Genomic DNA, 263,844 nt, shown 5'->3' on the forward strand with positions numbered 1-263,844 from the left:
GGGGAAGGTTGAAAGGGAAGGAAGAGAAGAAGGCAGGCGGTGGGAGGGGGGAGAGAAAGAACGAATGCGAAAGAGAGGAAAGAGAAAAAGCGAACCTTGAAGGATGAGGAGGCTGGGGTGAATGATTAGTGTGCTTGGTGGATGAATATAGCCTAGGTGTAGGTAGGTGGTGGTTAGATCGGCGGCAGCGGTAAAGTGGTTGTTGTGATTGTGGTTGTTGTGTGGGACTCCGGTCGGGAGCCGGAGGAGGACCAAGAAAAGTAAACAAGTGAACCGTGGATCTTTGCTGGTTGGAAACCGGGAGGGAAAGGAAGGGGAAGCAAGCGGAGACCAGAGCCACACCCTGGGGCTGGCTGGCTGGCTGGCTGGCGGCTGGCGGCTGGCGGGCTGACAGTCAAAACCTCACGAAGGCACTGGACCAGTAATCGGCCTTAGCGGGCTGGGCAAGACCCAGAAAGGATGGCTGATGCTGGGCAGATGAATTTGACACGATTTAGTAGATTTAGATGATGATGATGATAATTAAGAAAGGAAGCGTGCGTGGGAAGGAAGGCTCAAGGAATGTGGGGTAATTATCATGGATGATGGGAAGCTGTGTCAGAATGCGGGTAGCATAGACTGGAGAAGTTGAACAGATGGGAGGGTGAAAGAATCCCTGGGTAGTGGATGTGGATGAGGATAGGCTGATGACGATGGAACTCAGGGGACATACTCGTCGTAGCTGAGCTGTCAGTCAATCTGTTTGTGTTGTGCTGTTGTTTAACTTAGCTGATTATTGAATGGTTGGTGGATCGATCGATGCAAGTCCGAGTCCGTGGCAGTAAGACGGCGAGGCTGGGCCCGACCGATCGTTGCACGTGCACCGGCGGAAATGACGGCTCTGCACCTGAGCTGACTTGCTTCAACTAGGTAAGTTACCTACACTAAGTCACTGCCTACTGCGTACTCCGTACAATAAGTACAGTACATCTAACTGTAATGCAAGTATTGGCTATCTACTTGCATGCGCACGCCATCTAGCCTCTCTTCCAAGTCTTTGCGCTTTCCCCACAACAATGTGTCTAGCTACATTCGGCCTCGGCGGCATAGAGTCGATGTCGCTCGTGTATATACAGCTTTAGTAGGAAATGGGCCGAGAAAAGGAGAAGAAAAATGGAAAGGAAGAATAAAGAGAACAATGGAGAAATCTCAGTGTATAGTAAGTACCCATACACAGATTCATGAGGTGCACCGCACCACAGACGATAAGGCAGTCGCCATTCAACAGACCCCCCTCGGTCAGAAGATTAACAATGCAGGGGAAGACCACCCCGACCAAACTCCAAGGAAGAGCAATATAATGAAAGAGAGACCGCAAGCATTGTAATATACGTGATCTTCACCCTCGATGCGCTGAAAATGCAAAGCAGATATACCTCCCATTTCACTGTTCACCTCGCGAGCACGAGACAGTCGACGCCACATCAACTCCCAAAAGCAGGGCCTATGCCCTTGGCCCAGATCAACTCCTGAAAAGAAATAGAAAACGAATATGACCAACACATGATAACGGGCATTGCAAGTGGCTGTCCTGCTCCGCATCGATTCAAGGCAACCGATGAGACATACATTGAGTTAGTGAAAGACAGGCTTTTGATAGCAATCCACAAAGAGTAACATATAGCCACTGGGCATGACCTCGTGTATGACCAACATATCCCAGAACACTGAGCAGGAAAAAAAAAAATGGCCCGCGTAGGCCGGAGTTGCCAATTGGGTACAAATCATCAATAAGCGTTGTATAAGAAGTATGAGGGGTGGTTGGAAAGAAATGGTGGCAGAAGTATCGCACAATCATTCGCATGAATCTCTTCGGTCTCAGGCTAAGGCATCGGAAAGATCCATATGCGTATCACGCCTGGATGAAGCTTTCAATCGAATCCCCGAAAATCTTCTCATATATCTCGCTCAGAATCTTCGCATCAGCTCGCAAGCTAGGCGAAATTTCGCGACTTTGGAGAAGGAAACGGATAGTTCGCTTCATGAGTCGCTCCAAATCGTTCCGATCGACAAGCTCGGATAAACTCGACATATACGTAGCCGACAACACCAACATGTTACCAAATTGACTAGCCAACAAAAGATCGGTCAGTACGATGTGTCAGCACGTAGGGTATCAAGAACAGCAACATACGCGTGAGCTGTGCCGAAGATGTTGGTCACAACAGGACGACCATCAATTCCGTCGAAGGCCTCGGTGCTCAGCATGGCGGAGTCGATGCACACCTTGCACGCTCTCCGCATCTTGGGTTGGAGATCGCGATATGCGTAGGACGCCCAGTTCCCACCCCCTGGGGTCGGAGTTGGAGCGCTCCGCGCGGTTGGACCGGCATCACTGGCTAGACGTGCCATGCCAATGGCGCGTTGGCTGTGGGTCAGGGAAGGGGACACTTGTTGTGACCTCGAACCCGAGATCGCTGATCCAGTAGGAGAGTCGACGGATGCTGAGCTACTGGTGTCGTTGGCAAAATGTAGAGCATGGAATAGAAGCGGCCGATGAATGATGTACCGTGCCCCGTAGTATTTGGCACGCATGCGGGCCACATTGATGTCTTTCGATGGTGGATCCGTGTCTTTCCAGCGCATCACTTCGGGCAGACTGCTCCTCCAAAGTTCCAAATTCATGCTCAGGATTTCTTGAACATGGGAAGACCAACGCGATTCTCCCTTTCCTTGGGTTGATGTTAGCTGAATGGTTGAGAACTTACGCGGGCAGTTCACTCACTTTCAACCTTGTACAGATCTGTATGAACGCGATTGAGAACCTTTCTGAGGTGAATCTGCGCGGAATAGAAGAACATCATCATGGTGCTCGGGGCAGAGATCTCGTTCGGTAAAGTCAGTGTATATTTTCCTTTCGGCAAGGAAATTCGGCCTTCTGATCGGGATATGCCGCTAGCCGGAAGATCGAGTTCCGCAAGAATATCACTACACGGAGGTGCGATTAGCTTGGTGAACGACCTGTCGGTGTGAAGCGGGCCCAGACTATACCTTTCCAGTTGCAGACAGGTCCAATATGCGAAGTCAATGGAGTCTTTGAGGGGTCCATCAACATACTGCTCATATCGTTTTCTGCCTCACTATGTCAGACATAAACTGCACATAACAGGTATAGAATTTGGAACTTACGTCCGCACAAGCACCTGACAAGCTCTTGCTGCTTGATAGATCCACCCGTGGCTCTGAAAAGGGTGCGCCAGTTGTCCGGCATATAATCCTGCAAGTAAGGCTGCTTGAACGTGATCGAGGCCATTGGCACCTTGTAAGCTTCCCAAGATCTGAGTCGCATAGGCATAAAATGCCAGGCCGGGAATGACGTCTATGTTGCGCGGTTTCCGGGGGTGTAACGCATGCCCTGTGCGATCCGAGGACGCCTTGCGACCATCCATCGAAGAAAAGGATTGACCATCCGCCTGAGAATAGAAGCTGCCTTGCGGTGGCACGGCTGACAAGGAATCTGCCCGTGAAAGCATGTTTCGGGAGGTTGGACCTGGGATACACTCGTCTCGAAAGTTCAGAGGGACATCAGTAACCGGTCCAGGAACGGGAGGTTTTGTTGCACAGATGCTACCAAGTGCAAGAACTAGAAGGCTGATTGCATTTTTCAACGACTTCTCGACGCGACGGCCGCTTAGGCCATCGGGCGTAATGGAGCTGGGGGATGGGACATCGCAGCCCGCACCATGTAGAGTCTCGCAGGATCGCTTTCGCTTTGCGCTCCGCGGGCCATTGCCATTGCCGTTGAGAATAGGCGCTGAGGTTGCATTCGCCGGAGGGCAGTACCGTGCAATGAACCTTTCCATTCGTTCTTCCAATTCATTCTGGTTGAGGAACGGGTGGAGTTTGTGTATGTGGTCCATGTAGCTCTGGTAATAACAGCGAACGGTAGCGGCATCCGTAGTAAAGTACCCATTCTCATCCAGAGCATCTGGCCTGGTTCTGATGGGTGTGCCTTTCTGATGAGGTACAGAGCCCCATGGTCCACCAGCAGCCGCATCATTTGGGTAGGTATGGTCCCGTGCAGGATGCCCGTTCGGCGGAGGTGATGCGGTCAGGTCCTCGCTGTCGTTATGGCCTTCACCCCGCCCATAAACAAGGATCAGACCACGTTCTTCCTCAAGCCTCATCACATAATCCTCATCATACTCGCGTGGGGAAAGAAGACTTTTGATTGACGGCCACATGAGCAGTTTGTGGGCCGCCGTCGTATGCTCAACGGGAATAGAAAGTTCACCATCCTCGCCGGTTACCAGCATCTGTGGTTCCCCTTCGGCAGCCTTCTCAAGTTCCCGATTCACGAAATTGGATATTGTCTCGTCTTTAGTCTCGGTCTTTTGGAGGAGATCGGCGATGTCTGGTTTCGACATTCGGCTGAGTGACTGTTTCTGCGTTTCGGCAGCCTGTATGATCTTCGTGTCTGAAATTCCGGTACCTTGCAAGATAGCCGTGAGCTGGTTCCCTTGCTCAACTTGCATAGATACCACCCGTCTTATATGTTCTATCACTGCATCTTCCAGCTGTTGCACACGGTCCATCATTTGTTGGGTCGCTCTTTCTTGTCTTGGGAGGCGGTCAGCATGCGATCACCAAGACCTAGACGAACCAGAGGAGAGGGCGGGTCACAGACTTGTGAGGGGGCACTTCTTTATAAACACATATCAAGTTATTTTCTTTGCAATGACTGCAAGCCGGACGACCTTCATCGCACTTGGCCTTTCTTGCTCGGCATTGATCACACGCCTTGAAGGATAGCGACATCACGGAAGTCAGTCGACACGATTCTTCAGCAGCCACAGTTCCAAGAGAAGAAGACGTTTAATTACCTGTTGAGCCCGAGCTGCCTTGCGATGGCGCATCCCGAATGCCTGATTCGGGAAGTAGGCGGGATCGTAAGGTGTAGGTGTCTGTGAGAGGGGCACCGGCGGAGTATACGGGGCTGGTGGTAGGGTTTGTGGGGGCGGTGCAGGGTCACCGACAGCCACAGGCGTCTCCGGGGGAGGGAACGACATTCGTGCTACTGGAGGTCGATACTCTGGGGGTGCGGAATGAGGTGGCGGCTCATGAGGCGCTCCGTTGATCGGCGGGCGGAAACTCGGGTGAGGAGGAGGTGGAGGCGGGTGCGTCTCTGGGGGCGTATGCGTTGGTGGTCCAGGTAGACTGGTTTGCCGGGCATATGGCCCATCGGGGGGAAGCTGCGGCAGTTCCCGATTCGACATGACAGAATACGGGTGCGCGTGGAGCGGAGGCTGAGGTGCGCTCGACGTGCGCCGCTGGTCCGCAGGGTGGGTGTCGAAAGAAGGCGCGTACGGAGGACGCCATGGCTGGTCAAACACGCCGGACGTGCTGGGCAGACCGTGCGACCCTTCGGGGAGCGGTATGCGATGCATGGAAGCGAGCAAGTGCAATGGGCGATGACCAGTCGATACAACCTGCCTGCGTTTGGGCTTCTGTTGAACAGATACTTGCGGGCTAAGCCCGGAGCGTCTGGTTGTCACAAATCAACAACCGATAATCAGCTCAATGGTAGGTAGGCCATGCAGTCACGAGGACATGATTACGATCGAAATGAGCACAAATGCTGTTGATGTGCGGCCGGAGTGCTGGGGGTAAATGGAAAGCTTGAGCTGTCCCGGACAACAGTTGCACCTCGCCCAGCGATCAGGGTGTCAGAAAATCCAATGGCAACTTCTTCCCTGCGCGTCAGATCGCTCAGCAATTGGCTTCAGAGCTGTGGGATTCTCTTTGTTGCTCGAGACTAGATCGAGGAAGACCAGAGACCATGCGCCGCACCTTGCAAGTAGCGATTGAATCGCGAGGTGAGGGGCGAGAAAGGATCAGCAGGTAGTGGTCGCTTCTTGCGCAAATAAGTAGCCTGGCAATCGTTAGCTTTGTTTGGATAGAGAACGTGAACGAATGGATGGCCGAGTGATCAAGCAACAAAGGAGCATTTTTGGCCGTACAGGGTTCGCAAACAAGGTGATGAGAGTGAGGGATTAATGGGACGGCCGGCAGCACATCGTAGTAAACAGACACAAGACTAGGGGGCAAGCCGTGCTTGCAATATCATCCGGCCATCGGTCGCAACAAGAAATCGACCATAAGACGGGTAGAACTCCAGGCGCATGTACAAAAAGCGTGAGAGGGCGAGTGATAGTAGCATGTATAGCAGGGGAGAGGGGTTGAAGGAGGAGGGGCGGTGGAGGGGGAAGGGGGGGGAGAGAGGGGGGAGAGAGAAAGAGAGAGAGAGAGAACTGCCAACGATCTCCGCAGGTAGAGAGACTAAGGTAAATAAATCAACGAGTTAGAGGAGTGGAACACACCGAGACTGGTTTGTCGTAGTCTGTTGTGGATGAATGGATGTATGGATGGGTGGATAGATGGATGGATGAATGTACGGTCAGAGTGTGTGGCTACTATTAGTGGCCGTCGAAAATAGGCCGATAGACTGGCTGGGTGAGAATCACAGACCCCGAGCTCTATCGGGAGGGGAAGGGGGTTTGGAGATTGAAAGTCGTTAGAGTCGGCCCAGTAGATAGTAGTCGCAGCGCTCGGTAAGCACTTGGAGAAGGGGGAGACAAAGAAAGTCTCGGATACAATGTCCCAGCTGCAAGAGGGACCATTACCCAGGCTCCTAGAGATGTTTGGTGGTGTCAGGCTTCGTGCATGTCATGTGAGAATGTGTGAGGAGGAGAGGAGAGGAGAGGAGAGCAATTCCATCACAAGAGGGGAAAAACAGAAGCAAAGCAACAACATGAAAAAGAAACTCGAGAGAAAAAAAAGAAACGAAAAGAAGAAGCAAGGCAAGAAGGAAGTTAAGTGTAACATACGCAATGGGTGTTTTCCAGGTCAGATTAAATCAAATGATGATGATGATTATAATAATAATAATAAGAAGAATAATAAACGATCCAAAGAAGAACCCTTTAAAGAAAAAATATTAATCCAAATAGGGTAAAAAAAGAAAAAGAAAAGAAAGAAAAGAAAAATAAATACGACGCCGACGACGGGAGGTCAAGTCTGGCAGTTTTTCGATCCAGCGGGAGATATTTAGGCAGGTAGCTAAGCCAAGCTGTCGGGTCGCCCGGGGGAAGGAAGAAGAAAGGAAGGGGAGGAGAGTGGATAAATTGATTACCTGGGTAGTACTCCGTACCGTAGTTAGTAGATCGAACGGTGGTCGAGGTTCGGAGGATTCAGGTTGTGTGGGCTTCTTTTTCCTTAAGAAGAGAAGGAGAAGAAAGAGAGAATTTCGGCAACGGGTCCCAGAACGAAGCAGAACGGGGCTACCGGGGCGGGGGGGGGGGGGGGGGGGGGAGGGAGGGAGGGGGTGTAAAATCGATGATGGATGGATCCTCGAGAGAATTATTATTAAACTGTTGTTAAAACTGGAATTGGGCATAAGTTGTTGAAGCAGTCAGTGACTTCCCGCTTGGTGACTGAATGAAGAACAAGATAAAGTCAGTCAGTCAGTCGGTCCTCTCTCGGCAACAGCGGGTTGATCTGATGGGGTAAAAGGTAAAAGGTAAAAGGTCAAAGGCGGGATCGAAATGCTGGAAAGAGAAAATGACGATGGATAGATAGATTGATTGTTATTCCTCCTCTTCCCCTTCCTCTTCTTCTTCTTCTTATTATTATGGTGGAAGGGGGAGGGGAAAAGGACCCAGAGATCAATTTCACACTCACTCACTCACTCAAAATGGGGGGGAAAGTCGGGCTCCAAGGTGAGGAAGAGAGGAAGAAAGGAAGACAGAAAATTGGGATCAAAATAATATAATACTAACAGGAATGGATGTGCGTGATGAGCAAAGAAACGAAGTATTAGACAAACGGCGGAAGGAGCAGTGACAGTGACAACTGTACTCTGTAAGTTGAGGGTGTTGATGCCCCTCTTTTCTTCCCTCCAAGTCTCTTCAAGCTCTTTCTTTCCTTCCCTTTCTCTCTTCGAAGCAATCTACCTCTCTAGGCCAGTACCTCTACCGCAATTCAATACTTCCATCACTTCCACCTGCTTTACCTATTGACTCTTTTACTGGCGGAGGGAAAGAAGACGGATCAGGTGTGAAACAACAACAACAACAATAACAACAATTACAAGGAAAGGGAACGAACAATAGCAGCAGTACGCCAACTTAGCAGTAGGTATACCTACATAGTAGTTAGAGTATCTGCCCCTACGATCCTTACAGAAAAAAACGAAAGCGATTCAGTTCTCACTTGTGCTGCGCAACCCTTCTGGACCCCTTCTTCCCCAGAGTCCCTGTCTTCTTCTTCAACTATTGCATATTCTGGTCCGGCTACTGTTGCTGCTGCTGCTAGACTAGCTAAACTACTTCTACTTTCTCTTCTTCTTCTTCTTCTTCTTCTTTCTTGCTTGTCTGCCTGCTTGCTTGCTTGCTTGCTGCTTGCTTGCATGGTCTCCGTCAGGTAAATTGGGACTGGTAAGCCCGAACCAGGATCCTGGTTTGCATGAATCAACACAAAGCCACCAAAATTGACAGATCGCTTTTCTCGAGGACCGCTGGGCTGGTCTGGGTCTGGGCTGTCCTCCGCTTGGTCTTCTTTGCGCTTAGAAAGACGATGCCTTTTTTTTTCCACTGGAGATCCTCGTTTCCTCTTCGGACACGAATCTAGTAATCCACCGCAAAACATAGAGCCGAAATAAGTTGATCCTCCAACATAAGAGGAAGAAAATATAGTCTCCGGAGGGAAAGTCAGCGCGCGTGTGGAAATAAAAACCATTGTGTGTGAGGAGCGCGCGCAGCAGCAGCAAGTGGAGCCGCAAACTGGAGCTGCTGATAGGCTAGGATTGACTAAAAATGCTACCTAGGCTGTGAATCGTAGGAGCCCAGTTCAGCATGAACACAGCCCTTTTTCGAAAAGCCTACGGAGTACTGAGAACCTGTACATCGGTAATTTAAAAGCCCGTCATATTCTTCGATCGTCTGAAGATACTTATGAGTAGTAGCAGAAACTGACTTGGCTGAAAGTGGAAGCAGGGGGAGGGGTGACCGTTCGGGAAGTCAGAGAGAGCCTGTAACGCGAGGGTGGAAGGGCCCGCAATCAGTTCCGGTCCTTCCCAAGTGCCACATGGGTTTGACTGGAGACTTTCGCTCGGCTTGACCCAAAAGGCTTATATAAAAAAACAATCATACTGGGTAGAAGGGGAAAGCAAGGATAATATCATGGAGGTGTATCAGAGATGAAAAGCGAGGGTGTGACCCCGGTTGATCTAATATCAAACATATTCCATTGACAGATACAGAGAACTCCATCCGTAGATGATACTGCCTTAATTTTCGGGTCCGATCGAGAACGGTTTTTCTTCGGCTGATGGTCGGTTGATGGACCAGGAAATGATCGGTGCCCAAAAGCGCCTGAGGGGGGCGGCTATCCTCTTCACATGTGGTAGGAGGTTAGGAGAGTCAATGAAGAAGAAAGATGGTCATCAGGGAGGGAGAAAATACGGTATGGGGAAGGGTGGAGGGGAATGATGGACTGATGGACTGATGTTCGATGGGGCATTGTTGAAGAATAGGTACCGGTAAGATGATCTGAAGGGACAGCAAAGTTGATCTGTCCATCAAAGAATGACCCAATCCCTTTGCCCACCAGCCGAGAATGGATAAACACCAAGCTACGAGTAATGAGGACACTGACTGGAGGTAAATGAGGGGAGCAACGGAAGTTTACATGTGCTTGTTGCTTCAAGCATGCTTGCTGTCGTTAGAACCATTTTTCCGGTCTCGCAGTGCTGCCCATTTGACTAGGTACAGTAACTATGTTTCGGACTCTTACTCGTGTCTCTGGTTTCTTGTGATCGAAGGTACTCTACTCCGTAGATCCTTGGACTATGAACAAGGGGGCGACATCCGTCACCTTCAAGGCGTCTGACTGACCGAGCGGTCAGCTCTTCTTTCGTCGGTTTCCCTCCTGCCCGGCCACGACCGTTGATGCCTAACATGAATACATCCAATACTGCGAGCAGCGAACGACGAGAGTTTGAACCGGGGGAAAGAGGGGGAGGGGTGATAAGGTTGCCCCCCGGCGAAAAGAAAAAGCAGAAGACGGTGAGCGTGGTTATATAAGTAGTGCAGCAGTTCAGGAGAAATTCCCAGGCGGCGAGCGCCTCGAAAAAGGCGGAGAAACAACCGAAGTGACATGCGGATGCGGTGGACAACGGATTTCAATAGTCGATGCAAACAGCCATCAAACCAGTCAGTCGGCAGTCAGTGATCGTGGATCTCATGCTGAAGAAGCTGAGGGTCACGCCACAATCCATGTTCTGCCCGAGACTCTGACATGCATATGTTTCGGACTAGGTAAGTAGCTAGGTAGCTACTAACCTACCACTTTTCCTGGCTCAATGCTGCCAGTTGAGAGCTCCAAGCTGGAGAGGAATGGATCTGTTTCCGACCCCACAACCAGAGAAGCGAAAACATAGTGGCGATATTGTTCCCTGGTTCAACTCCCGTTGGCATCTATTCTAAACTTTCAGCCAGCGCCTCCCCCCCCATCTTCTCTTTTCTCCCTGCCAGGAACGAGCTGTGAAATAATCAACCGCGGGAGAGACCTTCGGGGCGCGGTAATCTACGGGAAGAAAAACAACTGCGGATAAATTACAAGGATTGTAGATCAACACCGATCACCAAACAAACGTCACCGGTCGACCTTTTGTTTCCACCAAACGCCGTTTGTAGCACTGAGATTCTTCATTTGCTGGGTGTTCTCCATACGAAATCGATCAAGGACAGGAATTTGGATCTTGAGCTTCAAGAGATTAAGACCCTCAAGGCTACTTTTCTGGAACCCTCTCCTTCTTCCCACCCCCCCATTTCGCCACTGGAAGGGGGGAGGGGGGCTTCGCTTGGTGTACTGTACTCCGTAATGCGATACACATTCATTCGGTATGCGGACGCGAAACCCCTTCCTTCAGGTTTGAGCCTCAGCTCGTAAGACCTCGCGCCCGGGAAAGGAGCCAAACGTTAGTTAATTGATGCAAGTAGTTACAGGAAAGATTAAAGAAATGCACGTAACGGACCATTCTGATCTGCTTGCAGAGGTTCCCTATCATCAGGGCCGCTCAAAGAATGGTCACGGTCGTACAGTGCTTGGTCACTTCGGGGAAATTGTAGGTAATCGAGCTTAACCTTTCACTGCATTTTCCATGGGGCTACGGAGTACGGAGACTCAATCGCACACTGTTGTCCGCCGGCGATCTCTTAGCCTAACCTGGTAGGTAAGTTAGCAAGGTAGCTAGGCAGCCAGGGAGCCAGATACTCACTCACTCACTGCAGTGTACAGTACTCATTACTACCGGTATAGATCTTTTGACCAGGATAACAATGTCGGCTTACCGTAAGTCATAAGTCATCAGGTGGAAAGACTGGGGCACAGTTTTGACGGCCGTGATCGTCCAGGGGATCGATATATGGCATGTGTATTTTTTTTTCACGGTCGCTGGACCACAATATGTTTTAGTCTCGACTCCCAACCCAGCTGGGACTGACCGACCGACAATACAATGGAGCCAATAGTTAATAAGAAGCAGGTATTCTGAATATCAAGTTCTCATATGAGATTCATTCGGTCAAGATTCTCCTCCAGCTACAGAGAGACTCATCACCGCCAATCACGATCCACACCATCCCCCATCCGCTTGTCATGTCTTATTCAAGTTCCATTTTCTTCTCGTCTCGCATAAGGCGTTATGCGAAGATTTAGTATCCTCCCACGATCCCGTCTCCTGGAACCCGCCCATCGGCTGCCGGCATTGTTTGTTCGATCCTCTCGGTCTGTCAAGGATGAAAAAGGGTCTCGAAGAATTGAATGGGGATTCACTTCTGTTTCTCTCTTTTCTTTCAAAAATCGAAGAAAAAAGAGAGATAGCATTCGATGTAAAGAGAGAGAAAAAGAGAGCCACCAGCTACTATTTTCCCACTCTCGATTACTCACAGGAAAAAGAGTGGGGGATTGTTAGCCTCTCGCTCTCTCGATCTGTCGACTCAACTGGCTCTGATTGAACGAAGATCCTGCAAGGTTGGGCGCGCGCTCGGCAAGATTAGTGGCGGATGATGTGCATATTTGTACTCCGTGCGACAGCGCAAGGTAGGTAGCTCCTCAATTAGTAGATAAAGTAGTGTGTGAATTGGGTAAGTTAGGTAGTGTGACCAAAGCGCCAAAGGGGGGGGGGGAAGCAAGGGATAGCCCTGTTCGGTACAGATTGATTGTCACTGTAGTTGGGGATCCGTTGGCCTTCATTGCACGTTACACGCGTTGACTAATAAAACCATTCGGCTGGAGGTGCAACTATTGTCAGCGACAAAGAGAAGGGTCCAGATAGTGAGGAAATAGTTTGAATCACAAGGGACCTTGAGTAGGGTAGGGAGGGGGTGGTAAGTTACTCCGTACTAGACCTGGGATCCTGATCGATTGACCTTTCAATGCTGCTGTCCAACATGAATTCGGAATCGATCCGTATCAAGGTGAAAACAAAGGCAATTCTACCCTATTGACTGATACCGTAATGTAATGGATGGTTGGAAGTCTCCAATAACCACCCTGGTATTGAAGAGTTGCTGTTTCTTCCCTTCAAGGCCTAGTCCAACCCATTTCGCTGTCTGAGCGCAGACAGCATCGAGTCGTCGATGACTGGCCGGTGCCCATCTGATAAGGATAACCCATCTTCCCACTGGAAAACGGGCACCGCCACTTTGCCCAACCGCTGCACCATCCATCCACCCATCCACCCATACCGTATGCTTCTTACTCTGTAGCTTGATCATTTGAACGATGATACGAATCGAAACTATAGACGGCAGCCCAAAGACAAATCCTTCAAGACAGGCCACCACCCAAAGCCCCCGTTTTCACAAATGGCCGAACTCCGAGACTGATTCGCCCACTCTCACAGAAGGGCCCTGTGCGCAAGTGAATGAACTTCGGCGACATACTGAGAGGAAAGAGTGTTTGCTCCTGGAGATCTGGGCGAAGCTTCCAGCGAATAGACGATGGAGTGGGAAGCAACTCATCACGAGGCCCGGGCTCCATTCCGAAACCGGGTCAGACAACCTTGATTTTCATCATAGGCTGAAGCAAAATGTTGATCAATAGTTGGGGTACGAAGCTGAGTTGGTAGCGACCTAGGATAGAATTCACGTCCGTCCCATCAAGCTTGTGATTTGCCCATCAATCTACCTCTCTCCTCGACTACCTACGGTAGGCTACTTACCTGCCCTACCTGACTCTACCGTAACCCTTATGGAGGTGCATGGTACATGTCCTCACCACTGCCGAGGGGGTACAATAGAGGTCACGAGGTACAACTTACCACTCCGTAGAAAAGGTCAGAGGGTCAGTGGCCTGCCTGAGTACCGAGTAGATCTGTGTCCGATGACTCCTTTGGGGGTTCCGCCCTTTCGATGTGATATTTCCCTCCCCTTTAGTTAAAAAAAGTGCCGTGCGGTCTCGGTCTCCTCTGGGCAAATGACAGCGGGCCAGCCCGCTTCTGGTGGTTGGTTCGGGGTCGGATCATAATTCTACTGGTACGCGGTAGGATCGCTGAAAAGTGAGGCTGGGGAGATCCTGGACGCATGATTGGCAATAGGAGAGGATTTATACGGAGATTTGTAAGGGCAATTGGGTTATTGTGAAGCTTTCAGGCTGTGTGTGTGGCTATCTGCTACGATATCTCAAGTAAGTTATTCCATGTTGCCGGTTGTTGAGGGAATGCTCCTTTCTACAGGAGAGTTGCTAAGTAATACTACGCTATGTCTCCGTCAAAGACTTTGAGAGAGCTCCTCTCGGTCATTTGTAGGGTGGGCGTCGAGACAACAGTGACCCTCCTTGCAGCGACTTGGAGAATCCGAGACCGGTCAAAATTGCTGCATCTAGTAAACAATCAACGGTCTGACCTGGGACGGTACGCGAGGTGGATTGTAACGACCTGGTGACGCTATATCACAATCGATCTGCTGTCGATCCGACTCACTCAAAAGTTGAGCTAAAGCCTCGTTATTACTATGAGTATGTGATGCCGTTCCCGGAAGAGCGGCGCGTTCATTTTGTTTGGACGGCTTAACGTATCAATCTCATCTTGACTGAACCAGTGTGCTACCTGGGAACGTCTCCGGCATGTTTTCTTATTGCGGTTTGCTGTTTTGTTGCCAGAAGGAGCACGCCATAAGAGTATCTGACTACCGTCCGTCGAGGGCGATCTCCCTCACACACCACGGACATGACAATGTAGTGTGTTCATGACAACGTGGCACTGATGAGTAACATGTTCTGTGCTGTGGGGGAGCAGTCGAGTGACAAGGCCTTCTCTTGCAGACTGTGTGCATGATGACCTGTACGATTAAGGGAGAGGGGCGGGGAGGAGTTCCTGTACTGGACTCCTCTCATGCCAGACACCCGCACCATTGCTCCCAGCCCCAGGGTATCGGTTCTTGAATCGAGCTGCGATCGGGGAGGGGGTTCACAGGAGCTGCCAGTCCGATCGCTCGATTATTACTCGGGTTGGGGCGGCGCGCATTTAGCGCAGAGGTCAATCCAGGAACCAATCTTCCCAACTTGCTGCTTGCATGTGCAGTGCACCCGTTTCATGCAATTTGAGGGGGTCTCTATTCTCTATTCTATGCGTTTGGTGCAGCGGGAACGAAGAGACCAAGAAATGCGGTTACCACACGCATTAGCCCGGCGTTGGACAAGCGTAAAGCCTATCGTATGGAGACGAGTTTCCTCTTCAGATTGGATAGTCAGTTGAAGCTGAAACAATCGTCTCGCGAAGTGAGAGGGAGCGAGCGAGCGAGAGTGAGTGAAGAAGGTGGGGGAGCGGGGTGGATTAGATCCATAGCCTAAGTTAGCTGGCAGAGGGTGATACATAAAGACCTACGTCGTACTGTACATTACATTCAGAATGACCTTCGATTCGACAGATGACACTAACCCATCTGGGAAGCACAGGTGAATCGGAACCCTTCGACTAGTTGTGGAGAGGCTCAGGAATCTTGCGATGTGTAAGATTTTGTGGGTAGATGAGTATGCGACAGTCTTTTGACTCGAGCACAGACTTTTTTTCCTTTGCAGTAAGTACCTAACTTATGGCTCGGCTCACCCATAGGCATCTTTCTGCCGGACGGGCCGCGTTGGCGGGATCGGGAAGCTGTTTTGCATGAATTTCCTGTAGGACTACAGAATGGCAACAGGGTGCAGGGGAGATGGAATGAGAGGGAAGTACCCGGATCATGGATACTCTTGTGATGAACTGAAACTTGAAGGAGGACGCACAGGGCGCACACGAGAAGGAAGAAACCGAATCTACCTACCAGAAGCAAGCAAGCCCGAGGTCCTTGTAGTGGTTTTGCACGCCACTGGATTCATCACATTTCCTATCGGTCTGGATCCTCTCTTCTCAGATTCCCCCGAACATCGCCGACAGACAGACAGACAGACAGACAGACAATTGCGGAACAATTGTGCAGCAGGTATCTGCCTATGACTATCTTCAGGTGAGACAAATATACACCAACTAAGGCTACATGACAGTACCTTATACATCAACTGCAAGCCATAAGTTAAGTACATACCGTACGGAGTACTCCGTACATTAACTGGCTACCGAATGGTAGGTATTGTATTGTAAGCCTCCCTCGGCTGACTAATCGGCACTTTCTTCCCATCAACATTGTTGATGATGGTTGGTGATGAGACAGACTATCAAGTAGTACTGTCGTGTCTAGTTACAGTACTAACCGGTCACACACTATCCTACGAAGTACTCCTCAAAAAAAGCAACCAACCAAGACCATCATCTCTTGACGAGCAATTTCACAGAGCCAAATGTCATGTCATAGCTTCGGAAGCAACCAAAAAGTACCTGCCTGATGGAATACGATATCCCGCTTCCCCTGATCAGCAACCATGTGTTTGAAATGATGCTTCTTCAGGCTCTAGACTACTCGTAGCTCAGCCACAACACCGTATACTTTTGTTGCTGTATGTACTCCGTACTGTGACCCTGTCTAGGTAGTGCTAGTGCTGGCGCAGAGTACAGAGTTTACTGTATAGACTCTGTTCTTAGCAAGCGAGCAAGCAAGCAAGGAACAACAGCGGTTCTCTCGACTCCTACTCCAAGACTGTGTCATCAAACCAACACACATTGATCGATCGACAATGTGCGCTGTCAAGTCAACAAAGGAGACAGAGAGCTTACCTTTGCACAAGTCAACTAAGCCGGAGAAAGAATCCGTCTTCAATTGCAGGAGCCCAAGGTGAGCAGAATGATGATGAGTCCAAAACCGGATCGCCTTTGCGAAGTATATGAACCACACGACTGGTTCATCAGATGGCGACGCTCTTCAAGACTTCCCACACTTCCATTTCTCCATCCGTTGCCTTGCGCTCGCTCCGACGCATACGTCTCGATAAGTCATCCACCCCAAGGATCGATTAGCAAATCGCAACCTCTGACTAGCTGGCGATCTACGACAATCCGATGATAAGATCATAAACAAGCTACCAGGGGCCCTATCGATCAGGGAGCCACATTTCCAAGCCTTTCTCATCAAGATCGCGCACGTACATGGAGACCTGTGTGTGATTTTCCCCCAAACCCACTTCTGCAGAGTATCAGACAGTGGGGCTCACGGTGGTGTCCAGTGAGAAACCTTTGCAGCCTTCGCTAAGTGAACTTGACTAATTCCTCTTTACCTACTCGGGCTTGCCAACTCAATTTATAACCGAGTGAGTACTCCGTACAGTTATGACCCGCGTTAATGTCAATCTCATAACTTCCGACAACCATCAATCAGACTTCCAGGCAGCCAATGTTATTTACCTACTTGAGTTCTCACCCGTTTGACTCGTCTCTTCTATAATTACTCCATCTCCCAGCAGCGATAATAACCGCCCCCAGCCCACCCCATAGTTGAGGCCTACATGCATCCACATCTCACTTTACCTTTACCCCCACAACCACAAACCTCGCCAATTCTCCCCGATCCCCCTCATCCAATCCAGCCGCATGCCACCGGATGTACCCAGCGGACGAAAGCAAACATTCAACCCCCACGCCCACCGCACTCGCTACAGAAAAGCAACCAAAGCATCTATCCACCATACAGATATCGGAGTAGTCCGACCCGTTCCCAACAAAAGAGATCTGGCCGGATCTAGGTACTCTGTACTGTACGTAGTATACACAGCTTCGAGGGCGAGAGGGCATCACCAGAAATGGAATCCCTTCCCCCCGGCGATCAAACAACAACACCTATTCCCGATAAACCAATCATCATATCTCGATTCAGTCCATCGATGGAAAACCCCCATGGACACTTCTCCTTCTGTTCCTATTTTGTTGTTGCAGGCTGATCTTCTGATCCGATGATTGTGGGTGTGTGTTCTTTTGCCCCTATACTTTGCATAAGCGGGGACGGGTTTGTAGATGTATGTCCGACTACTTAGCTACTAGTGCCAGGGTCTATTGAGCGGTGGAAATGCTGTGCTGGGGTTGTGGGGTTACATGTATGCAATTATTCTGCAAATAAGTCTTTCCCTAGATCGCATTATTTCCCATCAATCATGCTGCTGCTCTTGATGTTGTTTGTGGTTCCATTGGTCCCTCGCTTCTGTGTCGGGGGGGGGGGGGGGGGGGGGGGGGAAGGCTGACGAGACGTCACGTCGGCATTGATGCGGCATGTAGGGCACCGAGGTGCATCAACTAGAGAGTTCGCTGCCAGTCCATGAATCAGTCAAGTTGATGAACGGTGGGACATCAGCAGTAGCCTCCTAGCTAACGAGTTAACGTAGCTTGTCCCCAAGGTACTAGGTAGGTACCTAGTATACTGTACCACCTTCCTCATTGCCATTAGACTCGAAGAGCTTGCAACAAACCCGAGGAGAAATCCAGACCACAGTTCCTACCTGTATGCAACTACCTATCCCAACTCATCTTCATCGACAATCTACATTATACAATAGGATAAACCTCAACTCCCCAGAGCAAAAAGATAAGCTCCAGAAACCCCTCTCATCATCATCCCCCCCTATATCCCAAGACAGAAAATGCAAAGAAAACCTGTCCAACCACAAGAGTATCAGAACGCGACACACACATCCCATAAAAAATAAAGACCCCGATAGTCTCCCCCCCCCCCCCACCCTCCTCTCCAGCAAAATGTACTCTTTCTTCTGGGTACTATACCCCAAGCTTCCCCTTCCTAGCTATTGAGGCCGAAACATCCACAAGAAAAGGTAGTTCCCGATGTGGAACAACACACAGACAGGATTTTAGAGTTGAAAAGGCATGGATGACCCCCGGACGCCCGGATAGAAGGATAAGCAGTACTACTTCGACTTCCAAAAAGCCCCATGAAGTGGTGGGCTACATCGGGACGAATGAGGAATGGAAGTGGGTGTCTGGATAACGAAGGTTCTCTCGCACCCACTCATCCGAATTTGCTTGCTCTTCACGGCTCTTTTTTCGTAAGACTCGTGCAGGTAAGGACATGATTCAGACCTTTCGGATAGTCACAGGAGACGAAGAGGAAGCAAGGGAAGAAGGAAAGGCGGGTGTGTGGGGGGTGTCTGTCATCGGCGCGATCTACAGTACCTTGTTTCCTTCACCGCATGCTATGCTATCGTTCTGGGCTTCAAGCATGAACGAGACGCTACCGGAAACATGGATAACGTGGGTAATGCATTGGGGCTGGGGGATGTTCCTTGGAATATCCCACCCTCAGCATCACCGTAGACTGAAGATAGTGGTGGTGGTACGGGGGGTACGGGGGAGTGGCATGAAAAGTGGTGTAACCCGAGACTCTCTCCTGCGGAGCGGGTTGTTTGATGGGCATGCTTTTATGCTGTGCTGCCTGCTTTCGGTAGTTAAGTATCCAGTTAGATAGGCATGCAGTAGGGCAGTAGGAGAGTCTAAATCGGGAGTAGCCGGAGACTCAGTACACAGTACTCGGCCTGGACTACTCAGAACAAGTCCGCGACAGGTAGGAGAGGCCAGGTCAAATCAAGGAATGAGTATCATAGGGACGAATGGTATGCTTTCTATCGGTGTCTATGGTCCTGCCATCTATATATGATGATATGATGCAAGAGAGTCATGATAGGACATCAGTCCAGGTAAACGCTGTCGCAATGTCCACCGTCAAATTTGACCGGGTGTGGACGAGAATGAAGAGCAGAGAAGGCTAGATCTGAAGGCTAGATCTGGATATCATAGAAATGCACACACGAAACAAGTATCAGTTGAGATGCTGGAAAGGGGAAGGTTGTTGCCGTAAAAGATAATGAAAGATGCCCCAGATGCCCTTGAAAACTTCAAGTCGATCTTCGGCGTCGAACAAATCGTACCACTTGGTCCGTCGGAGCTGGAGAACCTGCCACGGTTGATCACCGTCCGAGACTGGTGGGAAGTCGCTGCGCCCGTGGGTAATCATTTCGAGATATCGCCGATGTACACGCAAGTGCAGAATAGCCAGATGGTGATTGATAGATGATAGCATGTAGATCTGCCCTGTCTGTCAGTATGCCTGTTTTCGTCCGCAAAGCAAGTTCGGGGCTACGTACATCATCGAAGGGACTCTCAATGGGCTTCCCGATCTGGATGTACCTCATTCGCCTATCCCAAAGACTGGGACCGGGTTCCACGATCTTCCACTTGGAGTTGTTGCTCAGGTTACGGACCAGACTTGGCCGACGCAATGCAAGGAATGGATGCTCAATCTGATGACGCTTGCGAGCATTCCCTTGCTCCACTGAAGAGGCATCATCTTCACCTTGCCCATGGCCATCGCCATCGGCATGGTTTGGCGCACCACCCCACCGCGGCACGGTCGTCCACCACTGGCCTTCCCCTGGTCTGGCTTCAGTGGCTCCCTGTCGGGCTCGTTCCTGTGCGGTCAGGAGCATGGCACCCACTTCGCGGAGCAGATCACACACATCGCCGACGCTTTCACCGGGGGTGTCTTCGGGTCCTCGAAATGCAGTTTCCGGTCGACACTGAGCCGTGAAGACGGGCCCTTCCATGACGCCACTACGGGCCAGCTGTCGATCTTTGGGAGATCGAGCGGCCACGAAGGTCTGTCGGACTGGGAATAGGACCGTCTTGGCGGCCAACTTGGGAGGAGCAATTGGCAGGGCGACCTGACATCCAAAGGGCCAGGCAGCCATCTCCGTCAATGCTCGTATGGTTTCGTCGCGCGCATCTTCCGGCATTTCACTCCCTGAACCAACACGGCGACCTTTGTATCGGGTCACAGTCTCTGGTTTCAGATCCCGAGGACCTGGTGGGCTGTCTGCCAGGCCTTCGTCCTGGTCCATACCGTCCACATCCATGCGAATCTCTGGGATGTCAAGGTTCTTGGATACTTGTGGCTCCTCGTTCGTCTGCATGGGTTCATCGTCCTGAACAGATGGCGGGGAGGCCGGGCGCTCGAAGTAATCGTCCAAGCTGGTATCCCAGTACTGAGCCATGCGCTCCAATCCCGTCCAAAACTTGCGTGTGTGTGTGACCCTGACTCGATCCCGTCCTTCCTGGGGAGGCAGTCTAGCCACCTCTCTGAATGCGTCATCGTTATCGAGTAGTAATTCACTCTGTAGCAGTTCAAACCGGTCTCGCGAGGGGTATGGGTTCTCATTGTCCATCAGAATAGGAGTGCCATCTTCATCCACCGGGGAGGATCTGGCCGACATGTTTTCCCATGGAAGTGGGGGGGCTGTTTTCGGACCCGATTGACGGACAATGCGGGCGGCAGGGACATCGGATTCCAACTTCAGATTCAGGGCCTCAAATTTCTGTGGATTGATATCTTGCGGCCGTCGGATGGAGGCTAGCACTTCGTTGAGTCTAGCCAAGGATGTTTCGGACCCATTTTCTGCAAGATCGGGGACGTGGTAGACAGGGAAGTCGAGCTGTGTGGGGGCAGACGGTGGGCAGCGCTCTTTCTCCGGTGCTGCGCTGACCGGAAGGCCTGCATCGCATCATGTCAGCAATGGAAAGAGTCAACAGGTGATTCGTGTCGGGCGTGGCTCATATTGGGCAGAGAGCCGACCGGCGAGCCACTGGGGGGTATGGGGCCCTCGGAAGCATAGGCACAAGGCAGAATTGACCCCAAAGACCATTGCGCGACCGAAGCAAAAGAACTCTGTGGCTTCAGGTAACCACGAGGCCAGCAGAGCCGCCGCTTATGTCGCGGGGTCTGTGCTGTGATTACAGGGTCCTGCATGGGGGCCATCGAGATAAGAACAGTGGTTGATGTACGAGAGCAACGATTTGCATGAGAGGGAAGATTGTCCAAAGAATAGTGGGAAACGGGCAGCCTTACCCAGCGAACCAGACCACCCGAACATGATGCCGGGAAAGTCGATCGATCACACAGGGGAGAGACGCGCAAGTGTGGGAGGAGATAATCTGTAAGGTACTGTACCGGGGGTTCGTGTGCACGCCACCCAAGCAGAGAGGGAAAGAGAGGGGGGGAGAGAAGAGAGCGCTTTGATGGGTCAAATGTAAGGGAATAAGGTGAGAAAGGGAGAGGAAGAAAGCTATTCAAGCCGAATTGCACAGCACTAATTAAACAGAGGCGGAGCGACCAATTGATCGATTGATCAATCAATGGGGGTCATGCAGCTGTGAATAGTACACATGTAGACAAATTGGGGGGGGGGGGGGGCAAAAAAAAAAAAAAAAAAAAAAAAAAAAAAAAAAAAAAAAAAAAAAAAAAAAAAAAAAAAAAAAAAAAAAAAAAAAAAAAAAAAAAAAAAAAAAAGAAGACGAAGAAGAAGAAGAATGAATGAAGAGTGGGTAGTAAAAGTTGGGGTGGAGATTAGCGCCAACCAGCGATGGCAAAAAAAGTGGGTGGTGGATTGGATTGAGGGGGGAAGAGGGAAATGTGGGATGATTAAGAATGAAGCAAGACGAACAGACAAGTAGAGTACGGAGTAGTTACCTATCTTTTCAACAGAAGCGAAGCTCTTGTGGTAAGAGGCAGCAAGAGGCAGAAAGGATCAACAGCGGGTTTTACTCCAATTATCCATCATTCATTTATTCATTCCCCGGTCATGGTCATTGTCATGCACTCACTCACTCACTCACTCACTTACTTCTCACTAGACTAGATAACTAACTACTCGAGTACTTACTGACGATTATCGCCTCGAGGGGATCTCCTGATCCTATCACTCTTACCGGTCTGTCGCATTGCCAATGACCTTTGTACTGCCTGCATATCGACTTGACTGAATACACTCTCGACCACGTTCTACTCTTGTGTGAAGATCAACTACTCATGTATAACTTACAAGACACACACACAATGCGGGGAAATTCTGGAGTGGCGGGCAAGAAACAGGAGAAGGCCAGGACAAGCCCAAGGGACGTGGACAAGCTCATTTGGCAACCATCCTTCGAGGGTCTCCATGCCCATTAGTTTCATTAGTCTCATTAATGAGTGAGTTTTGGCGGAGTTTGGGGCAGATCCTTGGGAATGTCAGGAGCCTTTCCTTGGGCGCAGGCGAGGAACCACTTTGGAACCACTTTGGAACCACTTTGGAACCACTCTTGCCATGACATCAATCGTATGGCACACCTTTGCATAGATCCTGCTCTTTGCCAGCCAATGAATCATAGACAGAGCAACAACCAGGTAATGTCAAACTAACTGTCTGCTCACATTACATGACATGACCTTGTTCCAATTGTTCCTATTGTCAAATCATTGAACAACCAACTAACAATTGAGGGGAAAGGCAGACGTAGGCAGACGTATCATGGATCCAACCTCAGGCAACCATCACCGCAGTTGGAGAATGGGGCTTTGTCCAAATATGGTTAGTCTATGTGACTCAGCATGCACCTGATGCCGACACTAGTCTACTTCAGGACTAGGGGAGCATCAGCCAATGACCAGGGGACGATCAGGTGGTCTGACCTCCCGAGTCGAGAGAGTGAGCTGAAGTATCCCGTCAGTCGAGTCAAACACTCTCCCCAATCTAACGCTCATGCTTAACCTTCAATTCGGATTGTTGATCTACCTAATATCTGTCAAATATGCCTGTATGCCTATATACCAGCATGCTCGCATGATTGCAAGCCAATCTCATTGCACAGTTCACTCTTCATGGTCTTTCATCGCCGATCCTACCCCCCATGATTGGCCCGAGTCCCGCCATCCATCACCTTGCTCTCTCCACTCAATCATCATCAAGTGTTTCCTGAGTGTCCCCTGAACTACGGAGTACTAGGTATGAACTCTTCTACTCCTCACGCGAGGGGGGGGCCAAAGGGTCTGAACCCCTCTTATGCAACCATATGACCATCTTGTCAGAGCTGTCTCTGCTTCCAGGTCGGATCGACTTTGGTGGCTCTGCTGTTTCATCCAGCTTTTTATCCCCTGCTTCGCATATCAGCTTCCAATTCTACGTACATGCACACATACAAGCGCCTGGCCCCAACACATTCGGTAGATTAGCTTGCCTGCTGTTGATATCATCCTAGGATGACCAGCCGTTCTGTTTTCTTTTTTCTTTCCTTCGCGTCAACCTCTCGTGTCAGCTTTTCTCGCCCTTTTCGAGGCTGTGTTCCTTAGCATCCTGGATACATCAACTTCGACGCCTCTTCACGTGGAATCGCATTTGACCGTTTTTTTTGGCCCTCTACTTCACCGTCCGCATCCTGAAACAATACCGTCCAACCCGGGCCGTCGTCGCCTTCGACGTCCCTGTCATGGCCTGCCTGATTTGTCCAGATAGAGGAAAAGAACAATGAGAAAGATTTAGTGACTATGCCCTGAGCTGCTGTCATTCCTGCTTTTCTGTCACTCCCTCCTTTCGTTTCTAGTCGATCGTTTCAGCTGCCATCGTGCTCTCGGCGCTATCACTCTTTTACGCGCCTGTGGCCTCATAACCTGAAAGTCTCTCTTTCTTGCAATTATACCAGACGTTTATGCAGTCTATATCTTTAAAGCCTTCGGCCTTGGATCCAGCAAACTTGCATTGCGCTATTCGGCCTGCGGGCTTGGCGACATGTCCATGCCTAGTGCTTGTCTGCTTCTTCAGAATACCAGGTGCACCAGGTTCCCACAAGAGTCCAGCATTGCTGTGCCCTCGGGGGCACCTTCGGCAATAACCAGCTTGTCATGGCCGGCAGCAGGAACTCACATCGCCGTCCCGAACACGGATGCTTCGTCGTTGATCGACAATGAGACTGTCCCAGCATATGATCCGATTGCAACCCGCACACATTCTCAAAATTCACTTGAATATCCTGCGCAGACCGCAGCAACGCGGCTGTCGCAGGCTCCAGCCGCGATTTCTACAGATATGCTTCCCAGTTCCGTCGCAACCACCGCGACAACAGATAGTCTTAGTGCTTTCACAACCTCATACCTTCCTAGTGTTCAACATGAACACGTCCCACTGTCTTCGCAAACGAGCACCCAAACTCCGAGTCTCAGCTCCAGCCAACTCGTGCAACCATCGTCGACGGAGCACTCTGAGTACTTGCTTGGTGCAGCCAGCCTCATCACATCAGCGCCCCAGACGTCTTTAGCAATCAGTACTGCATCGACAGCCATACCTACCACGACGGATGTGACTTCCAGCAACCACACCACTTCAGCAGATCCCGTAGATTTCCCCCACGACTCTAGCTCCAACACCCCCTTACGTACCATCTTGGGCAGTGTGCTAGGTGGACTGGCCTTCGTGGCGCTCGCTTTAGTCTTAGGTTATTACTTCATGAGCTCGAAGCGACGCACTGGTCGAGGCTCGCCGAGCCTCGGCACAGGTGAGGAAGGTTTTACGGCGGAAAAGATACCTACTGTGGCACTCCCAGGTGGTGCTTCTTGTCCAGGGTACCAATCGCGCCGGTCCTTTCTTTCCGAATCCTCCTCTTCTGTCCGCTCACTCCCCATTCACGTGGCCAGAGTCCCCGTCTCCAAACCCGAATACACCTACTACGACCCCCGCTCTTCCGCCATCCCCCGCGCTGCAAACGCTAATCCATTCGTCGAGCCCCTCGAATTCACCTACAAGTCGACGTCATCCCGTGGAACGACCGTTCAATGCGACCGAGTGATGCGCAACCCTTTCGCCGACCCCTATCCCAGCCCGGGAATCGTATCGCCCACCACCTCCACCTCCACCTCCACCCACCTGCGCCGATCGCAGATGTCCCAGCAGCAACGCCCCGTGTCCATTGCCTGGGGTGGCTCCGTCTACAGCGGCGGCGACGTCAGCCTGGGCAGCACGCTCATCCTCCCGAATGGCCGCAGCAGTGCCGGAAGCAGTCTCCTCAACCGCCTCAGCTACCCGTTCACCGTCAACGAGCTCTCGGACGCCGGGGGTGGCGAGGGGTATTATGATCCGGGCGCGCGGGTCAGCACGCGCAGCGACCCATTCGATCTGGAATATCCAGTCAAGGCGGCGGTCATGCATCGTCGCAGTTCGACGACCATCCCGCTCGCGCAGGTGTAGTACTCAGTAAGATCTGATTCTCGGGGATTCCGTATGACTGGATGTGTATAATGATATGACCGAACCGACCCGCTGTATGATGATATGCTGCGCCATTGTTTCTGGGGAGAACAGGGAGTCGTAGTTCCATGTTTCTACTTTGCTGTATAACCTTTGAACTTCATGTACATGTATGATTTTTTCTTGATCTCAATAATTCCATGAGGCACGGAAGGTGTTCTGTGCCGTGGTTCGGGTTGTATGATAATCAGCCGGTTTTCCACTCCTATTCGCAAATAGGATCGATCAAGATCTTGTGCACCTATTTTTATCTTCAGAAATTTACTCCAGTACACAAAATAAACAGATTAAAGAGATGAAATAATAACAAGCCGACAGTCTATCACCTGAAGACTAAGAAATGGCTTTCCTCCCGACCATTTAACCCTTTATCTTGGAGGGATCGGCGCATCCGCAAGACCAACTCCACCCACCACCACTTTATATATCCAACCCGCCATCCGAGGACATCTATGCATTAATTACTACGCCCCCGCTACAGATTGCCCCTTCCCAACAAACCACACGAGGTGCGATAATCGGGATTCGCAGTTTGAACTGTGCCTGGCCAATTGAATTTTTCCAATGTGTTTGGAGTAAGATGCGATGAAGCCAAGATCATGTCATACCCCCCCCCTAGAGGCATGACTTCATTGATAGTGTCCGCCCACACACCCGCAGTGGAGTAACGGGTTACGTGCAAGTACATATGTGTAGTAACATAAGAGTTATGTAAGTACAATAAAGTTTGCCGAACATGGCAGGGCCTGATTCCTAGGTTGTCCCGCACGATACTCATAGCCACTCAGTCAGTTTTGCTGATCATCAGAAGGAAAACAGAATTCTTTGAATGCGGGAGTCGCGTGCGGTGGGCGGGTTTCCTCTAGACGTAAAACCTCGTGGAAGGAAAAAAAAAAGAAAAGAAAAAAACAGGAAAAATGCCCGTGGTTCTGTGTCAAGGCGGGCTTTCACAACCTCATGGCGAAACAAGAGGGGAATGGATGATGATCCCAATTCCCATTTCTTAGGGGTGAGTGGGTTCATTTCGGTCAACATTCCTCTAGGTGGGGCTTTTTATTGTACAGCATCGCGACGATAGAATATTTATCCTACGAGCGAGAAGAGACCCCGCGACTGGACTGGACTGGAACCCTCAAGCGTGATATTCAGGAAACGTTACGACATTAAACAAGGACGATGTGGGGGAGGAATTATAGCTGGGGATGGGGTAGAAGGGTAACCCGGCCGGAGGAAAAGGGCTAGACCAGGCCTTAGAAGGGGAGGAAGGAGGAGTTGAGTAGATAAGGTGGAGAGCAGGGCCCGAATGCGATGGCATGAGATAACGAGAAAGAAGAAAAGACATCCGGGGTAGAATGGCTCTGGCTGAATTTTTGTCCGGGGTATAAAAAGAGATGGCAAATGGAAAAGACCATGTGTGTGAGTAGAAGATAGAAAGAACAATGTTCGGGAATTTCGTAACACACACAAAGCGCCATGCCATTGTTTTGGACTTTGATGAAAAAGTTGGTCATTTCTCTTTTTTTTTTTCTTGTCTTGTTCCATATTCACATGCTCTAGGCTTTCTCCCCGTGGTGTAAACGGGCAAAGAGGTAAACCCAGAGGTGATATATGTTAATTTCCCCGTGTCCCCGACGAACCCAGGTGTGCCGGGTTGCCTCCTTGATACGATTCAGACAGAAGCCATGTGTCCCGGATGCAACTTTTCTTGTTCTTCTCAAAGCCAACGAGCCAGACCTGCAACGAAAAAACGGGGAACTGTGTAGTTTTGGTCGACCTGATTTATATTCCACTGGCTGATCGATTAACCCATTATCCCCCGCTTTTCAACCTCCGCACCGCCAAAGTTCGTCAAACAGAAGAAATTTACTCCTGGGCCTCGGCGACCAGAGCGTTCTGCTTGGCCTCCTTGCGCTCCAAGCGGCGCTCACGGAGAGCCTTGTTCTTGGCACGCTTAGCGTCCATCTCCTCCTTGAGGACACGCTCACGGTGTCTCTCAGCCTTGGCCTTCTGGATCTGTGGTGGGTGAAAGAAACCGGGTTAGTTCCTAGTCTCCATCAAGTTCTGCCAGCCCGCCATAGGACTATGTGTAGTTCCAAGAAATGTGGTGGGTTCGTGACAAAAAAGGCGGTTCGTGCAGCAAAGCAGACAAAGGAGTCAACTTACGTGCTCGATGAGGGCACGCTTGTGCTTGAAGGTGTTACCCTTGCTCAGGTGGTAGAGCTCGTGGTACAGGTGCTTGTCGATCTTGCCGGAGGCACGGTAACGGACGAGCAGGCGGCGGAGAACACGCATGCGGCGCATCCAGAGGATCTGGCTGTAGTGAGGGAAGAAAACCGCATGTCAGCACCTTCTGTCTTCAACCCAGATTTCCAGTATCGCAGTCCAGTCATATCCAAAGCCTAAGACCGATCCTTCCGTTGCGTGGAGGCGAGAGAGAGTCGGGAGTGCATACCTGGGCATACGAGCCTCCTTGGTACCCTTGCGCTTACCCAGACCACGGTGTCTGCCGATTCTGCGGGCGGCGGCGAGCTCACGGGCACGGGCGCGGGAGTGCATGGTGACGGGCTTGCGGATGATGAGGCCATCGCTGACGAGCTTGCGGATGGTCTGACGGGAGTTGGCGTTGGAGATCTCATTCATCTCATTGGGGTCGAGCCAAATCTTGCGCTTGCCGCAGCCGACCACGGAGGCCGCGAGGCGCTTCTGGGTGCGAAGGTTGACCCTATTGTGTGGGAAAAAAACCAGACGGTCAGCATGCAGTCCAACGCGATCCGAGAAATTCCTTTGCTTCGTCGACGAGTGGAGGAGTGATAAGGGCCCCTCGATGGGCATATGCGGAGGAGGTGGTGCATGGTTGGGCAAAAGGGCCAAAAAAGTAGTCCATCGAAGGGCCGTAATTCTCCTCTCAAACGACACGAGCACAAATCGATGATAGGACTCACATCTTGATGTCGGCGTATCGACGGTCGTTGGCGGATGATGTTCGTTGCACTCGACGACGGGTAGAATTCCCAGCTGAGGAGTTTGAGATACGCCCACTGATTAGCTAAGCCACTGTGCCTCTAAGCGAGAAAATCCACCCTAGGGCTTGTGCCCCAGCCGCTTGTCCCGATCTGGGGTTCCGCCGCCAGAGCCTCACCTCCATGTACAGACGAGTCAGGTATAGGTTTCGCAGTGTTATCTGACCTAGACGAGTTACATGGATGCTGAGGCTGTCTGCCATTTTTTTCTTGTTTTCCACCTTTCTCTGCATCCACTTGCTCGATTCTTCTCTTGATGTTTTCTCTGATGTTGGTTTCCGCCGACCGACCAGCACGTGACTGATAAGCTCATGGTGTTTCTTATCTATCCGTACTCCATGGATAAGTAGATAGGGCTAGTCCAAGTCTAGACAGCCAAGTACGAATGGAGTCGACACTAAGTACCACCAAGTAAGATCATGGATACCTAGTCTAGGCATTAGTAGTACTTACCTTATGACATCGAATGACATGGACCATATACCAATAACATATGACATTCCTATAAACATAAAACATTCCTAAAACCTTCTCCTTCTTTCCTCCAAGGCTTCCCCATCAGAATCAACCTCAACCCCCGATACAAGGGTATAAATCTAATTCATGCCACTGCTAGATCAAGTCTACTTCACAACATCATCCTACCATCAATCATCACCAAACGTCCCCTCTCCAAGATCGACCTTGCCAATGCTCCACACTTCCTTCTCGTCATCAACCTCATCATTGGACAGGCCTAGCCCACCCTGTCCACCCTCCGCCTCCTTTCGCTCTCGGGCCTGGCTGGCAAGACGCAAGGCAACACGCTTAAAGTAGTCAGACATGCTCCGCTTGGGGCCCGGCGGAAGCTCAGCCCCAGGGCCAGCCATGTACTTGTCGAATACGGCACTTTCAGACTCTACCACAGAGAAGATCGCGAGGAAGGCAGCCTCCGCCGCCAACTTCACAGGGATGACCATGTCGCGCACACTGCCGAAGATGGGGGGCGCAAGGAGAGCCAGGTGCGGCCGAGTCAACTCCGGATGAAGTCGGCTGACGGTCCGCAGGACCACCAAAGCCAATCTCCGGGTATCGGAGGGCCCACCAGGCTGAATGCAAGGCGCCAACGCTTCAAAAATGGCTTTGCTGACTTCGAAGTTGCGATGCTCATCCTCAATAAGCAGATATTTACCTGCAGCCAAGACGCTGTTGTCGGAAATAAAGGGCTATCAGGAGTTAGCGCGGTCCGTGGTCCTACATGCTGGAAACACTTACATCCTTGTTGGTGACACCTTGGCAGATGACAGCCTGCGTCTCAGTGGCAAAATGCTCAGTCAATGCGGAAGGCGCCTCGACAAGCAGAGCATTAAGACCCAAAATCGAAGAATGAGAGACATTGGCTGTCAGGACTCTGTTCTTGATGAGTGGGCCTGCTGTGGCTGGTGGAAGCACCTTGACCAAAGCACCCAGAAGCTTGGCATTGGTGATAGCTACAGCGTCAGTCTGATCGCTGGCTTCGTCATCGATCAGGGCCAGAATAGCATTCTTCGAAGCTTCACTCATGTTGGCGCCGGCCTTGCCGACAACCTCTTGAAGTGCCTTCATCATTGCATTTCTCACTCCAACGTCGGGTGTCTTGGTTCCAGTAACGAGTTCCGCAATAAGAGGGTCGACCCTAGGAGTCAAAGTGATCAGGATTCCAAGACCCTTGGCGGCCCTGTTGCGCAAAGTCTCGCTAGTAGAGTCGGCCAGACCACGGGCGAACGTCCGTTGAAGTTGGGGCAAGAATGGCTTGACAGCCAACGGAATTTTCTCCAGGAGTTTGTTAAGAGTGAAGAAGATGGAACCTGAAGTTCATCGTAAGTTAAAGGACCGAAGACAACAGCGTTGTAAGAATGAAGAGAAGGACTTACATTTGATATCCACCGACCGCTCAGACACGACACGGATAAGAGGACCCGTGATTTGCGTGACGAACATCTTCAGAGAGTCCGCACCAGTGCGATCAATGATATCGCTGATGGCAAGAGCGGCTTGAGTACGCTGCTCGACGCTTCCGTTCAAGAGACCTTGCAAGAAGATCGGCAGAACAGCGGTAATACCCTTGGGGAGGCTGAAACCTGGAAGGTTGGCGCCAGGAACGCCCACAGAACGTAACGCCTGTCGCGTGGGGATCGTAAGAACCTCCATCTCTTCCTTGCGCAGATGAGATGTAAGCTCGCTCTGTGCTGCCCATGCGGCCTTCACAACATCCTTGTCGCCGTCATCGAAAGAAATGAGCAAGACCCGGATCAAGTCTTGATGGTATCTGGAATAGTCGATTTCAGCATTCGCGAAGAAATTCTTGAGATGAACCGCAGCAGTAGCGCGACGGACGTGGTCGTCGTGCTTCAGAAGAGTCATCATGGCATTCACCATCACATTGAGACCGTCATTCTCGTCAACAGACACCAAGATGGTATCAAAAGCACTGCTGAGCTCTTGTCGAAGCTCCTCGTCGGTAGTAGACACGATATTATCCATCAGGGAGTTGAGAATCGTAGGCAGTCTACGTGTCATAGCGCTGCTTGCCACTTCCGCGAGGGAGGCGAGAGCCCGGGCATTGAATGCTGAGATCGGAGAGGTGAGAAGAGTGGGGATGAGGTTCGGCAGGATAATGTTGGCTCGCGTCTGCTCAGTGAGTAGTGTCAGGAGGGCTGACAGTGCCTGCTCTGCCTCGTCGCTGTTCCTCAACAGAAGCAAGAGATGAGGAAGGACCTGATCGACGGCCCTCTTGCCAAGAATCTGTTGTAAAGCGTCAAATGCTTCGGCGGCAGCCTCACGCACATCCTCATCATTATCAACCAAGGCCACCCGGACAGTCGAGATGAGAACCTTCTCGTAGTCCTCAAGAGCCTCAGGAGAAGCAGAGGTGATAAGCTCTCTCAAAGCAATGCAGATACCCTGTCTCACATCCACATCGGGAGATGACTGAAGACCTTCCTCGAGGGTAGGAAGCAAAGTCGCGAGAACAGACTCTCCGGCCTTCTTGATAAGGTCTCCCAGAGCGTTGCTAGCGATGACTTTGTGCTCCATGTTAGAAGAGCCAAGGCGGCGGATGATGAGCTGAGATAGAGTGGGCACCATATCCTTGAGGGTCTTGGGCGAAGCGACAAGTGACTTCCAGACACCCATAGCGGCGCTCTTGACAAGACCGGAAGTATCGCAGCGACAGATGAAGAGCGCAGACAAGACCTTGTTCCTTCTCTCCTCTCCGAGAACTTCGAGAAGCGACTGGCCAGCTTGGGCGGCCTCTTCCTCTTCCTCTTCTGCATCGGCCCGGGCTGTGATACCAGTGATACTGAAAAGAAGGTCACCAACCAGCTCAACGGAACTCAACCTGATACGGTAGCTATCGTCCGCAAGACCACGTTCAAGCTCCGGAAGAAGCAGGTCAATGGCCTTGGAGGAGAAGTTCTTGACCAACAAGCGACCAGCCTTGAGCGAGACCTCACGAATAGATTCGACGTCGTCAGCCAAACCAGAAAGGATTGGGGGGATGATCTTGCTAAGATAGGAAGCGAAGCTGTTTCCAAAGCAAGCGGGAAGGAAGATGAAGAGGGTCATAAAGCCTTCGCGAACAGATGGCTTCGAGCTGCTGACATTCTGCAAAATGGTAGGCAGCGTCTCCTCCAGTCTGGTAGTACCCAAGCCTGCGAGCACCTCCGAAAGAGCTTGAGCGGATCCCAGCCTATCGCCAGCGCCGGTATCAGATTTGAGCGTAGCCATGAGATTGGGAATGAGATCGGGAAGGGCATCTTCTCCAAGCTTTTCAATGAGCGATCCAAGGGCTTTGGAAGCTGTAGCACGGGTAGTGGGTACAGGATCAACAATAGCCAGCTGCAAACCGGAAACGATGATCGGTAGGTGAGAGATGAGGTCTTTGCGCTCCGTAAGATGAGCCAAACTGCCAATAATCTGGGCAGATTTGCGTTTCGTATTCGACCTGTCGCCGAGACCGCGCTCGAGGATACGAACGACGAGAGCCAAGGAAGGAGCATCCAGATAATGAATGAAAGACACCTTGATGAGCGAGTCGAGAGCTTCGTCAGTGTATTTAGTGGGGTCACTCAGCGCCTTGAGGAGTACGTTGACCAGGCTCTTGACTTCAGGATTGCTGATAACTTCACCGAAGCGCTGCAAGCTGCAGTTGGCTGCATTACGCACCTCCTTGTGCGTGTCATTTAAGACAACTGTTAGCGGGGGGATAATGTCAGGCAGACTGGCCGCCAGCTGCTGGGGATCCAAATAAGCCATAGCACCCAGAAGATCACAAGCTCCCTTCTGACTACGCCACTGCGTGTCATCGAGACCATCAAGAAGAGTCGGAAGAATCTGCTTGACACCATACGAGCTGAGGTTCGAGAAGCAGGCCTTAGCTGCATCGAGGCAGGCATCACGGACGTCTGCGTTCACATCTCCGAAGCTAGCAAGGAGTTGAGGGACAATCCGAATAACATATGGCTCGAATGTTCGACCAAGAATGGTCGCGAACAGTTCATATGCCAATAAAGCACCCTGTCTCTGATGGGGCTCCTTTCTGTTCTCCGAAGCATCCTGTAGATGAGCCATGACCTGGAATTCGCGCAGCGTGGAGATACCCCGGCCACTGACAATACCAGCGAGACCATAGGCTGCACCACGTTGAGTAGCATACTTCTTAGACTGTAAAAGTTGATCCAGCATATCCTTGACATACTGTCCGCTCTGCTGGGGGCCGCAAAGTCGGATGAGGGGTGGCAAGCACCCAGAAACTGCAGACTGCACGCTTTCCGAAGGCGTAGGCAGAGTGCCCAAAAGTTTCTTAAGGACAATCTGTAGACGAGGGTCGTCTGCTTTAAGATGCTGGGCCAAGGATCCGTACAGAACAACCACAGCCTCATTGAGCAAGTCAGAAGTCTCGCTCCCCTTGTCGGATGTTTCCAATGTAGTTTCCAGAAGTTTCATCAACTCCTCCACAACCTGCTGGCCACGTGCGGCGATGACGGATCGACCACTCTCCGCCATCTGGGATCTCACCACGGAGCTCTTGTCAATCAATGGACCCCTCTCAATCAGGAAGCGCAGGAACTCAACAATCTGCTCGCCCTCATATAAATTTGTCATAGCACCGAGCGCGAGGGCTATACCACTGCGGAACTCCCAATGGTCGGTCAAGTCCATCTTCTTGGGCATTCCGTAGCTGTCCTTCTCAGGGACCTTGGGCTGGATCTCGATTGAATACTTCGACTGCAGCTCCGAAACGATCTCATCGAAGATAGATGGGTTTGACTCAATAGCATGGGCCAAGGCGCGAGCAGCAGCACCGCGGAGATGCGAATCCTTCGAGGCGAGATAGGGAATGATCTTTCCATATGAGGAGTCATCAACCTCCAGCGCGTTTTCTTCCCAGATATTCTCAGCGATTTCTGCATTTTCTTCTACATGATCATGGCATTCTAGCCAGATGTGCTCCGAGAAATCGAGATCGGTCAAATCGATTTCAGCTTCGATGACTTGCAGCACAGATGTACGAACAGACACCTCAGAGACAATTGTGCCCTTCAACAGAACATCCAGCTCGGCTTGAGTGATATTGGATGAAATATACCGGCAGAAGTCGAAAAGGGTGTCCTTGATCAACTTATAGTGTTGAGTGTACCTTTGCATTGCTGACAGCAAGTGGTTCAGAACCTCAACCCGAGGGAGGCGTTCGTCGGTAACTGTACATATAAAATCAGTTCCACAAAATCAGGATTCAAGTCGGATCATGGGTCTTACAAGAGCTTGAATGGAAGGACAAAACTTCGATGGCAAGGAGAACTTGCTCGCCTTCTTCCCCCTTCTGTTCCTCAATGCCGTTCCGATCGAGGATCAAGAAGAGCAAGGGAAGAACGTATGCCAGTGACGAGATATCAAGAGGGCGTTGTTCAGAGGCGAACCGCAATCGATACAGAATCCTGGTTACGAGTTCTACGGCGTGTTAGTTACGTCGTATTCGAGTTCTTGCCGATAACGGTGACTTACGTCCAAGAGACTCAGATTCCATATCAGGAGGCAGATGTGTCTGGCCGATCGCGCGAAGAGTTGCAATACCCACGAAAGGCCGCAACGGACCAAGCCGTGAAGAAAGCTTCTCTGCACACTTGATATAGGCCTTGGAAACGACATCACCGACAAACAAACCTGCACCAGCCTCTGCCAATGCGAGCAAGGCGCTCACAGCAGGGTTAATCCAGCCATCTGCGTCAATTGCCGGGCCACCAGCAAGACCTTGGATAATTCCAGTTCCCCTTTCGATCTTCTTGATTTCCTCAAGGACCTCCTCACGGATCTTGGACTCCTTGGCAAGCTGAGCTTTGACCTTTGCCTGCTCATCAGCAGTAAGCTTCTTTGGCTTCTGGCCTTTCTTCTCCGCCAATTGCACACGTAGCTCTTCTTCCCACTTGAGGATATTGTAGTCCTTGTTGTTCTTGTCGAAGGCTGGCTTTGATTTAGTGCTAAGGACATCGACGAACATAGTTCCCTCAGGTGTGCGTGCGATGGCGACATCAGTTGGAGTGAACTTGGAAACACGAGACACATCCAAGTCCTCCCGAATTTGGGCGACGAGTCGAGGTACCATAGCATCCGGGGCTACAAAGCTCAGTTCGCCGGCCGCGCTCCAGATAGCGGCATTCAGTCGAGGGATTTTGGACTGAACGGGATCCTACCAGCCGTTAGTAACCGACTGTAGAAGAATCAGGGCCATGCTTACCCCCTGCACGCGGGTCAATTGCTTCAAACAGTCATCTGCAAACTCGCGCACCAGATCACCCGGATCGGTACCTGTTCTGAGACACAGGGAGATCCAAGACGCATTCGGGATCAATTCAGGTCGAGAAAGGAGAAGTAAATCAACAAGCTGGCTCTTCAGATCGGCTGCGTTGTGTTCCACCGCTTGCAAGGTAGACGAGGGCGGGCAAATGGCCTTTAGAACGAGATGAAGGTGTCTTTCGCTTTCGGGACCCGCAGAGATGGGCGCGGATTCCTTCTCGCCTGTTCTGAAAGCAAGAATCCAAGCCCATAAGCCATTAATGATGATCCGGCTGGTGCCAGCCACACTCTTCAAGTATACCTCTGTCAGTGCACGAGCAGATTCATCACGGAAGCTAGTGTGAAGTGCAGGGGCAGTGATGCTGTAAATGAAAGCCTGGGCCCATGCAGTCTTAGCTGCATCTTCGGCGCCATCAAACTTGGAGCTAGTGGTGACTGCAGTAAGTGCTCTCACAGCCCACTGGATCTCAGCTTGAGAAGTCAGCTTAGAATATGCCTTGGGGTTAAGCAAGAATGACGGCTTGGGGTTGAGCACCGTCGCCTGTGCGATAGTCTCGTCCCAAGCTGCCTTATCGAAGCTTGCGAGGGGAGAAGAGCGCTCCAATAGGGCAAGGTAAATATGAGCTGTGGACAATGATCCACCTTGAGCAGAAGGCATTGGGTTGGAGAAGACCTCATTGTATAGTTCTTTCATTTTGCCCAGATACTTGTTGACGAGCGGTTCAACCTCAGCGCTTGCCAAGGTCGACGCTTCTACCTGCCAGAATACCTCACTGACATTGAGCTGCCAAAGCTTCTTGAACGGTACGCGCTTGTCGGAAGACCCCTTCACAATTGCGCCGACGACATCGTCGTTGACCTTGACCTTGGAGTGTACAAGGAATGTCAGATGCTTGCAGAACGATTTGATTTCCTGTTCCAAGGCGGCTTCATTGGATTCACGCGAGAAAACAGGGACAAGACCTTGGACCACTTCTTTTGAAATATCGACGGAAGGCAGGATAGCAGCAATGGCTTGGGCGTACACGGCACGTTGTTCCGGATTGGTGATTTTTTGAGTCTTGAGAGGACCAACGACTTCGCTGGTGACCTTGAGCAAAAGGGTGTCACTCTTTGACTTCGAAAGCAGTGCCTCAAAGGAACGGACGGCGCCTTGTCTGATTGCGGGGTTGGCTGACTTCATACTCGACAACAAATGCTTCAAGAGTCGAGTATGTAGAAGCTCCGCAAGATCAAAATCATCTGGCAGGGAGGAGCAGAGAGATGGAAGCAAGCCGCTGAATACCACTTCGGGGGACCGCAGCATGGCCTTCTCAAAGGGCGGCGTCAACTCAGACGCAACATCTTCGTAGGTAACAAACGCAACGAAGAAGTCACCCAATGCATCGGCGACATGCGAAGGCGGAGCGGACTTGGAACCGACTAGTTCTTTGGTGTAGAAGGCGATGATGGCTTTCTTTTGCTCCTCCAGGATCGGCTTCCTGGTCGGAAGACGAGCGCAGACTCCGGAGATGACGCCAAGGAAAGGTGCATTCTTTTGACCCGCGGTAGCGTCGCTGGTCAATCGCTGAACAGACTGACGAATTGCATCCTCACCCCAGGTAGCGGAGCCAAAGACTGCACGTAGCGCACGTCTAGTGACTCGAAGGGCGGAGATTTTCACAGCCAGCTTGGAACCAGCAGCAGCCAGACAAGTATCTAGAGCTCTGGCGTCCACCGCAATCGTGTCCAGAGCGGCAGAAAGCGGCGCCGCGGGATCTTCAGCCACAATTTGTAGCACAATCGAGCACCATTCGACAAGAACCAAAGCCGGACCGGGAGCCAGTGGTTTCGTAGCCTCATTCTGCAATTTCTGGGTGAAATATTTTAGATCTTCGGTCGGGACCGGAGCCTTGAGCAGCTCGCGGAGGCATTGCTGAACGGCCTGACGAGAAGGACGGTCGACATAGCGAGGATAAGTTGTGAATAGAAGGCCAATGACAGGCTGACGGATTTGAGAGGGCAATGTAGAAGCTGATGAAGCGAAAGCGCACAATTAGCATCTCCATAAAGCAGACGTGGTGAAGGAATGGGCAAAGCTGGACTGGAGGTTGGGCTGGTGGGCTTTTGCCGAGAGGACGAGAGGACGAGAGGACGAGAGGACTGGCAACACTGAACACTGACCAATTCTATCGCGGAGCTCCTGGAGAGCACGGATTCTGCGAGCAGTCGAACTCGAAAAGAGAACGACCTGCAAACTCTCCAGATTGCCGGAATCCACCTGTTCCCATGGGAAGTCGTCCATGTTATGTGGTGGACTGGAGCATGCCGGCGTGACAAGACAATGGGCAGACACACGCACAAACGAATGGGGGGCCGATGATGTTGTCATAAAAGTTTTGCGGCGGTTGTGGGGAGGGGGAGGGGAGGGACTCGGGAGGGGAGCCAGCCCTCCCGTACAGTAAGTACTGTACAGTACTAGTTACCTTATAGTAACAACCTTGGTAACTTCCTACTCTCCAACTCTTGTGCGCGCAGTCAGTCCCTCCCGACCGGACAAGGCTATGACGATATCTCTCTTTCCAACCTTTCAGTCTCGACTCACTATTCAAAATATGTGCTTGGACTAATCTTAACCTTAAAACTAATTTCTCAAACTCCAGTTGAACAACAGAACCAAATCGCCATCCCATTGACCGACTGGCCTCTCTCCGTTCCTCCCTCCCTCTCTCTCTCTCTCTCTCGCTCTCTTTCGCTCGCCCGCTTCCCCTCCGTCCCCTCTCACCCACCCGCCATCATGCCGCCCAATAATAGGAAAAAAAAGAAAGCTGTTTCTAATCCGGCTCGAGGTTTCGCAACGGTCTCAGTACCCTCTAAGCCCAAATCTACAGAACCTTCACTACCGCCCTCCACTGTGGAATCCAAGTCCGTATCGGAAAGTGACCGTCCTACTCCCGCCGAAAACCAGCAAGCGACCACAAATAGCGACAAGGACAAGGCACCTTCGCTCCAGGACTATACCCCCGAAGAACTTGAGAAGCATTTGGAGGAAGCTGAGCTGCAGCTCCTCGTGGAAAAATACGCATCGAAATGCAGGAATGACGCAGCCAGACAGGTTACTAAGCTGGACACCGAGCGGAGGGTACTTCGGCAACAAGCCGCCTCAATCAATCTCTTGGAATGGCTGCCCTCGGACGTTTTGAATACCATATTGAGCCTGGTCGAGACCGAGGAGCGCGAGCTCAACCCCGTTCCAAGCCGGGATTCCAGCTCGAAGAAGCCCATCCCGGAAGAAGAGTTGTATATGAGACTGTGGACACTCAAGGAGACCCTTGTTAAACTCGGCTTTTCAGAAGAGAAAGTTGATGAGGCCTTAAAGCATCTACTGCTGTATTTCCCCGGTAATTTCACATCCACAAACAAAGAGGTGGTCTGCAACCTGGACGAGGCTCTAGATTGGCTGGCCTTGCACTGCGACCCCAAAGAACTACCTTCTTACACCCAGACTAATATCCAACAACGAAGCGAGCTCGATAAGAAAATCTCTTGGATCACTGGTAACCTTAGACGCTTGGTATTGCGTAAGGATCGGATGGCTAACTGGCACCAGATCGTGAGCCATCACAAGCTTCTACCCCAGCACAGACTCAAAGTGATAGCAGAGCGCAGAAGCCTAAGAGCGTTGTAAAAGGATCAAGTCCCTCGCAGTCGTATGCCTATGATTCGGACAGCTCCCTCGATCCTGATACTTTGACCCCCAAGTACCTGGAGCTGCAAACCCGGCTTTACGAGCTGCGGCCAGAGCTTTTCGACCAGCCCAAGAAAGGCAAAAAGGGAAGCCGTAAATCAACTGCAACTGATAGTCAGGACCCGCAGGCAGCGAAAGTGCAACGCAAAATTGCCAGTATTGAAAATGATGTACTCTTTGACCGGCATGAGGCCGAGTACAGGTGGAGGGAAAAGCTTGACGACTTGCGAAAGGAAGCAGCTTTTGCTCGCCGAACCGAGCCCGAAGAGAAGGCTCCGGCCGAAGAGGTCACCGAAAAAGAGCAATCGGAGGAAAAGAAGGCAGAGCTAGATGGCGATGCAGCACCGCTGGACGGTATCGGAGAAGACGCAGATTTACTAGGCGACATGTTTGGGTCTGAAGAACCCACTATGGAATTGGGTGTGATTACGGAAGAGCTGAACAAGGCTGCGATCGAAATTCGCGACTTTGGAAAATGGTCTGGACTCAGCCCTCGACGAGTCCTGGAGGAGACCTGCAAGGCAAGGTAAGTTCATGCGCTCTTCTTCATGGACCTGGATGATGGGATAAGCCGGTTTACGAAATGCTCTCAGAGATACCGGATGCAAAGTAACGTACAAAGACTGCTCATCATCATCGCATATGAATCGATACGCGGTTGAAGTGCGGTGGTCTAAACCCCAAGAGATCCCCTTCCCATTTCAATGGGAAAGTACTACACACAACTCGAACTCATATGCCACGTTCGTCTCAATGGATAAAGTGGCAACCCCCACATCGCAGCAAGCTGAAGCATTTGTCTCAACCCTGGCTCTTTTCATTCTGTTTCCTCAGACCTCCAAAGAGGGCAAAGCTTATCTGCGTCTTCCTGCCGTATGGCGAGATCTTTATACAGAATTTGCCAACGCAAAGAAGTTGCAAGAAGATGAAGCTGATAAGAAAACGGTGAAGACTTTGAAAAAGCTACTCCAGGAAAATCATGGCACATTTGAAGATGACGTTGTCCTGTCAGATAATTTCCGGCGCAGGAACGGAACTTCCAGCAAGCCAGAGTCTCCCGTCCGTGGAGCCGGCGCCAGGGATGGCTCAGAGCCTGATGTGGAATTGATGAGGATCTGGACTGAGAAGTCCTCTACCGCATCATTCCAGTACATGGTTCAGGGCAGGATGAACCTGCCCATCTGGAATTTCCGGGACGAGATTTTGAACACTCTAGATACACACCGCGCGCTTATCATTTGCAGCGAGACGGGAAGTGGTAAAAGTACCCAGATCCCGTCATTCATATTGGAACATGAGATGCAGCAAGGCCGCCCTTGCAAAATTTACGTCACAGAACCGCGCAGAATTTCCGCTATATCATTGGCTCGACGAGTCAGTGAGGAGCTTGGGGAAAATAAGAACGACGTTGGGACAGCTCGTTCTCTTATTGGATTTGCTGTCAGGCTGGAAAGCAAAGTCAGCCAGCCCACGAGGCTTGTGTTTGCGTATGTCGCTGTTCCCTATAATTCGCCGAGTGCTTTCGACTGACTTTTGGTAGAACCACGGGAGTCGTGGTGCGTATGCTGGAGCGTCCGGACGATTTCCGAGACATCACACATGTCGTTCTTGATGAGGTTCATGAGCGTTCTATTGACAGTGACTTCCTTCTCATCGTTCTCCGCCGACTGATGGTGAGAAGACCTGACCTGAAGTTGATACTGATGTCGGCTACACTTGAAGCACAACGCTTCTCGACATACCTGGGCGGGGTCCCTGTGCTGAATATACCTGGGCGGACTTTCCCTGTAGAGATGAAGTTCTTGGAAGACGCTGTTGAGATGACTAACTATCGACTGCTTGAGAATGAGTCGAATGGTGTCTTGGACGAAGACTCAGATGAGTTGGCGTCTGAGATGGCTCAAGGTGAGGCAGCGGGTGGCGGTCTTTTATCAACGCTTGACGGGTACTCGAAGCAGACCCGTGAAACCATCCTGAATTTCGACGAGTATCGCCTCGATTATCAACTCATTAAGCGCCTTGTCGCCAAAATCGCCACATCGCCCGACATGACTCATTACAGCAAAGCTATTCTCATCTTTATGCCCGGTATGGCTGAAATCCGCCGCCTGAACGACGAGATTATCTCCGATCCCACTTTTCAGCAAGGCTGGATTGTGCATGCCCTGCACTCTTCCATTGCCAGCGAAGACCAGGAGAAGGCTTTTGTCGTGCCTCCAGAGGGCATGAGAAAGATTGTGATTGCCACCAACATAGCTGAAACAGGTAATAGTCATAGATTCTGACTACCGTAATTGTACTAACCAGGGCCAGGTATCACGATTCCGGATATCACTGCTGTGATCGATGTAGGCAAGGAGAAGACCATGCGGTTAGTATCGAGTTTGCAACAAGCATGTCGATGCCCCTCTAATGAAAAATAGGTTTGACGAGCGACGTCAACTTTCACGACTTGTGGAAGCATTTATCTCACGCGCTAATGCGAAACAACGTCGAGGACGAGCTGGACGAGTACAGAACGGAATCTGCTTCCACATGTTCACCAAATATCGGCATGACAACGTAGTATGTGTTCATGATAACCAGATTAGCTTTTACATGCTAATCTTCTGATTGCAGCTTGCGGAACAACAAACGCCAGAGATGTTGAGGTTGTCTCTCCAAGACTTGGTACTGCGAGTCAAAATATGCAAGCTGGGCGAGGTGGAACCTACCCTACTAGAAGCGCTCGATCCACCCTCATCCAAGAACATTCGCCGTGCGATCGACTCATTAAAGGAAGTCAAGGCTCTGACGAATGCAGAGAATTTGACTCCTCTCGGAGTGCAGCTGGCCAAATTACCATTGGACGTGTTCCTTGGAAAGTTAATCATTCACGGCGCCTTCTTCCGGTGCTTAGATGCTACCGTCAGCATTGCAGCCATTCTTTCGTCCAAGTCACCTTTCGTTAACACGATGGGATCCAATACGCAGAAAGATATAGCTAGACTGTCATTCCGCAAAGGTAAGCTACTCACGGTACCCTGAGCTCCTCGAAACCAGACTAATAGAACTCTTTTCCTGTACAGGTGACTCGGACCTCCTGACAGTATACAATGCATACTGCTCTTGGAAACGCACAAGGAACACACCTGGTGCAAACGAGTACGCGTTCTGCCGGAAGAACTTCCTCAGCTCACAAACATTGCTCAATATCGAAGACATCAAAATGCAATTGGTAGTGTCAATTGCTGACGCCGGTCTCTTGACCCTCGACCCGATACAGAAGGCTGCTTTGAATAGGTAAGCTAGTGGACCCCCCTCAAACTTCATTGTGGTTCAAGCCTCACTGACTCGGAAAGATCGCGCTACGGCGGCCGCAATCGACAATTCTTCGTCATTCCCGAAGAATATGACACCAATAGCATCAACGACACGGTCGTCAACTCGGTCATATCTTGGAGTTTCTATCCAAAGCTGCTCACCCGTGAAGGCAAAGGCTGGCGCAACGTCGCCAACAATCAATCCGTTACCCTTCATCCTACTTCTGTCAACCGCAACCCGGACCCATCTTCCCCCCCTCTCAAATGGCTTTCTTATTACAACATCATGCAGGGCCGTAACCGAAATTACAATGCTTTTGAAACAAGCGTTGTCGATGACTTTGCCATTGCCATACTCTGCGGAGAACCTGAATTCAAGGTGCGTTTCTCACTCCCCTTTGTGGATCATCCCACTACCTGGCATGGGGCCATACGCCATCGCCAATGATTTCCTCACCTTGAGTATACACACCGAGCGAGCGAAGATTAACACCTGTTTTAGATGTACTCCGGCGTCATCTCCATCGACGCCAACCGCATCCGCTTCTCCATCCGCGACTGGAAAGCCATGCTGGCGCTGAAACTCCTTAGCGCCCGTCTGCGCGAGATCCTGCAGGCGACCTTCCGCGAGCCCCAAAAACTCACCTATCCTTCCTACAAGCAGCAACAGTGGATTGCGATCTGGCAACGGATCTTTGAGCAGGCGCATGCTGCCAAACGAATCCCTTAAAGTTTATAGATTCTTGCTTTCTAGAATCCCGTGTGGAGAATCTTTCGAAGTTTGTCTTTCTTTTGTTTTTTAAATCTTTCTCCCCTTCTTCTTTTCTGTGCAGATATAGCTGGAGTGGACGGTGGTTTATATGAGTTTGGAAAATAAAATGGGCTCTCGTTTTCGTTTCCATGGTGCTTGTCCGGGTTTTTGGTACAGTACATACGCGCGAAGGGGTTGTTGGCGACTGTATACATCATAAGACCTTTTGCTCTCGCTTTTGCGTCCTCGTTTCTGGTGGAATCATTTTTTGCTTCAACTTTTCTTTTGTTTTCTTGTCCAAGGCAAAAGTTATTCAAATTCTTGAAGATGATTGGACGGTTTTATAGATGATATACACGCTTTCTATTCACATTTACAAACTGAGTTCATCTTGCGCTGTACATGATCGGCCTGCAAAGAGAACATAATGAAGCGAGGTGCATGGATTGAATGATTTCTTAATAGGTATACTACACTTCATAGTTGCAAGTGGCCAGTTTGGTCATTTCGTCTGTCTTTCCCTAAGCACTGCCCACAATTTCATTCCACCTACAATATACTGGTTCTCATACTTGATCGAAACGCTACATCTGATTCATTACTCATGAGAAAATATCCGTAAGACCACAAAAGCTGAAACCCTGCTGAAATTTAGAGCACGAGATTCAACTACCTAGCCCCAAACATCTTCTTGCCACTTCCCCTTCCTCTTGAAGGCTTTACTCCAATCGTTCCACTCCCCATCACTCCATCCCTTCGTCTTCCGCATGGCCTGGCCGACTGTCTTCTCCACCTCGCGCGCCATTCCTGCCCGCCCGCATATGTACACGTTCGCGCCCTCCTCGATCAGCCTGATCACGTCTTCGCCGTGCTCCCCGACCCGATCTTGAACGTATTGGCGAGGCGTCTCCTCGTGCCGGGAGAAAGCCGTTACGATGCGGAGATGGTCACTCAATGCGGTTTGGAGAGCTTCCAGCTCTTCGCGATAGATGAAGTCTTCATCGGGCCGCCGGCAGCCGAAGAATAGGATCATCTCCCCGACATCACGGCCGACCTGCTGCAGCTGGCGGCGCTCGGCGATAAAGGCCCGGAAAGGGGCCAAGCCAGTCCCGGCGGCGACCATGATGAGCGGACAGTTGGCTAGGCGAGGTAGCTTGAATTTGCTCTTGCGGAGGTGAGCAAGGACTTGGCCGCCCTCGAGCGCATCGCTGGGGCCGGGGAGGTAATAGGTGAGGCCGTGAGGGTGAGCACCGGTTGCAGCGTCGCGATAGTGCTCTGACAAGGCGAGGAGGTAGTTGGAGGTCACGCCATGGATGATTTCTGTGGGGTTCTCGGGGACGGGGCTTGAGGCGACGAGGACGGTGATGGAGGGTTTGCGAGGGGAGAGAACACTACTTGATGAGATTGAGTAGTAGCGGGGCTGGATCGGGGACATGGTTTCAACAAGATAGGACAGGGGCAGTTGCGTCCAGATCTGACCGGGAGCGGCCAGCTGAAGAAGACGGCCAAGATTGACATGGGTGCGACGAAGGAAGTCAGCGTATGCGGCCTTGTCTTGGCCAAGGCGAAGCAGAAACGCCTTGGCTTCTGGCGTGGGAGCAAACGGGGCCAGCCCCAGAACTTGGTCTCGGTTGACCGGCGCTCCGATCTCAAGGTAATAGCGAAAGAGCGCAGCGGGGGTCGTAGGCGTGGGGATCTTGACTTTGGTGGCTGCGTCCACGGATCGGATTACAATGGGCACATGGCGACGGTCCGTGCGGCCCAGCACATGTAGTAAACGCTCGACCTCGACGTCAGGGTTGCCAGGCCATATGGCTAGGTGGTCACCAGTCTTGTAGGTAAATTCTGGCTGACGAGTTAGGTCTAGGTCCAAATGCAGGCAATCGCGGTCCGCCGTCGAGAAAAGCTGCCGCGCGCTGGACACAGGAAGGGCGCGTATGGCGGAGCACTGAGCAGACACCTTGCCTGAAGGATCGCGAGCATCTGGTACACCATGATGGAGGTCGATGGGCTCCAGTGATTCATCTTCGTCCACTGTCAATGTGGGTAGGTATTGAGCTTCGCCTTCCTCAAAGCCCAGCTGGGTGCGGCAGGCAGCGAAGAGGTCGTCCTTCCAGCTGATAAAGTCCTCTTGCGTGGTACCTTCAGCATCATTGGCTCTGCCTACAGACAGCAATGATCGAGCACCGCGCTGATCCAAAGCCTGGACAACCACGTCAACGACTCGGTTATAGAACTTGTAGTTGCTGTTGCCCAGCCCGAAGGCGCAGTAGCGGAAATTGGATAGTGATCCCTCGGGAGCCTTCTGAATCCAATCCCAAAATTCCGCTGTGTTGTCACTCGGATCCCCCTCTCCATATGTAGAAAGCAGAAAAATGGCTATTTTGGAGTTTGGAATCTCGCGGATTGAATCTGGGTCATAATCTGACAGATCTGCCGTCATGGTGGACTGCTGGAAGCGCAAGGCGATCTCGCGTGCTAGGCGATGAGCAAAACCCTCTGCAGTCCCCGACTGGGAGCCCCAGAAGACGACAATGTTTTTGTCCGCCTCAGCGAGCTTCTGCGCAATATTGCGTGTTTCTTGATGTGCGTTGGTGCCGGATGCACCGCCCATCTTCAACTGAGGACGCTCATAGAGCAAATGACGGTAGGGGTCAGGCTGATCCCAGAGCACACCACGCGATAGATAGGTAGCAGCGGCCATCGACAGGACCGTCAAGGCGGCATAGTCGGCGGTCCCAGTAGGGGTCAAGCACCTGGCCAGCTGTTGCAAGGCTTCAGGTGAAAGATGCCATGGGGCACTCATGCTGGGTGAGTGGAAGGTGATGGATGATGGTGTCTGATCAAGATGGTTCACAAGGTGGGAAGCAATGCTTTCTTAAAAGCCTCACCGCAGCCAAGTCTTACTCAAGCCATCCTACTGGCTTGAATTGGTACTGTAGGTCTATGAGGAGGCCGGGTCGGCATTTGACGGCCTTTCTCCATCTGTAGACGGGGCGGAGCGGAGAGGTGTGGGGAGAGGCGAGGGGGAATTGGCGAAAGGCGGGGAAGAAGTGGGGGAGGCGAGAGATTTTCAAAATGGAAAACAAGGAGGTTTGCAGGTGGAGGTTTGGAGAGCATGAGTTGTCCCTGCTGGTGTGTGAGAACGATGACACTTTCACTTCCACTCCATTATTGTGGAAGTATTCTCTCCGTAAAGGAAAGGGAGATATTCCCCGCTCACGGACAATATTTCCTCCCCTGGCCTCTGCGCACCCGCGCCAGTTATTTACCTTTACCCCATTGGGACAGAACCTCTTTATCCTGTCTCGGACACTTTCTCCCCTCCAGGCTCAAAGTTCATTCAACACTTCCTCTCCAGTCTCCACCATCCATCCACCCATCCATCCATCCATCATCATCATCCCCACGGGGAACCTTTGCAAATCCTTCCCATGCATATTACATGCAGAATACTGTGGCATTGAGCTATGTCCGTGCACGTCGATCTCTCGAACAAAGATTACACAACAGGTCATTCTCCAACTGATCTGTCTCGCTCGGGTATGTATTGTAGTGGTGCAACACCACCTAGGCATAGAAGGGTTACTGCAGGAATTGATCTTCGATTTCCAATATTTACACTGCGATCAATCTATGTAATAAGCTTGTGTGGGGCAAGCAACAACAAATAACAGTCATCAGTCATCAATTGGATCATCCTATGCCTTATGCCTCGAAATCTAAGGTGAAAAGGTAATGTGAGAAGACGCAAAACAGTTGGAGCAGAAAGCCATGACTAACTACGAGTCATGCATCGGTACTTCTCGCCGCCAAATCTTCACAGGCATATCACCCAAAATAAGATTCATCGTCTCCTCTCGCTGCAGTTCCCACTCCGGAGACGGCAAGGCGAACTCATACCGGCGTACCAAGGTCGCCAGAATCTTGGCCTGCTCTAGGTACGAGATGTTGCGTCCAATGCATGAACGGGCGCCAGCCGAGAAGGCAATGAAGTACGGCTGCAATGCTTTCCCTTCCTCGCCCAACCAGCGCTCCGGGATGTACTTGTCGGCTTTGCGGAACGCTCTCTCATCTCGATGAGCCACAAACGCCGACATGCTGACGGAGGTGTTGCCTGGGACCCACTGGCCAAGGATCTCCATTCCCTCCGGTGGCGTTTCGCGCGGCAATCCGTGAGAAGTAGGTGGGAAGATACGGAGCGACTCGTCCAGACATGCCCGTAGATAAGGCAGGTGCTTCACTTTGTCGTATGGCGCAATGATCTCGTCCGGTTCAAGGACGGCGTCCACTTCAGCTCGCAGCTTCTGCAGACATTTGGGGTTCTTCAGCAGCTGGTACATCACGTTGGTGATGGCGATGGCGGTGGTCACACTGCCCGCGTTCATCATGATATTGACCTCAGCCAGCACCTCGCCCCATTCAAGTTGGTTGGCACGGCCGTTCTTGTCCTCCATCAATGCTTGGAAGAAGTCATCCAGTCGCTCGCCTTCTTCGTACCGTCGCAGCCGCTCGGTTCCGCGACGCCAGATGATGTTGTCCCAGTGATCGGAGGACTGTTGCATGCGCTTGAAATACGGGATCACGTTCACCAGCCGGTTGAGGGTCGGATACCACTCGTAGTTCCAGAGGATGAGTGATTGTTTCCGCGCTGTAGGGTAGAGAGCCTCACGCAGGGACACCTCATACGTGCTACCATCCTTGCGCTCCGCCACGCAGAGATCATGTCCTTGATCTAGGAAGCCCAGCTTCTCTGACAGACCAATGTCGGCAATGGCATCTAAAGTGAAAAAGTTTGTCCACGCCCGGAAATCCAGAGTCAAGTCAGCTCGATCGGGTGCTTGCTTTCCCGCTGCCACTGCTGCGGACGGAGCTGCCGTGCACACACGGTCAAAGTGTGCGACCACCTTCTCGCACTTGTCACTGACCTTGTGCTCCCATGTCTCCAAATTCTTCAAAGCGTATGCTGAAGACAGAACTTTGCGCTTCCGGGCGTGATCTGGCTTGTCCACGACATCGGCCAAGTGATAATGAGAGCCTGCCGTGATGACATACGACGGGTCCTTGATGCACTTGGTGTTGTGTCCATAGATGTCCTTGATGGCGCGCACGTCTCCGTATGAAAGCATATTAGGGCCTGTGCGGATAACGGGCTTCTCCCGGTGTAGCTCCATCAGCTCGCGAGAGCGGAATCCACGTGAAGCCATGAACATGAAGGGGATTGCAGACATCCCTGAGATGGGAGTCAGATTAGGATATTTCCGCAGCCCTTTGAAGAGGTTAGCGATTATGAACCTCGACGAGTTTTGTGTCCCTGATGCCTACCTTTCGAATCGCGGAGGTACTGCATAAATGGCCAAATGAAAAGATACAAGATGCCTACCAGCCCGACCACAAAAGCATACGGCGCAACGCTGAACATAGACAACATATCGGTGGCCATGGTTTCCACTGTTCTCTCGGTTGAAGAAGGTCTGTAATATGAAGAAAGGGTGATCGAGCCCAAGGGGAGACTAGTTGTCTGCGAAGATCAAGCCCGAGTCAGATTGTATGCCAGCTGGTTTGCTTGCCAGGGTGCTGGGAGGTGCTACTTATAACCTCAGAAGCAAGAAGTGGCATTCGCACAGTTTTGAGTATCCGACGAGGTGCTGAGCATCTTGCTGAAATCCGGGACCGACTTGCCCGTACAGTGAAACCATGGGTGAGTACCACAAGGGTCTCGCTTGTGATGGGGTAGATGACCATGTCATCATCTACTGTCTCCTCTTTTCTTCTCCACCTTCACTTTTCCTAACATCATCGCCATCGTTCCCGAACGCAAGCAGCAGGTCGGGGAAAACTACCCTTCGTGGTAACCAGCAAGAGCGGGAAGAATTTCTCCCTTGAATTTGACACACTCTGGGATAAAAAGCCTCGTTGAACTCAAACAACGAATCAAAACCAATCCACCGAGGCCGGTTTCTTCAAGAGTGGAAGGCATATCCTTGGTCGAGGTCCAGTCCTGGTTATTGTCTCCCTGGTCCTCCAAAGTCCTTGATCGACAAAGAGGATCCAGGCGGCATTTGAGAACTATGACCCTGGTTGGCGAAGCAGCGAATCAGGTCGCCGCGATATAGAGCAAGTAACAGGCATCTGGGGAAATCCGGGGTATTCTGTCAACCATGGAACCGTGCCGAGCCATGAAGCAATACCCGAAACTTTCCCCCATCTGAGGGGGAATGAACATGGGTACTGTCAAGAATGTCGCTGCCCCCTCACGACCAGCCAACGATGCTCAGCGTAAATAAGCCCGAGGATTTCGTCAATCTGGTCTATTCCTATTTCTGGTCAAGGTGTCTCTGCGCCGAATGTAGATTGATCCGTTGGGATTGTTCAACCTAGACTGCTCAGGAGCACACAGTGTTCTACTCTACCCTCATTCTACCATGGCTGCCGCCGAAGAACTTCCTAAAAAGTCATCAAACGACGAGTTGAAGCCACATGTGTTTCATGACGAGAACCTGGTGGTCAGTAACGGCCTAGATGACTCTATTGAGTCAACGCTTCCGGGCAAAGCTATCTGGTTGATAGCGTGCACTGTCTCTATGGGGGGATTCCTCTTCGGTAAGCATGATATCCAGTATCCCGTTGTGTTGTTCGGCAACGGCAGCAGTGGAATTATTTCCCTCTCCTGAGCTTCAGGCCCCCTTGCGTTCAGCAGATGTACTGACCACTTCTTATCGGGGCTATTGCAGGCTACGATACTGGTGTCATTTCGGCCGTGCTTGTCAATCTGGGAGATGATTTGGGCCAAACATTATCGTCCAGTGATCAGGAATTGATTACTTCTATCACGTCTGGAGGGGCCCTCATCGGCGCGGTCCTCGCCGGCTTGACTTCCGACAAGTATGGGCGCAAGCTAGCCATCTACGTTGGCTGTGCTGTCTTCTTCGTGGGGACGGTCTTGCAAGTTGCATCATTCTCTCTGGCACAGATGGTGGTTGGTCGATTAGTCGTTGGCTTTGGTGTAGGTGAGGCAGCCATGATCGTGCCTCTCTACATTGGAGAGATGGCTCCGGCCCGGTATCGCGGTCGAATGATCGTGTTTGACAACATCTGTGTGACATTTGGACAACTCATTTCCTATGCCCTCGGAGCTGCGTTTACCAACGTCTCCCAAGGATGGCGATATACCATTGCTATCGGTGCTGTGCCGGCTGTTGCCCTCGCGGCTACAATGCCACTCTGCCCTGAGACTCCCCGACAGCTGGTCTCCCATGGCCGAGACGAGGAAGCCAGAAAGGTCATCGCGCAGATCTTTCCTCGGGCAACGGATCAGCAGGTTGCCGCCAAGATCCAGGTAATTCGACATAGTATTGAAGAGTCCTCGGTATCGGTGTCAGAGAAGAGTCTGTGGTGGCAGGCCAAGCAGCTCTTTACCGTGGGAGAAAACTTGCGCGCCTTGATCACTGCCTGTTCCGTTATGGCCGGTACGTCCTTCTCTTGTCTCCTGGCCTTGGAAAGTCCACGCTGACGCACGTTAGTCTCACAACTCGGAGGATTCAACACGTTGATGTACTACTCTGCCACACTTTTCTCCCTGGTTGGTTTCAACCAAGCAACGGCCGTATCCATTGTGGTTGGGGCAACAAATTTCATCTTTGGCTTTCCCAACTTCGCCTTCATTGACCGATTTGGCCGACGATTGATGCTGCTGGTCACACTTCTAGGGATGGTAAGCAGTATCTTTTGCTGACTTCACTTTTGCGTATCTTCTTGCGTTCCTGACGCCAAGCCATCTATAGTCTCTCTCGCTGGTTGTCGTTGCCGTCGTCTTCTATTGGATCCCTGTCAACTCGGACCTCAGCTTTTCCGGCCCTCGTGAGATGACCTGGGCAAGTATCGTCCTGCTGGTTGCCCTCATCATCTACATTGCCTTCTATTCTGCCGGCGTCGCTCCCATCTCATGGGTCGGCACCGAGTTCTTACCGCTAGAGGTGCGGGCTCTCGGGACCATGGTCAACACTGTCACATGCTGGGGCTGTAACATTGTCATCTCATCGACGTTTCTGTCAATGATGAAGGGCATGACTCCAAGCGGAGCCTTTGGCTTCTACGCGGGGATATGCTTCCTGGGATGGCTCTTTGCGGTCTTCTGCTATGCCGAAGTGCACAATATGCCCCTGGAATCAGTGAGGGAGATCTACACGGACGGCTTCGGAGTCCAAAAGGCCAAAGAGATCCAGAGACAATTGAGGCAGATGCGGCAAGATGAAGAGCTCGCCAGACAGACAGAATAAGCTTCCCGAGCCGGGGATGCTACACCCTTGACTAACTTGCATCATGCGATTCCCACGATCAATCCGAAGTTGAACCGCCATTGACAGCGTTTGCCGGGGACACACTCCTGGGGAGGTCACGACTAGTTATCTGCAGCAGCATCTACAGCAGACCTATCGAATCCAAGCGCGGAATCTGCGCGACCGGGGCGCTCTGCGCAACAGAATTTCCTCATGCACTAGATTATGGCAGCTCTTTTCTTTTTTTTTCTTCTTTTTTTTTTCTAATCTCAGGTGGAATGTCAGGTACACGCAGCGAGTTTCTTGTTTCTTCCTCCACTTCTTCCCCTTCCTTCATCTCTTGTCCGCAGTACACTCACCATCTTGTATTCTATTCCTTCTCCGGGCCTACTCACAATTTCATGACATTGATGATTCTATCGAGCAGTTCACACATCTCTTTCCGTTCAATTTCCCCTGCATGTACGAATGGTATGGACGTGCAGTGCATACTATACTTCACTTTTCACTTCCACCCATGTAATATCGCTATACTGTACATTTACTGTACGTTAAGCGGCGCAGTCGCCGCACACCGGTTGATGTATGTAGTTGCAATAGCTAGCAATCATCTTGCACTGGTAGCCAACATGTTTCAGAAGCACATACCTCTCGCTGTATAAGCAGTCGGATGGGTCCAGCCAGCGTGACCAGTGCAATGTTTTCACCCATAAGCTGGGTGCAGTAGCTATTTCCGTTCAGGAGAACATCCAGCAGAAGAAGAGACGTCTTCCTTATGGACTTTCCGCCAAACGTGGCAAGCTCCCAGGCATAAATTGCTGCGCCGCCTGCAGCAAGTAGGGTTCTTGCTGCCCCGACCACCGCTTCTCAAGGCCGGGTCACATGTCATTATGTCGTTCACTTGCACGTGACCTATTGCCACAGGCCTCTGGGCCCTACGTTGTCGATCGGTCTCTCTCTTACCAAGCTACTCAACTCAACAAGCTACACTCGAACCCCAAGGAACTACAATCAAAGGCTGGAAATGGAAACCCATGGAGTTTTAGATGCCCATACATGTAAGATAAAACAAATGCGCAAAACATGAACACCAGGAACCGACTCCAGTCAGCTGGGTCCCTGGAGATGCAGGAATGGAGAGAAAAGACGATGAAAACAAATAAAAAAGGGCTGGGCCACAAACAGTATAATCCAAAATTCTCGTCATAGGAAATTCGTGACATCATGGTCGTTAAATATAGCCGGTCAGAAACAATGCGCAAACCAACACAATGACCAAAAACCACACACCAGAGCGCTGACCATCCCTATTGTCCCCCGAACCCGCACAGACACAGTTCTCATGATGACTGTTTTTCGCGGCAACCCACCATGCAAGAACCTCATGCGTGAACCTTCCAGACAAAAGACATTAAATGATTGAAAGTTTGGGTCTCGACGGAGGCCCACAAATGCATGCATAATCCCCCTAGCCTACCGAATCATTACCTGGGCCCAGCCGGGTACAGGTAATCGCAGCAGACACTCAACAAGCCGAATAAATGCTTCTTCGGTGGTGGCAGTGAGAGACCCCAACAAGTGGTGGTGCAAGCTCAGAGCAACCACGCCGAAGAGAAGGTCTATTATAAAGGCGAAGAAAGCGAAACCCCCATAGTACACGCCATTAGAGAGAGAGACCCTTCAAAGAAAACATTTTGTCTTTTCTCCAAAGAAAAGATCGTGCTTTTCGTGATTGTTTTTTTCCTTTTTTCTTTCCCTCTTAATTCGCGGTTGTGTCTCCCTTCAGGGCCCGCACCGGTCACCGACGACGAGACATGACACCCCCTGCCTTCATGGGCTGCAATCCAAGAGCAACACCGCCAACAGGCCCTCCGACAGAGGTCTCGCTAAGCGTCTTACGCCGCTTGCTCTCAAAGTCGGGGCCCCGACTGTCAGGGCGGGCAATTCGGTCCACCTCGTCATCTTCCCTCATCCGCTTGGTGGAACCGATCGAACCATTGAGACCATTTGAATATCCGGAGGGTGGATTGGGGACCGAGTAATTGTCCGAGGTGGCACCGTTGTTAGACGTTCCGCGCGTGTCGCTGACAATGTTGTAGAGACTACTGGCAGCCGCAGGGCGCGGGGGGGTACTGTACCCAGAGCCCCATGGCGGAGGACCACCACTGGTGCGCGGGGTCATTCTTCCGGAGCCGTTCTGCTGTGTAGGAGAGCCAGTGATCTCGGGTGTGAGCTGAGAATGGTCTCCAGTTAGGCTGCCCACAGATGGATTGGTGGTATAGGTGTAGGAACCGCGGCTGGTATTGTAGCCGGAATTGTCATGCTGCACGTATTCCGACTCATGCTCCGCAACCGATTCATTTCCAGCGCTGGTCACATGCCCATTGCTCTGGGTATACCGTTCGGGCTTGACATCAGTCGACTCTCCTTCCGGCTGTGCGCCCGGCGTACGGCTTGAGGGCGGACCCATCTCACTCTTCAGATATGGCTCACTCTTGAGATATGGCTCGCTCTTCAGGTACGGTTCACTCTTCAGGTAAGGGGTAGAGGACATCGTCTGCCCGTAGGGTGCCATGCCAGTCGGTTGCGATGCATAGTGAGGGTGAGAGGGCGGCGCCGCAGAGTAATAAGGCTTGGAGTCGTAGCCTGGCTGACCCTGAAACGATTGCATTCCTTGCATGTTATTCCCTGGTGGAGTTGTAGCTGGTGTGGTTGGCATCGAGCGGGCGTTGCTCAAAGCCGTGTCAATGGAGAGAGGCTGAGAGTTGGGCACACCTGATGGCATTCCCTGGTTGTTCCAGTCGTATGAGGCGTTGGAGTTGGTAATACCCATGAGACTCGAGGCACTCGCAGGAGGAGTGGGGAAAGTATGAGCCCGGTCAAGCCCCGGCCTCCCACCTTGTTGCGAGGCCACTGTGGGGGGTTGAGCCATGTGCGACGGCACACCAGCTTGCAGAGAATGATGATGATGATGTAAAGTAGGCGGCTGAGGCCCCTGAGACGTACGTGCGGCTGCTTGAGAGCCCTCCATGCGCCGCTGCTGAGACTCTTGCACAACTAGATTAGTTCTGCTTGTGTTTGTCGGGTGATACAACAGTCCCCCAATGTTGTGAACAAACAACGGATACAGCAAGTCTGTAATTTTCTCCTTGTTAGCGAACTCGAGGGCCCGCTCGAAAGGAATCCTATTTCCAAAGATGGTCAGCGTTCACGTAGTGGCTAGAGCCGAGTTTCTAGAGCAAGATTATCGTACCAAACGCCCTTGAGGTGCATGGGGCCAATCTTGACGACATGACGGATCTTTTCGCTTTTCAGAATCCCATCACGACGCCCGCGGGTCATTCCCGCCACATTCAGAAGCTTCGTGCCATTGATCATTGAGTTGTCTGTAGAGCAGGGTTAGCCAAATATGAGGTTCTCTGTATTCGCCAGACCGACTACGATGTGCTCCATCTCACCTTCACGTCGAGCAACACAGACTCCTTTGGCTTCAACCTGATAGCAGAGGCTTCCCTCATCCTCCCACAGTGTGGCGGTCACGCGTGGCTTCGATCCCGGCGGAGCGATCTGGCCGGTGAGATCGTACACGAAGCCCTGCGCAGGGGCGCCGGTTGAATTGCCATAGTTTTGAGTTGCCACCGCATGGCTTGTCACTGCTGGTTCGACGGGATCGGTTAGAGTCTCTGTATGTACGGTCAAAGGGAACCACGAGAATCACTTACCGGGTAGGGGCAGCAATTGAGCCGGGACCTGGCCACTCAGAGATGTCGTTGGGGGCTGGAGGCCAGGCTGGGATGAAGCTACGCCGCCTGGATAGGCATACGGGGCATAGGAGCCGGCCGGCCCATATGTCGTGGATGCTGGCTGCAGAACCGGCGGCTGCTGGTGGTATTGCGGGTAGTGAGCAATACCCCCAGCGGTGGCAGCATGCGAGGCATAAGGCTGGCCAGATGACAAATGCGAAGAATGAACGTCCATGTATGGTTGCGTCTGGTTCATGCTGCTGATCGGTGCTGGATTCTGATAGTAACTATCGCTAACCTGATTCTGCGCGAGCGAGTACTCTTGGGGTGCAGAGCCGTCCAGCGAAACGCGACCCTGGTTTGCCGCCGTTGTGAGGTCGGTCGAGGATGTCGGCGGGCTTCGAGTATCACTACCCCCGGGCGCGGAACCCGATAGACTGGTACGCGCGCTGGTGTTGTTGGACCCCAGGGCGGCGGCGGAGGCGTCGTCGTAGCTCGCCCGATAGGACTGGCCCGAGATGGCCTGCGAGGCCGTAGGGAGACTGAGAGCCGGAAGCTTGTCACCAGACAACAGAGGTCTCTCTGCGGCGTGGTGGTTATACCAAGGGATATCAACAGGACCTCTGGTGTGGACCTGCGAGATCGACGGTAGCTCCAGCTTTTCGGTTGACGGGGGTAACAGTTCTAATAATGGTAGTGAGGAGGTGCGGTGGAACGTCGGACTGTAAGATATGTCCGGCGTACCGAGAAAGTGGAAGAGAAAACGCTTGTCTGTGTTCTCGTTCTAAGCGTTCGTTTTTTTTCTTCGATGAATTGATTTCTGAGATCAGTCGGCACTTCGGGCACTGAGCTCGTTCCTGCTTGAACGTGCAATGTATCCGGGGCGAGACTCTCAGGATAAACTTGTGCGGGATCTGCAGCAAATATGCACACCGAGTCAAGTGTCAATGCAAGTCGGCAGATGGAATAGCTTTAGCAGGCAATGCAGGACATGCGATAATGTGCAATCGTGGCAGGCTCGTGGGCAGTCGTAACCATAAGACGCTAGAGGAGACCACTGGCGGAGACCAAGGAAATCGCTATGCAGAGACTTTGCGGACAGAAATCTAGATCCGAAGACGTGGGAGGGTTTTAATTCTCACAAGCAAGCCCAAGGAAAATAGATAGACAACAAGCGCTTGCGTATGGTTTAGAGGGGAAAACGCTCAGCCGATTCAGAAGGACACAATCATGGGTCTCGTTTCAAGTCGTGATAAGCAAAGCGGAGAGAGAAAACGACGTGACAGTCCAGCATCCAACGTCGAGTGTCTTCGGGGATGCTAGGCACAAAAGAGAAGTTGGTGTGCTGCGACAACGACACGAGGCGAGCAAAGTGGATTAAAATCGAGTCGTAACGGGTCGTAGAAAGTCGTTGCGTGCGGCGGGTGCAATGCTAATGTATGCTGTAGGCTCTAGGTAGAACACGGTCAACAACCGAGCCTGAAGACGCGGGAAAGATGATTGCAAGTTGAAGATGCAAAAGAAGAAGGGCAAGTGGTAGCAGACAGTAAAGATAGCAAGAACAAGAAAATTCAGGTCATCCACATAAGGTCATCAAAGGACAAGAGAGAAGGAGAGAGTTGTCAGATTGGAAGTAGGGGAGGAATTGTAGAAAGTAGCGGCAGAGAGATGGAGGTCCGATGTATGTATAAGAAGGCGCCAAACGGAAGGGATGGCACACTAACGAAGGCGGACAAGGGAGTGCCGAATTGGGTTTTGGGTTGGGGGGGGGGGGAGGGAAGAAAGTAGGGAAAAAATAGAAATCTGAACCAAGGAAGCAGATCCAGCAAAAGAAGGATCGGGGAGGAAGGAAGGTGACAGAAGAAGAGGTTAGTGTGAGAGAAGAGTGGTGAAGGGTGAGGATTAGGATAAGGTGAAAGTGCGTAGGTAAAAGGTCAAAGGAGCAAGTGACAATCCAGACAGGATGCGACTAATTCTCTTTTGGGAGAATTTTGGGAGAAAAAAATATTCTCGCATAAATTCCCAAAAAGGAAAATGAGATCAGAGCAGTCAGAAAAAGAAAATAGTATAGAAAAGGAAGAGGAAATTGAGCAAAGAGGACGAAAAAGGATGAAAAATAACCGCCCAAGTCTGAGACAATCCAGATGTGGGCGATCATGACCGACCCCGAAGGGAGGAGAGAGAGAAGGCGGTGGAGGGGAGATGAATGGAAAAGAAACGAGTAAAGATAAGTTAGGTAGGATGAATAGGTGAATGAACGAAATAAAACGGATGATTGAATGTGTGGATGAATGAATGAATGACTGACTGACTGACTGACTGCAGCGACTAGTGCCGCGGCAGATCATGGACGGAAAGGTGGAGGCTGGGACTCTGAGGTGGAGGAGGAGGGGAGGGGAAGAGGGAAGGAAAGGGAAGAGGGGGGGGGAGGCCGGCCAGCAAACGCAGGCTAAGCCTGATGTTCTCTGCAGCCGCCGGGGAAGGGTTTCTGGACCGCCTATGGACTTCTTCTTAACTGAAGTGGCCCAAAATGGAAATAACGATGGTTGGGGATCCTATCATGAGGAAGTCGAAAAGAAATCAAGCAAAAAGCAAATTACCAAGGGAGAAGCCAAATAATAAAAGAAAAAATACACCGATCCAGCAAATTGAGTAAAGAAGGAAGATAAGAGTAGAACAAGTGAACCAGATACAATTCAATGAGTACTTGCAGAAGGAGAACAGAAGAAACTCACCTGACTTGAATTTTGGACTGTTTGAAGCTGATTATGATGGAGATGGTGATGATGCTAAAGTCGAACAGTCAAAGAATGGCGCTGGAAAGGGTGGGGAAAGTCAACCGGTGGTCATAGACGGCTCCCGCCCATCGAAGGCTCTACCATGGTCCAGAGAACAGCCAAATCGGGTCTGGTTGCGGGAAGGTGGGAGGGGGAGACAAAAGAAAAATAGGCGACAGGGAAAAAAAAAAAAAAAAAAAAAAAAACGAAAAGAGAGAGAGAGAGAGAGAGAGAGAGAAAAGAAAAAAAAAGAAAAAGAACAAAAAAAAAAACAAAAAAAAAGGTTCAATAGGTAACTGATGAATGACGGTTGAGGATCTTCGGGGCTGACGGGTGCAACCGAAACACCTCGCCCCTACTCCCCCAAGGACAAAAATGATGACAAGATAGGAATGCAAATCAAAGGGATGGATGGATGGTTCTGCCTGAAGACACCCCCGACCTTCTTAGGTTCTAGAAAGAAGGATAGGGACCGCTAGCTTTCTCAGATCCTCTCCCAGAACTACTACATTCGATCTCTGAAGCTGTTTCGATGCAGGTGGAGCAAGACAGCCCAGTGTCTCTCTGCAGTAGTTCCAGTACCCTCATCGATGGCAGGACCATTCACAACCCCAAGGTGAGGCGGCTGGGCAGCAAGGAACAAGAAACCGCTGCAACAGCCAAAATCCTAACACAAATCCAAAGACCAATTCAACAGGGCCAAAAAGCAATGAAAAGAAGGGGCGACCAAAAGCCCACCGAAAAGAAGATCAAGAAAAGTCGAGAAAACCAAAAGAGATACACCACATACCGGCACGTGTCTTTGACTCGGGCTCGAGATCCGTTTCTTTCTTAAGACCTGCTGCGCGGGAATGTAAGAGAAGCTGCAAGGCAAGCAGTCGGGTGCGAGATCGAGAAATGTCTCTGACGCGCTTCTGGTCCGGACGTGCTGAGCAACCTCGTTCTTCTTAGTCCGGTTTCTTATGATCCGTCGCAGGCGATCTACTCTCGGGGGGGATTCTCTGTCCCGGTATCGGCTTCTTGCGAGTCACAGGCCCGTTGAGGAAGAGGAGTGGTCGGGGCTGATGAAAGAAGAGAAAGGAGAGAGGAGAAAGGGCGATTGAAGAGAAGCTGAGTGAGGGACTGGGTGGTGGATCGCTGGGCTGGCTGTCACTATAACTGTCGCCTTCTGATCGGGCAAGAAGAACAATAATAAATCAACATCCGAGGGAAAGGCTCGAAAAAGCGAGAAGCAAGAATTCAATCTAAGGGCAATTTAGGAAATCGGATAAGAGAAATCAGAAGGAACAAGATATTGAGAGGGGGAAAAGTCCTAAAATCAGAAGAGGAAAAAAAGAAGACAAAAAAAGAAAGGAATTCAAATGGAAATAATCAAACTGGAAAAGAGAAACATAACAAGATGAAAATAAGATCAACTGAAATAAAAATTGAGTGGAAGAAAATAAAAACGACAGACAGCATTAAAAATAAAATGGAATGAATGCTAGCAGTCAGATGTGGATCCCGCAACTCAAAACGAGCAGCAGGAGAGAAGGAGTGGGATGGATTTTCTGGGACAAGAACCGTGCGTCGTGCGGAAGAGCGGAGAGATACACCGTGGGATCTGCTGCTGCTGCTGCTGCTGCCGCCGCCGCCGCCGGGTGGTGGTGGAAAGTGGTAGGTATAGTGAAGTGGTTAAGTGAGATTAGTGGTGGTAGCGGCGGTGGTGCTGCTGCTGGTGCTTCTGCTGCTACTGCTCCTGCGGCGGCGGCGGCTGCTGCTGTTGCGGCTAGTACAGTACGTACTTACCCACCTAGTCTGACTCTCTCACTCACTCTTTTACCCTTTCAACTACTACAGGTACCTAGTATGAAGAGTACCGATCCCAATACCCTTCGTCTCTTTCGCAGGGTCCAGAAATTCCAGCGTCAAGCTCAGACAGCGCAAATGCCGCCAATCCGCCACGAAGCAAGGACCATTCGGCCGGATAAGCTAAACAAGACGCCGGGCAGGAACCACCGTTTGGGCTAGGAAGAGTATGCACCTCGGCTCCAGATTGGCTGCCGACCCAAGGGTGAAGAAAGGGGGAAGCGGCGCCAAATCTCGATGGCGAAAGAGCGGGCGGCAGAGCATGACAAGATCAAATGAAGAAACGTGATGCGCGATCCCAGTACCCATATCGTAGGGACCCAGGACCCTCAGCGGCAAATGGAGCAGAAGGATCAAGAAAAAAGAAAAACAAACCAAACCACAGCAAGCGTGAAGGAACAGAGAGGAGGTATGGAAATAAGCTGACAGACACATCAAGGAGAGTTCACTTGCTACATACCTGTGATTGTAGCTGTATTGTTGGGATTGATGCTGATGCTTGATAATGGCAACGTCAGGTACCCGATTCGCAGGTGAATCTCAGAGGAGCAGTAGGCTAATAGAGAAATAGTCTACGGAGTAGATAGACAATACCGCCCGAGCAAGTCTGCAGGGCTCAGCGAGCCACCATTAAGAAACAATTGATTGCGGGTGAAGCAGAAGCCGATCACTTTCATTCATCGATCGCGTTGGGAATGCACAATGTGAACTCCTAATATTATCTACATCTGCTCCGTACATACATCTAATTACGATTGCAAATGGAAATCAGAATGATCCAGGTAGAGATTTCGAATCTCTCATGCCAATCTCACTCGGGAGACGATGGAGCAAGAGGGGATCACCACTACATAGTAGACAATAATAAGAGAACAGGGGGTAATGAGGGAGAAAAACTTGATAAACCAAGTCGAGTTTCGAGAACAATACTAAGCATAATACTATGACCATATGTCAAGGAAAGGAAGAAACCCACTAGGAAAAATGGAAAATGGAAGAGGAAAAAGAAAAAAGGAAAAAGGAAAAAGGTGGTGAGACCATGAGAGTGACTTCTGGACTCCGGGCGGTGCGTGAGGTGCCACACGGTGAACTGTTGGGACGGATGGATCGCGCACTGCTGTAAGTCATTCGATCGTCCTGCGCTGCCGGGTTGATGCTGATACTAGTAATCTAATTGGAGGAGGATACAGTACGGAGGACTGGTACCTACCTAGGTAGTACCTAGTAGCCACTGGGCACGGAGACGGCGAGGATACTTTAGCACGGAGTACTGTACCTAGGTAGTATCTTTAGTAGTTAGATAGTGCTTGTAGCTACAGAGCACAGGCTGGCACTCTTTGCTTCTGCCGGGGGCTTTTCCATGCTCGTTCGTGCCATATTCTTCGACTCGCTATCCTGAGTAGATAATCTCCGAAAGACATTCTACAACAGAGTGTTCTGTAGTTTGATAAGCACAGGACCCCGCATGTATCTCTGAACAACAAATTCAAGAACCTGCCGAGACTAGGCAGACGAGACCGTTACCGATTGAAAGGCCCACGGAAGCAGGAAAAGAAGAAGCCGCGGCGAGGGCAGCATAGCAGCAGCAGCCGCCAAAAAGGAAAAAAAAAAAAAAAAAGAAAAAAGAACCAAGAGAAAAAAACAAAAGCAAAGCAAAGCAAAGCATCGAGGGAAAGAAGGGGAAAATCAAAAGAAAATGTATTAGTTAACAATAACAATATTAATAATGACAGGCGCGTGTTCCAGGTTCGAGCAGTTGTCTCCACGATGGCCGCGGGTCCCACTCAGCGTACCCAAAGTTCAAAGAAAGAATCGACCATGGGTAAGCTCGGCCACGAAGCGGCGAACCAATGGTCAAATCCATGGTCTGGAATGACTGCCAACCTAGGTACGCTGTGATTACTGTAAAAAAGGTACCGTGCTTGACTAGGTGGGTTAGATAGTAACACTACGTGGTGAAAGAGGCAGTAAGCAACTTAAATTTGAGGACGTTGAGAACTATGAGTATGAGCATGCAGTCAATGATAATCATGCTTCTTGTGCTTCGGGCATAGGATCGGTCAGTCGGTTGGCCGGCTGGCCTGCTAGCCTGCTTCACATCCTGCTGTAAGGTATTCTTAATCTCGTCAAGGTTGATCGTGAGAACGCACGAAGCAGTCTGTTGGGTGCATAGAGTGCTGACGGCGGTCGAGATCATCCATAACCAGATAAGTTCTACAACTTGAGAATGCATGTATGAGAAAGCCAGAGATGGAGGGAATGAGTGTACCGGTATGGTACTCAGTTTGTACTGCGATCGTACCGGCTGGTAATCGATTGCTTCTTCTGGATACTGAGAACACACATCTGTAGCAAGCTAGCTCACTGCCTCTCATCCCATCATATAGTAAGTACCCTGCGCCAGTGGAGAAAATAGAGAGGGGGGGCGGTGGGCGGGTTGATTTGCGCAACTCAGCGCCTGGGGGTAAAGTCGCTTTCTCTCCAGTCTTTTTCCCCCTTCCCCCTTCCATTTTGCCCAAAAGACCATTTTCTTAATGTGAGTAATATAGAACTAGCAGGGATCCATCCGCTCTAGTGAGATGGTCTACAGGGAATGCCAGTCATTGCCAGTTATCGTCAGTCGAAAGAACAATAGAATGGGAGGGGGGGGGGGGGGGGGTCCATTAGATGGATGCAAGATTTGCGCACTCTAAACGGTGCAGTGGATCGTCCCAGCATGTAAAGCAGCGGGAAGCGGTTCAACACAGACCACCCCCAAAACTATCGGAAGCGACAAAGCTTTGAAGATCTTACCCTACCCTAGAACCAAACCTATCTCTTAGCCATCATCCACGAACGACAACGGTCAGCGGGAGAATACAGAGTCACCCACCCGAAAGAAAGGAAGGGAGGAATGGCGGTGACTTGAGCAGCATGAGGAGAAAAAAAAAGAAGAAAAGGAAACAATAATCATATCGGTCGAAAATGGAAAGTCGTGGATAAGAAGCTTTTACAAGGGATGAGATACGACATATAACTAATGCCTGGAGCAGCTCAACCACAATTGCCTTACCCTGCACGGCTGCTTTAGTTCTTCTCAACTGATCGTTGACGCGGCGCATCCTAGATGGGTAATGGAAAATGTGCTTTCACTCTCCTCATTGTACTTTACGGCACAGGATCACATTAATTTATTCCGAAGCATGCCGTGGGCGCTCATTAGCATTATTACACTAACTTAGCTACTAGTAGCATTGTACTTGTCCGACGCCGATGAGCCAAATGCTGGGATTCTTCTCGGTCGCAAATGGTCTACCAGCTTATGACATAACAGGAATAGTGAATATGACAATAGGTATTATGATTATGATGGGACCGATCACAAAGATGGTCCGGAGGACTCTTTAGTCTCCATTTCAATCTCAATCAGAATGAATCATCAGAGACTACAACTTCAGATCTTTTCATTTGCTTGGAATTAAGGAAGTCTTCCGCGACAAGGCTAGAGAGCGCCAGTCCAAGAAATAGCCTGACTAGCCAAGTGGAGCCAGCCTTCTTGGACTGGCACTGGGCTCTTTTCCACCCCCCCCCCTCTCTCTCTGTCTTTGCGTTCCTTACCTAGTTGTAATCCATCACCACCGTAAATTGCAATTACTCTTCCCTTCTCAACTCCTTCATCATCTGTCTTCCCCTTTCGTAAGATGTGAAGCGGATGGAGGATCCATTATTCAGGTCTGTGTGCACCCTACTATCATCAGCTAGCTAGACTTGGCTCATGATGCTGGGGGGGGGGGGGGGGGGGGGGGGGGGGGGTTGGATGCGATACTTTATTGGTTTTATCAAATTATGATTTTTATTATGGTTACCATCATGATTATTATCATAATTTCTACTCCGTATTATCACCATTATTACCGTCATCGTCATCGTTGTTAACAACTCCAAGCTGTTGGGGGCGATCTGGAGGTGGGCCCCGCCTGGAACACGGCCCCTTTCGCAGGTGGGGATGACAAGTCATCCAAATCAACCAGTCTTCTGTGACTGATCATGGCGGAAGATAGGAAATCGTAAACGAGGCAAGTCGGTGGAGGACGATGACGAGAGTCAAATTAAATAGATCCGACGTATTTTGAGGTAGGGACGCGGACGAGCAAGAGAGCGACAACGAGGGGGTGAGAGGCGATCACGAGTCAAGGGATTATTATTGGATTTGGAAAAAAAGTGAGCTTGATGGGCCAAGAGAGAGGGGCTAAAGGAATGATAATTTGTTCAATTAATTGATTTCACCCCGGTGCTACTCTGACCGAAGAAGTATACAGGGCTATCTATTCGAGGTACTCCGGACTCTAAGGTACCTAGTAGATAGTTAACTCATACCGTACCTAGTACCAGTTACTACCCTACCCAGTGGTTCGTTCCTATCAGCAGTCCCTATCTAGGTTAGTAGTCAACTAGACAGACACACGGTAGGTAGCTACGGACACTGTTCCCAGCCAGATAAACTCATTTTTCCAACGCAGTCCAGAGTAGAATATACTGCAAGCAAGCGAGGCGATCCCTGGGTTACACAGCGCAACAGAAGAAATCGACCAGGATAGGGCCGGATTGGCAGGGATACATGCAGATGGCAGACCAAACCACTGGACCAGAGTGCACCACGCAGGCAGAAGTGGCGTGCAAGCAACAGTCGATCAGGTCTGTGTTCTTCGATTTTTCCCTCCCACCCCATCATCCTTCAAGAGCACTATCCATATTCTGGGTTGGTCGGTCGGGGATGAGCCCTGTCAGTTTGTCAGTCTGTCAGTCTGTCATCCAGTCCATTAACTACTAGCAACCTTACTGTTTTAGGTTAATCAACAGCGGAGTAAACACCAGTTGTTGATTCTCACCTCGTTGCGGATTCTTAGTCACCCTTTTCCCGGCCGACTGTGAATATGCAGTGTTATTTACCGGGGGGAGGGGGAGAAGAGTGAGTCTTGGTCTGTCTCATTTCAATTCGGTTCATCAAGCTAAATTTCTGGATTAGGGGAATTTGGCCAAGGAAAGAGTGATGCTATACAAAAGCCGTTCGGTCATTCGTGTCTCTTTCTCCGCCACACACACACACACACACACACATTCATACTATTCAAATGACACTATTTTGAACAGCAATGCAATGATCAAAGATAGGTTGCCGTAAGACTTTCCAACAACTCAAGATTCGCAGAATTCCGCCTGTTTCATCAATAGCTTAGTCGAATAAGGAATCTTCACGCAGAAGCAAAGAATGAAAAGATGTTCATTTCACCTGGCGAGGCGGCTCCTTGGATACATCAGAAGGAGAGCTCAAGCTCGCGAGTTGGTCAAGAAAGCCCAATCCCGGGTAGTTAGGGATCATGACCCTGGCCACCATAGCAATAATTCTCCGCTTGAGAGATCAACTGGCGTTTACCATTGGCCCCACACGACCGGGGGGTGAGGTCAGAGATCGCTGGGTCTTGGTTGGTGTTTCACAAAACGAAGCTGAGAGATCTGGAGTTAATTTCCATCTTAGGTAGGTCAGCTTAAATCTTGCGGGCTCGGGCGGCTTTCCAGCCTGATTGATCTACGTCAGAATCAACGATGAATACCTGGAAAGCGGTCTCCTCGTACAAAACGAGTACCTCAATACCGTCATCTGTCTTGGATCTTCACCAGGAAGGTCGTACAGAGAGGCGACGGAAATTCTGGTGATCCTCCTTTCTAGATTGAGTACAGTACAAGATGGAACGCTAGTTCTCGTGGAATGATGGCTTGTTTGCCCCTCCGATACCGAAGTAGTAATTTCGTGCTCACGAACGACCTTTTAGCTATATTCTCCGCCGTATAGCATCGCTGGTCAACCATTAGAGCACCAACTAGTTAATTGCTCCGCACGATCCGGATGGGGGATCCATGCCCACTACGGAGTGTTGCGAACTGTGAACGGAGGCGCGCGTACCATCATCAATATAGTGATCTTGATGGATCGATGGAGACGGTGAGAGGCATGAGCCGCCACCTTCTGGACTGCCAGGCCTTCATCTGAGTTGTTCTTTTGGCCATGTCTTTCCACGTTTCCCGCTCTTCATCGCTTTTTTCTGAAAAGAATTGCCTCAGAAATTGAATCCGGGGTCCAGACGAATCGGTGTAAGTCACAACCCGGATTTCAGGCGTGTTCAGGCGCAAGGGCAATGAACAACGGTGACCGACAAGAGCGAGAAGCTGGAGAGAAGGACGAAAAAAGTGACTCCAGGCCTCACCGCTGGTTTCATCGCGATGAGAATGACATCGAAAGTCTGATTTGGGCAAGAAGGGGGGATCAAAGGGAGGGGGGCGGAAGACTGTCATTTGACTGACAAGCCCTATCATTCCAGCTGTCCATGCTCGGCTGATGGCGCCAGGGCTGGTAATAGGCCCGGGAAGCTTCTTCCTGCACTTGCTGCAGCACCTCCTCGCAACCCCTTGCGTGTAGATAGTGGAGAAGAGGTGCAGCGACGATGTCCCACTTGGGCGGCCCAACCCCACCTTTCTTTTGTTGTTGCTGCTTGCTGTTCGGTCACTGGCCTATGAATTATCCTCGACGGACTCAGAGGTACTGTACGGATAGCGCGCCTCCATTGTTCGAACAAGGTCTTGTCTTTCTTTTGTTTCCTTTCTCCCCTCTTTCTTTCTTTCTTCTTTTCCACCCTCCATGACTCGTGGTGGTGGGAGCAATGAAGAATGAAGCTGACAGGCCAGGGACAAATGTCGTACAGGAAGTGGATGAGAAGACGTGGTCCTCAGTAGGAGTGGTGGTGGCGGAGGTGGAGGTCTAGAGATGACGGAAGGGGGGAGGGGGGAGTGTGCCCTTCCCACTGAAAGCTCTCACGTTCTTTCTTCTTGATCGGCCTTCTCTACCTCGAGAATCAAGCGAATCTTTGTTGCTGCTCTTCTTGTACTGTTAAGCGCGTCTACCAAGTTAGCTTTGCACGTCCTTCTCGAACGTTCCAGATTACTGTAACATTCCACTGTTTCTCTATTCTGTCAAGTCTGTTGCTGCCTCGTGTTCATGTGCTCTGATCTCGACTGCTGATTACCGGAATAGAGAAAACATCATCCAGCATACCACATGCTTCAGCTTACATCCAAGTCAAAACATGGCCTTCCTGCCGGCAATTATGCAGGTATAGGGCGGAGGGGAGCTTCACTGTATGCACATCGAAAAAGCACAATGCGCTGCGCGGTCCGTGTTGAGTCTGACACGAACTATGGACGATGTGTGGGATGAAGAGGATGATCCTGTGGAGATAAGTCCAGGGCTAAAATTATGATCGGCCTGTGGATGCTAACTGCAGTCTGTATTGTACCTACTTACACAGTAGGTACTACCCTACCAAAGCTCTGACAACTTGGCTACAACCCTGTCAAGTTTTCCTAGAGACTAGGTTCGAGAGACAGCTGAGAATTAAGATGTCAGTGAAATACCATCGGACCCCGGTTATTATCCCGTGTCAGGTATCATTATAAGTACTCCGTACGGAGTTAGAACTCAAATGATGGGACAATCAAAGGCCGAGAGGGAACCAAGAGGGAAGGGAAGGGGAGTCCGCTACGGACGGGCCGACTCCCGCAGCCGTCGTACATACATACTTACATACAAGGTTACATACCAACTTACCTACCTGCGGGGTCCAGCCCGGTCAATACCTATGTACATACTCATTCGTAGGTATAGTCACCTTTATACTCTCCCGATTCGGAGAATTGGCTTGCGTAGGACAAGATATAGATAGGAGATAGTAATATAGTCCCAATTGGGAATCAATCTTCCCCAACAATATAGCAAAAGAGCGGAATAAGACAAATTGAGAGAGAAAAAGAGAGGGAAACAAATGAGAAATGAATAGGGGGGTGCAGAACAACACTCATTCCCAGTTCAAGTCGGAGTTACAGGGAGGATTTAACCATAGGCACTGAGGCAGGCATACAATAGTGCCGTTACATAAGTAAGTGTCAAAGCAAATCAGTTTGACCTCAAGTATTCTCCCAGTTGGCAGGCATCCTAGCCGCCTGTCATTAGCAGGCAGAGGTAGTTAGCAACAGCAGCATCAATCAGCATCATTCATTATCATTACTACAGACTATTATTGTATCTTCCCACCGTCAGCGGTCCAGCCCAGGGATCATTGATGGCTCTGCGCTAAGTCTGCGCCTGATCAAGCTTGGAGGCTTTTTTAGTTCATTTAGTTAGGTCCATTTAGCTTGATGGGCTAAAGATTTCCATCCAGTGCACACCAATGATCTCTTCCGATTCCCACCATTAATTCATCTCGGCCTACTCCCTCTCTTTCAGTAGTTTCCCCTCCCCCCTCTCCCCGCCCGCCCCACTTCATTGGAAATTCCAATCAGCCAGATGGTTGGCAATTGACATTTCACCATTGACACTCACTGACTGTGACACACTGACAGAAAAAAAAAAGACTAACAGACTAGCGGCTCACTAAAAAGTGAACGGGCTCAACGGAGTCAACCGCCGGCCCCTTCAGCATCCGGGCCTATCCCTGCCACGCTAGGACGAACTGCGTAAATGCACGGGGATCAAATCAGATCAATCACGGCCGGGGATCGCGCGCCGTCTTGCTCATTCGATGCACCATTCAGGACGAAAAGGCTTGGGGCTGATTCGTGATGACCGGTCCGGCTGTGTCTCGCTTTCCTCGAAGGTGAGGAATTATTCCGGGTGCAGATGTGGGGAACGAATTCGACTCATTCGCTGCTGTCCTCCTATGAGTGCGTAAGTTACACTCTAGTACGATAGCCCAAGGATTCTTCTACTTTCAAGATTAATCTCCTTCCTAGGATGTAGCTTTGGGTCGATTCAGTCGGACTGGTCACTGGCGTAAGTAAGGACTATACTGACCATACTCAGTACTAATTAACTTTTAGGAAGGTTGCGTTGGGCTAGCCATGATTTTACCTGTCAAATCCTCGGCTGTACCTGCAGCTGCCATGCAAGCGCAAGCAACGAACCACCCTTCCAGGTTGCCTCGCGCCTAGTCTAAGAATTCTTCAGCTGTCTGACAATTCTTCTCCGTACCCTACAGACTTCCAGCCGGATGCACAACAGTGCAGCTCCGACGATGACTAGCACGGGTGGGGAAACTGACCGGGAGCTCCGACTTTCTCCTTCCTCCCTCCCTCATTTTCCATCCGCCCATCCGGGGCTGAGAGGGTTCGAGCCGATGCCATCGATAACGAACTAGCAAGTAATAACCCCCTTCACTGTCTGAAGACCCCTTCGGGGGGGGGAAGGGCAAAGACAAATCTCCGCCTGCAGTGCGACCTATGCATTAACTTAATGATAGGCGATGCGGGAATAACCGATCAAGAGAACGGATTCCATCTGAATTCTTTGTTCCGACCGGACCGGACAATTTGCACCACCACCACATCATTCTCGTATCATCAATCTCATAATCAACTTCAAGTACTACTGTACTCTCCGGTCTCAGAAGACACGAATACCGTGCGGGTCATCGAGTCGAGAAGGGTTAGGGAATGGCCCCCAAGGACATCAGCTCCGAGCAGGGACTAATTTTACTCCATTCGTCCACCGGCCGGCGCTTACAATACCTGATTTCGCGCAGGGATTCAATGACCGGAATGTTAGTCGATTTTTGCAATGATACTGCGGCCTATCTTTGCGATTGGCTCTACTTACTGAGTATTCCTCCTGCCCTTACCGTATTTGTTCGGCACTTGTCGAAGCCGCCCAGAAGTCCTCGATCCTATCGACCGACCATAACAACCCAGCTCAGACCGAGTCGCCTTTCTTCGTCCATCCGTGTCCGACTATTGAGGGCCGCCATGGCTATTACCAATGAGCCAATCAAAGGTCGCCTACGGCCTTAAGATATGTTTCTACTGTTCTTTGGGGCGAGACGGGTAAATCCTTCATCATCTGATGATCCGAAGTCGCTTTTCGGTGGTGGAGGGCGGGCTGCACGCAGTAATTAACCTTACATTGCATGTTCCGCCGAGTTACCCGTGCACGATCGACTGCGCAGGTGGACTGCCTTGCGTTAGATTAGTGGAGGACCAGGAAATTGCGGATGTGGGATCCTGCTCGCCATCTTCTTGCTCACTGGCTTTCTTTCTTCCCTTCCTTCTTTCTAACTGTGGTCTTTTTCCCAGATCCCAAGAATAATTCTACAGAGCAAGATATGCTTACTTTCCAATCTGGTAATCCTGAGCGATCTGGATTCGATACACAGGGGGCCTTGCCTGGGCCAATTGCGACCTTTCGATCCAGAATATTGTACGGCATGTCACGATGGCATCATCCCATACCCCAAAAAGAGGGTGTCACAGACACACTGAGAGGTGTAACACATACATGGTGGCGATGGTCGGCCACCGGGCTGAGGATCCATGTCCCCGCGACACGGACCCCTTCTCCTCTTTCCCCCCCCCCGTTAATCATCCAAGAACAGCATCTGAGCTACCTATATTAGGGGACAATTAAGACTCTTCGGATTGGCCAAGTTTGATTATGCATTGATTGGCAGCAGAGGCAACCACGTATGTGCTGGCAAGGACATCTACTAAATCTTTCTCTCTCTCCCCTCCATCTACTATTTTTCCCTCTTATTCTTGATTTCTTTCTTTTTGTCTTTTGCCCCCTTTTCTTTTTTTTTTCTTTTTCTTTTTTTCTCTCTTTCTTCTCCCTTCCGTCTTTCATTTCTTGCCTTGCACCCGTCTACCGTTGATACCGGCAGCTGGAGAACATGGCTGGCTGTTGCAGTGCCTTCAATTGAATGACTGGCTGACTGACCGCTTCTCTTCTATGCCATCCTTGCCGCTCCTCGCGCGTCTGTGCCAGGGTCGGTTTCAGCTGCAACGACCCGTGATGCATATGCGGACGCAGGGTTGGGTTGGCCGTTTTGCGAGGACAAGTCGCTAGCATACCCGGAGGTGGTGTTGGGGATGTCGTTTCTGTACTCCCCCGCTAGGATTCTTTTGATCTCTTCAGTTTGTGACCCTTTGCACAACTGTCGAGGATTGAGCTACAGCACGTAGTGTAGTAGTGTGTGCACATTCCAAGGTGACATACATATGTATGTCACTTCCATAGCGGCCGATCCACGGCCCCTCTCTGGAGGGGACGATCTGCCCCTAATTATAGCTTGTCCAGCTGATCAATGGTGATTGAAGTCGACCATCCATCAGCCATTCATCCTTCCATCCCTTGATTACACCACTGGCCGCCCACCCAGCCACGCATTCGCCTCGCTTCACCGTCTTTCTGCTGCTGCTGCTGCTGCCGCCGCCGCCGCCGCTCTGGAATGCGTGCGTTGTGCGCCGTGAAGCCGGATTGATTGGAGTATTGAGATAATGGCGAAGAGGAAGTCCTTCTTTGTCAATTGCCATCTTAGCACGCATTCTGATTGGAGGTAGACTCAGGCAGTGAGGTGGTGTCGCGCTGCGATGCGATGTACTGTAACTTTATTGCTATCTGGAAAACGATTGCATCAGTGCTGCCCACGGTCAGTGATATATAGATCACAGCTGTGTTAGTACATCTGAGTAGAAAGGTTGTATTTTTTTTGTTTTGTTTTGTTTTGTTTTTTTTTTTTTTGCACACCAAGAATCATGTTGAGGATGTGCACACTATGAAGGGAAGAATGACCCATTTCGTACTCATTCTCCTCATCTCAGTACCAGTAGGCAAAAAGTTGATTCCCATTATTGCCATTGTACAGTAAGTCAACGATAACGACCTAGCCAGCTTATCGATAAGCCCCGACCCGCCCCCAATCATCACATGACTACATCCCTCCCTCTCCGCCTACGCAACCAACTGCATCCATGGATCGTAAACAAAAACATTCTTTTTCATTTTGAAACCTTCGACACCTAATCGACAAACCACCAAAGTCCAAACGACAAAAGCTTCCAGCCCCCCTCAACTTACAGCCGACAGAATATACCCACGCGTACTTGATTCTGCAGAGAAGGAAACCCCCAAATCTAGCCAATCTGCGCCTTCTCTCGGGAAGTAGCAGAAATCAAAAAGCGCAACTTGCAAGGGAGGGGAGGAGTTCCGGCCTCCAAAAAAAAAGACAAGAGACAATGCCACCACCACCACGTTCCAAGGGATCCACATTCAATCCGAACCCACAACCTCGAGCCCGCTTTTTCGACGTCTTCAACTCCGCCTCGACGGGTCATCAGGTTGCCGATGGCGGCGGCGCCCGCGGGCGCGAATGGCGGATCACCCGGCAGGAGAAACTGGCGCGGCAGTTTGGGTCCAGGGATGGGGATTGCACTTCTTCGCCTGTCTTGACACCTGTTGCTGCTGCTGCGGAGGGAATAGGGGATGAGGGTGGGGAGGAGGAGGAGGAGGCGGGGAGGGGAGAGTGGGTGTTTGCTGCTGCTGCTCATTCCGATTCTATTTGCTCTGGGAACAACAACAACAGCAGCAGCAGCAGCAACAGCAACAGCAACAGCAACTACTCCAAAAACGTCGGTGCGGGATCGCACTTTGCTGCTCAGCAGCACTCGCAATTGCGCTCGGCGCATAATGGGCCGAGACATGTCCAATTGGGGGTCCGGGCTTCCTTCTCATCGACATCAACGGGCCAGATGGATATACGAAATATGTTTGGTGGGCAGGTTCGCAAACGAGGATACCCTGAGGCTGTGAGTGATGGCTCTGGTGGTGGTCAATCCAGAGCAATTGGGATGAAGAAAGCGAAGGTGCAGACGCAGTATAGCCTTGACTGGGCTACAGAGATAGCACCGGCAGCAGCAGCAGTAACGACGACAACAGCAACAAAAGGAGATGTATCTGCGCTACCCCTCATACCCACTTCCTTCAAGTCTCATCCCACACCTACACCTTCCATCACCTCGACGACCACGACCACGACCACGATCAAGAAATCAACAACACCAACACTTCCCTCAAAGACATCTGCAACGACCCCTTCTACCTCATGCGAAACTATACCGCCATCCCTGCATATCGAACCCATGAACAACAAAAAGATCTTCAGCTCCCTCACCATCCACATCAACGGCCAAACAACCCCTCTCATCTCCGACCACGCTCTCAAGCGCCTCCTAGTCTCTCAAGGAGCTACCCTTAGCCTCTCCCTCTCTCGGAAGATCACGCATGTCATCATTGGAGTCCCCAATGCGGGACCGGGCAACGGCGGCGCGGGAGGTGGACTCGCCGCTAGCAAGATCCAGAACGAGCTCCAGCGCGGAGGATGGAAGGGGGTGAAGATTATAGGGGTCCAGTGGTAAGTTTGCCTGCCCCCCTTTACGCCCCTCGCATATGTCACCCTGTCTTTCAACAGGGGAATCCGAGTTAGGAACGGTGTAAGCAGTAAGTTAGGTAAGTAGGAAATACCCGTGCTGATTGAGACAAAAAATAGGGCTTTGGATAGTATCAAGGCTGGGAAGCGGCTCGTAGAAGGTAGGTATGCGGTTCAGTTAGGAGGGAGGCAGAAGAGTGTGCTTGGGTTCTGCTCCTCGTCATCTGCGGCAATGACACCGACACCTGCAGAGGGCGTATGATGCATACATACACAATTGCTCCTGCAAGACATTTCCGACATTGACATTGACATCGACTACGACTCCATTCACCACTTGACTTTGAAAGATACCCACCCCATGCTGCAATTTGCGCGCCATCCTCACCAGGCCATCATACATTTGCACAAGCTTATCACGATAATGCGTTAATCTCAACAAGGATCAAACACGTACACACATACATACATTAATATATCCAAATCCTCATATATACATTATCGAGTTCATCAGTCATCATTTATATCATATATCATACCATTTGGCTCAGTTCTTAGATAAATGCCCCCTTCTTCCCTGGAAGACCTCCACTCCCTCCGCCACTGCTCCGTCCTGATTGATGTCTCCGCCAGCCCTCGCTGCTACCTCCTATCCCGCTCCCGCGGGTCGGCGGGGACGAGACGAATGTTCCCGCGCTACTGTCGGACTCGCGTCGTAACCCCGCCATTCCAATTGGCGCGTATGGATCAGCCAGCGGTTCTTCATCGGGCAGAGGGGGCAGCGGGTTCACGCGCAGTCGTGCCGGATACAGTGATTCGCTGGAGAATATGCGATGCGATTCAAGAGAGTCGGCTCGGTGGGATTGACCCGATGGCAACGGGTCCAGTCCGTCGTTCCAGATATCGTCGTCATCATAAGCACTGCCCAGGGCCTTCTCGTCCAGGTCATCCGATCTCGAATCCCCTCGCACCAGGCCAAGGCGTTCTTCCTCGGTTGCGCCCGACGAGCGGTGATAGTGGTGATGGAGGCCGCTCTGCCGTGAAACAGGACGAGCCGCAACAGGTTCGGGGCTACCGGCTTTCATTCGTCCGAGGACACTGGTGAACGAAAATTGCCGTTCAGCGCCTCCGTGCGGAGGGGGACTCGGAGGAGGAAGAGGGCGATTGTGATTCTCAGTATCGACCGATGACTTGATGGAACGGCCGTCTCGGCCGGCATAGTGAGTCTCGGGGTATTTGCGGATTGATTCCATGGCCTTTAGCGACACGGGATTAGCCTCCGAGAGATGCAACGGCTCTTTGTGTAGCGGTTGCCACGTCGGGTGGAAAATACTGTTCGCGCGTGAGCGGAGGTCATCTAGGAATGAACTGTTGCTCTGTGTCGTAGTCGGTCGGGGCGGTTCATCGTCCTCCTCATCCTCGCATTTCGACTCCTCTGGCACGCGGGCCATACCCAGCGGTGGAAGTGGATGGTGACGGACGGACGGGGTGCGTGTGCGAGCTGCCATGGTGGGACCCTCGCCGAGAACAGTCTTGCGCCGGCGCAGTCCATCCCATTCAACGATCTCATTCTCGGCCAGCGGAGTGCGTAGGTCCTCCTGGCGGTCGTGATAATAGCGGCGGGCTTCTTCGGCCTCCATGGTCCGGCGTGGGGTAGAAATGCGGCGGATGATGGCAGCGGCGCCGCGGATGGAGTCGGCCTTGGGCTCGAATTCGTGTTCTTCCTGCGTCGCAACCTCGCGGACCTGGTCCAAATCGCCCTTGAAAACGGCAGCATCGGGGACATCTTTGGCAGATTTGGATAGCTGCAGCAAGACCACGCCTGCGCAGATCTGTAGGAACCCGAGGACGACGGTGACGATTTCTTTGACAGAGCCGTGGAAGCCCTGAAACAAAACGGCGGAGGTGACGATGGTTGCGCTGGTGAAGAAGACGTAGTAGGTCGGAGTAACGAGGGCAGCATTGAAGATATTCAGTGCTTTCTGTATTCGGTCAGCAGACATTCATCTTGGGCAGGTGGGCGGAAGGAAGAGCACACACATTTAGATAAATGATTTCTGTCAAGAGCGTTGCTACCACAAACACCAACAGAACATACAAGAACCATTCCTTGAACTGCGACTCCCCATTGATCTGCGCCAGAATGGCCGAGCCCAGCCCCTGTGTCGCAACAACGCTCAGCCCCCCAATCAGCGAGCAGATACTGAGATACACGAACATGGACTTTTTCCCGTATCGCGGCCCCAGGTATAGTGCGACGAAGGTACACCCGACGATGATCACCCCGGCATAGGACAGAAACCCGGGGGTGATCACATAGTGTTTCATCTCCTGTATATCGCTGACGGACGACTGCTCGGGCGCATTGAGCGGGATCACCACGGAGCCAATAATGCAGCAGAAACAGCCGACCTTGCCGACGAAGCTAAGGCGTTCCTTGAGGAAGATGGCGGAGAGGATGGTACACACGACGACGGTGAGCGCGCCCAGCGGGGTTACCAGGATCGCATCAACGAACGCATAGGCTACGAAATTGCAGATCTCGCCGACGATCATGAGGGTCATCCCCCCCCACCAGTAGAGGTTCTTGAGGTAGCCGTACCCCTCGCCGGCCTCTTCGTTGTATTTGACATTGGCGCGGAGGAGGCCGATCTTCTTGAGGACGAAAGAGGTGCCGATGAAGAAGCCGGAAGCGACGGCGAGGCAGATACCGACGACTTTGTAGGAGGCGGGTCGCGAGGAAGAGGAGGAAGAGGCGGCGGAAGTAGTTGTTTCTCGTGCGGCCAAGAGGGCGGCTGTTGTGGTGTAGTTGTAGAGCGCTGTCATCGCTGCGGCGGTTGTCGTGGCAGCCATGATGATGGAGAAGAGGGCGGGAGAAAGATAAGGGAATGGGAAAGAAAGCGGTTCAGAGCGGAGAGAACCACATGGAGATGGGAGATGGGAGATGGAGAGGAAGAGAGAGGTGAATTGATGAAGACACACTGCCAGCAGTGAATGACTGAAATGGTGGTACCTAGTCAGCAGACAACCCCTTTTTCTTTCTTTTCCAATTGACCCTGTGCCTTTCCTGTGTATGGTCTCAGGCTGAGGTTGGGAGCAGGAAGGAATTCGGGGCGAAAAAGAAAGATCGAATATAATTAGACGGCGCTAAAGAGCGTGGGAAAAGAGCGTGGGAAAGACGGTGGCTGAGTTGCGACAACACGGGAATGTGGAGTGAGCCGGTGGGTGGGAATGTGTCAGGTTGATCACATAAACATTCTAATCTACTTGCCAAAAACTGGGGCTGTCTGGACTCTGGACACAAAAGAGCAGGAGCGATGTAGTAAGTAAATAAGTAAAGTTGCAGTGATGTTGATAGATATCTGTGAGTCAAATTTGTGGTCGTTGTAAGATAGACCGTCAGAAAATAAAAACAATAAGAGAGAGGCTGGGGAAGCACAAAGAAAGGTTGAGCTGCACGTGCAGCGGGTCTGTCTGTCTGTCATTTACGTACAGTACATTACATACTTCACTTACTCGATACCTTAATTACAAGTACAACATGACCTCTCAACAGATCTGGACAGATCTGGACAGATGTGGAAATATAATAGGAAATTCATTCACTCATTAGGGTATCCTTCGATTCAATATCATCAAGTCAAGTCCTCAGTCAAACTCCTCTCTGGCCTCCTTTTCCTCCAATATGCTTTCGACGGAACTTCTTCGGCTATCCTGACACCATAACATCAGCAGCCCCCCCTTTCTCCATTCCACAGAGTATTAGGCAGGTCATATCATAGAATCATCTCCCTCATCGAACATGATAACTCGGTTTCCGCTGCTTGTTCACCACGGGGGGTTCATCCATAGGATATGGCGGTCGGGTCTTCCCGCCCGCCCCGGAACATCCGTGGCCACTATTTGTCGTCATCGGAGGCATCACTGTCGGCATCGGCATGGGAATTCCCCCAAGTTCACTGGGATGGTCAGGATAAGGAATGGGGGTTTTCGGGGGCACGGGTGGAGGCATTTCTTCCCCGTTATGATGCGACGGCAGCTCAAAACTAGGCCGCGAAGATCCATGGGGACTTGGACTGGCCAGATCACTGCCTGAGCCACGCGCTGGGGACCCTAGAACTGCATCGTGCGGCGTCGGATGCGCGGGGAGTGTATCATCGGTCGCCGTCATCGGTCGTAAAACAAGATCGCCAGGCAATTCGGCGGGCAATTCCACCGCCATCGGATGGGGCAACGGAGGCTGCACCGACAGGACGGGACTGCCCAGGATGGAACTGGTCTCCTCGACTGCCTCATTCCCTCCAGTCGCCGCTGCATGGTCGGCCAGTCGTCGATGCTGTCGGTTGATTTTGGCAAATTTGACCCCTGCATCGAGGATCAGTCGCTTTACTTCTGGTCGAGTCAGATAGCGCCTTGTATTAGTGCTGATGTCCGCCAGGCGATTCCACTCGTTCATGCCGAACTCGCCTACCCCGACCTCAACATTCAATCGGTAATAGTTGTCCTGGCTCACGTTGCGCTTCGAAAGATGGTCGCGCAGCATGGCCACATGAATGTCTTCACAGCCCTCGATTTTGGCGATCAGTCGCCGACGTGCCTCCGCGAACGAGCCCAGCGCATCCCCGAAGAAATCCTCCCACCACTCGTGTTGGCGGTTGTTCGTGCCGGGCGGTCGCTTGCCGGTGCCGACGCTGACGAACACACCTACTTCACGGCCCGGCCACTCGTTCACCGTCGCTTCGTCCAATACCTGTGGCGCCGGATTATAGGTGCCGGCCCCTTCATCAATGAACACGTGTTGGCCGATCTGGATCGGCTTGAAAGCCATTCCGGTGGCCGAGGTGGCCCGACCGGCCTGCCAGATTGTACAATTGAACTCGGGTGGGGGCTCTTTGCGAGAATCGTATGAACGGAGCATGACAGACGACCCATTTCGGGTAGTACCTTTGTAGAGAGCGGTGACCGCGCTGAAGGAGTCAGTAGAGTCCATATGATAGTGGGAGCGCAAGAGGCCATACGTTTTGGTTCGATATTCCCGATTGTCATACAACAACGCATCCGGGTTTCCCCACCGCAAGCCGTTCACAAATGTAGAATTGCGATGACTGTTGTGACCGGACGAATGTGCCGTACTGGTGGTGCTGAAACTAGCGCGACTACCCGAGCGCTGCGGAATGGCGATCGCATTGGGGCTATAAGGGGCACCGGCGAGTGAATTTCGCGCGCTGCCGGGGGTCATGTCGTTCCCCTCGGCCTCGAAAACGGTATGTTCACGGACGCATTCGCGAATGGCCTCTTCGAGTCTGGAGGCCTTGAACAAGGTGGAGCGAAATGGGATGCCGGCAATGGTTTTGTCGGTTTCGAAGACCCGGCGGGTCATGCGCACATAGACTTCCTTGCAGGTTTCGAGGTCAAGGCGGAGACGGCCCAACATGAGGGCAATGAGACCGCCGGTTCCGGTACCAACGATCAGATCAAAATGGTCGCATGGTTTGGGAATCTCCTCACGACGAGGTGCCTTTCCTTCGCATTCAACGTAGACACGGTACATGAGTTCTTGGAGGATAATGAGCATGGAATAGCCCCGGACGCCGCCACCATCTGAGTGTTGAGAGCATAAGAGTTAGTATGAAAAGTAAGAGCCGGAGATAAATGCCCTACCTAGCGAGAGGATCCTCAAGGGAGGGCCCTTGGTGGTATCCTTGCGGCGGAGATTGACGGAGTAATCCATGACCCCGCGGGGTTGAGACACGCACGATCAGGCGGAAATGGTTGTGGTTGTAGGCAGTAGAGGAGAAAAGTAGTGCTCCTGAGGATCCTGGTGAGATGGCACAGAAATGAAAGTAGACAAGTGCTGACCGAAGATTGGATGAAAGATAATGGTGGGAGAGTGACAGATAGTGTTTTTTTTTTCTTCTCTGTCTCAGCCTCTGGCGGCAAGAAGCGAGGAATGGAGTGAAGAATGGAGAATGACTACAAAATGATTACTCCGGAACGAACGGTGATGGCATGAACGGCTGATGCCGGCTGCTGCGCCACGCCCCGCTGAGATAATCAGTTGGGAATCAGAGAAGACACGAGCGGGTCTTGTAGGGCAGATAAACCGTCATCTGATTGGTCTCATGCAGGGTGCCGTGCAGGTGGCGGTGCAAAAGAGAAAAAGTGGAACCGTGCGTATTTCAAGGTTGCCATACGAATTGCCTTCACTGGGCTGCCTACCTAAAGGTACCTGACGTAATGAGCCCAATTGGGCAAACACTACGGCGGGGAGTACCTTACCTTGCCTGTTAAAGTACTACTACGTACTAGCCTGGCACAGTACTACCTAGTACTCGGTAGGTACGCGAAGTATAAGTGGTACGAGTAGTTTGTCAGGTTTGCGTTCCGAACTTCGGATGGGCTGTATATCTTTGTGATAAACAATGTCATTGATGAGGGAACCTACCAGTACCAGCAGTATCCAAGCTTAGCTCTATAGCCAGTTGGCCGCTTCAACCATGGGACTGCCCATCCTAGGAACCGGAACAAGATCTTCCGCGGTGCATTGTTGTTGACTTGTTGACTAGGGTCTATGTCCCAGATCCTCCTCCCTTACAGTATACTCCATTTCGTATCTCGTGCCCAACCCCCTAGATCTCAATTGGTCAACCCGGGCCAGTCTATGCAAGTCATTCAGTCAGTCATGCCAATCACCGTCGAGTTCGTATCACAAGTCATTGTACTCTGCGGTCAGTACTCACCGTACACCATTCGTTCATCCATGAGTCGAGTGACAACCACCTCATCACCCACCTGCACTGTCTGACCCTCCGACTCACCGTCGAGAAAGACATACCGACCGAAGACTGGGCTAAATTTCGCCCCTTTGTCGACCCTACGGTCTTTCATCAATTTCTTCAACACATTGCCCATCTCCCCCTGTGCCATCGCGCCCGTCGCATAGTCGACATTCAGACTCTGACACCGAACGCAGTTGGCTGTCAGCAGCAGCCGCGCTTTTCCTTCTTTGCCAGACCCAATAACCACCTCCGCCCAGAAGTCTTCCTCGAAGGCCTCTTTTGCGCCAGCCACAACAATGTTTGGGCGGAACTTGGTGACATCCATGTCCAGGCCCCCTCCCAGCCGCTCCGACACGTTGTCCACCGATGTCGCCGACACTAGCAGATACGGGGCCGTATCCGCGAATGTGATGCGTTCCTCTCCTTCCCCTCTTGCACCGACTCGATCATAGATAGCCTTTCCCCAAAGCATAACCACCAGCAACACGATCACAGCTGCCGCGCTGGACATCGACAGTGCTTTCTGTGCGCCCGTCGTACTCAAGCCCACTAGTAGATTGAACAAAAGGGTCATCCCAGCGATCCCAACCACTGTCCCCGCAGTGAGCATGCCCGCATCATTTTTCTTTCCTTTTGGCTTTCCTGTGGTTTCTTGCTTGATCACCCCCGCATGCGCTGCACTTTTTGAGGGCTCGAAACTCCCGAGAACCCGCCTCGAATGTGGTCCCAGGTAGGCCAGCACAACGGGGTATCCGAACCACTCGCTGAACCAATCATTATACTGCGCCCCCATATTATATCCCTTCGTGGGGCTCTGATGCATCACGATGGCCAGCTCTTCCAATTGCCGCGTGTCAGGACAAAGGGGGAGGTGGAGGATGCGGGTTGATTTGGTGCCATTATCATCACTGAGGGTCTCGCTCGCAGCTGGCCGAAAGGTCACTATAATCTGTCCTGGTTCCGTACCATCCTCGCTAGGGAGGACAATCTCGGCTTGGAAAAGGGACATTTCTGGAAAGTGTGGAATATGCATGTTCTTCAAGGTGCCATCGTCAAGGACCTTCAGGAGCATGAACCGGCGATCGTAGAGAAAGCCTGTTCGGGTGACGGTAGCGGACGAGAGGGCCGTCCCACGAATCGACTTGATAGGGTAAGTGTATAGCTAGATAGACGATGAGTTAGTCTTCATGTATTTCTGATCACGTCAAGCGAAGGGTTCCAGCCCATATCTCGGAAGCTTGGAACCCTTCATCTCGCGAACGAAAGTCAGGTGAAGATGATGTAGAACTCACTTGGAGAAGTTAGAGAACAGACATACCTGGCTGATATGCATGGCTGCGAGATGGCTGGGTATGCAGCGTAGTTGTTGCTGTTTCTATCAATGATACGTCAAATCAATTTGGAGCCTCCCTCCCTTGGACCTTGAAACAGGATACGGGCGTCATGTTGTTGGGGGCCAACTGATACGGAAACGAGCATCTATTGCACGTGCTGATTAGCTATCTTAGGTATGTATGAGTCAGACTAAGACTCGATCGATTCCATTGATCAGTTACTCAGTAACTTGGTAAGTTAAATATGCTGTTGTTGGGGCTGTTTCAGGTTCAAGACAACATAGAGAAAGTGTTTTATCGGCAGTGATGGTATCTGATCGAACATGTTGCAAGAAGTGGTGGTCTAAAGCAATGTGCAGCACAGTAGTTACGCAGTACGGAGTACTTAGTAAGTCAACTGTTGCGACTTGCAAGTGCGGTACAATGTCTTGCATACTGAATCATGAAATTCGGGTGATGACAAACCGCTTCGGACAAGATATTATCCGACCGATTGGAAGAGACAGTGCCGTGGGTGCCAGCCAGTTGACTGACTGTATCCTACACTCACTACAAATTATTCCTCAGTACGGAGACTTGGTTGACAATAACAAAGTCTCCTTTTTTCCCATACTATCCGACTTTCGCATTGGGAGCCAGAGCCAGAGCCAGAGCCAGAGCCAGAGCCAGAGCCAGAGCCAGAGCCATAGAAATTAAACTATTTCCCTCCATTAATTGAACCTTGTTCTTTCCCGAGACACCACAGGCTGAGCCATTCTGAAGTGGGCAAGGATGTTCAGGAGTCGCCCAATTGAATGGGTCGGTCCATCCATGACTTCCACGGAACACCTCCTTCTCAGGAACACCACCTCCCACTCACAGAGTCTCCTCAACATACTTGGTTGACTCTAAAAACAGAGTCTTTCTGACTAGTTAGGCTGATTGAGAGTAAGACCCTGAGGAGGGGAGGGAGGGGAAAGATGAGAATAGACCCCTAGTCTAGTGCAATGAGGAGCTCGAATCCAAGTCTAGCCTCGGGCGGAGGGTTGGAGTTGTTTGTTTTCCCCTCTGGTAAGTTGGTCAACTACAGTACGTATACTAAGCAAGTTGGAGACCAGCTGATCGAGCCAAGCCCTACCTGGTGCCTTGCATCCTGCACTACTCCGTACCATCACCATTACTCCGTATTACCACCACCACCAACCACTATTGCCATCAAAGTACAAAGTACTAAGTACGGAGTACACACAGTGACACACCGTCTCTTTGCACGAACACTGCACTCGATTCCCCTAGTCAGGCACACACGAGCTGAAGAACGCCTTCATGCGTGGAGCCCTGGCAAATATTACGGATCCGCCCCCGCTGGAGGTGAAACAGGCTAGTAAAGCAACTAAACCCTCATGGATTGCACGCGTTGATGAGATTTCATTTAATCTCCCATAGAAAAATGACTAGTCAACCACCAGTCCAGGAAATGAGGTAGTCGGCTGTAGTCTAGTCCCTGAGTGATCATCCGTTGGCCTCCTTTTTCTACGCCTCCTCCGCCCTCTTTTCTACCTCTTCCTCCCTCTCTTTTCTCTTCCCTCTTTCTCTCTTTCTCTCTCTCACCCCACGCACTCGCTGTTTCACCTTTACAATCCCGGTCTCCGCGCCGATTACGTTCTTTATCTCGACACAGTCGATCAATCCCGTCAATTCGTCACTCTTTTTGACACCAATATAAACTCAGCGCAAATCAATTCTCCGCCAATCTCGAGCCCTCTACACACACACACACACACACAACAAATCCATAAACCACCCGTCAATCATTCATCATGCGTGTCTCTTCAGCTGCTGTCGTCGCCTCCCTGGCTGCCGGTGCCATCGCGACCGAGTACAAGACCGTCGTTGTGACTGAGTATGCCACTTACTGCCCTCAGGCCACTTCTCTGGCTGCCGGTCCCGGTACTGCCAGCCAGGGTAACCCCTCTGCTGCTCAGGTGAGTATTTATGTGTGAACCTGGTTGGATGCCTATGAGACTAACTGCTGGACAAGCCTTCCACCGTCACCATCTCCGGCACTGCCTACACCTACAGCACTCCTCTGGTCACCTCCACTGTGACCCACTGCGACAAGTGGTACGTCTCTCTCGTGTGCCCTTAACGGGAAGTGAATCGCTTTGACTGACAAGGACGATCTAGCTCTGCCACCGCTGCTCCTGCCACTGAGACCGGTGTTGCTGTTGTCACTGGCACTGGTGCCACTCCCAGCACGGGCTCGGGCTCGGGCTCGGGCTCCCCTAGCTCCGGCTCCGGCTCCGAAGCCTCCCCTAGCGGTGCTGATGCCGTTGGCACTGGGCCTACCCCCAGCTCCGGTTCCGGCTCGACCCCCGGATCCACTGGTTCTGAGACCTCCCCCAGCGGTGCCTCCTCTGGCAACACTGGTTCTACTCCCAGCTCCGGCTCGGGTTCCTCCGGTTCTAGCACCGGCTCTGAGTCTTCCCCCAGCGGTGCTTCTTCCGGTAGCACTGGCTCTACCCCCAGCTCCGGCTCTGAGACCTCCCCCAGCGGTGCTTCTGCCGTTAGCGGTGGTTCCCCCAATCAAGGCTCCAGCTCCTCCGGCAGCTCCTCCGGATCCTCTGGATCCTCTGGATCCCCCGGTGCTGGTGCTTCCTCTCCCAGCGGAGCCACGGGAGCCCACCCCGAGGGAGTCAAGCCCACCCCCGGCCCCAGCGGAATCTTCTCGACCCGCCCCATGATCCCCTCCGGCCGTCCTTCTTCCAAGCCCATCCCCTCCGCCTCCGCCAGCCCCGTGGCCAGCGCTAGCTCCAGCTCCAGCTCCTCTTCCTCCAGCACCGGCTCCTCCCCCGAGGGTGTTTCCGCCCAGGGCACTGGCTCCAGCTCCGGTTCTGCCACCAGCCCCTCCGCCCCCGTCTTCACTGGCGGTGCTTCCCGTGCTGCCGTCGGCGCTGGTGCCGGTCTCGCCACCGTCTTCGCTCTCGTCGCCTACCTGTTGTAAGCTGCCTTTCAGTGTACCTGAAATGCTGAAAAGGGGGGCGGCTCTTGTTGTATAGATGGCCCGGGCAAGAAGGGATAACCCGAACAGATGGAGTGGTTGTAGGAAGCCCCAAAGCTTCCCCCTATCTCTTCTTCTTTTCGGAACATCCTCGCTTTCGCTTCGGGCCCATACCCGGACTATGAAGAGAGCAGAAAACAAAATCTAATCCATTCCAATGCCGAATCACTACTGCTGTTTCCGATAATGTATCTCCTATCGTCCTCCAGCTGCAATCAACCACTAAATTCTGTTCTACCTTGAAGGGAAAAGAATGGAAAAAAGAAAGGAAAGCGACGCAAGATGGTGGCAGCCGACTGCAGTGGGAGGGGAGAGATGCCTGATCTGATCTCGCCGTACGTGACTGAAGTGATTGGTAAATGGGCGGGGATGTTGGCAAGGACGGTCTCCTTTGTTCGCGTGTCTTTCCTGACTTTGACATGTTTTTGGTGTACTTGTGTGAATATCTTTTTCTTTTTCTTTTTCTTTCCTTCTCCCTCTCATGACTTGCCATATAACTCGGTTTGATTCTTTTATGATGGCTTGCGCTTTTTTTTTTTCTCTCTTTTCCCCTTCCTAACTTCGATGACCCATATTATCTGTTTTCCCTGGGCTTGGGCTTTGCATGTCTTTACCACCTCCCTTTTCTTTTTTCTATCAGCCCTTCTCATCTTGTGTATAATTTTAATGTCGATGTGTGAGGCATGTTCCTCGGACCACTGATTCGATTGACCTAAATTGTGCAAGTGAAAAGAAGTCGAAAACCAACTTGATTCTCCGTCCTTCGATCCCATCCCGACTCCACATCATCACCAGAGCTCTCCTCGTAGCCCACACAAAGCTCATCCAGATGATCGGATTCCCTTGAGCACCATTCCTGCGTCATGATAGTATCCCCACTACCACTTCCCGCGTGGCCGACTGACACCCCTCCCGGCCCCGCTTTGTTTATTGCTAGACCGCAACAAGACTTTGTCATACGGTGCCCCAGTACCGCCAAGGGAGAAGAGATATGCAAACTTTAGATATCCCCCATCCCCACCGTCATCAAGCGGTAGCTCAGGTTAAGTGGTAGCTCAGCACTGTCGTACGAATTGAGTGAAAAAAGGGCCTAGGTAGGCAGCCTGCAATGCAAGTGACCTACATTACATCCAAGTCGTGCTTCGCCTCGAGCAATGCCACCTCGTTGATCAAGATCAAGTGGGCATATATGTACAATCTCCTGTGTCCTCATCCAATTGTGATCTGGGGGGATTTTCCTCCCTTCATCCACGCCCCTACAAGAGTTCCGGTTGTTCGACGCAGTCTTCCGTGAGCGCCCCCTAGGTCTTCTGATCGTCTAGCATTTCCCGCAATACTAGTCTGGGGGGGAAGAAAGGACTGGCCCAAAATTTCCTGGATTGAAGCGTTTCATTCATATTCTCCCTGGATGGCTTACTGATACTAAGGTACTCTCGCCCTTACCTACACACACACACACACACACACACACACACACACACACACACATACCGCCTGAACAAGTTCAAGACAAGGAAAAAGCAAAGGAACTGGGAGAGACTGACCGACCGCTGTCAAGACTGCAGCTATCCGTGCTGGAAACAACCACCACCACCACCACCACTTTTTGTTCTTGTTAAAATATTCAACAGACGAGGGAAATGCGGGAGTACCTGGTGGTGCGTAGGATCGGCAGAGATGCTTCAATCCCAACCAAACGTCTCCATGGTAAAATCCTTCGTTAAGGACCAGAGTGTTTAAGTCAGAGCATCGGGCTAACAAAGTGACCCTAGCCACACAGACAAAATAAAACGACGAACTAGAAAAAGAAAAAAAAAAAAAAAGAAAGACGAAAGCGCAAGGCGAAGAGGATACTGGCATGAACTCATCTCCTCTCACCGGTAAGAAGCAGAGCGCCTAGACAAACTGGCGCAAAACGCTCCCTGCGGGCAACTGCTTTAGAATGAAGTTGTGTTGAAACCTAGCCTACCTTAGCCCCACAGTTTCTGCAGATAGCTACTCGTATGTCGCAGAGCCCGCCAAGTATTGCGACGAGATATCGATGATGTACAGTACCCAGAGAGCTGCAGGGCGAATGCATAGTACGATCTTATCCAGAGATCCTCCCCGTCTGCCACAACGGGGTAGGGGAGTTGCGCTTTCTCCCCCGTCAGTCATACTTCAGAGCATCATGGATAAGTTGCCATTGCTCATTGGGTGGTGATGGATGCAGTTGTCATTTGTTGAGATCTCCCCATCTTGTAATTAACTTACCTGGTAGTCTCGATGGGCTGTAGCCAAATCGGCCCCACTAGGCAAGATCCTCGGATTACCTTATTTATTGTTCATACTATAATGGCCGGACCACTGACCCTGGTACGGCTAGCATGTCACTTGCAGCTGTGCTGCATGACGCCATCGGAAGCGCCCGGGACCTTGAAGGGAGATCAGACGAACTCGTTCCTGCGTAAGTAGAGTGAAGAACGTGATTGTCTGCTTGGTTGCTTGCTTGCTTGCATGATCAAAAAGATCAGCGTTATGAGGCAAAACCACTAGATTTGCACGCGCACTAGAGAAAGAGACTGAGTAGATCCGAAATATAGTATGTAGATAGAGAGTAGAAAGCTGTGGGAGGAGATAACGTCCCTGGCCTTAGATGATCAGGGACACCTCGTGAAGAGCATAGTGTCATTTCCACATTGCATTCTATCATTTAATGTATTGGGTCTTCTTTTAATCTTTTGGTCTTTTGGTGGGGGTACAGATGCGTCAACATGAGCACAGCAAAATCAATGGTTTAAGAACAGAAAGGAGAAAAATAGAGGAGAAGAGGGGGGGGGGGAAGGAAATAAAGGAAAGGGAACAGAACAAAGCACAACTCATAAGAGTTCAGCCGTAGGGTATCATATCGCAATGCCTGCTAAACGGTCGACTGCCATGTCGTTGCTGGCTTCCAAGCGAACCATTCATTGAAATCCCATGTCCACCAATAATCTCCATTGCGCCCATCACACTCTACCACCCTGATGTGGCTTTCATCCGATTGTAAGGTTGTCGGTTGCTTTCATGCTGTTGCCTTGCACCATGGTGAAGCAGGGTTGAAAGCAGAATTCATATCCAGGTTGGGGCGGGGCCAACGGGCATCGAACCACAATAGCAATAGAAATAACAAGATAAGAATAGAACAGGAAGAATGAGAACCACACGCAGATTATCGCGAAAGAGCGCAGATAACAGACAAGAAAGAGGGCATATGAGGTGCGAATCTTTCTTTGGTACTAGGAGCTCCTAGATCCGCAACCCTTTGAACCACAATACCCTGCTGTAGTCAAAACACCCTGCGGTAGAATCCAAGAAATGATCACCCGCGTACAACACAGAGAATAGATAATCGCAATTCATGCATCAAGCATAGCCTGATGCTCTGCCTGCATTGGTGGAACAAAGTGCACCCATGGTAGCAAAAAAAAAAGTACTTTCAATACAGCATAACACAGCAAACGGAATGATTTGCAGGCTGCACTCTCATATAGGCCGTGAAGATCGGCGAAGCGTCTAGCAGCCAATATGAGTAAGGGTACGATAATAGATAGATGTCGTGAGTTGGATTGAACGGGTTTTCGTAAGAAAAGTCACATGTGCGGAAGGTTTTGAGCCCTGCCACCGGCCCATTTCCTGACTCTCGGCAATTGTGTCTTGCGCTTCCTTGCAAGGTCTAGACCAGTATTGAACGGTCCGAAATAGAGCCAGGCGGCTGCATGTTTATATATTGCCAAGATCATAGGATTGTGCACTTGAAAGGACGTCGATGACTGCCATTGCGGTCGGGTCGGAATGACCGAGGATATTCGGGGCCAGGATCACGGGCTCCTCCTGTCGGCCGCCGGTCTTGCGAGCGGCCCTGCTGCTGACGTTGCTGACGGAGCATGCGCACGACGTCGTAGAATGCCTTTTCCACATTGATGCAATTTTTGGCGGAGGCTTCGACAAATTCGCACCCGAGGTCTTTGGCGAGAGCCTGTCCTTCCTGTGCTGAAACTGCGCGCTCGACAGCCTTGTCGCTCTTGTTGCCGACCAACATGACAGGCACAGGGAGCGAAGGGCCAGAAGGGGTGTGTATGGGCGAGCCCAAGTAGCTAGCACCTGAGGGCGATCCGGAGTTGGCTGATTCTTTCACCATCTTGATCTGATTATAGAACTTCTGTATGCGGGAAAAGGAAGCTCGCGAAGTGATGCTGTAGACAAGTACGAATCCCTCTCCGTCGCGAATCCACTGATCCCTCAGTGCTGTGTACTCTTCCTGGCCGGCGGTGTCCAACACCTCCAACATGCATGATTGCTGGTCAATGACCACTTGTTTTCGGTAGGAATCTTCGATGGTCGGATCGTAGGTTTCAACAAAGTGATTCAAGCACAACTAGAGCGAAAGAAAGGGGGTCAGTTGGCCGAGGTTGAGCGCAGACATTTATGGTAGCAGCTAACCTGGATAGTGAGAGCCGTTTTCCCTACACCACCGTCTCCGAGCACCACCAGCTTGTAAAGTGTCATTTTTCCCGACATGATGGTTTAAGTATCTGTTTCGTGGGTAAGGAGTATGATCACTTTTTTCAAGACACCTGGCGTAAGGTGAAGAAGCCAGAAAGCGGTATTCTGGTAGAACTGCCGAGTGTAGAGAGAATGAGGGAGAAATGAAAAGGTGAAGGCGAGAGAGATGTATGCGGGCTCCACGGCGAGCACGGACGCGGAAACGGAGCGTTGCGAAACGATGGGGGTCCGAAGAACTAATTGGGTAGTGCGATTAGCCACTCAAAACCAAAGCTCTTAGACCGCTGCCCAAGCTCGCATACCCACCCCGGAAATGAGACGAACAACAAGTGTCCACGGCAAGACTTCGGGAAGAGCAAAGAAATTATGAGAGTAAAAATACTAAATGAGGCATACCTGGATCAATTGATATGGTGATGGAAATAGGTTTTGAGTAGCAGTGCGACAAAGACGTATTGCTGGTAAAGTTGCGTTGGCGACCTCCGAGAAAGTGGTGATGTGGGTGTCTGAGAAGCGGGTGTGAATTAAGGAGACTGAGGTTGAAGTTCGACGAGAAGTTCCGAGTTGACTCGAGGAATCTCAAGTAAGCGGCCACCCACAGTTGCAGAAGGGTACAAGCAAGCGGGCGGAGTTTGATCGATTGGCTGACCCGTAACTCCGCGTGAACCGGGGGGGAATGGGAAAGCGATTGCGGGAGAGTAGGGGGAGGGGGGAGAAATTCCCCAGAAGAGGAGGAGGAGAAGCGGGAATAATCAGATTAAGGAGGGATCACTGAAGTTCGCACAAGTTGCGAGACAAAAAAAAAAGATGACGATTAAGTTCGAGATTATGGGTGCTTCACAATGAATGCTAACCACGTGAGAAGAGGGGCGAGATCGCAGTGAAAAATTGTCAGCAAGGGATTAATTGGCAGAGAAGTCAGCCTGCGTAGATGAGCTTAAGGTAGAACGAACGACTTTCTGAATTGAGTTGGCGGGAAGGGAGAGAGGGGTATATGCGCAGGACCAAGAAGCAAGAAAGGCTTGGCCAGTCGGAGAAGTGTCAGAGGGAGGGGTTGACCTATAGATCTCTGTCTCGATCCAAGACCTTCCGCAGCTGGATGAATAGGTCCCTGGTTTAATACTGGAGAGATGGAGGGGGGGCCAGGGTAGCGGGCGAGCTGAGAAGACAGGGAGCAATGAGGTAGAGAGGGGTGATTAGAAGTAAGTGGGAGAAGAGAGAGAGGGAGGGAGAGAGGGTGAGAGATGGGGTGAGAGGGAGGTAACTAGAGACGACCGAAAGATGTGACTAAAGGTAGACTAATCGGGAGGTAGGGTTAGGAAGGAATGGCTGAAAAGAAAACAAATCAAACTGACAAGAGAAAGAGACAGACAAAAAACGCGCGAGAGAAAGTAGAGAAAGCAAAGAGGCGAGGTTAACAGAGGAGGAATATTGGTTGATAAAAATGAAGCAGCGGAGACCGTGATCCCTGTCGCCGGAGAACAACAGCAACAGCCGCGGTTTAGTCTGTTTAAGATTGGTTGGTTGATGATTTCGGTGCAAGCTGTGTTGCACTAGCTTTAAAACGACGAGTCCCTAGGGGAAGGGGAGGGGAGCGTAGGGGGAGAAGGGGAGAGGGGGGGTGGTGGTGGAAGGCAATATGGTTTAGGAAGGGAAAAGATACGAGAGGGAAAAGAGGAGAGTAGGAAATGTGGGAGGTTAAGCAAACAGAAGTCGGACGTGGCGTCGTGACTACGGAGTACTAACTATGTAATATAAGTTGAGTAAGTATTGAGTAGTGAAAAGCGTGCCAATTGCCTACCTATGTACAACATACTGTACAGTTACTTTATCAGGCAGGTAAATTATCATGAAAGGCCCCGGGGAAGAGAAACTGTGCAAGGTGACTTGACCACGGAGTACAGTACATTACAATACAATACAATCTTCTGCTAGCAGTCTGCAGTCTGCATGCAGCCACTTTCGGCTTGCCAGTACAATACATTATCATACAACATCCCTCTAATAATCCGTCTCTTCTGAAAGGATTGTTGATTGTATACTCTCATAACATAGCCATAGTACAGTCGCTGGACGCCAACTCTGCGCTTCAATCACACTCTTATGGAATATTCTAAATTATGTAAGGTTCTTATTGCCTCAAATCCAAGCATCCCATAGGCTCTTGTTACACATTTGAGCTGAGAAATGGAAACAAACCAGCTACAACAGCATTCACTCACTCAGCCATGATAGACTCGAGATTCAAGACTTTACTCTTGGCTCGCACTTAGACCACGAGTACGTTTGAACTCAATCCGGTTGCTAAGAATCTTTGCTTTCCTGATACAGGCCTAACCGACAACCCGAGGCTTCCCTACAGAGTTCCAAGGTTCCAACCCATCGTATGCTTTGACCGATTGATACTCCCGTCGGTGCCTGCGCCAATGATCTGAACATTGCTTCCATGTGTTAACCCCTACCCCCACCGCAATTCCTTTGTTTTCTGAGCGCATTGCAAGCCTTCCAAGTACCCAGTATGCATGAATGTATGAACCATGCAGTCAGTAAGTATTCTTCAGGATGGTTTCGGGTAGACACGAAGTGGGTGCTCAACGGCACTAGTACCTTCATGGCTGCTCCCCACACACAGAGAAAAGACGTGGTATCGGTGGTATTAAACTACACCCGGTCGGTCAGGAATCGCATACCAGACTCATGTGTCTTGCCTCAAGTCTGATGTGGTATCACCCGTGCTTCAGGACGTTTTGTCACACACTCTAGATCGCGCAGGGTCAATTGACCTGGTGGCAACCAAGAGATTCGGGATGTGTCTCAGGTTCGGATGGATGCCTTCAAGTATACAGCAATTATGGGCTATCGTCTGGACCAACCGATGCAAAACAGGCGAGGACCCATCCGTCCCGCGCAGCAGGGAGATTTTCACTGTTGGTGATGTCCTTAGAAATCATTGTTCCACACAAGTGCTACGGGGAGAAGGGTAGAATATTCCGCGGCCCCGTAGAAGGAGACTAAAACCCATCTTCCTGATTATTGGGATTCCCAAAGCGTAACTTTCCCGGTCCCAGAATAATCCCACCTCCAAGAAAGTCGCAATCCATGTCAGAATTTTCTCTGGTAACAAAAGCGACATGAAACGATGAGGAGGTGAGGACAAGAAAGGAAACTAGATAGAGTGTAACAGGATACCATCCCACTTCTCATCCTGCGGCTGCTACTGCGGCTGCTGCTGCTGCCATACCATATGTATCTACACACTTCCCTTTGCCTATCTCCTGAGTGCTGAGGAGAACCGAAGCTCAGCAGCAGTTTTCCTAAGTATATGACGTCTAGGCGAAGTTGGCGAACCCTCTGCCAGTCCAGTCTAGTTTGGGCCTCCCGAGGAAAAGGATAATCCGTGATAGCTAAGCAGCCCGGTGGATCCCAATTAACCCCTATTATCACATCGGTACTCGGTACACGGAAGGTACTCCAACCTGATGAGCTTCCAGAAAAATCATTGAATTGCTTCTGGAAGGCACTAGGCTTCTATGACATCAGTTTACTGCGTCTCCTGCTACTATCTATGAATCGACTCCTAACAGGGATTCCACGCACCAGCGAGAACTTGAGGCGCAGCCGGAACAGAGAAACAGATGTCGGGCCGAGCCATAGTGTGAGCACGGGAGGTTCTTGTTCTAGTTCTAGTAACCCAACCAGTCTGACTGACTGACTGACTGATTGATTGGCAACTCTGCTGGAATGGAGGATGAATGTTCAAAAGGGGAGACAGATGAGCCTAGGATTTGGATCGGCGGCTAGGCCGACAAGCAGCGTTGGTTGAGTGAACACACGATTGGCAGAAAGAGTGCCTTCCTTCCAATCAATGCTTATCAAGCAGTTAGTCTGGGCTCTTGCCAATGGCCAACCAGAATGACAGTCAAATTTAATCTTAATATGAACCAGCATACTACAGCGGCGTTTCCTGGCGAGGTTCACCACAGCTCTTCCGCCTATCTAATTTCCCAGCCCCGGCTTTCATCCCACGTGGAATGCTACTAGCTCTCGGAGACTGCACCGCAGCGGTCCGTATTCCCGAATCAGTTAGATCACTTTACTGTCGATACGTCGTTGGTAATCTGAGTATGTGTCCTTTCCCAATTAAACTGACTCGGTCCTCTTCAACAGCAGATTTCGAGAGCACTAGTTCTCAATAGGCAGCTACCATGGTCATTCATGATCACCAGCCATGATAAATCATGCTGCATCATTCATCAACCATCATGTCATCGTTAGGGTGCCTAAATAGGCCGGCTTGTGATGACTAACTACATGTACCTAGTTATAATTAAGTTACAGACGCAAGACATAAGTCATCGTCTTGTCATACTGACTATTGTATTTTGATAGATATGCAGCTAAGGAAGTTAGGAACATACTACACATTCATATGCACCGTGGGTGGATAAAAACCATCATGGATACGGAGAACGGGATCAGGGGCCGGCGTCCCACCGCTATGGGACGGTCGCTGACTTGCGGCAACCACCCCTGCCCACTCGAGCACATGGCCATTCCCCGTGCACCTTGACAGTTGGTTACCAGTTGTTACGAGTTGTTACCACTCCGTTACACTCTGTATGGTAACAGCAGATCTCGTAAAAGTGACGAAAGCAAATTAGACATGACGTGGATAGTCAACATAAAAGATACAACCGAAAAGCGCGGTACTAGTTAACTACTTTCTATGATGGCATCAGGGGAGATGAGAAGGGGGGAGGAGGAGGTGGTGGTGGAGATAACTAGAATGCCAAGTCTCCCATGGATACAGCGACAGCAATTGATCCTTGGCTGTCCGGTCGTATACGTAACCTGGCTTGCAGCATGAGATGAGATGACGCTGGATGGAAGAATGAGGAGAGTAGAGTTAAGTATGAGTACAGTATAAAGAAGAAGATCGTGGATCTTTCCCATTCCACCTGCCTTACGCTACGTACCTACGTTAATCCTACTTGCCCCCTGGATGTACCCGATGCACTCGAGGCACCCAACCAGTGCACCGACCTCACGTGCGTTTCAGTTAAGTTCCATGGCTTCTCAAATGCCTGGCCGCCATCGGAACTGGATATCCAATGAAAACAAAATCTAATGAGTTTTCTGTACGAGCAAAGTCCAATCCATGACTCTGAAACTGTTAGGTACGACTGTGAACCCTTGTTTCTCGCGTGGTTGGGACATTTCTGGTAAGCTAGTCCGTTATCTGGACAATTGCGTCTTGGTATACTATTGTATCGAGCTGGAACACTCTGTCGTTGGAACTGGTGAAACACACTGCGATCTACCAGCCAGGAGTGCCCGAACACTGCCAACTGACTCTGTCTAACTTCTAATATATTCGACCTGAACCGACCTTTCAGCCAGCGTGAATCCTGTTTGCAGCCCGAGCTCCGGAGATCACCCGGCTCAACTAAGAGAGGAGGCACGACGATCCTCGCAACCTATTATCCCTGCATCGAGATCATAAAAAGGTGAATTACTACCCTATCTCCGTGACAATGGCGTTAGCTTAGGATAGCATGTCAGGGCCTCTATAGCTGTGAAACAGTACTGCAAGTGGGGTCTCTTAGAAATATAAACCCTTTCATGAGAAGGTATGCATGGGATAAGAGTGCGTTAGTCACATGGAGATCGCCAGATCGCCCCATCTAGCACTGATTAGTCTCTGCGCCATGCATGCCGCCCCTCAACCATTATAGGCTTGCAGGCAGGATGTCTGGAGCCGGGCCTGCCGGAATGATCGTCTGTAGGCTGCCCAATCGCTTCCCTAAAGACTTCAGGTACCCGAACTTATACTATCGGATGACATTAGTGATAGTCCTATTTTGATGTATCAATGCCCGACTCACAATTTCGAAGAACGTAGTCTTCTTGAATGCTCCGCCTTGGGTACGTGAGGTCTCATCATAATACAACCCCCGATACCAGCGGTCAATCAACGGGTAGTCATGCCTGATCATCTTGAGGTTGCACCGAAAGATCAAATAGTAAGCCACATCAAATCGAGCAATGGTCGGATACAATCGGATGTCTGCTTCCGTGATCTCTTTCCCGAAAAGATAAGGTTGATGCCCTGGCTGGGCCAGATGGTCTTCAATCCGATCTAGTGCTTCGAAAAGCGGGTATAGGTTGTCTAGATAAGCCTCCTGTGTCGTGGCAAATCCAGTTTTGTACACTCCGTTATTGATTTTGTCGTAAACCCATGAGTTCATCGCATCGATCTCAGCTCTCAAGTGTGGCGGGTAGAAATTTCCACCAAGCCGGTGGGTCTCTCGCAGCTCATGGGGAAGTAGGTCGTCGAACTCGGAATAAAACATGCGGATAATCTCGCCACTCTCATTGTTGACAATTGTCTCTTTTTTCTTGTCCCATAGCATTGGGACTGTGTATCGGCCTTCATAGTTAGGATCTGCCTTGAAGTAAAATTGGCTCAACCTCTCGAAGCCATACAAAGGATCCACTGGCGCAGACCCATATCTATCAGAGAAGAACCAACCGTCCGGTCCCAACTCGGGATCGAGAACAACTAGCTGGACTATATCATCTAGACCTTTGAGTGACCGGACTAAATTAGTCCGATGTGCCCATGGACACCCAAAGTTGATGTATAACACATAACGATCCTTCTGCGCCGGAAATTCTGCGTTAGGATCACGCGAGATAGAGGAGCGAAACGCAGCTAGTTTACGCCTGAAGTGGCCGTCCGCATCGGCATGAGAGTGTACGCCAGATTTCTAAGAAGTCAATAATGATCGCTCATCGACAACAGGTAATGCAAACCTCCATACCTGCTCAGACATTGTGATGACACCGAATTGTCAAAGATTGCGATCGACCATCACGATCACTGCATCAGAACCGTCCGGTCACCTTGAAACTAAATAGCCTGGCTGCTCGAAGACTGGGGGACTGATTACGAACCTGTGCTGACCGCTGACAAATCGACGCGCTGTTGTCATTCCTGCAACCCCGCATGAATTACAGGACTGGGCTTGCGCTGATAGACCAAGAGCTACTTGACTGGTTGAGAATCAATGCTACAGCATGCAGTCAGACTTGCGAAGCGATGACCTTGCGTTTGTGGGTATATTGATGAGATGTGTAAACGTTCAGTGCCTGCGATGCCAGAGGTATCATGATACACTGAGTCCAGGTTGGAGCCGACTGAGCCTGTGGGGCCGTATCGTATATAATTTTTCTTCCTACAACTCTGAAGCACGAAGACCAAGAAAAGCTCACCTTCAGGCCTATTGACATGTATTCGCTATGTCAGGGTTCTTCAGGAATGCCTAGGCGCCGGGCGACCTCGATCAATCCATCCGTGGCACCATCGACCCACTCGTCCACATACTGCTCTTTGGCTTGAGCAATCTCTTGAGGAGTGAGACTCTCCTCATTTCGTTCCACATAAATGGTCGCAAATCCTAGGGCTTTGGCGGCTTTCAGATCATAAAGGTGTGCAGCCACCATTGCACAATTGCGGGGATCCAGTCCAAAGCGCTTTGCTGCGCCAGTGTACACCTGCGGCGACGGCTTATATGCCCCAAAGTGTTGAGCACTGACAATATCCGTGAAGGGCAGAGATCCATGGCGTTGGAGGTCCTTCAAGAGAGAGACGTTGCCATTGGACAAAGTGCAGGTCCGGAAACGACGGTTGGGTAATTCAAGGCCGTTGACTGAATCAGGCCACGGCTCGAGTCGGTGCCAGGTGAGAACAAGCTCCCATAGTTCAACCTCGGTGAACAGTCCTTTTAAGTTCTGCTCGTGAAGCAGCTTCCGGATGGAGTGGAAATGGTGTTCATCAACGGAGATAAAAGCTTGGGTCGGGTCAAAGGTTCTTGTGAATCGCCGTAGGACGCCCTCCATTCTTCCACCAAATCCTGCCAGGCGTTGGAGGACATGGCCGTCGCGCGGGCACGCAGAGCGGACGAGAGTGTTTTCCTGGGTTCTCGCAATGCGCACTCAGCAGCTTCCCTCAGAGAGTTGGCGACACAATTACGCCATTCTACAATCGTTCGAAAGACATCGAAAAACAGCACTTTGAGAATTGATGTGTTCGCCATCAGAGCGTGAATGAGTTCCCGTAGCGATGAGCTTCCAAATTTCTGTTTCTCACCTCACTTTCTGTGCTCAGTCTAGTGTTATCTGAAGCTACTCAGTCCACGTGCAATTAATGAGAGCGAGCTTGATAGCGCAATTTATCGACGTCCCAGATCGTGGTTGTCGAGCCGAGGATAAGACGTGGCGGGGTAAGCTGGTTAGAGTCCATAGCTAACTTTAACTTAGTTAACTATACGTAATCGGTAATGACCAATGACCTGCATTGAGTTGATTAGTACTCCGTACTCCATAGGTAGGTAGTCACTCCATACTCCGATAGAACCATCGGGTCAAATAGGAAACTCACCAAGGGGGCAATAAGATCAATTTCGTTTGATGGACTAGAATGATAATCATGCGAGGCCCATCACATCTCATCATTAGCGTGCTAAGACATGCTGCATTTAGGTCGAAGGTCGGTCGGGAAGGCCTTCCAAGCTCTAAAATGAGTTAGTTATCAACTTATTGCATGGTCAATTGAAGAAACCTAAGAGAGGGGAGGAGAAGGAGGCAGGCTCTCTGCATTAGTCATCTTCTATTTGGTGATTGTGACAGCTGCAGCTGCAACCCAATGATCGCCGCGTTCAACGGCGCAGTCCCAGTTCGTTGTTCGACCCAGACATCCCCCTGGGGTCTCCAAGCAAACGTACTGTACATAGTAGGTACTGTGTTTCTTTCTTGCGGCTGTCTCTTCTTTCATTCTTTCTGCATTGTCCTAACCAATTGATAAATCCAGGGAGAAAGGTTTGAAAATGCTAGGTACTAGGTACTAGGTACTGCTGTATCTTGCCTATCTACCCGATATCTACTCCGTAAATGCCCTCTCTTTCCTTTGACAGCATCGAGGTCAGCATTGCAAGTGGATGGGCAGTTATTCCAATGCTGACTGACAACCCTCAGCATCCGAGACACTTCTTTCCGTGCACGGTTGACCTGTCAGTTCCAAGTCGCGCGCTTTTGCCCCTGAGCCGGCGTCCGGCAGGCGCAAAAGCTAGTCGTTTTGCCGCGTGGGTCGCCAAGGATAAAGCCAGTCTGGATGATTTATGGTACAGTACATACCGTACCTAAGTTACTATGTAGCTGCGAGTCTGCGACAGACTACTTATTCTCCACGTTCATCTATTTCAAGCTCCAGGCTGACTGACGGCCGATAGTTTTGCTATAAGAAAGTTCTCTAATTCCACAACCTGTCTAGTGCACATCATCATAGCCCTTCGATGACGATCGAATGCGAACGGACGCATTGCTTAACGGGAAACTTCCACCTTGAAAGGCCCTGCGAAAACTCCGTCCCCGTACCAATCGCCCGCCAAGGTCATAATTCACTATGATATTAATATCGACCCGCAGGTCCGAGATTTGTGCTGCCTGACAGATTCGTAAAATTCAGCCCATTTTCAAGCGCATACGAGCAGTCAAAGGAAGAACTACACCGGCGATTCGACCACCAAGGCTAAGCAAGGGCTTGTCGCTGCTCCGCCTCTAATTTCCGGAATGGGGTCACTTCTCAAAAGTTGAGCGCCGGCCCGTCCGTCGCCTCTGGTGTCTATTCCTGAACCAGGGAACGGCGAAAAAAAAGGGGTGGGGAGCTCGAGCTGGGCCGACCCAACATCCAAGGATCCTTCCCGGCTGGTTTTCTATGCTCGTTTTCCCCCTCAGACCTTGCTCGATCCTCCAGGATATTTCCAACTCCGACGTCAATTGAAAAGCACGAGGCACGCTGCACCAGCATAATGCTCATCGAAGCGCGCTCAGCGGTCCACCAGCGTACGTTGATCTATCCACCTCCTAAAATATTGCGCGAGTCTATTTGTAGGCTGGGCTCCCTCATATCGACTCATAGGGCTAGTCAGAGGAATACCGGACTTGACCAGTTCAATAATGGCGTCTACAACACGGGCCACGGATTTTCGATGATCAACTCGAAGGTAGACGCAATATTGAGAGCGTTTCCGATGATGACTTACTAAGTCACCACTGTAGGGATTACTGAGAGGCGAACGACAACGCTGCTTGCTCTCTTGCACGTTGACATCTGGTAAGCCTTCAGAACGCTATGCGCAAACGGACTGCCATTGTTCACCTACCCTGACCGGGTCAAGATGAAAATAGTTTGCTCAACCTGGCCAACAACGAAGAAGGGCTGGAATACAATCATCATAAAGTTATGATGCTCGGGAAGGATACACAATATCCAGAGTGCCAAAAGGCGAATTGTCTCAAAACCAGCGGGTCCCGGACTAACTTGACTAACTATAGTACGGAGTAACTAGTTAGTGTATCTAGCTCCACGACTAACTTACTGCCTAGCGCTTGACACGAACCCCCGTCACAACCGGTGCTTAGCACTCTGCGTCTCGAATCTAACTACAGCACCTGCAGCCTTCGCTACTGCATTAGTGACTTAATGGCTCGTGGATAAACACGGTTGGTTTTCTTTGTTCGTGGACTCCGTTTTGTTCATCCATTTTTCATGATATATGAAACTAGGTGATTCTTGTCCCTCCCTTTTCCATTATGGAAAACAGACAGTGACGATCTTCCGCCTAAATGGACAGGCAAGATAGTTGACCTCCTTTTCCCTCCCTCTCTCCTCTCTCCCCTCCTCTCGCCCTCCCACCTCCGACACGCGCGCCGTCGTTCTCTCTCCTCTTTTTCATCTTCTGCTTCCTCCGCCGCCTCCTTTTATTATCCCCCACTGGCTGAATCAACAGAGCTGATTAAGTTACTAGCATAACAAAGTTAGTCACTCATACTGATTACTCCGTAGAGTCCGCACATTCTTTCTTCCTCCTCCCAACCCATGTACCTGCATCCTCAGCCGAACCTGTCGCCCTACTCGAGTACAACCTCATCTCTATCTATCGAGATTTGATTGGATCGGGATCGCTCTCTAGGCCAGCAGTGGCAAGCTCTGGTGGAGTCGTTTGGTGACCTCTCCTCACTAACAAATAATTGGTAGGTACGTGGAGATTGCCTTCGATGATAACTCATCTCATTTGCGTTCCCCTTCCCCACCAAAGTATCCCACATCCACATCCCCCTAATCTAGCGAACACCCCTGGTTGAAGCTAACCCCGTTGGACTTGTTGTTCGTCCTTTTGTAACGTTGTCTAAGTTATCTCGTCCTAATCCAATCAATGACTATGACCGGCCGACTCTCTATCCGAAGCTCGGACAAGGTTTCTGTGCAGGCGCAAGCCCCAATTTAGTGCTTAATCGGGTGTGATCAAACAGACGCCTTCACTGATAATCTTTCCCTTCCCCTCAGATGGCCAGTCTGGCTAGAATCTCGGACCTACTGGGATGTGCAGTACATGATTTAATTTTGACCGGTTCTGTTTTTTCTTTCTTTTTTATTTATGCCTTTTTTTTCTAAAAAAGGCAAGGCAAGGCAAGATAAACCAAGACAAGGAAGAGAATATCATTCGTGTTTCCGGGTCCGCGACGCCGCAGTTGCGTTGCTACCAGATTCAGTACTTCGCCTCTGTTCCTCCATACTTCCTGTTCGACTCCCCCCACGTCGCCCATCATACTTCAAACACCTTCCCTTCCTCTCACTAAGTGACGGGCAGCGTTCTATACCACAGATATCTTGCTGAGTATCCTCACGCCCGCATCTGCCTGTTCTTTCTGCACGAATCGCCCAAGAAGGCCACAGGACGCGCAAGCGTCGAGTGCCGGCTTAATGTATGCCATTTCACTACCTCCAACCATGTTTTCGGCCTTTCGCTCTGTCCCTTGAACATCAAAGACTGACTGGTTATGATTAATGCTATCTGTTGTCTAGAAGTCGGAAAGTCTCCTTGATCGAGTCCTACAGCTACTGGTTGGCCAACTACTTGTTCTCCATCGAGGGGTCGGCGGAGCTATTCTACGCCACTCAGGAGACGCGGCATACATGGATGCTGCATGACACATTCCGGCAAGATCTGATTGATCCGTCACCATCAAGGGGATGCTTCTTCAAAGCTATCTCTTCTGATACGAAAGCAATGGCCGCCAATAGCATATATACCAGCTCTCCAGTGGCAAAGAGCTTTCCACCTCTTTCGTCTACACCCCCAAGAGCCCCGTCCATTCGATTACAAGTGGACTTAAGTGACCTCTCCTCATTCAATTCACTGCCAATTCACAGCTTCTCGCCCCCGGGTCTCAGCGACTATGATGATAATGTGGAGGACGACAATCTTTCACCGCTAGATCCGCGGCGGTTCACCCCAACTCTGCATGCCTCTTTGGTGTCAGAAATCCTTTCGCTCCGGCGAGATGTGGAGAGTAAACTGAAGGCGATTGAAAGTCTGGAGCATACTTTGGACGAATCACGTACAGAGAATGGCAGCCTTACTGAACGACTATCGAAGAGCATGAAAGAGTCTCGCTCGCTCAAGCAGCAGCTGCAGCTTCTGGAAGGTGGCTCGTCCTCCGCTATCAGTGAACTCGCCAAGGAGCGGGACCAAGCATTCGCAAACATTGCAGATCTTCGCAAGAAACAGGAGCAAGCACAAAAAAAGGCTCGCAGTCTCGAAGAGGAGACAGAAAGAACAGTGCAGCTGTGGGATCGAGAGAAGGACAATTGGGACCGGGAACGCAGAACCCTGGAACGGAAAATTCATGTGGTTGAAGGTCGGCTGAAGGTCGTCTTGAATGAGGTGGCTGCAGCACAGGAAGCACGCTCTTTTCATCCCACGCGGGAGAGCGAACGCGTGACAGGCGCCAACGAGAGGCTTACAAGCAAGGACAGTGATTCCACGAGCATCGTCTCAAGCAGCGAAGGACGCCGCCGGACCAGCATCACGAGTATTAGTACTGGCAACTGCGACGAATTCGACTACCACAATGTACGCTACTCTATGGCAAGCGTTACCAACTTTCCTGTGGTCAAAAGTGAAGGATTGAATTTGGCCCAAGAGCTTGCTTTTGATGAAGATGATGAGTTTCAGTCTTTCGACCACAGCTTCAGACCTGTATCTCCTGAGGCTCTACCAGAGGAGCGGCCCGTCTCGGTACATTCACAGCTGTCCAGCACAATAAGCATGGGGGCAAAGGCTAGGAAAATCCTGGGACTTTCGCTTGGTAGCATGGAGGGTTATGGTGCCAAGAATGAACCAGCGTCGGAGCCTGGTAGCCCTCTGAGATTCTCTTCAAACACATTCGTGTATCGAGATACCGGGGTGCAGTATTCTCTTCCTCCGTCACCCACATCGGACTGCCTACCTGAGATCGACGCCTCAGCTCGGGCTCCGGACGAAAATGAGAGTGAAGAAAGCCGGTGTTCGTGCCAAGTGAGAGATATCAGTACATCAACTCTGACCATGGACATGGTATCCGCTTCCTGTCAAACCGTGGCAGGCCTCCCCACACCTCCTTGGACACCCAGCCTAGACGATGTCCAAGCACCCAAACCAGTTTTGATGGTTTCATCTTCCATGCAAACAATTGAACATCCAGTTGGGGAACCTGATGAGCAGCGAATCAGTGTGTCGCTTGGCGACATGAGCGCGTCGGGTCTCGAGATACCGATGATCGCAATACACCCTCCTTGCTCTGAACCACCTTCTCCTCGAGGTAGCGTAGTTCTCCCACCACAAACCAGGAGCGTGTCTTGTCAAGCCAGTTTTAGCTCGAATTCCGACTGTCGGGCGATTGGAATCCAAACAGAAGAGATAAAGATAAGCCAACAGCCAGTCAAATTGCCGGCTAGCTTGCTCCCATCCGCTATTCCAGACCTGCCGTTCTACAATGTGACCGAGGATCTTCCTGTTCAGCCATACTGCCCACCGCCTCCCCGGTCTGAGAAGAGAGAAATCAAGCCTAATCAGGAAACCAGGCCGCTTGCGACGGTACAAGCTTATCCAGGCAACAATGACAATGGTCCTTTGGTAGAGGGATCAGAAAGCAAGCTCAGACGTCCACTTCGCTCGAGTAGTCTCTTTGCTGGCTTTGAGCAGGGAAGTGATGAAGAGTTACCGAATAAAGTCAACGAAGTCCTCACCGATGACGATCTCCTAAATCGACCATTCGCTTCTTATACGCTGAAAAGAGGCAAGCTGGTCTCGACTCAAGACGGCTCAAGCTTGGACGGAGGTGTGTTGGCCGAAATTGATGAGCATATATCAAAGTCAGAGGCTTGTGATCCAGAAGTATCCCTAGACTACGAAACTAATGACAGGCCCGGGTCTTCTTGGAGTCAGCGAATGGGACAAGGTCACCGGCGACAGAACTTTCGCAAAGCAGCCATGGTACCCAATGGAACCGCGGCTCGTCAAACTTCGCGTGCTCGAAGCCCCAGTGATCCTAGTATTGATGATGGCCGCGCAAGCAGTGCCTCCCACATTGCTCCTCCTATTCCTGTCCCAATCCGGCTCAGTTCAAGAAAGTTCCCCGCCCGTCGAGGTGATGGTCAACAAAGTCCAACACCATCGAATCCTGGAACTTTTTCCGATCGTGGACGTGGGCGGGTGATGCGGCGTCCAACCCTCCGACGTGTGCGGTCTGCGACTGCTATGGCGCAGACAGAACGGCCTGAAAGCCGGTCGTCGCCGACATCTACTTCGTCGTGCAGTCCTGTCAGTCCGCCGCACCCTTCACTTCCATATGAGGACTTTACTGCCCCATCCGAAAGCCAAGCCGTCCAACGGCGCTCAGCTTTTGCTCCAACAGCATCTCGCACCTTTTCTCATGGACGGCAAGATTCTACAGCAACATCCGTCCAGCCCACCAGTGTTGTTGATGCTATCGCACAGACCATGGTCGGGGAATGGATGTACAAATACATCAGGAGGAGGAGATCATTCGGTGGTGTTGGAGAGCACAAAGAGAGTTGGGAAGGGCGCAGTGCCGATGAGGTATCGGCGAATATCACCAACAGTGGTGTAAGGCACAAGCGCTGGGTCTGGCTGGCACCCTATGAGCGTGCCGTCATGTGGAGCAGCAAGCAGCCTACGAGTGGGCCTGCGCTGCTGGGCAAGAGTGGCCGAAAGTGTGAGTGCTCTCTTATGCGACCCAATAAGTACCTGGCGTGACTAACGTGGTTACAGTGATGATCCAGTCCGTTCTTGACGTCAAGGATGACAACCCGCTGCCGAAGGGATTTAATACACAGAGTCACTTTAATCGATCAATTCTCATTTTGACGCCACAACGTGCTCTCAAATTCACTGCCACGAGCGTGGAACGACATTATGTCTGGCTGACGGCATTGTCTTTCCTAAGTCACACTCCTAGTGGTATTCATGATCTGGCTGCCCTGCCCCCCGTGCCACAGGATGAAGGCACTGCAGCCGCCCCATCGCCCTCTCTCCGCCGCAATCCAATCCGTGACTCAATCCGGATAGCCAAGGGACGGCCCCGGCCCCGACCCAAGGGGAAACGATCTTTCCTCGGTCAAGTCGAACCCGTTCCTGAGCTTCCTACTGGCTTTGAGTCTAATCCATCTATGGATGCTGCTGACCCTCCGACGGTGCCACGGTTCTCAAACCATTCGCGAAAACGAAGCAACACCATGCCACGGATGCCAATGATGCGGAGCTTCTCCAGTCAAGGCTCAATACCGTCGGTTGAGTCCACGCGAGGCTCCTCTGACACGTATGTCGCTCAGTCTTACGGGCCTGGAATTCACAGCATACACAACAGCGTCAGTCGACGTACATCTGAGACTGGCGCGAGGACGGGGAACTTCTTCGATGCAATCGGAACTGTTCGCATGGAGGCCTTCATTGATCAAACGAACAAGACCCGGGGGCCTCCATCCGGCCGACACAGCCGGAAGGCATCTAGCACATGGAGCGCGGCTCATAATCCTACTTCTCCGCATCGAACTGGCGGTGAGCCTGTTCGCCGTGTTGACCCCTGTGCAGAGTTCTGAGCAGGTTGAGACAGCAACGTCTCTATCTGTACCGTCACAGAAACGGTAGCAGTAGAGGCTATTTTGTCCTCTTTTAACCGATATGTTACATGCATTTGCTTTTTTTGATTCTAGCGTACCCGATCTGCAGGCGTTATAAGCGTCTTAGATACCATCTCTCGCTCTGTCTTTCTCTTCTCTGCGCTTATCGAAGATGATATTGTCTAATGTCTTATCCTTTATGGGTGCGGAAGGTATCCCAAAATTGTAACCCTCTTTGGATGCAAATATGCCGTCTTTGGGTGAAAAGAATATAAAAGAATATAATTGAACTGATAAAAACCATAATCCCTCCCGCTCGAACAATGCACAGCAACAAGATTGGGACCTCCACACACAAGATCGCCAGCCCCGGCAGTATGATATAAATGATCATCCCCCCTCATCCTTCTCTCTAGCTCACAGTCCATTGACACATGCTGCAGTGTCTGCAGACGAGTTCGGTTCCTCTGTCTGTATATGTGTATATGGTCTTCTTTTGTTCTATGCACGGAAGCGAGGAATCGAGACATAGGGAACCACACGGACCCTCCGTTGGGGGTCAAGGGGAAGAGCCGCGGAAAGAAAAACAGGACAATCTTAAAGACAGTTATGGTTTCGAATCGTTATCCGCAGTTGGCTTCGGTTTCACAGCTTGGCGGCTTCCTTGATCTCTCCGACCTTCAGCTTGGGCGTATACTTCTTCAGCACACCCTCATTGTGATACTAAGGGGCCCGCGAGAGAGGACCAGTCAGCCCCGGCTGTAAACTCAGAGTCGCATTAAACGAAAGAAACGAAACAAGAAGGGACAAGAAGCAACACGAGCCGGGTAGAGGGGCAGGTTGTTGCGCGCGTGTGAGAGAGAACCGGGCTCGGGGACAAAGAACGGAAACCTGATCCCGACACGGCACCCAGGCTTCGCTTCCGGAGGAAGGGATGGGTGGCTGGCTGGCAAAGACCATCGAGGATGAAAGAAAACGAACCTTCCAGAACTGCTTTGTGGCGTCCTTGCCTGCCACGCGCTTCAGAATCTTCGCGCCACCAGGGTGTTCATCCACGAAGTTGGTGACATCGAACACGGTGTTGTCGATGATGATGTAGAGACCCTTGTCCGGGGTATTGTGCGCAGCGACATCGGTGGGGGTGAAGGATTGAGACATTTTCTCTTTCGGTGTGTATGTGTAAGCTATGTGTGGATGGAGGTGTGTAGGTCTGGCTTTCTCTGTGTAAGTGAGTGGGAGAGAAGGAGTTGGTTGGATAGTATTAATTGTTAGTTATTTCAGGAGGAGTGAAAACAGGAAGTCAAAAGGATGTGGATGATGAAATGGGGAAACCAAGTAAGTGGAAACGCGGGGAGTGGCAAGTGTCAAAGTGGAACATGCCGAGGTCCAGCAATAGAATCTAGTTGGGACTGCCCGACTAGTCTCCGGCTTCTCCTTCCGACAGAGTGCCAGTGATTGATTACTGAGACGGCACAAGTTAAGTACGGAGTACGTAGTAGGTAATTAGCAACCTGGGATTGCAATGCAGGGTTGCTGGTTGGCTGGTTGGTTCGGTCCCTGGGGCGGCACTCACTTCCAACCAAGTTCCTTCCAAGTAGACTTACACATACGGAGTACATGTTCTTCGGACTATCTTTGACCCGAGGTTTGCTGATCTTCGTAGTAGAAATGATTCATATTGTCATTTTTCAACAACACACTCGACATATACATATGGTAATCATTCAAACAAAAACACATATAATGACATATATTACATGCATCCATGCACAATCATCTGAGTCCACACAAGAGCCCTGGCGTCCTTTGCCTCATCTAGTCCCGGCTCTTTTCTCCAGCGGCCCCCTGTCCCTTCATCTTCTTCTCCAATCCTAAGGTCTCCAGGTCCTTCTTTTTGTAATAGTGCGGAGCGACCTCCACCAACCATTCGGCTTGCAGAGGCATGTTGCTGCGCATATACTCCTTGCTCGTCAAGACCAGCTCAAAGTAGATCACCCACCGTGGGTTCACCTCAAACAACGTGCTCGACGGATGCAGGTACACTGTCTGTCCGTTCTTCACGGTGCGATAACTATCCCCACCGCGTTGGAGTCGCGCCGCATTAGGGAAGAATCCGGCAGTGATGGCCTTTTGAATCGGCACCAGGTTGTTCGACCCGCAGGTGCTAATCGTCACCTCGACCCGATCACAGAGCTTGGCAAGCTGATCACGAACATCACGGGCGCGCGTCAAACTGCGCTGCTGCAAGAAGTTCTCCTTTGCCCACACGTAGCTGAAGTCTGAGTCGACCCATTGGTTCCAAATATTGAGCAGAGTAAGGTGGTCGCCACCATCTTTAATCGTGAATCGGTTGCGGGCACTATCCGCGTGAATCTTCTTGTCTTTGGGTCGAAAGAATAAGGCGCTGGCCTCACCCAACATTGACACAATCGAGAGGACCTCTTCTACACAGCCGTACTTGTCCGCGGCGAGGATCGCTTTGGCTAGCATAGGGTCGGTCGGAAATTCGGCCATTTGCCTACCAATCTTCGTCAGCTCGCCGCGGTCATTCAGCGCCCCCAGAGCGTACAGTTGCTCCAAGGCGCGAATGATCGTTTCCGCCGGTGGCGGGTCCATGAAGTCGAATTCAAGCAACTGGTCAATCCCGAGCGACTTCAGCATCAGGATAACGCTGTTTAGGTTCGTCCGCTGGATTTCCGGTGTCGTGCTTTCTTCAAGCTCGTTATGGTAAGCCCACTTTGTGTACAATCTAAAGCATTTGCCTGGACCGACACGTCCAGCGCGCCCAGCCCTTTGGTTGGCAGAAGCTCGCGAGCATGGTGTCACCACCAGGCTTTCCATACCCGTGCGTGGATTGAAGACATTTTCTTTCACAAAGCCCGGATCAATCACGTAGACGATTCCATCAATGGTAAGACTGGTCTCGGCAATGTTCGTTGCCAGCACCACTTTCCGTGCCTTGGGTGGCGTAGGCTCGAAGATCTTGGTCTGCAACTCAGATGGTAAGTTGGCATAGATCGGACAAATGATCATTTCCGGGATCTTATTCCCTAATTTTCGCGCAGTCTCCTGAAGGCTCTGTTCGGCCGCCTCAATCTCCTCTTGGCCGGTCAGGAAAACAAGGATATCACCTGTGCCCTGGGTGATGTGGATTTGGAAGACGGTCGTGATAGCCGCAGCCAGGTAGTTAGCCTCCGGCTGGGAAGTGTAGTGGATATCCACGGGATACCGGCGACCCGGAATATTGAATATGGGCGCATCATCGAAATACTGCTGGAACTTTTGCGCATCCATCGTCGCAGAGGAAATTAAAAGCTTCAGATCCGGTCGCGCCTTCGCGATGTCTTTCAAAAGGCCGCAGGCGATATCCGTTGGTACAGTTCGCTCGTGAGCTTCGTCGATCATCAGCGCCGAGTACTGACCCAAATCAGGCTCCGTGAGAAGCTCTCGCAACAGCATCCCATCAGTCATGTACTTGAGTACGGTTTTGTCACTTGTATTGTCTTCGAACCGGATAGCGTATCCAACCTCGTTGCCCAACTTCACCCCCATTTCATCGGCCACACGCGACGCCACACTCATTGCGGCGACTCTACGAGGCTGTGTGCATCCAACCTTCATGCCACCCTTGGTGAAGCCAGCTTCGTGGAGGTACTGGGGAATTTGCGTTGTTTTACCGGAACCGGTCTCTCCCACGATGATTAGCACCTGGTGATCGTGCACCGCCTGAATGATTTGATCTCGGAATTGATAGATAGGCAGGCTCTTGCGCGTTTCCTCCATTGACTGTATTTTTTTCTCTGCGGCGTCTAGCTGCTCCTGAAGCCTCCGCTGCTCTTGCGTCATGGGCTTTCGTGTACCCTCCATCTTTGCGTCCATGATGAAATTGATTTTTTGTGAGTCGTCGAACACATATTCGTAGTCTCCTTCATCTACGAATTCTGCACGGTTAATTTGGGCCTTGGCCTTGGCCGTCTGCTCTAGCTCCCACTCTTCATGTTCTGTGATGAAGCGCTCCTGACCGTGTTCGTCACGGTCCACATACCGCTTGTATAGCGCGTCTTCCTTTTTCTTCCGGTCGATTTTGCCCTTTTCCGTGATGTAGTCCTCCGGCATCATGTAGCCATCCCGGTAATCGTCGATCTTGAGCCGTTCCTCGGCAATTCGCAGAACTTCTCGGTTTCGAGCAAACTCCTCCTTTTCCCGTCGTGTCAGGGTAGGATTATCACGTAGCTCTGCTGTCTCCTCCGCGACTTGTCGACGCAGCAAAGCCAAGCGTTCCGTCTCTCGTTTTTTGAGGTACTCTTGCCGCGATCGCAACCGAATTTCAGGCATCACGGCTTCCCGGGCAGAAGCGTCGTCAGCTAAAGCTCGTCGTCGGGCAGCCTCGCCCGCTCTAGTCCGGTCTTCCACTATCTTCTTCGATTTGCTATCATCTTTTTTGGCCAATCGTTTGGCGAACTCATCCCGCTCCTCGAGGTCTCGTTTCCGCTCCAACTCCTTCTTCTCCTCGGGATCCAGGTCAGCAGACACATTAGATCGTGGGGATGCAGGTTCATCGTGCAGCTGGATCCGCTTGGAAGGTGACTCCTCCAAATCGCTGACTTGCTCATCACCGCCATATAGTTCCTCTTCTGGAATCTCTTCGTCACCCCAGCGAGCATCGAAATCGTCCACACGCTGTCGCAGCTTTTTGGTTCGTGGACGTTCTCGGTCTCTAAACCTTTCCTCACGGCTGCGGTCACGCTTCCGGGTCTGGTCTTCTTCCCGGCGACTGCGAGCTTCAGGCTCCTTACCAACCCGGCCACTAATTCTGTCTTCCTCGTTGCGTCTCCGTTGATCTCTTTCAGCCTCGACGTTCAAGGGGCCCAGCGATCCTCGTATATCGGGACTATCATCCTCCATGTCCAGTAGCCGATACTTTTTCTTCGGTGCGGCGCTCACACGATCCTTGCTCGTTGCATTACTGCTGTTCCCGCTAGATCCAACCGTCGCGCCTGTGCCAACTCGCCGGTAAAGCTCTGCGCAGAATGATCCGACACCATCGGAACTGCCGTCTAGGAAAGGGAGAAGCTTGTCATGTAGTTCGGTAGCAGATTTTGCCGAGATCGCGGTTGCGAGTACGTAGTCTACCACAGTGGGATCTGATGCATTTGTCAGGCGTAGTAGGGAGTCCGACACGAATGTTTTGTGGTCCATGACGTATGGCAAACGGAGAATGTAAAGGTCAAGGCGCAGAGGGATAAATCGGCCGTGGTTTCTGTAGCATTAGCCGTCCATGTGACACCAGCATGAGATCTTGCACTAGAGCTCTAGCATGTACGCATGCCAGCACCGAAGTCTTCTGAAGAAAAAGAGAGAGAAAGAAAAGAGAAAAGAAAAAAGAAAAAAGAAAAAAGAGTAGTCGCATACGGTAAGAATAAAGATACAGACCACGTAGTGAGGCGACGGGCTGCCGATGAGAATGCAAATGCGGCAGCGAGAGCGGTGAGGAAGGGTGGTGGGAGGGTGCGGAGAGTCAAGCTTGACATCAGCGTCGGCGGCTGGTGGCGAACCCCCCCGACTTGCTCAAGCAGCACTGTAACAGGTACTAACTTTATGATCCACAAGGGCTGATATGCCACGCTACGAACACGTTAGGTCGCATCTTCAAACAATACCAATCGACCTTGCCAGAAACCGAGGTGTCATCAACATTACTTTGTTCGACTAAATACGGCAGTTTCCTGTCTGCCTAGAACACATAGCGACATCCATAAGAAGTGGGATGAGAAATTGACAGTGGATCGAAAGCAACGCTGAAGAGAGGGCGCATAGTACAGCCAGGGGATATCGGTTACATAGACATGTAGGGATAAGGGAATATCATCAAACGCCCAAAGTACACGGAGGAAATAGTGACCATACCAGGCCGTCCGGGTTTCCGCAACCAGGGAATCCATTAAAGAAGACGGCAAAAGTAGTTTAAGGCAAAGAGAACGGAAAGTAGGAAATTAGGCAAGCCATAGGCCTGCCACATAGTGTATGATATACATCCTCGCTCAAAACGCAGGACGTAAACGCAAAAGGGAGCGGATCATCGTCATATGTCACTTCAGTCATCACGAACTGCAGATGCCCAATCATGCAGAGACACAGGTACAAGGCGAACAGAATAATAGTAAAAAGGATGAGAATGGTAGGGAGGTCGGTAATGTATAAAAGAAGCCAGGAGTCTCGTTAATCAACTGACTCATAAACATAAGAAATTTGCAAAACAAAAATGAGTGGACAACCACCGTGTAATGAGCCCGATCATATCCGGTTCAAATGAGATGGTCGAATGGGAATCTCGATCCCGGCATGGTAATCGAGACAGTCAAATGGACATTAAGATTGATAGTTCGGAATCTCACATAGAACGCCGTCATTAGATGGTATTGTAAAGGAAAGCACCAACTCCGTCGAAATGCATTAGATATGTCAAGTCGTACTGATCAAACATCGATCATTTCTGCGTCTTCAACAAGGACCTCATCAGCAGGGCCCCAGTTGCCTTCATAGACGGTGGCTCCAGCGCGACGTCGGCCGGCAACGAACTGAACGCCGTAGGTCTCAAGAACTTGCTCCGCCGTTGGTCGATCAAGCGGTTCCGGTGAGATCATCCACCGCACAATCTTGTCCAAAGCTTGTTCATGGCTGGCGTCGACCATGAATTCAGGAGGGTCTACAAGTTCGCCCGATCGTACAAGAGGAGCCGCGTTTTGATCACTAGGTTTGCGGCCCCCGAGGAAGCTGTTCATTCCAAAATCGTCATCCCCAAAGTCGGATGCACATAGTTCCTCAAACGATGGTTCCTCTAAGATGGGGTTGCCGGACGCATCACGGAAGATGCTTGTCTCGAAACTGAATGTTAAGCTTGGGATGTCACTCATGTCGCCGTTCCGCAGCTTCTGCCACGAAAGCCCATTGTCGGGCAATTCAACATTTCCAGCGATTTCGAACATAATCAAGCCCAGAGAAAAGATGTCTGCCGGCTTGTCAAAGCGACCCATCAGTATTTCGGGGCCTATATATTCACGATCACCTTCACCTTCGATGCCATCCTCCGCTGGCCAACGTGCTGCCATGCCAAAATCAGCGATCTTCAATACTCCCTCGAAGGTGATCAGGATATTTGCAGGCTTCAGGTCTAAATGAATGAACCCCATTTCATGAATGTGTTTCAAGCCCTATCGTACTCGTTAGTGCTTTTTCTAGCTTTCTGTCGTCTGCGAAGCACAGGAATCCGAACGTACCGTTGACAGCTCCAATAAGATCTTCCAGATCCGGAAGTCATCTAATCGTGCCTTCAATCCAACTTGAGCAAGGAACACATCCAAGCTACCTTCTTCGCAAAACTCTGTTTGGATATAGAGGTGACCGTTATCCTCCCAACTGTCCATGAAGGAGATGATATGATCCGAATTGGTGAGAGATTTGAGTATGTCCACTTCACGAATGCGACGTTCACGATCCTTCAGCCCAGAGTATGGCTGTTTTGATTTTTTTACAGCCCAGACTTGCTCGGTGAGTGCTTTAGGAGTATGGGTGCCATCCGAGCGTGAGGACGATATTGGCATCTCCAGGGGTTCCGCGACTCGATACACCTGGGAAAATTCTCCTGTACCGACCAGTTCCACTCGTTCGAAACGTGAAGTCAAACTCGGATCCACATCTGGTGCATGGTAGCCAGCCAATGGAAGGCTAGGACGCTTGCCTGACTGATGGAACGAATCACGAGGACCGGTGGGGGTCGCTGGAAGGTTAGAAGAACTAAAGTCGAGTCTGGTCAAATGCTGCTCGTTGGATATCGATAACCCGCTCGGGTCAGGAAACAGATGGTCTTGCGGGGTGTGAGGGGATCCCCGCTGGAATCGGTCGTGTAGTGGGCTTGAGCTCACTCCTTTAGCTTCCGCAAGCCTTTCCAGGGATGCGATCTGTGAGATGGGAGGAGGATAAGTTCTAGAAGGAAAGAAGCTTTGCTTTGTAGGTGTCGGGGGAAGATCTGTTTCACAGAAAGATTGACTGTTATGGCGGCTAGAGGGCGATTGAGACGCAAAAAAGTCATCACCGTCGACGCTCGCGAAACTGCCCCGACGAGATGCCTCAGGTTTGTTGAAAGAGGTCCCGAAGATCCCCATGCCCCGTGCAAATGAGCCCGGTTTGGGCCGGTCACTAGGTGGATTGAACGGTGAGGGCGGTGCCATCTCTGACTGACGTGCTGAGGCTGACATGTCTAGAGGTCGTTCCAGCTGCAATTTCGAACCAGGAAAAAGGTTGGTCGGCCTTTTACAAGGAGTGTCTGGCATGTTCTTGCTGAATCCGAGACCACTCTGAGGGTCTTCTGCATTGCGATTCTTTTTTGAGATGAGACCCGTGGACATGAAAGCAGCCGGAAGAGGTTTGACTAGCTTGTAATTCTCCGGCGTTGCAAACGAGTCGATGGACGATGTCGAATCCTCCCGAGTGAGATGTCGTAATGGTACAGGCCGCGCGCTTCCCGCAGGAAGGGACTTGGAGAAATCAAAGACTCCCCTAGGACGGTCGGTCTTGTGGATGGGTTCATGGGTCGGAGAGTCGTCAACCAAGCTGGAACCAGACGAAGATTGCGTGATGGTCCTTGAAAGCGGATGGGCAGCAGGACGAGCTTGTGCCGCAATGCCTCCTGTTGATGAGAACAGCGAGCTGCCAGACACAGTTCGAGAGGCAAAGGGACTCTCTCGATGAGGTTGGAAAAGATTGTTATCCAGAGACATGCGGGGCCGCACAGGATTTAGTGAGCGATCGCTCTGTCGCTGCTGAAGGGTAGATCTCCGAAGAGATGATGATCGTTTAGGAATTGTAGCGAAAGGGCTGAATGGAGTGGCATTGGTTGGGAAGGGCGGCGTCGTGGACTCGGGGGACGATTCGACCGCAGGATCTTCTTCAATCTGGGAAACATCTTCATTGTCAAAGATGCTAAACTCGCTCGACAGACTCGTGGCCTGAACGCTGCGTCTTTTTGCGGAAGGGCTACCGCGAGATGCCCGGTCCAGATTCATGATTCCGTCACTACGTTTCAGTGGACTGACGGCAGCGTACGATGCAAATGTCCCGCTCCGTCGCTTCTCGATGCGGGAATGCGTTTGCCGAGGTGCCAGTGTAGATTCTAGACATATGGGCGTGTCACTAGAATGTGCATCGACTGCGGTGTTGTCCAGAGACGGAAGAACGAGCCCAGGGTTAGTGGGGGAATTCTCCACACCTGGCGATGTTGGTGTTGATTGTGCAGGCTTCGCATTTCCGTGATCTGTGGAGATATTTAAAGCGCGTTTGACGGGACTTCTCGGGGATGTGCGCACGCGACGCATGATAGGCCTCGTTATTTTGGTGCTTGGGGGATAAGGTACGGCGAATGGTGATTGATGAGATGAACTAGGGAAGAGTACAAAGTTGCTCTGTGCGGATCGCCGGGAAGGTGACAGAGGTGAGGAGATGAAAGGAGCTGTCTTCGACGGGGAATGATGTCGAGGTGCCAACAGTGAAAAGTTTGAGTTCTTGGAAGGCGAGCGCGATAATGACCGGCGTAGTTGTCGAATGGCCGTATTAGCGTCCATATGGTGAATACCACTATGAGATGGCAGGTGCAATGTGCCACCCGCATCGCGGTGCGGCGAGAAAGTTGCTACCATAATGGTTGTATACGATTGTCAGATTGAGGAACCAGACTTGTGAGTATTTCACGTATGGTTTGGAAGCAGGTCAGACAGGGTCTGGGATGGTCTGCAAAGTGTGTTATTGCCAAGTCACAGATCGACGACCAAGGCAGGCTTTCCAGGCTCTCCGAGTCGTGACAGACTTTCACAACAGTCAACAGCCTCGGGAAATATCCTGTGGCGGTGCGCTCTGTCCCGGCTTAGCCAGTTTTCAACGCGAATATTGTTTGTAGTGGAATGTTTGAGAGGTAAGGCGCTGCGCCAGTGGTTGGGTCTGCGTGATATGTGTTTTCGATGCGACACGACAGATGAATGAACATCAGCAGCTTAGGTCGCGACCGCGGGGGCTTCGAGAGCGCTTGTAGAAGCCTCCATACACCCCCAAAGAACAGCAACTCCTCCGTGCGTATGCCGATGTTCGTAGAGTGTGGTTGAAGGAAAACAATCAGCCTCCTTCGCGATCTCAGGCACGGGGCCACGCGTCAGAATCAGACACGCAGACCACGCACGCAATGTCCTTGAAGGCCTGCGCAGTACGTCGCTGCGCTTGAGACGAAACAGATCTCTATGGAATGTTTCAGATTGATAGCAGACGTCAAAACAAGCAGGCGCGACGCGAAGATGCAGGAGCGACAGGAACGAGGACGGACGCGACAAGAATTCCAAGACAGTGCGACCAGCTGCAAGCGATGCGCGAGAAAGAGGCAGGCGAGTTGCAGCGCAGGACGTGAGAGTATTGATTCTGATTTGATGAGAAGGGAACCACAGCAGCAAGATTCGCCTCCCTTCCGTCTCCCTTTCTTCCTTTAAAACCTGGATGACTGCGCTTCTGCTGCAGAGAGAACCGTGGGCGCAAGGGGTGGCGATTTCGAGGGCCCCCAAAAAAAGAATCAAATAGCCACGCGAAGTCGAAGAGGGCGAGACGAAGGAAGGGATGAGGATGAGGTGGAAGGCTGGATAACCCGATGGAGGGGAGGGGCTGGCGATAGGCCGGAGAAGTTGCGGTATGCAGAGCCAGCCTTTCAATAATGATGAATCAATCGTCCGGAAAGTTACCGTTATGGGCCGGAAAGTTCGCGAGTTAACTTTGGAGGGGAAGGCCGATAGTCATTCGATGATGATGATAATATGTTTGGGTGGGGAGAAGGGAATAAGAGGGACAGATGTGGATGGTAAGCAAGCGTAGGACGGAAGGGAACAAAAATTTTGGGTATCTCAAAAAAAGAAATTGCAGAGTGCAAGAGAAGGCCAACCTTGTTAATCGGTGGTTAGTGAGCGAGCGGTTAGTTGGAGGGAGAAAGGTAGTGGTAGAGAAAGAGGGAGGGCCTGACCAGGACAAGGATGGTTCAGGTACCCGGCCAAGTTGGTCGACTCCTTCGTCTTTCGCTCCTCGACCAGCCAAAATCCCCAGGGCGGGACTCGATGTTTCTCTTTGCACGCGCAAGTCGCGTCGTTTGTTGTTGACGGCAGACTGGTTTAGGCTTAGCTCCGGGAGCGTCACGCGTAACCCCAAGATTCCTTGGGGATCATACGATACATACCGGTAATTTTCAACCTTTCGGCGCCCCGCCTCTTTGCAGTTCTTTCCATCTCAGGCCGGTTTCAGGCCAGTTGATGCAAGATGCGATCTCAACGGAGAGAGGGAAGGATAAAGAATGATAACAGAAATAAAGAAGGAAAAAAGAAAGGAAGGAAGCAAAGCAGAGAGATATTGTAGGCCACCATATCTCTACCACTTTTACCTAGACTCATTACCATCTTTCCATTTATCTTCCCTTAAAAATTTGGCCAGGCTGCTCTCACCGCATGTCAAGGCGCAATTAAGATTTCCAGAACCCGGTCATTGGATAGTCCCGTAATGTGTAATATATTTTTAGCGTGGTAGACGGTAAGAATACAAGACCCGCGACTGAGGGCTCCCGTACCAGTTGAGAGAAGTCCCGGATGACTTCATCAGTGCCACTTTACCCCTCCGCATCACCCAACGCTTACTTATCCATCCTATCGATAACTAATGTCGATAAGACGCGCGGGGGGGGGAGGGTTTGGGAGGAGAGCGGCGGTCGGATCAACCGTACGTACCCTTCCAGAGTTTATCTGACGACTCCCTTGCATGCGCACTGAAATAACTAATTACCTCAATCACCCCTCCTCCTCCTCCACCATGAGCAGGCAGTTGAGATCCGTCCGCAAACACCATCATTGAGGCTTTGTTATAAGACTATGTCGTTCTTCAACATTATTATCATAAGCTTTAAAATCGGTCTCGCAACTTCCTCTTCCAGTTCATAATCTCTCTGCAAGTTTTTCCTTGTCCCTCCCCCACAATTAATGTATAATCCATTGCTTTAGAATCTTCCCAATAATAAACTTGAGCAATTGACTACCCACATATGTGGGCTATATCAACAATCGTTTTCGGTGTCATATTCGTCTTCAGCTCGGGCGCGGCGCGACTAGAGCTACGTACTGGGGCACCTCTTTTATTTCCCTGCCGGGGATGGCGAGCCTTACAATTACTTATACGGTAGCAGTACTTCCTAATTGCGGATGCTTATTCTCTGATCCTTTTAAGGCTCTGGATGCTCTTGCCCTTTATTACTAGCTGGCCTGGTGCCCAATTCTTCTCTCACTATTCATACTTGTAGTTAACACCGGACCACTTCCCCCCTCTCCCCCCTCTTCCTTCAGCAACACGTGTTGGCCCTCGCAGCCTTCTTCTGGCTATTCTCGATATGTCCGCGGCAGACAGTAAACTTTTTTTTTCTAAAAAAAAAAGGGTGTTTTCATATCATACTGTACTTTCCTGTATGTCTTTGATATGCAAGCTAGCTTTGCAATTTTACAATACCTCTCGTATCTTCTGTAAAGACTGGGGTTCGGACATCACCCCACATGATCTTTCTTCCCTATTAATTCAAACTAGGTAAGCACCTGGAAGAATATAAAGCGGCCCGGTAGCCTCAGGCAGATGAAGTCCTATGATATTGCACACCATGATGCACAACATGATATTTCTTATTGTAGCGCTTCCGAGGCGATTCGCTTTGTCGGTCTTCACCCGAAGCCCGCTCGAGCGCATTGCCATCATCCATTCTGAGGGTTTTAGCCGTTCCTGAGTTGTGGTTCAAAGATTGAATCAAGTTAGCCTGGTGCAAAGCTGAGTTTCTCGAATCTCTAGCAATAATTGAGCCGATCAAAGAGAGGGCTATAGGCTTTCACCCTTGATTCAATTAATCAATCTATTAAGGAGAGATAGCGCAGGTCGGTCCTCGGGAGCACAGCTTGACAGCCTCAGACACAACCAAGGTAAACTTAAATAGTAAGTAAGGTAGTCTGATGAACTTGGAACCTTGAACACCTGCACTGCAGGCATTGACAATCAATCATCCCTTGGTGCCCCGGCCGCCCTATCCATTTGGCTCCTCAGCTTATCCCTCACCCCAAGTGACCCCACTCCTCTTCTCCCTTACACCGCACCTTTAGGGTCGAGCAATTCCCGGCTTTCTTCCTTCGTTTTTTTTCCTTTCTTCACGTTTACACATTGACTTATGGGGCTATCTATCTCTTGGGAGATTTCATCGTAATTCTTCCTTGGTCATGGCGGCGCCCGGTCGATCCAAGACTTTTTTTCTCTGGGTTCAAACACTTGAATTCTACACAGTAATGTCCTGCGGCCTTGCCTCGAATTGTTTCCCCACCCCACCGCATGAACCGCTTACCACATTTGCCCTTGTTAGTACTGTGGTCGTTGTTCTAAGTTGACCCTCACGGAAGATTCCCGGCCAAGGCCCGCGGATTCTAGATCTGTTCACAAGATACCCAGGCCGGTTCCGCAGTCGACATTCTTTTACCTACCCAGACCTTGCCCGAAAGTCTCAAAGCTGGACTTATCAGGAAGGCGAGGATGCCTCGACTCCACTGATGCGTCTGCCTCGCCCACTTTGTCTGGTTCAGCTGCGCATACTCGTGGGGCTTTGTGGTCTTGTGGTGAGCTCAGCTCAGCTTCTCGACCTTCTTTCGGCCACCTGTCACCTGTCGATGCTAGTTGCATCCGGGACGTTCATCAGACCATTGCAGACTTCCGGCTTGCCGGGGTGAACCAGTCTGCCTGATTGGGCTCCTTGTCCAAACTCTGCGCGTCTCTGGGTGAGGAAAACCTCTTCCATGTTGTCAGTTTGTTCAAGGACGCTATCGGATACGATTGCAAAAATGGTATAGCTACAATTGACAAGCAACAACTCAATCCTCCGACGTTCGTGATTCTCCCGGCATTCGAATTATCTCGTGTTCTTTCCAAGCCACTTGAGTTTATATACATAATCGACTCATAGTTCAAGAGAGAAACCCTGCTTGAAAGTGCCACTATGTCTGGGGAAGCTTGTATGCGTGTATTCAAATTTGGGGCCCTAGATAAGAAGAACACTTCCACAGCCACATATTTCGCGTTGGCTAGGAAGGCTCTCTGTTTGATGCGACAGCCTCGGGGCTGAACAGCATCAGACTATATTTTCCTTTGTACACTCTCCCTCCTCGCACTGAATAAATATGTAGAGCCTTTGAGTTGGGCCGCTTTATGGCTAGGTGGTTGCTTAAGCTCAATGAAGCAGGCCTTGGCTATCACGATGATGGCTAATGTCTCGCTCGGACCAGACTCTCCGGACCGAGTAACCGCTGCACTTCATTTTTTATATTGCACATTCGTTGCGCAGCAAGGGGACGGGACCAATGTGACCTCCCAGGTGTCAAGCACGAGACACGTAACTAGGAGGCGAGGACCTAAATATTTTGAGCCATCTCACTACCAAGGCACTGAATAAGATAACTTGAAGTGGAGTTTAGATACGGTACGCACTGTAATAAGCCTTCGGTGCTTTACCTTTACAACCCAAATCGCTGTGTGGCTAAGTTGTTTGTGAGCAGTCGCCATCCATGGTACATATGTATGCAAGCTCCAGCAGACATATAGTAACTGCGCTAATGTACGTAACCGCCCAATGGTACTAGATATCTAGATGCAGTTATAGTTCGATTCTTATTGGTATTCCTAAATTTGCCTGGAATATCTTCCCCATCCCCTGAAATCCGGACGGATATGGAATTGGCATCACGAGTCATGATTGGTTTCGTTAGCTTCATACATTATCGTTGCTTTGCTGCTATCCTATCTGCCAGGATCAAATTTGCATGAGAAAAGACTTCATATAGCTTTGATACCACATATTGTTTGATATAAAAGCCAAGTGAGACAAAAATACCGAATTCCTGTCATTGTCACTAATTGCTTGCCTGCGGATTCGCCAGTACCCAATGAGGCAGCCTTCTGATGAAGCTGGAGCTAGCTTATTCAGAAACACACTACTGCTGCAGGCTTTGACTCAAAGGGACTGTATGGGTACTTGCCTTAGCAATCAGTCAAGTATCTGTTTAAGCACAGCACAGAATACTTGGCTAGCCTGCTCGAGTGCAGCACCTTCCGAAAATCTATCAGTCTAATGCGTGTTTGAAAATATGTACGGTTGTCTCTTGATATGTATGTAGGCATATAGTCGTTAATATGCGTTTCAAGAATCGTAGCTCTAGAGAATCTTCGGGCATGAAATTGCAGGGCCCCGATGCTGCATAATCTGTAGTCCATAGCTGGTTAATGGTATCTCTGTAAACTCTTAGCCGAGGCGAGAGGAATGGGCTCTAGCTAGTGGGCCGTGACCTATAACATGCACGAAATAACCGAGTTATACTTGTCACGGACGAGGGTCTTCCCAAGGTTCTGTCATTTCCTACATTTCGACCCTGGGGCTGTCTCGTTGTTCTCTATTCCATCCTTTGTTTCCTAAAAGCTCAGTCAATAACCAGGTATGACGTGAATTAAGAATTGCATGTCTGACAAACTTATAGAGCGTTGGTTCTTGGATAATAAAGGCCCTCGCATCATCCTGTCCAACCTGCACGAGACAGTAAACAGGAACCATATACCTACTGAGATTTGGAATATATGACTTTAGTACGTATTGTGCTTAATGCTTCTCAAACTACCAAGTGTTAGTCATGCTCCGTCATTGTGTCTGCTGCCGCTGTAAGATCCGCTCTTTATACAAGGTCAACTCGAAAGAGAAATATTCGAAGGATTATCTATACTGTAATCGCTTTCTTTAAAATAATCGGCTGCTTGTGAAATCATTTGTTAGAGAACTTGATCGGGTGCGAGGCCACGTATAAGTTGGGATCTCATTGATCTCTAACTGCGAGATCATACCTTTACAGCTACCTAGAAGGATGGCTGGCTAACATGCTCTACCATCAAGCATACTGACCAGGGCTAGCTCTATGTCTGTCCGACCCATGGACAAGGCAATCCGACTGCTTGATTGAGATCAGAGATAACAGCATGTCTGGCTAGGATGTATGATAATCGAACATAGTGCTCCTACCTCTCTACCAGTGTCGAGAGAGTGTCTACTTGAGAAGGTGGCTTAAAGCTGGGTGTCGAGTTACAGCATGGTTCAAGACATTTAGCTCATTGGTTCCTGAGATGAACTTGTCGATGACATAATATTGAAAATTGTATACCACGACTGATTTGATATCTCAGAGATTACACCAGCCTATTGACTACTAAAGTATGCCCTCGACTGTCTCTATCTACCCAGTAGGAAATGGACCCTCGACCCTAGACAACATTCCACCTGTTTTGCTACTGGACATCAAATCGAATTGGTTGTCTACAAAGGTGCAGCAAAGACCTCATAGTTAAGTCATCCAATGATGCTGATACTATCGGGAGACGAATTCACAATTCAAGCTCTGGTCAGGAGTGAAGGTCTGGTGGTAACAAATTACCGACTACTAGTATAACTTCTCGTGAGATACAGCTACAAGGGCCCTGCCATATTTGCTTTTGGTCATGCGTCATTCAGCTTGTCAATTCATGGCAAGGAAGGTCTAGTTTCCCAATCATCAGGGACGCGTTCGAGCCTGCTCCTGGCGCAGCATACACTTTACCTCTAAGAGCAATCTGCTTGGGTTCTAGGAGCCTGTCGTATGATTATTATCTGAGGGGAAATCTTTGCATGATTGAAAGACGAAGTATTTTACTGTTAATACTGGCTGCCCGGACCTCGTTAGCTATTCAATACTCAATCCTCACCGGAAGCTTCTTACTTAACAGTTCTAGGTATCATTAGTGCTATCGGTACCATGGGCATGCGCCCATCTTTCAAGTTATACTTCAGGTAGGGTATCATCCAATGTATACTACGTATATCACACAGTAGGTGGAGACTGTTGCTCTACCAAATTTATCCAGCCTGTAGGAATCAAATAGAATTGCAGTACCAGGGTCTGAGACAGGTCAGCAATGTTAAAGTCGAAGATACTGAGCCTGGTATAACAACGCCTATACTCGCATGCTGGCAATGGCTTGTTGCCATCTGAGTGATATAGCTAGAAGAAGTACTGCTGATCTAAACCACCCCCCTGCTTTGGATCAATTATTCGACCAAGATATGTACAATACTCATATATAGCACACTTGCACAGAAGAAGAATCTCAGGTGCATCATTTTACTCTAAAATATTTCAATTCAGACCTCTTACAGCACCCATGAGCTCTGAAATCTGTCTTTGTTGACGCAAATGTTGTCTTAGCACTATTACGTCTGCTACTACGGTCTCTTGGTATAGGTAGGGAAATGCTGTAATAGCATACACATGCCTCTGGAGGAATAAGTAGTAGTCAAGGGTGATATGTGACTAAGTATCTTATTGGCGGTCACATTGAGGCGAACACCTTTGAGAGCCTGTGGTGTAAAGTCACTTGCATCTTTTACAGTAACTATACACTGAGAGTTCTGACTGTATTTAATCAAAGTTCAACCAACTAGAACAAAGGCATTCATAATCAAATAAAAGCGGCCCGGAGGAGGGGTTACAGTACCAGGTAGCTAGTGAGGGGTAGGTAGGTGGTGCCTTCGCTGTGGTGTAACTTTCTTCCAAGACCGTGCTTATTCTACCATGGTGAAGGCGGGGTTAGAGCCGGGCTCCAGTAAAAATCACCTCAAACCAGCTGATTATAGAAATCACACCATTCTTGCCCTCAACATAGAGACTCACCGATCAATGACCGCCACTAGTCGCAAGCCAGTCGTTATGCCTTTGCGCAGTGCCATCCAATGTTAAGTAGGGGTTGGCGCGAGGCAAATGTCCACGGTCCAGCATCTAGGCCTGTAGAAGGCATAGGCACCTCATCCACATCCATTCAACAGGCGGTTCAGATTAAAACGAGGTATTGGTTCATGCATGTGGCCATCAGACAGGTTCGTGATCAGGGTGAGACTGCTTAACAACTGGCTCTGCCTACAGGGTCCTTCTGCGTTAGTATAAAGGTGAGTAAAGGTTGTTCCCAACGCCTAGAGAGGCTCCCGAGCGGCCCTTGATGCTTCCACAACTGCTTGAGGCAGCACACTACTAGGTATGAGTAGGAGCGTGCAGATGAAGGAAGTCTCTCGTGATCGTGTGCTGACAAGCTTCCCTATCAAAGTTTAAACTGCTATGTTCGTGCTTGAAGGCTTTTTCTCCACTGCACTGATTTTGGCCAACTACTTGTACTGTACCTAGCAAGTTGGGAGATACCTACTACCTATAACTACCTATACATTTAGAAAAGGTTTCTTTTTGGTTTGCTTGGGAATGAAGAAAGATGGATTTATTGTTTGTATTGTAAGGGGAAAGGATGACAAGACAATTACATATATAACAAATACATCTATCTGTATAGGTATGTACAGTACGTAGCCCGTCGGGGGCTAGTCCAATTTTCCGACATCGGGCGACTGCGGATCTAATCTAAGCGTCCATCACACTTTCCACTTTCCACTTTCCACTTCCAGGATTCTACACCGAACGGACTGCGGGGCACACTCGGGTCGGACTCTTCACCCACTCCTCCCTCCCCTTTGGTGTATCATTCTGTAGTTTTGGTACTCAAGTACAGTCAGTACGGTAGTAAGTACGTACCTTGCTCTTACCACGTTTCTTGGGCCAGTGGGACCGTGTGTCCACCCATCCATTCATTCACTATGCTATTCCTGGCCCGCTGTCAAAGCATGGCCAGCCGAATTATGCTGGAGCGCTGAAAAAGCAAGCAGGAGAGATGAGGTAAGTTATATTCAAAGTCGAGAGAACGTTGGGTTAGATATAACTGCGTCATACAATTGCGTCTACAGACACCGAAATCAACATAAATTAGAAGGAACCTTAAACAAAAACAAAAGAAAAAGAAAAAGAAAAAGAAGAAAGGAAAGGAAAAGGAAAGGGAGAGAGGGAGAGGAAAGGAAGGAAAAGAAAGAATTGATCGAACCACTCGGGATTCCGACCTGCAAAAACTAAAAAGTTTCATAGCCTTAAGCAGGATCCGTCGCTTCAAAAAAATAATCTTATCCATCTTGGGCTCCCCAGGAAACCACCACCGTCCGTCTGTGGACCTACAGTACGTATTCGGTATTTAACTTCCACCGATTTTTTCATTCGTAGATTATCAGATCGGTTTTATTGTTTTTTCCTGCCCCATATGGACAGTCATAATTTATCCGCTTCGATTATCTTGGATTCCATTTTCGGCGCGCCTGACTCCATCCTTTCTCTCCATTGCCCCCATCGATTAATCCACCGGTGCATATAACTACCTACGACCCCTCGCCCGTAACCTACCGCAATTTCCTCCCTCTCTTTCTCTCTCTCTCTCTCTCCCTCTCTACTCTCTCCCTACCTCTCCCCAAACACTATCTTCTGCTCTTTCCAAAGCCCGCCCACGGTGTTTTATGCTCCCATTCCCATCCTGATCTTGGGACACAGACCTTTCTGATTTATTTCTCGCCAGCTACTCCCTTTTGCCACATCTTGTCTAGCATAGCTAGCACCAATGGAGTCTATCGTCCGGAAGCCTGAAGTGAGCTTCCAGAGCCACCGCGACATGGCTGTCAAGCAACAGCGGGAGCCATCCCGTCTCCGAGCAAGCCCCCAAGACGAGCTACACGATTTGCTTTGTGTGGGGTTTGGTCCTGCATCGCTCGCAATCGCAATTGCCTTGAACGATGCCCTGGATCCTTGTTTGAACAAGTCCACCTCCAGCTCCGGCTGGCAACCTAGAGTCTGCTTTCTGGAGCGTCAGAAGCAGTTCGCCTGGCATCCGGGCATGTTGCTGCCCGGATCGAAAATGCAAATCTCTTTCATCAAGGACCTGGCCACCCTCCGTGATCCCCGCAGCAGTTTCACCTTCCTCAACTACCTTCACCAGAAGGAGCGGTTGATTCACTTCACAAATCTGGGCACGTTCACTCCAGCGCGCCTGGAGTTCGAAGATTATATGCGCTGGTGTGCGCAACGGTTCTCCGAGGTGGTCTCCTACGGAGAAGAGGTGATTGATGTGGTTCCGGGCAAAACCGACCCGACAGGCTCGGTGGTTGACTATTTCACTGTTCGTTCCCGCAATTTCGAGACCGGAGAGATTTCCTCCAGAACGGCACGGAAGGTCGTAGTTGCGCTTGGTGGCAGTCCAAAGATGCCCCCAGGCCTTCCTCAAGACCCCCGGATCCTGCATTCGTCCCAGTACTGCACCAATCTACCCGCTCTACTCAGCGACGAGCGCAAACCTTACAACGTTGCCGTTCTTGGAAGCGGCCAAAGTGCTGCGGAAATCTTCCACGATATTCAGAAGCGTTATCCTAACTCTAAGACTACCCTGATAATGCGGGATACCGCCATGCGACCCAGCGATGACTCCCCATTGTAAGCGCAATCACCTCATATCACCTCCTCCCTCAACCTTCTGGCCCTGTGAACTGACTCAGATGTTTAGCGTCAATGAACTCTTCAATCCCGAGAGAATCGATAAATTCTACAACCTTTCTGCGAATGAACGTCAGCGTTCCCTCAAGGCCGACAAGGCCACTAATTACAGTGTCGTCCGGCTTGAGCTCATCGAGCAGATTTTCGACGACATGTATACCCAGCGAATCCAGAACCCTGACGAGACACAGTGGCAACACCGCATTCTACCTGGCCGTAAAGTCACCCGAGTTGAACATCATGGTCCCCAAAGTCGGATGCGCATTCACGTTCGCGCCGCTAAGGATGGAGCGGACAGCTTGGTTGGTGATGGCAAGGAGACATTGGAGGTGGATGCCCTCATGGTGGCAACGGGTTACAACCGCAATGCACACGAGCAACTTTTGAAGAACGTACAGCACCTGCGACCGGCGGGGCAGGAAGTGTGGACCCCTGGCCGGGATTATCGGGTCGATATGGACACCAGCAAAGTCAGCGCCCATGCAGGCATTTGGCTTCAGGGCTGCAATGAGAAGACACATGGCCTGAGCGACAGTCTTCTGTCTGTCTTGGCCGCTCGAGGCGGAGAGATGGTGGAATCGATCTTTGGTGAACAGCTGTCGGGTGCGACGGTGCCGGCCACCAGATTGCGCGCCATGCTGTAATACAGGAATCTGATCCAGGGAGGCATCCGCAGGTCTGTTTCGTCGGCATAACTTCCTGATGCCTGGGAATAATACTTGAATGATCAGAAGAGAAGAGGAGAAAAATAGAGGGGCGGGTGAGATGAAAAAAGAAACGCTTGCTTCAGGAATTACCTTGACTGTAAACAATATATTTGTCAGTTATGATCGCTTACTCGTGTTAAGTATATCATTTACATACAACTTTGATACTGAGAAACTCAAGGTACGTAGCATATTATATAGAGATTGAGATGAGATACATTGTTGCTCGAATCAATACTTTCTAATTGGAGCGACGTAGAAAATAATGCCATGGCATTGTGCTGTACCTACAGAATGTAACTCAATGATACCCTAGGTTAGCCAACGAGGGACAGAATTGCCGAACGACTCTACTTCAATGATTTGAAGTCATTAGCTGTCCCATGTACTGTGTTATCAAGAAAAGTTCAAATTATGCGCCTTTGGGTGGGTGGTGGGAGGGTAAAGGGAGGGAAGAAGAAGAGCAACGGGTCTGAGGCCGGCGTGGAGACGATAATTGGGGAACTTCGTACTTAGTACCTTACGATACTGTAAGTTACAGGCCCGCTGACGTCAAGCGACCGGAGCTGATTGGCCTACATCGGATAAGTTTATGAGCTACACCAAGGTCATGAATTAGTCACGGTGCACAAGCAGAAAATGGTAACATGAAGGGGGAGCGAAAACAACAACAACAACAACAACAACAACAACAACAACAACAACAACAACAACAACAACAATTGGAAGGGGTTGGGGAAAGGGAAAAAAGACTCCAAAATATGTTATCTAACACCACTCTGTGGTCCGCCTGTTCTCGCCATTCGGAACCCGAGGCGCATCCTCTACCAAGGTTAATTGGAAGGAGGGGGGGGGGGGGAATATCGGGATCCCTCCCGATAATCTGATCAGATAAAAATTTTCTCCTGTTATCAGATGGCGCCATCTTGCAACACCCGTAATTCGCTCACAGTTCGGCCCGGGAGATTTTGAGACCTTACAGTGCCAAGGATACACACATGTCCTGGAGCTTGCAGCCCAAGGGTGCTCCTCAAACTCGATGGGCAAGTATCATTTCCTTAACCGTACAGCACTGCTTGTCCTTTTTTTGGATGTTGGCTCATTTGTACTGGCGGGACGTGGACACGGAAGGGGTTGCTTCACAAAGGCCCGGCCCAAAATACCTCCATACTATCCGTGTCCGTACGTACCGTACCTACGGACCGGGAGTAGCAACCTAGCCGTATACGCGAGGGAGCATTGCGGTCCACTCACTGATTTCCGCTGATTGATTAGATGAGACCATGTCCCCCAAGACCCACACCTTCTCTTTCTGGCCCGTTGTTGGCTTCTGAATTCTGATAGCTTTTGCTTGGAGCTTTTTCAATGAGAAAGAAAAAAAGAAGGGGAAAAAAAAGGAGCTCACATAGAATTGTAGTCGCCTCAGTACACACCTGAACAGAATCCAAATGCTGGCCCATTTATGATCGATCGGTCATAGGCCAGTGACTCTCTGGGGGGGATCGGGAGAGAAGGGTTGACGGTTGATGAAAACCCAGGCGCCCCACTCCCAGCCCATGCGGTGCCCACAATACCAAGGCCCTAACAGAAGACGAGGGATTAAAAAGAACAAGTGCTTTTGCTGCCCGGCTCGGATAGCGCCTCAATCAGTCAGACCATAGGCCAGCAAGTAAATAGTCTCCATTGAGCTAGGTCTGTAGGACCTCTTTCTTTCCCGGGAGTTTCCTTCGCCGTGACAATGAGTATACTGTACGTAGTGGTAACAATAGACTTGGGCAAACCTATCTCCTCTCTTGTATAATGTACCGAGCATACTACTATGTACAGTATATGAATATTGGTATTCTTTCTCGGGTGGATTAATACATACATGTATGTACATGCATTCATGCAGATAAGCGCTAAACGGGCATTATGTCTCGAACCTGTCGCTAGGGCCTGATCCATCCAGCCACATCTGCAGACTCTGCTTCGGTCTGGACCCAGTCGTTGTTTGGTATGTATTGCACGTTGTGCCAACGCTGCATGATCCTCTCTTACTAGCTATGTTACCTCAAGTGAGGGGTCGGTCGGAAGTGTTCCCAACTCTCGGTTCCGTCCCTTACCTACTGTGGCGGCAGGAGAGGAGGAGGCCTTCATGGTTCCTTCCTCAGGAAGGCAGGCGGTGGCCTTATACGGCCTCTTCAACTTCCCTCCCTTCTCTCCTTCTCCTCCTCCCTCAAAAACAATCCTTTAACGAATAGCTTCATATTGAGAATCAAGATCAATCCAATCAATTACCCTATATCATTCCATTCACTCATACTGCGTCATTCTTCCGCTTCATTATTCCATCCTTGCTCGGGCGTCTTCACTACCGGTCCATAGTCTCCATACGAAGATATCGGCATTCATGGGCGTGCCCTTCGCAGCAAGAGAGCTAGCTTAGCTCGAAGGCTATTATTTGAAGATTCCCACGTGTTCCTGGTACACATTCATAACCTTAGAAGGTATATATGTACAGTACTATATGTACAGTACCGTACATCATACATAGTATCAAGAAGCCTGTGATCAGCGGTGTCGCTCGTCGGCCAAAACCGCCACTCTCCATTTTGAGTCAAAATCGCAGGGTTCGGCTGTCTTACACACTGCATGGAATACATACATAATGAGTAATGTAATTGTCTTTGTGCCCTAATCAATCAGTGGCCCTTTGCCCCTCCCTTCTTCCTTCTCTCTTCTCCTTCTCCTCCGCCACCTTCAAACCAATGGAAAATATTGATCTCAGGCTAGTCAGATTAGTACAGACACAGCGGTCGAGCCCACATGCTATAAGACCCCAAGCCTTTCCCTGCCCACTACCCATCTCAGCAAGCCAGTACATATAGGCCGATAGAAACCACATACTCAGTAGATATGCATAGGTGTGATTGTGGGTGCACTACAGCCACTCTGTAACATTACACTACAGAAAAGACCTATCCACATGCAGATTCTCCACGTACTCATCAAAACACTCTATCGGCGATTACATGCAATAATAGTCATGATTGACTTGTTTCTCACCTACTCTACTCATTTGAGGGAAGGAGAAGTAGAGATTCAGAAAGAACGAGACAGCCGACAAGGTTCCAAGGGATGAAAGGATATGGTGGTGTAGCCTGTATGTATGTACCTATGTAACTATACTTACCTTGGTATATACCTACGTACCTCCTACACTACTCATACTACTAGTCGATGGCGCCTGCCGAGATAAGATCTTAGCATGATTGTGCGTTTTTGAAATCTGCGACATCGGATCTTTTGCTACATAGTACGTGGTCCTGGGTATATTACTGCGGTATGCTTGGTAACTTCGTCTTGTACTGATGATGTAAATACCAGTACATCATACTGTACGGGCAAAGGAATTATGAACATTACATGAACGAATGTTTGCGGTTCCACTTGTGCTTATACACTGGGCATACATACGCCCAGTCCCTATTCGGCTCCGAGAGCTCTCTGCAGCTTTCTTTACAGCCTCTGCGCTGGAATTGAACCCCCCTTTTGTGGCTCTGACCCTTCGTCATGGCACTATTCTAGGTATGATTATGAGAGATCCATCAATCGCAGTTTCACCAGATTCAAGCGCAGGTGTCAACTTCAAATATCCATACAATCCTCATATGCCGAGGCCATCGGTGGCTATCATCTAGAATATAATTCGAGTATGCAAAGCATAATATACTGAGACAGTGATGAGCCAAGAACAGGTAACGATTGCCATCTATGAGAGGTTAATCTATACATCTCCGTTCCGCACGGATTCGCGCGACGCTGATCTGCAACCTCGCCTCCCAAGCATGAGACCGTCATAGTTTCAGGTTCTTGATTCAACGACTCTGAAGTCGTGAAGGAAGAGAGATGATTTAAGCATTTTGCTCTAGGTCATTGTCGGCCAGGCTACGGTAGCCCCCGCCGCTGTGCATTCGCAATGGAATCTCATACATTCGGTTGTAATTGACAACTTCACCGCCGAGCATGGCAGAACCTGGCTCTCGTCGTCCGAAGTAGGGAGCAGGGTCGCACCAGAAATCCTGACAGTTAGTGACAATGCCACGGGAAAAGGGATTCTTTGGCCGGGCGGTGCGTGGGCCATCCCGTAACCCGTCCCGCGCTGTTGCGAAGAATGTATCAACTCCCAAAAGAGAGGACCATTGTTGCAGGCAGCCATTCCGTTGGTGCCTATGTGAAACATTTTGCGCCAGAGCCGGATTGGGACCTTGACCGGCCGAAGAGAGGCCAGCTGCATCTAACGATGTCGTACCTGCCGTCACAGCTGAGGCAAATGCTCGTGAGCTTGGATAACTCCGGTCAATCGAATGGCCCCTCATGTTTTCGTAAGTCGTCTGGTTTCGGGAGATTTGGACAAGCTGAACGGCACAGAGCATAGTTATCCAGACCAGCTGAATGACCACCCAGATATCGAGAACTAGAGTAAATGTGTCACGGAGTACAAAATCACACAATGCATCATTTATGACATTGCACTGTGGATTCGCTGGAGCTGGAAGAACGTTGATATCTTGAGTTTCGTCAGCAGGAGCACGCTCCGCTTTGCGCTATCCTTCAGATGAGCCAAGAACAACTTACAATTGAATGTCAGGCGCAAGAACAAGATGATGCCGATTTCTAAGCAGATGATATACGAGACGAAGTGCCGCAGATTGTTCGCGCCAACACAGTTGTCGATCCATGGGCAATGACTGATAGGGGTTAGTGGACGCTTTTCTGACAGCGACTGGCGGGAACCTCACTGATCATGCTTTGCGACGCATCGCCCACAACGCTTACAATGCTTGCTTCGCAAAGGCTTTCGAATCATACACAAGACGCAGAAATTTTCCTCGTCAAATTTCCACTGCTCGAATAATTCGGTGACTACGGCTCGTTGCTGATTCCTGCTGCTCATCTTCGGAACAAAACCTGGATCTTCGGTCATCGCACAGAAATAGAAGTATGCCGTCAGAGAAAAGAATACGGTGAAGGAGATGTTGGAAATCGGTGATGAGGATAACGTCGCTAAGCGTGGGCTAGTCAGTTCGAATAATTCCTTACCCCTCTCAATGCGCGGATCATGCCTTGGAGATAGACGAGGCGGCCTGAGGGAATGGAAGATAAGAATTACTGACCAGGTAGCAAGTAGAAGGCATATCTGAAACCAACCCAGAAAAGAGAGCCTGCAAAGACCCCAGACAGGTAAGGCTTAGTTCAAAATCAGCGCTATTGCGTGACATGCATTGGGGCACAATCGGTGCTTGCTTACCGTCTTTTGGAGGATTCGATACTCTGAAGGGCCTTGATTAGCGACTTTTTGAGCCATCCATTGAAGACCATAGACCGTAAGCAGCATGAGCGGGATAGCGAAAAACACAACCACATTGCTGAGAATCCAGACAGCTGCAAATATCATAAAGAAAGGCCACAGGAAGAAGAACCTCGACATGGCGTTCTTACTCCGCACCCAGGGCGTCAGGCCCATAGGCAGGATTTTGGTGTTTCCGTCGAAGTCATGACCACATTCGTCTAGAGCGCGATACCATATCCGGGTCGTATTCATCTCACTCGCTACGGTTGCTGGCGTTTTACCATCTCTGGTTTTTGCGAACCTATCTGCACCATATTCTATGAGCTTATGGACGCAAGGAAGAGATCCCTTGACCAAGGCCCAATGGAGAGGGGTTAGACCGCCATCATCAACCGCATTGGCGTTGGCACCCCAACGCAAGTAGATATCCACACATGCAGGGTAACCTTTATACGCCGCCCACATTAGACCTGTGTGGCCTTGTTGGTCGGGAACATCCACCGGTATTTCTTGGTGTAAAAGAAGCACAAGCAGGAATGCATTTCCATCAATCGTGGCAAGATGTAGAATATTGTAGCCTTGGACATCGGTAAGAAGAGGATCTGCGCCATGCTGTAGTAAGAGGTGTACGATATAATAGTGGCAACGTTGCGCTGCCCACATAGCCGGAGTAGCCACCGATTCTCCCCCCTTGGCATCAACATCGGCACCAGAATCAAGAAGGAATTTGCACATAGCATATTGATTGTTTATAGCAGCCCACTGAAGTGAAAAGACACAGTGTCGGTCAGCAATTTATGACGCAATGAGGACTAGGCGGTAGGAACTGCACGACATGGAATTTGTGCCGCATTCTTGAGCAATATAGAACATACATGTAATGGGGTGATTCCTTCCTCATCCTTGTAGTCAGCTGTGAATTTTTTCTCATCGAATAATTTCTGCATGACTGAGATCTCTCCGATGCGAGCAATCTGCATAATGTCCTCGCCGAGTCGAATCGCACCCTTTATATTGCTCCGCTCCGTCTTCATACTCTGGAGTTCGACGGTTGCCTCATGCTGGGCCACTTTTGGAGGGGAGGCACTGCTCTTGCCGCTGGGCAAGGACGGTGGACGGCCCAGTCCCGCAGAGTCGCGGTTATTCTGCGGTCCAGTCGAGGAAGTCCCTGACGCCATTTCGAATGCAACACGATTTCTGCAGTTGCAAGATGAAGCAACAGCCCTTGAATTACGGCGGAAGAAGATAGAGAATGGCAGGACAGTTTGCGGAACGGAGGGGGTAAGGTTGTTTCTGAAGATTGACTAGCTGGGAAAGTACTCTCGACACATCTAATGACGCATAGCGGAGATCCAGTCACAGGTGATTTATTGAGAAAAGAAGAGGTCAACAACACGAACGTGCCTTCCAAGTCTCAATGGCTGCCTCTGAAGGCGATGATAATGCAGAAAAAATATCAGAAGCAATAATGGAGAAAAAAGCAACCGGACGAACGGGGCCTGGAAAGAACACCTCTATTTGTTGTATGGCGGAGTCACAAGGTGGAAGATGCGCGCGCGGTTGGGCTGGGGGCTGGGCTGACCAACTAACTGCCTGGGGGCCTGGGGGCCTGGGGCCATCTATAGGGACGATGGCTAAGTTAGGTACGGAGTGGTTACTCAGCCACTCATTAATAATAGTTATGGTTCTAAGTGGTTGGATAGCATTTGGGAGTTCTCTCCACCATGTTGAACATGGTGAATTCCTCGACATTGTTCTCGACATTGGGCAAATTCAAAGTCAATGCTTCCACATTAATCTAACGAGACAGTAAAAATTCAAACAACATGTCGCTGTTTGCAAATAGCATATGTACGATGTCGCTATCCAAGATTCTCTGCTTGCCGTCCTCAGCTTTTGACTAAGCAAATCACTAACTAACTACCTACTAACTAGGTAACTTAGTTAATCGACTAAGTGACTAAATAAACAGTTAGCCAACCAATTAATCGAATTGTGGTCAGGCTAGGCAGCCGCATTCAAGGTTGCGATCAAAGTAAAGTTTTTGTTGTTTTCCCATGCCATCGCCTCCAATAGAATCGACTATTCATCCCCACTGAGCTTTTCGATCGAAGGTCGCACCCAACAGTCGGTGGAGGTTACCAGTCAAGAAATATCATAAACCATCATCACTGGGTATCAATTCCAAAAAAAGAAAGAAACAAAAAAAGAGAAAGAATAATAATGATATGCAAAACCATCCTCCGAGATGCTGAGCAAACGTACGTCGTTCTTTCCTGACAAGCACAGCGTAAGTCATAGCAAGGAAAGCAGTCAACATGCCCTCACTCTTGGCATGAGAAGCCCTCAACTGCTTCGGGGGAATTGTCGCCCGTAAGATCCAGCCCGGCCTGAAGTAGCCTTGCCTGCTCGAATAACATGTGCGCATCAACCCGTAGATCGAAATCTGCCAAGAAACAGAAACTGACTTCGAGTTTCGACAGCTCACGTTCGGTCACTCCGCCAACCTTAGCAACCCGGCTGTGTGGATAACTTAGGTCTTCCAAAGTTTTCATTGCAACTCGAAGCCCAGCAAGAACTAGACGGTGCATATTCCTTCCATTTACCTGTATCACTTTCTCAGTATTAACCATTCTGGTGATATACATGCTCGTAGCCAGATAAACGCCTGTGGACATGGGGCAATATTGGTGAAGCCGTAGAAGGTAATCTTTCAGAGTGATCGGTGGTACCCGCTTCGACAGAAACCTCTTGGAAAGCACGCTTTGTTGAACAAGGTCGTGCCCCAGTTTTTCGTCATTGGCTGGAAAGCAATGCAATTCGGAGGCTCTAATGGGCGTGGTCTCGCCACTAGAGATGTTGTCACCGGGTGTCCGAACACCGGGAGGCGCGGCGTGTATTTGAGATAATTGTGGATCTTCCGAGGATGATTTCAAGAGGACCTCGATGCTGGAGCACAATAACCTCAGCGCAGTGCTCGGAGAGATTTGGAAAACATCGGCTACAAGCCAAGCCTTCGAGTCGTGCCCAGTGCCAGCGTGTAGAACACACCGATCGGAGATCTCTGCTAAGGTTGTAACAGCAGGTAGAATTTGAACCACTTCAGATTCACTTCTTGGATGATTCATTGTGAAGTGCTGCAGAGAAAGGCAGAAACAAGCGTGGTAGTTTGTAGAGCGGCCTTGAACCTACAGGCGAAGATTAACTTCTCTAATAGGGATGGCATGGTATGACTGAGTCCAGCGAATAAATATACTAGTCGAACCACATCGAATGATTGTTGACCCAAGTATAGATTATGTTTGGAAGCAAGAGAGGTATGACGGGATTGTGTCAAGGAAAAGGCGAGTCGTCCCGTCAGTTGCACCGTTGAGGAACATATGTTAACTGCTGCAGGCGCGGTCGATGCCTCGGTCAACTTCTGATTGATTATGGTGAAAGGGCCATTTCACGGTACCTGCATGTAATTGGAATAGTCAACGACGGCTTGAAAAGTCAAATCGAAGCCGAGTAAATATGAATCAAGCGTCCTCTTTGCGCGGCAATCCATCCAAAACATAAACAAATGCTGAATCTGGCAGACTTGCTCAATATGAGAATGGACCGGACATTAGTTCGTCCGGTTTCGTGCACCCAACCCCTTCCACTTCAATCGCCGAACATCTCGTAGGGACGGATGGTCTAATCTTATATTTAGTTCACCCCAGATGGCTCGGGACTCGCAGAAAGAGGATATTGAGTAGTGCGACAATTATACAATCTCTGCGATGCAAATAATTTTGATAACCATGGGTCTCCATTTTCTTTCGCTTATCGATTGTCGAGCTCGGGGATTATGAAGAGAGCCACGAGAGTGACACTAGCCGTCATACTAATTTGGAGCTTCAGTCGCTCATGGACAGTTCACTGAGACTCGTACATGTGCAAGACCGAAGTTCTTTATCAAATTTTGCATCATATTCATGTCTTAGATATGAGATACCTGTCCTTCCCATCTCTTCAAGAAATTTTGCAGGCATGAATCGCGTTCAGAAAGCCTATCAGGCTTCAGTCTCTTCACCCTTTCCTGAATACGTTCTAGTTCAGCTTCAAGTTCAGAAATCAGGAGCTTATGGTCAATATTGGAGAGTGACGCCTTGGAACCCGAACTGGTTTGGAGTCGAGGCAGAAGAAATTGGATTGCCGAATCGGTAGGAAACAAAGCCGCTTTCAGTGGCGAATCTGCAGCCAAGCCATAACCTTTCGAAGACTCTACGAGATTGCGTCTCTTTTCCTGCAAACATTTCAAGGGCCCACCTCTTGCTTCGAGTGATAGGTTGTCCAGGGTTAAGCCCATTCTGCGTATCAGACCTGCGAGAGCTTGGACCTCGGAGAGCGGGACACGATGGCTTCTTGAAGGAATATTTAGAGACGCTGCCAGTGCGACTTGGGTCTTCAATGTCCTCAGCTTTGGAGCAGATGAGACCAGAAGCAGCTCGCCTATTTCAGTCTTATATGCAGCAGTAAAGGCTTCAAGTGTCCCGCAAGACGAATCCTGCTCCTGTAATCCTTTGGTACACTCTCTCGTTGTCAATACCATCTGCGAAAGAATGCCTCCGAGCTGCAAAGATAATCAGCAATTGAGCCAAATTTTTCGACGAGTGACCTACAAGGTGCAGTTTCTGATTCGAGGATGCACATAGCGCACCGTGGTGCGATTGCATTTCGCGATGTATGGGATCGACAAGTTGCTGTCTAGTAGACAATTCTGCGAGGATGCCAATCTCAGAGTACAATGACCCCAGCTCTTCTTCGAGGGCTTCCGATACATCAGAGTCTGCCTGTGTTGTCTTGTCCTGCATCACCCCATGGACCTTCTGTACAGTTTCCAAGTATAGGCGGTCAAGACGGTGCCGTATCTTTCCTGCGACATACTGAGCATGATGTACACCCAGATCCGTAGCCTGCCTGGAAATAGAAACATCGTTCCCAACATACTCAAGCCCGTGGGCAACTCTTTCAAGGTGTGCGAGGGTTTTTTCATCGTCCTTCAATCGAGTAGTCAGAGAAGAGAGTAATTCTCTCCCTTCTGTTGCTACCTTCTCCAATTCCGATTTGACGTCGAGTTCCAGCTCAAGAGAGGTTTCAAGAAACTGAACAGACTATAAGCAAGTAGCTCCGGATTTCGATTCACCCCTCAAGTGACTTACTACGGCTGTAGCAGTCTGCCTCCCGGATAGAGTCTTCAAACGCAATCTTTCTGCATCCCTCTTGAACCCGAGCTCTCTTTTTTCCTTCTGATGAAGCTGTCTGTTCATAGTTTCGCATATTGAAGAGAATATCTTCTTCTGCCGTAGGATTGCGGTCGTAGAAGCGTTAAGTGAATCGATCGCTTGCTGAAGTTCTTCTTCGAGAATTGGCCGAGTTGTGCGCGTACTTCGATTATTGAGTAGTTTGCTCAGGACATTCGATTCCTCGAGAGCAGAATGTCTGCAGGCTCAAGAAGAAGCAGGGGTTAGTTAATCAAAGGTGGATTTTGATCATGTACGCAGGGCGTGGTGGGTACAATGTAAACTCTTCTTGTGACAATAGTAACTCGCTGGTGATATGCTCCGTCACCCACTTGGCATGAGCTGCAGCGCCTGCCGCATTACTGAAGACTGACAAGACCTTATTTCGATCGATCGGGAGATTGCGCTCCCTGAAAGTATTGATGACAAGAGGTGTTGACTCCATTGGATTGACTGGGTCGAACATCGGTACGCTGGCTCTGCAAGTCAGCCGCACACGGCCTAGAAATAGGAAGCATCGGTCAACAATGGGAAGCCTCGGCACATCATTTTGAGGGTGGCCAAGCAAATTCCCATTCTTCCCCACCATCCAACATACAACATACTACCTGCTGTAAAAGAAGTGGCTACGTACAAGCCAGATGAAAAAAGAAAACCAAGAACGGATTTCGAAATCGTTACTGAAAATTACACCTAGGAATAAACTTTCCCTCAAGAGATACCGTCTAGTAAAGGAACTTACTTGCACAAAGTTGATGTCGAATAAGTTCTGCTGCAATCGACCTTCACCTCCAGTATGGACATAACACGAAACGCCCCCTCAATAGCTACACCAATCATGCATCTGACCCACCTTGCGGCTCAATCTGGGGGTAATACCATGTGCTCACGGCTATAATCACGTATACCAAAACACACAGACCCCCTTCAAGGTAATTTGATTTACCGTCACGGAGGAAATTTCCGACAACCAGAATAGACAACACTACCAGAACAATCATGAAGATCTCGAAGTTCAGGCCCAAGTCTTTCCCTAGACCCCACCCAACGATCACTGCCAAAGGCGCATTCAGCAGAGCCGTCTGAATAGATGGCCCCAGGCAGTGGAAGAGAGCGAAGTTGATCTGATTATCCCTGGACAGATAGTCAGCAGAGACCGGCAAACGAAAAGCTGCTGCAGTGCGTGGTCGGGGGCCATCCAAAAGATTCACTTACCAAGCTTCATCAATTGCAGTTAAATGCTCTGCCGCCTTTTCGACCAAAGGCACAAGGATAAGGCCAACAAAATTGTCGGACACCCCTCTATCGACAATATGCTCGATTTCTTCTACCAAGAAGACTGCTGACATACAGACACAAGCGAGGGATGTCGCAATAGCGATGAAGCATTCGACTAGAGTGAGCTTTGCACGCTTCAATTCCTTTTCCCTGTCCTCATCCTGATGCTCGTCGAACTCGAGGACTTCGTCAAAAATGCTGTGGTGACTGTGAAGATTGTAGAATAGATACCTGAACCGGTTAGCATGATGCTACAGAAATAAGTGCTATTGCAGGCATCCACCTACATCAGGAACGCGACCAGGAGGATCACGGCGGTGGCTCGACTGATGATCAAGGTAGACTGGTTTAGTTGTGCTGGTGTAATCTGTGTATGTGTTGAACTGCTACTCAAAGCGGAGTAGAAGGCACTGGGAATCAACAGACCGAAGCCTGCTACCAGCAACAGCCCGGATCCTACTTCACTCACGGCTTCATGAAATGACTGCTCCTCCCGTGTAATACCACCAAAAAAGAAACAAAGACCCAAGCAGAGTAAGAGATTTGCCAGCACGGAACCCAGAATCGCAGCCTGAATGACTGGGATGAGGTCGCCGTTTCTATCGTTATGGATCAGAACCATGAAGAGAACAATTTCCACCACAGAGCTTAGCGTTGTCTCCAGAAGGACGCCAAACACTTTGGGCAGCTTCTTTGCAAGCTCCCCCCCCGCAAACCCGAGTAGATTAGCGGAGGGTACCATAGCTATATAATTGAGAGCGAACACCCAAACATGTAAGTCTGGCCGTGCAAAATGGATGGCGATAGCAGCTGGGACAAATGGCCAGAGCACGTTGACCAGCATGGACAAAGTACACGTGCTCCGCAAACAGACCCGCAGGAAGTGAACGGGGTGAATACCAGTTCGGCCGCTTTCTCCCGCAGCATCGATGCGAAACAATCCATGGTGTCGTTTACGGGCTTGTTTATTATGCGTGGGAAGCACTGTATTGTCTTGCGACCCGTCAGCCACGTGCATAGGATCTGGCGATAAGACCCCGAGGGCACCTTGAAGACCTTCCTGTCGCCCGGATTGCGAACGCTGGCTCATGTTGCTGTAAAACGCGTAAATCGTGAGGGCTGTGCACACAAACGCCCTTGATCGAGATTCACCAACCGCTTGCTGAAATTTTCTGTTCTGGGTTATGGTAAAAGGGTGGGGGGTCGAAGAACTAGGCTCGCACGTCTTATTACTGACAAACAAGAGATGACATGATCATGGACATCAGAAGCCAAGGTAAAGAGGAGGTAAAGAGGAGGCAAAGAGGGAAGTAATCCTCAAAGAAGATATGCAGGTAATCGTCGAGACTGAGGCATGATGGGCTAGAAGCCCGCGCATATATATATAAAGGAAATGAAGATTTGAGACCTCAAGGTCAAGGGTCTTGGCAAATGTGTTGGCAGCTGGCGAAAGGTCGATCGCACATAGTACTCCGTATGAAGTCTAGTTCTATCCTGGTCCCACGCGGCTGGATAGTACTGTACAGTACGGAGTAACTTACTTCATAAATAGTAGTAACATAGGTTAACTAAGTTACTCCTGTAGCATGGAGTCCAGCCTTCTATATCGAGCTCAGACAGTCAGCACCAGCTGAGTAGCCGAACCAAATTTCAAATACCCTGTAATGTTAGTTGATTAATCGTGCCTACACAAGTTAATCAGGTTAGTTAGGCGCCGATGAGAGTTCCATGAATAGCCGTGATCATTGACCCTTTTTTTTCTTTTTTTTTTCTTTTTTTTTTCTTTTTTTTTTGCCCGAGAGCATTGCTAAAGTATTGCAGCCGAACAGGTTAACCTTAAAGCGGACCTTTAAGCATACTCAAACTTGGTTGGAGTAAAGGCACCTTGCAAGGTACAGTACACTTGTACTGTAACCCAGCGGTGCCCGCCGCCAAGATGAACACAGCCACAGCAGCAGGGAGTCTGTAGCAGGTGCCCAGACTCATCCCGTATCCGAACAGTACAGTATATACTCCGTACATAGTACGGGGTACAGAACATGTAGTTAAGTACGGAGTAATGAGCATCGAGTACTCCGTACTCATCGTGTTAAACAGCCCATGATAAGCCTGAGCTGACCTCGAGGAAATTAGCTGAGCGCAGGCTCCAGGTTCTGAAGTGCTCTTCTCCATAATAAGTTGAGCTGGAAATGAATGTCTGAGAGCATTGTCCCAGCCCAGCCGACGGCTACGGCTACCGTCGGACGATGGGGAGGAGGGGGAAGAGATTACGAGATTTTTATCCAGATTTTCTCATTGCCTCAGTAGTTATTCCTTCCCATTCCCCTCGTTTTTACTACTTTTCGCATTCTCCGTCTTTTTGTCTTTGTGTGTGTTTACACTTATCCCAGGGTACAAAATTCCATCTACTTTATAACTTCGGTTGCTTCTCAATCTTTATCCCTCAATATCTTCTTACCGTTCCCCTCTCGCATTATCCGCAGTCGGCGCTTTCCTCCCTCAATCATCAGCTATGTCGTCTATAACCGCTCCCGCCGTCCCTCCGGTGGCCCTCGAGACCATCACTCAACACATTGGTAATACGCCTCTAGTACGGCTGAATAGAATACCGCGCAGCTTGGGCATCGAGGCCACGGTGTATGCGAAATTGGAATTTTTCAACGCAGGGGGAAGCGTGAAGGACAGGATTGCTTTGCGCATGATTGAAGAAGCAGAGCGGTCGGGGCGCATCAAGCCCGGTGATACTTTAATTGAGCCTACTAGTGGAAACACGTACGTAACCTCAGGCCTTCGCTACGCTTGTCTCTCCGGAAAGCAGGAGCTGAATTAACATTTGCTTTTTAGTGGCATTGGTCTTGCTCTTGTCGCCGCTGTCAAAGGTGAGTCGAGTCGTCTTGCTCGGATCATTTGACCCCAAGTCTCAGGTTGCCAATGTCTAACCCTTCTGCTGCCTTTTGTATAAGGCTACAAGACAATCATCACTCTCCCCGAAAAGATGTCTGCTGAAAAGGTCGCTGTACTGCGAGCCTTGAATGCCACCATCATTCGTACACCCAACGAAGCTGCTTTCGACTCTCCCGAATCTCACATCGGTGTGGCGAAGCGCCTTGAGAATGAGCTTCCAAACGCGCATATATTGGATCAATATGGCAACGTGAACAATCCGTTGGCACATGAGCTAGGGACAGCTGAGGAAATCTGGACCCAGACGCAAGGACAGATCACGGCTATCGTTGCCGGTGCAGGAACCGGCGGAACTATCACCGGTCTAGCTCGTGGCTTAAAAAAGCATAATCCCCGTGTTCAGGTCATAGCTGCTGACCCTCATGGTTCGATCTTGGCTCTCCCTGCTACATTGAATCAGGAGCATCTTAATGAGCCCTACAAAGTGGAAGGAATCGGCTACGACTTTATTCCCGAAGTCTTGGATCAGAAACTCGTTGATAAGTGGTACAAAACTGCTGATAAGGAGTCTTTCCAGTACGCTCGTCGCCTAATTGCAGAGGAAGGGCTTCTTGTTGGCGGAAGTAGTGGTAGTGCCATTGCGGCTTTGGTTCAGGCCGCCAAAGACCAGAGATTCGGCAAGGATGATGTGGTAGTTGTAGTCTTACCGGACAGCATAAGAAGCTACCTTACCAAGGTATTTTACTATTTCCCATACAAGGTGGCCGTTGTTCTAATTGATTACAGTTTGCGGATGATGACTGGCTTGCTGCGAACGGGCTATTGACAGCTCCCGCCACTGCCCCAGCATCTTTGTCTCCAACGCTGAAGCCTCAAGGACAACAAAATGCATTTTCCGGCTCAAAGGTCAAAGCTCTGAGACTCAAACCGATTACCACGGTTCGGTCGAACATTCCATGCGAAACCGCCATTGAGATGATGCGTGACAGAGGCTTCGATCAACTTCCTGTTTTGGCAGCCTCTGGGAAGAAGCTTGTTGGGCTTCTCACCTTGGGCAACATTCTAAGTCGGCTTACCCACGGACGTGCTACAGGCAAGAGCCCTGTGGCGGATGTCATGTTCGACTTCAGCAAAATACCTGAAGTCGTCACGGATCCCAGAGATATGGGCATGTCGAAGCCCCAGGACGCCCAACAGACATCTCAGATCAAGAATCGGAAATTTGTTGAGATCACCATGGAAACGCCCCTCAGTGTGTTAAACCGATTCCTGGAATGGAACAGTGCAGCCGTTGTCACCGAGAGAGGCGAGAACGGAGCGATGAAGCCAGTCGCAGTTGCCACGAAAGTCGACCTGTTAAGCTGGATGCTTCGTCACAACGAGGATGGCGCCTCAGAGTCTCAATAGAAACAGTCTTCTCGCATACTGTCTGTTTTGGGGCGCGATCCCGTCTGGGCTACGTCCTCCTTTTTGCTAATAAGCCCGGGCCTGCCAGCACCATCGGCCGCTACGCTGTTATATCCTTAATGAAGAACGGGGTGTTGTGGAGTATATGGTGGAGTCTATGGAGATAGTTTCAGGTTGAGAAACGAACATGACTGTTTTTATTCTCTTTTCTAGATTTGATTTCACATGCTATTGGGTTGTATAAGGTTGGCATTATCGCCAGAGTCAGAACTACAATTAACCGCATCAGCGATTGCCAGTTGTTGCAATCTTCTTCTACGGGATGCAACTTGGTAGAGCTCTTAAAGAGCCTTACAATGCTGGCACTATGATGTGCACTCTTTGTTGCGATGGCATTTTAGATTGATAAACTGCCGGTTCAACTCACACAGAGAAATCTGGCCGCTCAGCACAATTTTTTAATGAGAAGACTGTTTCAGTGACGGCAAATCTTTTCTGGCAAGTTGACTATTAGTGAAATCTACCGCCATCTCAGTGGGATTGAATCGAATCTTGAAAGTAGTCGGATCGTACAGCTAGTACCTGTTTAAGATGTCAGAGGGTCCTCTGGCACCAATCGTTGCTGTAAAGCCCTCAAGTACTGCAGCTGGCACGCTACAGCTGGATACTCTTATTTGTGATCATGATAACACTGTCAATCTTGAATGTTTTCTGGCTAAGAAACCCAGGGTTTTGAACATCGTTCCAGGGCCAACAACGTTGAGATGATGTTTGAGTCAGGAAAAACTAACCGTCACCAGTCCTGATTGCAAGCTTGTTTCCGCAGATGATCCTTTGCTAATTAAGGTGTAGTCTAGCCACCATTAGCCAAGCAAAACCAGAATATGCCTAGATCCTTGTTGCCACTGAGGTGTTGTATCCCTTGTGTCGTGAAGTAGGCTTGTTTAAATCCACCATACTCTATGAGCCAATCATTAAGTCACACAATATATGAGGTGTGTTAAGGATGATGCTTGCTCCGAGTGAGTCTACAATCCCTTCACCAAAGCATACACATATGATCACTGAGGTAGTTCCTTCATTGCTCTGTTCTTCCCATCTCTTTGCCCAGTATATTGGCAAGTATGCCCATTGGCTCATGTGACTTCTGGGGTTGACGAGATCTCGCCGGCAATGATAGACCTCGCACTCCGTCAGCCGTGAGCGTATACCTTACAGGCATTGACCTATCCATTCCTCCCATTTGCGCACACCAGATCCAAGATTGCTCTCTTCATCGCCCATGACTGCTCCTCCGACAATGTCTACTACTATACCAACTTCGTCTTTCAAAGACTGGAACGAGAATCTATCATGGGGGTTGCTGCTGCCTAGAATATCGTCTTCGTCATCGGCAATGCCAGCGTCAACACTAGCATCCAGAAGATCTTTGCTGCGAGAGTTCCGGAGTTTACTAATCTCATCCTCCAATTTCTCCCGCACGGATCCAGGCGGTAGGGCGGTGAAGAGGTCTTGTTTGTTGGCAGCCACAAGCACAGGAACTTCAGATGCTGCTTTCTTTCCCCTATTCAAAGCACGTCTCTGAAGGATCAAGAGCACATCGTACAAGTAATTGGCTGTATCCCGTAGGGTTTCGGGGTTGGCAAGTACTGCAGTGTCCACCATGTACAAGACACCACGCAACTTCGACTTGGCATCCTTTGAGGCCGACATGGAGAGCAACTGCGAGATAGCTTGGGATTCGCGGAGTTTTCCATGACCAGGAGTGTCCATCAACCGATATTTGACCGGGTTCTTGGCAATATCCTTCAACGAAGTATCATTCACCGATCTGTAGCGATTTGATGCGGTCGGCACCGAGGCGGGAAGGCTGATGGTAGCTGCAGTAGATGTTTGGGACGTATGAGTGACTCGAATATCTGTACGAGCAGGAGACGACTTTGCTTCGAGCTGTTACTCATGAGGAGTGTGTCAGCTAGACGTGGGAGAGCGAGAGAAAGAGCCTTCAAGGGAAGTCAGACCAGAGTCAAGAGAGCGGTCTTCCCAGCTCCATTAGGGCCCAAGAGCAAGAAATTGCTAGACGGCGGAGATGCAACCGTTCGGTAAAAGAGAAGATGCAATAGGACGGGCAGTCCGAACGCGATGAAGACCGTAATAGCAATCGCGATAGGGCTGCCGTCGAGCAAGCTAGTAGCTATGCCTTCTAACGAAACCCAGTCCCCGTGCGAACGCATTTTGATTGGATGCGCCCGTGAGATAGAGGTCTTTCTAGGCCGTTGAGCAAGATGATTAGCGCCGTGACAAAGGAGGAGTGCAGTGGTTGAGAGCAGGAAGAGGAGGAGCAGGGCGGAGAGTACGAGTGAGCCATTGGAACATACGTAGCTAGATGGATAAGATTAACTCGACTGGAGTGGGCCTTTCACAACCGACGCTAAAACCGCCTTCAACCGAAAGGCTCAGTTTTCAACCACCGTTCCATAGTCTCTAATGTACCTACCCTGGCAGTAAGGTACGTAGCAAGATCAAGGCTGGATGGAGGTAAGCTTAGTGGTTTTCCTGGGGAAGGGAGTGACGACCAGGCAGGTACCTATCAGTATCTAAGGGGTATTATTATACCACCTTCATTGAAAAGTTCATCAGGAATGGGGTTAGTGTATGAAGTCTAATCATGCAGAGTATTAATAGGATGTTAATACCTGACGGCCATGATCCCGCTACGTGCACTGTTCCCTTTCGGGGCCGCGTCCCTTGCTGCCAGCCAGGTGCAAATGCTATGGAGGGGGCCAGCATGCCGTCGATTGCAGGGGCAACACAAGGCGTCAACTCATCAGTTTACTCTGTTAAATCTCTCTGTCTTGCAAGTAAATGCCACAAGTGAACTCGCAGGCTCTTCTTGTGTTTGTTTCCAAACTCTCTCTCTCTCTCTCTCTCTATCTTTTCACAATATGATGATCAGGCACCTAATATTGTTCCTTCTCGCTGCGTTGTTTCCACAAGCACTCGCGGATGTGGAGTTTATGATTCCACAACCCGGTGCCATCCTACGAATCGGGGACGTTCTTACGGCCCAGTGGAGGGAATCAAGCAGGCATCCCCTGATCTCTGACCTCCTATACTATGATCTCTATCTCTGCGCCGGCGGGCAGGTAGCGGGCACTTATGTGGGGCTCCTGTCCCTACATATAGTTTATGTTTCTATCGGAAGCCTACTGACCATTGCGGATGCTGCAGGAAGATGTAGCTCTGCTTTCGAGAGGTAACCTCTTTGCGAGGGGTAACTCACTATCCTTCACGCTCGACCGCAGCATAAGGGACAATGGTGCAAATACATAGTAAGGGGAATATGGCAGTGTGCATCTGCTGTGCCACACCATACCATCAAGTCATAATGAGCAGCCCATCGCTAACTCTGGCATCACTGACAGCTTTTTAAAAATGGTCTCTTGGGGCGCGGGTGCCTCCGTCATTAATGTTTCTGGACAGTTCACTATCACTAATATGACCAGTCCTGTCTCAACATCCGTCTTGCACAGCTTGCCTCCCACAATTAACAACTCTGCACTTTCGGATTGTGAAATGTCCAGACATCATGAACTACGAAAGAGACAAGTAGAAGAGGTTTTTACAGTCCCATATCAGTTGCAGACCGGGCCTACCAGATATGCGCCAATGGCCAAGAAGCCTGCAAGCACGATTCCAGCCAAAGTGCCGACTCCCCAGTTTCCAGCAAGCGCATATACCATCGCCACAACCTATCTTCCCCCAGCAACCGCTCAGGTCACCCTCTCCGCCTCTGTGACATACTCCGTGGCCAGTATTGAGAATACTGTATGTTTGAGTTGTTGCTTGCCCCGGCAGATGTCCTCTCAACTGTGATGTGACCTCGAAGATTGAGCTAACGGGATCCTGTACAGGCCTCTCCCGCACCACATTCGCACGACGCACAAATGAGGCGATTCTTAGAAAGATGGAAAGATTAGGTTTGGAGTCTCGTAACAACATTCAGCACCATCTCAATAAACGTTGATATCCCTATCATACTGCTCATGTCTCTCAACCGCTAGGCGGATCATTACTGAGCACGTCTCGTGCACTCTCCCGGGCTACCGGTTTTCAAAGCTCCTAAAATTGACCGGAGATTACCCATGTTATCATAATGATGGATGGTCGTTTGATCACTGTAATGGATTCAGAATCAAGAAAGACCTACTTGATCATGATATATATCCTTGCGAGATCCCATCATAAGCTACTGTCAATTAATGAAAACTAGGTAATCTTAGCCAGGAATGGTAGCACCATAATCTTCAGTCTAACTGAGCCTTTCGGCGCAGCTGTATTGCGACTTAGAATAGGAGAGGGGGAGGAAAGGCTAGAAGCCTGCCGAATAGGTCTTTCAAGTGTTCGAAAAATGTGATCAACAAACTCAGTATCAGCACCTAGCTTGAGACTCTGGTGGGATCTATCGACCTGAGCTGTCATCGGTTTGCAGAAAGGCGATATTCTCACGGAGCGCCACATATTCACTATCGGCATACCCAAGTAGCGTATGGATTTGTGTGCTCCTGTGGCCCTTAACGCGCTCAATCTCGATACTGCCATAATTGACCAAGGCACGTCCAACTTCCTTGGGCTCTTGTCCATGATGAAGGAAATCACCATCGAGAGAGTCGGGAGAAACTTTCCCAATCACGACTAACCTTACCACTTCTTGTTGAGAGAAGTGACCTTCCACCCCAATTACACCGGCAGGGAGCAGGCTGGCCTTTTTCTGAATAGCACTATATGCACCGTGGTCTATATAGACTGTACCCCTGGGCTTCATTCCGTGAAGAAGCCAAAATGATCGGGATTGTATTGGATTCTCTGATGGAATGAATCGCGTGTGTAGCGGAGGCGAAGCCCGAGAGCTGCTTGATACCTCAAAGCTCTCGACTGGTTCGGCCACTGCATCTGGTACAATAGGCCTTCGACTCTGCTGTTGGAGATAATTGACAATATCATGCACATTTCCGGGCTTCGAACTCTTGGTGATGATAGTCGTTACGCCAGCACTAGTTCCAAGCTTTGCAGCGATGATCTTGGTACCCATACCACCGGTACCTAGAGATGATCCAGCCGATGAAACATCTGCTTCTAAGGTTGAAATATCTGTGACAACTTCAATTGGGCGCGCGTCGGGATTTGTACGGGGATTAGCAGTGTAGAGACAATCAACATCTGTCATCAGGAAGAGGTAATCGGCCTTGACCATCGCTGCTGTGATCGCTGATAGTGTATCGTTGTCACCAAATTTGATTTCCTGGTAAACTCAGTATGACATTCCGCGACGCAATAGGTGGGGACAAAGGGTCAACCTACGGAAACAGCCAAAGTGTCGTTCTCATTGACAATCGGGATTACACCCATATCAAATAGCTGCGAGAAGGTATTTTGAGCATTGATGTATTGTGTTCTCTATTATCTTGTTAGGGATAATGAACATTCTCGTTAGTTCACAACGATGCTTACATCGGCAATATCGTTCCTAGTTAACAGGATTTGCGCTACTGGGAGACGCAGGTGCGCAAACAGACCATCCCAAAGACTCATCAGCCTACACTGGCCAACGGCAGCCAATGCCTAGAACAACATGGTCAGTACTTGCGAATCTAACGCCTGCACAAATCAATTCCGTATTGTATACCTGTATCCGAGGTAAGTGTTTAGGTCTCTCTTCCACATCCATTCTTCGCAACCCCACACCAACAGCGCCAGACGAAACAAGAACAACATTATGACCCTCTCTGTGAAGCTTGGCAACTGTTTCGACTATGAGCGTAAGGATGGACAATATAGGTTCATGGGTGTTCTCGTCTACTATGGAACTGGTTCCTGCGCAGCAAGTTCTTGTTAGTTTTTGCCTTCGGTCAATCATTGCATAATCCGCACCTAGCTTGATGACAATGGTCAGACGCTTAAGAGCCATTGTGATTTGAGACTCAAATTATTGAATGATCAGCTCCCAAACATGATTGTTGCACAGTGCTACTGTGGGGCATCGGAAGTTGGCTGTCAACTTGGGCTTTGATTGTTGCTGTGAGTCAGCTGCAATAACCCACCTACCAAGACACCCTTTTTCTGCCAGCTCCCACCGCCCATTTACTCCACGGAGCTTGCCGCGGAATCAATTGTCGAGAGCATACAAGGACAAGCGATTCTTGAATAGAAGGAGGATATCTAGGTTATATTCCTCCTCCAGTGCTTATACATGATGACGGACTCTCGGGCAAATGATACCTCATCAAAGAATGAAACCTCTAAAAACAGTGGCTTCATTCCTGGTGACGATACCTGGACGCAATGGCGCAATATCTTCGCTATCCTGACCGATAGAATGACCGATGAGGGCAAAGAACAATTCCGCATTGCGCGTGACACGCGGAATGAAGCTGGGGACTGCAAGCGCTGTGAGGATCAGCGAGACTATCTATTGCAATTCAGTGAGTCACATTCATATCTGCCTGTCAGCCTGCAATGAAGACACATGAGTTCAATGTTGTACACAGCCCGCTGATTGAATTCACTTAAAGGTCCGGTGATCCGATTCATGAGCGACAGCATCCGCCAGCTAGGTGGTAATCTTTCCAGTCATAATATCTACTGTCGCCGATGTACCAGTCGAAAGGCAGGGGGATTTGATCCTGACTACGGTATTCTGCTTTGCGCAAATGAAATGAAGGACCAGAGCCACTTAGAAGATACATTAGCACATGAGATGGTCCATGCCTATGATCACCTCAGGTTCAAAGTCGACTGGTCAAATAATCTTAGGCACGCTGCTTGTACAGAGGTAAAGAGCCATACCCTCAAGCCACCTGCGCCATCGGGTAGATAAAAAATGACTAATCGTGGGTAGATTCGAGCCAGCTCGCTGAGCGGGGAATGCAGATGGGCACGAGAGTTTTTCCGAAGGGGTCAGTGGAAACTGACACAGCAGCACCAAGAATGTGTACGACGAAGAGCGATCTTGTCGGTGCGGGCACGGCCGGGATGCAAAGATGAAGCCCACGCCGAGAAGGTGGTAAATGAAGTTTGGGACAGTTGCTTTAGAGATACTCGCCCCTTTGATGAGATTTATCGCTAGTTACGGACGTCCGCTCCCACCAAAACTCTTCCTCGAAGTGTTTGTCGTATGTTTAACTTGAAGTTCAAGTGCCAGTAAGATCGATCAAAGCTCCATCGCTAATCCAGGAAGACCAGCATCCATATTAACTGTAAACGCCAGTGTAATCAATTCCATGGTCGTGGACCATGGCAATGTGAAGGGAAAAGTACAGAAAGGTAAGAACTTCTGAACTCCGAAACGCCCTGAAATGCCCGGACAGTACAGTCATGCTTTGACATCCTTTGATGTACCAGAACTCCGCTTCGTTTCCTTAACACAATGCTTGAGAATCCATGGATGGCGTTGAATCTCATCCAGAGAAATTCGCCTCTCTGGGTCGAGTACAAGTAACTAAAAGGTTGTTAGAAGGGTTCGGCTAGGATATGGGACTTCTGCATACTCTCTTAATTAGATCTTTTGCTTCCGGACTCACGAAGGACGGTACGGTCATGTCGGCTCTGGCAATTCTTCGCTGCGTCATGACAGGTGTATCTTCAAAGGGCGCTTCCCCAACTAGGAACTCGTATGTCAAGACACCGAGACTCCACAGATCAACCTTCTCATTGTAGTAATTGTCCTGAGATCCGGGTTTAAGCATCTCAGGGGGCAGGTAATCCAGTGTCCCGCACATTGTCTGCCTCCGATTGTTAGGTGCATGAACACTCCACCCAAAGTCACTGATCTTGATTTCACCATGAATCCCAACAAGAATATTTTCTGGCTTGATGTCTCGGTGCATGACGTGCTTTTTGTGTAGGTATTTCAAAGCAGCAGCCATCTGAGCAATGTACTGCGCAGCCTTCCACTCAGGGAATCGATGTTCTTTTCGGAGATGCTTGTACAGTTCTCCTCGACCGGCAAACTCGAGAATAAGGAAAATCCGTTTGCTATCATGAAAGTGGCCATAAAGCCTCAAGACGTTCGGATGACGAAGGTTGCTTTGTATCTCAATCTCTCGTCGGACTTGCTTCTGCACTCCACCCTGCTGCAATTCGGATTTATGCAGTACCTTGAGTGCGCATACGAAGCCGGAGGCTCTCTCCTTGGCGAGATAAACTCGACCAAACTTCCCCTTCCCTAAAGGTTTGCCAATCTCAAACATGCCCAAGTGTAACATTTTGGGGGATGGTTGGTCGTAGAGTGGAGATAGGTGTCGTTGCTCCCCATTCTCGTCGAGATTACGGTGTGATAGCGTACTCTGAGAACTCTTAACCGGTGACAAATTGACGTTCATTGCATTCACTTTATTTTCATTGGTGTTCTGTAAAGCCAGCTTGAGTAAGTTGGATCGGCCCGAGCCATTATATTGTCCGGCACTCGTAGGGGGCATGGCTGTTGACAATGTGCTCTGTCAAGATCATTAGCAGCGTCCACCAAATATGAGGTGTAGGTAATATGACTACCTTGGACTTTTGATAGGCGCCGCCATTTTGCACGCTCTCATGTTCTTCTTTGACTGAAAGACGCTCGAGGCGCGCTTCAAGTGTCTTGGTAGCCATTTGCTTGTGAGTGTGAAGCAGGTATGACTTTCGCGATGGAGGGTTTAAAAAAGCTAGCAGCTCAGTGTCGACACAGACTTTGAATTGTTGGAAGTTCTGGCTCAAGCTCACAGTCTTGGAAACCAGATAAGACGAGAGTTGGTACCGAATCGTATTGAGAAACAAGTCGGAATTGAGTGAAACCATAGTCGCACGGATGTTTATCAGTTTCAAGGATATGCTCGGTCGCCCCAGCAACTCGTCGGTCCGCCTCTCCCTCCGACACCCGCGGGGTATGACCTGCTTCAGTCTGGGGGAGTGAATAGCTGCTCAGACGAATCATACACCACCAACTGGAGGCTTCTTTGATACAAGATGAACATTTCAAGTTGCAGGCCTTCCGGCGAGGCGGATTCAGTCTCAATATCGCCGCTTCGTCAGAGGCCGAAATCAATAGCAATCCAAGGCTTCACGGTCACTACTCAAACACTCCCGATATTAAAAGCAGAGCCCATAGAGAAGATGACAAAGGATTTAGGGATCGCCCCCCCAGAAATGATTTTTGGCGACAACTATGTTGAAATTGCGCATGAGGGGACTCCATGGAAAATTGCATTCAATGCATTTGACGCCTTGGATCTAGTTGATAAATCTGGCGAATCCATGCTACAAGTCGCCTACTCGAAGCAATGGCAAAAAAGCAGGTAATCGAATGAATTCATTTCCTACCAAGCGATCTTGCACAAAGTTTTTAGCAATCGCTGAGGCTAACTTCTTCTAGAGAAAAGACTCATGAGGGTATCAAAGAGATTGTCAAGCCCTTCGACTGGTCTTACAGCACGGACTACGCGGGAACTCTCGGCCCTGGTAGTCGGCCGTTTGAGGCAACGACCAAACGTATACCAACTGATCTACTCAAGCGGCCAGATCCGATTCTGTTCTACGATGATGTGGTTCTTTATGAGGACGAACTAGCTGACAACGGTATCTCCATGTTCTCATGTAAAATACGTGTTATGCCGGCTAGACTCCTGTTGCTCGCCCGCTTCTTCTTGAGACTCGACAATGTTCTGTTCCGACTCAAGGATACAAGGATCTATGTTGAGTTTGGTACTGGGGAGGTAATTCGAGAATATCAGTCCAAAGAATGTGATTATGAAACGGTGAGACAGGTAGGTTGCTACGTCGCTTTGCATGCTGTAATATGGTTAATGAGTATTTCAAGGCTCTGGCCTTAACGAGGGACGATGTCCCAGCCGCTATGAGGGACCCCAACAGACTTTCAGGATTCCTCCGCCTTGTTGATACACGTCTAGAAAGGGCTGTCCTTGTGGCCAACTGACAGGCCTGGGTTCGGATCCAATTCAATCCCTCCGCACCCTCTTCTCCTTCTCTTTATACTCGAGGGAATGACACATGTTCTCAAACCTCCATAAATGTTCTATAAATGAGACCAGGTTGGGCTATACAATCTGTACATAATGGATTCTTCAAATTGTTGGCCTGTGGCTCCCCCCATCTCACCTACAGCTGCATCTGGTTAATTGGCACATACGTGTGCCATTACTTATCGGGCATAGTTCTGGAGCGCGGTGTAACACTGTCAGGTCCCGTTATAACGAAATAATAGTGGCGTGTGTATAAATCTGTTATGTATACAGGGATTTCCGCTACATCAATTTGTTGTATCCCTTCCATGTGTAGGCAATGAGGTTTTGTATAGTTTACAATCTTACCGCCTGCTCTCTTCAGCTGATCTGCCGCCCTCTGCATAGACTTCTTTAATTGATTGAGATACTACAGAAGCTAATAGTCCCTCTGCTTACTATTTATAGGTAAATAATAATAATGTAACTTTCTATTTTTTACAATATCTGCTGACTGATTAATAGCTGTCTATTTTCTATATTTGTTTTTCAATTTAAATCTTTTATTCAGACTATTTTTATTCTTTTAACATAATCCTATATATAGAAAAGGTTTTTTTTTGGTCCGAATTTTGTGATACAAAAATATAGCGAATTTTATATAGTAAAGTCTATTGGACTGTTGTAGGAATGCGCTATATCCCAAGAATTTGCCTCTTAATTCGTTATAGCGGGACTTGACAGGTACTATGAGCGATCCACAAGGACTCCACAGATAAAGTTATAATTCAGCGGAGAGCGGAGTGAGCCAAAATTTCCGTTCACTTATTTTCTGGCGGTAAATGGTGTACTCGTGGCGTTCGAATTGCTGTACGGAGTACGTACTCGAACATGGGAGGCTGCATCGACTTGACCCACCCTAATGCTCTGTGAATTTAAACTGCTATCTTATTAGTTCGTGATTACTAAAAAGCAAGGACAGTGCAAATAATGCAAACACAGATGCCAAGCTATGATGACAACGAGCTCTATCTCAAGCAAACTTCGAACTTTTTACGCATGATACAGGCTTAGCCTCTTGGATACCAGTAGCATGCAGACCCTCAAAATGCCGTTCAGTGCAATAAGATCTATACAGACACAGGATCTGTGTCTAGCGCAGTATTCAAAATTCAAGGTATGTTTTACAATACCCCTGAACCGCTCTGATCATAGCCAATTAAACCGAATCTTGTAAGGCTCTTTCTCCCAACAGACTATCTAGACCATGTCTAGCCTCTTATCGATCTATGTGCAGCGCTAGCAGTGTTACGCAAAAAGTGACTCACAATTCCTCGGTCCTGAAGAAGCGCTACGCTAGCCAACGGCTTGAGCAGACCGCATACCCAGTGTCTGGATTTCACTCACAAAGTGCTCTAGCTTCATCACAGCTAGCGCGGGCAATTGCTTCACGCTCTGGCACACCTGCAGAGACATACGTTGCGTATGGACTGACTCAGAAGCTCTTCGAGGCCTGTTCTACCCAAGCAGAATACACTATACCGCAGTTAAATAAAAAAGGAGGACAGGTTCCCAAGACTGATGCCGGAGAGGATCTTGGGGTTGGCGAAGGATGGTGGTATAAAGGTCAGTTTACTTTCACATTCGGTGGAATCAATCTCATCTCATATTGACGGATGAATTCTCGCCAGAATTGGGGCTCTTGCCCACATTTTCCACATGGTCACAAGTCACTTTCCTGCACATGTACCTATTGACTGCCCGACTACGTGCTCTCCCATCACATGAAAGCCTTCAAACTTATTCACAACACTTGATCGACCACTTCTCGCACAATGCCGAGCATCGCATGGATGTACTTCATGGGTTGACCAGTCGTGCTATCAGGAATAGATTTCTCAAGGACCTATTCATCCAGTGGCGTGGTGCATTGGCAGCTTACGATGAAGGCATAATCAAGGGGGATGCTGTACTCGGCGCTGCTATCTGGAGGAACTTGTGGAAGGCCGGTCACACCGCTCCTAACGGCGATGAAATGGATTGGACCAAGGTTGCCCTTGTTGTCGCATATATGCGACGGGTGCTGCATGATCTCTCTCTCGTGAATGAGCCAGATCTGGCACTTCAGTTAGGACGTGAAAAGGGAGGCCGGCCTGGTATATTCTCGTTCTCTCAGGCAGATAAGAAGCTGGTTTACGGGAAATGACTGGTTTGTTAGCCGTGCATTCCAGGTTCCAACCCCCTATTTCTGGCAGGCTGTAGATGTATTCTAATCAATTATTCTTCGTCATCACTGGGTTGGTCTGGTCACTTGAATTATTGGCCATGTCCCGCTCTGTCCGACGATTTCAGCGAACAATTCTTGGTCTAACAAACATACGGTCCAGAGGTCCTCTAAATGTAAAATCAAAGTTGCACTAAATGTGCGCTTAGTATGAAGTAATGGTTTCGTCGATGTTATCCGGCCCCCTGGGTCGCAATAAGTGATCAAAGCATAATGACAGGATGACAGGATGACAGGATGACGATTTTAAATCAGGCATCTTTCTTGCCAAACAAGTCCTTCTCGACCATGGCGCGGCATATAGGATGATAGAAGGCCTTATTCTGCTCGAAAGTGTCAACAGCGACTGGGCGATTGACCTTCTGCAAGCTTCTATACCTGTAAATTAAATCAGCGCCCGAATCCTTTACTTGCGAATGGGTAGTCTGCGTACAAAGGCCTCACGAATTTCATCCTACCAATCCTACCAAGCAGTTTCGTGGTTGGTCCAATAACACTGCTGTCACCAGCTTTCAAGCCAACTTGGAAATAGAGATTGGCGACTTCTATGTTTTCGCTCGTTGCAAGTCCATAAACATCGCCCATAAGCCTCGACAACTCCGGTGTCAGTGGTCTCTCGAAAAGAAGCACCTGCTCCAGGAAGACAACCATCTGGTTGGCTGTGAGGCCATCAATATCGCTAGGGCGTGGTTTGAAAGAGGAGCCAGGAAGGACCTTCCACTTGTTTGAAAGGCTGTAAACAACGTCAACAAGCGAAGTATCAAAATCCGGCTTAGGAGGCAAGCCCGGCGCGTAGAACCATCTGTCCCAATCAAGCTCGTTCAAGAGCTTAGAAGCTTCCGCGTCAGACTCGAAGAATTCTAGTATGGTCGATTTGAATTGATAGGAATCCAAGGATTTCTCCTTGAATATTGTGAAGTACTGTATCGAGAGGAATCAGAACATGTGCATAATATCTTTGCTGGGGCGACAGGCAAAATACATGAGGGATGAACTGGTCAAATTTATGCTTTCCAATCAGATTCTCCAAATAGAAAAGAAAGTTGAATCCCTTCTCATATGGAATACTAGAGAATGCATCATCGGGGTCTTTGCCTTTCAAATCCGTGACTAGTTTTGTGAATTCATGGTCATGTCCGAAATGCTCGACAGAATCTGTGAGGGCTTTCCAGCCTATGATAGCGGAGAAGTGTCGATACGACTCGCCATGACTTTAAAATAGTTAGCACCGGTGTGAAAAGTACACAAGGCTCTAGCACTTACACCACAGCGAGGATCTATATCAATATTTGAAAAGGCAGGTTATACACTTTGTCGACAAATGGTAGATAAAATAAGTGGAAACGATTCGACTTACCCGCCTTTCCAAGTAGGTGGTCCAACCCTCGTTGAGCCAGAAATGCTCCCATGAAGCATTAGTCACAAGGTTACCACTCCAGCTGTGCGCAAGTTCATGGGCAATGACATCGATGTTCTCCCTGTCCTGGTCAAGATTAGCACCCATGGGCAATTAATCGGATTGGAATCCATCGACAACGATGTACCTTGGAAATAATACTGGGTGTGGCGAAAGTGAACACCGGGTTCTCCATTCCTCCATAGGGGAAGCTGGGTGGGAGGATCAAGACATTGTACTTCCCCCAAGCGTATGGGTAGACAATTCCCTATGCCAGTGTTATAAAGCAATAGCACCTGAATTCTGACTGCTTACACACCTCGATTGCTTCGATGAACTTCTCCGTATCGGCCTCAAGCTCCCATTGGCATTCGCCGAGCTTGTCGGGGCTGCTAGCAACAATACTTCGGGGTCCAATTCCTGCCTCGGAAATATCACTGCAGATGGTCAATTTAGTGATCCACTTAACAAAGCTAGTTCACACTGAGGTCTATCAGGCACGCTTACCCACTGGCCAGAGCGAAAAGATAGCTCGGAATGGGCACTCGCTGATGAAAGCGATACAGTGACCTGTCGTTCGGTAGTGGCGTCCCCAATGAGTCACGGACTGGCAGCCCACTCGCAATCACGGGCAATGGTGACGAGATGTTGAAATCAATGGTTGACTTGACGTCAGGTGTATCTTGACATGGAAAAATAGACCGGGCATGAATCGCCTGGCATTGAGAGACTGTCGGAAGGACAAGCATGCGTGGTCAGTAGACGAAATGACACTCAGGGTTTCTCGTTATTAGGACGGGAAGAAAGCAACCCACACATATACGGATGCCTTTTATTAGAGGTTTGCGCCGGTGTCAGCCACTGAAGGGCAGTGCATTTCTCAGTGGTTTGAAGAGCAATCTACGCACAAGTTCTGTATGTTAGGCTGAGGCTGGGGTTACTCTCCGGTGAGGCACATACCTCGATGTCAATCGTCTCATTCTTCTTCACACTCCGGTCGAGTTTGATCTTCAACGCCCTGCCGTATGGGTCGGAGGGCGGAAGAAGCTCCCAAGCCAAAGGCCTGCCATCCAGGGTGATGCTACCGATGTTCACATGGTTTGAGTCCAAGACGATCTCTTGCGACTCACCATCGGTGGCTGACTGGAACGTCTGAGTGACGCTGCCCACAAGCTTTTTTTCATGAAACAAAATATCAAAATTGGCAGTAATGTGGTTGCACCGCCAATTGTGGTAATTGCTGAGGGTATTGGGATCCCTCGGGACATTGACGATAGTCGCCATGCTACGACGTGTGGAAGCTCGAGAGATTTGGACACTCCAGGATATGCGAATGAGGGGTCTGAAATTGAGAGTAGATGGAGACGTGCGAATTGTTCCCCGCGAAAAGCTTGTTCGCCAGAGTAGGGCCAGAGAAACGCCGTGCATAACAAGAATAAATGAACGGCACTAAGGAAAATATGCCTGCGTCCCTTGCCCCTCCAAGTAGTATTGCTGTGGCAGTGACGGCAAGCGACTGGTTGGTAACTACTAGTACTGGGTCGATGGAGGTAGTAGATACCAAAAATACCCTAACATGGACTGCGCCGCAAATAAGCGGCTTAAGATGTACTGTACTCGAGAAAGGCAGCAATTCGGCCTTGACGTGGTAGGTTACCAAGTGGACATCGGCAAGAGCCGGTTGTGGCCGGAAACACTATAAGGTCTATCTATGAGGTCTGTTCTGTCAGTTGGATTTTACTAGCCGATCATTGAGTATTGTACTGTAAGGATGTATTGTATGCTGAAACTTCTGCCTCGGGAACTGCACTTGCCCCATAACTTATCGTCCGTTTCCGGTTAAACTGACACGTCCAGGATATTACAGCAGCTAACCACTAACGCGTTGCAGACCTGTGCTGGTCTAGGAATTCCTCTCCTGCATCCATAATTGGGTTCTTTGACACCTTTACCACTTAATTCAAGAACTTCTTGATCCTCGCGCAGCTCCCTATCACTTCAATTACTGCTTTGGTCGCGTAGATCCATCTTGGATAATGGATACTCCTCAGGTGCAAGTTGGAGTGCCAGAGGAAACTCATACTCCTCGAAACACCCAGTCTCAAAATGTTGAGAGCACGGCAACCCCAGATCCTGAAATTAAGACAGCTTCCAAGGCGGTCAATAAATCGCAAACAGGCATAACACCAGATATTGAGATGCACGATGCACGCCCAGCTCCTGAGCTCGAACAAAAACCACTAGAACCCAGAAGAAACCCCGGCCTCCAATTTCTTGAGTAAGAACCCGTCTTTCTTCGTCTTTTGCTTTCTTTTACCTCGGCCTTCGGGTTGTCACTCGATGGCGCAACTGCTCGTGTTCGCAACTGCTAAAAGGCCTTAAGTGCTTACAAAATTATTCAGTTTCTTAACGTCACCTATTGTGGAACTCGTTCTTGGGACCGGACAGTCCAGGACCATCTTGACAGCTCACCAAAGTCTACTTTTGGAGTCTCCGCTTCTCGCGGAGAAGGTCGCGGCCTTCGGTGAATCTGGTCCTGTAAGCACATATCCCTTACCCTGGTTACTCTCTGGCAGTAACACTCACCGCTGACATCTCCAAGCGGCGCATCGAGCTTCCTGCGGAAAGTGTGGAGGCTTTCGGGTATTTTCTACAGTTTCAGTACACGCGTGACTATTGTACCTCTCACACTGAAACTCACACCGAGCAAGAGACGGTAGTCGGGGAGATTGACAACAGCGGAGAACAGTTACTGAAACACGCACGGGTGTATACCTTGGCGGAAACATTAGGCATCCCTTCACTGAAAGCTCTCGCACATTCAAAGATCCATCGTATAAACAGCACATCCCAAGGAGAAATTGCGTATGCGCGTTATGTATACACAAACACACCTGCTGATGATGTCACTATTCGCAAACCTGTGGCCACCTTTTGGGCCTTGCGAAGCCATGTTTTACGTCACGAGGCTGAGGAGGAATTCAAGAATTTATGCATTGATGTGCCTCAATTCTGCTATGACGTGCTCAGCCTTGTGTTAGACCACAAGGAGAAACGTGCACATGATAGGGCAGAGGCAGAGTCTGGGGTGAAAGGAAGCGGAAGAAAGCGGCTGCGCAGTGGTCTATGATTCCCCATAAGCTGGAGAAGAAGAGCGCATATGTATGAATCAACCGGGATGCTCTATGAACAAACTAGCCACTTGGTGTTGCGATGTGCCTCGGTTCGACAAGTCATAGGCTGCCGGGCTTCTCTCATTTTCAGTTCTTATATTCCAGTAACATTCCTCCAACTTCTGTCGAGAGCGCTTATCCTATATTCAAGGAGCCAATCTGCTAGTTTATTTATAATATTTTAAAACTAACTATTTTATTTATATATTTAATAAAAAAATATTCTGTTTGTTTATACTCCGAAATATTAGAAATTATTCAAAGAGCCAATATTCATACACGTATTGTTCAATGATGTGATTGCAGTGACTTTCTCATGTATAGACACATCTGTACCCATTCAACTGACATGAATACCTGGGCTGGCCATGTTCCAACCAAGGCCCGGCGATTGAAAGGGTAGGCAGGATAGGACAGCCTGAAGGTGGAATCTTTGACAAAGGTACAGAGTGAGCAACGGTCTATGAAGACAATCTTTCCACCTCTTCGACGGTCTTTGGTGCTGTAGTCAGGTTCTCGAATCCATCTTTCAGGATATGGATGTTATCCTCAATGCGCACACCACCTACACTCCAATATTTCTCCAAGACATCAGTGTTAATATATTTGCTTGTCGTGGTGGACTCGAGGAAAGGTTCGATTATGAAGCGGCAAAAATAGATCTAGACGAGTTAGAAACACAATTTGAGCGGTACCAACGTGTGATCTTATACTTACGCCTGGCTCTACCGTGATAACCGAACCAGCAGGCAAGCGACCCCTTACACGAAGATACTTGAACATCGTGTCTTCATCTTCATAATTCGGGTTGCCTCCAGTATCATGGGTGTCCATACCCAGATAGTGTCCCAATCCATGGGGGAAAAATGCCACGCTGATCCTCTTTTCCATCAGTTCGTCTTCGTGGCCACGAAGAATTCCCAGTTTCTTCAGTCCCTGAATAGCAATGCGGTGGGCATGGATGTGTACGTCCTCCCACTGAACGTCTTCTTTCAGCATCTCAATGCATTCTGTCTGCATCTGCAAGACCAATTCATATATTTGGCGGGTTTCTAGCGGGAATTTGCCACCCAAAGGAAAGACTCGTGTGATATCAGCACAATATGTGCTATACTCCCCTCCCGCATCTATCAAAACGCTTCCTTTTCTCTGGTTGGTGACAGGATCGGTCAAGTTAGTGTCATTCTTGCCGTAATGAAGGGTGGCACCATTCTCGCCGCATGCAACGATTGGATGGTATGCTTGTTCGCGTGCACCGTGGGCGATGCATGTCGCTATGAAAGCACCCTCGATCTCGCGCTCATTTGTTGCAGTCTTGGAGGCTTTTATGGCCGCAATATGTGCCTTCGCGGAGATGTCGTTTGCCTTCCTCAGAAGCGCGACCTCATATTCATCCTTGACGACACGAGATGTCCCAATGATACCTTTGAGTAAAGAGGTGTTGACCTCAGAAAACCCATGGAACTCGGTGCCCTCAGAAATTTGGTCCTCAATCGCAAAAGCAATTACTTTTCCGGGATTGTTCGAAACAATCGAAGATAGGGTAGCGTTCACTGCAGGCGTCGGCAGAACAAAGTCAACATCATAACGCCTTTGCGCTTCTACTGCAGACATTGGCAGGCCAGACCAGATCACATCCTGTGGATCAACTGGGGGGATGAAAAGGGTAAGTTCATCAAGCTCGATGTTGTAGATAAGACAGGAATCTGGCAGTAGACATCCAGATAGATAGAAGAACGGTCGGCGTTGTCTAGTATGAAACGGTTGTTAGCCTTGAAAAGTACAGAAGCTGGATTCCAGTGCTTCCCAGTACCTAAATGGCATGGCCTCGTCATTGTCCTCAATGAGTCGAGTTTTCTGTGCTTCGAGGTAGATAATTCCATGGCGGCCATTTCCATAAGATTGAAGACCTTGGGCCACCCGGCGTGCATGAGCTTTTGCAGGGTATTTACCTGCCAGGATTGATTCCAGGGAAGTCATGTTGGCTCTAATTGTGGTAGTGGTTCCCATCAGGTTGAGATTTGTAGGAGGGCTGTGAGTCAGAAAAAGGCCCAACCGAAGGGCGGGGACCATTTTGCGGGGTTCGTCTAAGGCATTGAATCGCCGCCGTCTTTGGATCTACGCAGCCACAACGAGATTGCCTGGATTTCTACATCAAATGTGACGAGTTGTCGGGAGCTTTTGGAAATTTTGATTGCCCGATGTATTAGCAGAGCGCCTTTCGCTCTAACTATCCACGTCTTCAAGGGTTCTTCTCGGGGGTTAGGAATATGATCAGGATGATGGTTGTAAGAGAAACATGTAAATCCTTATCTGAAAGCATCGCTCCCTTGACTAGCGGCAATAGTTACATCTTCATATTCCAACTCCCATTTATCGATGTCCGCAAACTTCTGTGCCTGCACTCTCAACTCCTCGCTGAGATACCTAGCTTTGAGCGGTTCGGATCCCGATGGCCTACTTGAGTGATCGGCTTGTGAACCGGGCAGTGACGATAGAGGCGAGGACAAAGGTGACGAAGAAGGTGACGAGAAAGGTGACAAAGGACCCTCCTGAAATGCATGGGTAGTTGCACAGGGTAGCCGGTCAGCCCCCAGTCTTGTCTTCTTGTTGTTTTGAGTTTGACCACGATTCCTCTTTCTTGACTCAGCCATGACATTTGTTGGTTGCTCTTTTTGTGGGTTATCATAGGACTGTGGAGGACCCGGCTTGCCAATGTGTCTTAGAGGTGCCCGGGTGGCCTTCCCTGGTGGGAAGTCACTCTCATGATGCTCCATTTCGGAACAGCTATCATCACTCAGCCTGCTCTGTGTCTCTAGATTGGGACCCCAGCATTGGCGCCGGATTTTGATTCTCCGAGGTAGCAGTTCATTTTGGAGAGCCACCGTGGGTAAACTCGTGCCCACCTTGCTTCGCTCAGCTGGAATTCCCAGCGCGATTCTGGAAAGAGCTAGAGGCTGTTCGGCATAGATCAGCGAAGGTGCAATTGGGGGGCTCATGGAGGGACTGCTGCTCATAGGTGGCGCCATTGTGGCGCTCGTGGCCTCAGGAGACATGAGAGGCTGGGATAAGCGTATTGGGGTCTCATCTTCCTGCCCCATTATCATTGTAGGAGGCGAATGCCGCACTTGTTGCGGACGTGGTGCAGAACAAGTATCCCCAGACGAAGGTGTACGCTTGCGCTGTTTGCTGCTGGAAGGCGACGGTAGGCCTGGTGACGATGATGCGGCGTGCCCCGCGATGAGTGATTTCCCCCTCGATATATCCAAGGGTGTGGACTCGTCCTCAGGACTTAGTCCTCCAAGAAAGTCCTCATCGTCCAGATCTGAAGAATCGTCATTCGCTTGCATCATATGGAGAATGCTAGGTTGCCGTGGTCGTCTTCTGAAATTGCTCAATATCGAACTCTCGTAAGCAGGTGTGCCTGGAATCCTCGAATTCCCATCACCTTTCCGACCGACGATGGACAGAGTAGATGAGTATCCACGAGCCCTTGTGACCGGACGACTGCTACCCGCTCCACGCTCTTCCAGGGGTGATGATTCAATCGCATAATCATGGGATTTGACTACAGGCGTCTGGTCTTTTTGATGCAGCGCGAGATCAGATGCTGGGAGCTGTGTGACCCGCAAGACAGCCGGCGATTCACAGTTTGAGTCGTTTGGATTATGCTTCGTCAACCCGGAATTGTCCGTGACACGTTGAAGATCTCTGTTCCCAGTCTTCGAAATTCCAAGTGTCGGTCGATTACGCTTCGTAGGGGGTCGCGGCATGTTTTTGTCGAACGGTAGACTTTTCAGAAAGCCGTTTATACGGGCTGAGCCTTCGTAATCACTTGTCGATTCAATCAAAATCTAGGACCTATACCGGTGACGACGGTAGGTTGGTGCACAGCGAAGGATTAAAATGCGGCTTGAATCCCTGCCTGATAGATAAGAACGCGACGTGCTGAGAACGCGTACGCGTGCAACAGATCTCAAGGAATCAGGCTTTTGAAGACACAGGACCAAAGCTGATGAAATCAAACTTTCTGTTTCTCTTCAGGAAGAGCACTTAGATGTGCTTCTAATAGAAATAGATACACCGTGCCATAATATGTTTATGCTTTGATGTAGCTGCATTATAGCTGCATTTATTATCCTTTAACTACTGCCTAGGCGGTAGTTACTACCTTCTGTAGGCGGTCAAGCACTCGGGCGTAGGTAGATTACCAGTACTTTACAACAGAGAAATTGCTACGCTATGGTAGGCGGCAAGGCTTCTTTACCTTGTCTGCTACTATCTTGCTATAGGCAAAGTAGTAGTAGTTATACCTGATCTTACATTTCTTAGGATTTTTACACCTAAATAATTAGATTCAACAACTTAACTCCGGAAACCTGTAGTTAATGCAAAGAGAATAGTAAGCATATCCTAAAAAAATTCCCTGATAATCATATCTTCAGCCTTTGGAAACCCCTCATAGCCCCCTAATCCTAATATGAAACCGGGTTACATGTGCAATGTATAGTTTGATACCTATATTTGAAATCCCTGGAGTAAGTGTAGTATTACTTCTATTTACTACAAGCAGTAGCAGGGGAGCTTTTCAAGGTTGGCTTCCTGCACAGTCTGGTATCGCAATGGGGCGGGCACAGCAGCCTATGTGAAAAACAATCAAATCATAAACTATATAAGGAAAAGACATAGGAACCATATTACAAGTGGAAAAACTTCGGAGGATCGATGTGTTAGATTCTCTTTTCAGTTGGTTAAAAGGAGAACTGACATGGTAGGCAGCTTGGAATGGTATGAGAAGCAGGGCGAGCCCAAGCCATTGTTGATAGGACAAGATAGGAGCGCAGGCCATTGCAGAAGCAAACGGAAGGGCCCCTACAGGTGTCCCATACTATGTAGGTTATGCGTAGTAGATTTCATAGTGCCTCGTGGGCAGTGTACATACTCGGGCTCCGACCAAAAATAATCATAAGACTTGGGACGCAGAACTGACCTGAGGTGTACATAGTAAGTTCAAGATATCCCGTTGAAAAGAATTGGTGATGTGCAGTGAGCGTCTGCATATATGGTGATCTAAGCTCAGATGAGAAAGAGATTGACGGTCTCCCGAGAGAAGTCGACACTAGATCCGGACTTCTGGTAAACTAGTTACAGGTAATGAGTATGACCAAGATATTTCTACGGAGTGGTCACGAGATGACTCAAGCTGAAATTGCACACAATATGTTCAGCGCTCTCAGAAGAGGGCCAATCTGATTTTCCTTCCACATTACGCCATTGCACATAGGGCTAGCGGCCCACAGTGAAGGATGACATCATAAGCAAAAGGGGCAACCTTGTAGGTGCTCGGATATGAAGTAATCCATCAAAAGAGAGTACTCGCAATGACAACATACTAAGTATGACTAGCTGTGCTGATGATTCCAGATAGCCACCAAGCCCGCAAGTCCTTGACCCTGATTGGCTTTGGTAATGCTCGTCCAAAGAAGGTGTCAAATTCAAATGGGGATTGACGCGCCTCCCCGAACTTGACGAAGAAATGATAGTCACAGTAATCTACAGGTTGGAATCGGGAATCCTTGCAGAGAACTTCCAGAGAGCCGGCTTTTTCTACGTCATCAAGCTCATAACAAGGCACTCGAAGTCTATAAAATCGGATGATAGCCTCTCTCAAGATTTCCGTTGATTAGCTACATATCACCCGAATCACAATACCTACAATATTATTTGCTATCCACGCTTTACTTGTCATTCGATCCATAGCATCTACATACTTGCAGCAATCATCATGTCCAACATTATGAACCCTATTGATGACCCATCATACAACGTTGACGCGACTGAGCAAGCCTTCGGAACCAACAGCATGGAGTCAAACCATAGTGCCGGGTCCTTGGGACACGCCAATGCCAGCCGCAATCCTTACAGTAGCAGCGCTCAGCCCATGGCCTTCGACAAGCCACAGAGGAGTAGTATCGACGGTGTTCACCCCATGGCGGATACGCAGAGCTCATACAACGCTTTCGGTGCCTCGACTGCTCGACCTTTGAGCCAAGAAATGTCTGATTCAAACACTGCATCGCCCAATGTAACCTTGGGGACAGAGAATGGTCAAGGTTTTCAGGAAAACATCCCACATCACTCGGCACCACACGGCACTTTCAGTCCATCGATGAATCTCGATAATGGAGCCACTCAATCCACCCCTACGGATAGAATGCCCTCCTCGACAAGCCCTCTGGGGTCCCTGGCAGAGGGTACCGATATTGCACGTGCGAAGGCCAACCGTGGCAGTGTTCATGCGGCGCAATACAATACTGATCCGTCCGCAGAGATCAGCGGTGGAGGTCGGCATACCTCAGGCCAACTATCGCCTTCGAATGAGCATCATCTAGAGCACATGTCGAGGAACACTGATAGCTCACGGGCGGAGATCAATCGTAGCGGTATCCAGGCGGGACAGGTGGGATACCATAAGGCCGTGCCAGATGATGGTACCGCCGGCCTCAAGTCGGGAAACACTGCCTCACGCGTATCCCATAGTGGCACCGAGTCGCAGAAGCACGATGCCACTGGCAATGCAGCAAACGCATCAGCAGGGAACAAGAAAGAGCGCATGGAAGGAACGCTGGACAGTGACCTCAACGGAGAGAAAGTGAACGGTATCGCTGGCGTGATTCCCATCTCTGGCAATGCTGGCCCAACTACCACGAAGACATTCGACCCACATGCCACAGTGGGTGGCGGTAGCCGCTACAACATCGACACTCGGCCCTCCACTGCTGCAGAGCCAGGGATTGGCGAAATTGAACCCAGTCGAGACAATCGCGCCCATTCTTCCGACATTGCTGGTAGCAGCTACAACACTCGGGGCCGTGGTTCCGCGCAGAGTACGACAGAACCCGTCGACAGCCAGACCCCGGGGAAGAATAGCGCCGGTATGACGTCGGGTTTGGAGGGTTCTGCACCTTTGGGGTCTCAGCGAGCTGCATAAATGGTCAGTCATCAGCGTCACGAGTAAGGGAGGATTTTGAGTATCCAATACAAATCACGAATGTAGATATCTACAAATGATTAATAAGACCTAAGTACATACTCCTGCATGTGAGAAGCTTGAAGTTGTTGGAAATATTGTAAAGTTAGTTAGGCTTTGTGTGTAGTCACCGTGTCTGTCTTGTGCAATCAGATTCCGCAATGACTTTGTGAAATTACCCCGCATGATAACTAAGTTACAAGCATTTACGTAGCTACCTAGCACCTAGTAACTTAGGTGGTTATAGTGACTGTCAAGAACCGTCAATAACAACATGCACTTATAATCTAGAGTGATCGGTGATTGACCACACTATGCTTCAATAATTATGTAGCACCGCACATTTACAGGTTTGTGAGAGGTTAGCTGTTAATGATATTCTACCTTGTTTCAAGTTGAAACTACTAACCGTTCGTCTGTTGCTCTTAGTCCACCTCTCACTACCGAGGTGAGAGACCACATTCTTATCGTAATGGCATGGTAAACAATACGAAGCTAAGAGTACCAAATGTTGCCTGCATTGCAGCCCATCAGACAGAGCACCGACAGGCTCATTACATATGCATCTTATTAACCGACACCTAATGAAAGGAACTTATTGGTCCAAGGTTTCGGTCCCTGTGGGCTTTCTTTCTTTGCATCTTGCGGGGAAATCGGGGGAAGAGGGGCATCTTACCATGTGGTCGGACCCTTCAGTCTTGTCATAATATGGGCCAACATCGCCCGCCCCCTTCTCTGTAATATATCTACGCGGTAAGTTACCAAGGAGAATCTCCGAACACTTGATTGTCTTCGAATCATATGCGTCCGGACTAAAGCTAGTATAGACTAGTAAACGAATGGTTATCGATTCCGCTTGTTTGGAGGGTATTATTCGGTCTGTGCAGCCGGAGCAGTTGATCACTTTCGCAAGTGATCAGTTCAGTTAACTACCTCGACCCATCTGTCTCCCCTGACAGTATCATGGGTAGTTCATGAATATGGGCTAGGACACGTCTTGTTCTTTCGAGAAACCCCAGCCGACGATTCTCTAGTGCAACTGGGACTGCCATTTCTCTCGATACTAGGCAGACTTGACTTTGTTCTGCTTCTTCAGCGAAGGCATCCCTCGGCATCCTAAGGTCTTTTAGAGCAACTGATTTAACCTCGAGATAATCCACCGAGCATTCAGTCATGTCTGCTCATGACATGGAGGAGGCGCTCGATCCCCCCTTAACCCGCAAACGCTATCATGCTGAAGCAGTTGATTATCCTCGACGACGCGCGACTGTAGCAGTATGTTTTTTCCTTTCTTTTGCTTGATCCCTTCCTCTTTTTTAAAGACATATGGTGCTATTACCTCTCCAAGATGGCCCGAGGTTGGTCTTGCCATGAATGAGTGCTTCTCTTGGCAAACATAGTACTTCGTTGTGTGCATAGTTGACGACGGTGATAGTGTCAGATCTGCCGTTTACGCAAAACAAGATGCAATGGCGCACGTCCCAGATGCCAGCTATGTATCGACCTTGATGCGGAGTGTATTTATCGAGAGCCGGGCATCAAGCTAGATGCCGGGGACAAGCTAATCATTGAGAAACTGGACAGAATTGAGGGCTTGTTACGTTCGAGGATGGCTGCTGCGGCCAGTAATTCACCCCTGTCTTCGACAACAACTGAGACTGTCAATGAACCTGCAAGTAACGACGATTCCGCCGTCAACATGACAGAGGACACCACATTGTCATCCAGAACATCGGTTGTCGGGCTTGGATCCTGGGCAAACCCACCAACGAGCATCTCAACAATGCCCAAGCTTCACACAACGCCAGCCTTGAATCTATTACAATGGCCATTCATCCGAGATCTTGTTGCTGCACCTTACGATCCTCACACCCTACTACAGCTAGAAATGGCACGTGAGCCACTTCGGATCCCACACTATGTTGGACTCGATCTCTCTAACGCTGTCGCACATGCTCGGGCTTTTTTTGCGCGGGTTAATGTCTGGTACGCCTGCGTTAACCCATATACCTGGCCTCGTTATTATGATATAGCTATCTCATCTAGCTTTCAGGAGGGAGCTGAAAGCTGTATCGTTCTTTTGGTCCTTGCGCTAGGGTGTGCAAGTCAATATGGAAGCATATCAACTCTTTCACCCGAGGCAGACCCGCCAGGGCTGCCATATTTCGTTGCCGCATGGGGCCTTCTGCCCAACGTTACAATGCGCAATTCTGTTCTCGCTGCCCAATGCAACATTCTCGCTTCTGCCTATCTATTCTACTTGGTAAGGCCATTGGAGGCCTGGTCGCTACTTTCGAGTGCTAGCTTGAAGCTACAGCTGCTGTTTGGCAATCCGTCCCGTGTTTCTGCTCAATGGAGGGAATTAAGCACCAGACTATACTGGAATGCTCTTCTATACGAAAGCGATCTACTGGCAGAACTAGACCTTCCACACTCAGGCATTGTGCACTATGAGGAGCTTGTTGATCTGCCAGGTGGCTTCGAACCAGAGGATGACGAAGATGAGGATCAGAGCAGCACACCCCGGGAAAATCACGTTGTAGATGCGGTAGTAGGGCACGACGAGCTCTGGTACTTCTTGGCCGAAATTGCTCTGAGAAGGCTTCTTAACCGTGTCAGTCATGTTATTTATCAGAAGGATAACTCTCTTACCCTTGCATCTCTTGGGCCGATTGCCTCCGAGCTGGATTTTCAGCTTTCACAGTGGTACGAAGGACTTCCCCAAGCTGTTCGATTCCCCCTTTCCTCTCTCCAGACTTCGAACTCTATCCAGACCGTTCTGAGACTTCGGTACTTTGCATGTCGCACGATCATCTATCGCCCCTACATTCTGGCGGTACTTCAGCATGAACAAACATCCGCAGACCCAATGGTCAGAGAATGTTGTCGACGATGCTTAGACGCGACACTGAACCAGCTTGATCACATTAGTCGCCATCGTGAAGGCCATCTCCCTTACCTCTGGCAAGGCGCCCTCTCTATGGTTTCACAGACGTTACTGATTATGGGGTCAACCATGTCCCCGGCGCTTTCAGTACTCCTACCTTCAGCGGCCCGAGTGAATGCGATAATCAGCGGTGTCATAGAGGAAGTCAATCGATATGCGCACCTTGCTCCAAGCCTCAAGCTCTCGGCAGAAATTATACGTGATGCCGAGAAAAAACGGCAAATAAGCCTTAGGTCAGTGGCTAAGCAAATCTAGATATATGGTCTCGAATCTTAAGTATTGCTCTTATCGATCAAGTATGATCCGATCAGGTTAGCATGGGCCCTAGGGAGAGATGCAACAAGACTCCCATGCCAGCCCGGAGGCATGTTCCAGGCGAGAACTACACAACAGGTGAAACCCTTCTACGGTGCATTTGAAATTGTGATATGAGACGTAGCATGACGATTTGCTATTTTTTGCATTATATGTCAAGTTTGTGACGCCACAGATCAATGCAGACTCCGGTACAAGCTGAGAATATGACAAATACATGAAACAGGGTATTATCAGGCATTTTCGAATCAGATCAAAACCCATTCACTGCCTCTCTTGATAAATTTATCAAGCATCAATCCGATATCATTCAAGGCAAAGCGACAGATGTAGAAACCAAAGAACTCTGCAGCATGGCGGGTGCTTAACTCAAGACCAACAAGAGTCGGAGACGAATGCTTCAGACCAGGATCTTCGACCTGCTGGGCGATTTGATCTGGACATTCCGCAACTTAGTTTTCAAGCACAAAGCAGGATCCCAAACAGCAACGAAATTGACGAACCTAAAACCTGAACGGCATCACAAAGCCGGGCCAGAGCTCCCATGTAGTTACTGGCTCCGTTGAGCTGTAGTTGTGAGATGTTGCGCTTGGCGTGTTGAGAAGCAGGAACTGAAGTCATCGGGACGGTATTACTAGTAGAGAAGTCCCTGCTTGACTCTTTCGACGCGGACGCCGAAGACGCCACAGCAAAGCCGGAGTTTTTAGAACGTAGTTTGCGCCACGATGTCAGATAGGACTTGCTGGGACCAGTAGACGGCTTGGAGACCAGATTATCAACATTCGTTGCATCGTCATAGGACAAGCTAGACCTTAGGAAAGCCATAGCTCCTTGAACACCAACTTCACTTCCAACTTTCTTTGAGAGTAACATCTGCACCTGGTCAAGTACACTTTCCAGTGACTGCATTTCCTCTAGAACAGCGTCGGCATCATAAGTATCAACTTGGGCCAGTTTCAGTAAGGCAGCCGTCAACAAATCGCAACTTGATACTTTTTCCTCAATAGCTTTAATCTTGACATTTTTCACGCGCCAGACATCCCGTGGGACGAAAAGCTTTGTGGATAGGTAGCCACCACGTGGATGTGCCATAGTCTGATAGATGCAACGCATGAGCCAGAATGGCCGTAGAAGAAACGATTCAGGGCATGGCTCCAAAGGAAGTGGAGGATCAGTCGCCATCACATTGGGTGAGCCGGGACTTGTTGGAGAATGGATGTTTGTGTCAAACAAATTAAGACCACCGCTCGGTGGCCCATTTGCAGCAATGCTAGTCCCGATTGGTGTAGGCAGTATGGGTATAGACGCAGTCATCGGCCCTTTCTGGGCTTCTGACACAAGAAAAGCATTGTTTGATGGAGTTTTGGGTGACTCGGAGGGCATTTCTGTCCCCGATGCTGATATTTTTCGCGTCCGGAAAGGGCCCAGCCCAGTATATGATTTGCCCAGACTGTCTGGTGCCGATGGCACCTTACCAATTGGTCGAGTCGGGGAAGGAAGTTTCGCATGCCAGGGATTGCCGCTGTCTTGAGTCTTTCCAGCAGTTGCATGTGCCAGCATGTCCTCAGTGAAAGAACTGACTGACACATTGCGCCTTTTGGCTTGTATGATTGATCGGAAGCCAGAAGCTGAACCTGGTGTTTTCTGCGACGAGTTACTATTTCTCAGCAATTGCTCATCTTTGGAAGCCGTTTCTGTGGGAGGGACAAATGGATCTGGCGGCTGTATCGATGTGATTTTCAAGCGAGCGTCGAAGTGGGGCTTTGTCTCGATCTTCAGCTCGGTAGTATGCTGGCCTGACAGCCTTCGTGCTCGAACACTTGATCCTACTGAGGAACCAGATGTCGGCTTGGTGATCGAAGCTACGAGGCTGTGTTCTGGCTGAGTGAAATTGTTGGGCTCAGATCCTGTAGCTTGGTGTGAGGTATATGAATTCAAGTCCACAGCTCCATGGTTAGGAGCTAACCCAATGCTCTCTCGTGATCGGCCGAATTGGCTGCTTGAGACTGGCTGCCGAGGCAAGGCGGACTTAGACTGAACACCGAATTCGAATTCATCCATGATATAGCCTCTCGTCATTTCCTCTAGTAAGCGCTCCTCTTCCTCGACTTCATCATCCACATACCCCTTTGCAGGACCAGCAAAACTGTCAAGAGGTGCCTCGTTATAGGTTAGAAGCGATTCCTGGATCTCAAGGATCTCCCCATTCTCCGTTGCAGATTCTCTGGCCTGTTGATTCCCTGAGTCGACGGTTTTCCGCCGGCTTTGGGCCATGCGATGGTCGGTTGAACTAGTTAACAGCTGCAAATCCTCATAATAGGCGGCTTCGACGGCTGCATCCAGGGCAGCATCAAATTCAGCCTCAGTACCATAGATTGATTGATGACCTGTTCTGCGACGTAGGTAGAGAGACGACGAAGTTGAACGGATAGAAGCGGGCGAAGAAGCACCAGACTCGTCGATAGTATCGAGCCATGATGTTGTTTCGTGAACATCCTTACCTTGAGTACCAAACAGAGGCATCTCAGATAGCGGCGGTTCAACAGATTGTTGGCCTACACCAGCTTCTGGTGTAGGCTCATTATAAGTAATCGAGCCTCTAATGTGCTCGTCAGATCGCCGAGAAGCTGCCTGGGACATTTTTTCCTTTAGTTCCAATGCCTGATTTATCCAGTCATGGTCAGAAGTGGTAACCATTTTATCATCATCAGCAGCAGCAGCAGCAGCAGCAGCAGCAGCATCAGCATCATCATCATCAATTGCAGATGGCAGAAGCAGTAGCTGCCGTGGAGAGGATTGACTGTACGGCATCGTTTCTTTCATTTTAAGGACCAAATGCACATCGGAACCGTGCTGTGAGCGGTTCAGGTCCTCCTCTTTGAATGATGTATGTCTGTTCTCCTGCATTGACGAATATTCCACATAAGACTCTTCACTGCGGGGCCGCTCAGGAAGGGCTTTACTATCCACGTTTCGGACTGAAAAGTCCATACGTTGGAGCTCGTTTACACGAATCATATAGGTATCGCGCTTTTCTTAAGCTCAGCCCGCAGTACTAATTTACGTATCTGCTGCAGGGGAACTCACTATTTCTTGAAGTTTTAGCTTCTCGTCTTCACCCCCATCACTTCGATCCATTACCAACTGAAGTAATTGACAAGCATCGTTGTACGCTTCCATCGCTCCTTCAAAATTTGCAGCGTTGTCAAGTAGGACGGCAGTGTTCGCTTTCTGCAGCGCTTTCGAAAGCATTACTTTCTGGGACTGACCACGTTTTCTTCGTTCGTAGGCCTTGCCTTTCATAAGAGACAATTCTGAATCTGTATGAACAGGCATGTCTAAGCCTTGAGTGCGAGGACTGTCTGATTCAGACATAGGGTGAGTGCAATGATCTTCGCGCTCCAACCTCCCCTTCTCAACGTATTGACTGCGTCTCTCAGTCCACGGGTTCTGGAACAGACTAGGAAGAGGCTGAGTAGTTCGCGGCACTTGTGCATCCTTTTGCGGCGAGGTTGCATTTATAGCGCCCGAGGTGAATGAAACCACCTCATTTGCGGTGAACGCCAGATGTTCACTGAGATCTTGATGTACAGATTCTCGGAGAGAATGGTATCCACAGGAAGTTTCATGATCTGCAGGTGCGAATGATGTTCGTGAAGGATTCGACCCCACTTTGCTGCTTGGACTCATTTGATCGCCCCACAACTCATTGTTTGTGAAGAACGCTTTATGCGAATTTCTGCTAGATGTTGTCGACTGAGACCAGCGATTAAGACTCCCAAGTCCTTCGCGAATGTCATTCTCTTCAGGGTCGTTATTGATTGCTATATCAATATCTGGTGTAGCCGTCATTTCTGCGGATGTCTTTGGACTGCGGTTGGACCTGCGATTTGTGAGGTTTAAATCGTGCGAAAGCATTTGTTGCTGTGTAGATTGAGGGGGGCGGGAGCCTAAAAATTTGGGAATTGGTCCTGACTCATGCTCTGCTGGGAGGTTGAAGAACATGGTGCAACAGTGCTGGGCGAATCTAGAAGTGAACCCTAGGATGGCAGCAGTACTTAGATGGATGTTCTCTTGAAAGTTGCATATATCGAAGCTTCAACAAATACCTTTCGACTTTTCAAGCCAAGGCAGTGTGATTGCAGATTTTGCTGGAACAGAAGAGTGGTGTTTCCTGATAATGTAGACGCAAATTGTCGCAAAGAGTGGCACTCGTATTGTTGAAAGCGATTGAAAAATGAGTTATGCTTTGATATTACACACAGGAAGCAATCAAGTCGTAAACGCTGCAATCTCGTAGTCTGTTTGGGCAAATTGAATACAGCCGTGCTGACTCACTCTTTGAACTTCAACATGAGTAGAGCCCTTTGAGTAAATGCACTGCTATTGATATTTGCAGCAGACGGCACTCCTGCCGGTGCATATGAGGCAAGCTAAACGCCAATCGAGCAATTTCAGCACACCTGGCGGCAATGCATGTGCAATGTGACAGTCCAGTATGCGGATCAGCCGATCAGTTTTATGATTAGAGCAACAGGTTATTCCATTGCCCGGAAATAACGAAGAGACAAGGACGTGTGATGTTGTTCTGATAGGCAATATTGCTTTCAGGGGCGTTTGCGGAGATCGTTTGATAAGGCCCGGAAACTCGAGTTCCTGCGGGACTTAGCAGGGGTTGCTAGTTCGGATCTAGTGGCGGGATTGTGTGGGGCAGATATTCTACGTACATAATCTAACATAGTACATGTGAGACTCGTGAGTACTTCCTACTTTCCATGTGGACCTTGAAGAGAACTCTGGCACATAGGCAACTTGGAAACGAAAACCTATTGTTTTCTGTGGACCAATCAACTACTTAAAATACCATAAGTACACACATAAGTATGTGGACGGAAGTTACGACCGTACTGGTTTTAACAGACACTAAAATATCGATTTAGATCTAGAGATGCCATTATGCAGTGATAGTGTTTGCACGCTTCTCTGCAGTTATCACCGTCATACTATAGATAGAGGTCACAGCAAGTTGAATAGCAAAAGAGGCCGGTGATTTGAAGCCGAATACATGTTTCCCATAGCTGTAGACCATCAAACTATAAGCCTCTTTCCCCCAGCGAGCTTCTTGCATTAATATAATGTATCGCGCTTGAGTACATGCAGGATGTTACAGAGAATGTGAATCGTGGTGTACGATTACTTATCGGCAGTCTTCCGTAGCTTGGGTTATAGAGCATCTATTCGGCGTAGGGTTGCCAGCACTGTGCTGCCGGCATATTTGTCAATGGATGGGCAATACTGGTCGAGTAAGAGAGCAGTGGTATTATGGGAGACTTGATAGCATGGTTTAGTGGCCAAGTTTAACTAGGATTCTCTCGCTAGACGCGTCTAACTCATTCCTCTCCGCTGTCCTCGTCACTTGTAGCCTCAATATTCATTCGCGGACTCTCAGAGCTGGCCGGGGCATTGACCTCTCCAATTGCCTCCTCGTTTGCTGAGGATTGCACATTTTCATTGTCATACAATGGTCGCGGAACTGATTCGCCGTGGGCTTTGATTGCAAGTTCAATGTCGGGTAACAGAGTCACGAGTCTCGCATACTGTTCGATTGGCAGAGAAATTCCCTACTCAACAATTTAGATAGATCCAACTCAATAAACTCCAAAATTACCTTCTTGCCGGGAAGCTCATGACCATCCTTCTCATAATATTCCCTGATATTGACCATGGCCTTCCCTCGGAAATTCGAGACTGTCACACGACGGGATTTCGATAAGTCCCAGTAATTATCACCACTCATGTCTAACTTTGGCAACGCAGTGTATTGTGTCTCATTTGGTTGTTCTGTGTTGTCTGACTTCGCTCTCTTTGACTGGCGGTGTTCAGTGGTCTGTGGGCTGTCATTGTGACCTAGGGTGTGCTTCTTGACCCGGGACGTCATGTCTGCAGGTAATGTACAGTAACTGCTGCAATGCGGGAGCGAAGATGATCAATATGCTAGTCCGGATATTATAAACCAGCTGGAGATGTCTTCACATTTCCGGAAACGTGTCAGTGGTGCCGATTAGTTTATGTAAAGTGTACGCCGCGCAGTATGAACCTAGTCCAAACTTAGTATATGGTGCTTGACCGGGCGGGCCAGGAAGACAACTTGGTTTGAACTGTTTGAAATATACAGAGCTGTGTAACAGAAGTTATTGAACTGTGCTAATTCTCTTGGCGTTTTGCAGGTGTATCGGTTACTATATTAATTAATATAATATATTATATATAAGCGAACAGTCCGAAGAATTATAAATAGCCTAAAAAATCTATAAAATAAAGCCGGAAATTAGTTGTTAAAAAGATTCTCTATCTAGTTTTTTGGTGTTGAAGTCTTAATATCACTAGAAAAAATTCGCTTTAAGATTCTTGTATTTAAATAACTGCTTTTTTCTGTATATATTTTTTAAAGTTTTTGAATTTTTACTATAATATTCATCGGTATAATAATTCCTACTATTAGATTTAATTATTTTATCAATATCGCGAATTAAATATTTAATCCAAAACTATATATATTTTCAAGATAATTTCATCTATAATTTTTAAAAGTTAACACTGTTATTTTTTATATCTTAGTATACTATATAAGATTATATAATATTTTAATTTAAGACGAGTAAAAAGAGATGTATTTTTTATCTAAGTATCTATTTAAATTACTGATTTAAAAACAGTAAGCTGTTCAGCTAATAAAAGATTAGACTTTTTATATATTATTTTAACTTGCTACTAGTTGTTGACGTCTCCGTGTCTTATGGCTCTGTCTTTTTATCTTTATATCCTATGGCTTTTTTCTTATGTCTTTATATTTTCTTTTTTATATCTCTATATTTTTATATCTCTGTATTTACACGTTTAGATACTTATATTAATTAATTAATCTATTAATAGATATTAAGATCTTAAGATCTTTATATCTTTATATATAGCTGTGTAGCTATAAGTTAATAGTATATCTAGTATAATTCTAGGTTTTTTTAAATATATTTTTTTAGAATATTAGAAATTATTTGTTAAAATACTAAAATTTTTTTTATTAAGCTTGCATCTTATTCTAATAATATAAAAACTAGGATTTTAATTATCTTTTTTTTATATATCTCTGTATTTTTGTTCTATAATATTATTATTTTCTTATACGGGAGAATATAAATATAAAAATATTAAAATATATAAAACTTAGTTATTAGATTATAATATATTATAATATATTAAACAGCTGTTATATTCAGTAGCTAGATAAAAATATAGTATACTATATAATTTATATTATCTGAATATTAAAATTATTAAAATTAGTAGATATTATTTTTTATTTATCTGACTGGAATATCGACCGTCCGGTGCTTAATAAAACTATTTAAAAATTTAGATATTTTATAAAAAAATTTTTCTCGGAAATAATATATATATTTTAATTAGTTGAATAATTAGTTCTTAGTATTAATCTAGATAATCTTCTCGGATATATAAGATTAAGATCTACTAGTATTAATATATTAAAATCTACTAATACCGTGTTATTAAAACTTTCGAGAATAATAACTATAGATTTTTAGTTAAAATCTTAAATATTAGAAGACTTAATATTCTTTTTTTATAAATTTCTTGTAAAAAGATTTTAGTAAGATATTAAGATATCTAGTATAAACTTTTAAATAACTAATTCTAGAAGTATTTATATTATTTATATAAATACTATATACTTCTATTAAATCCCAGCTATTATACTTTTATAAAATTTCTTTTTTTTATTTAATTATTTATATTTATTATATCTTCTAATTCTATAGTTTTTTTTATAGTTTTTTTTTATAGTTTCTTTTTTTATATCTTTTTTTTAATTATTTCTAATTAAGAATATCTGCAGAAAGCATACTATTTTTTTTATTTAATAAATACTTATTTTTTATATAGTTAGACAGCAATAAGCAGTCTAAGAAATAATAATCTAAAAAAATATATATTTTTTTATTTTTTATTAGATTTTTTTATTTATTTTTTTTTATTTTTTTTCTGCTTGATTTTTTTATATTTTTTAATCTAACTATATCTATACTAGCTTTTATAAAAATAGAGTTTTAAAATACTAATATAAAAGCTGCTAATATAAAAAATACTAATATAATTACTATTAAAATAAGATTCAAACTTTTTAAAATATAAAAAAATAGTTTAATAAAAGATAAGTAAGATAATATAGCTTAGCCTTAGTTATAGCTTACTAATATTATAATAAAACTAAAAAGTATAAACTAATATTTTTAGAATTTTAAATAGAAATATAATCAATATAATTAGAAAAAATATATAAAATATAAAAAACAGAACTAATATAAAAATAAAAAAGATAAAAAAAAATAATTAGTATAATATATCTAGATTTTAAAATCTAATAATATTAATGATTTCTTTTTTAATATAAAAACAGACTAGTATTTTAAGCAATAGAAATATATCATATATTTTAAAAAATATTAGGTTTTTTATTAATTATATTAAGAATATGGTTTATATATATTAAAAACCTATAATATAAATAAATATTATCAGCTATTTTTAAAATTTAATATATTATATTTAGTAAATATAAAAAAGATATATATATATATATATATATTTTTTAGAAAATAAAATACTCGAAGATCTTTATATTAGATTTAAGTTTAATATTATTTAAGTATTAGCTTATTTACAAACTATTATAAATTATAAATAAATAGATATATATTAAAATGAGTTTATTTAAATATTTATTTAAAATATTATATATAATACTAAGATGTTTTATATTAATAATATCTACAACTAGTTAATATTAATATAAATATATTTTTATTCTAATCTTACAGCCGGTATTAATCTATTTATATAAACTATTATAATAGTTAAACTTTTATTTATTTAGACAGTAAGATATCTTTTTAGTAAAAACAATCTAATAATAGATAGAATATTTAATAAAAATATTAATATAGAAATAATAATTATTATAATAATAATTATTAAAAAGAATAATATTCTAATAATATTTATTAAAGCTGGAATAATTATTAGAACTACTAAAACTAATATAAAAATAACTATAATAATTATAATAACTATTTTTTTAAGAACTTTTATATATTTTAATATAGTTATAACTAGTATAATAATAATTTTAATTTTAGAAAGTCTTAGTTTATTAATATAAATATAAATATTAATAATTAAAATATTAAATATTTCTTTTAGAATAAAAAAAATATATATAAATAAAATAATTTATAAATACAGCTGTAGTAGTAGTTTTTATATTTTAAACAGCTATTTCTAACTGACTATTTTTAAACTAAAATACAAATTAGAAATATTAATATAAAAAATAATAAATAATAGTAGCTGTAGAATTATATAGATAGATTATAGTAAATATATTAGATTTTTATTTAAAATAATAATTAATTTTAACTGCAGCCGCGTGCTGTCTTAACTAATCTTATTATATTTAATAATCTAATTATATTTAATACATTTAAAAATATATATTATAATTATAATAAAAAATATAACTATTATAAAAACTAGACTAATACTTATTATAATAATTATTATAATAATAAATATAAAAACTAATACTATAATTATAAGAATAAAAATAATTATATATGATTTATTTTTTGATTTTATAACACTAAATCTAATAAATTAATAATAATCTATAACTACTGTTATATTATTTTTATATTTTATAATAAACTATACTAATATATTTTTTATATAGTAATAAAAATTATAAAAGCTAGATTATTAAAGCCTGCAGAACTACAAAAAAGTTTTTATTTAATAATAAAATATATAAAAATACAAAATTCTAGTTTATTGTAAACAGAATCTGCTTAGATTTATAATTTAATATATAAAATAATAATATAATAAAAAATACTTTATTAAAAAACTCTCTATTAATATTTTTAGATATTATATTATTTATAAAAAAAATATTATACTAAAATATATTAAGCTTTCTAATAATATATATATTTTTATTAAATATAAAAAATATTAATATTAATATATTTTACATATAACAAGCTGCTATTATAATAATAGATTTTAATAAAAAAACTAATCTTCGAGTAATATATCTAAATATAGAATATAATTTAATTCTAATTAGTAAAGTTTTTATTTTGTCAAGGAGCGGGCTGGCGTCTGGTTCTTAGTCTGACTGGGTGGTAGAAATAATAGCTCTAGCTGGATAAATTTTTATAACTAGTTTTTTAGATTTTTTACTAGTTATTAGATTAGACTATTTTTAGATTTATAAATAAGATATAGCTTAAAAAGCTATAAATAAATTTAAAAATAAATAAATAATTAAGAAAAATTATAGATTATATATAAAATAGTTAGAAAAAATAGTTAGATTATTAGAATAAAATAAATTAAATAAATTAAACAGATTAAATAAATAAAATAGATAAAATAAATATATTACATTTATATTATAATAATATATTTTTTTTAGAACCGAGCTTTATTAAAATATAAATTATAATTTATTAAAATAATAGTAATAAAAGTTCTTAACTATTTAATAAATATTTTTAAAATATAAAACTAATTTAATAGTTAAATCTAAATATTTAATTTATTTTATAATATATATTAGTCGGAGGTAATTATATTTTTTATAATTTTATATAAAATTAAAAATATTTTTAAAAAAACTTATTTTTTTAATTTATTAATTTTTATATAAAATAGTAAAGATTAATACTAGTCTAAAACTAGTTTTTTATTAATAATTATAAATAAACTGGTATTAAATATAGAATATATTTTTATACTAAAAAATAAAGCTAGTTAATAAATATATAAGCTTATAATTTTTTTAATTTTAAATAATTTTAGAATATTTTAATTAAGCTTTTTATTAGATTTTAATATTTTAATATAATAAATATCTAATTATATTTTCTAATTTTTTTTAAATTTTTTTATTAGCTTATATTATTAGTTTGCTTATTTTATATATTAGATCTAAATAATAGATATTTTTATTTTAATAAATTTAATAATAATTTATATTTTTATAATAAACTAGTTTATATTTTTAATAGCTAGACTATTTAAAATAATAATCAGTTTAAAATCTTTATAAAAATAAAATCTATAATTTATAAAAAATAAAATTATTTTAATAATATTAGAATAGATTATATTTAATATAAATTTAGCTAAAAAAAACTATTAGTTTTAATTATCTTATAAATAATTTATATAAATACGAAAATATTATTTAAATATTATATTAATTTTATTAATTTAACTATTAGTTTTTAAATAATATACTACAAAAAGTTTACTAATAATATTAAGTTATTAAATTAAATATTTTTAAATTTAAAAATAAACTAGGATTTTTTATTTAAAAAAATAAATTAAAATAGATTATATAATTTATATATATATATTAGATATATATTATTATAATAGTAGTAATATTAGTAGTTAAACTATATAAAATTAAATATTTTATTTTTATTAAATAGTTAATAATTATTAGTGTAATATTATAGTTTTCATTTTTAGATAAATATATAATAAAATCTATAAATATATTTTATTATATTTATTCGAATATTAGTAAAAGTTTTAAAATTTTTTATTTTATTTTTTTAAATAGGATTATTTTTTGGTAAATATAATAGTTTTTTATCTATTATTCTATATATTAATAAATATTAGATTAGTAGTATTCTTAAACTAGTAGCTTATATATATAGATTTTTTAGAATATCTAAAAATAGATTTATTATAAGCTAATCTAATTAGATTAGTTTTAATTTATTTATTATTTAATATTTATAGTCAGTTTTTATAAAATAAGAAGTTTTCTTTTTTTATATAATATTAATAATATATCTAAATAATAATTTTTATTAATAGTTAGAATTTTTAATATTTTTTAATCTGTTTATTTTTTTTATATATAGTATAAAGAGATTTCTATATTTTAAATAAAAATTATAAGTTTTATTTATTTTTAAATATTATATTTTTTTCGGATATATAAAATAAATATTAACTTTATTTTTAGTATATTTTTTATATTTTTTTTTAAATTATTTTTTTTTCTTATTTTTACTTTCTAACGGGGTTGGAGATAGTATTAATAAATAAATAAAATTAATATTTTTTTATTTTAAAATTATTTAATTTTAATATAGCAGATATTTATTTTTTTAAAAAAATCATTTAATTTTTTAATCAGACTGTTGGGCTTAATTTTATATTTTCTAAATCTATAAATAATTTTAAAATTAAAATATAATAAAAATTTAGATTATTAGATTTATTAACAATTTAAAAGCTTAATAAATATAAAATATTTTAGATTATAATAATTAATAATAATTTAAATTAAAAATAATTTTTTTAATTTAGAATACTATTCTTTAAAGTAATAAATAATAATAAATAATTTTTTATTATAAATTTTATAATTATATTTAGTAGAAATATATTTCTTAAAAAAATATATAATAAAATATAATATTTTATTATTATTATATTAAAATAAGATTTCTTTTAATATATAGTTAAAAATATTAGTTTTTAAAATAATATTATAAGTCTAGTTAAACAGTTACAAAACTAATATTTTAATAAAAATATTTTTAAATATATTAAATATTTTTTAATAATTTAGAATTTATATAAATAGAATATTTTTTTTATTAAATATATAAGTAGAATAGTTAGTTTTAAAAAGTTATAAATAAATTAGTAGTAAAAATTATTAAAACTTAGAAAGATTTATATATTAATTATATAAATTAAAATAGACTATTTAGTTATAGTCTTAATTTTTTTAGATTTATATAAAACTTATTATAATTTATAATCAGATCTAAAAACTTAATTTTAGATATAATAAATTCATATTTAAATAATTTAATATAAAGTTTTATTTTTTTAATTTTTATAAAATATAGTAAATATATTTTAAGTATTCTTTATAAATACAGCTATAAATTAGAATTTTATCTAAATAAATAATATAAAATATATTAAAATAATTTCTTAGAATATTATTAATATATTATTAAAATATAATAGAAACTTTGGTTAGCTTAAATAATATTATAAATATTTTATATAATTTTAAATAAATTTAAAATATAATAAGATATTTTAGTCTTTTTTAATTCTAATATTATTAAAGATATTAATAATATTAATTTTTATAAAATATTTTATTTTTTTTAGATTATTTAGAATTTTTTTATAAGTAAAAGCGGGTATCTATTTTTTATAAAAATAATATTTAAAATATAGTAATTAATATAAAATCTTAGATTTTTTTGAGACTTTTTTATAAATAATATTAAAAAGATAACTAATAATAAGTTAAAATAAATAAAATCTTTTTTTAAATTTTTTAAAAACTAATTTTTTAAGATTTATAATTTATTTTAAAATATTATATATAAAAAGCTGAACAGCAGGCTTTTTTTATTTTTTAAAATAATAATATAGTTATATTTTTAGTATAATAATAGCTTTTTAATTTTCTTAGAAAAAAATATTTTTTAATTTTTTAAATTTTTTAAATAAAGCTGGTTTTTCTAGCTTATTAATAGATTTTAATATTTTATTAATTTAATTTATTATTATTATAAATATTAAGTAGTTATAGTATATATAAATAATATATATAGTTAATAAAATTAAATAAATTTTTTTATTAAAACCTCTAAAAATATAATATTCTTAAAATAGATTCTTACTAGTATATTATATAATATTTTAATTTTCTAAAATTTTAATAAAATATTATAATAATTTTAATAGTATTAATTAATAAACTAAATTATATATATAAACTAATAAATATAAAAATTATAAATTTTTAGCTATAAAAAACGAAGAATAATTCAATAATAAATAAAATAAATAAAAAAAAAGTATATTTTTTTTAATATAATTATAAGTTTTTAGAGTTATTTAAATATAATAAATAATATAGCCCGACTTTTTTTATTAGCTGTTAAATTCTATAATTATTTTGTAAATTTTTAGAAAATATAATAATAGCTAGTAGACTTTAACCCAGCTTTAATTTATTATTTTTAAAATAAAATATCTAATATTAATTATAATATAAATTAAAACTTTGATATATTTAAAATTTAAAATAATAAAAATAACTATTAAGTTAATTTTTTAAATTTTTTTTTTAATAGAAATTTCTCTAAGTACAGCTTTTAAAATAATATATAATTATACCAAAAGATTACTTTATTAATAATTTAAAATAAACATACTTTTTTTAGCTGTTTACTAAAGTTAGATAAATATAAATATTCAGACTATAGCAGAAAATAAAATTAAAAAATTTATAAAATTTATAAATAAATTTAATTATTAAAAGCAGATTTTAGAAAATAATAAAAAAATAAATAATATATCGAAAAAAATAGATATAAAAGTTTAAAAATAATAAATATAGTAAATAAATATAAAAATTTAAAAATAAAAAATATATAAATATTATTTATAATACTTTAATATCAGGCTTAAAATAATTTTTAATAAAATAGTAATTTAATTTATAATAAAAATATTCTCGGCGGTTTTAGTAGTTAGTTTTTTAATAGAAGAATTAATAATATATAATAAATAGATTTATAGGATTATATTTTAGAATAATAGATTTTTTTAAATAATTTTTATTGCGGGATTTAAACTAATCTTTTTAAATATATAGTACTAGATTAATAACAGATCTTTAGAATTAGTTTTATTATTTATTAATTATTAAGATTTTTCTATTCTCTAGTTTTTAAAAAAAAGTAGTAAGTTCTAAACAAAACTTATTAAAATTTAAAAAATTTTAGTATAATAATATAATTTTTAATTTTTTATTAATTATTTATTTTACTATAGTCGGTAAAACAGCTTTAAATATCTTAATTTTTATAATTAAATATTAGAATTTAATAAAAAAAAGTAGTAAATTTTCTACTATTTTAATAAAAACAGTATAAATTTATATATATATTATAAATACTATTTAGATTTTTAAAAACTTATTCTAAAATTCTTGGAATATTAGCATAATTATTAATAGAATAACTTTTATTTTAAGTATAAAAAAATATTTAAATATATATAAGATCCGAAGAACGGCTAGTTATATAAATAATCTAAAATTTTATAATAGAAAATTAATTAAAATTAATAATTATTTTATTTTTAATCTAGACTATAAAGCAGGCGAGATTTTTTTAAATACTTTTAAACTTATTAAAATTAGATATATATTTAAAAAAAATAGAAGCAGAAGATTTAAAATTAATTAATATAATTATTTTTATTAAAGCAGCTGTAGTATTTTTAATAATAAATATAAATTCTAGAATATATATAAAAATATTTACTGCAGAAATAATAATTTAAATAGTTTTAGTATATTTATTTAAAGCTTTAATTTTTGTTAAAAAATTATTTTATAGGCGGTAATAATATTAATAAGTTTTTAAATTATAAATATCTTTTTTTATTAGAATTATTTAATTTAAAAAGCTAGAAGTATTTTTTAAATAATTAATTTATTTTAAGTTTTTATAGTACAGATATAGATTTAGTTATAATAATAATACTATTTTTTTAAATATTTATTAATATATTAGATAAATCTTTTTTAGATTATTCGGTATAGCTGGAGATTATAAAATTACTAGTATCTTATTAGAACTGCTATTTTTAAAAATAAAAGTTATATAGTATTAAAAAATAAGTTAATATTTAGTTTTTAATCTGATTAGATAATAAAAATAATAGCTTTAATTAAACAAGTTTTTATAACTAGTTTTTTAGATTTTTTACTAGCTACTAAATTAAATTATTTTTAGATTTATAAATAAAATATAGCTCGAAGAGCTATAAACAGAATTAAAAACAGATAAATAATTAAAAAAATTATAAAATATATATAAAATAATTAAAAAAAACAGTTAGATTATTAGAATAAAATAGATTAAACAGATTAAACAGATTAAACGGGTAGAACAGATAGAACAGATGGAATAGATACATTAGATCTAACTATAACATATTTTAAGTATTAAAAATATTAAGTTTTATTTTATTAGTAGAAATATTTATATTATAAATATTAGTTCTAAATATACTGTAAGTAAATATATTATTCTTTAAATATATTTTTTAAAAATAATAATAGAATAAAAAAATATTAGTTTTTTAGTTAAATTATTTAATATTAAATATTAATATAGCTATATTATTATTAGAATATTTATTATAAATAATTCTAAGTTTAAAATAAATATATTTATTAGTATTAATATAATTAGCTTTAAAAATATTTTATTTAATTATTACTATTAAAAAATATATTTAAAAGACTGTATAAATATACTAATTAATATTAAAATCTAAACTAAAAAATAAATAAATATATTAATTTATTTAGCTAAATATATAATAATAATAATATATAATATAATATATATATTTATTTATATAAAGATAAAACTACTAGAAGATATAAATTATATATTTAAATTTTTATTATAAAAAAATCTTATAATATACATATATTTAATTAATTTAGACTTTATTTTTATATAAACTATAAATTAAATTTTATATAATATAATAATAGCCAGATATACCAGATTAGAAATAATCTTAGATAATAAGTATATTATAATATATTAAATAAAAAAATATATTATAAAACTAGCTTATTATTTTAATAAATATAATTTAAAAGATTTATTATATTATATAAAAAATTTAAAATATATTAATCTAATTAGTTTTAATAAATACTAGTAGTAATATTTTATTTGTTTTTTCTTAAAAAATATATATTAAATCTATATTAAAGAATAATTAGTATATATTACTAATCTTAAAAATAAAATAAAAAATCTTAATTAAAAAAAAACTAATTCTTTCTAAGTAAAAAAAAATATAAAAATATTAAGATAATAAGTATCAAGATAGTAAGATAAATAATAAAAATAAAAATATTTTAAAAAATAAAAATAAAAAAAGACTAGTTAAAGATTATAAGTCTTTATATTTAGTTTTAAAAAATATTATTATACTACTAACAGGCTAAGATATTTATAATAAAAATTTTAAAATTATTTATTATTTTAAAAAAATAATTAATAAATATAATATATAGACTAAGTTAAATAGATCTAATAATAGAATAGTAAATATATCTAAAAATTAATAGTTAAAAATATTAATAAAAAAAGATATTAAGTAATTTAAACTATATATATATTATATTAGCAAGCAGAATCAGAAAGTTATTAATAAGATATTTAATTTTTTATATATTTAAAAAAAGATATTTTTTATTAAAAGCTATATTTTTATAGTATATCTAGTATTTATAGTCTATTAATATAAAAATAGTAAAAAAATATACAGTAATTAATTTATAAAAAACTAATAAAAAAATTATATTAAATTTTTATTTAGTTTTATTATAAAATAGTATTATTTAATTAGTAGCTAGTTATATTTATATTATAATAATTAATATCTATAAATACCTCAATTAATAGTTTATTAAATATATATATTATAATTATCTTATTATTATTATATATTTAGAATAAAAAATATTTTATATTATAATTATAAAATTTATTAACTTAATATTATATATTTAGAAATAAATAAATCTTAATTTTAAAAAGTTTTATATTTTCTATAGAATATATATTAATAATTTAATTATTATATTAATTAGTTTTAATTAATATATTAATTATCTGGATTAAATATTTAAATATTTTAAAAAAATAAATATTAAGCTTAAATTTATTAAAACTTTTATAATATTTCTGTTTATACAGCTATTAGATTAATAAGTTAATAGTTTTAGTTTATTTACTCTAAAAAAAACTAGTAATAATCTGATTTTTTCTATTTTTTAATATACTATTAGCTTTAAAATACTATTTTAAAATTATAAATTATTTAAAATATAGAATATGATAATATACTATATATATATAATCTTTTTAAAATAAAAAAATAATATTTCTTAAAAATTTATTAAGCTAAAAAAATCAAAACTAAGAGATATATTTGAATAATATTATATAAATACTAATATTTAAAAAGCTAACAGTATTTAAAAATCTTTAAATAAAATTTAATATAAATATAAACAGAATATTAATATATTTTTAATCTAAATAATAATTATATATTAATTTAAATATTTTTTATAGAAAATATAGTATTATATTTTATTATATTAATTATAATAAGTTTTATAAACTATTAAAACTATTTTTATATATTTAAATATAATTAATTCTGTTTTTCAGCAGATTATTTATAGATTATAAATATAACTATTAGCTAATAGAAATTAAAATATCTTATATTCTATAAATAATTTATAAGATAAAATATTATTTTAAAATTATATATATATTAATAATAGTCTATACAGACTATATAAATATTATAAAACTTACTTAAAAAATAATATTTAATATAATAATATTAGAATAATTTAATTTTTATTTTATTTAAATATTTTAGTTTATATAAAAATACCGCCTCTAAGTTTATTATAAATTTAAAAAAATAAATAATCTAATAGATATATTATTTTGTCTTTCAGCTAAAAATATATTAACTTAATAATTATATTCTTAGATAATTTTAAAAACTATATTTATATACTATATCAGAAGAATATTAAAGCTATATATATTATTTAGACTTTATAAAAAGATTTCAAAATAGTATTTTTATATAGTTTTAAAAATAGTTTATTATATATATTTAAAAATATTATAATATTAGTATAAATATACTAAAAACTATAGCTATATATATCTTATTTTTTTATAATAATTTTTTTATATAATATATAATAATAATGATTACTAAAATATTAATAAATATCTTATAATACTCGAAGATCTTATATTATATTAAAACTATATATTATTAAATAAATATATATACTACTGCCCGGGCTGTTTATATAATTATATATATAAATATAAACTATTTAGTAATTTTTAGCTAATTATATTATTAGTTATTTCTTTTTATATAGTAATAATTAATTTAACCATAATTTTATTTTTAGTTAAATAAAAATATATAATATTTAGAAATATAATATCCGAAAATAAATATATAAAGCTTTTAAATATATATAATTAGCTTCTAATATTTATTAATAAGTTTATAAAAAGAATCAGTCTAATATCTAGCTATATTAAATAGTCTATATTTTTATAGAAATTCTAATTAGTTTTATATTTTTAGAAATATAATTAAAATCTATTTTATATTTTTATATCTAACTGTAATATATAATTTTTAACAGTTTTTAAACTAATATATTTAAAAAATTAAATATTATATAATATTACTTAATAGTATATTATTTATAAATAGATAGATAAATAGAAAAAGTAAATTAAATAATTAAGCTTATACTAAAATATATATATATTTAATATTATTATATTTAATAAATAGAATTTTTATTTTAAATAATTAGTTAAATTAACAGCTTTAATAGTATAGCTATAAAAATAAGTTTATATATATTTATATATAAAATACTACTTATTAATTTATAAATATAAGCTAGATAATTATTTAAAAAATAATATTTTAAAATATATTTTAATATAGAAAAAATATATAAATTTACAGCTATTTATTTAAAGTAAATTTATAATACTAATTATTAGTTTATAAAGTTTAATATAGATAATAAAATCTATTTTTAATTTTATGAAAAATATAATCTTTTAATAAATAAAATTATATTAAAAATAATTAGAAATAAATTAAACTATTAATATATAGACCTACTACAAATTCTTAAAAAAATAAAAAAAACTTAAATATTATCTAGAAATTTTTTAAAATTAATAGATTTATTTAGTTATTTTTATAATACAGCTCGAACCAGCTTTTAGAACCGAAGATTTATATAACTATTAATATATTGAATTATTTTTAATATAAAAAGATATAAAAAAGTAGAAAAATATAAATAAATATAAAATTAAATATATTTTAATAAATAAACTAGTATATAGTTAGTTTAGAAAAAATAATTCTAAGATAATTAAATATTTTATCTGATTTATAAAATATAGTTCCAAAAAAAGAAATAAATTAATAAAACAAATATTAATATAGTAGATTTACTAAGAGAATTTAGATAATATATTTAATATATAATAATAATATATTTTTCATTATTTTTATTTTTTTATATACTTTTTTATATATTTTTACTTTTATATATTTCTATATTTCTGCTAGTTTTATTTTTGTTTATATATTTTTATATATTTTTATTTTTAAGTATTTTCAGCTGAGTTTTTTTTATCTCTAATTTTTATATTTTTTTATATATTTATATATATATATTTTCTGTTTTTATACAGCCGACTTTTTTTTTATATATTTTTATATCTTTTTATTTTTAAGTATTTTTAGTTGAGTTTTTTTTATTTTTAAATTTTTATATATATATCTTCTGTTTTTATATATCCGACTATTTAATATTTTCTCTTTACGTGTTTAAAATAATTAGGTTATTTTAAATTCCAGGTATGCATAAGTACTTGGAAGTTATATTATTATAATTTTAAATATAATATAAAAAGATACTTAAAATTTTTAAAATAATTATAATATAAATAAAAAATAATTTTAAGCTAGATATTATACTGTTTAAAAAAACTACTAAAAATAATTATATCAGACGAGAAAAGTTTTAGTGAGAAATATAAATAAAATAGTCTATTATTTTTAGTTTTTAAAATTTTATTAAAAATAATTAGTTTTTTTATTAAGTATAACTTACTAATATATAAATTTATTTAATAATTAAGTTACTCTCTAAGAATATTTTTATAAAATATAAAATAAATTTTATAGTTTAGAGTATTTTTTATTTAAGTTAAGTTTTTTTTTAATTTAATTATTCTTATTTAAGTATATAAACTTTATTTCTACTTTATAGTCTGTAGAGATTTTATTTTATATAAAAAAATAGAATATTTGTAAATATTTTAGCTTCTATTAGACTAAAAAGACTATATTAAAATATATCTAATATATAATTTTATTACTATTAGTTATACATTTGTAACATCTAAAAATATTAATAAAATAAAAAATAAAATAATATTTAATATTATTTTTATTTATTATAATTTTTATAAATACGATAGATATACCTGCCGGTATATAAAAAAACTAGAAATATAAATATATAATTAATAAATAATTTATATATATAAATAATTTTATTATACTATATATATATAATAATAGAAAGATTATAATTATAAATTAACTAGATTAGATTTTTATATTTTTATTTAATACTATAGTATAATAAGCTGTTTGTTCCGATTTTTAAAATATTTTATAATTATATTTTATAAATAATTTAGAATATACAGCTAAAATAATAGATATTAAAAATATAGTATAAATATCTACTAAACTAACTATATTTTTAGCTATAATATTATTTTTAGTATTTTTAAGTTTTATATCAATTTTAGTATTTATTATTTTTATTTTCATATTTTCTACTATATTTATTATTATTATTATTTTTATATTTTTTATTATATCTGCTTTTATTTTTTCTGTTTTTATATTATTATAAATGTTTATATCTGTTTTTTTTATTTTATCTACTTTTAATCTCTTATAATTAATTTTTATATAAGGAGTATAATTATCTATTATTTTAGTAGTTTTTTTTATTATTTTTATAATAATTATACTAATTATACTAGCTGTAAATATAAATATACTTTTTTTATACTAGTTATATATATAAATATACTACTATTTTTTATTTTTATATATATAAATATATTATTACTTTTTAACTAATCTTAGGTATCTTTTAGAAAATATTTATATAATATAGTAAAGAATAAGCCGGCTAATAAAAAGTTAAAAAAAAAGAATTAACTATTTTAAAAATATTAATTATTTTTAGCTTAGTATTAAAAACCAGAATTATATTAATATATTCCGAAGTAAATATAATTTTATAAAAAAATAGTTCGAAGCTTTAGTTTAAGATTTATAAAAAAATAAAAAAATATAATAAAATTTATACTAATATTAACACCGATACTAGTAATATAAAAGTTATTAACTTTATTTAAAAAAAATACTGAAAAATAAAGTAATAAAAAATATATATTATAGTAAGTTTTATATATTATAAATAACTTTAGAGATTATATATAATTTTTTAAAATATAAAAATCTTATATTACGTGTAATTATTTTTATAAAATTATAAAGTTTTTTAATAAGCTTAAGCTTATCATTAGAAATATTATAAATAAGAATAAAAGAAAGCAGACAGCTATATAAAATATTAAAAATAAAAAAAATCTATATAAAATATTAAAAATAATATTAAAGATAGTAATAATAATAATAAAAACTATTATTTAGATAAACTAGTATTTTAGCTACTAAGATTAATATTAATATAGAAAAAACTATTTATTAATATCTTTATATCTGATAGTTTTATTTTTTTATTTTTATATTCTATAGCTTTTTTCTTATATTTTTATATCTTTTTTTTATATTTTTATATTTTTATGTCTTTATATTTATATATTTAGATACTTATATTAATTAATTAATCTATTAATAAATATTAAGATCTTGAGGTTTTTACGTCTTTATGTGTAGCCGCATAGCTACACTAGTTGCTTAATTATTATAAGTTGTTTAGTTATTAGTTTAATTGCTAATAGTTTGAAAATAGATAGTTAGAATATCTTTAGGAATTATTAGTATTATAGAAACTATAATCATAATAGTTATTTTAATAATTTCAAATAATTAAACTACTTTTATTTTTAATTATAAAACTTCTAATTATTATAGGATTGGTTTTAGAATACATTAATATAATGATTATATCTATTAATAGTCCAAATTATATTTTTCTATTTTTATTATTGATTATTAAAATTTGGTAAAAATCAGCTAATAAATATTATTTTTATCAGCTTAGTGCAAATAATATAAGAATAAATATTAATATATTTTTATAAATAGAATATTTTATTTATAAGAATCTTTTATATATATAATATAAGTATAATATATTATATTTTAAATTAATTAAGTAATTAGCTTGATATTTATATGATTAGAACTATAATATACATAGCCAATCTTTAATAAAACCATAGAGAGCTTAAAATAGAATTAATTTGAAAAAGTTTTAATCTAACTATTTTTAAGACTTGTTTTAGTAATTATCAATTTCTTAAATCTAAAGATGCCGGAAATAAACTATACTAAGGTATTATTATAAAAATGAATTTATAGATTATTTTCAATAGATTTATTACTGAATCATTTCCTTGATTTATTTAATATATTCATTATTTTTTATATTACATAAAAAACTGATTTTTCGGGATTTATATTTTTAATATATGTAGTATATATATATTCGGATCTTTCTTATTAGAATTATTAGAATTATTAGAATTATTAGAATTATTATTTTAATTATTTTAACTATCTGTGGCGTATATTGACCTCTTTAATTATTCTGTCTTCTGTTCTATGGCCGCCTTCGTCACTGTCTCTGGCGGCAGAATTTTAGTTAGCCAAATCTCTGGTTCTTCGTTCTTAGCAATATGTTTATATTTATAAACTTTATCTTTTTTATATACAATAGTATATCCGGCTTATCCAGATTATAATATATAATTATAAGATCCAACTAGTTTAATTGTTATATTCTAAATCTTCTATATTATATTTTTCTATTTTATTATATACTAGGCTATTTATATCGACTTCTAGGATTTTTTCTGCCGATTATAAAAGCTTTATATTTTAGTATTCTATCTATTATATTTCTTTTTTTTATTTTTATTATAAATTACTTTGATTATTGTGTTTTGTTTTAATTTATTTATTAATTATATAATCTATATACAATTTCGGCTTTGTTAAACTAGTATTATTATTTTATAGACTACTTTTGTTTATCTTATATTATTTATTTTTTTAAATTCTAGATTGTATTTGATTATTTTTTATTTATATATTTTAATCTACTTGTTTATTATATCTGTGTCTTATTATCTTGATTTTTTTATAATAATTATAATATCTGTATATCAGAATTAGAATATTAGATTATTTAATTGTATATACAGTTAGAAAGTTTTTTATATTTATAACCTGATACTAATATACTTTAGTAAGCTTCTTATTTAGCCTTAACTATAAATTTTCTGTATTTTTAGAAAAGTCGATTATATTCTAAATCTTAGAATATTAATAAGAGTATTAGATATAGAAATATTATCTAATTTTTTATTTAAATTAAATCTATTTCGGTTTTATTTATGTATACCGAGTAGTTAACTAGTCTAAATATCTAAAAAACTTCTAATAATTATATTAAACCGGCTCGGTTGTTTAGCTGTATATATTTATATATTTTAATTTTAATATTTTAGTTAATATTTTAAATTTCTATTTTTAAGCTTGATTTTATATTTATTATATTAATTATGTTTACTCCAAGTCTGATTACCTAAGATATTTTTATTTCAAATATATTATTTATTGAAAATACTAAATTCGGAGATATTATACTTATCAAACAGCTAAAAATTATTATATTTAAATTTTTAAAAACTAATATGAATTTCTTTATATTTATTGTATTTTATATATCTCGGCATATTTTTAGATTATTATGTTTAGATTTTATATAATCGGCCTGCTTACTTTTATTTATACTTTATCTTTTATTTTTATATTCTAGGTTATTTTTTGCGGGCCTGTTTTGTATTATCTTATTATCTAGTATTTTTCTATATTTAGTAAATTCCTATTATCAATATTTAATTCAAAGCTGTAATTTACTTCGCTAGTATAATCGCCTAAATATTCTTTATCTAAATATTTTTAATTTTTTGATCTTTTATTTAAGTATTTACTATTAAATTTATTTTCCCATTCTTCGTCTACTCGGATATTTTAATTTTTATTTCTATTAAAACAAAGATTAAAATATATTAATATGTCCGATATAATAGTAGCATCCGGTAATAAATCTATCGATAGTAATATCTCTAATAATATGATTAAAATTTTGATTCTATTATAGAGTATTTTAAAAATATTAAAGAACTGCTTTTCTTATATTTTTTATTTATATTAAATATTAGAGTACTTATAAAAAGCAAATCTTTATATTGAATTATTAAGATATATTTTTTATTAAGTTAAATTTCTGGAATATGTTATATTTTTATATAATATATCAATAGATTTTGAATAAATATCTAATATTGTTATATAATCAATATTAATTATATACTATTAAATCTAAATATTCTTAAAATTTTATAATAAAATTATTAAAAATTATTTTTTAATTATATTATTATTAACTTTTTAAAAGATATTCAGAATAGAAAAAGCCTAAGAAAGTAGTATTAAATAATGAAAAATAATATTATTTTAATAATTTTTTTATAGTTCTAAAAGTATATTTTTATTAAAATATTTTAATTTTTAATAGAAGATCTGGACAAAAATAGATACCTTTTTATAAAATATAATTAAAATACTATTCTAGCTAGATAACTATAAAACATACTATTTTATTATATTCTAATTCAAAAAATTTAATATCATTAAGATTTATTATTTAATTTTAGATTAAAAGCTTTTTACTATTATTTATTTATTTAAATATTGGTATTAATATTTAAAAGAGTTATTATATACTATTAAAATCTTTTAAATTATTGAAATTTTTAGATTTTTATAAGACAACCGAAGCTAAACAGCTGTTAGATTTAATCATATATATATTTTAATAATTATAATTTTATTATTTAATATTAGTCCAGTAGATATAATTCTATTAATTTATTATTAAATATAAAAAAAGATTTAAAAGTTTTATTTAATATCAAAATTCTAAAGTTAATATAATATTTAAATAATTAGTAAATTTTTAATAAAATCTCAGTTAGTCTCTATAAAATCCTAGTTTATATATAATAAAATATTTTTATAAAAAAGTTTTAAATTTAGTATTTGTATAATATTAAGCTTCTAATAAAATTAAAAAAAACTAGAATACTAGTATAAAAATAGTTAATTGGACTATTAGAATAAGAATATTCTATAATTTATACATTAATATATTAATAATATTTTAAGTATATAAATATAAGAATTTATTATATTCTAAAACTATTAGAATAAGCTTGCTTTATAATAAATATATTAGTATATTAGTAGTATTTTAGATATATAAAAATAAAAACTTATTTTATTCTAAGACTAATAAAAAATTAGGTTTTTTAATTATAAAAATCTAAAACAGAGATATAATAATATATTATTAAAAATTTACTATTTTAAAAAATAATCTTAGATTTAATATTAGAAAATTAATAAGAATAATTTTATTCTACATAAATACTATTTATATATTTCTATAGAAGCAAGTTTTTGGTAATATTAAGTTTTTATTATAATAATCAGCTAGTAGATTATTTTAAATAATTAAAAATAAAAGCTTTTTTTAAAAAAAAGTTTTATTAAACAAATTTTTATAAAAATATAATTACTTAAATTAAAAACTTTTTATATATTAAAAAGTTATACTTATTAAATATAAATTATATAATAAGTTTAAATTATTACTAATTTTTAGTTAACTTTTCATTAAATTATTTATAAACTTTATTATAAATCTGTTTTTATTATAATAAAAGATAATATTTTAAATTTAATTTTTATTATTATAAACAAACTTATAAAATAGTATTAATTTTTATTTATTTTATATATTATTACTATTGTAGAATTTACTAAATTCTTTTATAAAAAAATTAAACTTTAATATAAACTATTTTAAAATATTATCTTAAATAAAAATTCTTTTTTTACTAATAAATTTTAGTTTTAAATTATATATTATATTTAAATTAAATTTTATTTATTAATAATATTTTAATATAAAACTAATAGTTGAATTAAAAGAATAAATTAGATTTTTAAATAATATCTTTGATATTTTATTAATAAAAACTAATTTAACTGCTCTATTTTATTATTTTCTATTTAATTTATTTATAATAATATTTTGAATTTAACTATTAGTTACTTTTCTTTTAAGACTTTTTTAAATTATTTATTTAATTTTTATTTTTATACCGAGATTAGTACTTCTTTAAAAAGTTTTACAGCTAAAAATTAAATTAATAAATTAATTATCTTTTACAAGATATAAAACTACCAATAAGAAATACATAAAATATAGAAAATATTATAATAGAAAGTACCAGCTAATAACTTTTAAAAAAGAATTAAATTTAAAAATTAAGATTTTTTTTCAGAAACTAGCTTCTTGATATATTAAACTTTTAAAAAGTCTAGTAGCTATTAAAAAATAAATATATTAAAGCTTTTACCGGACTTTTATCGTTAAATCTATAATAGTTTTTATATATTATTATTAGAATCATAAAAATCTAATATAGATTTATAAGATTAATTCTATCTTTTAAATTTTTAAAAAAAAGTTTAAGGTCGAAAATATTAAAGATAAATAGATTTTGAAAAATAAATAAAATTCTATTAATTAAATAAATAGACTAACTAAGTAAAAATAATAAATAGATTTTTAAAACACTTTATAAATAATATTCAGCAAGCTATTCAAAGCTATAAAAAATAAAAATTAAAATTAGAACAGCAAAAAATATTTTATTTTTAAATATAAAAAAAAAACTAAATCTATATTAAACTATTATATTAAATTTATTCAAAATTTAATATTAAAATATATCATAAAATAAAACTTTTTATAAAGAAGTTAAATTTTTATTAAAAATTACTAGACTAATCTAACTAATTAGTATTATTCTTATAAAAAATAAATATTAAAAAACTAGAATTTTTTTATTTTTTAATTATAGTAGGTTTAAAGAGACTTTTTATTATTATATATATATATTTTATAATATATTTTTTAAAGAATATCTATTTATTTTTAATTTATAAAAAAAATCCGATAATTTTAGATATTAGACAGAATATAGCTGAATTTTTAGTAATAATATAATAGTTTATAATAGAAATATAATAAATAATTAAATTAAATTAATAAAATAGTTTATAATATAATTAGAAATTAATAAAAAATATATAGTAACTTTAAATTTAGTAATATTAATAAGTTTATATTTATAGTAATAAATTAGCTCGGCTGTTTTAAAACTAATAACTAAAACTAGATCTAAATAATTAACTCATATATAAAATACTAGATTCTAATTCACATTCTAATTAAAGATAATATAGTCGATAAAAACTTTTAATATTAATTAAAATCTAAAAGAATTTAACTATATTTTCTAATATTTTTTATAAATATTTAGTTTTTATTAACTTAAAAAAACTACTAAAAAATTATTAAAATATATCTAATTATAAATCTGACTATAACTAGAATATTATTTATATACTATTAATAAAATAATATTAAATATATCTTTATATACAAAATTCTTAATATTAATAATATTATATCTCTAATACTAGTTTTTAAATAATATAGATAGAAAAAGATTTTTAATATAATAGAATTATTAGCTAGACAGCAATATATAATTATTAATATAATATTAAAAGACTATTAAAATAAAATATTATAAAGAAAAAATTAAGAAGTAGATACTAAATAAATAATAAAAATGAAAATAAAAATAATATAGAAAGAGAATATAAAAAAAGATTTAATAAAAATTAAAATATAAAAATAAATTAAATTTCCTTTATTCATATATATTATATATCAGATTTTCATCAGATTATTAATTAAATATATATTTTATTTACTATTCTAAGAATTTTCAATTTATATAATATATAAGTTATTAAACTAATTCTTCTATTATTATAGTATTAAATTTAATAATTTTGATAAAATATTATTAGTAAGAATTGTTCATTAGAATAAATAATAAAACTATTTATAATTATATTACTATATTAAATAGTCTGGCTTGATAAAAAAGTATAATTATTCTATAATATTTATTTTATTATAATAGTTTATATTTATTGAAATAATAGCTTACTTTTAGATTAATATTAATTTAATAGGCTTTTAATCCGGATATTTATATTATTATATTACTTATCTTTTTCTTTATATAATATATTATTCTAAAATTTTTTAAAGAAGAAGATTTCTTAAGAATTAGTTTAAAAATAAATAGAAGACTGTTTTTAAGTATTTTACTTACCTTATCTAATTAGTATATTTACTATATTAAGTAGTTTAACAATAAATTTTTTAAAAAATTCAAATAATAGCTAAATAGTTTATTTTAATTTATATTACTAATATATAAGTTTTTCTAGATTTTAATAATTTCTATTAATATTTTATTTATAATTTCTTAAAACTAATAGTATTATTTGTATATTTAATGAAAAAATATTTTTATTTACTTTTTAGATTACTAAAAAGTTTTTAATAAGTTAAAAATATATTTATTAATATGATTTTAAAAACTAAGATTTTTAATTATAGATTAAAAAAATATTATTTTAGTATAAAAATAATAAAGTTTTATATTTAATTATATATATTTTTTTTTAAAATATATATCGGCTGAATAAAACTCTAAGATTCATAATAAAAAATTATTTTAAAGAATAATAATCTAAGCTAGAAAAAATCTTATTTTCAATTCAAATTATTACTAATTATTATAATTTAAAAAATTTATATTTATTAAACTACTGAACTGCTGATAAATTTAATAATCTAAATTTTTATTATATTTTAATTTTAAAATTATTTCATAACTTTAATAAAAATAAAAATAAACTAAATAGTCTAACTAAAAGATTAAAAGTTTTTGAGAAAAAATAAATATTTGTTATAACAAAATTAAATATTTTTCAAATAAAAAAATTAATTTATCTATTTATCAATATCTCCTTTTATTAGATAATATATTATATAAAGAAAAAAAATAAATAATATAATAATATAAGTATTCGGATTAAAAGTCTAATTAACTTATATTAATCCCAGAGTGGGCTGCTATAATAGTAGATATAGACTGCTGTAGTAGTAGGTATTGTATAATAATTATAAATCTAGAAAGTCTATAGAGTCTTTATAAATATCCAGACTATGAAAAAACAGTCGGTAATATAAAGTTTATAGAAAATTAATCTTAACGCCGGGCATTATTTTGCTTGGTACATATAGTATTCTTAAATATATATATACAAGATATTTGATAGGAAAGAATTAATTAAAGAATTGATTGCAGGCCTTTAAAAAGTTATATAATTATTTAATGATACTTCTATTTTTATATATAAATTAAGATTCCGATATAAACAGCATAACGGGCTGCTTGCCATGGCCGACTCGCTTATATAGCCGACTCGCTTACCAATTACGTTAAGATAATATATGTTTACAGTCCTGCAAAAGTCGTCTGTGTACTTTCTCGATTAGAAGTTCGTCCTCTTTCTACTTAGAACTAGTTATACTCCAACTCTGCAGGCAAAGCTACCACTGTTAAATTCTTAATACATTGCATAACTACCAATCATCAGCCTTAATAAGCAATTAAAAAGGCGGTGCTGCAGAAAGTGGCGCTTGGAACCAAGCAACTTGGTAGAGGGAGTACGCAGACTACTTTCCTTTTACTGTACCTGTATCGAAGATAATCTTTGTATAATTACCTATTTAGGTAATATAGAATCCCCCCTAGAACGATTATTAAATGGGGAAAGAGCGATGTCTGCCGATAATCATAGTAAAGAGATATATCGATATAGTATCGTATGGTGAAAGCGAGAGAAGGGTGTAAGGTATCCATCCGTATGGCGCGGAAATCGGCTAAGCGAGGATCGTCGTAACGAGGTCTTACAGTATAACACAATTGGTGAGATTAATTCTTGTGATGTAACATACGTATGTCTATCTAAAGTACTTCATCCAAGTCAGCAGCTATAAGAACTCATCCTTTCGATGCGTCGATTGTAAATGCCGGTACTAGATGCTTTGGGTAGCACCATGCTTCGGCAGTTGTTCCCACTGGCCAGTGATGATGTCAAGAACCGCTAGGTAGCCTGGTGTCGAACTTTGTTCTCCCCGGTTGCATACATAATTAGGGGGCAAGACAATCCACACCCAGTAATCCAGAGCTAACTTACCAGCGACTGCCACCCAAGTCGAGGGCCCAAGTACCCTTCTGAACATTCCATTCTTTCACTCCATTGATTGTACTCTAAATCTCTTCAACTAGCGAAGGTTGTTACTGCCACCTTGCCTACCCCATTTGATGCGTGGATTGTGACGTCTCAGCAAAGCTAGCATCCGCACGATCAATATTGACTACCTTCCCATCTCAAGCTGGTATTTCTTTCGAAGATGGATGCTGCTGGTCAAAGCAGCCGTCTTGTCAATATACCCGATTCCACCGATTCAGGAACAGCTGGCACTACTGCGAGCCCAGTTATCCTAGGGAGCCCTGCAGTCGTGATCCCCAACCAGGAGAAGACCGTTTCGAGCTCAGCACATGAAAATCCAATTGATGCACAATCCCTTCATGCAAGCTCGCGCAAGTCTGATTGTATAATGGAGTCTCAAATCTGCGGACAGGAAAATCATGGCATTCGGTCATCAACTGGAGCGCCCAGAAGACTCAGTGCGAGCACAGCTACAAGCTCCATAAGTGAAATTGAGCCTTCTTTGCCGAAATTAGGCAGAATCGGTGTTTGTGCTTTGGATGTCAAGGCTCGCAGCAAGCCCAGCCAAAATATACTGACTCGCTTGCAAGCTAAAGGGGGGTTCGAAGTAATTGTCTTCGGTGACAAGGTTATTCTTGACGAGGCTGTAGAAAATTGGCCAGTTTGCGAATACCTCATAGCATTCTTCTCGGATGGGTTTCCATTGGACAAAGCTATCGCATACGCGAGACTTCGGAAGCCATTCTGCGTCAATGATTTACCCATGCAAAAGGTGCTATGGGACCGTCGCCTTTGTCTCAGAATACTAGATCATATGGGTGTGCCCTCTCCCAAGAGAATGGAGGTTAACAGAGACGGTGGACCGATACTAGAATCCGCTGAACTCGCTCAACATGTATATAGGATGACAGGGGTCAAACTTGAAGGGCCCAGCGACGGCACTGGAGGAGGGGCGTCTCGAACAATGAATGTCACAATGTCTGATGATGGTGATTCATTAATTGTCGACGGCAAAGTTCTCAAGAAACCGTTCGTTGAGAAGCCGGTGAACGGAGAGGACCACAATATCCACATATACTTCCCAAACGACCAACAATATGGGGGAGGTGGCAGGAGACTTTTCCGCAAAGTCGGTAACAAAAGCTCCGAATACGATCCCAACCTCATTGTTCCCAGATCGATATCGGAAAATGATACGAGCTACATATACGAGCAGTTCCTGAGGGTCGATAATTCTGAGGATGTCAAAGCCTACACGGTTGGACCGGATTTTTGCCATGCCGAAACGCGGAAGTCTCCTGTAGTTGACGGGCTTGTTCGGCGCAATACACATGGAAAAGAAATTCGATACATAACAAAGCTGAGCAAGGAAGAAGCATCGATCGCGTCGAAAATCTCAAATGGATTTGGGCAGAGAATATGCGGGTTTGACATGCTCCGTGTTGGCGAGAAAAGCTATGTGATCGACGTGAATGGCTGGAGTTTTGTCAAAGATAATAACGACTATTACGACAAATGCGCTGGTATTTTGAGGGACATGTTCTTGAATGAGAAGCGCCGATGCGAAGGTCTGCCAGAGCCAACTGACTCTCTGCCTCAGGAATCTAGCCACAACTGGAGGAATTCTATATCACACAGGAATACTTTGAAGACCCTATTGAAATCCCCCAGCTCGTCAAAGCTGCAGGGGCCTCAGCAAAGTATCAACAGCTCTGAAACCGATTCATCTGAGTCTATTGTCAACCGGCCGATCACATCGCCTTCAGGCGAGAGCCTGGACAATGGAAGCAGTCACAAAAGCCCCATCGCGCGAGAAAAAAATGCAACTACAAGACCTTATGATCCGCAAAACCTGAAATCGTCTATAGTGTCAGTGGATTCATCCATCGATGGCTGTCCGCCCCCTCCTCCAGCCTCCAAGCACTCCTGGAAATTGAAGGGCATGGTCGCAGTTATAAGACACGCTGATCGCACACCAAAACAGAAGTTCAAGTTCACTTTCCACAGTCAACCTTTCATTGATCTGCTGAAAGGTCACCAAGAAGAGGTGGTTATCAAAGGCGAAGCCGCATTGGCTAGTGTTTCGGAAGCAGTAAGAGTTGCTATGAAAGAAGAGCTCGAAGACTTGGATAAGCTGAAGTTACTACGCACATCTTTGGAGAGAAAAGGCGGTTGGCCAGGCACAAAGGTTCAAATCAAGCCGATGTTCCGCAAGAGGAGACCTGAAGAGTTACGAGGACAGTCCCCCTCTACTCTCGTCACGACCCACCTTGCTGCGGAGTCTAAAGACGAGTCCCCCCAGCCCACGTCCTGCCACGACCAAACTTTGACAGAAGATAGAAGTGGTCGTCCCCCAACGCGAAGTGACTCAATCTCCGGTGCTACTTTTTCGAGGTTCTCAGCTGCGGAGAATGACCTTATCCTAGATAAACTTCAGCTCGTCATCAAGTGGGGAGGTGAACCGACCCATGCTGCACGCTATCAGTCCCAAGATTTAGGGCTCAATATGCGTGATGATTTGAAATTGATGAATAAAGAGGCATTGAATAATGTCCGTATCTTTACTAGCTCAGAGAGAAGGGTGAGCACTAGTGGTAAGTTGGACCCTTTGGTTATATATGAATGAAACGACTCTCTGACTTGCTGTCTTAGCTCAAATCTGGGCCTGCGCTTTTCTTGACCAGAAGGAACTTCCTGAGAACTTCATTCAGGTACGAAAGGATCTTCTCGACGACTCCAATGCCGCAAAGGATCTTATGGACAAGGTCAAGAAGAAATTAAAACTCCTTCTTCGGGAAGGATCGGCACCATCACAATTCACCTGGCCAAAGGACAATATCCCCGAGCCATCAGTGGTCCTGGCAACTGTTGTCGAGTTAATGAAATATCACCGAGGTGTTATGAGACATAACTTTCGCATGATCGCCAAGTTATCGCCAAAGCCGTTGGTATCCGTTCCTCCTGATAATCTTGAAGGGGACCGCACCCGCCACTCGGATGCTGAGTACGAAAACCCTGCATTGGATTCTATCCAAGGACGTTGGTGTACCGGAGAAGACCCGATGCTCTTCAAGGAGAGATGGGAAAAACTATTCGCCGAGTTCTGCGATACGGAGAAGGTCGATCCAAGCAAGCTTTCTGAGCTCTATGATAGCATGAAATTTGATGCCCTACACAATCGGCAATTTCTAGAGTGGGTTTTCATGCCGCCAGATAGTGATGATAGCGAGGACGAACAAAATTTTCATAGCTGGAAGAAGATCACGCGGGACGACCTGGTTGGAGATACCAAAACAAACAAAGATGGTGCCAACCATGAGAAAGGTGATGGACCGGCCGAATCGTCATCCTTTGCTCATCGATTTGGCTGGAAAAAGCGCATGCACGCCTTTGAATCAATGCCACACTTTAGAGGGCTCGATGACACATACGACCACTACTTCAAATTGTACCCTGGGTCTAGTCCCTCGAAGTGTAAAATGGATGGCAGACTATCGAAATTGAGAGAGCTATATAAGTTGGCCAAAGTTCTCTTTGATTATGTGACTCCACAGGAATATGGAATTACAGACACGGAAAAGCTTGAAATTGGCTTACTCACGTCGTTGCCCCTGCTACAGGGAATAGTCAGAGATCTCGAGGAAGTTCAGGCCTCCTCTGATGCGAAGTCTTTCTTCTACTTCACCAAGGAGTCTCACATCTACACCCTGCTCAATTGCATACTGGAAGGAGGGATCCAAACTAAAATAGCCAGGACAGCTATACCTGAGCTGGACTATCTTTCACAAATCTGCTTCGAGCTTTATGAAGCTAGGGACTGTGAGTCTTCGACTAGCTCCTACTCCATTCGCATATCTATCAGCCCTGGATGCCATGCTTTCGATCCTCTAGATGTCCAGCTTGATTCTAGACATGCTATTGGCTGTGCTCCTAGACGAAGCCTAACGCCCCACCAAGATTGGAAGGAAGTGATAGAAACACTGAAGGCGAAGTTCGATACGTAAGTATTCTATAGACCTATGTCTCGCAGTGGTAGTGATGCTAACCGGAGTGCTTCAGTGTCAGTTTACCGAAGACCTTTATTGCCGTGAATCTGAGTGACAAACATGTACCCGCTCGGGGGGATATCTCACCACCAGAACCGAACGGCATCTAGCTTAGATGTGAACACTCGACCGGACGAAAGGGCATGACCGCTTCCTACCCTAGGATTTGTATCTCCTGGCCTTAATTCCACCGATTTTAGAGATGATCTCGATGCCATTATACCGTGCATGTGCAGTAGTTTGTATTTGCTGCTACCTACAAACTGTATCATTCCTAATTAGAAGGCCTTGTTGCTCGCGATTTGCCTCTCATATAAATACCTTCTTGAATTCACGGAAGCATAGATCACTACTCGCTCTGAACTAAAGCCTCCCTGGTACATATGTGTCCACTCGACTCGATCTAGTGAAGCCTAAACTGCAAAGATATAGGCAGTGAGTAGTAGTGATACTGGTCCAGTCATGAGTGCTGAAGGATAGATCACTAACTTATGCTCGAATGGCCTAGCGACGATTGACTAAGCAGAACGTGCAGAACCTAGATCGAAGAAGAGCTTGATTACCTACCAATTAGCTCCGGTGGTAGCAGACTACCTGGGCTAGTACTTGAGTCGATCCCGTCAACTACCTGTATCAGGAAATCAGGTTCTAATGGCCCCCGCTCTCTTTCCATCCTCGACCAGCAAGCAGTCACACAAGCAAGTCGCCTAAAACAGTCGGTATAGCATTTTCATCTGCGATTCCAGGAGGAATTTTGTCTGTTAGTCCGACCTATATTGAGCCCGCTGTCTTGGCGCAAGTACCGCCTTTAACGCTCCTTTTTTTCGGATACGTCCCGAAGAGCCTTGCCTTGAGAGCCAGCAGGAATATGGCACCAGCACTGGGCCCAGATAATGGGAGCTTCCAATGCGAATTGAATGGACATGAGATTCGATGCAGACACCAGCAAACGCAGAAGGAGATTACCATCTCGATCAATAATTTGATCTGTATCTTGCCTAGAGCTGATGAGCTTGAGGCTCCCAGGCATGTCATGCTGTTTTTGTGGCCTAATGAGAACGAGTCTGAGGTCTCGAGGGAGTCTATGTCACTCCAAAGTATCCAAGTACTTTCCTGGCCTGTGCAGCTATCCAAATTCGTCTGCCCTGGTATACCTCCTTACCTCGGCACTTTCACCCATGAAAAGGTGGAAAAGTTAGATATTCACGTGATCATTTCGATCACTTCTGGCACACGTACAGGCATGAATGTGTTCAAAAACATCGTGAGCCCTCTCTTATCGCAGCTTGGTGTGCGCGAGTATGAAGTTCATGAGACCCGGACCACACAGACAATTGTTGAACTGTGTCACATAAAACTGATACCTTGCGCTAAAGCGGGCATCAAGCAAACAATAATCCTACTTTCAGGAGATGGAGGTCTGACTGATATCATTGACTCCTTCCATGGCACAGCAATACAATGTCTTGCCAAGCCTAACATTGCTCTGATCCCAACCGGAACAGGCAACGCCATGGCTAGTTCAATAGGGCTCCTAAAAAGTCGAGCGGCTGGACTTTTCACGTTATTGCATGGGCACCCCGCCCCTATACCTGCTTTTTTGGCTACTTTCTCTGCTGGTTCAAGGCTCGTCACAGAAGCGGGCAGCGGAAGAGTCAATATCAATTCACACTGGCAGAGTAAGACTGGCCACCCTACAGTATACGGTGGTGTTGTCGCAAGTTGGGGTTTGCATGCTGCGTTGGTGGCGGATAGTGATACTGCTGAATACCGCAAGTATGGAGCGGAGAGATTTCAAATGGCTGCAAAGGAGATCCTGTTCCCCTCAAATGGTGACGATCCACATAGGTTCCGCGGTATTATCAGCTTCACGTGGCGTGATCGCCAGACCAACAAGCAACAAACAGAGGTTTTGGGATGCGAAGAGCACATGTACGTGTTGGTAGCTTTGGTGTCAAGCCTCGAACCAGGTTTCACAATATCACCTTTGTCAACTCCATTAGATGGCTGCCTGAGGATCATACATTTCGGACCAATGACGTCAGAACAGACAATGGCTTTAATGAGCAATGCATATCAAGGAGGCAAGCATGTCAATGACGCCAGAGTAACTTATCGTGAAATCGATAGCTTCCGAATAACCTTGCGCGAGGTCGACGAGAGATGGAGAAAGATTTGTATAGATGGCAAGATTATCGCTGTTGAGCATGGCGGCTGGCTTGAGGTACAGAAAGTCTCGGAGCACTATCTCAACATTCTCATACCTCAGGTCGATTTTGATGTCTGATTGAGGGGCATAAACTTGCGCTGTCAGGGGTTCCAGAGTGTCATCTACATGATAGACACTTTGGGGATGTTGGGCTGGACATATTCAGCAATGGTTATGACAAATGATAGACATTGAACCCCCATCGCTCTGAACACCGGTCGTGCTAACATAATTGTCCGTAATATGGGTGGACGTTTAAAAGATTTATATACTTTCTACGCCGCCCATCAGCTAAGATTGTCTAACCATCATAACTGCATCCCTTTTGATGTAAGGTGTGATACACATTTCCTGAACGGCGGGGTGCTTTCAAACATGTATTATCTCTAGCCAGTGCCTCTCAGAATATTGTTTCAGTTCCATTTGAATGAGACTTTTCGTTCGAAGGCACTCCCGGTATGACCTAACTATACAACGCCCCTAGTTTTAAACTTTACTTAGAAGTACTAATGTATTCTTTACGCCTTTTTACAGTAGAGCCATCAGGGTGTTTTCTAAGACGTAGCGTAACTGTTATTGAGGCTATATCATGTGATTGGCATAAAAAAAGGATACAGAAGCACAAGAAAAATGTTCCCATTTATTGAATGATTTGCAGCTGCTAAGTTTGAGGTGAGTCGCCGGCCCCAGCCTATAGTATAGGACTACAGTAACAGTTATGTTATACTGCAGTGATAGAGGTCTTCCACAAGGCTGGAATAATAAGTTATAGATATACTAGGTTCTAGGAGCAGCTTTTGATCAAAGAAAATATATAGAACAATTATCTTTCAATTTGATTATTATTATTAAAAAGTCTTTTAATAATATAGTCTTGTATTATCATCGTCGTGTTATATACTAACTATAGTTTAAATTATAATATGACAAGCCTTGTATTCTTGCTTTGCTTAGTGACTTAGAAATAATATAAAGCTATATTCAAAGATAGAATTCCTTTCAACAATTGATAATTTAGATTCTAATAATTGTAATCTGTTTTATTAAAGATTTATGAAGCCGTCTGTGGCCGCTGCCTCCGCGGCTCGGTGTATAAAGGTGTAAGGGCCCAAACCAGCCCTTCCAACCTTCGCGGTTATTGCAAAGAGAAATCTATATAGCAGGCTTCAGATATCTATTATATAATAGTTAAATAACCCGGCCGCAATTTTTATAAAAATTATAGTAGTTTTGTAAGTTAGATAAATTAATAAACATGTTTTAAAATAATAAATTAATAATTTAGATTCTATAAGAATTATTTATTTAATATATTATTATGTTATTTTTGTTTTTATCATTTTATTATATATATTATATAGAATAGTCTGTTAAATGATTATTAAGTATAATATGTAGAATAGGTTGCTAAATTATATAATATATGTTATCTAATATTTAGAATATTTTATATAGCTTAAAATGATTAGAATTATAAATATTAATAAGATCTACTATATCGGCAACTGAAAAGAGAGTTTATAAAAAATAGTCTTAATTTTAGATTTTCATATGTATAGATACAGCAGATACGACAGTTGCAGCAGATGGTTGAATATAATAAGATCAATTAATTTGATTATAATAGTTATTTCTTAGACAGAACTAACTAAATCAAACTATAGAAGAATTACTAAAAATAAATAACAGTAGAATTAATATTATTAAACCCAACTATTATATATACCGGTCTTTTATAAAAACTCTTATATCAAAAATTAAGATATAGAAAAAATAGAATAAATAAAAATATAAGATTACTGAAAAAGACATATTAAAAGTAAGAAATATTAATCTAAAACATACAAAATTATTATGAATAATAATAATAATTTAAAAGATGTAAAACAGTATATCAAGAAATATAAAATTATAAGGGCAAACTGGACGGGACTCAGATAAACTTCTAGATTAGGTTTAGTTTGACTTATTTACTTGTTTATATTTTATATAGATAAGAGAATACTGTAGAGATTGATAGCTATTTGTTTTTTTTATATTTAAAATATTGTTAAAATAGTATTAAATTAATACAACTAAGTTAATCTAAATAGCTGTTATATAATCTTAAGTACTATAATTATTTATATTTATTATTTAGAACTTTTTATAACTAAATATAAAAAATATATATATTTTTATTATTTTTAAAAGTTTTTCTTCTTCTAATATGCGAGCCAACAGCAACAATAATTAGTTTTAAAAATTTATATTTGAAAAATATAAATTCTAAAAATTATAAAACTAATTAAATTTTTATTATCATAAATATAGATTATATAGTAATTTAGAAATAAAAACTTAAAATAAATCTATATATATTTATTTACTAATAAAATTAAATAGATTCTATTATTATAGCTGCAAGCCAAACAGAACTAATAAATAAAAAATTTAAAATCTAAATTTAGTTAAATTCTAAAAGAACTATAATAGTATAAGATGAATTAAAAATTAATTCTTTTTATAAATAGGACTACTAAGATTTTTAGCAAAAATAATATATTTAAAAATTTTTATAATTTTTATAAAGAAAATTCTAAGTATATCTTCAAATTAGTATTAAATATCTATAATAAATTCGAAAAAAGATTAAAGATTATTTATCAAAGTAAATAAGCTGAAAAAGAGTCTAGTATAAACTAAGATTAACTATAAACTACAATTTTATAATATTAATTTTTTAGAAGCTAAAAAAATATTCTAAAAAATAAGAAATATAAGTTATAGTGTAAAGAGATATTATATTAATTTCAATAATTAATATTAATAACAGATTTTTAAATATTAAAAATCTTAAAATTTTTAGATCTTCTGATGTTCAGTAATAAAAAGAATATTATTTTTAAAAATTAGGAACTAATAGTTGAATAAAAGCTTAAAGCTAATATTAACTATTATAAAAGTTTATTTATAAAAAAATATACCGCAAGCTGCTATAAGAAGTTATTTTAAATTAGAAGAAGAATTTCCGACTAAAATATATATATTTTGAAATAATTTTAAAACAGAACTTTTATAATTTTTCCTCTTAGTTGTATTTACTTAACAGACGAAGTAGATATCCCTAAAGATTTTTGAAAATTTAATCTTTATTAAAACTTATTTTTAGAATTTAAAAAACTAAATTCTTTTATATTTTATAAGTTTTTTGTTAATTTTAAATAATATACTTTTGTATATACTCAAGTTTCTAAAAATATTAATAAAAACTTAAAATATTATTATTAAATTTTAGTTATAAACTATAGGAATAATTCAGATAATAAATGTGTTTTATTTATTAATAAGAATAGAATTAAAACTTTAGTTATATTTTATATAAATATAAAAACCTACATTAAACTATTAGTTAAAAAATATTTTTATTATAAAGATTCCGAATATTTAAATTATAATTATCTAAAGAAATATCTTTATATATAAAAAAGACTAAATCCAAAGATATATCAATGGAAGATTTAGTTTTAAAGAATTTTATTTTAGATATATTTAATATAAAGTAATAATATATTGATTTAAAAATATTATTAAATTTTTTTGAAAATAGTTTTATAATTAATATCTTAATTTCAAAGATATAATAGCTGTTTCTGCTTGCATTTTAGTTAATATTAAAATAAATATTTATATTTGTGTAAATACAAAGTTTACAATTAAAATAGAAATATTATTTAAAATAAAATTATTTAAACTATAAAATACTTAAAATATAATGTAATTTGATGAAAAATTTTATATTCTGTTGATGCATGTAATCTACTTTAATTTAATAATAAATAGAAATTTTCAGATAAATATTTTTTTAGTATTAGACTTAGGCTTTTATAATATAATTTTAGAAAAATTATTACTAATAAAATAAAAAGTTTTATTTAACTACTAGAAGAACTAATTAATATCATCTAATAAGCTTTTATTTAAAAATAAAGTTTAAATCTAATTTTTATAACAAGTTTTCTCTAAAATTATTTGATATTAAAAAGTTAATTAAGCCTACTAGAGGAATACTAAATAAAAAATAAATTAATTATTAGATTTAAAAAAAAATTATAAAAAGCTATTAATTAATTTATTATAAGAATGTTTTTATTTAAAAAGATTTATTTATAGTATAGAGTCTTATTATATATATATATATATAAAATATTAAAATATACTAGAGAAAATAGCTTCTTTTCCAATGAAAAAGTTATTAAAAATAATAAACTAAGAGATTAAGTCTGCTTTTATAGATATAATTGTTATGAAAATCAAATAAAATTATATTTTATAAAATAAACTAGACAAAAAATATTTACTAAAATAGATAGAATATTAAATCCAGGTAAAAAAGCTTAAAGCATAAGCCTGCTAGTAAACTAGTTAATAAATAAAAAAACTATAAATAACTAATTTAAAAATTATATTAAGTAAAATAACTAGCTTTTAGTAGTACTTTTTCTATAAAAAGTTTCAAAAAAAAATTAATATTATAATTTAGTGAAATTATTTCTTAAATAAGTTTTTAATATTCTGCTGCTATTCTGCACCTATAACTATAGAGTTTAATTTAATGAAAGATTTTATTAGAATCTTTTTTATTCTTTAGAACAATAATAAAAGAATTAACAAATACAAAATATCAACTCTTTAAAAATTTAAAAAAAGAATTTATTACTTTAAGCTTAATTTTTATTATCTATTCTAATGGTTTGAAAATCTAAGACAAATTTATATACATAAACTATTAAAAACTAATATCTTAATTTAAAAAATCTATACTTATTATAATTCATTGATAAGATTATTAAATATTTAAAATAAGTTAAAATATTTATAAAACTAGATATTATATAAAACTTTTATTAGATTTATATAAATCTGGATTCAAAAGACCTAACTATATTTTAAATATAATTAAATATATTTAAATATAATATTTTTTGGACTAATTGATAAATTTATTATTTTCCAAAAATTAATAAAATCTTTTATAAATAGGTATCTTAATAAGTTTATAATTATATATAGTAATAAGATTTTTATTTATAATAATAATTTTTTAAATATTAGATTTGTATTAGACTAGTATTTAAAAACTATAAAAAGCTGGTTTATAAGCTGTTTTTTATAAATATAAGTTTTATATTTTAAAAACTCAGTTTTTAGGATTTATTATTAATATTAAAAAAATATTAATAGATTTTAAAAAAATAATTATTATTAAAGATTAGAATATTTTAAAGATAGTTTGGGGGATATAATTACTTCTAGTATTTTATAATTTTATTAATATTTTATAAAAAATTATAACAAGTAAGTTCGGCTACTAATATTATTTATGTATAAAAATACTTTTTTTACTTAAAAGAATATTTAATAGTATTTGATTTTTTAAAAGATATTCTTATCTTAATTTTAATACTAATTTACTATAGTTCTAAGATTTTTATTAGCTTAAAAACTAATGTTATTAATAATACTATTATCGAAGTTTTTCTTTAATATATTAATAACTAGTAATATTCTATTTTATTCTTTTAAAAAATTACAACTTCTGCCGAGCGGAATTATAATATTTATAATAGAAAGATATTAGTTATTATATAATTTATAAAAATCTAAGAAATAAGATTAGAAGAATTAAAAAAAAGATTTGTTAAAATATTTATAGACTACTAAGTATTAGAATACTTTATAATCTTAAAAAAGCTAAATATATAATTAATAAATTAAATTAAACTTTTATCTAAATATTACTTTTAAATTTAATCTAAATTTAAAAAAGTTAATATACTAGCAGATATACTTATATAATACAAAAACCAGATAAATTTATAAACTAAAAATATAATTAGATTATATTATGTTTAAAATGGCTAAATCTAAAAATTTAATAGTAATTACTGTAACTACTTATACTATTTTTATTAAATAAAAAATTATTATTAATTAATTAAGTTTTTTAGATCAATCAGAATTTAACTAATTTAATTTATAAAAAGAAATACTGTAAATTTAAATCGTTTCTACTTTCTTTAAAATAAATTATCATTATACAAGAAATATCTGATAATAATTACCGAAAAAAATATTTAAATAAAATTATTAGATAAATATACCGCGAGTTATTAAACATATATTTTAGATAAATTAATTTTTTAAACCTGGTTTAGTAATACTATTATTAGAATATATAGAATAAAAACATTTAGTAACATTTAGATAATTATATGATTAATAAATATGAAAATATAATAAAAATATTATAAAAATTGATTTTAACTATTATTAGTTGCCGAGTAACTATAGCAGTATATATTTATTAATTTTATATACTATTGAAAAATATTTAGAAATATAATATAATATATAAAATAGTAAACTAATTTATTAAGTAAATAATATTAATTTTATATATCAAAATATTACTATACTAAATATAGCTTATTTATTTATTAAAGAACTTCCGGATATTATTATATATGATACAAGATTTTAATTTATTTTAGAATTCTAGCAGTTTATTATATTTTTTAAATTAGATTATAAATTCTTAAAGTATATTATCTCCAAATTAATCAATTGATAAAAAAATAAACTAATATTTTATTTAAAAACTAATCTATTTTATTAATAATTTCTATGATAATTAGTCTAAACTACTATTAATAATAGATTTAATTATTATCTGTTTTTTATATATTTATAAACATATTACTGTTTCAAACTAAGTATAAATATTAATTATATTTATTCTTCAACTAAAAATTACCCAAGAAGCTATATTCTTTAAGAAAATATTAAAAAGATTATATAAAATATTGCTTACTATTTTAAAACAGTTTAAAAGTTTATAAAAGCTAATATTAACAATAATTGAAATTAATAAGTAAAATAGATTAATTATTACAAAAAATATCTTTTTTAAAGCAGACTACAAAATATATATAAATTATAATATATAAAATTGAAATTACTTTTTAAAAAAACTTGCTGATAAATAGTACAGCTTTTATATAATATTTTAAAAAGAAGAGAATATATATACTAAATTAAACTTTTTAAGATATAATAATATACTTAATACTCTATATAAAGAGTTTCTGATTAGTCTTAAAATTAAAGCTATTATTAAAATAAATCTAAAATTAGACATCTTTTATTGAAATTAATAATAAAATTAAATCTAAACTTGAACAGATTCTAGACTTTTATATATATTGGAAGCAACTAATATACTAAGTAAAATATAAAATATAAATAAGAAAAATTATACTTAGTATTCTGCTAATAATCTAAAAAATATTTAATATTTTGAAAAATGTTTATAATTTTTGTCCGATAAATCTTAGTTTTTGAGAATATTTAATAGTCTGGTTAAAGGCTGCTATAAGAAGGACTTTTATATTTAAATAATATTACAGACTGAAGTATGAAAACTTAAATTACAATAGTTCTATTAATTAATTAATATTTATAATACTATCTAGATTCTGCTATATAAATAGCCGCTGTATATAATAAGTAGTAGTATTTATAAATACAGCTGTAGCTACAGTTATAGTTTTAAGTAGCAGCCTGAAGAAATTATAATTATTCAACTATAATAATTAAATAACTATAACTACTAAAAAAATAAGAAGTAGATATATAAAAATGTATAAAAATAATTTAAATGTATAAAATTAGAAGTATAGAACCAGGACTAATAAAACTGAAAAATAAGTATAAAAATATAGAGGTAATAAGACCGATATAATTTTATTTATTCTTTTTACTAGGATTTCTTTATTAAGATTTTTTTAACTTTATTTTCCTTGTGATAGTTTTATTATCATTAATATTATTATTATTAATCTTATTATTACTGTTTAGATTTATATAGATTTTATTAGATATATAAATTTCTAGTATTATTGTAATAGTTTATAAGAATTGGTTAAATAAGATTTTATTAAATATTAGATTTTTTATTATGTTGGAAATAATACCAGTCGGCTATTATAAAAACTTAAATTTTATTAGATTATGCTAAAGTATATTTGTGTAACAGTTACAGCCGATAAATATAAATGTAATAAAGTCGATTATATTAATAAGTTAGTTATTTCTTACATAAAACCGGCGGGAGGTCAAACCTCGAAAAAAATATTAAAAAGAAAAAAAAGCAGCAGAATTAATATTACTAATCCGAAATGCTATATATACTGGTTCTTTTAAAAAGGACATCTATAATAAAAACTCTAAATATAGAAAAGCAGAATATACAAAAGTATAAAATATAGAAATACGAAAATAAAAAACAAATAGTCTAGAATATAAAAAATTATAAATAGCATTAACTTGAAAAATAGAAAAACAAATATATTAGAAAATATAATATATCAAGAAATAAAGATAAAAGAAAATAGAATATAATTAGATCAGAATATAATTTAAAGAATATTAAGAAATAGAAATATAAAATCTTTAAAATATTAAAATTAGTAAATATAATTTTTATTGTAGATAATAATATCTATACTTCTAAACTAACTTATTAACAGTAATATCATAATTTTAATTTATTAAAACTATATTCGAACCAACAGATTAGATATTATAAATATATTATATATTCGTTTATAATTATTTTAACTTTCTAATAGTTGGTCTTATTAGAAAATCTTTTATTAATAATATAAAAAGACTTAAATAACTTTTAGCTAAAAAGATTAATATCTCTAAATATAAGCTTAAATTAATTAATTAGTATTATTTGATAAATTAACTAAAATAACAATAATTTTAAATAATATATAGTAATTAATAATTTCAAAAATTTTAAGCAGATTTATATACTATTAAACAAGTTTTTATTTAATATAATAAATAAACAAAATAGTTTATCTTTAATATAACTAAAAATAAATAAAATTACCAATTTTAAAGTATATAAACTTATATCTATTATTATAATCTTTTTTATATATATAAATACAAACTTTAATAACTCTTCAATATTAAATTAATATAACAAGTTTTAAATAATAATATATATATCTACAAAATATTTAGAAATAATAATTTTAATATATAAATATATTTTCCGTTTTACTAAAATATTTAAAAACAACAAGATATTAGATAGAAAATCTAAAAAATATTAAGACTACTAAATAGAATATCAGAAATAACTTCGATTAAATTAGAATACTTAATTTATTATAAAATAGATTTTATAAAATATTATAATTAATGTAATAGGATACTGAACATCAGCTTATATAAACTTTTATTTATAGTTATATTAATAAAAAATTTATTATTAATATAATTAATAAAAAAATAAACTATAATCCAACTTTATTAAAGTAAGTCTAGGTAATATTATAATATATTATTATTCTAATAGTTCAAATTATTTATTCGGATTGTTTATTAGTTTAAAAATAGATAATAATCAAATGAAACTATTTTAACTTTATTTTAAAAAGTAAACTTTTTTAGAATACTAATATAGATTATTTATTGTAATTAGAAATAAGAAATAGAATGTATTCTAATTACAAGATTGTATATATTTAATAATAATAAGTTTCTATTAATCTATTTTCTATATAAAAAAACTAGAAAATATACTAATATATTTATTAACTTTATTAACTATAATAAAAAGTTAGTTATAACTAATAAATATTTTGAATAAATCTATAATAAATTCTATTATAATAATATAAAATAAAATAAGTATAGAACCAGATTATCATTTACTATATAGCTTATATTTTTAGATTTTATTATATTAATAAATAAAGTGATATAAAAAATATTTTTAAGCGGCTTTTAATGTTTATAAATAGTTAAACTATTCAATTTTAAAAAATGTTTCTTAATACTAATATAACTATATTTATTATATATAATATAAATTATATTAGATATAATAATTTATAGTATATATATTTATAGTTTTTTTATAATCTTAATTTATAGTAATATAATTTAAATTAGAAATAATTTTAAAACTAGAATAGATAATATTGTTATTTATATAAAACAAGCTGTTATAAAAACATATAAAAAATATAAAAAAAATATAAAAAAAATATAAAAAATATAAAAAAATATAAAAAAATATAAAAGAATATATTAAAATTAAAATATAAGATATTAATAATTTTATTTACTTAACTATTTGTAATATTATTATTAATAATCTATGTTTTAAAATCTTTATTTAACTAAATAATAAATATTTAGACAGAATATATATTAAGCAGAATATTTTTTAAATTATATTTAAAAATATAAATTTTTTTTAAAAAGCAGAATAATGTATCGATAATAATATTAATATATTTAATATAATAAGAAATATAGATATTAAACTCCTAAATATACTAGTTTATATAAATAAAATATATCTTCAACCGCTTTATAATAATAAAATTAAAAAATATTTATTTTAAAATATTAATAGTACTAGTACAATTAATATAAATAATAAAGAATTTTAGAAATATTTAAAAATAATAATATGATTTTTATAAATTTTAAATAAAATGAAAGATTTTAAACTTAATAAACTAATAGTTATATTTTATAAACAATATTTTATGTAAAAATAGTACTAGTTGAATTTATATGCAAGCACATAACTTTGATAAATTATTATTTTAAAATAGTTTATTTTTTAAAAATTACTAAAGAATAATTTAAATATTTTTTTATTTTTAGTATTTTAATCTTTAATATAACTATTTTTAAGATAGTAGACTATACTTTTATAACTATTATATAAAATATTAAGATTAATATATAAGTAAATATTTAAATAAAAATAAGTAAGAATATATAAATTCGAAAGTTTTATTTTTAATACTTTATATACTTAATATTTTTTTAATTATACTAAAAATAATAATTTTAGATATGTAGTCTTAGCAAGATTAATAATAGTTAAATATATGATCAAGGAAATATATTTTAAATATTTTAATCTTAAAGTTTTATTAAAAAAATAGTTTTTTAAATATAGTAATTAATATAGTATTTTAACCAGCCAGTTAGATTAAAATAATATTTAGGCTTAGTAAAAATGTATAAAAAATAAAAAATATAAATAATTTTAAGTTTTTTCTTAGAAGTAGTAAGACAATATATTAATATATTATTTTAATAATATAATAAATAAAAAGATTTTAAATATTTTAGTTTACTTTAACTTAATGTTAATATTTTTGAATATATTAAATAAAAAATATAAATATTTCGAATATTTCTAGAAAGATCTAAACACAGCGACTATATTCTGAATATAAATATAGAAAAATATATAATATTCTATTAGAATTAAATCTATTTATTTTTATATATAAAAACAGAGTTTATAAATCTTATAATTATAATATAGAAGATTTCTTAGTTTTAATTTATAATTGTAATAAAATAGTTTTAATAAAAAGAATAAACAAACTACTAATAGAAAAACTAGATTACATTTATAATAGTAATATACTTGTAGCCAGCTGTTATTTAAAGAATTTTATTTTATACTAAAATAAAATATATATTAGATGCGGTTTTGCGATTTATATTATATAAATGTATAATACTATAATTCTTAGATATATTATTAACTATTTTTTAAACCATAAAAATAAAATAAAATATAGATATACAGTTTTTAATAAAAATATCTTACGTATTTTATATAAAAAATTCAATATAATATTAATTATTTTCAAATTATATTAAAAAAAATAATAAATTTTAGAATAGTTTGAATAAATTTGGTTTTATTATTTTTTAATAAACCATAAAGCTACTGGTCTTTGTATACAGACTATTTCGATATTTAATATATTAGAATTTATTTATATATTAGAAAACTGAATGAAGAACTTAAATACTTATATTTTTTTATTATATTTAAAAATAATAATACTGTTCGGCAGTTTTATAGTATTCTTAAAAATATTAATATTAATTTATATAAAAAATATCTGGTTAATAGTAGTAGATGTAAAATCTAATAATAAGTATTTTTTAAAGAATAGATTAAATTAACCGGAGGATCGACAGGTCTAGAAATAATAAATTTTAATATAAAAAATTCTAAAATAAGACTAAAAACTAAAATATAAAATTCTAAAGAATAAAATAATTTAACAGTATAATTTTCAATAAAATATATAATTATATAATTATTATATCTTAGGATATTAAAATACATATACTAATTAATATTTACTAAAAAATATTTTATCAACAGTTTTAATAAAAAAATACAATATTTATTATATAAATATTAAAAAAATACCAAAATTATTTTCATATTTAAAAATATAATTAGTTTCTGCTGAACTAGTACAAATTTTAACTATAATAAATATTTTAATATAAAAATATATAATAACTATCTAAGTTAAATAAATGGAGCTTTAAGATAGTCAGTTTTAATATATATAAGAATAAAAAAAATAAAGTTATTATATAAGTAAATAGTTATAATTTAATTTTTACAATTAATGATTATGTTTTTTATATCTAATTGTATTAATATTAATAAATAAATCTGGATAAAGATTTTTAAAAAGATATACTTTAATAATAATATAAATATGTTTAGAAAATAAAAATATTTAGAAATAAAAATATCTTAGTATTATTAGATATAAAATGAAAATTTTTAGTATAAAAGTATTTTAATTTTAATATCGAAATTAGACTAGTAGATTAAACTAATATTAGAAATATAAAAAACGATTTTAATAATGAATATAATTAAACTAAAAATACTTTTTATAAATAACAATATTAATAAAAGTAATAAAATACTTAATATTGAAATAAAAAAACATAAATATTACTATAATTTAAACCGGTTTTTGTGGCTATAGAATATTAAGTATATAAAAACTTAATATTATTAATAGTATACTATTTTGTAAGATAACAAAAAATAATTATATTATTATTGGAAATATTTAACTTAGCAGAAATAATTTAGATACATTTTTTAGTATAATAAAAATATATTTATGTAACTAGTTCTTAGATATAAGAAAAGTATTATAATTATAATATAAAATATACTATTTATTAATATTAAGAAATCTTTTGAAAACAAACTCGGACTTAGTATTATTTTAAATAAATTATTTTTAATAATAATATATCTATTTTTATACTTATACTAAAATTTATTAATAAATTATTTTTTAATATAGCTAAAATATAGCTAATTAGTATACTAAGTATTTTAAGATCTGATATAATATAAATTAAAAAAAATTTATTCTAAATGCTATATATGTGTTTATTAGAATATATAAATATATAAAAATATAAAAAATTAAAATTATAGATAAATATCAAAAGACAGCTGTAGTTAATTATATATATATAAATTTCTTTAAATATGTTAACTATTATTATAAAAAAAGAATGAAATTAGTTATATTTATATAAACTCTTTTAATATCTTTTTATTATTCTATTTAATATTTTGTATATTAATTATTATAATTCTAAATATTCTAATATTCATAATTCTAATATTCTTACTGTTCTTAATTCTAATTATTAAAATTTTTTAACTATTAAAAAATATTAGTTTAGGACTAGCGATTATTTATTTATATATTTAAGAATATTTCCTTATATTATTATTAATTATTTTAATAATTTTATTATTAATATAATTATAAAAACTAATTTTAATTATTCTACAGCTGCTATTAATACTATAATTGAAATAAATAAAAACATTTTATTAGTTAATAAATTCGGGTTAAACTATTTTCAAAAATTATTATTAATATTATTCTTATTATTTCGTTTATTCAAAAAATCCTGAGATAGAAATTAAGATTATTTCTTAGAAACTTTTAAAAAAGTTATTCTATTTTTGATTATTTTAAATAATATAAATAAGATTTTTTTAATTATCCTACTGCTAATTAAGAAAGTTAAAAATTTACTAATACTAATATTTTTAATTGATTAAACTAACTAGATATAAAATCTGAGCTTAACATAATTTTAGATATAAATAACTTTTTAAATAAATTATTTAATATAAAAATATGCTTAAACATTAATTAGATTATAATATAATTTATTAAACTTACTTGTAGTAATATGTAAACTAGATTTAAAATATTTAAATAATTTATTAAATTAGCTGAGTTCTAAGAATACTTTAGTTATAAAATAACTTTTATATTTATTAAAACCAGTAGTATATTATATAAAAATAATATTTTATACATATATCTATAGATTAGATTTTACTAGGACTTTACTATAATATTTAATAATATTCTTGATATAATTAGTAAATATATTTATATTTCGTAACATAAATTTCTATTAATTTACTTTATAGTATTTTTATTAGATATATTTAAATAAAAGAAAATAATTTCTTTAAATCTTATTTTCTTAATATATATAGTATAGTTATTCTTTTAGAAATTTCAGAGTAATAGAATCAACAGGATTAATATTTATAAAATTAATATTTATAAAATTATTAAAATTCTAAGACTTTAGATTACTTGCTTATATCTATTTTAAGTATATTTATATTTACTTAAAATATTCTATAAGTATTTAATATATAGGATTTTAGTTTTAAAAAATAATTACTATTATTATAAATTTATTTAAATAAATTAACACTACTAATACCAACTCTAAAAGTACCACCCATATCAATATTAGGATTTATTATGATATTTATATATAGTTCTTTAATAAAATCGAAATACAATAAATTATCAAATATATTATATTCTAAATTAAATATAAAAAAACTAAAAATATTATAAAGATTATAGATATCTTTAGAAGAATCAAAATATATAAAATAAAAACATTAAATATAATAATATTACTATTTTTATCTTTATCCGAAATCTAAAATATTTATTTTGAGTAGATTAAAAAATAAATAAATATCAGACAAAAATATAATATATAAAAAATTCTAAAATAACCCAAAAAATATAAATACAGTTGGTTGAAGAATTAAAAAAAAGTTTATATCTTATTTATATACCATTTGTTTACTAGATCTTAATAATCTTTTTATAGGTTTTTTTAAATAGCTGTTTTACTTAAGACTATTTTAGCTTAGATTTTTTAAGTTTTTTATTTATTATATATTAAATTCTGATTTCATTAATAAAAAGTCTGTTCTTTTTCTGTTCTTTCAAAATATTAATTTTTTTGTATTTATTTTATAGTTTCTGCTTATTATCTATAAGCTTATTCTTTAACTTATTAAAATTAATTTATAAATTAAATATTTAGTATATTAAATATCCTATTAATATTATTTAATACTAGTCCAGCTATTATATTTACTATAACTCTATTTATATTTATATTAGTTTTGTTTTTTAAAAATATATTATAAGTATAATAACTAATTTAATTTTTCTATAAAAAACTAAAATAATAGGCTTTAGATTCTGCGGGATGTTTATACTTATAAAGAATATGAAATAGACTAGCTATGATAAAATCAGTTTAAATTTATCTTTATATGAAAAATAATTTAAAAAATATAACTAAACAAATTAGTAGAATTAAAAATAATAAGTTTTTAAAAATAAATAGAGTATTAACTCTATAGTATTCTGTCTAGACATACTGTCTAGCAGGTTCTTCTTCTTTCTCTTTATATCTAGTCTACTTAGTTTTCTCAATTTCAATAAATTAATAATTATATAAAAAAAAGAAGATTAGCTTCTATAATAATAGTATATTTTAAATTATATTTCTAAATATTATTCTTTTCGCTTTCGGATCCTCCAGTAGAATTTAATAATTTAAAGATTATTTTTATTACTAATAGTATCTTTCTCTCTACAGCACCCGCTATATATAATATTAAATATTAAATATTAAATATTAAGTATTAAATCAACTATTATAATCTTATTATCTGTCTTCTATTCTATACTTTTTATTTTATTTTTTTTATATATATATCTTGCCTTATTCTCCTTTATATCTATAATAAATCTTATATCTTACATTTCTAAATTAAATATCTACTTATATATATAAAAATATATAGTATAATAAGCTAGACTACAAGATTACTTTTTTTATATATACTTTTTAAAACTATAGTTTAACTTTAATACTATTAATTATACTGTTTATATTTTATATATAATTATACTATTATTAAATATTTCTTAAATATTTATATTCTCAAGACTAAAACATCAACTGGTTAGTTCTAAATAAAATAGTTTAAGAATTTTATTATATTATAAACTATTTATTAAATATATTATATTTCTAGTAATAACTATAAGACCAAATATCTAACTAAATATAACTAAAAAAACTAAAAAGACTGCTAGAATATATTATTTTTATATTAATAAACAGAATATCTAATATTAGAAATATATTCTGTAAGCTATTTCAATAAAATTAATAGATCTTATAAACCTTTACTGTAAATAAATCTGAATTATTATTAACTAAAATATATTAGCTGTATATTATTTATATAAAAAATATTAATAGTATTAGATATATTCCTTTTTTTAAATATCTATATTTATATTATATGAATCGGACTGTATTTATTAATTATTGATTATTTCTATTATAAAATTAGAAGTACTACTTCTAATAATTATAACTATGTCTACTTTCTCTATCTTAGTATTTATATTTATATTTTTAACTTTAGTATTTATATCTTTTCTGGATATAAAAGCTAACTTATTAAACCTATTATTAACTAAATCTTTTTTAATTTTATTTATTATATTACTAGCTGGATAGTCTACTATTAAAAAGTCTTCGGCTTTTAATCTACTAACTAACAAATTTTATTTCTTAATTATATTTAGTTAACTAGATATTTATTTATATATTTTTATTATTTTATACTTTTTCTTATTTAAGAATAAAATAAAAAATATTTTATTTATTATTTTTTTATTTCCTTTAAAAATAGTATTTTAAATACTTTGAAAATATCTACAGTTTTATCTAATCTTATACTATTTTTTGTTTTTATATTACTAGATTATATATTTATATCTATTTTTATTATATTTATAATATAATATAAACTGTTTTATAAAATCAACCCGAATATACAAACTATAATTATTTAAAAATAACTAGATTTTCAGCAGTTATTACTTATGATTAATAATTTAATTAAGTAGATAATAGATATTATAAAATATATAAGAAATATTAAGTAATAAGCTTATATATTTTATTAAATAATAATTCTTTTTATTTATTAATTTATTTGTTAATCTACTGGCTAATAATATTAATAATACTAACCAGATTATTTATAATTAAGTATTAAAACCAAAGAAGATTAGATTTTTATTTAAATATAGAAAAAGAATTAAATTTGAAGTAAATAAAAAATATTATATAATATAAGAATATTAATATATTTTTTAACAGAAATAATAGTATTATATATTACTATAAAAAGACTATAGTTAAAACTAATATTTAAAAATATTTATATAAAATTATATTTAATTAGTTTTTATTTTTATCTAATTATTAGAAGAATATATATATAATTTTTTATTTTAATTAAAATTCTTAAAAAATTAAAGTTTTACTTTAAATTAGATTTTCTTTAGGTTTTAAATTATTTATAAAATAGTAGCTAGTATAGCTAAACTAAAATTTATAATAATAAATCTATTTATACTTTTATTTAAAATATTATTGATAATTATTAAATATTTTTAATTACTAAGCTATATAATTAAACATCTGTTGTATAAATTTATTTATATTTTAAATTTATTTTTAATATTAACTAGTCTACTGCGGTAACTAATATAATTAATGTTTTAAATAAACTAAAAATTAAAATAATATTTTAATAATATAAATCAGATTTTAAATAAGAGTTTTATAAGAGATACTAAAAAACTAATTTTAATAAGAATTAATATTTTAATAATTAAAACTCCAACTCTAGTTTTAATTCTGATTTTAATTTTAATTATAAATTTGATTTTTATTATAAATATAAATATAAATTTAAATTTAAATATAACCAAAACTGTAATTAAAATAATAATTAGAATAATAATTTTAATTAAAATAATAATTCTAACTAGAACAACAACTCCAACTAGAATATTTCTAAATATAAAAATAATATGAATGATAATATTAATAAATATTTTTTTAAAACTATTAAAATCTATAAATATAATAGTTATATTCGTATTAATTACTACTAATAGACTATTTATAAAATAAAATAAATAATAATAGTAATAATAAAATAAAAATAAATAGTTTTAAAATATTAATCTTAGTAAGCTTATCAGACGTTAATTTAAAATAAAATATTTATTAATATTTAGTAATATACTAAATATACTATAAATACTAATTTAATTTTATCAAATAATAAATATAATAAATAATATAAAAGTAAAAAAATACAATAAATATAATAAGAATAATAAATATAATTATGATAATAAAAATAATTATAATAGTAATAAGAAATATAAGATATATAAAAATACTTAAAATAAAAATTATAATTAGTATAATTATGCTATTTATAAAAAAAATAAATATATATATTTTATTTTTTTATATATTAAGAAAAGAAATAGTTATAATATATAATAAATATTTTATAATCTTTATACTATAAAACCAGTTATATAAGTATATGCTATATAGTATAAAAATATATATAATAAAAAAAGATCTACTTAAAGTATTAATATTAATACCCAAACTGTAGAAAATATTCTATTTTTATATATTTTTTATATTTTTTATATCTTGTATATCTTTTATATTTTTTACATTTATTATTTTAAATATAATCTAATTAAGTATATCTAATTTGTTATAAATATCTTCTAGTCTATCTTATATTGTAAAACTTAATACCAGAAAAAATCAAGTTTCTAATAAAAGTAAAACTAACTAAAAACTCTATATTTATAAATATCTTAGAAACTATATTTTTTTATCTTCGGTACTAACTAAAATATTTCTATTTCTATTTTCTATATAAAATATTAAATCAAAAGATATATTAATTTTTATATAATATAAAAAGAACCTGGATATTAATATACTATACTATATATATAGTAAAGTATTACTATACTTACTAGTTAGTATAAATAAAACTAGTAATTTATTTAAAATGTATTTTAATATAAGCTGCAATTCTATATAATTAAAAAAATATTTATATTTAATATAAAGAATATAATATTTAGATTTATTAATAAGCTTATATATATTAATAATATTAGATCTTACTATATAATAAAAAATACATTATTTTTAATACTTTGTTTTTAGTATTATTTTAATATTATATTAATTATAAAGTCGGATATATTACTATACAGATATTTATAATAAATAATCTAAAATTTATTATAGATCTACTAATAAGTATAAATATTATAAAATAAAAAAAATCTTACTCGACTATAATTATTAGAAAATATATTTTAAAAAATATAAAAATCTACTGATAGATAATAAGATTTAAATAAAAAAATATATTAATATTTCTATTTACTTAATTAAATATATAATAATTCTATATAAACTATAAGTATATTTATTAAAATTAAAACAGATTTAATTAATAACTGTAACTATCTACTTAAACTGATAATTTTTAGTAATAATCTTATAAATTATATTTATTTAGTTAATGTAAATTTTTTGATTTAGATTACAAAGAAGAATATTAACAATCTTATAATATCTTAATATACTAGATTAGATAGTATTTATAACAATAATTATAATAATTATTATTAGATTAAAAACTATTTATAAGATCTTATAGAGTTTCTAATTAAAGTTAACTATATATATTAGAGGACTTAAAATAATCTTAAAATATTAGATAATTTATTTTTTAATAAATAGTAATATTATTATTTATACTAAATCTTAAAACATAACTTTTATTATATATATATTAAAAGCCAGCTTAATACTGCTAGTATAAATATATTATATCTAAAGAATAAAGTTTTATTAAATATAAATAATAAAACTAATAAATTATTTAATAATATTATTGTTTATATATATATATCTCTAATACTCCGAAATATTTGAAGAAAATCTTTATTTAGTGTAATATATAAATAAATTCTAATAGCTTTAATATCAGATTTATTAATATTTTCGAAAATTAATAGCTGAATATTTCGATATAAAAAGAATAAAATTAAAACCAACTAAAACTATATATTTATAAAATATAAAAAAAAATTAAAATATAATAAATAAAATATTTAATAATGTTTATATATAAAAAAATATTATATATAACTGGCTATATTTTAATAATATATCTGATATTTATTATATAAAAATAGTTATTAATCTGTAGGCCGGCCAGTAAACAGTAAAAAAAATAGTTAATTTTAAAAATATAAATAGACTTACTATTTCTAATTTATATCTAATATTTATATTTAAAAATATTATCTAAATATTTATAAAATATATATATATTATTATTATTAATATATATATACTTTTATAAATAGATAGTTAAAAGAAATAAATATAACTATTTAATAGTTATTATTTATTATAATAGAAAAATCTTTTATATAGTTATTATAAAGTTGGTTAACATAATATTTTATATATAATATTAAATAAATCTTAAATTATAAAAGTATAAAGTATTTTACTATATTTATATATATATATAAATAATCTAATTATTATATCTATTAATTTAAACTAGTATATTAAATATTTCTATCTTATTTTTTAATATCTACAATATCTAAATATAAAGTTGGAATTATATAAAATATTTATAAGTTTGTTTTCTATCTAGTTATTTAGTTAAAAAGTTAATAGTGTAGAACTTATAATACTAAAAAACAAGCTTACTATTATATATAGTCTTAAATTTTTAAAAATACCTACTTATTCTAAATATTATTTAAAGCTTATCAGCTATTTGAAATACTATATCTCTTATTATATAAATATATATAATTATTTTAAAAATATAAAATATATGTATTTAAATAATTTTCTAATAATAAAAGCTACAGTCGCGATACTTATATAGTTACTATTATTTAAAATATTATATAATAAGAATTAAATTTATTTATTAATTTCTAAAATAAATTAAGTAAAAATATTATACTAATATATTATTATTTTAAACATTAATTATATATTAATTTTAATATATCCAAAAATATAGTATAGTATTATACTATATATTTATAGATAATATTTATAAAGGTCTTTCTAAACTATTCTTTTATGTATAAATATTATTCATTATATTTCTAAACTATATTTTAGTAGATATAGAATATAACTACTAATTAACTAAACTTAAAGTTTTTTATTTAATATAAATAATTAAAAAATATATATTATAATTAAAGCTATCTATATACTTTCTATTATTTACTAACTATATAAGTACTGTTGGTCTTATATAAAAAATTATATTTAATATAATAAATTTAAATAATTAAATCTATATTTAGTATATATCTTTAAGTTTATTTAGTAATACTTTCTTATAATATACTATTATTTAAATAAAACAAATAATCTTATTAATATTTTAAATTATTTATTATCTAAAAATATTGTCTATATATCTTTTAATTTTAATAAACTAATTAACTCGGACTAAATTACAGTTAATATTGTAATATACTTAATACCTTAAATATACTATCTATTATACAAGGAGTTAATACTCCAGATATATCCTATATTTTAAATATACTATTACTATATGAAAGATATTATTTTATACCAGACTAATATATATTTATAAAACTAAAATATTCGAAACATCCGATCTCGAATATTAAAAAAATTGAAAGATAAGTTATACCAAAAATATTCTAATAACTACTATATTATATAAATTATCTAGATCTTATAGAATAATCATAATATAAAACTACTTTATATTATAAAAAATAGTATTTTTTATATATTTAAATATATTATATAAATAAAACTATAACTAAATTATATCAAACATCTACTAAATCTAATTATAGCTAAAAATAGATAGATCTATATATCTAGACTAATAATTAAAAATATTTTTATTATAATTTATAATAATTTGAACTACTTAAAATTAGATAAATATTTTTAAATACTAGACAGACTAGCTATATATTAAAATAGATATTTATTTAGATAATATATTAAATACTATTCTTCTTATTAAATAAATAAAATATATTAATATAAGTTTTATAAAAATCTTTAACTAGTTATTTCTTTTACTATTTTTTATACTATTATTATAGATTTTATTATTAGTCTATTATCTATTCGAAATATATCTACTAAAATATAATAGATATTAATATAAATAAATATAACTAATTTATAATACTTGGTAATAAATTTATTAAATATATTAATCTAGTACTAGATAATATTAAATAATCTGCAGAATAATAGATATAATATTTAATACTATACTTATAAGAATATAACTAAAAAATATCTTAAATATTTATTTCGGATTATAATATATACTTTATAAGTATGTTCTAAAAAAATATTTTTAGTCTTGAAATATTAAAGAAATTTAAAAAAGATTATACTAATAGTATTCTAATAATAGTTATATCATATATATTATCTATGTTTTATAGAATAATCCTAATATAAAAGTATTATATTTTATAAGAAATAATATTTTTTATATATCTAAGTATATTATATAAGTAAGAATATAACTAAATTATATTAAAAACTAGTAGATCTAATTAGAGCCGAAAATAAATATATATCTATATATTTAGACTAAGAATTAAGAATATTTTTATTACTATTTATAATAATTAAAACTATTAAAAATTAGATAAATATTTTTAGGTACTAGATAGACTAGTTATTTCTTAAAATAATTATTTAAATAATATATCAAATATTACTATTAAATACTACTTTTTTTATCCAATAAACAAAATATCTTAATATAAGCTTTATAAAGATTTCGAACTAATTTTCTTTTCTATTATTTTTTTATATTATTATAATAGATTTTATCGTCGGTCTACTATCTATTTAAAATATATTTACTTAAAAAAATAATAAATATTAACATAAATAAATATAATTAGTTAATAATATCTATTAATAAAGTTATTAAATATATTAGTTTAATACTAAATAATATTAAATAGTCTAGAAAATAATAAATATAATATCTAGTATTATATTTATAGAAATATAACAAAAGAATATTTTAAATATTTATTCTAAATTATAATATATATTTTATAAATATTTTTAAAAAGATACTTTTATAAGATTTAATATTTTATAGATATATCTCACTATATAGTATTCTTAAACTAATAAACAGATAGAATATATAAACTAAATAATTAAACATATCCTTTAATATATATATACTTTTTATTTATATATTGTTAGATTAATTATTTCTTTGTATTTATTAGTATAATAAATAGTTTATAAAATAGTAATTAAAGTATTTCTTATAAGTTTATATTTAAAAAAAAGCTTCCAAATCCCTGGAATCTTATAAATCAAAATAAGACTTTTTAATTTATTTTAATATTATAGAGATATATAACCTTGCTGTATTTGATTAAAAAAATCTATAATTAAAATTCTAAATTTATAAAATTTAATAAAAATAATAAAGTCTATTTTTATTTTTATAAAAAATATATAATTTTAACTAGTTATAGAAAAGTTTTCAAAAATAAATTAAGCTACTAATATATTAGTTCTTTGATTATATTCAATAAAATTAATTATTTAATTTATTGTCTAAATCTTTTATTTTCTTAACCTACTTATTCTATAATATTAGTTATCCAACTAGAACTAGTACTTAATAAAGTTAATTTATATAACTCCTAATATAACCAGTTTTTTTTAATTAAAGAATATATTAAGCCTAATATAATAAAAAATATAAAATTAATTGTAATTTTATATTTAAATCTATATATAGATATTTATATAAAAATAGTACCTGGTTAACTAAATTCTAAATATAATATAATAGTTATAGATTAGGATCCAATAAATAAATAAATAAAAAATATTTTAACACTAAAGATGTGAATAATCACTATATGCGAGAAGTGAATAAATGTAGAAGTTGTTTATACAATAAAGGGCCTGGGAGGCCGAAGGGCTAAGTACATGGCCTACAGCAAACTATAGATACCAATACCGCAGACGATAGTATAAGAAAACACAAAGTTTTTAATATACCAAGCCATAAAAATAGTATCTATAATTATTCTTATTAAAGAAAGATAAATTATTTTTAAAATATTATATATATATAAATAAGAATATACAAAGCTATATTAGATATAGCAAAAACATAAAATATAGAATATAGAATATAAATAAATATATAGAAATCGATAAAAAAGCACACTTTTTTAATAAGATAAAAAATAAGATATGAACAGTTAGTTAATACTATTTTCGAAAGTATAAATAAGATCAGATAGATTAAGATTATATTTCTATATTTATGAACTATATTTTTGACTGTATTTAAGTTAGCAAATTAAATATTTTATATATACAGAATCTTATTTATAGTAATATATATATTAATTAAGAATATATTTAATTTTTTACTAATCTTTAATTTTATTACTTATAAGAGATTCAGATGGCTAGTATCTATATAATTTAATAATATAAAAAACAGACTCTAGCTATAAAATAAAAATAATTAAATATATTTTAAATATATTAAATAGCTTAAGACGGTATATATAGTATTTAATATATTTAATAATATTAAAAAATCCAAAAATTAATATTTTAGTTTATATAGAATATTTTTAGCCGCGAATATATCATATCTTTTACATAATATTAACTATACTGTATTATTTATAATAAGATATATAGATTTATATCTAATATTAAATTCTTATTTTATATAAACTATAATATATTTAATAGTATTTTTAATATCTTAATAAACAGATATAAAATCTTAATATAATAATATAAAGAGCGGCTGGTTTAACTTTATATTATGTATAATTTTATATAGTATATCATCTATTAAGAAATAAATAAAGTTTTTAAAAAAATATAATAAAATTTAGTAACTGCGAAATCTAGAAAAGTTTTTTAATGATAATATACTATAGCATAACTTTTAGAAACTAAATTATATACTTCGAACTACTGTTTATCTAAAAATAATAAATAATATTTAATAATTATTAATACTTTAATTTTTTAAGAAATCTTAAGACATGTCGCGAATAAAATATTTATTTTTATTAGAAATATATATATAGAATATATTTTAATTATAGAATTATAGATATATAAAAATTATTTTTCTTATTTAAGTATCTTTTAATGGGCTTTATCTAGAATGTATTCTCTTTTTTAAATGAATTTATTTATTAGAATAAACAACTGATTATATATATAATATAAAAAAATAATAATAAAATTAAGAATAATAATATAAAATAGTATAAAATAATAATAGATTATGGGTTGTTATACAGCTTATTTCTAAATACTTAATATAAATAATAATTAAGATAATAATATATATAGCCACGCAGAAAATATTAATAATAGTAAAATATTAATTTTTTTAAAATGTTAAAATATTTTTCTAAATCTTAATACTATTAATTATTATATATTATATAGAAAATATCTTAAATAAAATTATATAATAAATATAACTAGAATTTTTTAGTTAACACAGTACTTTTAGTTTTGCTATTTTAATATATACTATATTTAAGGATATATAAAACACTGTTATACTTGATATAAAAAGAATAACAGGATTTATGGTTTCGATATTACTGTATAATATATTCAGAATTTTAAAATATATTTCTATTTAATATAGTTTTAAAACTACTTAAATAAATATAGAAATATAATTGATAAATATTTTAATAGAATTAAATATTTTAATATCTATATTCTTAATATCAAGAATAAATATATTTTCCACGTAATTATTAAGATTAATATTATATAATAAGAACTTTTTTTTAAAAAGATATGATAGAATATCTGTTATAATATTTATAATATTTAATTTATAATAAATATACAGAATAAACTACTTTATATATTATAAAATATAAATAAAATATAGATTTAATTTTTTGACTATAACAGTAGTTTATAGAAATATAATATAAGAAATTTAAATATCTACTATAAATATATAATTAATAAAAATAATTAATAGTTTAAATATATTTACTAACTTAATTATATAGTGTAGCTTATAAATTATTTATATAAAATAAATAACTTTTATTTTAATAAACTAATATTAAGTTTCGGCGGACTATAAAAATTAATTTATAAAAGATATCAATTATAATTTAGTATAAGAAGATAAAGTAAGTTTTTTAATATATTGAGATTAATATATAACTGTTTATTAGAATTAGAATAAAATAGAATATACAGATTAATAACATTATATTAAAATATTTTAAAAATATTAAATTTCTTTTAGTAAATTCAACCGGTATATAAACCGAACAATTTTTTTTAAAATATTTTTTATTAAAATATTTTTTAACAAAATTATCTTTTGCTGCTGAAATAACGCGGTTTCTTATATATATTAATATATTTAATATTCAAAACATTTAGTTAAACCGAGATAATACTTTAATTTATTAAAAATATAAAAAAAAATAAAATATATAATATAATAAGCTTCAATTTAGATATAATAAATTTAAAAATATTAACTTATAAAATAAATATCTTTACTAAAAAAATATAATAAATAATCTTTTAGTTTAATTTTTAGATTAATTAATTTTATATATCTAAAAGTCTTATATAAATTATATAAATAGCTGTTCAAATCAACTTTATTTTTTATTTTCTATTATTAATAATATTATTAAATATTTTAGAACTGGTAACTGAATTATTAATATATATTTTAGTATAAATAAGATTATTTAAAAATAAATTTATATTATACTAAATATACAGAATACTATTAAAATATTTTATAATAATAATATTAAAGGTTTTTTAATGTTAATAGCTTAGAATAGTAAAATAGTTTTAGTAATTATATTATACAAATTAGTAATAAAGTATTATAATAATATTAACTATAATAAAATATTAATAATAATAAATAAGCTCAAATATATCTTTTTAATATAAAATAAAATAAATATTATAAATAACTTGAATATTAATATTTTAAAGATTAATCATTATATAATTTTTATATTTATATTTACTGTCTTCGGTTTAAATATTTTTAATACTACAAAAATAGAACAACTGGATAATATATAAGATTTAGTAAACTTTAATTTATTTTATAAAAATTTAAATATATTATTAATTGGTTTTTTATTTTACAAGTTTGTTTAATAAATACAAGCTTTAAGAATCTAGTTTTTTTAATTATTATATAAAAATATTTATATCTATTCTTTTTCGAATATATTAACTAGTCTAATATTACTTCTATTAAATAAAATCTAAATATTTTAGCTATTAATAACTTTAATTAAATAATTAATAATATTCTTTTATTATAGTTATATATAATTATTCTATTCGATAAAATGATAATGTTATTGGTTTTAAAAATAGTAAAAATACTAGACTAATAAATATATTTAAGAATAGAATATAAATTACCAGCTATTTTATAAATAATTTTAGCTTAATATAAAATATTTTCTAATATTTTATATTTATAATTTTTATTTTTTTAATAGTATTTTCTTATATAGTAGTTTCAGCAGCTATAGTATAAATATTTATTAAATCCCTAGAAATATAATATTAGTATTTATAGTTAATTAAATTAATAAGTATATCATAATTTAATAATTTAATATTAATATTTTAATAAATACAGATATATTTAATATAGTTATAGCTAATATAATATATCATAATAAATTTATTATTAAATAGAATATTTAAGTAAATATAGTAAGTTAGAATAACTAGCTTAGATATTTTATTAAATATTTTAATAAAATCTTAGATATCTTAATCTTAATAAAAATATAAATTCTTAAATATATTAGTATAATTATATATTTTTAAATATTATATAAGTTTTAATATAGTCTGTAGTCTTGTATTAATATATTTATATTATATTTTATATTTATAATTTATTCTTATAATTTATAATATTACTTTTAACAAATAGATTAAATCTTATATCAGATATTATTTATGCTTAAATAGTACTATAAATATTTGAAAATTGAAGTTGGAAAACTTTATTTAAAATATTATTTTATTTAGTATTCGGAGCCGAGGTTTTGAATATTGAGTATATTTTATATAATAATTAAATATTAATAATAGTTAGTTTAATAAAATTTTTATGAATAATAATAACTAAACAGCTAGAGTTAATATATATATTATATAATGTATTAATATAAATAACTCTAATACTGATAGTAATAAAATATTAATTATATAAATATATTAAATAGTTAAGATTATATATTTTTTTCAATAAAAATTAAGTAAGCTTAATAATATTAGAAAATACTAGTAATAATATAACTAAAGTAATGGGACGCGGAGTATTTTTATAAAAAAAATATTTATATAATTAATTATTTAAATAAAGTAAATCTAATATTATAATTATTATAGTATATAATAATAAAATTTTATATTTAAATCTTTTTAAAACTAACTAATTAAATATTTTTATTAATATCTATTTTAAAGCTAGAACAGAAAGTAGAATTATTTAAGTAATATATACCTAACTATTATATAAAAAATCATTCAAATATAGTTAATTATAAGATAATTAATCAAAAAATAGATTATATAAAAAACATACTCGGTTTAAGAAGATTTATAAAATATAGATAATAAATTTATTAATAACAGCAGTAACTGCTGTATCTAGTTATTAAAAATAATATTAATACTATATATATATATTAGAATAGTCTATCATTATAATAATTTTTTTAAGACCAGTTATTATTATTTTAAAATAAATAGTTTTAGAATTAACATTAATTTTAATTTATATTAATCTTATTTATATCGGAATAAGGTTTTTAGTAGATTACTAAAAATATAATTAATATCAAAATAATAATAATTAATATAAGATCTGCCAGTCTTATAAATACTATAATATAAAATACTAGTTAATAATATTTACTACATATAATCTACTAAAAGATCTGTTAAATATATATTTATCTAGTTACATTTATATCTGCTGTAAAAAATCTAAAATAGAAATTCTAACTATATTATAACCGAGTATTTTTATTTTTTTAATTATAGTAATCAAACTATTTCTTATTATTTTAATAATTTTTATTATTATTATATTTTTATTATAATATTTGTTATAGTTCTTTCTACAGCTATTATATTTATTAATTTTATATTTTATTATTAGAATATTTAATATTCTAAATAGTATGGAAATATTAATAAGATAATATTTTTTAGATTTAGAAATATTATTTTAGAAATTAGAATTAAAATATTTTTATATTATATATAACTAATTATATAGATTATTAATATAAACAGATAAAATATAAAATAAGACTTTTTATATAAATATATTAATTAATTAAATATTATAAATATTCTTATATAAATATATAATATTATTAAAACAGCAAACGATATTATATATGTTAAAATAAAATTAGTATAATAATTTATAAAATTAACTATTTTTAAAATTAAAAATATGAATTAATTATTTTTTATAGTTAGTAATTTTAGACTAATATTACTATAATATAATACTAATAAAATATATCTAAATATTTACTTTAATTATAGTTCTATTTTTATAATTAATGTTATTATAAAGATAGTTAATAAATAGATAAATATTATGATAATATATTTTCTAATTATTTATATTTTATAGCAGCCGGTAATCAGATTATTAAAAAAATAAATAAACTAGAAATAACTAATTTTATTAGTTTTCTACTAATATAAGTATTCGGAAAAATCGGATATAAAATCTTAATTACTATATTCATTAATATCTTTAAAGTTAGAAAAATCTTTATTTTAATTTTAAGTATAATAATATTTATTATTATTATAGTTACTACCGTATCTATTCTAATATTAATAAGAAAAGATTATTATTATTATTTTTATTATTTAAATTAGAATTATTAGAATTATTACTAAACTAATATAAATAATATCTATTAAAATAATTATTATATTTAATATTCTAATATACCGACTGTTTTTTATTTTTAATATCTTAATATTTATTAAAAAGATGTTTATTATTTTTAATATTTTACTATATTACTTCTTCGGCTTTTAAATATTTTATATTTAATAATAAAGAAGAAATTTTATAATAATAATTGTTAAAACTAAAATATTTATTAGTATATCTTATAATATTCTTTTATTAAGATATCTATTGATATTAGTAAAATAAATATTAATATTTTATTAGTAGTATAAATCTTAGCTTATAGTATAATAATTAAAATATAATGATCTTTTTAAAACGATTTTTAAAAAATAAAAGTATTAGAATTAATAATTAGGTTGGTTAAGCTTTTAGATATTTAAATAATAAAACTAGTAGATAATCTTTTATTAAAATTATTTTTATATTTATTATTTTGAATATACTAGGTATACCGATATTCTTAATTTTAACATATTAGTAATATATAGTCACTATAAATATAGTAGATAATATAAATATAAAATTAAATAAGTTAAACTAATTAGATATTTTAAACATAATAGAATATTTTAAATTAATAATTAATACTGTACTTGTAATCAATAAAAGATAAAAGCATTTTTAGAAAATTTAATATTTTAAATCTAAATCTAGTATCCAACTTGTACTTATTTTACTATATATAATAATTAAATAAGTCCGATACATAATATATAAAATATAGAAATTCGGAGACAGCTCTATTTAAAAATAAATAGTTTATAAATTATTAGAATTTATAATTCTAAAATAAATCAATAGTATATAATTATATACATTTAGTATACTAGAAAGTATTATTATTAAGTTAATATATAAAATTATATTATATATACAGCTAAAAACTTTATAACTAGTATACTAATTCTGTAAGATATTTTTACTTGCTTGGAGAAGGCTTTGATATTAACTTTTTAATAGTTTATATACTTGTTTTCGGCATTCTCGATGTTTTAAGAATAAGAGAAATATTTAAAAATAAGAAGATAGATTTAACTTGATACTGCTTACTCTTATAATGTTTTAATAACATAAGACAGATTGACCGACCGAACAGCCGTTATTTACTAAAGGTTACTAATAATAAAAAAATAAGATTTAAAAAATATAGAAATAACGAGCTTTTAGAGTCTTTATAAAAAACAAAATTTAATATATAGTTAAAATAATAAGTAAAAAGCTATATATAATCGAAATATATAGAATTAAATAGAACTGTTTAAAGCCGTTTTTTATTTTTAATAAAAAAGATATCGGCAGCTGTAAAAAAAAATATTATAATAACCATCTACTAGAATATTTAAAAAATTGGATATAGAAAGGCAAGCAATCAGCTTCTTAAAAAAATCTAAAAACAATATATTTTAATATGTTTATATATTATAAAGCAGAAAGACATGTAGAGTATAATATTAGAAAATGAAGAAATATAAATTCTCAGATATATTATAGAATAGAACAGCTAAGTATATATTAGAAAAATATGCTACTAACTATAAATAATCGCTATATTTAAAAAGTAAATAGATATAGAAGTTATTTATTTAATAAAGAATCTAAAAGACCGAAAAGCTAGATATAGTATCTACAGTAAACTATAGATACTAATACCGCAAATAATAATATAGGAAGGTACGGAGCCCTTGATATACCAAACCACAGAGACAGCGTCCACAGAAGATCTTTTTTGTAATTTTAAAATATTTATATAATATTTTATACTCTTGTTTTCTATCTTGTTTCTTATTCTATATTTTTATATTTTCATTTTTTATACTTTTCTATATTTATACTTTTTATCTTTTTATTTATATATTTTTTATATTTCTATTCTTTATTTTTTATTTTATATTTTCATATTTTATTTTTTATCTCTATATATGATATCTTTATTATCTGTATTATTAGACTGTTCTAAATATATAGTAAGCTGTAAGAAAACCTTTAAAAAACTATAGATTTAAAATATATAATTAATTAGAAATAATAATCTAGATTTATTCTTATTATAAGAGAAGTAGCCGACGGCTGTAAATCTATAATAAAAAATATATAATTAATTTTTATTAAATATCTATTTAACTAATATATAAATCTTTTAGTTATAAATGAACTATTTATTATAAATAAAATATACTACTACTCTGTGGATTTTAAGTATGAGAATAATTTTTATAAAATCTATATTCTTACTGATAAGACTTTTATTTCTTATATATATAATAGTTATTTTTATTTACTATTATATTTACATTTTTACAGCTAGTCTGGTCTACGATTTAATATTTAATTTTTAAATATATAATATTTTATTAATGTTACTAAAAATATAAATATTATTATAGTTAAAATAAGTCCTATAGTTGTATATAGTAAAATAGTTAATAAACTAAATATTATGATAAATACTATTTAATATATTTTATATATTAAGTCTAACTGAAATTTTGTTATTTTAAAATACATAGACTATAAAAAAAATTATATTCTATTTTATAAAGAATCCGAAGTTAGATTTATTATATTAAATTTTATTATTTTTTAAAAATCCGGAGTCAGATCTACTATTAAGTTATATACTGTTTATATTTATTATATTAAATTAGAGCTATAATAGCTAATAAGTATTTTAATATTCTAGATATAATACTAATTTTAAAAAAAGTTTTTAAACTATCTATTTCCAAAATATACATTTTTAGATTATTTATTATATTATTAATATTTACTGACTCTAATTCTTTATCAGAGTCTACTAATATTAATTCTAAGCTGTAAAATATTTTATTTACTAATAGCGATTTTAAACCAGAAATTCTATTAACCGATGCCGATTCTAAGCTCTAGAATATTTTATTAACTAACACTCATTCAAAATCTATTTAAATCAAAGACTTTAAATATACTACTAAGACCTCTGTTTTTAATCTTATTATATAAGATAATAAAACTTTTAGGTTATATTAGAAAATATAATTATTATAAATATATTAATAATCTTTTTAAACAGCAAAAAATAAAGATAAATTATGTAGAATAATATTCTTTATAGGATTAAAACTTTATAAGATAAGAAAGCTTTTAAACTATATTAAGAAAATAAAACTATTATAAATATATTCATATCTTTGTTAAATTACAAAAAATAAAAATAAAGAATCTAAAATAAGATTTTGATATAGTTAAGAAAAGTTTTACTTCTGCTATACTACTAGAGAAATTTAATAAATAATATAGATTTAGAAAAAAATATTATTAAGAATATATTAAGATTTATTTAGATATTTATATTATTATTTAATTATCTGAAACTGTTTAACAGCTGCTTTACTAATATAATGTTTTTTACTATTAAACTAAAATAATATCTACTATTATCAAATCAAAGATAGTATCTACTATTGTTAAACTAAATATAGTAATTATCATTATTAAATTAAATATAATATTTACTACTGTTGAACTTAATATAATATTCATTATTATCAAGTAAAATATAGTATTTATTATTATTATAGAATCTATTATAAAGAATACTTCAAATCCTTAGATAAATTCTAATATATCTAATAAGTTTGCATAAAATAGAATGGTTTTTAAATTATACATAAATACTTCTTAAAATAGCTACCTAAGAAGCAAGTACAAGAAATCTTAAAAATAAAAAAAATATATTAACAAATAGTAAATTAATTTTATAAATAAATTATCTATTATTTTGAATATTATAATAGTTTTATTTATTTTTTTCCACAGACTATATTAACTGTTTTATTATTTATTACTTTTTTAAATATAATATTAACTAACATTTTTTGAACTTTATATTTACCGCTTCCGCTGCTGATATTTCATCTGCCTTTTTAAACTTTATATTTAAATCTTAATACTATATCTATAGTAAAGAAAAAAAATAAATAAAAATAATCAAAGAAAGCAGAAGAATATATATAAGCCTTAGAATAATAAAATAAAAAATTAATAATACAGTTCTACTAATACACTTTAATTATTCTTTTAAATAAATTTATATTTATATTCATTTTAATATAGTACAAATCTACGCCCGGACTAATATCTATAATTAAATATATTTATATAATACACTAATCTGTTTAATCTTAATATTATTTTTTTAATGTAGTCAATATAATATCTGATAACTTTAATTCTTTATCAAATAATTTTAATTTTCTATCTGATTCTCTGAAGTAAAATATTTAAGAATGTTAGATTGTTATAATCTACTGTATGTAAGTACAAATATGATTATAATATAAGGCTTGATTCTTGTAACTATTATAAAGAAACCGGAAGCTTAAGGACCCGCCCGAAGGCGGTGGACAAAGGCAGTATATATATATATTTAAAATAATAATAGTATTCTTCTTATAAAATATATCTATTCTTAATATATATATTCAGTTAAAAAAGATATAAGAACAAGCATAACAATATAATAACTAATCTTAAGATTATTAGTAGGCTATATCAAATTATAAAGAAAGATAAATAAAAATAACTAAACAAACATATATTAGATAAAAAAACCGAACAAATAGATACCTAGATAAAATATAATATTAAAAATAAATAAATAAATAAATATTCATAGCTAATCTAATATATATTAAATATTTTAATAAACCTATATAATTTCAGCTTAATCTATATTAATCCTATTATTAATATTTTATTTATTTTAACTAGTATAGCTTAAACTTTATTTAGTTCTGTTTATATATTATTACTACTTCTTATATAATTATTAATATAATATAGAAATATTTAAAGTTAGTTAAATTATCAAGTATTAGAATATCTTAAAATAGACTGTATACTATAAAAAATATTATATAATACTATATTTAAGATGTTTTTAAAATACTGGATAATTATATTATTTATTATAATATTCAGAAATAGAAAAATATTATTTATTGTATTTAGATTTATATTCTAAAAAGTAATATTATTTGCTATAATATTCGGATTTATATTCGCTGGAATGTTCGGAATATTAATTAGGTGTATATTTACTATAATATTTAGATATATATTCGGTAGAATATTGAAAAAAATAATATTCGGGTTTATATTTACTGAAATATTTAAAACAGCAATATTTAGATTCACGTTTACTGTAATATTAGATTAAAAAATAGTATTAGATTAAGAAGTAATGTTAGATTAAGCTTAAAGAGTCTAAGCGTAGACTATCTATACTATTTATATTATTATATAAATTTATTAAAATACCGGCCCAAGTAATATTAATACTATTTATTTTATTAAGCTTAGACAAGTTAGATATATATTTATTATATAAATAATAGATATTAAAAATCTTTAGATTATTTATTAATATTTAACTGTTCGGTTTATATACTAGAATTAGTAATATTTATAAAATATAAATTTTATTAATTTATAAATAATTAACTAGTAATTACAGCTAGCCGGATTAATTAATAATTATATATTATTTATAATAGTTTAGATTAATAATATAATAATTAATAAAAAAATAATTTATAACAGCTTAATCTAATATAATAATATTATTATTATACTCTAAGTTTTTTTAATATTTTTAAATATTATAACTAGTTTATATACGCGGTTTTCTTTCTATATAATATATACTAGTGTTTATACTAGATAAAGAAGTATAAATTATATGTATAAAAAATAATTAGATATTTAAAAAAGATTCTATTAGTATAAATTTTATTTTTTATATTATAATTGTTTAAATATCTGGTTATTTATTTGGCTAATAAGAACTTTTTAATAATAATATATATCTAGATATTATAAAATTAAAGATTATATAAAACCAGATTCTATTACTTAGATTCTAAAAAGTAAAAACTTGTGGTTATAAATTCATTTTAATTATAAAAATAGCAACCTATTTTTTAACTAGCAGCTGCTGTAAAAATAGTAGATTATTATAATTTTAAATTAAAGAATTATATATATTTTTTTATAAAAAAGCCTAATATTTCTGGTAGCAGTTTACTATTTATTTAGAAAGACCTTCTGCTCTTATATTTATACTACTAAATAATATTCTTATAAATAAATAAATAGAAAATAAGAATAAATATAGAATTCGTATAAAAGATATATAATATATAGATATAATAAAATAAGATATTCAGTTATTCAGTTAAAAAGTAAAATAAGATATAGATAAATAGATAAGTAGTAGAAAGTATATAAGAATTTTAAGAAAATAAAAATAATATAAAATATAGAAAAATTCAAGTAAGGCCGGATATTTGGTCGCTAAAAAAAAGACAGAAGAAATAAGAAAAGAAAATCAATTATAAAAAATTAAGTTTATTTATTAGAAAGAGAGTTTACAATAAACAAATAATAGAAAAATAGAAAATAATATTAGTAGAAATAATTAATGAAATAAAAAAAATACCACTTCTAACATTTATATTTTTCAAGTAGTTTTTTAGTATTAAACTAGTTGTCTAATATCTACTTATTATATACTAAACTATATTTTTTAATATATAAAATATTTTTTTATTTTTATTCTGTTTTAAGAAGAACAGTTTATACTTATACTTTTTAAAATATATTTAATCTTATAATAATAATTATTTTTATTTTATTATTTATTTTAAATAGAAGATAACTGTAAGAGTTAATATTATTAAAAAAATTGTTATTAGCTAATATAGATTTAAACTATATGATTAAAATAACTAGATAGATTTTTCAGATAGCTAAAAATCTAAGTTTATATACTAATCTTTACATATATTTTAAAACATAAAATAGTCTAAAATATTAATAGTTAAATTTATTTTTTATTTTATATATATATAATATTAGTAAGATATAATCTTTATAGAATTAAAAATATATAAAAAAGTTTTTTCTAAAATTAATAAACTTATACTTTTAGTTATGATATAATTTTATTAAGATTACTATATATTTATATACTTTTTTAATATTTAAATATATATAATAATCTTATTTATAACAACCGAATAAATAATTAATTCAAAAAATATAGTTTAACTCTGTATATTAACTTATACAGTGTTTTATTAGTAGTTACATTTAATAAGCTATTAATTATTAATATAATAAATAATAAATAGTCTGTTTAAAAGTTTTATTCAGATTTTATATATATATATATATTTAAATATAATCTTAATAATTTAGATTATTTATTTTAACTAATTCTTTATTTATAAATAAGATACTGTATTATAATACTAGTTAATTTTTAATATTTTAAATATATTTTTTTATAGTTCGGCTGTAAAATAAAAATCTTTATTAAAAATAAAAATTATTAGTAGATTCTAATTATTTGCTTGTAAATATTATATAAATATTTTATCCTATTCTATTATCTTTTATTCTAACAAACCGGAAATTATCCCGATTCTCTTAGTGAATTTGTCTACAATAACCAGACATTGGTTGTACGGTGACGACAAACCTTGTTGGCAAGGCATTAAGAATAATACTCTATATATTTGCACAGGTTCTTTTATTTTTTATATATAATAAGATCTTCTAGGGTATTTGTCTATTTATCGAATTCTTAGTAGTTATAATCATTATAGATTATTTTATATATCTTATAAATAAACAAACAGACAATAAAAAAACTAAAACTTTTTAGTAATTTTATTATTATTAATAATTATATACTTTAGTATATATAGCAGGCTATTTCTTTCTATATATAATAATATACTATCTATTTAGTTAATTCATTATAAACAGTATTTTATTTATATAAATATTATCTTAATATCTAATCTTAATATAGGTTTTAAATTTATTTAATAGTTATACTATTAAACGAATATATATAATAATGTATATATCAGTAAAATCTGCTTTTAAAAATTTATTAAAATTAAACAAAAAAAAGATATAATATATTTTTATGTAATAATTACAATAGTAGATTTATTATAATATTTATTTTATTTAATCTATAGAAAATAAATAACAGAAACTGTTAAATATGTTTAAATATCTTAGTTAGATAAAAATTTAGATATTTAAAAATAATTATATTAGAATTTATTTACTTAATAATTATAACTATTAAAATATAATTAGTATATATAATAGTTGGTTTATTTCTTATTTAAATTATATAGCAGAGATTATAGAATATTTATATAAAATATAAAATCTTTAGTTTTATTAGTTAAGAATTTTTTCTAACAGCAGTTAATATATAACTAAAAAACTAGAATTAAATATATAAATATTTAAAATAATAGATAATTAATATTTTTATATAAGCTAATAATATATAATATAATAATTGTATATTTTATATAAAAATATTAAAATTAATATATAATTATCTATTATATTAAAAGTATATTAAAAATATATTTTATTTAAACTTATTTTATAAGTTGATGAAGACTTTAGTCTTATATTTATTTAAAATAAATAATATAGTCTAGAAATAATATTTTCTAGTTTTATTTTTATTATTAAAAAAATTCTTTAGTTCTTTGGTTTTATATTTTTAAAATAAAATTATATACTAAATATAATATGAAATATAGTACTACAGATAGCTAGTTAGATCTAGATAATATTTAAATATTATAAAAAATTTTAGAAATTTAATTATTGAAATAACTGCTAACTTATTTATAGAAGTACTTAAATTAAAACTATTAACTTTTTATTTAAATAATTAAACTAAAAAAATCTATAAAGATTTTTATTAGTGTAAATTTAATATTCTTTTACTTCAGACGTTTAAATACTAAATATAAATATAATAAAATATATAAAACTTCTTGAATATAAGATTTATCTATTATTATCTATATATAATAGAATAATTTTTAATTATAGTATATAATAATTATTATATAATTATAATATTTCTAATAGATATACTATTAATAAAAGAACTTATATATATTTATAATAATAATATATATATATTTTTTACTAATAATTACAGTATTTTTTTGAAAAAAATACTAGATAAAAATCCGGTTCGGATTTTAATTTACTTATTAAAAATTAATGATTATATAATTTTTAGATATTAGAAATTTATTCGGATTATTAAAATTCAAAATATAATATTATATAATAAATATTAAATATACTATTAGTATATATCTCCAAATAAAAAATATCTTATCTTATTTATATAATATATTAAAAATTTTATTAATAATTGTCTGATCTTTTCTATTAACTTTATAGACTTATAGCTTAGAGACTTTGTTTTTTTAATTTCTTTTTATAAAATCTCTATTTATTATTCTTTTAGTTTATTTATTATACTAGTATTTAAATTATTAATCTTTATTTAAATATTATATTTAGTAATAATATTTTATAGCTGTTTAAATTTTTGTTTATGATTATATATAATAATGATTGATTGATTGATTAATTGATTGATTAATTATATTTATTAAACTTAGATACAGCCCTGTACAGGACGATATTTAAGTAGCTAAAAATACTAATAAACTATATACAGATAGAACTTTCTTATTTTCTTTTATTTTAGCCAGTTAATAGTTTTAGTTATATTGACTAGTTTTATATATACTCGCTGGCTCTTTTATCTTTAGTTTATATATATATATAAACTAATTTATACAGCAGGAATCTTTTATAAATAATCTTATTTAAAACTACTAACTAGTTTTTTAAATTACTAACCGGTTTTTCTATATCTAATCTGTATATATATAGACTAATTTATATAATAAAATAGTTCTTTATAAATAAAATTATTTAAAATTATTAACTAGTTTTTTTAGTTTTTATTCTTTTTATTTAGAACTACTAATTAATTTTTTTAATTTTTCTATTATATTTTCTGTAAACTAGCCGGTATTACTGATGAATAAAATAAATAATTAATTAACAAAATAATTAAAAAGATATTAATAATTAATAGATATTATTCAAATATTTTTTTAAAATATATTAAGTTTTTAAAAACTATAATATATTTATTGTATTAAGAGTTCTATTTTGGAGTCTATTTCTAATACTAATATTATTATTAATATTATTAATAATAAAGAAAACAGCTAATTAATTATTAATAAAAATATAATTATTTGTTATATTTACTATAGCTTAATAAATACTTTTATTAATATTTATAAAAAATTAGAATCTCTGCTTATTTTCTAAAAAGTCTTATAATAAAAATAGTTTAAAAAAAGATAATATATAGTTTTTAAAATCTTTTTATAAAAGCAGCCCGGGTTGTTTATTTATTTAATAAAAATAAAAAAACTATTAAAATCTATTTTATTTATATAAACTTAAAATAGAACTATTTTCTAAAAATAATTTAGTTTATTATATTATTAAAAGTTTCTAGTTTTTTTTAGCTCTGGTATCTACTACTAAAAAAAACTATTATATATTAATTATTATTAGTTTATCTATTAAATCTATTCACTAATTATTTTAATTTAAGTTTTTAAAGAAAAATTTAGAACTATTTTTATTTTATTTTAAACTTATAATAGTAGATTATAAAAACTGGTTTTTTTTTATTTTATAATCTGCTTAACTATTTTATTAGTATATTTCTATATACATAAATATCTTAAAAAATATTATATCTCTAGTTTCAAAAATATTAGTATTAGTACTAAGCTAGCATTTTTAATTAATTAAATTAATAATTTTTTTTATTAGATATTATTCTAATAAAAGTCTTAGATTCTTTAATATTTGAGAATATTCTAGTTATTAATATATATCTTTAAAAAATTCTAAAAAATTAAATTATTTCTTATTATTTAAAAAATAAAAATAATATTAGCTATTTTTATTATTAGTACTATATATTTCTACTTTATTTTTATATAAACTATAAAAACTACTAAAAAATCAAAAATTATAATAATAATATTAATTTACTTTTTTAGATTAATATTAATTAATAGTTTTAATTTAGTAATATAAATTTTTATAGTAGTTAAAACTATAATTATATAAATAAAATATATTATAAAAACTTTTTTCTTAATAATATTAATTATTATTTTCACAAAATATTATTATAAAAAATTATAAAAAAAAGTCTCTGTTTTATTATAGTAAGTTTAATATTAATATTAAGCTTTAGATTTTTTATAGATTCTAATAATAATTAAAAAACTAGATTATAATAAAATATTTACTAATTAATAAAATAAATATATAATAGAAAAATAATCAGCCGGAAAAAAACCTATAAATATATTTAATAAAAATATTTTAAAATAAAAAGAATTTAAAGTTTTATATTTAAAATATTAATATTTATTAGATAAAAATCTTTAGATATAATTTTATTTATATAATATTAAATTTTATTAAATATATAAATCTATTAGTTATATTATTTAATACAGCTGTAAATCTAGAAAATATACTAAACTAGTATAATATATATTATTATTAAAATTATATAAATAATATAAAAAAATATTACTTAATAAGAATAAATTTTTAATTAATTTTTTTAAATTTTTAATAGTTTATAAAATTTTTAAAATACAAGCTTTTATATACTATAAATAAATATTAAATATACAATATTTATTAAATAATATTCTAAGAAGTTAAATATAGTATTTTTTAACTAATTCTTTTTATTTAAAATTTAATATATTGGATATTTTAGATTTTAAAAAAAGTCTGACTAGTTAATATTCAGCTATAAATCTAACTAATAAATCCGAAAATTATTTTTTATTAAAATTAGTTTTAGTTAAATTTATATTAATATATTAGCTACTTCTTAAACTTAAAATAATTAATATAATAAATTCTATAACTAGCTCAGTGGCAGATATAAAAACTTTTTTTATTAATTTTAATTATTTAAAATAATCGTAATAAATAAGATAAAATTTTAAAAATATAAATATTAATATATATATAATAAATTATATTTTATAGATTTACTAAAGTTTTTAGTTTAATATAATATAGTTTTGTTTTACTATTTTTTATTATAATAATAGTAGTATTATTAATATAAGTAATATTTTTTATAAACTTATTAATTATAAAATCTATATTATAAAAAATATAAAAAATTAGAAATAAAAATAAGTTCTAAAAAATGTTTATATTAATTTATTTTTAAGAATAAATATACTCGGGTTTTATTAAAATAATATATTATTCTAAAAAAAAACTTAATTTAGTACAGAATTATTTTTAGAATATAATACTTATAAAGATTATATAATATTTTTAAATAACTAATATTATTAAAAATATTAAAAATATTTAGATATAGAATTAGTATAATTTTCTTTTTTTTAAATTATAATAATAATTTTAATTATTATATAAAATATTATTTTAATTTTCTGGCTATAGTAGCCGCTGAAATAGTTTTTTAAAAATAATAAATAAATTTTTATTAGATAGTTTAGCTAAATAATAATTATATTTTCTAAAATCTTTTTTAAAATATTAAATAGAATAATTAGCTAGTATATTTTAGATATTTTATAATTATTTTTATTCAATTTATAAAAAACAATAGTAATTAACTTCTAAAAATATTAGAAGCAGTATCTTTATTTTTTATAATAATTAAATAGTTTTATTAGTAGAAAACCAGTCCGGGAATTCTAATAGTTAAAATTATTTATAATATTAAATTAAAAATATTATTAAATTTAAAAGTCTTATTAAATACTAGTTAATAAATAATTTTATTATTTTAATAATAATATTAAAAAACTATTCTATCTTTTTTGGATAGATATAACCGGTAATATTAATAAAATCTATTAAAAAAATATTAGAAAAAAATTATTAGATAGTATTTTAATTTCAATTTTGAAAAAATAATAAACAGTATTTTTTTTATCAAAAATGAATATATTAAATATAATAAATAGTTTTTATTTTATTTTATTAAATTTTATATTTTATATAACTTATTATTAAGCTTTTTTATGCAGTTTTAATAAACTTTATAATAAAAATAAATAATTTATTTTTTTATTATTTAAATTATATACAAGTACTCTAATACTCAGACTTGAATATATAATAATAGATTAATTAAAAATTAATAATTTTTTATTTTTATATTTATATACTTTTTATAAATAATAGTATATTAAATTATAGCCGGTTTTAAAATATAAAATAATTTATAATTAAAAAATAAATATTTTAATATTTTTAGTAATCTGGTCTATTAGTTTATTAATAAAATTATTAATAACAGTAGTTAATATAAAATATTATTTATTAAATATAAAAAAAATAATTATAATAATAAATTTAATAATATTTATTATTTTTTAATTATATTAAAAATATAAATACTTCTACTATAACTATACATTAAGTTCAATTTTAATAAATAAATAATTAAAAATATTTAATAAATAATCTATTATTTTAATATAACAGATTTACTTTTAATATTTTTAAAAAATAAAATAAAAATTAATAATAATAATATAGTAGTTTTTTAATATTTTTAAAATATTTTTTAAAGTCTTTATAATCTAAATCTACTACTACAGAACTTATAACTATTCGGATGATTATAATAGAATAGATTTAAGTTAATTAGTTAATAGATTAATTAATTAGTTGATTAATTAATTAGCTAATAAAACGGTTTATAAACTAGTTAATTAAAACTAGTTATTAATTTAAACCAGCTGCACAATTATATTTATTAAAATAATAATTTTTAAAAATTATTATATAATTAGAATTTTTAGCTGCTTTACACGCTTGATATTAAATTATAAATTAAATATCAAATAATTTCTTTATTTATAAAAGATAATAAATATTAAAATTATTAATTATTAAATATTAAATTTTTTTAGTTTAAATCTTTTCTACAGCTGCTATTATATTAATAAAAATTATTATTTTAAAATTATTTTATATTTTTAAAAAATTATAAATATTATATATTATTAATATTAGTAGTATTCTTTTTTAGCTGGATTTAAATAAATATATATTAATATAATATATTTATTATAATAAAAAAGAACCTACTAAAGATTTTTTTAATTAAAAATATATATTTTTAAATATAGCAGCTATAAAAAAATCGGTTAAACTAATATATAAATTTTTTTATTTTTAAAAAATAATAAATAATATTAGTATATATTAGAATCTATAGTTTTTATAAAATAACTATATTATATTTTTATATATAGATATTTTTTAATAAAACTATTATAGCTAGGTTGATTAATTAATATATATTATATTAAAAATTTTAAAATATATAGCTGTGTCTGTAGAAATAAACTACTAAAAAAATAATTTTAAAAATGTATTTTTAACCGGACTAAAAAATAAAAAAATTATTGTTATTACAATTTCAAATTATTTTTAATAAACTTATTATTATATTCGGCTGTTTTATTCTTAGCTATAATTATCTTAGTATATTTTAATTATAAATATTTTTAATATTATTTTTTAAGATTTTATTATATTTATATTTAGCTTTTCAGCTTTTAATAATTAAAATATTAATAATAATAATATTATTAGAATCCATAATATTATAAAAATACTATAAAAATAACTAAATATTTTTTTAATATTACTAACTAAATTTTTTATTATTATTAGAATATTAATTAGTAACTATAAATATTTTAATAAATAGTTTTTATATTAAATTTTCCGAACAGTAAATTTAGATTAATAAATTTATAAATATTTTTAAAAAAATTAATATAACTATCAGTCTTACTGTATTTAGTAATAAAAGTATTAATATTAGTATATAATAAATTAATTGATTAAATTTTTAATAAATAATAAAATCTTTATATATTACTAAATAAAAATAATAATAAAAATATTAATAAAAGCTGTTACAAAAAAGATTACTATATCAAATATTATATTTATTATAGTAATTCTTTTTAGATAATTATATAAATATTTTCTACTAAATAAAATGAAAACTATAAGTATTAATACTACTAAATATATTAACTATAGTATTATAAAATAAACTAAAAATAATCTAGTAATAAATAAAATAATTCTATTTAAAAATTATAGTATAAACTTTCTATATTAATATATTTTAACTGGATATATTAGCTAGAATTTATATATTTTCTACAATATAATTAATAATATATTTAGTAATAGTAATTTAAATTTTTTTTATATTAGGCTTATTATTAATTAGATATTATAATATATTAATAATAACTATATTATTAGTATCTAAAAAAACCGGATTTTATAATAATATACTGTTTTAATTTTTTTATTTATTTTAAATAGGCTTAGTAAGTAGCTGGATAATTTTTTTAATAAAAATAATATTAATAAATATTTAGAATATTATAAATCTAATATTAATATAAGTTATAGTTTTTTATATAAAATAAATAGTATATAAAAATATTATAATAATATTAGAAATATTTAAAAAAATAATATCAGCTGTATTAAATAGTATAATATTAAAAAGTAAACTATTTTATATTTGATATTTATTTTTATAAATATAACCGGCTATAGATAAACCGGTTAGCTATATATAAATATAAAATAATAATTATTTAAAAAAATTTAATTTTTATATTATAATTTTCTTAGGACTAGCTAATATATAATATAATAGTTTCATTAAATTATTTTATATTAATTTTTATAATTCTTTTTCTAGTCTTTTTTTAGATTAGAATAGTAAAGGAATAGTAAAAACTAGTCTAAAAAATATTATAAATTAAAATAATATATTGATAGTTTATAATTAATATATATTCTTTTTTTTAAAAAAAATAGTTAATATTAAATATTATAAATTAGTTATTTAATATCGCCCGGGACCGCGGTATATAAGTTAATATTCTTAAAATATAAATATTTTATTATTTAAATTTATATTATTATTATAATATTATCTATTTTTACAAAAATATTTTAAATCTAGTTTTAAATAATCTCTAAATTATAATTTTAATATAAAAATAGATTATTATTTTACTACAGATATATTTAAAAAATATTATTTTTAAAAACTGTCAGCAGAAACCCGGTAATATAAATCTAATTAAAAATTAATAAAATTATAAAAGATATTATTAAATGTTATTATTCTAATTTTCTTATTTTTAAAATAATTAATAAAACCATCTAAATATAATTTTTAAAAAGATTAGACTAAATTATTAATATTATTTGATATAATATTATAGTTATATATTATAAATTTATTTATTTTATAGAAATAGATTAGTTATATAAGTAGCTGATAATTTTATAAATCTATTTAATAAATATAACTATATATTAAACTAGTAGTTTTATTTTAGAATAGTTTTTTATATCTTATATAATTATTCGATAGTAAACTTAAATATATTAGAATTAAATAATATTAAAAAATATATTAGAAAAATAAAATAATTTAATAGAAGATATAATATTACTAGACTTTACATTAAGGTTAAATTAAAAGATAGTATTAATATATTTAATATAAAAGTAAGATATCTGATTATAAATAGAATTAATAGCTGTATAGTTTTCTATTATTTAATTATAATTAGAACTAACCGGCTAGTCTAATACTATATAATATAAGTAATAATAAAATATATTAATAAATAATATATTAATTATATTATTAATTATAATAATATACTAGCTGTATATATAATTTTAGACTTAATATTATTTTTATCTGCAGATATAAAAATCTATATATTGATATTAATTTTTTTTAAATATTTAAAATATTAATAAAATATATAATAATAGATTATATAATAAGATAAAGCTATACTAATATCTGTAATTTTATTTATTTTAATAAAAAAGTATAATTACAATATATAAGAAATTAGATAAATAAGCTAAAAAACTATAGTTAAAGTATATAAAAAAATCAAGTAAGTAAGCTAAAAAACTGTAGCTAAAATATATAAAAAAATTACATAAGTAAGTTAAAAAACTATAGTTAAGATATATAAAAAATTAAGTAAATAAACTAAAAAACTATAATTAAAATATATAAGAAATTAAGTAAGTAACTGAAAAGACTGCAGTTAAAACATATAAGGAATTAAGCAAGCAAGCCAAAGGGCTGCGGTTGAAGTATGCAAGTTATATATAATAATAATATTATTAAGAATAATAATTTTTTTTTTAATTTTAGTAATAAAAGTAATTAATAGATTCTTTTAAATTATTTATAATTATATTAGGTAATTAATATTATTATTTATACAAGATACCGGCTTGTTTTTAGTATAGACTATATTTTATATTTCATCTAATTATTTATTAATATATATACAGTATATATTAATTTTCAACAGAATATTTAGATAATAATACTAATTATAGTTTAGATTATATATATTCTAATATCTTAAATCTTTAAATTTGTTAGACTATCTCTTATAAAAGATAATATATTTATTTTAGTAATACTATTATTGATTTAATAAATAGTAACATACTTATTATCTATAATTATATCTATATAAAAATAATATTTAATAATAATATTTTTAAAGAATTTATCTATTACTTGTATAAAAAAGAAGTCCGAGTAGACTAGATAGATATATATGTAAATAGTTCTATTTTATTAAATAGCTTAAAATATAATTATAATTTTTAATATACCTAGCTTTAATATTAACTAGTAGATTTACTCATATATATATATAACTATTTACTTATATATATAAACTAATATATTCATATAATTATACTTAAATTATATTTTTATATAAATAGAAAAATTATTATAACTTTCAATATATATTATTTACTTACTATAATATAATACTATATTTTTTTAACCGATTATATTTAGACTAATTAAAAAATCTAGTTTAAAATTTTTATTTTTTACAATTAGCAGCTGGATAAATAATATAAATAAATAAAAGCTTCTTAAATACTTTACTTAAATATTTATTTTAATATTTATCTAAAATATAATAAGAAGAATATATATTAATTTCTATATATATTATTATAAAATATTTTAATTCTATACCGATTATATAAATATTTCTACTAAATATTTAGTTTTATAAATAATATTTTTAATTTTGTTTATAAACTCTTTATAAATAATTATAATATTATATTATATATTAAGATATATCTTTTTAAATTCAATTATAATATTAAGTCTAATTATAATAGTTACTATATACTATATCTTAAAATAGTATATAATAGTGTTATTATTATACTAGTCTAATATTATTATTTTTGTCTGATTAGCTTTAATAATAAAAATAATAATCTTTCTTATTTTATTTTTAGTTATATAAGATATGTACTTATATAATTAATTTCTAGACTCAAATATTATATAATATAAATTATATATAATAATAATTCTATTAATATTAATACATATAATATATATATTATTATTATTATAATTATCTTGATTATAGTTATTTTTATTATTTTTTATACTATAATATTTTTTTATTATTATCTTTATTATAATTATTTCTATTATTATCTTTATTAATATAGTCTATATTTTTATTATTTAAATATAGATTTAAATATACATTCGAATTGTTTTTTTTAGATTTAGTATAGTTAGATAATATAATATATATCTTTTTATTTTATTAGTGACAACTGGAGTATCTATTTTTATTATTATAATAATAAAAATATACTTACTTTATTTAATAGTTTATTTTTTTATTAGCATTAAAACTATTTAGACTTATTTTTATTCTTAAATATATTATTTTATAATCTATCAGCTAGTAGTAACTAACCGGAATAAAAAATATTCTATTTCTAATATTTATTAGATTGGTTAGTATTTTTCTGTTTTTTATATTTATTTTTTAATGATTTTTTTCTTATAAAAATCTTCGTAGAAGTTCTTACAGATGTAGAATAATTTATATTTAAAAATCTAATAATTTTAGATAGATCTGTTATAATAAAAACAGTTATTTTTTTAAATTATAATTTTAATAATAATTTATATATTCTTTTTTATGGATATCTATAAGATATTACTTTATAAATATATTTAAATCTAGTTTAATAAAAAATTATTCTTATTAACATTTTTATTTAAACAGTGGATATAAATAATGAGTTTCGGATATAACCGGATCTATATTATATTTAACTAGTTATATATATTAATTATATATATTATCTTATAGTTTATTATAATATTCTAAATAAATATTAAAATAGAATAATTTATTTAAATATTTATTTATAATATATATAATATTAGTTAGTAATCAGCTCTATATTTAATTGAAATCAGAAAAGAAATATTTTTAAAAAGCTGAAAGAAGATTTTTATATATAAATTTACTTATATAAAGATTTTTAATTTTAGAAGTAAAAAAGATATACTAGTCTAATACTAATCTTTTCAAATATATTTATAAATTATAATATATAAATTTTTTTAATAATAAGTAATATTCTTAGTATAGTTAATAATATATGAATATTCTTATATTATATAACTTTATTATATTATTTTATATAAAAGTTATTTCTATATTTAAATAAAAGAAACTAAGTTTTTTTAATTTTATACTTATATTATATAACTTTAGATTATATAAAATATATTTATAAAAAGACTATTCGGTATTTTAGTAACAATAATTTAATAGTAATTAAAATATTTAGTTTTAAAAATCTGGCTGGTCTTAATACTATGGTTAAAAAACTTACTAATTTAAAAAAATTTATTATTCTTAATTTTATATATTTTTTTATTAGTAAAGCTGTACTTAGCCGATATATATAAATATATTTACTTAAGATTATAGATTTATATATTTATTTTATTTATCTAGATATTTATACCGTCGAAATATATATTTATATTTATATATATCTTATAAAATTCTTATATAATATTATTTAATATACTTTTACTTTATTTTTAAAAATATTCTAATATTTTAGTTTTTTAAATCTAAATCTGTAGTATTAGACAGTTCTATAACTATTAGTAAAGTAACAGCTATATTAAAGTTGTTAACTTTTTGAAAATATTTTCTAGTATATTTAAAATATATATTCGAATGTTTATATATTTAGATTAGATATTTGATTTAAAGAATATTAAAATAAAAGACTTAGTCTAGTAATATTATTAGAAACTACTTGACACAGTAGGCACGCTGGTTAGGCAAGGCAAACAAGATAATTAAAAACAGTCTTCTATTAATTTTAAAACTAATTCTTAAGAAATCTTCTTCTTTAAAGGATTTTAGAATAATATATTATATAAAAAAAGAAGTAAGTAATATAATAATATAAATATCTAGATTAAAAATCTAAAAAATCTTTATTCATCCCGAAGCAGACTATTATAATAGTAGATATTATATAATAATTATATTTCTTTATTAAGCTGGATTATTTATTATAATAATATAACTATAAATAGTTTTATTATTTATTTTAATTAGATATTTCTGCTAGTAGTATTTTTCAAATAGTAAATTTAGTTTAATACTATAATAGTAGAAGAATTATTTAATAAATTATATATTATATAGATAAAAGATTTTAAAACAGTAAATAAAATATATACTTTATTAATAATCTAATTAGAATCTAATATAAAGTATATATATAAATAAAAAAATTAACATATCTTTATTTATTTTTATATTTTAACTTTTTATCAAATCTTTTTATTTATATTTTTTTTATTATTTTTATTCTTGTTTTTATTACTTATTTTATATTTATTTATTAATTTACTTTTTTAAAATTTTTATTTTTATAATTTTTTAATATAATATTAATAATTACTTGCTGTTATTTAGCTGATATATTTATTATATTTAAGATTTTTCTTATTTATATTATTTATATACTAGTATTGAAAAATATAATATTATTAATATAAAAAATTTTATATCTGGTTATATTTTTAACATTATAATATTTATAGTATATAAGTAGTATTCTAATAGAAATTAGATTTATTACTAGATATATTTTAATATTTTTTTAATAGATTTATTAGATTAATAGAAACTAAATTTTAATTAATATACTAAATAATATTTTTAAATTCTTATAGATTTTTAACTAGAATTAGAAGTTTTTTATTAATTATATTATTTTTAACTAGAATCTAAATTAGAATCTAATATTCTATATTTAGATTAGCTATTTAATTTTAATTTTAATTATTAGTTTTAAAATAGCTGAGCTAGTTTATTACTATATATATAAATTAACTAATATTAGTAAGTTTAAGATTATTATATATTTTTTTATTAATTTTTAGTTAATTTATAAATAAATTTATTAGTTTAATTTATTTTTTTATTACTTTTTTATTATAGGCTATTATTTTATTATAAATAATCTAACTATACTTTACTTTATGTTTAGAAATAATAGATTTTTTTATAAACTAGGATTAAGTAGATATTCTTTAAAAAACTCTGCCGTAAAATATATATTATATATAATAATAAGATCTTTTTTTAAGATTTTTATATTTAAAAAATAAAATAGTTTTAGTTTTTTATTATTTATTTTTATAAGAATAGTACTAATTAGCCGGATTAATCCAATAGTTTTTTATTAAAAATCCGGCTTGTTTAAAAAAGTTTTCTATTTTAATTATATACTTTAAGATTAATATTTAAATAAATCTAATATAATAATTTAATATAAATTCAGTTATTTTTTATATTTAAAAATAAGATATTTTCTACTATTTTAATTTTTTTTTATTTTTTATAGCTTCAAATAGCTTGCTGAATATTATCTATAGCTTTTTTCGGAATTTATTTATTATATTTATTTAGCTAGTCTATTTATATAACTAGAAATATTATTTATTTTTAAAAGTCTGTTTATATAATATCTTCGACCTTAAATTTCTTTTTTTTTAAATCTAAAGAATAGAGTTGGTTTTATAAATTTATATTAGATTTCTATTATTTTAATAATAATATATAAAAAATATTATAAATTCAACTGTAGTAGTTAGATAAAGAAATTTGATATATTTATTTTTTAATAGCTATTAGAATTTTTAAAGCTTTAATATATTAAGAAACTAGCTTTTAAAAAAATCTTAATTTTTAAACTTTTAGTAGACAGCTTTACTAGATTTTTTTTAAAAATTATTAGTTAGTACTTTTTATTATAATATTTTTTTATACTTTATTGGCTTTTTACTAATAATTTTATAGATTTTTTTATAGTATAGCTAGTTTATTAATTTAATTTTTAGCTGCAGAAATCTCTCTTTAAAGAATACTAATTTTAGTATAAAAATAAACGTTAAGTAAATAATTTAAAAAAGTTTTAAAAAAAAAACCACTATTTAAATTTAAAATATTATTATAAGTAAATTAAGTAAAAAATAATAGAATAAATTAGTTTAATTAATTTTTATTAATAAAGTACTTAAAATTTTATTTAAAAATTTAATTTATTTTTTAAATTTAACTATTATTTTAGAGTTAAGATACTATTAATAAATAGAATTTAATCTAAGTATAATATATAATTCGAAATTAAAATTTACTAGTAAAAAGATCTTTATTTAAAATTATATTTTAAAATAATTTAAACTAAAGTTTAATCTTTTTATAAAAAGGTTCAGCAAGTTCTAAAGCAGTTATAAGATAGAAAATAAATAAAAATTAATACTATTTTATAAATCTATTAATAATAATAAAAATTAAATTTAAAATATTTTTTTAATATAATAAAAGACAGATTTATAATAAAGTTTATAAATAATTTAACAAAGAATTAGCTAAAAATAAATAATAATTTAAACTTATTATATAATTTATATCTAATAAAAATAATCTTTCAATATATAGAGCACTTTCTAATATAAATAATTATATTTTTATAAAGATTTATTTAATATAACTTTTTTTTAAAAAAAAATTATTTTTAATTATCTAAAATAATCTACTAGCTAATTATTATAATAAAGGTTTAATAAATATTACCGAAGACTTTTTTCTGCAGAAATATATAAATAATACTTATATATAATAAGATTATTTTTATCAGTTTTCTAATATCTAAATCTAGAATTATCTTTTAAAATAGTAAGTTAGCAATATATTTTTATATTTCTATTTTAAATTCTTTTAATTAGAAAATATAATTTTTATTAATCTTAAAATAAAATAAGGTTTTATTTTTATATATTCAGAATACTGCCGATATACTAATATATTTATTATAAAATAAATTTTTTTTAATAGTTTTAAAATATAATAAGTTTTTATACATATATATTTAGAATACTACTAATATATTAATTTATAGATTATAAAATATTTTTATTTTAAGAGTTTAATCAGCTGTTTTTATACCGGTTTTTTAGTTTTTCTCATTTTATTAAAAGCTTAATATTATATAAATACTAAACTAAAAATTTTTTCTAAAAATATTTTATTATATTTAAACTAGGATTTTATAGAGACTAGGTAAGATTTTATTAAAAATTTATAAACTATTTAATATTATATTAATTTTAGAATCTTTATATTAAACAAAACTTCTAAATTTTTTTTTATTTTTAATAATAAATTAATAAAATTATATCTGCTGGATTATTATTAAATAATAAAATTATATTTATTAAAATATATATATTATTAAGTTTAACAGCTGTTCAGCTTTGACTATTTTATAAAATCTAAAGATTTTAATAATCTAGAGAAATGTTAATAGTATATAATAGCTTTTTAAAATATTAATACTAATATTTAAATAAATAAATAATAGTGAAATATTTTTAATCTAAAATTAAATAATAAATTTTAGTATTATTAAATCTCTTTAACTAAAATATAATAGAATAATATATTTTATAATTATTTAGCTGGAATAATATCTCTGTTATATTTTATTAAAAAATATTAATTTAATTTAGACTTTTTTTTAAAAATTAAAATATTTTAATAAAAGTATACTTTTAAAATTATAAAAAAACTATTAGAATATTATTATTTTTTTATAAGTTAATATTATTTTTCTAGGCTTCTTTCTATTCTAGATATCTTTTAAAACAAAAATTAGTAGTAATATAATTAAAAAATAATTTTTAATAAAATACTAATAAAAATTATAGAATTCTAAAAATATTTAAATTTTATAATATATAATTAATATCAGCTATATAAAAATATTAGATATTTATTAAAAATCTATTAATATACTATATAAAAATATAATATATTTTTAAAATTTAATATAGTTTTAATAAAAAGTATATTTTTATAATATAATATAAAGATCTATTTTTTATAAATATTCTAATACTTAATATAGATAAAAAATATAAAAAAAATAGTTTTTTCAAAAAAAATAAAAATATTATCTAAATAAATAATATAGAAAATATTTAATATATTATAAAAAACTAAATAGATATAGTTTTAAAATATAACTAAAATATTAGTTAATTTAAATAATATTATTAGATATTTAAAATATTTATAATAGGTTTAAAAACTGTTTCTTATTTATATTTTTATTTAATATAAATTTAATAATAAATATTTTAAATATCTAATTTTAAGAAATATTTGGCTTCTATAATTCTATCTAAAATTTTTTAAAATAAAAATAAAGAATAATAATTATTAACTAAAATCTTATTAAGTTTTTTGTAATTTATATATAATCAGAGATTTCTATTTTTTTAATATAAAAAAAATAGAAGTTTCTGCAGAACTTTTAAAAGATTATATTTATTTTAATTAAATATTTTTATTTATATTTTAATAAAGAAATTAAAGCTTAACTTAAAATAAAAAATAAATAAATTTATATAATAAAATTTTATTATTTTTTAGATTAATAGTATAATCCGAGGGTTTATAAAAAGAAAATTATTAAAAATAACTAAAAAAGAATATATCTATAGAATTATAAAATTCGAAGAATATTATAATCTTATTAAATCTAATTTATATCTAAGTTATATATAATTTAGAAAGATTTTATTTTCTAATAGTTAGATATTTTTTAAAAGTTTAATTATAATATAAATATAAATAAGATTTTAATAAACTTTTATAGATTTATAAAAAAAAATTTTAATATTTAAATCTTATAATACTACTGTTGATTTTATATAGATAAATAAAAATATAAGTTTTTTAATATAACAATTAAAAATAAAATAAAGCTTTTAAAAAGATTTAGATTATAATTAATAATTATAGAATATTTTATAAATAATTATATAATTTATTTTAAATTAATAGTAGTAATAAAAATTTTTATATATTATAAATATTTATAATAAAATAATTAATTATAGTAATCAGTAGAACTATAAGATAAGCTATATTTAAATAAAATTATTAAATAAATTAATAACTAATAAGATTAATTTTAGTATATAAATTTAAATCTGTATAGATTTCGAATATATTTTTAAAGCAAATAGATATATTAAAGTAAATAATAGTCTTTACTTTAAACTAATTTATAACAAATATAAAAACTTTTTAACTATTATTTTCTTATTAGTTTTATTTTAATTTTAATTTTATTTTTATAAGAGTATTTACCAGCTAAATAATATTTATTATTATATTTATAATAATAAAAAGTTTTCTTTTTCTAATTTCTTTTATTTTAAAAGAATTTTTTTAAAAAAAACTTATTATTTAATTATAAAAATCCGGATTCTTTAAAAGTCTTATTTAAATAGTTTTTTTATTTTTTTAATTTAATATATTCTAATAATAGATAATAATAAATACTATTTTTTCTTAAAAATCGGGTAGTTTTAATATATATTTATAAATATATCAACTGAATTTTAATACCAGCTTTAAAAAAAAGATTAATATATATTTACTATTTTATTTAAATTTAAAGTAATATTCTAAAATATCTAGATAAGAATAGAACTTTTTTAAATTCTAATTATTTTATTAGTAGGTTTATCTAAGCTGTTTTATAATATTAGAGTATAAAATAGCTATATTTTAAATAAAAAAATTTTAAATAAAATAATTCTATAATGTTTTAGTATTTTGGCGGTTTTTTAGGAATTTTTTATTAATATATTAATATTATTTCTAATGATAGATAGAATGTAAATAACTAACTATAATTAGAATTTTTTAATTTCCTATATAATACTTTTAAGAAGCTTTTTTAAAAGTATATTATAAATTATAGATTTATTTTATTCTTTATTATAAACTAAACAAAAGAAAAAAGATAAAAAAATTTTAAATTTATTTTTTTTATATTTAAAAAACAAAGTTAAACTAATATAATATTATTATAATTTTACTAAAAAATTAATACTTTTATATTCGGTTTATAATACTTAGATCTGTGTTTTAAATTATTTTAATTATTTTAATTATTTTAATTATTTTAATT

General features: G+C 38.6%; 50 protein-coding genes across 50 annotated transcripts; 22 read left to right on the forward strand and 28 right to left on the reverse strand.

Annotated features, from left to right (window-relative positions):
• Positions 1 to 1,628: 1,628 nt before the first annotated feature.
• On the reverse strand, positions 1,629 to 5,636 carry clcA (putative C6 finger domain protein). Its single transcript, XM_040939819.1, has 7 exons — positions 4,863 to 5,636; positions 4,667 to 4,779; positions 3,169 to 4,599; positions 3,031 to 3,111; positions 2,765 to 2,967; positions 2,174 to 2,711; positions 1,629 to 2,108 (listed from the first exon to the last, which is right to left on the reverse strand). Exons 1-7 carry the CDS (start codon positions 5,424 to 5,426, stop codon positions 1,892 to 1,894), a joined length of 3,147 nt encoding a protein of 1,048 aa, XP_040797719.1. The 5' UTR covers positions 5,427 to 5,636; the 3' UTR covers positions 1,629 to 1,891.
• Positions 5,637 to 10,888: 5,252 nt separating this feature from the next.
• BO72DRAFT_226892 (uncharacterized protein) lies at positions 10,889 to 11,643 on the forward strand. The gene is made up of 4 exons (XM_040939820.1): positions 10,889 to 10,985; positions 11,040 to 11,164; positions 11,331 to 11,391; positions 11,454 to 11,643. Exons 2-4 carry the CDS (start codon positions 11,060 to 11,062, stop codon positions 11,540 to 11,542), a joined length of 255 nt encoding a protein of 84 aa, XP_040797720.1. The 5' UTR covers positions 10,889 to 10,985; positions 11,040 to 11,059; the 3' UTR covers positions 11,543 to 11,643.
• Positions 11,644 to 19,065: 7,422 nt separating this feature from the next.
• On the reverse strand, positions 19,066 to 21,507 carry BO72DRAFT_451401 (uncharacterized protein). Its single transcript, XM_040945478.1, has 3 exons — positions 21,369 to 21,507; positions 19,612 to 21,014; positions 19,066 to 19,553 (listed from the first exon to the last, which is right to left on the reverse strand). The coding sequence occupies exons 1-3, from the start codon at positions 21,391 to 21,393 to the stop codon at positions 19,287 to 19,289; spliced, it is 1,695 nt and encodes a 564-aa protein (XP_040797721.1). The 5' UTR covers positions 21,394 to 21,507; the 3' UTR covers positions 19,066 to 19,286.
• Positions 21,508 to 23,666: 2,159 nt separating this feature from the next.
• On the forward strand, positions 23,667 to 25,582 carry BO72DRAFT_227035 (uncharacterized protein). The gene has a single exon (XM_040939821.1). The coding sequence runs from the start codon at positions 24,064 to 24,066 to the stop codon at positions 25,513 to 25,515; it is 1,452 nt and encodes a 483-aa protein (XP_040797722.1). The 5' UTR covers positions 23,667 to 24,063; the 3' UTR covers positions 25,516 to 25,582.
• A 1,609-nt stretch (positions 25,583 to 27,191) lies between these two features.
• Positions 27,192 to 28,557, reverse strand: BO72DRAFT_451405 (60S ribosomal protein eL19). The gene is made up of 4 exons (XM_040945479.1): positions 28,518 to 28,557; positions 28,028 to 28,297; positions 27,739 to 27,889; positions 27,192 to 27,588 (listed from the first exon to the last, which is right to left on the reverse strand). Coding segments are annotated over exons 1-4 (573 nt in total). The 5' UTR covers positions 28,520 to 28,557; the 3' UTR covers positions 27,192 to 27,438.
• A 522-nt stretch (positions 28,558 to 29,079) lies between these two features.
• On the reverse strand, positions 29,080 to 37,789 carry BO72DRAFT_436770 (putative translational activator). Its single transcript, XM_040943332.1, has 7 exons — positions 37,572 to 37,789; positions 35,350 to 37,421; positions 34,620 to 35,301; positions 34,374 to 34,565; positions 30,488 to 34,315; positions 29,850 to 30,421; positions 29,080 to 29,800 (listed from the first exon to the last, which is right to left on the reverse strand). The coding sequence occupies exons 1-7, from the start codon at positions 37,777 to 37,779 to the stop codon at positions 29,243 to 29,245; spliced, it is 8,112 nt and encodes a 2,703-aa protein (XP_040797724.1). The 5' UTR covers positions 37,780 to 37,789; the 3' UTR covers positions 29,080 to 29,242.
• A 395-nt stretch (positions 37,790 to 38,184) lies between these two features.
• Positions 38,185 to 43,167, forward strand: BO72DRAFT_386438 (putative ATP dependent RNA helicase; the record flags this gene model as incomplete). Its single annotated transcript, XM_040941634.1, has 11 exons — positions 38,185 to 38,944; positions 38,998 to 39,661; positions 39,729 to 40,622; positions 40,676 to 41,223; positions 41,326 to 41,400; positions 41,449 to 41,506; positions 41,559 to 41,700; positions 41,755 to 42,139; positions 42,204 to 42,417; positions 42,477 to 42,816; positions 42,940 to 43,167. 11 exons carry the CDS (start codon positions 38,185 to 38,187, stop codon positions 43,165 to 43,167), a joined length of 4,308 nt encoding a protein of 1,435 aa, XP_040797725.1.
• A 611-nt stretch (positions 43,168 to 43,778) lies between these two features.
• On the reverse strand, positions 43,779 to 46,343 carry BO72DRAFT_451408 (NADPH cytochrome P450 oxidoreductase family protein). Its single transcript, XM_040945480.1, has one exon. The coding sequence runs from the start codon at positions 45,992 to 45,994 to the stop codon at positions 43,862 to 43,864; it is 2,133 nt and encodes a 710-aa protein (XP_040797726.1). The 5' UTR covers positions 45,995 to 46,343; the 3' UTR covers positions 43,779 to 43,861.
• A 627-nt stretch (positions 46,344 to 46,970) lies between these two features.
• On the reverse strand, positions 46,971 to 48,619 carry BO72DRAFT_386390 (cytochrome P450; the record flags this gene model as incomplete). The annotated part of the gene is made up of 2 exons (XM_040941630.1): positions 46,971 to 48,457; positions 48,514 to 48,619. The coding sequence occupies 2 exons, from the start codon at positions 48,617 to 48,619 to the stop codon at positions 46,971 to 46,973; spliced, it is 1,593 nt and encodes a 530-aa protein (XP_040797727.1).
• A 725-nt stretch (positions 48,620 to 49,344) lies between these two features.
• On the forward strand, positions 49,345 to 51,606 carry BO72DRAFT_227396 (myo-inositol transporter). Its single transcript, XM_040939822.1, has 4 exons — positions 49,345 to 49,791; positions 49,923 to 50,657; positions 50,712 to 50,902; positions 50,973 to 51,606. The coding sequence occupies exons 1-4, from the start codon at positions 49,614 to 49,616 to the stop codon at positions 51,465 to 51,467; spliced, it is 1,599 nt and encodes a 532-aa protein (XP_040797728.1). The 5' UTR covers positions 49,345 to 49,613; the 3' UTR covers positions 51,468 to 51,606.
• On the forward strand, positions 51,607 to 52,284 carry BO72DRAFT_227397 (uncharacterized protein). Its single transcript, XM_040939823.1, has one exon. The coding sequence runs from the start codon at positions 51,746 to 51,748 to the stop codon at positions 52,127 to 52,129; it is 384 nt and encodes a 127-aa protein (XP_040797729.1). The 5' UTR covers positions 51,607 to 51,745; the 3' UTR covers positions 52,130 to 52,284.
• A 981-nt stretch (positions 52,285 to 53,265) lies between these two features.
• On the reverse strand, positions 53,266 to 55,907 carry BO72DRAFT_386475 (apses transcription factor StuA; the record flags this gene model as incomplete). Its single annotated transcript, XM_040941636.1, has 5 exons — positions 53,266 to 53,941; positions 53,990 to 54,652; positions 54,721 to 54,853; positions 54,926 to 55,123; positions 55,190 to 55,907. Coding segments are annotated over 5 exons (2,388 nt in total), but the record flags the coding sequence as incomplete, so codon positions are not given.
• A 13,901-nt stretch (positions 55,908 to 69,808) lies between these two features.
• BO72DRAFT_227491 (uncharacterized protein) lies at positions 69,809 to 70,586 on the forward strand. Its single transcript, XM_040939824.1, has one exon. The coding sequence runs from the start codon at positions 69,909 to 69,911 to the stop codon at positions 70,308 to 70,310; it is 402 nt and encodes a 133-aa protein (XP_040797731.1). The 5' UTR covers positions 69,809 to 69,908; the 3' UTR covers positions 70,311 to 70,586.
• A 1,342-nt stretch (positions 70,587 to 71,928) lies between these two features.
• BO72DRAFT_499754 (uncharacterized protein) lies at positions 71,929 to 73,107 on the forward strand (the record flags this gene model as incomplete). Its single annotated transcript, XM_040948863.1, has 1 exon — positions 71,929 to 73,107. The coding sequence occupies one exon, from the start codon at positions 71,929 to 71,931 to the stop codon at positions 73,105 to 73,107; it is 1,179 nt and encodes a 392-aa protein (XP_040797732.1).
• A 565-nt stretch (positions 73,108 to 73,672) lies between these two features.
• BO72DRAFT_386410 (DUF803 domain membrane protein) lies at positions 73,673 to 75,944 on the reverse strand (the record flags this gene model as incomplete). The annotated part of the gene is made up of 2 exons (XM_040941632.1): positions 73,673 to 75,100; positions 75,159 to 75,944. 2 exons carry the CDS (start codon positions 75,942 to 75,944, stop codon positions 73,673 to 73,675), a joined length of 2,214 nt encoding a protein of 737 aa, XP_040797733.1.
• A 648-nt stretch (positions 75,945 to 76,592) lies between these two features.
• Positions 76,593 to 79,031, reverse strand: BO72DRAFT_411881 (putative Patatin-like serine hydrolase). The gene is made up of 3 exons (XM_040942471.1): positions 78,780 to 79,031; positions 78,137 to 78,719; positions 76,593 to 78,085 (listed from the first exon to the last, which is right to left on the reverse strand). The coding sequence occupies exons 1-3, from the start codon at positions 78,847 to 78,849 to the stop codon at positions 76,912 to 76,914; spliced, it is 1,827 nt and encodes a 608-aa protein (XP_040797734.1). The 5' UTR covers positions 78,850 to 79,031; the 3' UTR covers positions 76,593 to 76,911.
• Positions 79,032 to 79,847: 816 nt separating this feature from the next.
• BO72DRAFT_471399 (MOSC domain protein) lies at positions 79,848 to 81,230 on the reverse strand (the record flags this gene model as incomplete). The annotated part of the gene is made up of 2 exons (XM_040947087.1): positions 79,848 to 81,059; positions 81,216 to 81,230. The coding sequence occupies 2 exons, from the start codon at positions 81,228 to 81,230 to the stop codon at positions 79,848 to 79,850; spliced, it is 1,227 nt and encodes a 408-aa protein (XP_040797735.1).
• Positions 81,231 to 82,577: 1,347 nt separating this feature from the next.
• On the forward strand, positions 82,578 to 84,145 carry BO72DRAFT_227594 (putative GPI anchored protein). Its single transcript, XM_040939825.1, has 4 exons — positions 82,578 to 83,195; positions 83,252 to 83,334; positions 83,398 to 83,795; positions 83,887 to 84,145. The coding sequence occupies exons 1-4, from the start codon at positions 83,031 to 83,033 to the stop codon at positions 83,952 to 83,954; spliced, it is 714 nt and encodes a 237-aa protein (XP_040797736.1). The 5' UTR covers positions 82,578 to 83,030; the 3' UTR covers positions 83,955 to 84,145.
• Positions 84,146 to 88,028: 3,883 nt separating this feature from the next.
• rasB (Ras small monomeric GTPase RasB) lies at positions 88,029 to 88,810 on the reverse strand (the record flags this gene model as incomplete). Its single annotated transcript, XM_040946538.1, has 2 exons — positions 88,029 to 88,667; positions 88,733 to 88,810. The coding sequence occupies 2 exons, from the start codon at positions 88,808 to 88,810 to the stop codon at positions 88,029 to 88,031; spliced, it is 717 nt and encodes a 238-aa protein (XP_040797737.1).
• Positions 88,811 to 94,340: 5,530 nt separating this feature from the next.
• BO72DRAFT_227674 (uncharacterized protein) lies at positions 94,341 to 95,831 on the reverse strand. Its single transcript, XM_040939826.1, has 3 exons — positions 95,620 to 95,831; positions 94,681 to 95,565; positions 94,341 to 94,626 (listed from the first exon to the last, which is right to left on the reverse strand). The coding sequence occupies exons 1-3, from the start codon at positions 95,629 to 95,631 to the stop codon at positions 94,525 to 94,527; spliced, it is 999 nt and encodes a 332-aa protein (XP_040797738.1). The 5' UTR covers positions 95,632 to 95,831; the 3' UTR covers positions 94,341 to 94,524.
• Positions 95,791 to 97,174, reverse strand: BO72DRAFT_227733 (haloacid dehalogenase, type II). Its single transcript, XM_040939828.1, has 3 exons — positions 96,948 to 97,174; positions 96,071 to 96,772; positions 95,791 to 95,868 (listed from the first exon to the last, which is right to left on the reverse strand). The coding sequence occupies exon 2, from the start codon at positions 96,695 to 96,697 to the stop codon at positions 96,101 to 96,103; it is 597 nt and encodes a 198-aa protein (XP_040797739.1). The 5' UTR covers positions 96,698 to 96,772; positions 96,948 to 97,174; the 3' UTR covers positions 95,791 to 95,868; positions 96,071 to 96,100.
• Positions 97,175 to 100,735: 3,561 nt separating this feature from the next.
• Positions 100,736 to 104,907, forward strand: BO72DRAFT_227684 (putative nuclear migration protein). The gene is made up of 2 exons (XM_040939827.1): positions 100,736 to 103,915; positions 103,972 to 104,907. The coding sequence occupies exons 1-2, from the start codon at positions 100,837 to 100,839 to the stop codon at positions 104,796 to 104,798; spliced, it is 3,906 nt and encodes a 1,301-aa protein (XP_040797740.1). The 5' UTR covers positions 100,736 to 100,836; the 3' UTR covers positions 104,799 to 104,907.
• Positions 104,908 to 104,983: 76 nt separating this feature from the next.
• BO72DRAFT_451425 (cytochrome b5-like heme/steroid binding domain-containing protein) lies at positions 104,984 to 106,259 on the reverse strand. Its single transcript, XM_040945481.1, has 2 exons — positions 105,801 to 106,259; positions 104,984 to 105,542 (listed from the first exon to the last, which is right to left on the reverse strand). Exons 1-2 carry the CDS (start codon positions 105,975 to 105,977, stop codon positions 105,465 to 105,467), a joined length of 255 nt encoding a protein of 84 aa, XP_040797741.1. The 5' UTR covers positions 105,978 to 106,259; the 3' UTR covers positions 104,984 to 105,464.
• A 4,769-nt stretch (positions 106,260 to 111,028) lies between these two features.
• On the reverse strand, positions 111,029 to 114,806 carry BO72DRAFT_227899 (tyrosine protein kinase SWE1). Its single transcript, XM_040939829.1, has 2 exons — positions 112,097 to 114,806; positions 111,029 to 112,030 (listed from the first exon to the last, which is right to left on the reverse strand). The coding sequence occupies exons 1-2, from the start codon at positions 114,509 to 114,511 to the stop codon at positions 111,296 to 111,298; spliced, it is 3,150 nt and encodes a 1,049-aa protein (XP_040797742.1). The 5' UTR covers positions 114,512 to 114,806; the 3' UTR covers positions 111,029 to 111,295.
• A 9,182-nt stretch (positions 114,807 to 123,988) lies between these two features.
• On the forward strand, positions 123,989 to 126,279 carry BO72DRAFT_411902 (lysine N(6)-hydroxylase/L-ornithine N(5)-oxygenase family protein). The gene is made up of 2 exons (XM_040942472.1): positions 123,989 to 125,320; positions 125,391 to 126,279. Exons 1-2 carry the CDS (start codon positions 124,455 to 124,457, stop codon positions 126,022 to 126,024), a joined length of 1,500 nt encoding a protein of 499 aa, XP_040797743.1. The 5' UTR covers positions 123,989 to 124,454; the 3' UTR covers positions 126,025 to 126,279.
• A 421-nt stretch (positions 126,280 to 126,700) lies between these two features.
• BO72DRAFT_517841 (uncharacterized protein) lies at positions 126,701 to 127,456 on the forward strand (the record flags this gene model as incomplete). The annotated part of the gene is made up of 3 exons (XM_040949632.1): positions 126,701 to 126,919; positions 127,003 to 127,269; positions 127,432 to 127,456. The coding sequence occupies exons 1-3, from the start codon at positions 126,735 to 126,737 to the stop codon at positions 127,454 to 127,456; spliced, it is 477 nt and encodes a 158-aa protein (XP_040797744.1). The 5' UTR covers positions 126,701 to 126,734.
• A 2,420-nt stretch (positions 127,457 to 129,876) lies between these two features.
• On the reverse strand, positions 129,877 to 131,691 carry BO72DRAFT_227988 (DHHC family palmitoyltransferase). The gene is made up of 4 exons (XM_040939831.1): positions 131,381 to 131,691; positions 130,872 to 131,216; positions 130,708 to 130,820; positions 129,877 to 130,639 (listed from the first exon to the last, which is right to left on the reverse strand). Exons 1-4 carry the CDS (start codon positions 131,494 to 131,496, stop codon positions 129,984 to 129,986), a joined length of 1,230 nt encoding a protein of 409 aa, XP_040797745.1. The 5' UTR covers positions 131,497 to 131,691; the 3' UTR covers positions 129,877 to 129,983.
• Positions 131,692 to 132,704, reverse strand: BO72DRAFT_227987 (ankyrin repeat domain-containing protein). Its single transcript, XM_040939830.1, has 3 exons — positions 132,298 to 132,704; positions 132,053 to 132,184; positions 131,692 to 132,000 (listed from the first exon to the last, which is right to left on the reverse strand). Exons 1-3 carry the CDS (start codon positions 132,598 to 132,600, stop codon positions 131,887 to 131,889), a joined length of 549 nt encoding a protein of 182 aa, XP_040797746.1. The 5' UTR covers positions 132,601 to 132,704; the 3' UTR covers positions 131,692 to 131,886.
• A 1,042-nt stretch (positions 132,705 to 133,746) lies between these two features.
• On the reverse strand, positions 133,747 to 134,550 carry BO72DRAFT_471408 (putative cyclin-dependent protein kinase complex component; the record flags this gene model as incomplete). Its single annotated transcript, XM_040947088.1, has 2 exons — positions 133,747 to 134,423; positions 134,535 to 134,550. The coding sequence occupies 2 exons, from the start codon at positions 134,548 to 134,550 to the stop codon at positions 133,747 to 133,749; spliced, it is 693 nt and encodes a 230-aa protein (XP_040797747.1).
• An 839-nt stretch (positions 134,551 to 135,389) lies between these two features.
• On the reverse strand, positions 135,390 to 137,137 carry BO72DRAFT_386389 (uncharacterized protein; the record flags this gene model as incomplete). Its single annotated transcript, XM_040941629.1, has 4 exons — positions 135,390 to 136,022; positions 136,072 to 136,554; positions 136,612 to 136,891; positions 136,968 to 137,137. The coding sequence occupies 4 exons, from the start codon at positions 137,135 to 137,137 to the stop codon at positions 135,390 to 135,392; spliced, it is 1,566 nt and encodes a 521-aa protein (XP_040797748.1).
• A 391-nt stretch (positions 137,138 to 137,528) lies between these two features.
• Positions 137,529 to 138,988, reverse strand: BO72DRAFT_386485 (hydrogen/calcium exchanger domain-containing protein; the record flags this gene model as incomplete). The annotated part of the gene is made up of 3 exons (XM_040941637.1): positions 137,529 to 137,826; positions 137,908 to 138,201; positions 138,258 to 138,988. The coding sequence occupies 3 exons, from the start codon at positions 138,986 to 138,988 to the stop codon at positions 137,529 to 137,531; spliced, it is 1,323 nt and encodes a 440-aa protein (XP_040797749.1).
• A 1,494-nt stretch (positions 138,989 to 140,482) lies between these two features.
• On the forward strand, positions 140,483 to 142,281 carry BO72DRAFT_461875 (cystathionine beta-synthase CYS4; the record flags this gene model as incomplete). Its single annotated transcript, XM_040946539.1, has 4 exons — positions 140,483 to 140,742; positions 140,815 to 140,849; positions 140,934 to 141,610; positions 141,661 to 142,281. 4 exons carry the CDS (start codon positions 140,483 to 140,485, stop codon positions 142,279 to 142,281), a joined length of 1,593 nt encoding a protein of 530 aa, XP_040797750.1.
• Positions 142,282 to 143,271: 990 nt separating this feature from the next.
• Positions 143,272 to 144,778, reverse strand: BO72DRAFT_228238 (signal recognition particle receptor subunit beta). The gene is made up of 3 exons (XM_040939834.1): positions 144,660 to 144,778; positions 144,303 to 144,545; positions 143,272 to 144,231 (listed from the first exon to the last, which is right to left on the reverse strand). Exons 2-3 carry the CDS (start codon positions 144,513 to 144,515, stop codon positions 143,494 to 143,496), a joined length of 951 nt encoding a protein of 316 aa, XP_040797751.1. The 5' UTR covers positions 144,516 to 144,545; positions 144,660 to 144,778; the 3' UTR covers positions 143,272 to 143,493.
• BO72DRAFT_228541 (uncharacterized protein) lies at positions 144,654 to 145,795 on the forward strand. Its single transcript, XM_040939835.1, has 4 exons — positions 144,654 to 144,819; positions 144,967 to 145,442; positions 145,513 to 145,600; positions 145,707 to 145,795. Exons 2-4 carry the CDS (start codon positions 144,987 to 144,989, stop codon positions 145,712 to 145,714), a joined length of 552 nt encoding a protein of 183 aa, XP_040797752.1. The 5' UTR covers positions 144,654 to 144,819; positions 144,967 to 144,986; the 3' UTR covers positions 145,715 to 145,795.
• On the forward strand, positions 145,414 to 146,586 carry BO72DRAFT_451437 (uncharacterized protein). Its single transcript, XM_040945482.1, has 3 exons — positions 145,414 to 145,442; positions 145,513 to 146,109; positions 146,196 to 146,586. Exons 2-3 carry the CDS (start codon positions 145,717 to 145,719, stop codon positions 146,259 to 146,261), a joined length of 459 nt encoding a protein of 152 aa, XP_040797753.1. The 5' UTR covers positions 145,414 to 145,442; positions 145,513 to 145,716; the 3' UTR covers positions 146,262 to 146,586.
• On the reverse strand, positions 146,267 to 148,457 carry BO72DRAFT_451438 (glutamate 5-kinase). The gene is made up of 5 exons (XM_040945483.1): positions 148,213 to 148,457; positions 147,968 to 148,155; positions 147,793 to 147,903; positions 147,643 to 147,738; positions 146,267 to 147,583 (listed from the first exon to the last, which is right to left on the reverse strand). Exons 1-5 carry the CDS (start codon positions 148,247 to 148,249, stop codon positions 146,744 to 146,746), a joined length of 1,272 nt encoding a protein of 423 aa, XP_040797754.1. The 5' UTR covers positions 148,250 to 148,457; the 3' UTR covers positions 146,267 to 146,743.
• Positions 148,458 to 148,466: 9 nt separating this feature from the next.
• BO72DRAFT_451439 (mitochondrial inner membrane protease ATP23) lies at positions 148,467 to 149,775 on the forward strand. The gene is made up of 3 exons (XM_040945484.1): positions 148,467 to 148,763; positions 148,854 to 149,113; positions 149,180 to 149,775. Exons 1-3 carry the CDS (start codon positions 148,535 to 148,537, stop codon positions 149,405 to 149,407), a joined length of 717 nt encoding a protein of 238 aa, XP_040797755.1. The 5' UTR covers positions 148,467 to 148,534; the 3' UTR covers positions 149,408 to 149,775.
• BO72DRAFT_530803 (aurora family serine/threonine-protein kinase) lies at positions 149,186 to 151,089 on the reverse strand. The gene is made up of 3 exons (XM_040950318.1): positions 150,832 to 151,089; positions 149,829 to 150,776; positions 149,186 to 149,779 (listed from the first exon to the last, which is right to left on the reverse strand). Exons 1-3 carry the CDS (start codon positions 150,925 to 150,927, stop codon positions 149,654 to 149,656), a joined length of 1,170 nt encoding a protein of 389 aa, XP_040797756.1. The 5' UTR covers positions 150,928 to 151,089; the 3' UTR covers positions 149,186 to 149,653.
• Positions 151,090 to 151,207: 118 nt separating this feature from the next.
• On the forward strand, positions 151,208 to 152,557 carry BO72DRAFT_480032 (TIP41 family protein). The gene is made up of 3 exons (XM_040947607.1): positions 151,208 to 151,610; positions 151,688 to 152,078; positions 152,132 to 152,557. Exons 1-3 carry the CDS (start codon positions 151,282 to 151,284, stop codon positions 152,246 to 152,248), a joined length of 837 nt encoding a protein of 278 aa, XP_040797757.1. The 5' UTR covers positions 151,208 to 151,281; the 3' UTR covers positions 152,249 to 152,557.
• A 1,005-nt stretch (positions 152,558 to 153,562) lies between these two features.
• BO72DRAFT_386448 (uncharacterized protein) lies at positions 153,563 to 154,479 on the forward strand (the record flags this gene model as incomplete). Its single annotated transcript, XM_040941635.1, has 2 exons — positions 153,563 to 153,899; positions 153,965 to 154,479. 2 exons carry the CDS (start codon positions 153,563 to 153,565, stop codon positions 154,477 to 154,479), a joined length of 852 nt encoding a protein of 283 aa, XP_040797758.1.
• Positions 154,480 to 154,808: 329 nt separating this feature from the next.
• BO72DRAFT_461882 (bifunctional aminopeptidase/epoxide hydrolase) lies at positions 154,809 to 157,237 on the reverse strand (the record flags this gene model as incomplete). The annotated part of the gene is made up of 10 exons (XM_040946540.1): positions 154,809 to 154,935; positions 154,991 to 155,478; positions 155,540 to 155,768; positions 155,821 to 155,834; positions 155,915 to 156,040; positions 156,102 to 156,221; positions 156,273 to 156,390; positions 156,461 to 156,683; positions 156,769 to 156,853; positions 156,914 to 157,237. 10 exons carry the CDS (start codon positions 157,235 to 157,237, stop codon positions 154,809 to 154,811), a joined length of 1,854 nt encoding a protein of 617 aa, XP_040797759.1.
• A 600-nt stretch (positions 157,238 to 157,837) lies between these two features.
• Positions 157,838 to 159,290, forward strand: BO72DRAFT_488778 (uncharacterized protein). The gene is made up of 3 exons (XM_040948055.1): positions 157,838 to 158,231; positions 158,356 to 158,491; positions 158,556 to 159,290. Exons 1-3 carry the CDS (start codon positions 157,990 to 157,992, stop codon positions 159,081 to 159,083), a joined length of 906 nt encoding a protein of 301 aa, XP_040797760.1. The 5' UTR covers positions 157,838 to 157,989; the 3' UTR covers positions 159,084 to 159,290.
• Positions 159,291 to 159,347: 57 nt separating this feature from the next.
• BO72DRAFT_451442 (aminopeptidase P family protein) lies at positions 159,348 to 161,199 on the reverse strand (the record flags this gene model as incomplete). The annotated part of the gene is made up of 3 exons (XM_040945485.1): positions 159,348 to 159,788; positions 159,844 to 160,876; positions 160,940 to 161,199. The coding sequence occupies 3 exons, from the start codon at positions 161,197 to 161,199 to the stop codon at positions 159,588 to 159,590; spliced, it is 1,494 nt and encodes a 497-aa protein (XP_040797761.1). The 3' UTR covers positions 159,348 to 159,587.
• A 119-nt stretch (positions 161,200 to 161,318) lies between these two features.
• BO72DRAFT_530808 (uncharacterized protein) lies at positions 161,319 to 163,246 on the reverse strand. The gene has a single exon (XM_040950319.1). It carries the CDS (start codon positions 162,897 to 162,899, stop codon positions 161,436 to 161,438), a length of 1,464 nt encoding a protein of 487 aa, XP_040797762.1. The 5' UTR covers positions 162,900 to 163,246; the 3' UTR covers positions 161,319 to 161,435.
• A 1,255-nt stretch (positions 163,247 to 164,501) lies between these two features.
• On the forward strand, positions 164,502 to 166,227 carry BO72DRAFT_451444 (uncharacterized protein). Its single transcript, XM_040945486.1, has one exon. It carries the CDS (start codon positions 164,912 to 164,914, stop codon positions 166,115 to 166,117), a length of 1,206 nt encoding a protein of 401 aa, XP_040797763.1. The 5' UTR covers positions 164,502 to 164,911; the 3' UTR covers positions 166,118 to 166,227.
• Positions 166,228 to 167,329: 1,102 nt separating this feature from the next.
• On the forward strand, positions 167,330 to 169,358 carry BO72DRAFT_461887 (putative C6 finger domain protein; the record flags this gene model as incomplete). The annotated part of the gene is made up of 3 exons (XM_040946541.1): positions 167,330 to 167,431; positions 167,479 to 167,514; positions 167,592 to 169,358. The coding sequence occupies 3 exons, from the start codon at positions 167,330 to 167,332 to the stop codon at positions 169,356 to 169,358; spliced, it is 1,905 nt and encodes a 634-aa protein (XP_040797764.1).
• A 308-nt stretch (positions 169,359 to 169,666) lies between these two features.
• BO72DRAFT_386431 (uncharacterized protein) lies at positions 169,667 to 173,270 on the reverse strand (the record flags this gene model as incomplete). Its single annotated transcript, XM_040941633.1, has 4 exons — positions 169,667 to 169,854; positions 169,922 to 172,064; positions 172,113 to 172,448; positions 172,506 to 173,270. 4 exons carry the CDS (start codon positions 173,268 to 173,270, stop codon positions 169,667 to 169,669), a joined length of 3,432 nt encoding a protein of 1,143 aa, XP_040797765.1.
• A 1,451-nt stretch (positions 173,271 to 174,721) lies between these two features.
• On the reverse strand, positions 174,722 to 175,557 carry BO72DRAFT_411955 (transcriptional coactivator p15/PC4 family protein). The gene is made up of 2 exons (XM_040942473.1): positions 175,087 to 175,557; positions 174,722 to 175,039 (listed from the first exon to the last, which is right to left on the reverse strand). Exons 1-2 carry the CDS (start codon positions 175,354 to 175,356, stop codon positions 174,809 to 174,811), a joined length of 501 nt encoding a protein of 166 aa, XP_040797766.1. The 5' UTR covers positions 175,357 to 175,557; the 3' UTR covers positions 174,722 to 174,808.
• A 25,662-nt stretch (positions 175,558 to 201,219) lies between these two features.
• On the forward strand, positions 201,220 to 204,987 carry BO72DRAFT_386397 (inositol polyphosphate kinase VIP1; the record flags this gene model as incomplete). Its single annotated transcript, XM_040941631.1, has 3 exons — positions 201,220 to 203,425; positions 203,484 to 204,831; positions 204,891 to 204,987. 3 exons carry the CDS (start codon positions 201,220 to 201,222, stop codon positions 204,985 to 204,987), a joined length of 3,651 nt encoding a protein of 1,216 aa, XP_040797767.1.
• Positions 204,988 to 205,301: 314 nt separating this feature from the next.
• On the forward strand, positions 205,302 to 207,404 carry BO72DRAFT_436866 (diacylglycerol/lipid kinase family protein). Its single transcript, XM_040943333.1, has 2 exons — positions 205,302 to 205,312; positions 205,386 to 207,404. The coding sequence occupies exon 2, from the start codon at positions 205,746 to 205,748 to the stop codon at positions 207,162 to 207,164; it is 1,419 nt and encodes a 472-aa protein (XP_040797768.1). The 5' UTR covers positions 205,302 to 205,312; positions 205,386 to 205,745; the 3' UTR covers positions 207,165 to 207,404.
• The last annotated feature ends 56,440 nt before the right edge of the window (positions 207,405 to 263,844 follow it).

The sequence above is a fragment of the Aspergillus fijiensis genome (assembly GCF_003184825.1).
Source record: "Aspergillus fijiensis CBS 313.89 unplaced genomic scaffold BO72scaffold_56, whole genome shotgun sequence".
NCBI lineage: Eukaryota > Fungi > Ascomycota > Eurotiomycetes > Eurotiales > Aspergillaceae > Aspergillus > Aspergillus fijiensis.

Coding starts and splice junctions, on each gene's coding strand:
- clcA (XM_040939819.1), bottom strand. CDS start 5,426: ATGCATCGCATACCGCTCCCCGAAGGGTCGCACGGTCTGCCCAGCACG. Junction 4,780..4,862: donor AGGCAGCTCGGGCTCAACAG/GTAATTAAACGT, acceptor CTATCCTTCAAG/GCGTGTGATCAATGCCGAGC. Junction 2,712..2,764: donor AGATCTGTACAAGGTTGAAA/GTGAGTGAACTG, acceptor CATCAACCCAAG/GAAAGGGAGAATCGCGTTGG.
- BO72DRAFT_226892 (XM_040939820.1), top strand. CDS start 11,060: ATGCACGTAACGGACCATTCTGATCTGCTTGCAGAGGTTCCCTATCAT. Junction 11,165..11,330: donor TTGGTCACTTCGGGGAAATT/GTAGGTAATCGA, acceptor CACTCACTGCAG/TGTACAGTACTCATTACTAC. Junction 11,392..11,453: donor GATAACAATGTCGGCTTACC/GTAAGTCATAAG, acceptor GTGATCGTCCAG/GGGATCGATATATGGCATGT.
- BO72DRAFT_451401 (XM_040945478.1), bottom strand. CDS start 21,393: ATGTTCGGGTGGTCTGGTTCGCTGG. Junction 21,015..21,368: donor CGGGTGGTCTGGTTCGCTGG/GTAAGGCTGCCC, acceptor GATGCGATGCAG/GCCTTCCGGTCAGCGCAGCA. Junction 19,554..19,611: donor TTGAGAGTCCCTTCGATGAT/GTACGTAGCCCC, acceptor CAGACAGGGCAG/ATCTACATGCTATCATCTAT.
- BO72DRAFT_227035 (XM_040939821.1), top strand. CDS start 24,064: ATGTCCATGCCTAGTGCTTGTCTGCTTCTTCAGAATACCAGGTGCACC.
- BO72DRAFT_451405 (XM_040945479.1), bottom strand. Junction 27,890..28,027: donor AAGGAGGCTCGTATGCCCAG/GTATGCACTCCC, acceptor CCCTCACTACAG/CCAGATCCTCTGGATGCGCC. Junction 27,589..27,738: donor AGCGTGCCCTCATCGAGCAC/GTAAGTTGACTC, acceptor CACCCACCACAG/ATCCAGAAGGCCAAGGCTGA.
- BO72DRAFT_436770 (XM_040943332.1), bottom strand. CDS start 37,779: ATGACAACATCATCGGCCCCCCATTCGTTTGTGCGTGTGTCTGCCCAT. Junction 34,566..34,619: donor GGAATCTGAGTCTCTTGGAC/GTAAGTCACCGT, acceptor AACACGCCGTAG/AACTCGTAACCAGGATTCTG. Junction 34,316..34,373: donor GTCCTTCCATTCAAGCTCTT/GTAAGACCCATG, acceptor TTATATGTACAG/TTACCGACGAACGCCTCCCT.
- BO72DRAFT_451408 (XM_040945480.1), bottom strand. CDS start 45,994: ATGAGTGCCCCATGGCATCTTTCACCTGAAGCCTTGCAACAGCTGGCC.
- BO72DRAFT_227396 (XM_040939822.1), top strand. CDS start 49,614: ATGGCTGCCGCCGAAGAACTTCCTAAAAAGTCATCAAACGACGAGTTG. Junction 49,792..49,922: donor TATGGGGGGATTCCTCTTCG/GTAAGCATGATA, acceptor GGGCTATTGCAG/GCTACGATACTGGTGTCATT. Junction 50,658..50,711: donor TGCCTGTTCCGTTATGGCCG/GTACGTCCTTCT, acceptor GACGCACGTTAG/TCTCACAACTCGGAGGATTC.
- BO72DRAFT_227397 (XM_040939823.1), top strand. CDS start 51,746: ATGTCAGGTACACGCAGCGAGTTTCTTGTTTCTTCCTCCACTTCTTCC.
- BO72DRAFT_227491 (XM_040939824.1), top strand. CDS start 69,909: ATGTGGGATCCTGCTCGCCATCTTCTTGCTCACTGGCTTTCTTTCTTC.
- BO72DRAFT_411881 (XM_040942471.1), bottom strand. CDS start 78,849: ATGGATTACTCCGTCAATCTCCGCCGCAAGGATACCACCAAGGGCCCT. Junction 78,720..78,779: donor CTTGAGGATCCTCTCGCTAG/GTAGGGCATTTA, acceptor CTCAACACTCAG/ATGGTGGCGGCGTCCGGGGC. Junction 78,086..78,136: donor CGGGAATATCGAACCAAAAC/GTATGGCCTCTT, acceptor TGACTCCTTCAG/CGCGGTCACCGCTCTCTACA.
- BO72DRAFT_227594 (XM_040939825.1), top strand. CDS start 83,031: ATGCGTGTCTCTTCAGCTGCTGTCGTCGCCTCCCTGGCTGCCGGTGCC. Junction 83,196..83,251: donor GTAACCCCTCTGCTGCTCAG/GTGAGTATTTAT, acceptor CTGCTGGACAAG/CCTTCCACCGTCACCATCTC. Junction 83,796..83,886: donor CGTTAGCGGTGGTTCCCCCA/ATCAAGGCTCCA, acceptor CAGCGGAGCCAC/GGGAGCCCACCCCGAGGGAG.
- BO72DRAFT_227674 (XM_040939826.1), bottom strand. Junction 94,627..94,680: donor AGACTACGTTCTTCGAAATT/GTGAGTCGGGCA, acceptor GTCATCCGATAG/TATAAGTTCGGGTACCTGAA.
- BO72DRAFT_227733 (XM_040939828.1), bottom strand. CDS start 96,697: ATGGAGGGCGTCCTACGGCGATTCACAAGAACCTTTGACCCGACCCAA.
- BO72DRAFT_227684 (XM_040939827.1), top strand. CDS start 100,837: ATGCTGCATGACACATTCCGGCAAGATCTGATTGATCCGTCACCATCA. Junction 103,916..103,971: donor GGGCAAGAGTGGCCGAAAGT/GTGAGTGCTCTC, acceptor ACGTGGTTACAG/TGATGATCCAGTCCGTTCTT.
- BO72DRAFT_451425 (XM_040945481.1), bottom strand. CDS start 105,977: ATGTCTCAATCCTTCACCCCCACCGATGTCGCTGCGCACAATACCCCG. Junction 105,543..105,800: donor CCACAAAGCAGTTCTGGAAG/GTTCGTTTTCTT, acceptor CGGGCCCCTTAG/TATCACAATGAGGGTGTGCT.
- BO72DRAFT_227899 (XM_040939829.1), bottom strand. CDS start 114,511: ATGGTAGCAACTTTCTCGCCGCACCGCGATGCGGGTGGCACATTGCAC. Junction 112,031..112,096: donor TCTTATTGGAGCTGTCAACG/GTACGTTCGGAT, acceptor CGAGTACGATAG/GGCTTGAAACACATTCATGA.
- BO72DRAFT_411902 (XM_040942472.1), top strand. CDS start 124,455: ATGGAGTCTATCGTCCGGAAGCCTGAAGTGAGCTTCCAGAGCCACCGC. Junction 125,321..125,390: donor CCCAGCGATGACTCCCCATT/GTAAGCGCAATC, acceptor TCAGATGTTTAG/CGTCAATGAACTCTTCAATC.
- BO72DRAFT_227988 (XM_040939831.1), bottom strand. CDS start 131,496: ATGTGGTTGTGTTTTTCGCTATCCCGCTCATGCTGCTTACGGTCTATG. Junction 131,217..131,380: donor ATCGAATCCTCCAAAAGACG/GTAAGCAAGCAC, acceptor CCATTCCCTCAG/GCCGCCTCGTCTATCTCCAA. Junction 130,821..130,871: donor TGCGTCGCAAAGCATGATCA/GTGAGGTTCCCG, acceptor AACCCCTATCAG/TCATTGCCCATGGATCGACA.
- BO72DRAFT_227987 (XM_040939830.1), bottom strand. CDS start 132,600: ATGGCGTCAGGGACTTCCTCGACTGGACCGCAGAATAACCGCGACTCT. Junction 132,185..132,297: donor AAGGAATCACCCCATTACAT/GTATGTTCTATA, acceptor TTTTCACTTCAG/TGGGCTGCTATAAACAATCA. Junction 132,001..132,052: donor AACGTTGCCACTATTATATC/GTACACCTCTTA, acceptor CCGATGTCCAAG/GCTACAATATTCTACATCTT.
- BO72DRAFT_228238 (XM_040939834.1), bottom strand. CDS start 144,515: ATGCGTTCGCACGGGGACTGGGTTTCGTTAGAAGGCATAGCTACTAGC. Junction 144,232..144,302: donor AGACCGCTCTCTTGACTCTG/GTCTGACTTCCC, acceptor CATGAGTAACAG/CTCGAAGCAAAGTCGTCTCC.
- BO72DRAFT_228541 (XM_040939835.1), top strand. CDS start 144,987: ATGATCCCGCTACGTGCACTGTTCCCTTTCGGGGCCGCGTCCCTTGCT. Junction 145,443..145,512: donor GGCAGGTAGCGGGCACTTAT/GTGGGGCTCCTG, acceptor CGGATGCTGCAG/GAAGATGTAGCTCTGCTTTC.
- BO72DRAFT_451437 (XM_040945482.1), top strand. CDS start 145,717: ATGGTCTCTTGGGGCGCGGGTGCCTCCGTCATTAATGTTTCTGGACAG. Junction 146,110..146,195: donor TGGCCAGTATTGAGAATACT/GTATGTTTGAGT, acceptor GATCCTGTACAG/GCCTCTCCCGCACCACATTC.
- BO72DRAFT_451438 (XM_040945483.1), bottom strand. CDS start 148,249: ATGGCTCTTAAGCGTCTGACCATTGTCATCAAGCTAG. Junction 147,904..147,967: donor AACACTTACCTCGGATACAG/GTATACAATACG, acceptor ATGTTGTTCTAG/GCATTGGCTGCCGTTGGCCA. Junction 147,584..147,642: donor ACGACACTTTGGCTGTTTCC/GTAGGTTGACCC, acceptor TGAGTTTACCAG/GAAATCAAATTTGGTGACAA.
- BO72DRAFT_451439 (XM_040945484.1), top strand. CDS start 148,535: ATGACGGACTCTCGGGCAAATGATACCTCATCAAAGAATGAAACCTCT. Junction 148,764..148,853: donor AGACTATCTATTGCAATTCA/GTGAGTCACATT, acceptor ATTCACTTAAAG/GTCCGGTGATCCGATTCATG. Junction 149,114..149,179: donor GGCACGCTGCTTGTACAGAG/GTAAAGAGCCAT, acceptor AATCGTGGGTAG/ATTCGAGCCAGCTCGCTGAG.
- BO72DRAFT_530803 (XM_040950318.1), bottom strand. CDS start 150,927: ATGGCTACCAAGACACTTGAAGCGCGCCTCGAGCGTCTTTCAGTCAAA. Junction 150,777..150,831: donor GCGCCTATCAAAAGTCCAAG/GTAGTCATATTA, acceptor TGATCTTGACAG/AGCACATTGTCAACAGCCAT. Junction 149,780..149,828: donor CAAAAGATCTAATTAAGAGA/GTATGCAGAAGT, acceptor ACAACCTTTTAG/TTACTTGTACTCGACCCAGA.
- BO72DRAFT_480032 (XM_040947607.1), top strand. CDS start 151,282: ATGAACATTTCAAGTTGCAGGCCTTCCGGCGAGGCGGATTCAGTCTCA. Junction 151,611..151,687: donor AAGCAATGGCAAAAAAGCAG/GTAATCGAATGA, acceptor AACTTCTTCTAG/AGAAAAGACTCATGAGGGTA. Junction 152,079..152,131: donor ATTATGAAACGGTGAGACAG/GTAGGTTGCTAC, acceptor GAGTATTTCAAG/GCTCTGGCCTTAACGAGGGA.
- BO72DRAFT_488778 (XM_040948055.1), top strand. CDS start 157,990: ATGGATACTCCTCAGGTGCAAGTTGGAGTGCCAGAGGAAACTCATACT. Junction 158,232..158,355: donor CCCGGCCTCCAATTTCTTGA/GTAAGAACCCGT, acceptor AAAATTATTCAG/TTTCTTAACGTCACCTATTG. Junction 158,492..158,555: donor CCTTCGGTGAATCTGGTCCT/GTAAGCACATAT, acceptor GACATCTCCAAG/CGGCGCATCGAGCTTCCTGC.
- BO72DRAFT_530808 (XM_040950319.1), bottom strand. CDS start 162,899: ATGCCGCGACCCCCTACGAAGCGTAATCGACCGACACTTGGAATTTCG.
- BO72DRAFT_451444 (XM_040945486.1), top strand. CDS start 164,912: ATGTCCAACATTATGAACCCTATTGATGACCCATCATACAACGTTGAC.
- BO72DRAFT_411955 (XM_040942473.1), bottom strand. CDS start 175,356: ATGACGTCCCGGGTCAAGAAGCACACCCTAGGTCACAATGACAGCCCA. Junction 175,040..175,086: donor ATGAGCTTCCCGGCAAGAAG/GTAATTTTGGAG, acceptor ATTGTTGAGTAG/GGAATTTCTCTGCCAATCGA.
- BO72DRAFT_436866 (XM_040943333.1), top strand. CDS start 205,746: ATGGCACCAGCACTGGGCCCAGATAATGGGAGCTTCCAATGCGAATTG.